The sequence below is a fragment of the Colius striatus genome, chromosome Z (genome assembly GCF_028858725.1).
Source record: "Colius striatus isolate bColStr4 chromosome Z, bColStr4.1.hap1, whole genome shotgun sequence".
NCBI lineage: Eukaryota > Metazoa > Chordata > Aves > Coliiformes > Coliidae > Colius > Colius striatus.
In genome coordinates, this window is record NC_084790.1 from 84,867,449 (window position 1) to 85,152,853 (window position 285,405).

General features: G+C 49.4%; 2 protein-coding genes across 6 annotated transcripts; one reads left to right on the forward strand and one right to left on the reverse strand.

Moving 5' to 3' along the window:
• Positions 1-56,889: 56,889 nt before the first annotated feature.
• CTIF (cap binding complex dependent translation initiation factor) lies at positions 56,890-205,132 on the forward strand. 4 transcript variants are annotated; one of them, XM_062018627.1, is made up of 13 exons: positions 56,890-57,047; positions 86,541-86,753; positions 93,313-93,396; positions 106,293-106,415; positions 111,047-111,120; positions 111,761-111,865; positions 116,960-117,035; positions 142,738-142,814; positions 167,304-167,745; positions 169,421-169,750; positions 187,896-188,051; positions 202,145-202,198; positions 204,616-205,132. In XM_062018627.1, exons 2-13 carry the CDS (start codon positions 86,574-86,576, stop codon positions 204,829-204,831), a joined length of 1,917 nt encoding a protein of 638 aa, XP_061874611.1. In that variant the 5' UTR covers positions 56,890-57,047; positions 86,541-86,573; the 3' UTR covers positions 204,832-205,132. The 4 variants fall into 4 exon arrangements, with proteins under 4 accessions (XP_061874611.1, XP_061874612.1, XP_061874615.1 ...); XM_062018628.1 differs by having other exon boundaries at positions 169,451-169,750; XM_062018631.1 differs by lacking the exon at positions 106,293-106,415.
• Positions 205,133-235,375: 30,243 nt separating this feature from the next.
• SMAD7 (SMAD family member 7) lies at positions 235,376-264,379 on the reverse strand. Of its 2 annotated transcripts, none has more exons than XM_062017727.1 (6): positions 264,072-264,379; positions 263,718-263,947; positions 262,432-263,178; positions 261,837-261,890; positions 256,795-256,869; positions 235,376-237,315 (listed from the first exon to the last, which is right to left on the reverse strand). In XM_062017727.1, the coding sequence occupies exons 3-6, from the start codon at positions 262,943-262,945 to the stop codon at positions 236,777-236,779; spliced, it is 1,182 nt and encodes a 393-aa protein (XP_061873711.1). In that variant the 5' UTR covers positions 262,946-263,178; positions 263,718-263,947; positions 264,072-264,379; the 3' UTR covers positions 235,376-236,776. The 2 variants fall into 2 exon arrangements, with proteins under 2 accessions (XP_061873711.1, XP_061873712.1); XM_062017728.1 differs by having other exon boundaries at positions 256,795-256,866; positions 264,072-264,378.
• Positions 264,380-285,405: the final 21,026 nt, after the last annotated feature.

Here is a 285,405-nt window from a genome sequence, read left to right on the forward strand (position 1 = left end):
CCTTCCCGGGTACAGTTCAGCAAGGTGAACCCCAAGTGACGACTGAAGACCTGCCACTTCCACGTGGATCAGATCTCAACCAAGAGTGGCTGCAAACCTGCAATAGGGGCCCTGCAGTGCTCAATCTGGATTAAGGAGGACTCCCTTTACCTTTTGCCCTCCCTGAAGGTTCATCTTGAGCATCTCCAGCTCTGAAGAAGAGCAAAACCTGACCACATCCCTTCAGAAAACAGCAGCAACCAGAGCCACTGGCACAGCCCCTTTCCCAAACCTAACCATGCCACCTTCCACAATTCATCTGTTGGCATCCATCCCTCATCCATGGAAGAAAACTGCTCTGTGCAGATACTCCGCCTTCTAACCTTCCTAATTAATTGTTATTGATAACCTATAGGCATAGCTGTCCAGCAGTGCATGCAGCAGAGCCTCCTTTTGCTCAGTTATCAAAGGATCTGTCCTGGAGGTGGCTAGATAATGAGCTTCCGCTGTGGGGAGGGAAGAGGAGAGCCCATGGGAAAGATGGACTGGCGATGGACTCTGGGGAAGCCCAGTGTGCACAAGCACAAGCACAAGCCCAATGTGATGGAGAGGTGCCTGAGACGAGGGAACAGGAGATGACATCCCTGAGCACAGGGTGCAGCAAGGGAGGAAGGTTTAGCCCTCTGGGTCATCTCAGTTACCTGGGTATCCCCTGGGACCTGAGTCACCAGACACTCATTAGCTACCTCAGCCCCTTAAGGCATCACCAGCCCCAGGGCCAGCAAGATGCAGGCTGCCCCGGGGAAGCACTGAAAGGCTGTGTGGAGCAGCCTGCTTCAGATTGCACTGTCTGAACATCTGCATATTTGGAACCACATAAAACCATCCCTTAATACTAACAAAAATATCTTAAGAGCCAAAGAGAAGTACAACTGCAAATATTTATGAGGTGCACACCCCATGCTGAAGAAAAAGTGTTCAGCAGCGATATCCAATGCAGCAGAAAAACAGTTTGGGATTCTTTTCACAAGCCACACTTGCATTATGGTCCACCCGTTCGCTCCCCTCCAGATTCATCCCAACACTCCACTACTTGCAAGAGGCTTCCCAACAATGATCGACTTGGTTAAGGAAAACGAGTAAAGCCCTAGGCAAAATTAGCTTTTTGCCTCCCAAGCAGGCAATTATGTCTTGCAAAACTACGTGAGTCTAAAATGCAGGAGAGGCAATATTAAACTCTACTAAAATGGTGCCTTCAAAGTACAAATTGTTGCAACATGAGAAAATAACATGGGGAATTTGCAGCCGTGGAAAACTGGGCTACAAATAGTTTCTTTCATTTCCAGGCACACCAGGCTCTAACAATGACCCTGAAAAAAAATCACAAATACATCTGTATTACATACAGCACTTCATTTTTTTAGATTATTTTAGAGGGGGTACAAATGAACTGTTCCTCGTTCCTGCTGAAGCATTCTTAGATATGCTTTCAATATGACAGAGCAACCTGGATTGCCAATGTATTCCTGTAATACATGTAAAACATAAACCTAACTGCAACATATGCCTAACATATGGTGGTGTGACGAGGCTGAAGTGTTCCTGGTGTTTATTTGGGACTATCTACAGAGGAAAACCCTCTGTAGGTAGTTGTTCCTACCTACATGTCATCCTCGGCAGTCTAGATGAACAGCAAAGCATCTTCATCACCCACCATTGATATACATAGCTATTAAGTAGAGAGATGCAGACAGAGATTAGGAAACATTTCTGTAGAAACTTAGGACAACCCTTGTAAAGGCACAAGCTCCAGGACACAATGAACTGAAAGACAAAACAGAGACTTGAGATTTACATCCCAGATCAAGCTGAAGGAGCGTGAAGCAATAACGGTGGTTCTGGATAGCACAGCCAGCAAACTGCATCTAATGTGACTTCCTCAGACAGGCAAAGCAGGCAGGAATGAAGCAGGCACAGGTCTATGGAGATTCCAACCCATGACACACTCTGCAGAGATTAAAAAGCTTAAGTGCTTTCTAAAGAACAAAAAAAAAACCAACCTCAACCTTTCATTCATCAGTTCATTTTAGTTTATATGAAAAAAGAGAATAAGCAGCATTTCCTAGTAACAGTTTCAGGGATGTCCCTCCTGCACGTCTGCCCTCCCCCACAACCATCAAAAGAACTGAGCTGAAAGTGAAGTAGTTTTCCAGGGGCAGGAGAGCACACAGCTCTGGATATCCCATGGGAAAAAAAAAAGGATTCCTTCTCTCCTTAGTCTCTCCTGAGATGACTGAGATCACCAGCACGTCCCCATCCAGGACCACTGCTGGCACGAAACCATCCCAGCATTTTGCAGGAAACGCTGCACAAAAATCCCTGCACAAAACAAATGCAAAATTATTCAGCTATTTTGCATTTGTAATTACTATGAATTAGTATGCAATTGGCCAATTAGATTCCCTTCTTGCATTCATGCAGTTGCTAAATTCAGGCCTCATCATGGAGCGATCTCCTGGTTTGATAAGTGGTCCAGCTGTCTCCAAGCTCTGCTCTCAACCTCAAGATTATCCTCCAGCTCCTTTATGGGTTTCCATTGTGGCTGAAAACTCACTAATCACAGCTTTTAATAAATTCACAGGATTTTCACTATAAGGGACCTAACCTCACTTCAACTTGATGAATGGAGCCTCATAAAGCCCACGTGTAACCTTTGAGCTAAAGCACATCTTTCAGGAAGACGCCCAACCCCAAACTAAACACGATGGACAGTCCATCTCATCACTACACAAGAGTGTCAACAGCCTGCCTCGAAGTTTAAACAACATTTGGCACATCCAGTTAAAAGATGCACTGGAAATGCTTTTGCTACTCACCCTGAGTGCATGTGCTCCAAGGACTGAAGGAGTAATGGGGAGGACCAGCCATCCCCACAGATTTACAGGCTGTACATTTCTTCAAACTCCTTTATCTCTAGGCACAACACAGCATAGTGGCTGCATGGATTTGGGGTAACAGAAAGTGAGAGGTGGGGCTCAACTCTGCTCCTCGCCTTTCTCCAGGTCATCTCCTGGGGCTGGGGACCCTGCTGAGAAGCAGCTACTCTTCCAGGCAGAGCTTCTTTGTCTCCAGTGACTGTGGAGGTCTGGAGTTCCTCATGGAGAGGGGACCCTGGCAAGCTGTGAGCCCATTTTGGGGAGTCTAGGGACTGGCAGGGTAGCATGGCCATGCCTGACCCCCTTGGCTGTGTCGCATTTCCCTGTTCCTGGGGAGAAGGACAGGAACACTGGGGAATGACTAAGTCCTACTAAAGCACCAGAGCTGCCAAGCAACTTAGGAGGCACCTTTGAAAGACCAGGGACCAGGGCCAAAATTGGAGCACCACCAAGACCACGGGGTGAGGTGGGTGAGAGGAGGCTAGACATCATATGACAGGTAACCCTCCCACACCCCCTGGACATTCCTCCTCCTGAAATTAGGCCCCTGAGGTTCATCTCATGAACAATGTTTGCACAGCAGGACCACCTATGAAGGTGAGGATGCCCCTGCTCATTCCACCAAGGAAGGCATAACCACCATGTGTTGGGTGAGGTAAAGGGGAGCATTATCTCCTAAAAAACATGCCACCAGCAGTCTGATCCCCCCTGACCTTGCTCCCCACACCTCAGTCGCTTTTATCCAGCACCCCCAGGCAGCAACAATGGAAAGTTACAGCAGATTTCCCCTCCAACACTGCACTAACTCTTGCCAAAACAGAGGAAACTCGCTCAAGACTGGAAAGTGACTTTAATTTCCTCCTCTAGGGGTGTTTTTTTTTTTGAGGGGAGGGGGAGGGAAGGCAGTGTGTGATTTACTTATTTCATTTAATGCCTTCTCCTGCCTTTGAGCTACACCTTCCAGAAAAGGAACATCCCCCTGACATGTTCATCCATGGCTGCTCGAGGAACAGAAGCTCAGCACTTGGCACAGCAGCACCCTCCCCAATTAGTCATATTTCAAAATCAAAAGTGCCTTTTTTCTCTATTCTCCCTTGAAAAAAACAGAACTGATCCTGCAATTCAACTCGGCCATGGGAGAAAGAACCCAAATATCGCATTTTTCCCCCCCAGCTCTGCAGCAAGCACATCCCAGGGAAGTGGCCCAGGTTCTATACGTATCAGGCTGTGAAAGAGTCGGTCAGCATCACCAGCCTTGAGATGCTACCAACCCAAACCCATCCACAGCCAGGGCTGATGGTACTTTGCTCCAGGGCTTTGCTGAAGGCTCCAAAGCGTTTCTCTAGAGGAAGTCTCGGGTCCACAGTTAGCTGTTGCTATAAATAAAGCGACCTCCAAAGCTACATCAGCAACTGCTGTGATGACACTATCCTCATTGCTTCTCCCTAAACCAATGCATGTTCAAAATATGCTGGCTTTTAGCACGGTAGTTCTTCCACCTCTTGTTTTCAACATGGATAGCATGCTTAAAATAAGAGCAAACAGGTATTTTATAAGGATGGTCAGGCATTTCTTTACAATTCAGAGCCCAATAAAGATAATGGTCTTAGAATAACCCTGCACACACAGTCCCAGGGAAGGTCTGCCCCTGAAATCAATGAACTAGCCAGGCAAGTAAAATCACTCACACTTGGAAGTGTTGCGAGCTCTGTCCATAACAAAAGACATAAAAAAAGGGTGCAAAAGATAACACAGGCAGTGCCACGGGAGTACAGACCTACACATACAGAAGAGGCTGCTCAAGTCGGACACTCAGGTTACACCAATGTCTCAAAAACAAAAAATGAGGTTAACACCCTTTCTTTGTGTTTTGAAGGGGGATCTTTAAATAAGTTATTTGTAACCTGACCTTAAGGTAATTTACAAGTTGTTGCTTAATTTGTGAAGCCAGTCATTAAGGGGTCACTTTAAATTTACCACCCCAAGCCGGTAAACTCCTGCGTCATCATTATTAATTACATGTTATCAAAGGGCTCATTTATAGCCCTGTCCTCTGAAATGGTGATCGTTAAAGGAACCCTGCTGCTTGTTTGCAGCTTACAGTTTCACATGGCATCTCTATGCTTCTCAACAGGCTGACCAAGGACTGTTTATCTTCCTAGGAAAAGAAAAATAAATAAAGACTCAGAATTAGAATATCAGGGATCAATTTAATCAATCCAGGACACCAGCCAACACCAGGTCTGCACCAACCCTTGGTGCCATTGGACTGAAGACCAAAGCCCTCAGTACCAAATTCCAGCCCCCAAAAGAAACTCCAAGCTGTAAACATCCAAAAAAGGACAATTTATAGAGGCAAAGCTGGCAAGCGGAGTGCTGCCAGCAGACGGCAATGCAATAACAACGCTGCAAATCCCCGCTGAGCAACCTCAGTGACTATCATCACTCACGTTTCTCTCCTCCTCCGCTTAATTGACAATCAAGACTCATAAAAGTGATGATGAATACCTTGAATGTTTTCTCCTACATCACTGTGATTAACTTCTGCAACTTCGTTGCCCAGCTGCAAACGGTCACCAGTCTTGGTGATCCTCTGGATTGTAACCTCAAGCTCATTGCTGACCTAGCTGAGGTCACCACGCTCCTGCCCACCCTTTTTTGGTTTTACTTTGATCGCGTGTTCATCACAGAGCAAGGCAACCTAAAAATAAATCCCCCAAAGGGACTTATGTTTAAAAGTTGCCAATGGCTTCTTATTCATGTCACTGCGCCAAGGTACAACATGCTCTACAGAAGGCCTCATCTTCTTTGCAGTCAGTGAGTTCATCGTCTGCCAATTAGCTTGAGGTCCATACATTTCCTAATGCTGATTTGGTTACTCCCATCAGATTTGATCAAGCATGCAAACCCTCAGGTCTTAGGCTGGGCAACACCTGGATAAAGGAGATAGGCCTGAGCCAACAAACAAATAAAACCACAATTTTTGGATTAAACAGAACAATGAAGTCAAGAACTAAAGTCTCCTCCTCCCTCTCAGCCTCCTCTGCTGCATGTTGATCAACATGATGCAACAAGAAGGTCCAGGTAGCGTTGGAAAGGCTCCTTCCACCAGGAACAGAGGCCGAGAGGTCCTACAGGGTAAAGGCCACCTTGCAGACTGGTAGATTTTGTATGCAACTAGACCCCAAACCTGAAAGAAGTAGTCACAACAGGTTGGGAGACACTGATTTTCTCAGAAAATCAATACCCTGTGAAGTTAATTAGGACATTCAAGAGCATAGTTTTGGGTCCCGCAACCCAAAAGGACCCATGTACCTCTTGGGGGTGCTTGGCTGCCAGAGGTGACTGCTTTCAGATAAGCCATAAATCTGCTGGTTTTGTCCAATGGAACACATAAATAAAATGTCTGCATCGTGTTCGTAATGGGTTTTCCTGTCCAGTTTCCAGTAGGGTTCATGCTATTTATGGACCCAAATTTTTGCTGCGGTTCCAAGGGGACGCAGTAATTCTGCATTTCAGGTTCTGTAGTTGTGTTACCAAAGAGCTGACGGTGCCTTGAAGCCCGGAAGCAGTATTTTATCTACATGTTGGAGTTTCTAGAACATTTGGGTGTCATTTCTGATGAATGGCCCAGCATAAACGTTAGATTTCCAACCCATTGCTCTTGCAAATGCTCTTTTTTTTCTTATTATTTGTTTGTATTCAGTAATTCATGCAGGTGTCAACCATGACTGAGGCCTTGCTATCAATATGCAGGCTGACAGCAGCAGCGAGATCTGCAGGCTTCACAGGAGAACAGGAAGCACCACGGTTGGTCTCGGTGGGAAAGGAGCTAAAACCTGATGTCCACAAAATCCCAAGGAAAACACCATCAAAGCAAACAGAAAGAGAACCTTGATCTACAGAGCATCCATCTAAGAGTTTAACCAGAAGGGGACTGCAGAAGCCCTGTATCAGGCAGAACGAGGAATCTCAGACAGATCTTTCATATTGAGATGTGTACTCAACACAACACCTAGACTATGGCAAGAGCAGCTGAAGGCTGCCAGTGGTCAGGCACTGTGTCACCTTCTCTACCTGTGCCAGATGTTCATCCCACTGCATAGAACCTTAGAATCATTTTGGTTGGAAAAACCTTCATGATCATCAAGTCCAAGCCCTCCCCTCACACCACCAAGCCCACCACTAACCCATGGCCCTCAGCACCTCAGGTACACAGCTTTAGGATCCCTCCAGGGATGGGGACTCCCCCACCTCCCTGGGCAGCCTGGCACAGGGGCTGACAACCCTCTCAGGCAAAAACTTCACAGTTTCCAACCTAAGCCTCCCTTAGCACAACTTGAGGCCATTTCATCTCTGCCTGTCATTCACTACTTGGGAGAAGAGACTGACCTCTCCCTGATCATAACCTCCTGTCATGGAACTGCCAAGAGCGAGAAGGTCTCCCCTCAGGCTCCTCCAGGCTGAACACTCCCATTCTCTCAGCCCCTCCCCATCAGATTTGTGCTCCAGCCCCTTCCGCAGCTCCATTGCCCGGCTCTGGCCACACTCCAGACCCTCAGGGTCCCTCTGGCAGTGAGTGAGGGGCCCAACATTGAACACAGCACTCAAGGTGTGGCCTCACCAGCGGCCTCACCAGTACATGAGGACAATCGCTTCCTTGGTTCTGCTAGCCACCCAAAGGCCACAGAAGGACTATGCATGCAGACAACCACCTTGGCCACGAGTGACAGCAGCAAAAGTGTCATCAGGATGGGCTGGAGTTCTTGGCCATGGGAGTCTGCCAGGATCTCAGTCCTGCTTCCTGTGAATTGCAGCACCATCTGCAATGGAAGCAGAGCTGGCTTCTGGTTCTCTTTGCCACTGGAAACAGGCAGTGTCATCTCACCTTTTGAAGTGTTTCTTCTGAACCCTGCTCTTGTAGCAATTCTCTTTCTTCCTGGAGGTCCACTGGAGAGTAAAGATGCAGCCTGGCATGCCCCACCACTCCCCACCCACCTGCTCCTTCTTTCTCCTCCAAACACCTCCTTTCAGACCAACCAGCTTAGGTAAATAAGCCAAGGCACCTCCTCCCAACAACAATAATGGGGAACTAGGATCTAATTACGTAAATGGAGTAGATTCATAAGAAAGAGGAGGGTTGTTCCTTTGAGATGGTCACGGTGAGATTAAAAGCAAAGTGAGACCCGGATCCCTTTTCACCAGAGCGCTGCAAAACGAGTGGCACAGACCCAGCGGAGCTTAAAATACACGGCACGGCACACCCTTCCCTCCAAACACACCTGCCACTTTCCCTCCCACCTTCCCTCCTCCTCCTTCTTTCTCCCACATCCTCTCTGGAAAAGCCAAACTTCATTCATTACAGCACCAAACCGTTTCCTTTTTTATTCTAATATTTCCTTCATTTTATTTTTGACCATCTGGGAGCAGGGAGGGGAAAGGAAGCCCTGGAGCTTTTGAGACACAATAATAATAGCAATAATAAAAGAGTATGATTAAAACCAAAAAGCATAAACAAACAAACCACGTTACCCAGAATAATGACTACGGGAAAAAGCGCCAAAAAAATTGTATAAGCTTCTGGTGCGTGGCGAGAGAAGGGAACGGAGAGTCCTCGCTGCTGAGGAGAGCGTGCTGCTCTGATGGGACGGTGGCTGGGAGAGTAGGGTTGCTCAGGGCAAGCCAGGAAGAAGGGTTTCACATGTAGCCTAAGCTGCCTATGTCCTCAGGCAACTGGTTCTGGTAATTACAAAGCCTCGGTCTAGGCAAACTGAGACGCTTTTCATACAGCGTAATTGCCCCGCTATTCCGCTCTGGTGAGACCTCACCTGAAGTACTGTCCAGCTCTGGGTCCTCAGGAAAGACATGGAGCTGCTGGAGCAGGTTCAGAAGTGTCCACCAAAAATCATCCAAGGGCTGGAGCCACTCTGCTCTGAGGACAGGCTGAGAGAGTTGGGGAGTTCAGCCTGGAGAAGAGAAGCTCTGTGTAGACCTGAGCAGTCTTCCAATATTTAAAAGGGAGCTTAGAGGAAAGATGAGGACAGAGCTTTTAGCAGGGCCTGTACCCATAGGACAAGGGGTGATGGTTTTACACTGAAAGAGGGGAGATTCAGACAAGGCAGAAGTAAGAAATGTTTTAGGCTGAGGCCCTGGCACAGGCTGCCCCGAGTCATGGTTGACGTCCCATCCCTGGGAGCATTCCAGGTCAGGTTGGACAAGGCTTTGGGCAACCTGATCTGGCTGAAGATGTCCCTGCCCATGACAGGGGAGTTGGACTAGATCCACTTGTACTGATACCAGGCGTTGCCCCGACCCACATGCAGGACCTTGCAGTTGACCTTGTTGAACCTCATGAGATTCACATGAGCCCACTTTTTGAGCTCATCCTGGTCCCTCTGGATGGCATTGTACCCATCATGCGTGTCAACCGCATTGCTCAGCTTGGTCTCATCTGCAAACACAAACCCCTCTGAGCTATTTTGTCAGCTTCATCATTTTCAGAAGCAATGTGCAATATTCCATAGTGATGACAAACAGGGGATGAACAGGGCAGTTGGCATTACCAGAACCACGTTGATGATCTTTTGAAAAATGGGGAGCACAGAAGGATGCACCTATTGGTCCTGTCCTAGGAAGGAAGCATTTGCAACGGAGGAGATGCTTTGCAGCCAAGAGTTTCCACCCCGATGCAGCAGCCTAAAAATAACAGGGTCCAAGAGACACATGAAAATGATGGGGAGGAGGAGGAGGACAGCATGCAGCATTGAGATGGGGCTAAGCAGCAAACGTGGGCTGCCACGCTCCTGAGGTACTGACACTGCAGCAGAGAAGATAAATGACTGGCCCAAGGCCACGCAGTGAGGCAGTGTCCCCTCTACATGACTTTCAGGCCCTGCTCTGGCACAGGATCACTGATGGATCCTTCAACAAAATGTTATATTGGCTTCAAATTCATGTGATTTATTTTATGCCCATACACACTCACAGATATAAATATGCTGCTTTGCCCCCCACCTCCCCTTCTTTCTCCTCTATTCAAACACATTCATGAACATCTCAAAATCTCTCTGAACAACCAGAAAAAGTAAAAACATATTTCTCTGCTATAGGAGAACTCATTAGGGGTCGGCTTGACTCCAGGAGCTGGGGCTTCGCAGCAAGCAGAATGCTGCCAACAGTCCCACCTGGCAAATCAGCACCTGTATTTACAACCACACGCCAGGAGATACTGCAAAGATTTCCTAGATGCTATAAAACCCATCACAACCACTGCAACAGGAGCGGGAACGAATTAGCTGAAGTCTGTCACTCGGAGGAGTTACGCTGGAGGAGATCCATCCAGGTAATCCATCTTTCTGCCGTGTTATACAATGACACAGTAATAGTCAGCCCCGAGGGATTTCCTTCAGAAAAACTCAACTGTTACTAAAATGGTAAGTTAATAGCAAGCAAGAACTCAGCTGAGGGATGGGCAGCAGGACAGGGAATAAAATATTACAGTCGCCATTCAAATATTTTTATTTGTAAGAGGAGAAATAAATAGACTTATCTGCAGGCTGCAAAGGGAGGAGGCTAAGGTTAAAAGCAAAAAAAAACCCTGCACACATTGATTCCTTCTTTGCCATTTTTCCTAATAAATAGCCCAGCATGGCTGTGCTGACAGGGAGTTGGGGTAGAGGAGGGCACGCTGCCCGGCTCTCACAGGGACACAGGACACAAATCTGAGCTCAGGCTCTGCCCTTTTGTGTTGATTAAAAAAAAAACCCAACAACAAAACACAACAAACAAACAAGTAGAAGAAAGCAAGCCAGAAAAGTTATGTAGCTAATAAAGGGCTCTATTGTACCATCAATTTTTTAAGCTTTAATGATTTTGGGAGGAAGTTCAGCTCAGCAATCAATAGCACAATATGGGCAGGAGGGCTCGGAGGAAATTCAGCGCTGGAGTTGCAGTGAGGGCTGGAGGAAAGGAGGAGGGGGTTCAGAGGAAGAGGGTTCCCCTTCCTTGAGGCAGAGGGGGGCTCCTGAGATCCCGCACAGGCTGAGGACTCCTGCCCTGCACACCTCCCCGTGTTCTAGTCGGCACGGTGCGAGCTCCCCCTCCTGCCGCATGGCGTGTGCGGGCAGGGGACAGCCCGCTCGGACACTGAGGGATGCTCGGACCACTGCTAGCAGCACGGGAGGTGGCAAAGCACACCCTCGCCGGCTAGGATGCTCACCCCACGGTCTCCACATCGGAACTGCGAGCATCCCAGGAGCCCGTCCCTGAGCAAGTCCTAGGGATATTCACCCCACGCTCCCCACACTGGGATGAACTCATCCTAGGATACTCACCCCACACACCAAAAACCTGGGCTCAGCCCATCCCAGGTGCCACATGCTCGCCACACACTCCCTGAACCTGGGCTCAGCCCATCCCAGGTGCCACACGCTCGCCACACACTCCCTGAACCTGGGCTAAGCCCATCCCATCGGTGCTTGCCCCATGATGAGCCCATCCTAGGGATGCTCACCCCACGTGCCCCACACTCCCCACACCCGAGCTGAGCCCATTCCCAGGATGCACACCACCAGCCCCACCAGCCCCTGGGTACCGTGGGCAGCCCCCCAAGTCCCACTCCACTGGGCAGCCCAGCCGGAGGGCAGCCAGCCCCGCTCCTGCCCGCAGCAGGAGCTCACGCCAGCAGACGTACCGTAGCGTAGCACAGCACATTGCCGAGGCTCAGTGCTGCCACCGGGGAGGCAGGACGCGCGGTTATCCGGGGAGGGGGATCCTGTGCCAGGCAAACCTAAGGGGCACAATAACAGCGTGAAGCTCTTGAGCATCAACGGGGACAATGCCTCATCCGTGGTGCCACCCTAGCCCCTCGGAATTCGCACGGATTCAGGCAGCAGATGGATAAATCACCATAATAAAAACCCACAGGGGAGTCCCCAGCACCAAGGGTGCCCAGAACCGCCTGGTCCCTGACCCGGTGCAAGGTGTAGAGGAGAAGGGGTGGGTTGAGATGGGGTCACCCCCGGCATCTCGTCCTTAACGAAAAGTCAGCGTGTGACTCAGGATCGCGGCAGCTGCAGCACTCGCAACCGCAGAGGCAGCTGCAACTCCGGCAAAAGTTTTGCCACAATTCCCCCAAAAATAATAAAAATTTAACCCTAATAATTAGCCGGAGAAAAATAATTTAAAAGCGTAATTATTATCCAACAGAAAGAAGCGGGGTGCAGGGGAATAGCTGACCTGGAAGGCAGGAGTGATGGTGGAAGCGGTGCTGCCTCGGTGTGATGCTGCCGCAGCCCTGGGACCCACCGAGGGAACCAGGAATCGACCTTCGGTAGCAGAAGGAAGGTGGGAGGGGGGTGGGGGTGGCCACCGCCTCCCCTGGCAGGAGGGTCCACGTGGGGCGAGGAGGAGGGAGCTGGGGAGCGGACACACACACAAACACACACACAAACACACACACACACACACACACGCCCCGCCAGTGCTCCCCTCCGGTCCCCCGCGGGTGAAGTCAGCAGAACGGGAGATCCACAGCCCTGTTCCCCGACGGCCCCGTCTCGGGAATTCCAGCGGGATCGGGAAGGAAGGAGGGAGGGCATAAGGCTTTTTAGGGGGCTTTTAATATTAAACGGAAAGAGAAAAAGAACTTACCGTCTAAAACGAAATTAAAAGGGAGTGAGCGCCGACGGCGCGGAGCGGGGGGAGCATCGTCCCCGCCGGTGGGACGGGACGGGACGGGACGGGACGGGACGGGGCAGAGGCACCGACGCGCACCTCGGAGCGGAAGGAGGAGGGGTTGGCGAGGGCCGGGCAGGGGGGCGGCGGAGCCAACACGACCGGGACGCGGACCCACCTGCGTGCCGGCAGCCGCCCGCCCCGTCCGCCGGCGGCGGCGCTGACCCGCGGCTCCCGGCGGCTCCCGGCGGCGGCGAGCGAAGGGCCCGGATGTCAGTAGCCCGCTCCCTCCCTTCGGCGCGGCTCGCTCGTGTCCCCCCCCCGCTCCCGCCACCGCCGCCGCCGCAGCCCGGGGCCGCTCCTCCCCCGCCGTGGGGGGGGGGGTCAGGGACCGCGGGCGCCTGAGGGGACTCGCGCGTCCCGCCCGCCCCGTCAGGGCGCCGGGCGCTGCCACGTGGGACCGCCGCGGGGGGGTGTCTGGGGTGCGGGTGCTCTCTCCTCTTTGCCCCCCTCCTCCCTATTGCCCCCCGCCCCCCCCGCGGCGGGCTTGACAGGTCCACGCGACCAAACAAACCGCGGCGGACGGGCGGGCGGCTCAGCCAATGGGCGCGGGGGGGCGGGGCCAGAGGTGCCCCGGGGTCCGAGCGCCGCCCCCACACCACCCCCCCACCCCCCCCCCCGCCCCGCGCCTCAGGGCTCGGGCGCGCGCGCGGCCCTCAGGGGCTCCCCGGGGCGGTAACGGCGCGGCGCCAGCGAGCCCCGGCCCCGGCGAGCCCCGGCCCCGGCGAGCCCCGGCCCCGGCGAGCCCCGGCCCCGGCGAGCCCCGGCCCCAGCCCCGCAACACGGCCCCAGCACCGCAACCCGGCCGCGGGTGGGGCTGACGGAGCTCCCCGGCGTCCGCTGTCAGTCCCTCTGCCCACGGTCACCGGCCTGCACGGCCACGGAGGAGGCTAGCAGGGCAAACGCCGTGCCCTCTTGAGAAGAGCTGGACCTAGGCGGTTAGGGAATTCCATCTGAATGAGGTCTTAGATGGGAGAAAAAGAAACCGCAAAGATGCAGATGTGCTACTGCAGCATCTTCACAGACTCCCCAAAGCCTCAACGGTGGAGGTTAGAAGGGCCCTCTAGATCCAGCCCAAGCCCCTGCTAAAGCAGGTTCCCCTCGCTCAGGGGGCACAGGAACGTGTCCAGGTGGGTTTGGAAACCTCCCAGGAAGGATCCTCCACACCCTCCCTGGGCTGCCTGGGCCAGGGCTCCCTCACCTCAGCACCGAAGGAGTTTCTCCTCCTGTTTCTCCTCCTGGCTGCGTTCCAGCTTGTGCCTGTCAATTCTGCCCTGAGAGAGCTGCTGTGGGACCCCCCAGGTCCCACTACAGGCCAGAGCACGGTGGGGCAGAGTCCACTCACAACATCACCCCAGCCCCCTCAGGGATCTGGCAGGTCTGGATCCTCTCTGCATCCCCTTCCCAACTGCTCCTGTCTGCCTGCAAATATTCAATATACACTTAGAAAGGAAATATAATATACATTTTTTTCTTCTGAGGAAAAACAAAAACCCACAAACCAACCCTTCCTGAAAGCAGAAGGAGCATTTTCCATGTTCATGTGGATAACAGGCTTAGGGTGCCACCTGCCCTATGTTTTGTTCTGCCAAAATCACCCCTGAAACCAACCTAAAAACAATCTTGGGCATGATCCCATACACACTCCTCAGCCTCTTAAGCACTGGGCTGTGACAGAATAAAATATGACTTGCAGGGAAAGCAGGCAAAGAATGCACCCAAATCCGTCTCTTTCCACGAAATCAGGGTAGCAAGAAGCCTCCTTTATACATTTAATCAACTCGGTTCCAAAAGCGGTATTCCATGAGAAGAAATACCAAGGTCCTGACAGCAATGGTTTTTTTGATGGCTATTTTTTTTGGCAGGCCGTTGTTTTGGGGATTTAGGATTTTTTTTAAGGTCAGACCTAGCCAAAATCACAATTTGTTTTTATTTCATCTGGCAGCTTCCCCCATCGTCAGGCTCCTGTGCTTTCCCACCAGCTCCTTGAATGCAGCCGGCACGATGCTGAGTCATGGAAGAACATCGTCAGCTTAAACTCGAAGCAGTTGAGTTTTCACCTTTGTATGTCCTCCTCACGTACCTTTAGAACATTCCCAACATATTTGCATACTGTTTTCCAGGATTCCTGTGGTGGATGCAGCAACTTTTCCTTGAATGTATTCAGTGAAGCACCATTTCAAGCCGTTCCTTTATCATAGAATCACAGAATCATTGAATGGCAGGGTTTGGAAGGGACCTTTAGAGATCATCTAATCCAGCCCTCCCCCCTGCCAAAGCAGGTCTCACCTAGGTCAGGTCACACAGGAACGTGTGCGGGTGGGTTTTGAAGACCTCCCGAGAAGGAGACTCCACACCCTCCCTGGGCAGCCTGTTTAGTGTATGTTGTTCTGCAATCCATTTCAGGTGGGGGACTCTGGCACTGTGGTGCTCAAATTCAGCCTTGGATCTCTGCTTTAAGACCAAGTATAGCCACTGCTAGCTGCTGATCCAGCCTGGGGTCTGACACTGAATGCCTTAGCCAAAATTCTCTGGTTTCGGTGGCAAACCTCCATTGCTAGTGGTTTTTTAGATTTAAAGGGAAGGTTTAAATTAGAAAGGGTAGGAGCAGCTGCTGTGATGGAGGATGTGTGTTCCCAGCTGAAAGGCAGAATTTGGGGATGCCCCCAAAGGAATCACAGAGATGTTGCACGACAAAACTGTGAGTCCTCTGTATCACCTGGTTTCGGAGAGGAAAGATGCAAGGGGTCAGCAGCCACAAAGGACCAGCAGCCCTTTTCCATCCAGAGAAAGAACACAGTCCAGCTAAGGAAGCTTTTCACTGTGGAAAAACTGCAATCTTGCTCTCTAGATCCAGAGTTAACACCTGATTATGTTTAAAGTAACAGGCTCATGTAACACACACTGACAGGAACAATGTGATGCTACCCCATGATCTCATCCTGCCTTCAAAAATCCTTCAAGGTGATATTATCTTTTCAGGCATCCCAACACACTGCAGAAAAAGCATCTTGGAGAGAGTGTGTGACACAAGACAGACATGCACTAAGGACTCCTGCACGCCTTTGTCTCTAGCACAGGAGGTGAGAGCCTGTGAGGGAGGGCAGCTTCAGACAGGGCAGATCATGAGGCCGAAAGTGCTCCTTGTATCTGCTTGTGGTTGTTTCCTTCTCCTGCCCAGCCAACAGACGAGCTTGAGATGGGACCAAAACAGAGAAGACTTTGGCCTGAGATTAGAAATGGATAAAACAGAAGCACAACTTTTTCTGCTCCATCTTGTATCTAGTCGTGTCAGGGTCCTAAGTGCACTGATTGGCCTCCGTTACCCTGACCACCCTCACCTCCACCCATGCATCCTCCATTCCTTAGTCCCAAGGCTCCACTTAAGATCAATTCTGAGCTCCATTGTACAAGCTGCATTGTAGGAGCACCCATTTGTGGCCCTACCTGGGGTCCCGTGTCTTGGATCCATGTCAGACTTACTTTGTAGCCTTAGTCCTGCTCATGCTCTTCCAAGCAGACCTTGGCCCTAGTTTGTCCTTTGCCTTGCCTGGGACTCTTGGTAGTTCCTTTTCTACCAGCATCTGGCCCTGCCAACCCTCTTTAGATCCAGCAGGACTGCATCCCAGACAGAGAGGACACTGACTGTGTTGTGGTTGTCCTTGCCAGTTGGCTCACTTACCCTTGGCAGGAATGACCACTGAACCTCAATGCACCTGGGAACCACATGTCATGAGCACCCTGCTTCCAGTGTTCCGTGCCTACCTCTCCATGGCATGTCCAGGCAGCTCTTGTGGCTGTCAGGCTTTTGAAGACTTTGGCATCTGGTTTACAGGGTCAGGAAGATGTGGCCACCTCTGCCTTTCTGCCATGTTTGTTCCACTTGGGCTTATGTAGGCCTTCGTTCAAGTCAAGTACTCTCAGGCATTTTCCCAGAGGTTTCTGTCTTGTCAAGTTTATCCCCTCCTAAGAGTAGGAACTCATTTTTGTCAGAAAGGGCTTGACTCTGGCATTTGCTTGATTGAGAGCATGGAAATTGGCAAGAGAGGTAGGAGCTACCTCATCTTCACGCACATAATCAATAGCAAGTCGTTACTTCAGAAGTAAAGTGGCTGACTGTTTTTGTAGGGTAAGCCATGCCCTGCATTTTCAGTCTTTGATTCATGCTGCTTCACATGCCAGGAGATGGAGCTCAGTGAGTGACTCACATCGTAAAAGCTCTCCAGTTTGCTTCTGGTGCTCTATCTCAGCGAATGTGTCATGGTTGCTTCAGCGTGTCTGTGTCTGTGTTTCATCCCAGCTGCATAAGCCTTCAAGGCCCTGTTAGGGAAATCCCTAGGCCCAGATTTTGGAGGATCAAGGTGGGCTCAGGAGGATCAAGGTGCTCCCAGTCTGGATTAGGTCCAGCACAGTATGACACAGCTCAGTCTACCTGCAGATATCAGCCAGCAGGTAGCCACCAACTGCTGTCTCAGGGAGCACAAACTGTGGCAGCCCACTCCATCTTGAAGGAGAAAGGAACCTCTCTCCTAGCTTCCAGCATGTCTACATGAGGGCTCAGCCGTTCCCATTTGAAGAAGACAGCATACTGAAAGGAAGTTCTCTGAATTAACTCTGCCACAGATGGATCCATGACAGTGCTTCTGAGGTGTCAGCCTTCTGACACGTGGTGTGATGCCCGTGCCAGTGCTCCTGCTTCCAGACAGAATTCAGAAGATAGATCCAGTGCTCCTTCTCATTGCAACAGTATTTACTTTACTCCCATAAGTTGGTCATAGATTTTGGTCTGTAGCTGCCTATTCAACAAAGCTCAGTAAGATCCTTTCATGTTTAATTTATCCATTGAGGATGTGGGGAGCATTCCTTCAGCAATAGCTCCCGTTCTCCACTTCCACTGACTGCAGTCTGACTCTGCTCACTTCCCTGGAGTTATCCTGGGGTTTCTGTCAGCTTGGGTGGGATGGGTGGGAGGTCCTTGAAGAAGAAGTGGAAGCTGAGAGGCACTGGAACCAGACTGTTGTAGCTGGGAAGAGAGCAGCTCAGAGGAAGAGCATCAACTAACTTGGGGCTTCTGAGATCTCCAGTCAACAATGGAGCCTGCCCTGTCTGAGATTGCAGTGAGACAGAGGCTCTCACATGCTGACCCAGACTGCAGCTCAGTGGTTAATTACTGGCCCCAGCACAGATCCCAAACCCTCTTCTAACCACATCTCCCACCTAGAGCCCTCCTTGTCCATGGTTTTACACAGCTCCAGTCCCCTCACTCCACTGTGGTGATGAATGCCCAAGGTTAGAAATGGATAAAATAGAAACATAACTTTTCAACAGCTCCCACAGGAGACCTCAGTCTGGTGTGTGGAGGGAAAACTCACTCAAGCACCAACAATACCTCCATGCCAGAATGTACACACATAGTTTTGGCCATCACTCCTGCAACTGGAGTCCATCTTACCCAGGGAATGGGAGAGCTGGCGGAGAGAAGCTGGACCTAACACAGTACAAGTCCTTCAGGAGATGCTCAGGCTAGCAGCCAGGCTTTGCCAGGGTGACCTGTCTCTGGTATGATGATTCTCTCAAGCCAATGCTGCATCACAGCCAGCGAACTAAAATGTCCTTGCAATGTGGTCTGATGTCCTGTCACCTTGTCTCCTTTCTCAAACAAGGTGGTAATCCTCTCTTCCTTCAATGATGTTTAGCCCACCAGGTCTGTATTTTCACTCTGTGGCTTAAAGCCTTCATTAACGGTGATGATAACAAAGTGTCATTGGAGGCACAGGAAGGCAGCCATGGACATAGCACAGGACCCACTGAAGCCAGCGACAGCCCACACTTCAGATCAACGCACCAACTGCTCTGATGCACTACCAAATCATCCCAGGGCAGCAAGAGACCTAACCTGACACATGAAGGAACTAAAATAGGAGAAACTCTGAAATCCTGCTCATGAAGCTACCTGGAAGCAGGGAACCCTTACATCTGAGGGTGAGCAGCTGCAAGGAGCTTCAGGGACTCAAAGCCAGTGGAGATGAAGAGGAGCGTGAAGGGTTATGGCCACTCGTGCCATGACAGGCAGTCCCAGGCAAGCCTAAGCACTCCTGAGGAGGCCAGCCAGCGGGGCTGACCTGGTGGAACTGGGAGCTGAAGCTGGATGCTTAACTTGAAATGGCCCAGGGACTGAACAGATGGCTCCTCTTTATTTGCATGCTACTTGGATTTGTGAGTCAAGCAGAAGAATAACTTAATTTTTGACATTTGCTTCTCCTCGGAGCCCAGCACAATTTATGTTATACTGGCATTTGCGTGAAGGATGTTGCTTTAGGCACAAAACTCATCCTGGCTTTAACCCTAAAAGGAGCCAAACAGGCAGGAACCTTGTTCCTCCACAGCTCTTTTGTAGGCTCTGCCAAGGGATATCACACTTACACAATGACCAAAGAATCAGGGAAAACAGTCATTTGGGGCTTGTGGAAGGAAGGGGCAGGGTTGGAGTTAAACTAGACTGGAAAATATCTCATTTGTAGGCCCAAAATGAGAGACTGTTTGTGGATGAGGTTTACCTCCCATTAAAAATACCCTCCAAGTCCTTTGCAGTTCATCTTGAGCCCGGGGGATAAATTTAGTAGAGTCCTGCTCCTGCTGACATAAACCTGAGTGAAAATAATATAGATGGCCAGAGCAAAACGTGTGAACCAATTAAAAACCTGTCTGATCAGACCCAAGATGACAGCTGCCGTGACTAGTGTGTCTGTGTGCCACCCCTGCGAGAGGAAGAACAACAGATCCTGCTGGGTTCTACCCAGGAGAGCTAATGGTGATTATCTGATAGCTGTTTGATAGTCCCATGAGCCTGTCCTGCCCCCTGCAATAGCTGTGCCTGCTGCCCTTGCTAATCCTGTGTGATCACATAGGTGATACTCATGGGTTTGACCAGAGGCTGGTGATAAAAGTCACAGGTTAAGAGAATAAAGAGCATTTTCTGACGTGAGAGTTAGCCTGGGTAAGGACTTGTGTGCTTTGGCAGTTACAAACAGATACGTCTTTCGAAGGCTGTATTTGAAATACTTCCCACAAAGAGATATTCTCTATTTTCCAGTGCACAGAGTGCAGTTCTGCACTCATAACTGTAAGTGAAGTATCAGGTGGCATTAGGGAAACTGATTTTTGAAAGGTCTGGAGCACAAGTCTGCTGGGGAGTGCTGAGGGTCCTGGGGATGTTCAGCCTGGAGAAGAGGAGGCTGAGGGGAGACATGAGCACTCTCTACAACTCCTGAAGAGGAGGTTGTGGCCAGGAGGTGTGTGGGAGTCAGTCTCTGCTCCCAAGCTACAAGTGGCAGGATGAGAGGAAATGGCCTCAACTTGCCCCAGGGGAGATTTCGATTGGAGATTGGGAACAATTTCTTCTATCAAGGGCTGTCCAGCCCTGTCCCAGGCTGCCCAGGGAGGATAGTGGTGCAATCCCCATCCCTGGAGGGATCCCAAAGCCATGTAGCTGTCGGGCTGAGGTACGTGGGTTAGTGGTGTCCATAGCACTGTGCTGGGGGAACGGTTGGGCTCGATGAGTTTAAAGGGACTTTTCAACCCCAACGATTTTGTAATTCTGTTCTTCTGTAGATGGGAGACAAAGCAGCCAGAGGAGGGAGATGAATGCCCCTAGGTCTGGAGCTCTGTCCGGTGTGCTCTCCAGGTAGCTTTCAGTGTCTCTCGCATTCACTGTGATCCCCCTCTTGTGGCTGGTCCAGCGCCTGCAAAATTTCCTTGCCTGTGGCTGTCCAGGCTCAGTAACATTAGACTCCACAACAGATGCAACTGCAATATTCTGGTTTAACAGCTTAGCTGCCCCTCATCTGAGCTGCTGTGGCCATGCCTATGTGTGCTGGGAGACAACCCAAACTGCATGGTGAAGTTGCATCAGCTCAAACCTTTCCTGTTGACCTCGGCAGCGTAAGTTGCCAGCCTGCCGTGGAGCTTCTGACCTTGAGAAAGCTCCAAGTTTTGAGGTAAAACACGTTGTTTAAACCACATTTGTGGCAAGTTGAGCTGACACTTTTTCCTTTGCCGTGTGGGTAGACCATGAGGATAGACACAGCAAGGATTTAGCAGCCCATCTCATGGGCTATAACTTGTTATGTTGCAGTAACTTGGTCAAGTATGATGGCGTGTTTCAGATTTGAGTGAATAAAACACACCTGGAGCATACAGTGGTGGGGATGTTGCTTGGATCTCCTCTACATCCCATGTGGGACAAGAAGTCCACTGTATTTTATGTCAGAGTACTTGGACTGGGAGCCGTGGCGTGAGGATCTGATTGCCCTGAGCTAGCACATCAGCTCTCCAGCATCTTCAGCAAAACCAGGATCTTTGCAGATTGAATTCTACAGCCATTTAGGATCAGGGCTGGCTCTTCCTCTAGTGCTGCATGGAAGTGGGGCAGATATGCTGTGCACCATGTCCTCTTTAGAATCCATCCGTGTATTCAGATTCAGACTCCTGAGATCCAGCACTGAGACCTCTTTGAATCTCCTTGTAAAGTTTCACCTGACAGCTTTTGGTTTTGGAGACAAAATGCCCAGTGTTTATCCTGGCATTACAGGCATGCCATTTGTTAGACCTGACAAAAGCACACTCTGATGCTTCATCGCTTTCTGCCCAGTTTCCACTGTGCGCGACTCGCCACAGCACGGGCCTGCACCACAAGCCACCTACAGCCCAAGCACAGCTTAGAGCCAGAGGGCTCATACTGCACTGTTAGAACAAGGAGCTGCACTCCCTCTCGTGGCAACGCTCACCTCTACTTTTCCCTACACTAGAAGACCCTAAAGCTTCACCATTTTTACAGAGCACACCTGTGGCCAGTGCAAGTACCCAGCACATCCAGAGTTACCAGCACTGACACAGCCCAACACTTTAAGGCACTGGTAATTCAACTTACAGTTTTGTCAAACCGTAATTGGGCATTTTTTTTTTCCATGCCAGATGTCTGCCTTAGGCTGAAGTGCTCTGGAAAGTTTCAGCCAAACTATTTTGACAGTTTCCAAGAATGAGGGGAAAGCACAATGTTTTGCCCAGATTTTGGAAACAAATAATTCCATGAAACCATTTGAGAAAAGCCTCCATATACTGAAGAAAAAGCATGAAATTCGGTCCTGCTGTCAAAAAGTGCCATTTACCACTTCCAGGAAAGTCTGTTGAATTTTGAATTAGTTAGGAGCTGTGCAAATCATGGTTTGCATGAGCTCAACAGATCCGGTCACAGATTAACAACTCTGTTCTCTGAGGACTATCTGCAGCAGGCACACTCCAGCCCAGAGCTGCAGGATGAAATGGCTGTTTCCAGCACTGGAAACAAGAGCTGGGGAAAGGAGGAAAGCTGGGCAGAGCAGAGGAGTTCCAAGGTTGGTGTCGGAGGCATTGGGATGGCATCAGAAATGGGTAGGTGCTGTTGGACATCTCTTTCTAAGAGGGATAACACAAGCTGGCCTAGAAATAATGATGATGAAGATGCACTCTAGAGAGGTACAGGACCAGAGGCACTCTCCCTGCTGCTCCAGAATCATATAATCATAGACTCTCAGAATGGGGGGGCGGTGTTGGAAGGGCCCTCTAGATCCAGCCCAACTCCCTGCTAAAGCAGGTTCCCCTCCATCAGGGGGCACAGGAATGTGTCCAGGTGGGTTTGGAAACCTCCGGAGAAGGAGCCTCCACACCCTCCCTGGGCAGCCTGGGCCAGGGCTCCCTCACCTCAGCACCAAAGGAGTTTCTCCTGTGCCAGGGGCACTGCCTGTGCTCCAGCCCGTGCCCGTTACCCCTTGTCCTGTTGCTGGACACTACAGAAAAAAGTGCCACCCCATCCTCTTGACATCCACCCTTTAGGTACTTATAGCTGTTAATACCCTTCAATCTTCTCTTCTCCAGGCTGAACAGCCCCAGGTTCTGCAGCCTTTCCTCCTCAGAGAGATGCTCCAGTCCCCTCAGCATCTTGGTGGCCCTGCGCTGGCCTCTCTCCGGCAGTTTTGTGTGTCTTGAGCTGGGGAGCCCAGAAAAACCCTTCCCCTGATGGCAGGGACAGGAAGAGCAAGTGCCCTCAACATTGGGTCACCTCCTGAGCCAAGCAACTTTCCCATGCAGTAGAAGTTTCTTCTCATAGCTGCTACAGGGACGGCAGTGAGAGATTCAGAGTTTGGCTGCCGTGCCATCATCCCAGAGGCGAGTTCTGAGGGAAAGCAGGGATGCCTCAGGAGCACATTTCGGGGCCCTGTGGCTGGCAGGCCATGCAGACTGCTCTGGGGTGTCCATGGGAGCGTTTGCCCACCCGGCAGCACCACACTGCAGAGCCGCAGGGAGAGCTGACGGGAGCTCCGGGCTGCTCCTCCCGGCACCCCGCCCCTAGCAGCTAAAGCTTGCACTAGGTGTGTGGACACAGCCCCACAGCGTGCCCTGTGGGCTGGAGTGCAGATAGCATCTGGCTCTCTTGTCCTGGCAAGAAGATTGTCTTCCTTTATAAGGCTGCAAACCAGATGCCAATGACGCGCTGTTGCCATCCGGTGGAGGCAAGGATGTCAAGAGGGAAGGTGTTGACACAAGCTGCCTTTGGGGAAGATGGCACAGAGCGGCACCCCTAGTTCAAGAGGCTGTCTGAGTTTAGCAGTTTATCCTGTTCCCAGGCTCCGGGCCAGGGTAAATTGGCTGCAGCGTACTTTGGGAATGAGGATTTTGCCTCCAGGAGAAAAAGAGCTTAGCACAGCTCTGCAAGAGTCCCCCTTAAGCTCATACACACAAAGGGATGGGTGCCAGTTCCTCAGATGGGCTTGTTGCTGGCCTTCCCTGCGTGTAGCAGAAGCTGCTGCTAGCAGGTACGATCACGAGATACAGATGTGGGGGCAGAAGCGGGTAGAGAGGGAGGAGGGGCCCATGGGTTTGGTTTGCTTACAAGAAACAGCTTGAGTTGATTGCATGGCATCTCCCTGATGGGGAGGAGAGGAAGGCAGAGACTAGGGTGACTACTCTGCTCAGAGCTTTGGGAAGACAGGCCCGAGTTCCCCACCCTGCCAAGTGTTTTAGTGCATCACACGGTATCTGGGAACAATCAGAGCACAAACAGCCTCAGCCCAACACCCTGCCCAGCCCATGCTGCCCTGGATGTATCCCTGCCCCTGGGTCTGAGTGGGGGATGAGGCAGGAGCCAGCTGAGGGCTGCCCTAGCTAAGAAGTCCTGGAGGGGTTTCTGTGATCTCTGTCCAGCTGCTTTGCCCAGGAGTCCTTCAGCTTTCAGGACTGTTTGCACTGCAAGGCAAAGAGTGAGTTAGAACAGGCACCACAATGGAGTCTCATGACCCACATGGCTCCTGTCCTCACTGGAGAGGAGTGTGGCTGCAGCTCCAGCCCATGGGCCTCTGATTTGCCTAAGCAATGGTGTGCTGTGTCAGCTGAGATGTTTGAGGCCATCTCTGGCCTTGCCACCACTCCATGACATGTCTCCTGTGAGCCCTGTGTCACACCCACCAGGCTCTATCTCAATGCCATCTCAAGTAGCATTGGAGACATGCCTTTAGGCAACCAAATGGAGCCCTTGACATTCACCCAGCACACGGATTGTCTTGAGATGTGCCATTTCTGCTGCTCAGCCTTGAAGTGGCTCTCTGAACAGCCAGGGTGTCTGGATGACAGCACCATGGGAAGGTGGTGGGTATGTTCAGCCACCCCTTTCCAGAGGGCTCCAGAGCTTGGTCAGGGCAGATGATGGCTCTAAGACTTGGGTTGAGGAAGCAGAAAAAGACTTATTTTTCCCCCTGGACTTTGAACTCCCCCCCACACAGATCAGGCATCCCTGTTCCCAGCTTGAGATGGAGTAAGCCAGGATGAAGACCATAAATTATCTCTTTCAGTGTTTTTTACTTAGTGCAAGTGTTTGCATTTAAATTACATGCACCTTTAGAAATAAAGGATTACAAGTTATTGGAAGTCCCACCAAGTCCAGAGACAGGAGCTGGGGAAGGGGCTGGAGCACAAGTCTGACGAGGAGCAGCTCAGGGACCTGGGGGTGTTCAGCCTGGAGAAAAGGAGGCTTAAAGGTCTTTCCCAATCTAAATGATTCTATGATAACAATCTATTAAATTTCCTTGATTAACAAATTTGCAAACACTACCAGATCTGTGGAGCAGTCACAGTCAAGGTGAAGCACATGGAGCCTCAGATTCCTGATGCACCTCTTAACATAGAATCATAGAATCATAGAATCATAGAATCATAGAATCATAGAGTCATAGAATCATAGAATCACAGAATGGTAGGGGTTGGAATGGACCTTGAGAGATCATCTAGTCCATTCCCCCTGCAGAAGCAGGGTCACCTAGATCAGGTCACATAGGAAAGTGTCCAGGCGGGTCTTGAAGACCTCTCAGGAAGGAGCCTCCACACCCTCCCTGGGCAGCCTGTGCCAGGGCTCCCTCACTGAAACACTGAAATAGCTTTTTCTTATGTTTAAATGGAACTTTTTGTGTTCCAGCCTCATCCCATCACCCCTTGTCCTGTTGCTCACTACTATAGAAAAAAGGGATGTCCCAACCTCCTGACACCCACCATTTAGATATTTGTAAATGTTAATAAAGATTAACCCTCAGTCTCCTCTTCTCCAGACTAATCAGCTCCAGGTCCCACAGCCTTTCCTTGTATGAAAGATGTTCCAGTCCATTGATCATCTTGGTGGCCCTGCACTGGCCTCTCTCCAGCAGTTCCCTGTCTCCCTTGAGCTGAGGAGCCCACAACTGGACACAGAACTCCAGATGAGGCCTCACCAGGGCAGAGTAGAGCAGAAGAACCTCCCTTGACCTGCTGGCCACACTATTCTTGATGCCCCCAGGCTGCCATTGGCTTCTTGGCCACAAGGGCACATTGCTGGCTCATATTTAGTTTATTGGCAACCAGCACTCCCAGGTCTCTCTCTGCAGAGCTGCTCTTCAACAGGTCAATCCCCAGCCTGTACTGATGCAGGGGGTTGTTCCTTCCCAGGTGCAGGACTCTACACTTGTCCTTGTTGAACCTCAGGAGGTTCCTCTCTGCCCAACTCTCAAGCTGGTCAAGATCCCGCTGAATGGCAGCACAGCCTCTGGTGAATCAGCCAGTGCTCGCAGTTTGGTGTCATCAGGGAACTTGCTGAGGGTCCCTCTGTCCCCTCATCCAGGTCGTTGAACAGAAGCTGACTTTTCTGCAGGTGCCGGGAGACTGCTTACTTCCTTTCCATTTGCTTGCCTAGCTCAGCTCAATCACTTCCTCATCCAGGACTTGGAAGAGAATTGGCAATTGAAATAAGCAACAGAGGGTGTTTTAATCCCCCAGGGAATGGGGGGGGGGGGGAAAAAAGAAAGAGGTATGAAAATTCTCTGGTTCTAGAAACCTTGTTTCTGGTCACTACATACATCTGGTCAAGACAGGCCACTGACAAGAGGACTTTCTTCATTTTTTAACAAACTCATGTTTCCCTTTCTTTTTGTCCAACACATTTAGGGTTTCATCCCTGAGAGCTCTAGCTGGGAGCAATCTGTGCCTGTGCTGTTTGGCTCATTCTCCACAACAGGTTGGCCCTCTGCAAACTGCTTTCAGCGGCACGTGTCTCAGGTCCGTGAGAACCAACTGGAATAAAGCCATCAATAATTAATTTGTCCACTGTACTTTAGTTAAATTCTGTGATTTGGGACAAATGAGTAAACACATGTGCCACATCCATTGTTCTGTTATGTAAAACACCCACGCCACAAAATCCTGGAAAAGTGGGTATTCATTTACATGGCGACTTCAACATGTGTTTCTGTCCCAAGTCATCACGAAACAGAGCTGCGAGGGACCTCGGCTGTTCAGCTCAGCCCTTATAGAATCATCAGAGAATCATAGAATCATTCCAGCTGAAAGACACCTTTAAGATCATCGAGCCCAGCCTTTGTCCCAGCCCTACACCCCACACAAGGTCACCTGTAGTTTCTGGCCCAGTTTCCACTCGTGTGTTATTACTGATGTCCAGTGATGGTTGTTCCATGATCTCTGCTTTGATGGTGTACTCACCTCCTAATTTAACTAAACCTGATGTTTCTTTGGAGATCAATGTATTTGATACAGTTACTGGTAAATGTCATAGGGACGAAAACAAAAAGAATTCTTATTGCCAGCCAAGGTTAAAAAAACCCAAATGTTTCCAAACACTTGAAGATGCTGGTGATTTACTGAAACTGTCCCTCGCACCAGACCTCACCCCAAACTACTCACTCACAGACATGACCTGCACAGGGTCTCCTGTTGTAAAATCATAACAAAATTGGGCTTTTTCTCATCAAACGCTTCTCTAACCCAACAGAAGAATAATTTGTGAAGGAATCCTGACTCTACTCATCGTTCAGTTCATTATCTTTACGATCCCGTCCCTAAAAACACTTAATGGTTAATAAACCTTAAGGAAATGCAATCTTACAGGCAAATGTTTTGCCTGAGCATCTGCTTCAATTCTGGAAAGGGCTGGTCTTTTGTCTCTCTAATTGCCTTTTTGACCTTTTCAGAACACAGACTTGTACATTAGCCACAGGATAGCTGCACACAGTCGGCAACACTGAACCCCTGGCTACACATCCCCTACAGATGCTCTTGCTCCACAGCTATTTTGATGCTAACCTTTCTGCAGGTTCTGTTGTTCATCCCAGAAAGGCTCTTTAAAAACCCCAAGGAAGAGTCCTGGCATTTCTAAAATATCCACAGGGAAGCCCAGTGTTGGCTTGAAAGAAATCCTAGTTTTGTGATGCCAACTCTTCAGCCTGTGTCAAGAGATGAGTGTGGAGCCTCATTTGCATCTGTGAAAACGCTTCGGGAGGGAGCTCAGCATTGCTGCACCACGTCTGTAGGAGACCCTCAGTCCCCAGTGAGATGCTCTGTGTGGACAAAACTGGGCTACATCTATTTCTCAAGGATGTGTCAGCCTAATGTTATCTTAGGCTGAGCTTGAGCGTTTGCAGCACAGGCAGTGGACAAATCTAATCCTGAGAGCGGGTCTGGATGTGTGTTTAGCTGACCACACAGCAACAGTCTGTGTGGCTGCTCGTGGGAGCTGCCTTATCTGGCTGGGAGGAGATGATGAGACCATGGGGATGATGAGGCCTTGGGGAGCAAGTGACTAACAGGCAGGAAGGAGGTGAGGTCTTCCTCTGAGGGGTCTGTGCTGGACCATCTCCTGCAAATTTAACCTACACGCTGATCCTTTCTTACAAAATAGTGCCATGGGGAAGCTGTGCCTTTCTACTCAATGACCCATGGGTTAGTGCACCCATCTGGAAGTGCTCGAGGAGACCTTGAAGACCCCTTCCCAGCTTCAAGGAGATAAGCCACCTGGCAAGTTGTTCTGGAGTGGTGCTTGTTCAGCTTCTCTCTCTGTTTTGTATAAATTAATTAACTGACAGAGAGAGGGAAACAGAGGGAACATGTGAGTTTACAGCTCACATGCCTAGGCATCTATCCAGAAGCGGAAGACACAGTCCCTGCTATTAAGACTGTTTAAGTTGAACAGAAAACTGCACATTACCTCCACAGACTCTGCCCAAGGACCTTCTTTGTACCCAAAGGAAATCAGAAAGTTAAACCAAAGCTAATGAGGAGAGATGAGCATGGAATTTCCAGGTCAAGAGTGACCTTCTTTAGCATCACTGGCCAGAGATCGGTGAAGCCTGGAGGCCACATATCTCAATTGTGGACCTGAGGCCCTAAGTAGTTTCATGGGCTGAGAGTCATCAACGTGGCCAGGCATTTTGAACGCAACTGCCACCTTGATGCCTAAATTCAAGCCATGAAACCGAGAGGAAAATTGTTGTTTTCCCAAGTAAGATCCCAGCAGAATATACTCCCCAAGACAGCAGAGCGAGAGAGCAGAGGATTCCTGGGACAACACCTCTACAACCACATGGGTTTTGGCAGGAGGAGTCATCACTGGCCTTGCCTGTGTTTCCCTGCCACACTTTGGCTGCACCCTCTGTCAGGGTGTGGGTTGATGTTATCTCTGTCCTCTTGAGCATCAATTTCAGGTCCAGAGGTCCAGCTGGCAGCGATGAGGCGAAGTGTAAATGCAACTCTATCCTGCAGAAGCTCAGGAGTTCCTGCTCTGAGTGGCAAAGCCGATGTCTGGGGAGTGGAAGGCATGTCACCAGCCTGACTTGGTTGGAAATGCTAATTAATTTTCTTCCTAGTAGCTAACATGTGTTGACGGGAGGTTCTCTTTCTGTTTAGCAATGGAGAGGTACCTTTGTTTTTTTGCCCAGTTCCTGCCTTTTTGTGTGTGTATGTGTGTGTGTGTGAAAGGCCCTGGAGGAAAGGTTTGCCCTTATTATAAATATGATTTAGCTGGAGCTGCCTCCTGGCCTTCCGTCAATGGTAGGTCACTGCAGTGCGAGCCCTTAGACACTGGTGTGTTTAGAGAGCCTTTGTTCTTGTGTTTGGTGAACTGACCTCCATCTGAGAAAGTATCACTCCCTGTCAGAATGAAGAAACAGCCCGTGGAAAAGAAAAGGAGCAGCCTGACTTCAAAGGGCCGTGGTTCTCTTCTTGTGGCCTCTCCTAACCTGCACACAGCTGAAAAACTCGTTTGACCCAATTCATTTAAGGCCTCCTTCTTCCCCTCCAACAGACAAAGGCACAAAAACAATGAGTGCATTCAGCTGCAGAAGAGGGAGGGAAACCCAGAGACTCAGGCGAGGCTGCTGCTGTACACACCCTGTTCCCACAGGTAAGCACAAAGCTGGAGGAGTGACGGGTGATCTTGGGCAGAGCCAGCTCCATGCGAGGTCTCCTTGAAGTCAGTGGTGTGTGTGGAGAGATGTTATCTTTTATTAGGCCAACTGGTAGAGTCAGAAAAACTAGACAGGCTCTCAGGCCCACAAATCCTTCCCCAGGACAGAGAAATATCTGGGCCACCTGAAGCCAGGATGCTGCTGAGATGTCCCAGGAGAGACAAGGTGGGGTGAAAGGTGGACAGAAGTAAGCAGTTGGCTAGGGCAGCCCTCAGCTACATGTCTGATGGGTTGGCTTGGCATGAAGACTCTAAGGGAGACCTTAGAGCAACCTTCCAGTGCTTAAAGGGGGCCTGCTGGAAAAGCAGGGAAGAAACACTTTATCAATGAGTGTAGTGATAGGATGAAAAGCAATGATTTTAAACTGAAAGAGAGGAGATTCTGGTCAGATATCTAGAAGGTATTTTTTAGTGTGAGACACATTCTCTCTCGATGGCCCTTCCTCGGAAGTGTCCAAGAGCAGGCTGGATGGGACTTGGAGCAACCTGGGCTAGCAGAAGGTGTCCCTGTTCGTGGCAGGGGGATGAGACTAAATGATCTTTAAGGTCCTTTCCCACTCAACTTGTTCTATATGATCTTGAAGTTGTTCCCTTTCTTTGGACCAATTTAGCTTCTGACTCGCCACATGACATCTCTGTCATGTGACTGGAATATGACCAAGGATGGGACCATGGCAGCAACCCCTTCCATCAGTTTAAGCTGCCATGACAAGGTCCTTCAAGGTCATTACCAGGCATTAACAAGGTGCCTGGGCTGGCAGCTGTGACCTTGGAGGTTTCCAATGCCTGATGACATGCTCAGGAGAGTTATCTCTGCAGCAGAGGTACTAAACCACTCCCAAGCACGGCTGACTGCAGTGGGCAGCCCTTTCTTCCAGCAGCAGCACAACCTCATACAGAGAAGATCTCTGGATATTTCTTTTCCCTATTTCTATTTTTAAATGTGCTCCAAGCTAAAAATCCTCAGGTTTTCTTTTTCTTCAGTGATGCATGTGCCTTCATACCCTCAAGCTGATATTCATCCCTTCCTTCCTCCCTTCTCTTTTTCAAGAGAAATGTCTTAACATTTGCAAAAAGGAACTATTGTTTTTGCAGTTCAGAAAGGTGAACATGTCACTAGAGCAATTATCTCTGAAACATAACTAAACAGGCCTAATGCTGTTAAGCTTAATAGGAGCTTTGTCGCCCGTGAGCGCTTTTCTCTTTATTAGCAACACTTTGTAAAGAGCATTGTCTTTCTCAGTCCTTTTCTCAGGCCCTTTCTCCTGTCACTTTCTCATTCCTGCTTTGCTGCAGTTGGAGGTAGCATTACCTCAGCACAAGCAGATCTCAGCCAACAATATGCCCAGTGTGACACAAACAGCTCTGCAAGTTCCTTGTTGGATGTTGATGATAAGTAGAAGACCAGATAAAACCAGCAGCAACCAGATAAGCATGGGTACCACCTGCCAGGCATGTGGGAGGGCTTGGTGGCTGATCCAACACAGCCAGGAACAGGCTAACAACATCCTAAGTGGTTTGAGTTTCTTAGAATCCTAGAATGTTAGGGGTTGGAAGGGACCTTTAGAGATCATCCAGTCCAACCCCCCTGCAGAAGCAGGTCCCACCTAGATCAGGTCACACAGGAACGTGTCCAGGTAGGTTTGAAGACCTCCTGAGAAGGAGCCTCCACACCCTCCCTGGGCAGCCTGTGCCAGGGCTCCCTCTCCCACACAGGAAAGAAATTTTTCCTTAAGTGCAAATGGAACTGTTTGCATCGCAGCTTCATCCCATCACCCCTTGTCTTACCACTGGATACAACAGAAAAAAGTGCTGCCCCAACCTCTTGACACCCACCATTTAGATATTTGTCAATATTAATGAAAGGCCCCCTCAGTCTCCTCTTCTCCAGACTGAACAGTCCCAGGTCTCACAGCCTTTCCTCATAAGGAAGATGCTCCAGTCCCCTGATCATCTTGGTGGCCCTGCACTGGCCTCTCTCCAGCAGTTCCCTGTCCCTCTTGAGCTGGGGAGCCCAGAACTGGACACAGGACTCCAGATGAGGCCTCAGCAGGGCAGAGGAGAGGGGGAGCAGAACCTCCCTTGACCTGCTGGCCACACTTTTCTTGCTGCCCCCAGGATGCCATTGGCTTCTTGCCCACGAGGGCACGTTGCTGCTCATGGTCAGTTTATTACCAACCAGTACTCCCAGGTCTGTCTCTGCAGAGCTGCTCTCCAGCAGGTCAGCCCCCAGCCTGTCCTGGTGCAGATAACAGTGCCTGTACTGGGTGTGCAGGTAATACTGCTAGAAAAAGACCAAGGGACAACGCCAGCATGCAAACTGCACACCTCAAGCTTTGAGGTGGTTCAAAGCGGATTGCTGTGTGTAGAAGACTGTGTTGGCCGTGGATGCCATTCCTGTGTGACCAGCGCTGAAGAGGAGGTGTTCTGTGTTGCTACATACAGCATGTGTGAACACAGCTAATACAACTCCACAAAGCCTGTACCAGGCTGGTACCTCACATCTCCAGTAAATCACCACATATACAATGGCCTTTGTATCTCTGGAAATGAAATTGATTTGTCTCAGTCCTCCCCAAGCACCCAGGGAGACCCTTCTCATGGAGGAGTCCTCCAAGCTGATCCACACGAATCACACCACAGGAGCCTACAGGCAGAGTTCTTTCCAGGCACCACTGAGGTTCTGCAGGAGGACAACATTCTGAGTGATTTTAAGCTTGCACATCTGATAGGCTAGAGGACTGAACACTGGGATTCACAAGTTGCCATTCACCCGTGGAGATGTGGTTTCTACGTACATGCTCTACACCTACATCCCTCTGGTTAACGACCACTAATTAGTAGGCTGAAATGCCAGACACTCTTGTGGGCACAGATCATGCATGAGGACAGTTACAGCTACTCAGCTGTGGTAGGATGTCATTAAGCAGCTCTGCTTAGCTACAGCTGGGCTTTCAGCTTCCTTGCTTTAAACAAGTGTTGGTGTATCACACCTACACAGTCCTGGTTAGAGGGCTGGAGAACTAGGTGAGGGAAGGCATTCTGTTTGCAAATGATGTCTACCCTGAGCAAGGTTTAGGAAGGGGATGCAGGGATTTATGTCAGTGCTCATGTCTGTCACCTGAAGGTTCCCCTTGGGTCCTGATAATCTGAGGTGTTGTAACTCCTAACTGTTATCAGGCACTCTGAGAACAGCCAGGGTGGAAAGACCTCCCCCAGCAAGCTCCCTGATGCTGCTCCCAGCTCTCGTTCTTCTGAAAGAGAAATAACCTCCACTCAAGATATTTTCCTCTGGTGGCAGAAAGATTTGGGAAGTGCACAAGAGAGGCTAATGCTGGCGTGCTTCAAAACCCTGAGCATTGGTGTTGTACAGCTCAGGTGTCTTTGAGCAGCTCCCACTGTCTGGGCACAGCAGACCCCCTCCAACCCAGCACACAGACCCTGGGAAGGGCAGCATGGCATTTATCTCTTGGTAAGCCTTTACCCAAGGCCCACATGATGACTTTTGGATCCTCATGCCCAGTCTAATTCCATGCCTGCTGCTCCACTGTAGCCTTGTGATTCCTGAACCATATATCACAGCCCATTTATTCTGACACCCCGTGAGTGCACAGGCTAGTGCTGCTCTGCCAGGCTCAGCAAAGGCTTCTAAATATATTAGTGAAGGGGAAAGATCTGGGATGGCTTCCAATTTTAACCAAGGTCACATTGGCTAGTGCTGGTGTGCAGCGTGAGGATGTTTCACGCAGCATCTTTCATGTGAGCTCTGTTCCAGCTGCATGCAGCATTTCTGGAGTGCAGCAGAAAGAAAAGGGAAAGGATGGCAAAAACAAGAAGCCCGGGAGATACCTAAAGTTTTGCTCTGGGTATGTTGTGTAGCTCAGGATCTTTGTACCTCTGGTTGTTTTTATACCAGAAAAGGAACCTCAAACCATGCTACAGAATCACATTGGCAAGTGAGTGTTACCTAACTGCCTCAAATGGTAGGCTCAGGCATAATGTTTTTCAAAGAGCTCAGAGCTTTGGGCCCTTGGATTCATCCTAGCAGACAATTTTCCCATTAAGAGGCAGCCAAATGCTCCAGGGAAAGACACACTGCAGGAAACAGCACCTGCATTCCAGATTTACCCAAGTCCCTTGATGATGCATCCTAAGAAGAGCTCTCCTCCTAGCCACAAGAAAGGGCTGGGAAAGTTTAGGCAAGGCCAAGGACTGGAGGTGAGAGACATCACAGATGAAGGTTAGAATTCCCCCCTCTGGCAGGGGTGACTCTCTGTGACTCTCTCCATGGGAAACGGAAGAGACCTGGACTTTAATTGCAGCCCTGGACTGGAGGAGCATGCCCAGGAGGAGCCAAAAAAAAAGAGAAGACTGAGGGAGAGATGCCTGAATTGAGACACCATGGCAAGAGACAGGCTGCTCTGGCTGAGGGCAAGGCTCAGCAGAAGTTAGTTTATGAGCCCAGCCAGAAAGCAGAAGGTTTCACTCTTGGCTTTCAGTGTGTTTCAGAAGCCCCTTGAGGCTGGGGCAGATTCCCTGTTTCTGCAGCGAGGCAGCAGAGAGCCCTGTGCTCCCTTAAAAGCTGGAGAAGGACAAAGTCTGGAGGAAGAAGGATCAGGTTGCTATAAATTACCTCTCCATCTTCCAGGCCTCAGTGACTAAGAGCTGTGGTGGAGTCTTGCTTAACCATGATGAATGTGGTGTTGGGAGCATCCTGGTGCTCTAGAGTGATGTGTTTTGCCAGGATTGTTCCTTTATGATGAGGCAGAAAGTCCTGTAAGGGGTTAAACTTACCTTCTTAAAGAAACTCCATCTTCTGCCTGCCTCCCCCTCTAAAGCTGTTAGATATATTTCAAACTGGCAAAGGATTAGGAGTCCCAAAGATGCATTCGTGCCTTAAGTGGAAATAAGGCGCTTGGCAGAAAAGAAGGACCTTCTCAGTGCCCCAGCACAGGGAAACGCTGTCAGAGGAGGTCTCTGAAACATCAATAAGGCACAACAGTGTTGTGAAAGTCCTTGGCAGCAGGACGAGCACTGGGTGGGCTGTGCCATACTCAGGGGTCCTCTAAGGCCCCCTCTTCATTACTAATGGGCTTTGTCAGTACAGCAGGAGATGTTTTGTGCACTTGCCTTTATTTTCAGCTGCCTTGGGTCAGCAAAACAACTCAGACAGTAGCATTAGAAGTCCTGCATCTCCAGATCTAATCATCTGGCTCTGAGCCATGCCCAAGGCAGATATCTAACCTGCACTCGGTAATTTCTCCCTTCTCCTCATCTCGTCTTGCTCCCACTGGCTGCTGCCTCCCCCTCCTCCTGATGGTCCCATCTGGTGGCTGTGGTACCTTGCCCCAGCCTCACAACTTGGATGTCTCCAAGTCTAGTCCTCAAGATCTGCTCTTGGCATAATCTTAGCCTTGATCCAAGGTTTTGCAAGGGAGCTTGGTGCCTGAGCATTGGGGTGGAGCTGCTCATCCCGCTGAGGTGTCCACATCTCGCTCCTGCCCTCCTACGCTCCTGCATCAGGAGATCCAGGCAGAGGAACACACCTCTTCCAGCCCTCCTGAAACCCACAGGCTTTCCTCCATCATGTGAAGAGGTGAGTTGATATCAATGTGCCACAAGTGCTGGGGGGGAGATGGAAACTATCTGTGGATTTGTCTCCAAGTTCAGACTGTGCCTGAAATGAGAGCATGGCCTTCACAGTGTCTGGTGTGCTAGAAAACTGGCTGCTCATGTTTAGTGCCAAACACATATCCCAGCACAGTGCTCTGCTCTCCAGCTCTGGCTGGAGGACAAGGGTAATGGCTGGCATGTCAGCCTTCAGCTATCCTTCCACTCCATCCCTGAGTAGAGGCTGAAACATCAATGTCACAAGCCACAGTTGGAGCAGGGCTGGGTGGACTCTCTGACTGAAACATAGTTTTGGTCTCAAAATCATCTCACAGTGTCTTGCAAAACTTCCAGGATTCCAGGAGCTGGACTCAAACAGAAATGCCACAGGCAGCACTGCCAACCCCAAGCATTCAAATGCCATGAGTCAGCCCCCTCTACCCTCAGCTCTTCCAAGTCTCCTTTCCATTCTGGGTTGGGTGGGTTTTTTTCTGAACTGTGAGGTTAAACCTCGTTCTTATTTTCCAATGTATCTGCTTATCTTCTCCCTCACCTTTTAGGAAGGCCAGAAACATAACTGTTTCTTGGGTGTGGGGGAGGGTGTTTCTAAAAGGAAGAGGAGAGGCAATGCCCTGGAGCAAGGCCCCGAGGAACGTTCTTATGTGACTTGGGATAAATTCGGGCGATTTGGCAGCGCTTCAGTCTGGCTGCCTGTTTAATTGCCTGCAGATCCTGCCTTGTCATTAACACAAGAGGTCAAGGTACTGGCAGGAGTTCTGTGATTTGTGGATGCATGTTTAGCTTATAAAAACAGCCCTGTCTCTGCCTCGCAGCGAGCCCTCCTTGTTAATCCAGCTGTTACAGCTGTTCTCCCCTATCCTGAGCTCCTTCCGCTGACTCGGCCCTTCCTTGCCTTCTTGAAGTGCCTTATGCAATGCTTCTGAGCAAACACTCATTTGGCCAGCTGGGTGCTCACTGCAGCAGCAACTGGGCATCCTAAATGCTCATTAAAATTGGTAACATTTGAAATACTGCATTTCAGGAGATGTTTCCTTCCTCTGAATCTCTCAGGGGAAAGGGAGCTGAGAGGAAAAGTGAGCAGAGCCCAAGGAGCATCCAGCATGTTCCCTGAATAAAGAAAGAGCATCTGCCAGGATGCAGCACACATGCATCAGGCAGCATATGTGAGTCAACCGAGTCCTGCAGTGGCTCTAAGCTGAATGAGAGGCACCATGTCTGCAGCCGGGGCATCCCCAGCCTACGTTGGTAGTGCACACTTTAAGAACAGCTTCTTCCCAGGGGCTGGCTGATTCTTTCATGGGACTCCATGAGAGAGATTTGCAAGTCCTCAAGGAAGAGGGGTGGGAAAAAAAAAAACCCAAAAAAGTGTTCTGTTTTTCCTCAGGTCTCCCTGAAGATCAAGGTTTGGGGCTGAGGTTTTCCTCAAAGCCACGGGTTGCTCCGTATGACCTGCTCCAAGCCCTATGCGACTGCTCTTACCCACAAATACTTACCCCAAGGAGAGAGAACTGGGGCAAACAGCATTCAGCATTGTTCTTTCCTTATCCTTGGGTTGCTGAAAGGCTGACCTGCACCCATTGTAGGGAGCCCTGACACTCCTGGTGCTGCTCTGGCTGGTGAGTTCGCAGCAGACCGTAACTCTGGTGCTATGAGCAGCGTTGCAAGCCTGGCTGTCCCTGCTCGGGGGACACAAAGGGTCTACAGAATCCAGAGTGCTGGATCACATCCCTGAAAGGACAAGTTGTTAGTGCTGCAGCAGCAGGAGAGCGTGGGCTGTGAGGAGCTGAGTGCCTGGCAGGGGGCCGTGGCTGCAGCCAGGCAGTCTCTGGCACCCCTGTGTGGCCACCTGCACCATCACAACCCGGGGACAGGAGCATTTCCCCAGGGAGCAGCTCCCTGGCAAGCAGAGGAGGCAGGGAAACACTTCTGAAGGGTCTAGACAGGAGCCTAAATCTTGTCTGTAGAGTCAGCAAGTCCATGTGAAGGATGGGAGCCCTCTTGTCCTCTTGTGCAGGTCCAGGAGGTGCTTGGGAACAGGGGCACGTGGAGCATTAAGGAAAGGAGCAGGCTTTTGGGTTTCAGTGCCTGAGGACACCCTGGCTGCTGTGTTCTTACAGCTGGGGGAGGGGAGCAACATCAAAATGAGCCTTTTTTACACCCATTGACCACTATCAGTGGAGATACAAACTGCATCCACACGGAGAGCTCGTGGTGACAGCTGCAGCCTGACTTGGCAGATTTCTGCAGTAGCAGAAAGCTGGTGTTAGAAGGCTGTGGATGGTGCAGCAGCGATGCCGTTAGCTGGCATTAAACCTCTTTCCCGTCTCCTCAAATCATTTCCTTGGTAAAACAGCTGAGAAATGAAAAATAACCAAAAATACAACTCCAGTGGTGCAAGCTGGCTGCCCATGACCAGGGAACACAGCCGGGTAGTGTAAGCGGAAAGCTCTGCAGAGGACTGAGCCCCACTCCTGTACAAGATCAGGGGATCTCTGAGGCCCTCCAGTCCTCTTCCAGTCCCTCTCCACCCCCAGGTCCCAGCAGGTAAGTGTCAGCCTGCTCCCATGGCTCCTGCCTCGGAGGCAGTGTGCGCTCCACTATCGTGCCCTGAAAACTGAGGAGCTCCTTCCACGCTCCATCATGTGGCCTCCAGCTAACCATGCTGTTCAACACAGCAGGATTAAATTAATTCAATTCACTCCTCAACTCCTCCCTAATTTAATTTCCACTCCTACATGCCTCCTGTCAGGGGGCTGCTGAGAGCAAGGTCTCCCCTCAGGCTCCTCTTCTCCAGGCTCAACACCCCCATTCCCTCAGCCCCTCCCCAGCACCTTGTGCTCCAGCCCCTTCCCCAGCTCTGTGCCCGGCTCTGGCCACGCTGCAGCCCCTCAGTGTCCCTGTGGCAGTGAGTGAGGGGCCCAGCACTGAGCACAGCCCTGGAGCTGCAGCCTCCCCAGGGCCCAGCACAGGGACACAATCCCTGCCCTGGGCCTGCTGCCATTAGAGAGAGACACGGGATCTTGGCTCAGGTGTATTTGGAGAAATAGATGGCAGTGGACTCGGTGTCACTTCAGTGCCACCAAATGGTACCTGCTGTGTGGCACCATCACCATGGAGAGGGCACAAGAGCCATGCAGAGCAGCCTGTGCACCACTCACCCCGTCAGCACCCAGCAGACCACCTGAGCAAACATCCATTGCAGGCAGAGGCAAGATCCTGATCTTAATACCTAAGGTCCTTATGCTTTTTGGTTGCTGGGAGGATGCACAGGAAGCCAGGAGAGGTCTCTTGGGCCACATTCTTCCCAGTGCAGGGCTGCATTGCCGGATGATGGGGAGCTGCTCCAGCTGTGTGGAGATGCAGCATTGGACTGTCTCCTGTGCATGGAAGATCTTCCTGCAGTCTCACCAGACCTTTCTCTGTGAGTCCAGTTCTTAGCTTGCTGGCAGAATCCTTTATGTTGAAATTGTCATTATTTGAAGTAAGTTGCAGCCCAAATTACCTCTCGCAGCACTTTCCCCAGTGCCAATGATGTTCAGAGGAGTAGAGCTGGCCTCAAACCATGACTGTGGAGCCTAAAAGCGAGAGCAGAGAAGATGCAGTTAACACATGAGTGTAGAAGTAGCCTCTGGAGGACAAAATACTCATTACTTCCAGGGGAAGAACAGGACAGCATCCAAAGGAGGTCAAGGAGCAACTTAAAACAAACTTTAAAGTATCTTCTTGCAAAGATGCAGCTTTGGGACTTGCTGCTGAAGATTGTCTGTGCCTTTTCATCTCCAACCCTTGCTTCAGGAAACCCCTGAGCTGTATTCCCAGAGGAAGGGGTGGTTAGAAGGTTGAGCTGGGAGCTGCATCCAGCTGACACCTTCTGGTGGCATCTGGAAGTTAGGTCACTTCTTACTGTGCTGTTCCTGGCGACATTTCCCCAAGCAGACTCCGTCTCTAAAGGGTGAGGAGATGGTACTTGTCCCCATGGAGGGGACAGAGCTTGCTCTACTACCCTGAGCTCTGCAGGCAGGCTGAGACCAGGTCTCAAGAGAATCTGACCACTCTTAGTCTTGGAGGGATCTCATAAGGATGTCTTCAGCCTCAGTATACCTCTGGGCAGGGGAAACAACCCCCAGCCTGCTGCAGGTGTGAGTCCTCATCTCAGGGTGCTGCCTGGGCATGGAAATCCGAGTGGTGACACATCTCTGCAGTGCTGGGAGCACTGTCAGCACCTGCCTGACAAAGCTGCAAACAAGAAATCTTCCTCTGATTGTGTATGAACCCCACCAGGACGATTTGACAGGTGGAAAAGCGACTCTACTGCTTGTCACAGCCATGAGGCCCTGCAGTGTGTCACCAGCCAAAGGATTCTGCTCAGGGATGGCTGGGAACAGGCTGTTCCTCCACGCTGGATCCAAGGCTGAAGGAAAAACTTCATCTTGTGCAAGACTGTGGGCAGGGAGGGAGGGGTGACCTGAAGAAAGGATTGCAAGAGCAGATTTCATGTGTCTGATGTGAGAGCAGGACAGACACTGAGCCCAAGGGCTGCAGGAAATGAAATGCAGTGAGATGGCCCATTCCAGACAGTCCCTCACAGTAGCTGGTGTGGTGGCCAGGGGAAGGCCAGTGGCCACCCCTCGGTGGTTGAAGGCACAGCAGGACATCTCCCATCCTCCTCCTGGGATGTGGCTGCTGGTGATCTCTGCGCTCTGTGGGTGCAGGAGATGTGTGGTGGGTGAGACCCTGCAAGGGCTTCACACCTCAGCAGCTGCAGGACGTGGTTCTTCACTGCAGACTCACTTACTGAGCCTCTGTCCCCCTACTCTCCACTGCAGGGGAAGATTTGGGACATGCCAGCATGGGATGAGGTGGGGAGAGATACCCCCATGTCGTGCCACTGGTGGTGGGGGCCCAGGGGCTGCAGGTGGAGCTGTGTGGAGTTTGGCTGGAAGCTGGGGTGTGGGGTGTGGGCAGGGGCTGGGGTGCAGGTTGGGGAGCCTCAGGCAAGGGGTTTGGTGGGGGTGCAGGCAGTGATTCAGTGGGTGCAGGCAGGGGTGAGGGGGCAGACGGGTTGGAGGGGGCAGACGGGGTTTGAGGGTGCAGGCAATGGACTCGGGGAGCAGACAGATTCAAGGGGTGCAGGAGAAGGTGGGGGGCAGGCAGGGGCTGGAGGCACAGGAACGGGACTCGCGGGGCGGGCAGGAGGGGTTCAAGGGGTGCAGATGGGGCTGGGGGGGCACACGGCCGCTGCCCGCAGGCCACAACGCCGCCACCAGGGGGCGCCGCAGCGCCGCCGCTGCAGGGGGAGACGGTCGGGATCCGCCGGGATCCGCCGGGATCCACCGAGGGACATCGGGATCTGCCGGGATCTGCCGGGATCTGCCGGGGGACATTGACATCTATTTGGGATCTACTTGGATCTGCCAGAGATATCGGGGACATCGGGGACATCAGGATCTATTGGGGGACATTGGGATCTATCAGAGATATCAGGATCTATTGGGAATACTGGGATCTATTGGGGGACAATGGGATCTATTGGGGACATGGGAATCTATCAGGAGACACTGGGATTTATGAGGGATATCGGTATTCACTGACTGGGGCATATCAGGGGATATTGGGATCTATTGGGGGCTATTGGGACCTATTGGGGGATATCAGGATTCAGGGGGGATATTGGGATGGCCAGGGGATGGGTACCAGGATGGAGGTGCAGGGCTGAGCAGCAGCTGGGTGTGGGCTGTGAGGAGCAGGGGAGGTGGATGTGGGGCTGGGGAGCACCATGCCGCAGTGGGTGCCGGGATGGAGCAGCATCAGCAGTGGGAAGATGCCAGGTCAGGGGTGCAGGAACACTGACAGCAGGGAGGGGGGTTACAGAGGCATGGGAGTGCCAGATGTGGAGTATGAGGACGGCAGTGGGGAGCTGCTGGGGTGCAGGAGCACGGGCAGAGGGGAAGCACCAGGCTGCAGAGGCACCACGCACAAGCTCGTTTCCAGCCCATCTAGTACAAAGGCTGTAGATGGAATGACTGGTGCAGGGCACAGGGATGGGCTTTGGGGTGCGTGGTGTGGTGGTGAAGCCCTGGCATTGGCTGTGGGGTGCCAGCTGCATGTGTGGGCTGAGGTACCCACAGGCTCTGCTCAGATGGTGGCAAATACCAAGTACACTGATGCCACAGTTGGTTTCCTTGTCTTGCACAGATCCTGTCACTCCACATGTGAGGCGGGTAGCTCTCCTCCTCTGCCCACCCATGCTCAGAGAACAGGCCATGTCTAGGCTGGGTTTGCTCAGGAGGACCCAGGGGATGAAGGCTCTCCTGGCTGTGGCATCACAGCGAGCATTAGCAGCTCTGAGGCAGGATGAAGGGCGCTGTGGCTGAGGGGAGCAGGCAGACCCTTAAACACAGGATGCAGTTTGCCTTAAGTAGCATGCTAGCAGCTTTTCTAAACCAAAACTATTTCAGATGGCAACTGAGTATTCAGATTAATATCCATTTGTCTGGTTTCAGTTGTATCTGTTGTGTCAGCAGAGCCTGTTTAACCTGGAAATTGGTGCAGAAGGTTGGAGCTGAGCTGGCTCAGCTCCAGGACAGGGTTTACAGCAGCCAGGTCTGACAGAAGTGGCTTCCTTAGCACAAACAACACGTTCCTGCCTTCAGTAAGGAAACAGAGAGGTGGAAAAGCGTGAAAGCACGGCATAGTTTGTGATTCAAGACTGGGAGGGCTGAGCATGAGGTCTGCCTGTTCTGAATTCCCAAAGGACATGATAACTCAGGGCCATTCAAACAGGAGATCATTCGACTCAGGGTAGCAGTTAATGTCAGCCTCTCTTGGAGGCATCATTTTGCTTGGTGAGCTGTTTTTTTCCTGACCTCTAGCATGTGCATTAAACATCACCTCATCCATAGCCACGTTTAGTTCTGTTTCATTGCATTTTAAATCCCATCCTCTTGTCCAAACACACACTCATGGACTTTTTGCTTTAAATCAAATATGCTCCTTCCTGCTCTCTTAACTGCTTGGTGTGGAGAACCTGAATGCTGGAGCTTGTTTTCTACCTAGTTTTCCTGTTTTCCTAGTTTTATATCCCCCTAACCCTTAGGTAGGGTAAAGGATGAACCTTGGGTTTGGGGCTTGGTCTGTTTGGAAACGACTGCAACTGTTGCAATAGTGCTGTTGTTAACCATGGTTAGGGTGTCTGTGTGTTTGGGATGTGAAAGGATTCAGCTGACTTAGCGTGTCTCAAATCCTAAAGCTTGCTGAGGTCAAAGGGGCAGGAAGCTTCGTGGCAGAACAACAGAGGAGGCTCAGTGGTGTCTAATCGTCTCCCGCCTCTCTGTGGGGAGGAGTTTGTTCCTGCTGAAGGAGTAGCCTGCTCCCCTCCACTGACCCCAGCATGGGCCTGGGTGTCCAAATTAGAGCTTGGGGCATCTCCTAAGGAGGGTTTCTTGCCCTGCCCAAGGCTGTGTTGTGCTTGGAACCTGCAACATCAAAATCTCTTCCCTCCCTCCATCACTGGGAGCAGAAAGGCTGAGTGGTGAAGTCAGGAGAAAGAGCAGGGGGGCTGCCAGAGGCAAGGCTGCAGAGGGAAACCATGTCCCTCAGTGTAGAGCTTGGTTTTGGTCTATAGAGCCCAGATATTTTTGAGGTGGTTCAGCTGCAAGAACACAGGTATCCCCCTGGGATGCTCTGAGGTCTCCCAGCTCCCCCACTGATGGTCCAGGAGGGTACTGGAGGTCCTGTGTCACCCATGTGCCTGTGCAGATGTTTTAGGGTGTCTAAGCTGTGTCCTTTCTATTTGTTATGCTGACTTGTCTGCAAAACAGTACAAAACAAACCCTCCCTTTTTGTTGTTTTTTTTTGTTTTCCCCAAAATGAGACTTCCCTCCCTGCCCTCCCAAACCCCAAACCAGCAATGTCCTGATGTCCACTCCACACACAGCCGCTGCTGGTGACTTCAGCCAGACGGAGGATGGCAACAGGAGTGATGGGAACCACATCTGGCTGAGAAAAGGGTGAGAGCCAGGGATGAGATGCTGTGTTACTGAAGCTGGAGATGCTGAGGGTGAGGGTCTCCAAGAAACAAGGAGAAATGGTCTAGTAAATTGTGTGCTTTGGTAGGATTCATGGAGAAATGTGTCTCCAAGTTTTTTCTGAATGCCTGGGTGAATACACCAGGAATTGTCTTTCTATCCAGGTGTCCTCTGGTAGTGAAGGGGAATAATCCACGTCACCAAACTACCCCATCTCACAAGCAGTAAACATCCAGGGCTGGAAGAAGCTGCACACTATGGCTGCAGGGGAACAAGACCAACTCCTTTCCTCTCAGTGCTTCTTCAGGACCTGACTCAGGCTGCTCTGGGGCTTGGCTGCTGCAGCAAAGGCTCAGGTGTGGGAAAAGGGCTGGGAAGAGAAGGCTACTATTGTAACAGAGTCATGGTAGTGAGAGCTCGTTCTCACTGTGGTCAGGAGCATCCCTGTAATTTGTTCTCCGTGTGACCAGCTATTGCATGGAGCCTACAGAAAACCATCAGCTGCTGCCATCCATGGCTCAGAGGCAGGAACACAGCTCTGTTTGTCGACGCTCTATGTAAACCTTGCTGCCACGTTTCACCTGCCATGAACTGCAACAAGAGCCCAGGGCGGCAGCTTCAAAGGGTGCTGCCTGCTCTGTGCGTGCCTGTGTTCAAAGCTGGAGCTGCCCTTGGATGTGGCGTGGGCTGTGGTGCTGCTGGGGCAGGACAGGCCACAAACTCCCCACTCTTAGCTCAAATATGTTGTGGCATTTAAAGGGAGAGGGAAGATGGGGCTCATGGTGCTGTGGGTCTGAAGGGCTCGTGCTTGATGGAGCCCAGGGGGACCAAGGAGTAGCTCTTCTGTCTGGTCCTTGGTGGAGGTAATGTGTCCTCCTATATTTATCATATTTATTCCCATTATTAGGGGGAATAATATATTCCCATATATGGTGTGGATATGACCCCACAGGAGCCAGGCAGCGGAAGACAAAGACACACATGAGCAATGATTTCATGCTGAAGATGGGAAACAGACGCCTCCTTATATACCTTGGGACCGTCTTGGGGGCCATCACTTCTGTTATCTGATCTTCAGGCTTGCAGCACTGTGAGGGATGTTGTTACTCCCAGTTCATGGCCAAATCCTTTGAAAAGAGACCATTTAATGCATATAAACTCAAATCTACTTGAAACCCTACACTCTTGTCTCTTCAGACAGAGCTGTTTTCCTCCACATATGCTCTACCCCATGCCCTCAGTTGGCCAGTGCCCTCACAGGGTGCTCACAGCCCCATCACAGCCAGGGATGCTGCAAGGTTTGATGCTTCCTTTTGCACCTGAGCACACCCAAACGATGTATCTGGGGTTTCCAAGGCAATGTCTGCATGGAGATGTTTCCCAAGGTGAGCAGGAATAAACTTGTTGAGCCCAAGCCCAGGAGTGACATTCTCCTCTGGTGCCCTCTCTTCTGCAGCCCAAAAGGCTGCACCCAATAATCCCTACACAATGTCCATCACTTTGGTTAAGCCCTAGCATGCTCTTTTTAGAACCCTCTACTAAATACACACACACACACACTCAAAGAGGAACAACTTGGATTAAAGACTCCAGCTGATGAGGAATCTGCCACAGCCCCAGGTCTCACACCCTTAATTACCTCTGTTGTTAAATGTCTGCAACTAAATTTGTCCACCTTTCATGTCTTGCCATGTATCCCTGTATTTCTTGCTAATTTTTTCTCAGTTATAATCACTGTGAGGAGAATGAGTAGAAGGACATTCACTGTATCTTTGATCTCTGTATCTTATTGTTTCTTCATTATCTTTGTAACAGAGCTCAGCCCTTTCTGAAGCTCAGTCCCTCTAGAGAGGTGATCAGGCTCTTAGTTTTCTCTAAGACTGGAGACAATGCTTTCCTGTCACCATGCTCTGCCATGGCCAGTCACATAACTCTGGCAAGAGTTGGTGCCTTTCCTTACAACTTGCTAGAATCCACCAATGGGTCAACTGTTTCCCTAAGAAAGGATTTTGCCTGCTGCCATGCTGAGAGCTCCAGAAATGCTCAGAACTTGGGCAGGAGAGGAGTTGGACTAGGTGGCTGTTACATGTCCCTTTTTACTGAACTATACATACTACAGCAGACTGTAGTGGTTTTGCCTGGGCCAGGGTTTGTTAGCAGAGGGAGCTACAGGGATGGCTTCTTTAAACTAAGAGCTGCCAGAAGCTTCCCCTGTAGCTGACAGGGCTCATGCCAGGCAAGTCTAAGCTGGACCCACAGCTGACCCAGGCCTGGCCAGTTAGTGACTGAGGTAACCCCTCTGGGAATAACGTCTTGGAGAAGGGGAAGAAGTTGCTGAACTGCAGCAGCAACAGGGACTGAGACTGTGAAAACATCTCCACACACACCAAGGTCAGGGGAGAAGGAGGGGAGGAGGGTGCTCAGGCCCTGGCAGAGAGATTCCCCTGTGCCCTGTGCTGCAGCCCATGGTGAGGCAGCTGTGCCCCTGCAGCCCATGGAGGCCATGAGGAGCAGAGACCCACGGGCAGCCCGTGGAGGAGCCCACGCCGCAGCGGGTGGGTGCCTGAAGGAGGCTGTGACTGCGTGGGAAGCTCACCCTGGAGCGAGCTCCTGGCAGGGCCTGGGAGCCCGTGGGGAGAGAGGAGCCCAGGCCAGAGCAGGGTTGCTGTCAGGGCTCGTGACGCCGTGAGGGCCCCGGGCTGGAGCAGCCTGTCCCTGAAGGACTGTTCTCCTGTGGGTGACCCACGCTGGGGCAGGGTGTGAGGAGCTGCCCCGTGACAGGCCCCGTGCTGGGGCAGGGTGTGAGGAGCTGCAGCCCGTGGGAAGGAGCCACGCTGGAGCAGTTGGTGAGGGACTGTGTCCCGTGGGAGGGACCCCACAGTGCAGCAGTGGGAAGTGTGAGGAGGCCTCTCCCTGAGCAGCAGCAGCGGCAAAGTCCATCTGTAATGAACTGACCGTAACCCCCGTCCCCCATCCCCTGCGCTGCTGGGGGGAAGGAAGGACAGTCCTGGGCAGAGGGAGGGGTGGGGGGAGGTGTGTTAAGATTCAGTTTTATTTCTCATCTCCCTGTTCTGATTGTTTATTAATGAATCAAACCTTTTTCTCTCCAAGTTGAGTCTGTTTTGCCCCTGACACTAATTGCTGAGTGATCTCCCTGCCCTTATCTCAACTCACAAATCTCTCGTTATATTTCTCTCTGCCCTGACCAGTTTAGGAAGGGAGAGTGATATTACGACTTGATGGGCACCTGGCACCCAGCCAGGGCTGAACCAATACAAAGACCATGAGGATTTTGAAGTGTTTGGCTTTGCAAGTGCCTTGCAAACAGCAAGGGCTTCTAATTAGTAAGTATTTCTCAGCTCCAGGACCTGAAAGATGCTAAGGAAGGTTTGAGTGTACTGTTGTTACAACTGCACTTCAGCCTGTGTGAACAGAGCCCAGCTGGGGAACATGGGGTTGTTATGCAGAAATTAAACATTACCTGCTGGAAATTATAGTACCTGGAATGCAAAAGCAGGTCTTTCCTTTCAGGAAAGTGGTTTCTCTCTGTGGAGTGCACTTATTTGTCTTGCTATCCCCTTTTAATTAGGATAATTCAGAAATTAAGTTAAATTTTCCTTGTTTTCAGTGGTAGGATTTGAGGGGACACTGGAATAACTGCTGACTGAAGGGATGAGGAGGTAGCAGGAGATGAAGGCTCCTGGTGATCATCATGTTCTTGGGAAGTCTCAATCCACTATCCTGGGAGCTATCCCTCAGGCACAGAGTTCCTCCTGTCTCCTCCAGTCAGCACAGTGGGATAACTTGGGGAGATTTGAGTAAAACAACCTGATTTTGCTAAAGCACATCCTCAGTGTGCAGCATGGTGTGTTTATGAACTGCTGAGGCTCTGGGGCAAAAGCCACCCACCACTCTGGGCAGGCAGGGAGCTCCAGGTACTGCTTTTTAGTGGCTGTTATAAATGCCTCAGTTTCCCTTCTGTGTGTAATTCACAGTATGGGGTCAAATGAGGCTTTTGGAGGAAGAGTCAGGCAAAAAGAAAGGTGGCAAGTAACATACCTCTGGTGAGAGCAATGGATGTTAAGGGAGGGAAGGAGGCTGTTGGATGGAAATGGTTGAACCACAGAATGGTTTGGGCTGAGAGAGACCATAAAACTCATCCAGTTCCAACCCTCTGCCATGAGCAGGGACACCTTCCACTGGCCCAGGTTGCTCCAAGCCCCATCCAACCTGCTCTTAGACACCTCCAACGATGGGGTAGCCACAGCCTCTCTGTGCCAGGGCCTCACCTCCCTCATAGGGAACAACTTCCTCTTAATATCAAATCTAAGTCTCCCCTCTTTCAGTTTGAAGCCATCACCCCTTGTCCTGTCACTCAGGCCCTTGCAAAAAGTCCATTTCCAGCTTTCTTGTCAGCTCCTTTAGGGACAGCAGGCTGCTCTAAGGTCTCGCTGAAGCTTTCTTTTCTCCAAGCTGAGCACTCTCAACTCTCTCAGCCTGTCCTCACAGCAGAGGGACTCCAGCCCTCAGATCATCTATGTGGCCTCCTCTGGACTTCTCCAACAGTTCCTTGTCCTCCTGATGTTGGTGTCCAGAGTTGCAGGCAGCACTGCAGGGGGGTCTCACCAGAGCAGAGCAGAGGGGAAGGATCCCCTTCCTCGACCTGCTGCCCACACAGCTTTGGGTGCAGCTCAGGATACAGTTGGGTTTCTGGGCTGTGAGCATTGCTGGCTCATGTTCTGTGAGCACACATTGCTGGCTCATGTTCTGCATTTTATCCAGCAACACCCCCAAGTCCTTCCCTGCAGGGCTGCTCTCCATCCACTCACAGCCCAGCGTCTACTGATAGCAGGGATTGCCCCAACCCATTGTGCAGGACCTTGCACTTGGCCTTTTTGAATGTCATGAAGTTCGCATGGGTCCTGCTCTCCAGCCTATCTAGGTCCCCCTGGATACCATCCCTTCCCTCATCTGCACCACACAGCTTGGTGCTGTCAGGACACTTGCTGAGGGTGCTCAACCCCACTGTCCTTGTCACTGGACAGTGTTGCTCTGCTTGGAAACCTAATTAATACGTGCCAGACAGGCCAATGGCAGGGTGATGCTAAGCTGTTGGAGGAAGGGGTGTGCGGCCAGCAGCACCCAGGGGTGATGGGGGGCAGGAGGGTCCCACAACCCCTCTGGTCCTTCAGTGTCCTGAGCTGCATGGACACACTTCAGCTCACAGGGCAGGAAATGGTCAGATCCAGGCAGAAAGGTCTTTGGTTATTTCTGTTGTTTCAGACTGGATGCACTGTATTTTGTGAGGCAAATGCACAGAACTTTTGCTCTCAACCAGCCAAATCATTAACCAGTGTCTGCCCTAGATGGAATAACCAGCTTCTGAGCTGGTGATTAACCGAGTGGGTTCCTTTGTGTTGACGGTTACTCGGTAGACGTAAGTTCCCATCTCGTGCACACCCTCTCCCATGCGTACACATGAGGATATTTACAGCAAGTATGTGTTTCTGTCCCGGTATGGTTAACATAAGTCTGCCCCACTCTGATTCCTGGAGGCCACAGCATGATAAAGCACCTGCCACATGTCTGGTGTGCTTGCAGTTGATACTCTTGTCTCAGTTTTTCCCTACTAAAAGCACATCAAGCCCCGTTGTTTTTCCTTTTCCTAACAGCTTTTGTGGCAATGAGGGGATAAAAATGTTTACCTATCCCCCTCGTTGCCCTACTAGGAAGATAAAGAGGTCTAAACTGGGGCACCAGCCCTTGGCAACTGCTGGGGAAGGCAGGGAAGGATCTTAGCTGGGTGTATTTTTGCTGAAGTAATGTGATAAGAAACAAAGCCTGTGCAATTGTAAGTGTGTTTGTTTTATTAGCAGACCAAGGATAAATCCTGGGCTCTTGTCATTGCTCATCCTGACCTGCTGGCATGTGGAAAGCACAAGTTGGTGGATAAGGATTATCACTTCATGATGTGGAGATGCCCGGTGAGAAAAACAGGAAGAATGACTCAGATGCTCTCAGACATCACATCTCCTCGGTGGAAGCAGGTCCACAAGTCCTTCCCCTCAAAGGAACGGAGTCTGAGTAACCCTGATGGTTTCTCTGTTACACATAATATATAAACCATACTTACCTGACAAAAAATGTACATGTTTTCCAAGCTTAGCCATGCTTGATGGGGTGCTGGAGTGATGTTTGCTGCCAACACTCCTTCTTGTTTGTGATGGTCCTGCTGGTAGCTGGAGATGAAAGAGGATTTGGGGGGAAAGGGAGGATCTCCATACCAGCAGGTGAGTCAGGGCCAGAAAAGGCATCATTAGAAGATGTGTGGGAGATAACAGAGTGTACAGGGAGGTGACTGCAGAGGATGTGGTCTCCCAGGAACAGGAGAAGCAAGAAGCTGGGCTGCTGGTCTGAGCGGGTGTGTGGTGAGAGTCTCTTTGATGGGCTCTGTGCTTTTCCCAACCAGATCCTGGAGTAACCCAGGGTCAGATAAAGAAGCTGCCATCACCTTGAAGGAGACAAAGCACAAGATTGTAACACTCTGAGACACTTCTCAGTTTCCCAAAGAGGAAGACTTTCTCCTGGGACTTTGTCCAGAGGACCAGGAGCAGTCCTTCTCAGCCCTTGCTAACCCAGGGCTGCTGGCAGCTCCACAGATGTTGTTGGTGATTTACACCTGGTGAAGGCTGTCTCACAAAGAGCTTTACCAACGGGGTAAGTAGAGCCATACTCATTTCAGTGGGGAGAAACAAGACAAAACCAGAAGGCTTTCTTCTGTTGTCACCAGGGGTAGAGCCTAGGTCATGCCAACTCAAGCCCACTGAGTCATGCTGTCTTTTGCACTTCTCTAGCCAAGGGTTGGCTACCAGACCCACAGCAGTACCTGCCCTGGCTCTGTCAGAGCTGGCTCATCTGGTGCAGCCATCACAGCTCCACATGGTGCCCAACCTGCTCTCTCTACCGTTGCTTTGAATGAAGAGTGTACCTGGGACCAGAGGGCTTGCTCTCCAGGGTGTGTAAAGCATGGCTTTCCTCCAAAGCTTTAGTCTCCTTCTTGCTACTGCTTCATCACAGGTAGTCTTAGGGTTATAGCTTGCTGAAAAGTCTACATTCTCAGTGTAGAAGCCTGTATGGAACGGAATTTCACATGATGGAAATGACCAAGTCAAAGATTCAGAGAATCCCAGAATGGTTTGAGTTGGAAGGGACAATCGAGGACCACGTAGTCCAACCTCCCTGCCATGGGCATGGACAGGACCAGATCAGGTTGCTCAGAGTCCCGTCCAACCTGACCTGGGATGTTTCCAAGGATGGGACATCGACCTCGTCTCTGGGCAGCCTGTGCCAGTGCCTCATCACCCTGAGCCTAAAACATTTATTCCATTTAGTCTGAATCACCTCTCTTTGAGTTTAAAATCATTCCTCCTTGTCATATGGCTACAAGTCCTGCTAAAAACTCCATCTCCACCTTTCTTCTAAGCCCCTTTTCAGTATTGAAAGGCTGTAATAAGGTCTCTCCAGTGAGTCAGACTGGATGAGTGCCTCCAATGCCCTGGGTTAAGTCGATTTTCTACACCTCTCACCCTAATGCCAGTAACATTTCCCTGCCTCTCCTCCCACCCCACTGACCAGCAATTCATAGAATCATAGAATCATGGAATGGTAGGGGTTGGAAGGGACCTTTAGAGATCATCCAGTCCAACCCCCTGCAGAAGCAGGTTCACCTAGATCAGGCCACATAGGAACATGTCAAGGTGGGTCTTGAAGATCTCCAAGGAAGGATCCTCCACACCCTCCCTGGGCAGCCTGTGCCAGGGCTCCCTCACCCTCATAGTGAAAGAGTTTTTTCTTATGTTTAAACAGAACTTTTTGTGTTCCAGCCTCCTCCCATCACCCCTTGTCCTGTGCTAGATACCATCGAAAAAAGTGCTGCCCCAATCTCCTGACACGCACCCTTTAGATACTTGTAAATATTAATGAGCTCTCCCCTCAGTCTCCTCTTCTCCAGACTAAACAGCCCCAGGTCCCACAGCCTTTCCTCATTAGGAAGATGCTCCAGTGCCCTGATCATCTTGGTGGCCCTGAACTGGCCTCTCTCCAGCAGTTCCCTGTCCCTTCTGAGCTGAGGAGCCCAGAACTGGACACAGGACTCCAGACGAGGCGTCACCAGGGCAGAGGAGAGGGGAAGCAGAACCTCCCTCCACCTGCTGCCCACACTCTTCTTGATGCCCCCAGGCTGCCATTGGCTTCTTGCCCACGAGGGCACGTTGCTGGCTCATGGTCAGTTTATTATCAATCAGGACTCCCAGGTCTCTCTCTGCAGAGCTGCTCTCCAGCAGTTCGACCCCCAGCCTGTCCTGGTGCACGGGGTTGTTCCTCCCCAGATGCAAGACTCTGCACTTGTCCTTGTTGAACCTCATGAGGTTCCTCTCTGCTCAACTCTCAAGCCAGTCGAGATCCCACTGACTGGCAGCACAGCCTCTGGGGAATCAGCCAGTGCTGCCAGTGTGGTGTCAATTCCCTCCCACTGTGCCCCTTGTAGCAGCATCAACATCCCCTGATGCAATCAGCACCCAGAATATGGGACTATGGAAGAAGATCCCGTTTACAACCAGAGGAAGAGAGGCATTTTTCTGGGTTACATTTCCCGTCTGGCTGTGCTTCTGCAAAATGCACTTGTCAATGGTTAATTTGAATTCATTCTTCAGCAAAGACAGAGTTATTGATGTCCCTGTCAGAGATGTTTCCTGTCACCTTGCAGAGCCACCTGACAAGACCTGCCTTGCCTGGTGTGGAAGGACATCTTTCATCATCCGTCTCACGCCCTTGCAATGCCTCTGACAGCTCTCAGCTCAGCCTCCTTGACCTTTGCAAATGCCCATGTTCTTTCTTGGGGCTAGAATAGTGGCAATCTTTTAAACTGGTAATTTGTCCCTGCCTGGATAATCATACTTTGTATTTCTACATCCTCTGTGAATTAAATCAGGGGAGGAAAGTAATGAACTATGTCCAGGTAGCCTCATTATTCAGCTGAGTTATGTGAAATGTGTGAAATTAGGGATATTATTTTACGTGACACGAGAGGTCAAGGAGAAAATCCAAATGCTCCAAGTTGCACCTTCTCATCTGTGCTATGGAAAGCAGCATCTGAGCTGGATTTCAACACACCTGCAGCAAAGCACTCCTCATAAACTTGGATCTCCAGGAGCCTGGACCCACCCTGCTTCAGACCTCTACCAACACCACTGAGTTTAGCCTTGACTTGCAAGCAGCCTTGGCAAGGACCGCTGTGCTGGATACAAATGCCCTCTAAAAATAACCGAGAAGTGGGGGAAGGAGCCTGGCCCCACGCTCAACATTGCAAAAACAGCTTCTCCCCTTGCCTTAGCAGAGCATTGCTTCACCCATGGGTACCCTGCTCTGAAATTTGAGAGAGTCTTGATGGCTTTGTGCTGCCTCGTCCTGGGCTGGCTACAGGCCCATCCCATCACCTCAGTTTCTCTCTAGCCTTGCAGTCAGGCTTCCTCACCCCACTAGGTTTGGGTGCAGGAGGAATCCCAAACCCAGTGCTGTCAGACAGATGTCCCTGTCCTTGGGAAAGAGGCAGAGCTGCCACTCAGGCTCTGTCGGGATAGGAATAAAGACCTCATCTGTCCCCTGTCTTTGCCTCTACAGTAGGTCTATTATCTGTGTTTTTAAAGGGCGACTATTTGCTTTCAACTCAACTACAGCCTGGCCAGAATAATGATCTCTCTGACTGTCAGGAAGATCCAACTGTTTCAAGGGCTTCTTTTTTCTCTCTGATGGAGCATCAAAACACTTGATGGCCACGATGGTGTTTTGCAGGTCCCTTCTCAGAGACCTGCTGAAGGCATCACCGTGTCTTCATCACAGGAGACAACCCCATCACCCCACCTCTTCCAGAAGCACTGGGGTAAAAGGAAGGAGTTTTCTTCTGCTTTAGTTCATGTTTGCAATACTTATCTGTATGTACAACTTGAACCCTCCAGGCAGGGGATGTATCATTTAAGCAGAACACCGCACATTGAATTTTGCCTTCTGATACATTGTGAAGCCAAAATTTGCTGCAAAGTAGCCAGGGAGTGCAAAGCTACCAGCACACCGCGGCTACAAGTAAGCTACTGTGTAAATATTCTGTATTCTCCCTTCGAAGCAGCAGGTTCCCATCACTGCTAACCCACTTTAAACGGCATTGCCTGGGTGAGGGCAGAGCTTGGCACAGCATCTTTTTGGTTGCAGTTTGTGCTCTCAAATATCTTCGTGTCCCTGGCTGCTCTCTCTGTCTCTTACTGTTTTCCTGGGACAAAATTCTTGAGGTTGGAGCACTTCCCACTGGCACAGATCCACCAGTTCCAACTGAATTATACGGGAACTTAGGGAGGCTCTCAACATCTTCCTGGAGATGCTCAGTGGTTTCCTGGGAGCAGCCCTGGGATGATGTTGAGGCAGGATATCATCCTGCCCATGGAAGTTCCACTGTCTTGTGGACTCTGTGCTTGGCAGAACACAGAGCCAGGCAGCCTCCTTCAGATCACTCTGTTAAGGCGATGGAGGAACTCCCCTGATGCCTCACTACCTCCCTAAACACACTGTTTTAATAAAGAGACGATTTAATTTCCCAATCACTGAGTCATCTGGTGTTATTACCTGAAAAAATGGTACCCAGAACAGCAGCCACAGCATCTTTCCCCTGAAAGAAGGATGTTTCCATTCCCTCCTCCAGCCCTGGCTTTTCACAGCTCCTCTCTTTACTATGTTGTGGGGTTTTTTTTAAGGAGAAACTCTCTCTTTTCCCAGTTTCCCTCCTTCCCGAGGCATAATGGGATTAAAGCAGGGACAAAAGGAGGAGGCCATACAGCTGAGCGTGAGCATTGAAAGGGCTGAGGGGAACAGAGTTACCCTTGCATGGGGATGGGACCGGCAGCTCCACTTTGCTCTTTGGACTGGGAGCTGTGCCAGCTCCTGCAGAAAGGTCTCTGGCTACTGTAAAGCTGAACTTTCTTTCCTCTCATGCAGGTTAATAACAAATGTCACAACAAGTGTGTCTGAGGACCTTCAGCCACCCTCCCTCAAGCTGAAGGCTGTGTGATGATCCAGCACTCATGCAAGCTCCTGAACCAGATACCCAGTCCACAGCCACCCTTCTGTTTCCAACAAGGCTGAGAGTGAGCCCTCAGGATGCCTAGTGGCATTTTGCAACATCACCAGGTCAGAGAGGTCTGGAGCAGGCTGGGGCAGGAGCAGGGTGCTTGGAGATGTCCCACCACATGGGGCCAAGATCTAACGTGCTCTCCCAGGAGCAGGGCTTTATACATACCAATATGTTCACACCATTAATATGTCTGGCTGGCATTTTCCAAAGAGAGTAATTTGCTATAAAACAAAACTCCACTTTGAGTGCTCAGTGTTGGGCCCCTCACTCACTGCCACAGGGACACTGAGGGGCTGGAGTGTGGCCAGAGCCAGGCAGGAGAGCTGGGGAAGGGGCTGGAGCACAAGGGTGCTGGGGAGGGGCTGAGGGAATGGGGGTGTTGAGCCTGGAGAAAAGGGGGCTGAGAGGAGACCTTCTCATCCTTGGAAACTCCCTGGCAGGAAATTGTGGCCATGGAGAGGTCAGTCTCTACTCCCAAGCTACAAGTGAGAGGACAAGAGGAAATTGCCTCAGGTTGCCCCAGTGCAGGTTTAGATTGGAGATGGGGAACAATTTCTTCCCCCAAGGGCTGTCCATCCCTGTCCCAGGCTGCCCAGGGCAGTGGTGCAGTCCCCATCCCTGGCTGGATCCCAAAGCCCTGTAGCTGTGGGGCTGAGGGACATGGGTTAGTGGTGGCTGTTACAGTGCTGGGGGAATGGTTGGACTCAATGACCTTAAAGGGCTTTTCCAACCTCAACATTTTTGTGATTCTAAGAAAATAAGTAGCTGAGCTGGTTGTTACCAGGTTCAATCTGACAACCTCATATTGTCATTGCAAAAAACCCCTCATTAATGCAAGAGCAGATCTTACCTTTTTTTTTTTTTTCTTCAGCCCTGCTCTCACACACCAGGAGCATCTCTGAGAAATCCTGGTCCTGGGGGGTCTGGGGCTGGGGGCTTTGTGGGCTGGATGAGGGTTTTTTTGTGGGGTGGAGGAGGACAGCAGGCAGGGAGCCGTGCTGCAGGCAGAGCCGTTGTCTGCCCCGGTGAGCTCTGCACAGCAGCTCAGCCTTCACACGAGTGATGCAATCGGAGCTCAGGTTAATAATTAAACCATAGTATGATCATAGATAAAAATATGAAAATCCAGGCAGTTCCCCTTCGCTTAAAATACATCAAAATAAAATAAAATAAGTCTGGAGCTAAATTAACAATGTGCTCTCCCAATTATAGCCACTCTCTGGTGAATATAAGGTTGTCATGGCAACCTGCCCAGCAAACGATATGGCCAAAAATAAAGCACAGCGGGGGGGGGGGGGGTGGAGTTGGAGATCTTTTGAATCCAATTTTGCCATCAAAGTAGAATTAAGGTTTCTTCAGGGGTCAGCTCTTCTGGTGAATTTATGGCTGCGGCTCTTCCAACGATGTTCATTAACACGATCCATTTATCTAGATGAATGTTAGGGGTGAACTAAATGGAGAGCAACAAAGAATCCATGGCTAGAAATAAAGTTGTCTCTTGCATACAGCCCAAAGAACAAGAAAAAGGGAATGCTTAGGTGGGTTTGAGAGCCTGATGGGGTAAAGACAAGGCGGTTTAAATTGCTTGTAAGAATATTTCCAAGTAGGTCTGAAGGGGCTAAATGAATCCAGCTGGCTAGAAGGTGTTTAAGAGGTGTTTAAGTTCTGTTTTTTACATTTCTCGACTCAGAGTTGTGTGTATTTGCATGGAAACACTCGATTTACATGGAAATGTTTCCTTAAGATTAGCTTAAAATCCACCTCCCTTAAGCCCGTTTGGATGCTGCATGACTGAGGAAGAGAAGGGCTGGGATGCAGTTTTGGGGCTGAATACCAATGCAGTGTGGCTGGCTGTGGAAATGATCTGGAGGTAGAGAGAGGGGAAAGAGAATTAGAGTGTTCAGCCAGGGGAGGGGGGGAAAAAATATACCCAAAACCTGCTCTGAAATGTGGAGTGGTTTAATAGAGGTGGGGAAGGGAGTTACAAAGAACCCGTGAGAGCCAGGAGGGAGTATGGAGAGCCCTGTGGGTGCTGGGAGAGCGTGAAGAAACCCTGGAGTGTCAGAGGGGCTTGAGGAGCCCCATGGGTGCCGGGAGTGGGGGGAGTTCTGAGCAGCCCCATGCTGGGGGGTTATGAAGAGACCCAAGGATTTTGTCCTTGAAGAGCCCCATGGTGGGGTGTGGGGGCTATGAGGAACCCTACGGGTGCTGGGGGGCTGTGGAGAACCCTGGGGGTGCATGTGCGGCCTGAAGAACCCGTTGGGCCCCGAGGGAGCGTGAGGAACCCCACGGGTGCCAGCGAGCGGGTTGTGAAGAGCCCCGTGGGCGCCAGGGCGGTTCTGAGGAGACCCCTGGGTTGCCTGGGGGGTACAAAGAGCCCTCTGGGTGCTGCAGGGCGCTACGAGGAGCTCCAGGGTTGCCGGGGAGGGCTAGGACAGGCCTCGGGGGGCCGGAGGGGCTGTGAGGAGCTCCAGGGCGCCGGCGGCTGTGCGGCCCGCGGCGGGCTGGGCGCAGGGCGCAGGCCGGGACTACATCTCCCGTCAGGGCCGGCGGCGGGGCCGGGCGGGGGCCGGGCCGGGCGGGGCGGGCGGGCGCGTCACTCTCCGGCCGCCCCGGCCCGTCCCTCCGCCGCGCCGGGTGTCTGCTCCCGGGCGGGCGGTGCCCGCGTCCCCCCGGCCCCGCGTCCCCCCGCTCCCCTCAGCGCGGCGCCCATGAGCCTGCCGGGGGTGTGACAGCGCCAGCACCGCCGCACGGTAAGGCTGGGGCGGGGGGATGACACAGCAGCCGGTGGGGCGGCGAGGGAAGCCGGGGTTGGGGGTTGGGGGGGAGAAGGGGGCAGGTCCCGCCTTTTGTTTCCCTCAGAAATGATTAAAAGCCCACGCGTGAGTGCGCGCCGGGCTGCGAACAGCGTGGCCGCCGTGGGGTGGCGGGGGGGGGGGTTAGTTTTGGCAGATGAAGCTAGGACGGGGATTTGGCCTCACGGTTGGTTTCGGGAACCGCGCTGGGTGAGCGGCCTCGTCCCGGCTGATTTTCGGTCGGGTTTTTTTCTCTCTTTTTTTCTCCCCACCCCGTTCCTTTTCCCCGTGTGGACGTGGAGCACACAACACCCCCCTCCCCGCCCCGCTCCCCCACCCCGCCCGGTTCTGCCCTCTGCTCGCAGAGGCAGCGGCGGGAAGGGCTGCGGTGAGGGGGCTGCGGAGGTCGGGCCGGATTCGGGTACGGCTGCCGGCCTCTGGAAGCTTCCCGCGCCGCTCCGTTAGCCCCGCCGAAACGCACGGCTGGCCTCTCCTCCCGAGGACCCCCCCCAGCCGAAAACGAGGGGGAGACCCGCGGGATGTGAGCGCTCGGCCTGTCCCTATCGCAATTAGCGTCGTTGCTCGTTACACCCTTTGCAGCAGAGCGCGGCGGTGGTTCGTGCTCAGCGAAGAGCTGGGGAGGGAGGGTGAGCGGTGGCAGCCGGAGCCGGCACAAAGGTACCTTCTGGTTTAACCCTGAGCATCTTTACAGGGAGTACATCCCTTGTGGGATGTCCCCTGCTTCGAGTTCCAGAGGTGAGAGCATCCCCCCACCTCCCGGGAGAGGCTTTCCCCGGTCTTTGGCGCAGGGTTGGGTTTGGGTGTAGCAAGGGAGGACGCACCAGGGACTAAATTTGGTTGTTATTTGATGATTATCGTTTTCCTGCAGAGTCACTCTGGCTGCACGTGGTCTCGGGAGCCGTGGGTGACAGTAGGGGACAGCAGATGTTGGTGGCAGCGGAGCAGCCGGCAGTTGCAGGGCATTTTTTTGCTGCAGCTGCCCTCAGCAATGCTGTATGTCCGGAGGCACAGTTGCTGTGTGTCCCTGGTGTCCCACTGCCTCACAACTTAGTCCTTAGACTTGGTTGCTTTTTCATAAAATGAGACTAAAATTCATCTCCCAGGGCTATTTTCTGTGTCAGGCTCCTGTGTCAGGAAGGGTTGAGACCACCACCATGCTGGATGAGGTAGCATTAGACTGACCCAGTCCTTTCTGGAGACCTGGTGGCTGCTCTGAAATAGGCCATTTACATATGTCCATCTGTGCCACCTCCACTCCTGCTCCAGTAATCCGTGCTGCTCTTCCTCCACCACTCAGGCAGGTATAGGATGAAGCTTGAAGTCACAGCCTTTTTAACAGAAACAAATGAGATGGGAGGAAGCAGAAGATATGCTGAGCTGCCACGTTGCTTCTCTCAAACCAAAGATACCAAAATAAGACCAGGAAATTTAACAGTTCCTCCTCTCCAGGAAGGCTTTTTGATGGCGGATTGTCCCCTGAGCATCCAGATGCTGGCAGAGGGATGCCATGCAGAATGGAGAGGGAAGCATCCTGCTCTGCTTATGACTTGTGTGACCCTGACAAGCAAATATACACACTTTATCTGCAGTGAGTGAGGGAAAACCCATTTTATTGTGTCAATGCACATGCTTTCTTCCTGTTAGGACCAAAAAGGCTTTACTCTGCCATTACGGATCCTGAGGTCCAAGTGCAAAACCTTGCACTGGATTTTGTTCCCTCAAGCCTTGAGTAAAATTTGTAGGCTGTGGTTTCCCTGCATTAAGTATGTTGTCTTTGGCAGGGAGACGTGCACTGTCTGTTTTGGGAAGCTCAGGCTGTGCTTGTGTTTAAAGCTGATCCCTCTGAGCTCTGCCTGATCCCTCCTTGCGATGTGGATACTGCACCAGAGGGCTCTGCCAATTTAAGGTGTTGTGGTAAAGTGTTGTGGGACTTTTCCAGCTCTTAGGAAGCATTATTTAAAAAATATTGTCATGTATGAGGTCTCATGTTGCTTTTTAAGGAAAGCAGAGGAGCAGGGCTTGGATGGTGAAGGTGATGTGGGAATGCGACTTGTGTCAGGTGAGCTGGAGGGTAAGGCCCAGCAACCCAGGAGCTCTCTGGCCAACAGGAGACTGGAGAAACCATTTGTGGAGATGAATGGAACACCAGTTCTGCCTTTGCAGGAGGATGTGGGAGTGAGCTACCTGAGAGGCTTGGCTGGCTTTGACATCCTCATTCCCATAGCTGAGTTGGCCTTGTGCAGAGTTGGGGTGGGAAAGGTCTATGGAGGGTTCCTGAGCACAGTGAAAGATCACATACAGAGCATGAAAACATCTTTCATAGTTGTTAGCGCTTCATTCAGACAGTGGAAAGTGCTGAGCTTTATCTCCAGATGTCTCTTCAGCACTCTTGTCTTGGGAGAAGCTCTTTTTGCTCTTGCAGCATCTTCACTTTGGGGTGAAGTGCTCCATTGAGTTCGCTCTGCTGTCGCCTCCTGGCAAGGACAAATTCTGCTGTTCCCACTCTCTGTTTCCTCCTCATTTTGAATATCTCTCTTTTTTTTTTCTCCTTGCAGTTGTCCTTGCTGCTGCTTGGTCTTTTCCCAACAGGACTGTTGTGAAATTGTGTTAGTTATCACTGGTTGAGTCTTTGCCCTGTAGGTCTCTGTAGAGCTGCAAGAAACCCATCCTGGACTTTATTTAATTGCATGTTCTTGCTGCTCAAGTGACTCTTCAGGATACCATGTGTTTGTGAGGACCTACACCTAATAGTGTAGCAAGACTCCGTGGTTTCTGTGGAAGCTGGGGGCAACAGCTGAGCTATTTCAGAAAGTGTTTGGGGCACATTTAGCATATTGCTTGACTATTTCAGTGGAGCAACTACACATTGCTAATGATTTGATCAATCTGCACTTTGGCAAAAGTATTAAGGTACTTCTGTTAAACGTGCCGTTGTTAAGTTTCAGAGTTAACAGCCTGCTGCTGTGTGTGGGGATAGTTCAGGGTCTTCAGCAGGTTGGTGAAAGGACAACTGTTCCCATCTGGAAGTGTTGAGGCTTCTGGACGTATGGAGTAATCCTCATAAATGCTTTGGGATGAGCTTGTGAAACTCCTCAGAGAAGGTGCAGTTCTGCCACCTGAGTGTAATTAGTGCATTACTGAGTCATCCAAAAATAAAGGGCCAGTGTTGCTGACCAGTTGTTTTCTGTTTGTTTGAGAGACTGGTTAGTTTATTTTCATTTACTTACATATACATCTATGTGCATGTCTACATAGTCATTTACAACACAGATCCTGCCTTGCTGGTGATCCTGAGAGAAATGTGTTTCCTACTCTCTTCAGACTGAGATGGAGGTGACATTGGATGTGCTCCAATACTTAACCATCAACCTGAGTGCGGAAAAGAGAGGTTTGTTTTCTTCCACCTCGTCTTTGGGCTGTACTGTGGTTGATCTTGGCTTGCTGGACTCTGCATCGTCGTTGTCAGTCTTCTGCAATGGAGAGATACCCCAACAATGGCCAGGAATTGGGATGGTGTCTCTATAATGGATTCGAGATCTTTGCTATTTCGTATTAGCTTTTGGAGACTCCTTGGAGGCAGTCTGTGGAACTCTGAGGCTTTAAAGACCCCAAAATATCTCAGCAGTAGTCTCATGCTTACTTCAGAAAACCCATTACTTCTGTCTCCTTTCCTACAGAGACAGCTCTTCCCCTTCCCCCCAGGCATCTAGCAATGATGGAATAGGAGAAGAAAAACTTGGTTTCTTAGGTGGTAGAGGAAGCTCTGGTCACACAACTAATCTTCTGGTTCTGCTGTCTCTGCAGGACCAAATCCTGCTGTGCCTGTTGGCCAGGAGCCTGCCACAGGGGTATTTAATAATGTTCAGCAATTTATGGAGGGCGTCTCCTTGGTGGCCACCAGCACCAGCTCAGCTTTGCCTTCACCCCAGCTTGGTTGCATCCACCATGCTGATGGGTTGTTGGTGGAAATCACTTGTATCTCTCTGGTGGCAGGATGGAAAGGGTTATGGATGGGTTGATGTGCCTGTGGTGGAGATGTCCCTGGGATGAGGAGTGGAGCTGGGCAACTGTGTGCTGTGCCCTGTGCCTTGGTGTCACGTCACGTCTGGGTGACCTGAGGATGAATGTGGGTGCCCACAAGCTTCTCATTTCTCACCAGCAGTTTTAATTGGTCCTAGTGCACAAAAAACCCCCACCAAGCCAACCTACCTTCCCCCTCCCTCTGGAGCCAGCCTGGCTTGCTGAGACTGGTTTGAGCAGCCTGCATTGCCCCAGGAAGGCTTCAGCACTGCTGGAGCCTGCCCTGCTCCAGCGGCACGAGGGGATACACAGCTGCCACCAGCTTCCCCAGCCACCTCCAGTGGGGAACTGTTCACTGGGTCCATAGTTAAGTCTGAAAAACGCTTTTGAACTCAGGAAGTTCTGGAGGAGCTGTGCTGCCTGGTTTGTGTTCACCAGGACCTTGGGAGAAGCTGACTTCATCCTACTGCTGCATTGGATGGTAGCTGGTGCAGGAGGTGAGCAGCTGGGTGGGGTGGGAAAGGTGGCACCGTGGCTGAGTGGTCTGTGGCTGCAAGCTGCTCCTTCTGCTCTGTGGCCTATGGAGATGCTACTTTGGGGCCATCAAGCTTCTTCAGGTGGCTTTCAAGGGCTTTCAGATCTGCAAAAACACATCATCATGTTTGCTAATGGGGAATAAAGGATTTTGCTTTGTCCTGCGGAGAAGTGTGTGCTTCAATGGGACTGTGATGTAGTCCAGGTCCAGACCCACCAGCCCAAAGCAGTGGTTTGCAAATGCTGCTTTGCTTTTGGGTGCTGACATCTCCCTTCATCACCCAACCAGAAGGAAAGCCCCTAGGCTGGAGAGCTCCTGACCAATGTGTCTGACTGCAACAAAGCCAGAAGGGATTTTAATAATGTGCTGGGAAAAATACCATCTTGGGTGTCTGGGCAAGGAAAGAAAAGAAAGTGAGAAGGGTTGTGGCTATGCTGTGGTTGTCAGCTGGAATTTAATAACAGAAAAATGGTTGATATTTAAGGTGACATTTGCTTTGCATGGTGAGAAGAGACAGGGATGGGTGCCAGCATCCACGGGAGCTGTATTCCCTTAAAACGGGGTATAGTGGGGATCCAAGAAATGTCTCTTTGCGGCCATAAGGTAGGCTTGGAGGCAGCTTTGATGACATTTTTGTCTGTCTCAGGAAGCAAGACTTGCAGCAGTATGGTTTTTTTTCTGCAGCTGGAGATTTTACAGCAGGACGTGGAGGCTCCGGGTGCTTTCCGAAATGATCTCTGTTTTTTTTGCCACCTGCACATTTCATCATTGAAAGGTAGTAGGTGAGTTAGGTGGAGTTTTCAGGGCCTGTGGGATCTCACCACAATGGCCACAGCTGCCTCTAAGGGAAGAGGAAGCCATGGTTGGGGCTGGAGAGCTGCAGGGGACCAGCTGCAATGAGGTGATAGATGGCTTTCACTGACAGCTTTTTCCCTTTCTTTCGAGACCAGCAATTTCTCGCATCCTGACAGCAGCTCTGCAATGAAAAACACACTTCTGGAAAGCTCTTCTGGTGAAGAACGAGTTTTCCATCCCTCCCTGCATCCCTGCTCTGTCCATGCCTGTGCCAGGCTGGCGCAGGCAGCACAGTATTTATTCCTGCCTTTGCAGATGCCCAGAGCAGCACTGGTGTCAGGCAGGACATCATAGCCCTACAGAGTGCTTGCTTGTCGGCAGAGCTGCAGCATCCTTCCCTGCTGGGATGTTTTTACTGCAAAGATTCACCCCAGGGTGCTGATCTCTCTCCTGGGTTTCAGAGCCATCTGGGGACCACACATTATCCGCCTCAGAGTTGTCTCTGAGAAAGGGTGTTTGCATGGCTTTTGCCTTTAATATATTTTTGTTGCACGGGGCAAAAGATTTATTTATCTTCTACAGACAGCCACTTTGAAGCTTCTCCTCTATATTTCTGAGATTCTTTTTGTTTTGATTAACAGAAGTGAGGCTCATGGGGCTCAGACTGGCTGTCACTTGCTATTCCTCCAGAAGCCTTTGTAACCCAGAGACTGATTTCAGCCAGATTTGACAGAAGAGTACGGGTCTCAAAGACAAAAAAGCTCCAGGCTGTAAGAGAGAGGATGGAAAAGGGAAAGCTGAATTTCTTCTTGTCTATAAGGAGAGGCTGCAGCAGTGATGAGCTTAAATGTGATCTGTCTGGGTGCAAGCAGGTTAGCTCCGAAATACCTCTAGTACTAAAGTTTCTTTAAGGAAATTACCCAAATCGTCTTGAGCATGAGGAAGGAGGAGCTGGCTGTAGGGATGCAGGGAGGGTGTGATGCTAGATGACCATTAAAGGTCCCTTCCAACCCAGACTATTCTGTTCCATGCTGCCACACAGTTGTCCCAGGCCTTTGTGCTTGGGGGTAACTGCTGAGCTTACAGTGAAAAGCTGGTGTCTGATTTCTTTCCAGAGTGTCCTGCATATACCATTATCCCACCATTCAAAACGGGGTTCCAGCCTTGAGCTTAGCCTCACTGCAGACCTGCTGGCATGAGTGGTTGAGTATTGTACTGTCACTGTTCCTAGTAGAGGTGCTTCACATGCTACCACCTAGAAGCACACTGGGAAGTGGATAAAGTCTGTCTCCAGAAGCTTGTCCAGCTGTGCCCGGGCCCACTGCAGTTTCCTATTGGTTGGCAGTATCGTGTGGAGGAGATGAGGGAGCAGCACAGTGGCTTTTTGGCATCCTTGATGGTCTGAGAACTTGCCTTGGAGCTGAAGCTGCAGAAGAGATGAGGGACCCATAATTTCCCAGAGGAGCCAGGGAGAATGCTCTGCCCCTCTCTGACCCTGACAGCCTTTCCCATTCCAGCTGCAGCACGAGGCTGCCTTTTCTGTCCCTTCCCCTCCTGCTGTCACTGTGTGCACTTTGATTTATTTATTTAATTTTTTTTAAGCTGGGGATTCTCTTCCCCAGCTTAAAATGATTTTCCTTACACTCTTCTCTATTTGGAGCTCTGGGGGAGGAAGTGACTCAGCCTTTCCCCTGCTCTGCTTTGCACAGTCATCCCTTGCTGGCTTTGCTGAGGTTTTCCTTGAGCACCTCCAGTTACTCTTGCTTCATTCAGCAAGAGCCTGTCTGCACGTTTCGGTGGGGAAGGGCACGATGGGGGAGGATGAGACTGCAGGAGCTTCTCCTGTGCTAAGAGTAATGCAGTGAGAAGGATATGCTGCCAGACCTGCAGCAGCTCCAGGTCTCCTGGTCATCTATGGGCACAGACATCTGCAGAGAGGCAGGTCAAGTGAAATCTTGGGGGCTAGCCTGGTCATACTATTAAAAAAAATGATGAAATCTGATGGCACGGACTCACCAGGGAGAGGTGAACCCCAGTCGTGCTTCTGGCCCTGCTGAGGGATACAGTGCTCACCTGGGCACTGGTGAGAGAGTTCTGCATGGATGACGGATGGAGGATAATGCTGGCTCTGTGCAGGACTGTTGCCAGCTTACCTTACACAGCAGAGCTGAACTGGCTGCTAAACACCAAGGAGGAAGCATCCCCTGCTCTCTGCAGGAATTTCAGACTCTGATGCTCAGCTGGGGAGTCACTAAGTCATCTGCCACCTGAAGTGATACCTGGCACTTGGTGTGTCATGTGTGATATTAAAAACAAGTGCATTCATTGCAGGTTAGTTGTTCCCCTATCCTGGAAGCCAGCACAACTGCCTGCTAACTCAGCTGTTTTTCTAAAGCAGAGCAGGGAAAACATCTGGAGTCCTGTGTCCGGTTCTGGGCTCCCCAGCTCAAGGGGGACAGGGAACTGCTGGAGAGAGGCCAGTGCAGGGCCACCAAGATGTCCAGGGGACTGGAGCATCTTCCTTCTGAGGAAAGGCTGTGGGACCTGGGGCTGTTTACCCTGGAGAAGAGGAGATTGAGGGGAGATCATATTAACATTTATGAATATCTAAAGGGTGGGTGTCAGGAAGTTGGGACATCCCTCTTTTCTATAGTAGATAGTAACAGGACAAGGGGTGATGGGATGAAGCTGGAACACAAAAGGTTCCACTTAAACATAAGAAAAAACTTTTTCAGTGAGGGAGCCTGGCACAGGCCGTCCATGGGTGTTGTGGAGTCTCCTTCCTTGGAGGGCTTCAAGACCCGCCTGGACATGTTCCTATGCGACCTGATCTAGGTGACCCTGCTTCTGCAGGGGGGTTGGACTGGATGATCTCTGAAGGTCCCTTCCAACCCCTACCATTCTGTCATTCTGTGATAAACTCTCAAGCTCCCCCTGAATGCTTCTTCTCCCCCTCCAAAACCCAGACACTCAAACCCTGAGAGCAATTTTGATCCTCTTAGGAGCTTCCAACATGTGCCACTTGTTCTTTTGTTTTATAAATTTGTTGGAGCAGGAATTACCTTTGTCTCAGGTTATTCTCTCAAATGTTATTTATTTAGCTGAGGAGTAATAATTTATATGTGGTGGGATCCTTGGTGCCAAATCCTTCCTCAGGATGTATGTGATGGCACCCTTGCTGAACAGGTCTTACCTCAATGACAGCAGTCCCATGCTTTTGCTGTCCTTTGCTGACAATTGTCTCTCCTGGGTGGTCTCTGGGTTGGCCCTGGCTGGGAGTAACGTCTTGTAAGCATGTGTTGCTGAAGATTGGGCACTGGTTCTCTGGTAGCTTATCATCTGTCCTCACTCTTGGTCTGTGTGGTTCATACAGTGGAGTTTGATCCTGCTTTGACATGGCTGAATTTCAGTGGCTGGTGAATTTTAAGGTTTCACAAGCCTTTGGCAGAATATTGATAACTCCAGATGCGGTCCTATTAAAGCTCCTCTGCTGTGAGCAGGGACTTCTCTGGTGGTCACATGATTCAAGCTGGTTTTTTTTTTGGTTTTATATTAACACCTCATTTGGCACCAAGGATTGTAGCTGTTGATATGGACCTTGGTCACAACGCTGTTGTGCCAGGTGCTTCAGAAAAACTGAAAAGCAAGGCCTTTTGGCACAGTGTGAGGGTCTTATCTCAAAGGATTGGTGCTAGCAAAGCTTTTAATAGCTTCGTAAGACTAGGCTTGCTCAGAAGGACTAGACCAAGCTTTTGCAGTGTGGCATAGGGGCTAACAGCAGTCCTCATTTTGAACAGGTAGTGCTGGTAGCAAAGATATTGCATTGAATGCCTCAAAGCAGGGCCCTGGCAAGCCTAAAATCTTGAGGTAAGGAGCTCAGAGCTCAAGACTCAGAAGTTACATCTGGCCTTTATTGGGATCTCTGTTGAGTCAGATCCATCCAGTTCAGCCAGATGTTTCTGTAAGAAGGTGTGGTAGCCTTGTGGGAGATACGTTTCAGCTGTCCCTCACATTCCTTACTTTCTCAAGGAGCTGTTTGCCATGGAAAGGGTGTGGAGGCAGCTCTGTCTTCATGATGCCATCCGTAGATACCCAAGGAAAAAAGACGGAAAGGTGTAGGAGGCACTTTGGAAGGAAGCCATCTTTTCATGCTGGTAGTCAACAAACACGGTGGTATGCTGATGGCTACACTGGTGGTTAAGCTGTCTCTAGTAATTAAATGTAAACTCTGAGAATTTACTCTTACAAGAAACCAGAGAAAACTAAGCCTATTGCTTCTTGAAATGCCCACATCAGATGACATTTCTCCTTTCTCAAGTCTCCATGCCCCTGCAGGTGGAGCGTGGGTGCCCAGGGGCATCATGTTGTCTTTTCTGTGTGTGAGACAATACGGGCATTAAAGGCAAGTTTTATGGGGAGCACTTTGAACTTGCTTCATGATAAGCTGGTGGCTGATGTTGTGAAGAATCTTTTAATTGAGGACTTGTGGAAATTCATCAGCAAAGGTGAATGTTTGTGTGGAGATGTAGAGCGTGCTGGGAAATCTGAAGCTGGTCATCACCTAGAAATGCTTCACTGGCCTAACTTGGGTTTTGCTTGCTTGTCTTCACTTTTTTTTCTTTCCTTTTAAGAAATCCAACCAAATCATGAAGCTGTCAGAGGTCATTAGTTAACCATTGTAAAGCATCTGGTGTTGTGAGTTCCAGGTGGATATCAAGAAGTGGATCTGTTGACAAGTCCTTCCCTCTGTCCCTCGATGCTGCTGACCATTTCCACGTGCCTACAAGTGTTACCCAGAGCTTCATGGGAAGAGTCAGCCCTAAAGCCTTTCTCTGCTTCTCTCCATAGGCTAATAAGCCTCAGACTATATGTATAATTTCATATTTATTTTCCTAATTCCATCTATTCGTAGGATCAGAATGCATCATTTTAGTTGGATAAGACCTTTAAGCTCATCAAGCCCAACCTCTGACCTCACCCTGCCAAGCCCACCACTAACCCATGGCCCTCAGCAACTCAGTTTCGTGGCTTTGTAGTATCTCCAGGGGTAGGAACTTCACCACCACCTTGGGCAGCCTGTTGTTTATTGACTTTCTTAGTGTAGACACATCTATCGTGTCCTTCTGTCTTCTCTCTTCTCAGGTCTCTTCCACATCATCCAGTGACATGAAGGCAAAGCTGTGGCCATGGCCTTGAAGCGCCTACACTCAGCTCAGGCCATATTAACTCTCTTCTAAGCATCTCTGTCTATTGATTAAAGCATTAGGAGGAGTGTCAGCTTGGAAGCAGTGGGTTTGATTAAACAATTATTTTAACAAAAAAGCAGTGAGCTTTGATTCAAAGTATGTGAGTAGCCACTGCTTTCTGATATGCTCAAGGGAGATTGGAGCACATGCCAAAGGAAAGCACCAGTTGGTAAGCTAACGATAGAAGTTTGTAGGCTGAACATGAGCATTGTCCTTGACTTCAGCGGGGCTTTTGACACTGTCTACCACAACATCCTCATCAGAAAGCTCAGGCAGCGTGGCTGGATGAGTGCACAGTGAGGTGGATCGAGAGCTGGCTGAATGACAGAGCACAGAGGGGGGTCATCAGTGGCACAGAGTGGAGTTGGAGGCCTGTGGCCAGTGGAGTTCCACAGGGATGGGTTCTGGGGCCAGTCTTGGTCAACATCTTCATCAACCACCTGGATGAGGGGACAGAGTGTAACCTCAGCAGGTTCAGTGATGGCACCAAACTGGGAGCACTGGCTGATTCACCAGTGGCTGTGCTGACATTCAGCGGGATCTAGGCAGGCTGAGATTTGGGCAGAGAGGAACCTCCTGAGGTTCAGCAAGGAAAAGCGCAGAGGCCTGCACCTGGGAAGGAACAACCCCCTGCACCAGTACAGGCTGGGGATTGACCTGCTGGAGAGCAGCTCTGCAGAGAGAGAGACCTGGGAGTCCTGATAACAAACTAACCATGAGCCAGCAATGTGCCCTCATGGCCAAGAAGGCCAATGGCATCCTGGGGGCATCAAAAAGAGTGTGGGCAGCAGGTGGAGGGAGGTTCTGCTCCCCCTCTCATCTGCCCTGCTGAGGCATCGTCTGAAGTCCTGTGTCCAGTTCTGGGCTCCCCAGCTCAGAAGGGACAGGGAAGTGCTGGAGAGAGGCCAGCACAGGGCCACCAAGATGATCAGGGGACTGGAACATCTTTCGTATGAGGAGAGGCTACGGGACCTGGGGCTGTTTAATCTGGAGAAGAGGAGACTGAGGGGAGATCTTATTAACATTTATAAATATCTAAAGGGTGGGTGTCAGGAGGTTGGGGCAGCACTTTTTTTCTATAGTATCTAGCAACAGGACAAGGGGTGATGGGATGAAGCTGGAACACAAAAAGTTCCACTTAAATATGAGAAAAAACTTTGAGTGTTTCAGTGAGGGAGCCCTGGCACAGGATGCCCAGGGAGGGTGTGGAGGCTCCTTCCTTGGAGGTTTTCACCGCCTCGACATGTTCCTGTGTGACCTGATCTAGGTGAACCTGCTGCTGCAGGGGGGTTGGACTGCATGATCTCTCAAGGTCCCTTCCAACCCCTGCCATTCTGTGATTCTATGATCTTCTGCATGACCTAGGAGTATGGAAAAATATTTGTGTGTATTTAAGGGAAGGCTTCTGGGTTTTGACAAGCAAACTGTAGTGACTGCAGGAACTTTGTGGTTATATGAAGCATGTACACAATGCTCTTCTATGAAGACTGGATTCACCTTTGATCAAGACCTTATGTCCTGAAGGATTTCATGTGTTGGTAGAGTACTTGGCAGTTGACTGGTGGTAAAAGCCTGCTGGTATCAGCACAGCTTGTGAGTGAGACAGCAGCGTGGGATGAAAGCATGAGGCTTCATAAGAGCACCTCATACTCTTGGCTGGTGTGTGGGTTACACTGAGCTCTCCAGGGAGCTGATATGGGTTGTAAGGTCAAGAGGAAATGTTGGTGAAGTGTTCAGAAAAAAGGAGCATAGAAGAAATTTTGGAGGAACAAGTTTCTGCCTCTGCTGTTGTCTTGGTTTGGCCCAGCCAGCACTGAAGTACCACGACAGTCTCTCACTCGGTGCCCCCATTCACCCCCACTCTTGTTAGGATGTCAAAGGCCTCAGTAAAATGGGAGTAAAAAGAAAATCAAGGATGTTATGGATCAAGACAAGGGCAGGGAGGGCTTGCTGCCAATTATGATTCCGGGCAAAACAGACTCCAGTGCTCGACTGAGAGGAAAGTAGGAAAGTTTTATTGTACTACCTACAGGAAACAGAACAGAACAAAAGCAAAAGAGAGTAAGATGATGAGAAAATTACACCCAGCACTTTAAGATCTCCCTCCCCATCCCTCCTTTCTTCCCAGGCCCAGCTCACTGTCCCCCATATCTCTACCTCCTCCCCCCTCAGTGGCTCAGGGGGGCAGGGAGTGGGGGATGTGGTCAGTGTCTCACAGATGTGCTCTGCCACTTCTCTCTGCTCAGATGAAGACAACTCCTGGCATCCTTCCCCTGCTCCAACATGGGGTTCCTCCCCCAGGACATAGTCCTGTATGAACTGCTCTGGTGTGGGTTGTTCCCAGCAGCTGCAGCTTCTGCCCACACAGGGTCCCTCACAGTCCTTAGTGAATATCTCTGGTGTGGATTCTTCCCCACAGTTGCAGCTTCTGTGAATATTGTGTCCCTCACACGGGACATGACCTCCTCTGGCCATAGTCACTGCTTCTGACTCGAGATCTTTAATTGAGTGAGTCACTGCCCCTGATACGGGGTTTTTAACGAAATGCAAACAAATCTCAGCTTCACCAGTCCTCTCCATAGAATACAGGGGAGTCTCTGCTCCAGCACACCTCCTCCTCTCTTCCCTCACTGACCTTGGAGTCCTCATGGTTGCTTCTCTCTCTCTTCCCACTCCTTACACCACCACCAGCCAGAAAAGAAGAGCCAGAACAAAGAAGGAGCAGGAAGAATCCTCCTCTTCCAGCTTCTTAAAAAGTGACTGTGGAGGTGTCTAATTGGCTCAGCCCCAGAAGTGGGTCTGGCTTAGAGCTGGGGAGTTTCGAGCAACTTCTTACAGGAGCCCCTTCCCCCTTACCAGAAACAGCATCATGTCAAACCATGGCAGCTGTTAACAGAAGCAAGTGGCTTTTGGCAGATGGAGCCATGATTCAAGTCACTATCTGGAGGCACATCCTAGAGCCAAAGCAATAGGTGTCTGGTTTCTGTCTTCTGAATTGGAAGCTAGGCCCCAGTGTTGGGTGTCCAAATCAGAGAGGTGATGGCTCTTGCTTGCTATAGATAGGGAGAAGAGAGGTAGGTCAGGGCAGTGAGCACATCCTCCTCTTTGGTCTCTCTTTCCTGTTTGCTTATCTGATGTGTAACATCTGGATGTGAGCTCATTCTGGCTCCAGCTCTGAGATTCTTTGAAGTCCTTGAGCCCTGAGGCAACCAGGATGGGCAGAGGATGTCAAACCATCCAGGAAGTAAGAAATGGGTCATAGAAATCCTCTGTCTCACTTTTCACGGGAAAAAGTGGATACATACCCTGTACAGCACTTGCTCAATAGGATCATCGTCTTTGCCTCTGGTGTGAGTGATTATCATGTATTTGAGCTTCATGTCAACCTCTCTTAAAGGTCAGCCTGGGCTGCCAGGACACTTGCTGATGAGAAGAAGTTTCTTCTGGATTTGATTAATCTGGAGGTGAGATCTGGTGGCTTTGTCCTGGAAGTATGGGCTAAGGAAAGATCTCCCTAGAGAGTTACTCTGGATTGTAGTGAGCTCCGGAGGTCCTCTGGTCCAGCCAGCTCAGCAAAGTTATCAAACCTGCTCAGCATTTTGTCCATTAGAGTCTCAACGTTGTTTGCAAGGATGGAGACTGAACACCCCCTTGAGTCACCTCTTGGGTGCTGAACAACATGGCAAATGAATTTTCTAGTACTTCATCAGAGCTTCCCACGCTGCAGCTACCAGTCCTCAGACCCTGAGGGGAGCAGCTGCCATGGTTTGCTGCTGGAGAAGACTTTCTCCTACCTGTCTTTTCCATGGCTGGGGCATATTCCTGCTTGGTTCCTCAGCTCCTCGGGAACATCACCACTTTCTAGCAAGGCAGCAGCGTGTGTGTGCCTGTGTGCACTGAGAAGGCTTATCGCCAACTGACCTAATTATTATAATCTGGCTCTTCCCGTGGCAGCACAGGTTTCCTTGGCGCTCAGGAGGCTTCCCTGGTTTCTCCAAGCTGCTGTTTGATTTCTCGTCTGTCATTTAATATTGCTCATTCACTGAGGCTGGGTAAAGCCAGAAAACAAGGCTTGTAGCCAGATTTACTGCAATGCTTGTGAACTACCTTTCCTACTTCGTTGGCCACCCTGCTGGGTTTGGTGGCTGCAGCCTGCCAACCTCCCTGCTTGTGTTTGCTTGCAACCTTGCTCTTCATCATGACCCCTTCCTCTTTCCCTTGCCCCAACTGCCCCCTCTTCCCCCTCCTCTTCCCTTTGCCCCTGATGTACATGTGCATCATTACTGCACAGATCCTCTGGCTGCCAAAGTTATTGGGTGAAAACTCTATGTTGCTGTTTTTCTGCCCTGCTCATAGATGCAGGGTTGTTACCTGTCCTTTTTTTTTCATTGTCTCACCCTTATCTCTTTTTGTCATCTATCCTTTTTTTCATTGCCCATCCTTTTTGCTGTTGTTGTTTATCTCATTGCTTTCTGTTCCCTATTCCTTCCCCCCCCCCCCCCTTCGCAGATGCCGCCTTCTCCACCTGACACCTTTCCTTTCCCTAAGGGGTTTATTTGGGTGCAGATATAGACAAGTTACCTTTTAAGTATACCAACTTCTTTTTTCAGTAAGACAGGGATTTGCAGCATGTTAACAGGATTTAACAGCTCCTTCAGCATAAATAAAATCAAGCCCAGGAGAGAAAAAAGCCCCAACCCAACCAAACAACAAAACATTGCCTCTTGGAGTGAGTTCCCTCCATTCATAAACTTATTCTTCTCCCTGAAAATAGAAGCTGGGAATCATTCCTGTGGTATCTGAAAGCCTCTGTGGTCCCTGCCAGGCAGAGAATAACCTGATGTAACTCGGTGACTCCTCTCAGGGACAGGGCTTACCGCTAAGCTTCCCGGGTAAACCACCTGATGGGATCAGAGGTTGGCAGCACTACAGGGGCTTGGTGACAAAGGGTTTGAGAAACAAGAAGTCAGCAGCATTCTCCTGAAAACTTGGGTGTTTTTTTTTATCCCCTTGTCTTGTCCAAGATCCAGTTTGACCTGAGAGGTTGCAGCAGAGCATCATCCAAGCACCAAGGAGCACCTTTCTGCTTTTCTGGCTTTTTCTTTTCCCCTAGAGCTAAGTAGTTTGGGCTCTTTGCATCACTGAGGTCAAAGGTTTGTGACTAGCAGGCATCCTGATCTGATGTGTCTGCTGAAACTGCTGATGCTACTCCCTTTTGCTGCAATCACAGTCTTTCCCTCATGTTCTTGTTACGATTAACTTTGAGGCTCTTAATCCTTCAGGTGTAAGCAGAGGTTGGCCAGTGCAAGGAGGGGGCTTTTTCAGATGCCAGCGTGGTCTCTGCAGCTGTATTTTGTGAGGCTGTCACATGGCAGAGGTCTTCCTGGGAAGACCTTCATGATGAAGGACAGGTGGTCCTGCTCTGGCACAAGGGGTTGGAATAGATGGTCTTTCAAGGTCCTTTCCAGCCTTTGACAGTCTGTGATTCTGTGACCCTTCAATAAAAGGAAAACTTATCAAAATAAGCATCTCTGGCACCATCCCTGACCTGGCTGTATTTGTGGAGAAGGAGATTCTCTCAGTGCCTTCTTGGCTTGAGCTGCTGGGTGTTTACTCAATGCAGTCACCCCAGAGGCACACTGAAAACTAAGGGCAAACCTACGGTGGTCATCACAGACCCTCTAGATTTGTGATGCCTTGCCAGCAGTAGCACCTTGAAGCTTCAAGACCTCTTTCCTATTCCCCAAGCTAGAAGGGAAAGCCAAACATTTAAGATAAGTCCTTACGGGGCTTGTTGTGTTTTACAAGAGAGGGAAGTGAGATCTGGTGGCTTGCTGGAGGACCCAGCAATATATCCCAATCCCTTTTGCAGAGTGGGTTGTGCATGGGTCCATGATGGATGGGGCACTTGGACACAAGGAGCAGCTCAAGGACATTTTAGGACAAACTTAAGGTTCTTGTTCTCAGTACTCTGGCAGTAGTGCTGGATCTCAACAGGGTGGAAGGGACAGATGTCAAGGACTCTGTCAGGAGGGCACATTAGGATGTAGGGTCAGTGGATCCCAAGGCTGAATATCAGCTGTTTTGATCTGGGCCAGTTGTCTAGACTGTCATTGCTGCTGGCAGAGGTAAAAAGACACTCCCAAAGCTCACTTGGTCTGATGTTCATCTCAAAATAGGTCATCTATCGTGTCCTGGAAGTACCTGTCTCACTGTTTGCTTTGTATAAATGAAAACCTCCCTGTCCTCCAGCTGCCCTGCCGGGGCTCAGCTGAATTGAGCTGCTTCATTTACCTCTTATTAATCAAACCCAGCAGTCCCCTGAGCAATAAATGTATCTGCTCAAATACTTGCAGCATCTTTACCCCTTGGCGTTCAGCAGGCTGCTTTTCTTCCTATCCTCATCACTGGCTTCTTATCACCCCTTACTTGCTGTCATTTAGAGAGGGGGATAACTGAAGGGGGAGTAGGACTGTCTGGAAAGGGCTTTTGGGGAGATGTGTGGCCATGTTGCTGCTGTAGAGCATCCAGGGAGCAGAGTGGTAATCTGGGAGTGATTGCAAAGAAATGCACTTCAGACCTCAAAAAGGAGGCTGGTGGCTGGCCAGTAACTCACAGAAATTCCTGTCTGGGGAGGTGCTTTGCTTGGTATTTGTGAGGTTAGTTTCTGAAGAGAGGTGTTATCCCAGAGAGTTGGTTCAAGCTGTCCCACGAGCTGCTGAAAGGAGCTGAAAGATGGGGATGGATTTGAGGAAGGTTGAGCCTGTGGTAGGTCCCAAGAAAAGCTTGGGAAGAGCCTGATCACTGACTATCTAGGGCTGAGTATCACCTGCTGCTATGATTTGACCATAGTGGTGAGTCCATGAGCTGGAGCTCATCCCTGCCACACTGCTGCATCCCTTGGTTCAGTGGGACCCTTGGTGGATGCCTGCAGTGTCTGCACTGGGTCATGTCCCTTCCCAGGGCAGCTGCTGGGAACCCAGTGCAAACCCTGGGTCCAACTGGGTATCAAATATGCTCTTTGAATTGCTTTCAGGAACTGTGTGGGAGAACGTGCAGGAGAATCTTGAGGGCTTAAAAATGGCTTTAGGATCCGCACAGTCATCTTCCCAAGCCGTGAGCACTGTCTTAGATGATGCCCTTTGCCTACAGCAGTCTTAGAGACCCAGGTTTAGCTGGGATGGTCCCTCTGGTTGGAGTGAGAGTCACATCTCCAAAATGCAATCACTTTGCTGAGTGGAAACCCACTGTCTAGACCACGTTGAGTTCCATCTTTTCAGGTGCAGGAGATAAGGAGGACACTGTATGCAGCCCCAGGAGAAGGGAAAGCTTTGGCAGCTGGCTCAGTCCTGTGTCAAAACCCTGTCCTTAAATGCATTAGGGTTGGACATCTTTCTGGACTGTGTGTGGGGCTGTGTCCTTCTTTCACAATCAGAATGTTCAACAACATGGGAGATGATGATCCTGGCTTTTTGCCTGTCTTTGTAAGTGGCTGCAGCTCTTATATTGCTACATTTAAACCTGGAAGAAACCAAAAGCAGGGACAGTGGTCCTGGGAGCCTCAGGCCTTCTGACACTGATGTTCTCTTTCCATGGCCAGCTCTGTGCCACAATGGACCTTCTCGTGTGGTGTTCAACACAGGGATCTCTGTCCTCTGGTGCTTCCCCAGGGCTTCATTTACTTCCTATGTCTCTTCATTTCTTGTTATTGAACCAAAAGAGTTATGAGGAAGGAGATTCTTTCCCTTCCGTCTATACGGGATTCCAATTTCCTCGATTCTTGTTCAATCTCATCCGTGGCAGTGCCATACCTGCTGTCTCTGTGGAACTGATAAGGCCTGTGACTGATGCTCCTAGGGTGGCTGTGATATAAAAGCTGCTTATTTTGTAACCTGAACATTTAAACGTGCTGGAGGAGCAAGGGTCCAGGGTCAGGTTTTGGAAGTTCTGTTTCCCTGTGGGTGTTGTTGAGTTGGGTTTTTTAGTGTTTTATTGGGTTTCTTTAAGCACCAAAAGCAAATAAAGATTCAGAAAATCTCTGAATATATTTATCTGTGCATGTAGCCTTTCAGATGAGTTTAATTAGCTCAGAGAGGGGTATGCTAAGTTGTTTATTCCCCCCTCCCTCTGCAAAATGGGTTGGGGCAATCCCTGCTATCAGTAGAGGCTGGGCTGTGGATGGAGAGCAGCCCTGCAGGGAAGGACTTGGAGGTGTTGCTGCATAAAAAGCAGAACATGAGCCAGCAATGCTCACAGCTCAGAAAGCCACCTGTATCCTGATCTGCACCCAAAGCTGTGTGGGCAGCAGGTCAAGGGAGGGGATCCTTTCCTCTCTTCTCTTCTCTGGTCAGATGCCCCTGCAGTGCTGCCTGCAACTCTGGACACCAACATCAGGAGAACAAGGAACAGTTGGAGCAAGTCCAGAGGAGGCCACAGAGATGATCTGAGGGCTGGAGCCCCTTAGTTGGGAGGCCTGGAGAAGAGAAGGCTCCAGGGAGGTCTTAGAGCAGCCTTCCAGTACTTAAAAAAGGCTTAGAAGAAAGATGGGTACAGAGTTTTTATTAAGGCTTGTTATAACAGAACAAAGAGTAATGATTTTAAACTAAAAGAGAGAAGATTCAGACTAAATCTAAGGAATAATTTTTCCCTATGAGCAGCTGTAGTGGTTTTGCCTGGGCCAGGTTTTTTGTTAGCAGAGGGAGCTACAGGGATGGCTTCCTTAAACTAAGAGCTGCCAGAAGCTTCCCCTGTAGCTCACAAGGCTCATGCCAGGCGAGTCTGAGATGAACCCACAGCTGCCCCAGGCCTGGCCAGTTAGTGACTGAGGTAACCCCTCTGGGAATAACGTCTTGGAGAAGGGGAAGAAGTTGCTGGGCAGCTGCTGAACTGCAGCAGGAACAGGGAGTGAGACTGTGAAAACATCTCCACACACACCAAGGTGAGTGGAGAAGGAGGGGAGGAGGGTGCTCAGGCCCTGGCAGAGAGATTCCCCTGTGCCCTGTGCTGCAGCCCATGGTGAGGCAGCTGTGCCCCTGCAGCCCATGGAGGCCGTGAGGAGCAGAGACCCACGGGCAGCCCGTGGAGGAGCCCACGCCGCAGCGGGTGGGTGCCTGAAGGAGGCTGTGACTGCGTGGGAAGCTCACCCTGGAGCGAGCTCCTGGCAGGGCCTGGGAGCCCGTGGGGAGAGAGGAGCCCAGGCCAGAGCAGGGTTGCTGTCAGGGCTTGTGACGCCGTGAGGGCCCCGGGCTGGAGCAGCCTGTCCCTGAAGGACTGTTCTCCTGTGGGTGACCCACGCTGGGGCAGGCTGTGAGGAGCTGCCCCGTGACAGGCCCCGTGCTGGGGCAGGGTGTGAGGAGCTGCAGCCCGTGGGAAGGAGCCACGCTGGAGCAGTTGGTGAGGGACTGTGTCCCGTGGGAGGGACCCCACAGTGCAGCAGTGGGAAGTGTGAGGAGGCCTCTCCCTGAGCAGCAGCAGCGGCAAAGCCCATCTGTGATGAACTGACCGTAACCCCCGTCCCCCATCCCCTGCGCTGCTGGGGGGAAGGAAGGACAGTCCTGGGCAGAGGGAGGGGTGGGGGGAGGTGTTTTATGATTCAAGTTTTATTTCTCATCTCCCTGTTCTGATTGTTCCTTTAATGAATCAAACCTTTTTCTCCCCAAGTTGAGTCTGTTTTGCCTGTGACAGTAATTGCTGAGTGATCTCTCTGCCCTTGTCTCAACCTACAAACCACTTGTTATATTTCTCTCTCCTCTGTCCATTTTACGAGGGAGAGTGATATTATGACTTGGGCACCTGACTAAATCACCTCAGAGGGTGGTGAGGCCCTGGCACAGGCTGCTCAGAGAGGAGGTCAATGCCCCATCCCTGGAAACATCTCAGGTCAAGTTGGATGAGGCTCTGAGCAACTTGATTTTATTGAAGATGTCCTTGCCCATGTCAGGGGTATTAGACTAGATGACCCTTGAAGATCCCTTCCAACTCTAACCATTTGATGATTATTGGGAGGAGAGGACCAGCTGGCTCCTCCTAGCATAAAATCCCCTCCAACCTCCGGAGCAGCAGCTCTGCTGTTTTGGCTGGTGGCCGAGGTATGTCCTCTGAATGCCACTCAAAGCCGGTGTACGAGCACAAAAATGCTCTTTGCCAGCAAACTCTGGCATGGTTTAGCAAGGATTAAACACCCTCTGTGCCTGCCCTGCTGTTGATGCGGGAATGCCTCTCCTTCTGCAGCCACCCGTGGGATGAATTACTTCAGCAGGTTGACATCTCAACTTAGAGTTGGATGTGTCTTTTAGGATTACAGGGCTTTTCACAGCCCAAGTGCTCATTATGTTGCCTGGGTGCCTGGAAAGAAAAGATTTACTTTCTGATACTGGTTTCCCTTTGGTTATTTGTAAAAGACGGCACGTGGCAGCCAGTGCCAACACGTGAATGTGCAGTCGCAAAGCGTAAGGATCAGCTCGTTATTACAATACTTTAACTAGGATGTGGGCTGGACTCTGCCTGCAGAGCTCTGCCTGCATGGGGGGTCTTGCACCTTGGCTGCTGCTTCCATGGGATCAGGGCTCATCCCTCAGGATTGCAAAGGAGCTGGGCAAAATGCACGCATTGGTTGCCTGAGGGTTGCTACTTGCATCACAGTGGGGCACGTGTGTGTCCTCAGTGTAGGTGTGCAAGCTGTCCTGGCAGCAGAATATTCTTCATTCATGTCTTCTAGCAGAGTGCTTGCAGCCATCACATCCTGCCGGTGTGATGCCATGTACGCTCAGAGGAAAAGGACTGTAGTTCCGAAAAGGCGATCGTGGAGCATGTGTGAAATCTGCTCCTTGTTTTTCTGGCAACTCTTTCGTTTGTAAAGATGAAATATAACAAGGATAAGATGTAATGTGGGCTCTTCTTCATTAGCTGCTACTAGAAGCAGGGGAATGTGGGAATGGATTATGTCTGACTTAAGTTTGTAGTAATCAGGAGGCATAGAAATAGGTTGTAAAACTCAGGCTGTTCTTGGTTCAGGGGTTGGTGGTCTTTTATGACCTATTTTGGATTTTATTTCTAGACATGATGATGTATTTCCATGTACTGAATTTGTATAAAAATCAGGTAGTGGGGAGTATGCTTTACTGTTGTGCTGAAGATGAGGTGATACTTCAGCAGACTCCTTGCCCTGGCATCCCATGCAGAGGATCATCCCACCATGGGATGGGACCACCATCTGTCCTCATATGGGCCTATAAGCCCATCTCCATTTACCTCCTGAAATCCAGACAGTGGTTTTCTTAGCTGTATGCTGTTTTGGAATTTTTTTTGCTTGGGAACATCCATCACAAGTCAAAGGTAACATCCTACCCCCAGGTGAGGAAGCCCATCTGGTGGAAAATCTCTCCAACCCTGTGCATGGATCTGACACACTAGAAGACTTTATGTTCTAAAGGTGATGAGGCTTTGGGTTTACTTTAAAAGAAAAATAAATCCACCTCCCAGCTGCAAAAGCTACATCATAAATTATTGTCTGGGTGAGAACAAGGCACTTTTGGCTTTCTGGTTGTTCCTCTCCCTTCCTTGCTGGATCACCGTGTCAAGGCAGCTGTTTTGGATCAGATTCTGTGATGATTTGCACTTAGTTGTCTCCTGGCTCTCTTCTTTCTTTTTTTTTCTCCTCCCTATTTATTTCTATGTTTATTGTAATGACTGTATTTCGATGCCCTGTGGCATTTGCCTGCTCTGTTGCTCACCAGGCTCATAGATGGCACTGCAGCGTGGCAGCTGTTGGGCTCTTGTCCTGTCACTTGGGCTTTTCTGCATCACTGGGTACCAGAAACCAGACCAGAGATAGGAGAGATGATGAAATATGTAAAATGCTCAGCCAGCCATGGATGCATCAGTATCTGAAAAGCCCAAGGCTAGCTCCAGCAGCTGTCCCTCAATGTGGTTTTCCAAGGTGTTTACATTTTAAATAGAAAAGAGTCAGATCCAGGGTATAATAATGTCCATTGCCACGCTTGATCTCGTTGCATCTGGGAAGATGCTGGCTTTGGAGCAGCAAGCAAATCCAAACTAAACCCAGGATGCTTCTGCCGTGTTCATGGAGCTGCAGCAATACCTGGGTGCAGAGAGTCATGGTTCATCTTGATTGCTTTCATTTTCAGTAGTGACTGTTACCGCTGTCTGCTGGGTACAAAAGCTGCCTACTGGCAAGAAACTGCTCCTTTCATTCACCAAGATGCTTTCACTGCTTCAGAAAGATATATTGCTAGTTAATTTTTTTTGTTGGAAATGGGATAGATAAGAGAGAAAATATTGCTGCTGAAGGTGCTCATTAAAAGGACATCCTGGGAAGCTACCCGGCTGCCCATGGCCATGCTGATAAGCAGGGGTTCAAACCCCAAATGCAGACAGTCAAAGGTCCTTCTGCCTGTACTGCTGCTGGAGCATTAGCTGGTGGATGGTTATTTGCAGAGTTAAAGTGTGTAGGGTTTCCACCTGACCTGATGGTGCTGATAAGAAGTTGGAAGAGTTATCCTGCAGCAGTTGGTCTGTGCAGTCGAAGCATTCCTCACCTCTCTCTGGGGCTGAAGGGACCTCCTTCCCTTGGCATGTTGGCAGTGGCTTCAGACAGGCCAGCTTGGAAAAGGCAGAGGGCAGGCCACGTGAGGGAGGCAAAGCTGGAGGGTTTGACTGTTGTTGTTCCACTGAGAGAGGCACTGAGCAGAAGAAGGTGTCCCCTCATTGTGAGGTGATGTCCAACAGGTCTTCACTGGAGGGAACAAAGAGCAATGGGTTGGGTTCTGGAGGCTGAACAACACATGGGAAAATTGATGTTGCTGCTCATGGGGCAGGACGTGGCTTCTACTGGCTGGGGCTGGGCTGGAGCCTCTCCTTGGGTCTCACTTGGAGTCTCTTCAGTTTGATCTTACCATCAGCCCATGCAGGCACAGATAAAAAGATCTGTGGGTGCTTGGGTCCTTCTCAGTTCATGTCATGGGTGTCTGAGAGCAGAAGGAACCTGCTGGACCACAGCAACATTTAAAATTTGTTTACTGTAAACTCCCCAGGGAGAGGGAATGTGAGCAGGACACTGAGCATCCTGCCACAGAAGATTCTGGAAGGAGGTAGTTGGGTTGGTACGTGAAGACTTTGCACTGCAACTGCCTTTTATAGGAAGTCTTGTTCCTAGAAAATCCTGGGATGATAAATCCCGTATGGCAAGAAAAAGCCTTTCAGTGATCCGTCATCAGGGTAGCTCTGGAGTCTGTCACAGCCTGTGTCTCGGGTGACTGGCCTGCAATGGCATTTCTGGGGAATAAATCTGCAGAGAGAGGCTGCTCTGCATTCCTCCTGCCCTGTCCTGCCATACGTTGGAATCATGGAGGATCAGATGATTGGTGTGGGAACTTTTCCAACATTTAACTAAGGCAAAAGTAAGGGATATGGGTTTTCTTGCTGGAATGCCTTCAGTGAGCCATTTAAACCCACATCTCAACAGCTGAGGGCAGGAAAGATGGGCTAGATGCTTGCCATTTATGGGCATTTGGTGGTTGTTGAGCCTTTTAATAATTGAATTTTGATACAGATGCCTAAATCTGGAGAAGCCTGATGCTAAGCACTGCATCATGGAGCCCTGGCCCAGGCTGCCCAGAGAGCGTGTGGAGGCTCCTGCTCGGGAGGTTTCCAAACCTGCCTGGACATGTTCCTGTGCCCCCTGATGGAGGGGAGCCTGCTTTAGCAGGGGGTTGGGCTGGAGGAGCTCTGCAGGGCCCTTCAGTCCTCCACCATTGGGGGATTCTGTGGCTGTGTAATTAAGCAGTTTTGCCTGAACTCAGTGTTTTAGAGATCTTTTCTTGCTAACCTAGATGAGTTACTAACTCCTGGCAGTATAAATGTAAGGTAAATCCAATTCCAGCTTTCACTAGTTTTGTGTTTGTGATAATGTAGTGCTCCTGGTTCTCTTGTCTTTGAAGGCCACAGTCTTCCAAGAACTTGTCATGTGTAGCTTTCAGCAGCTATTCAATGGAAGCAAAACAATGACAAAAAGCAACCTCTTTATTTTGTTTCCTTTGCTGACGCCCAGCAAAGTTGGACCTTGAATAGAAGTGGAAAGGTGTGAGGTTGCTGCCTTAATGATAGGTTAGGATGTTCTTCTGGCTTGCCGAAGTGGAGCATGAATTGTTTCAGGGGGCTCTCTTCATGGACAGCAGTCCTGCTGACAAGGTTGCCATGTGCCAGCATGTTGAGGACCAAAAGTCCCTGGTCCTCACTTGAGGGAATGATGTTTGTATGGGATTGCAGTCCCTGCTCCCTTGGGATGGGTGGGGAAAGATCTGTGTGAGGCTGCCCTGCAGTGCTGCCTCAGCACTACCAGGCTGCTGCAGTCCAGGTTTTGGAGAAGCTTTGTCTTGGTGTTCTGGAGAGGGGATGGCTGGAGCATCTTCTCCAGGAGAGGACATATGTATGGAGTCCTCTCACTCAGACTGTGGGCTGATGGAAAAGCCTTGTTGTCCCTGCATGTCTGTCTTCTCACCATGGACTCTACTTTTCTTACGTCAGTTTGGTTACAAGTTGCCTCCCACTCATCTTGCCCAAAATGGGTTCCTGCTCCATTGCTGCTCTCCACCTATCATCATCACTTGGTTCTGCAAGTTCAAGCCTGGAGCACCTTTGGAAGGAGAGAAATGAACATACAAATGTCATAAAAAGTGCTTGTTCTTACTGAGTTTATTTGCTGACTAAGGGTAAAACTGTATAATTGCCATAAACTGTATAATCTTGGTAGAACAAGAACCTCATTTAGATCACGCTTTAAAATAACAGCTATTAATAATAATTATACATTACAGTAATGCTGATAATTACTAAGTTATAATAAGCAGTTTGCACATCCACTGACAACTTCTGCTGCTGATTGCTTGTTTTATGGTCACAGTAATGAGTACACCATGGGCTTCATAGGAAAGGTTTGGAAGACAATTTTGTAGACCCTCAGAACTTAGAGATTTTGTGCTTTGATGAACTAGGAGAAGGAGAGTGGGGCAGGAAAAGAAACATAGATTTGAGGTTGACCTCTGTTTATTATGGTTTAAGAATGTAGCTGTGGCCTAGGAATCCTTGTTGGTAAAAACTGTGCCAACACAGACCCAAGGGTTCATCATTCCCCGAGGAGCTCCTGAGAACATGCATTTGCTCAGTTAGGGGACACAAAAACCTCTTTGATGCTCAAAGGTGGGTCTGAGTTTTTCTCTGAAAAATCTCTTGTTTGTACATGTTTTGAGGGCGAAGTCAGGTGGCAAACCTGCTGCAGACACAGAGACTTCCTGACGTGTGACACCAAGAAGAGCAAAGTCCATCTAGCTAGTGCCGCCTTCCCGGTGAAGAGGGTTGATTTTGGAAAGGGAGAGAAGGTTTAGCATTAGTGTGGGCAGAAAACTTCAGTGAGTGGACTTGAATTGGTCTGGATATAGGTGGATGCTTTGCTTCCCAAAGCACCTTCTACCAAGGAGGAAAGGCCACCATTTTTACTGCAAAATCTGTCCCTCTTGAAGGGCCAGGCAACTTGAATCAGGATCCAGCTTGCAGGACCCATCAAACAGGCCTCTTTAAACCCAGAAAGCAATGGGTAGTTGAAAAAGCCCTGCTTTGAAAAAGCTTCTAGAGGATGGTGACCAGAACAACCCTCGTTTGAGCATTGTGACATCTCTGGGCAGGCTGGTGCAATTGGAGAAAGCAGTTGCATGATAACCATGATAACCCTGTAAAATGGGTGAGACTGCTCAGAAAGAAGCATGAAAAGTAGACTGAGAGATCGGAGGAGGCTTTCTTAAGCAGTGAAGTGCTTGAAGGTCATCTGATGGAATCAAAAAACTATTCACTTTTGAGAAGATTTTGGGAGGTCTCTAGCCCAACCACTTGTCCAAAGCAATAGCATGCTGACAGTGGCCCCAGCACAGCCAGCACACTGGGATGTCTGTGTTGGGCTTCTGGTCTCTGCGTCGTTATGTGATTCACACCATCTTGGCACAGACTAAGAGTATAAGGCAGATTACAGACCATGACTCGTTAGTCTTTTATCTTATTATAAGGGCCAGATGTCAGCCAACTCGCTGTCCATGCATGGACACCTGCTGTAGGGATCTTTGTGTACAGTGCTGATCCTATCCCAGGGCTGCATGGTAAATCCCCACCCTTAAACATAAGGGAGTTTTCTTCCTGCTAAGTTCTGGTTTCCTCTGCAGAGAAGTGAAGGCACTGCAACGTGACTTGGGTTTAGAGTTTCCTAATAGAGATCCATAAATATTTCAAATACAGAGTTTGTGCTTGTTTGCTAGACCTGGTAACTTCTGACAAACACATTCCCTTTCATCCATGAAGGCCAAGGGCATCCTGGCTTGGGTCATAAGTGGGGTGGCAGCAGGAGCAGGACAGGGATTGTCCCCTGTGCTGGGCCCTGGGGAGGCTGCAGCTCCAGGGCTGTGCTCAGTGCTGGGCCCCTCACTCACTGCCACAGGGACACTGAGGGGCTGCAGCGTGGCCAGAGCCGGGCACAGAGCTGGGGAAGGGGCTGGAGCACAAGGGGCTGGGGAGGGGCTGAGGGAATGGGGATGTTCAGCCTGGAGAAGAGGAGGCTGAGGGGAGACCTTCTCGCTCTTGGCAGCTCCCTCACAGGAGGTTGTGGCCATGCAGAGATCAGTCTCTACTCCCAAGGTACAAGTGAGAGGACAAGAGGAACTGGCCTGAGGTTGCCCCACAGGAGGTTTAGATTGGAGATGGGGAACAATTTCTTCCCCGGTGGGCTGTCCATCCCTGTCCCAGGCTGCCCAGGGCAGCGGTGCAGTCCCCATAGAATCACAGAATGGTGGGATTGGAAGGGGCCTTTAGAGATCATCCAGCCCAACCCCCCTGCAGAAGCAGGTCCCACCTAGATCAGGTCACACAGGAACGTGTCCAGATGGGTCTTGAAGCCCTCCAAGGAAGGAGACTCCACAACCCCTCTTGGCAGCCTGGGCCAGGGCTCCCTCACTGAAACACTGAAAGAGTTTTTTCTTATATTTAAATGGAACTTTTTGTGTTCCAGCTTCATCCCATCACCCCTTGTCCTGTTGCTAGATAGCATTGAAAAAAGTGCTGCCCCAACCTCCTGACACCCACCAGTGAGATATTTGGCAATGAGATCTCCCCTCAGTCTCCTCTTCTCCAGACTAAACAGCCCCAGGTCCCACAGCCTTTCCTCATATGAAAAATGTTCCAGTCCCAAAGCCGTGTAGCTGTGGGGCTGAGGGACATGGGTTAGTGGTGGCCGTGGCAGTGCTGGGGGAACGGTTGGGCTCCATGAGCTTAAAGGGCTTTTACAAACAAAATGATTCTGCAGTTCCATGATCCACTGTCTCTCCCCTTGCTAATGAACAAAAGGCAGGTTGGGCACGGCAGTGAGCGCCCCACGTGATGTGTCAGCCTTTGCTTTATGCTTTATCATGGATATTCAAGAGGGAGCATTCCCAGGGCAGTGCCCTGGGCTTGTTTTTCTTCAGAAAAAAAGCCAAAAGTTTGTGCTGTGTGTCCCCAGGGGATGGAGGATACTCTCTGACCAGTGCATGCTCCATCCCTAGGGCTGCCACCTGTATCAGCTGTCCCCTGTGATCACCCCGCCCACACCATTGTGCCCTCCAGGACTCAACAAGCCACAGAATGTCCCAAGTCTTTTTCACACTTTCTGTGTAATAGTTGGTGCTTTCTGTTTGGTAATTAGCACTCTTTAGCTAAAAGGGGAGAAGCATGCCCTCCTCCAGGGCTCTGTGCTCTCTGAGGCTCCTCTCTTCTTTTTTTCTTGTCTATTTTTCTTTTTCTTTCTCATTTTTAATGCACCACATGATATTTTTTGTGTGTGTGTGTGTGCTGGAGCTAATGTGTGATATTGATCTACATAATGAGCCATTTTGACAGTCCAGGCACATTTGGGAATAATTCCTTGAGCAGATGAAATCCTTAGGCCAGAACTGCTCGTTCTCGGCAGTTTCCAAATGAAGCCACAATTGTTCAGAAGTGACAGATGAGAAATAGTTCAGGAGCTGGAAATTACATGAGCTGGGAACAGATTTATGTTTCTTTTCTCCCCTTCCGGATGACACATGACTCTCTCTGAATTTGCTTGTTAATTTTATGTTTTTCTCAAAACACAGACTATAAATCCCAGTTGCTGGTGAAGGAGAGGGTGAGGGATGAAGTCGTTCAGTCTTGCAATGTGGTGAGGTCACCCGTATCTTCTCACTTCCATGGAGAAATAGGAAAGAGGAGAGCATCATAAGGCATCCTAAAGCCCCTCTATCTTCTATAGACCCATTCTTCTGCAGACAGAGAGGTTTAAAGATAGATTCTGGTGTGATCTCTGTTTCACCTCCACATGCAAACGTCCTTGCTGGACGTTTACAATCCTGCTGTTGACTCAGCATCATTTTCTGCTGCCATCCTAGAGAAGTTTTTCAATTATCACCCTTTTCCTCACACCCTTGTGGGTCTTCCCCAGCTAATCACCCTTATCCAGCACAGCTAATAGCGTGGGCTTTTTAAATCCAGCTCTTTGATTCCGTTTTTGTCTGGAGGGTTTCGGTAGTTTGAGTTTTAAGCAGGAGGTTAGGCAAAATGTCTGTTGTTGTCCTTGGATGTAGGAGTGCTACAGAACTTGGACTTTTATGGAGAATCTAAATGTGATCAAGCAGGATTATTGCAAATATTCTTGGAAATGCAGATGTACAGCGAAAAGGATCCTGCCCGTGGTAAATGATACTCTTTGGCTGCTGCAAGTGCTGGGAAATAATTTCTCTCCTGTCTTTTGTTTTGCTTTCTCAGGCCTCCTCCGTTCTCGGTGTCTCTGCTGAAGGGATGGAGAACTCATCAGTGGCATCGGCCTCCTCAGAGGCAGGGAGCAGCCGCTCTCAGGAGATCGAGGAGCTGGAGCGTTTCATTGACAGCTACGTCCTGGAGTACCAGGTCCAGGGGCTGCTGACAGATAAAACGGAGGGGGATGGAGAGAGCGAGAAGACACAGTCCCACATCTCACAGGTAGGCAAAGGGCACAGCATGGGGCGGGAGAGGGGCTTGGGGACACCGGTGGCTTGTTGCTTGGGTTGGGGATGCACATCCAACTGAAGAAGCTTTTCAGGCATTGGGGTTTAAAGCAGGACATACCAAAACACTGGATTTGGAGTATCTTGCTTGTTCAGCCAGATAAGAGGCCTCCAACCAGGTGGTAGAAGTCCTGTGCCAACTTTGTTTTGTTTTGTTGTGGTCTCAAGGTGTGTGTCCTGAAGCTTTTTTCCTTCTGCAAGGCTCCCATTTATAAACAAAGGACATTTCATGTGCTGATTCACCTGGGTGGAAAAGACCTTATGGGATTGTGAAGAGCTGTGAAGGCTGCAGTGGGAAGGTGCTTGGTAGTGAGATATGCTCCCATCTGTATGCAGAGGTGTATCTGTTAGGCAACCAAGACCAGAAGGTCCATTGAAAGTCCCAAGTGCCCCCCCAAAGTGTGCAATAAACTGTTTGCTTGCATCACGGTTGCTGTATCAGAGGAGAAAGGAGATGCTCTGTATTTCAGAGGATGTGAATACCCAGCAAATGAAGGGATGGTTTCAACAGGAATGTGGTTTGGTGTTGTCAGTAATGACACGATCCTAGTTAGGTTTGTTCCTAAAGTACATATTTTAAGTACAACACAAGAAGAAATAAAAGCTGAACTGCTGTTGTTCGGAGGGAAGTCGTTTGTATTCTTGTGCCACAGTGTGCCAAATGTGTGCTGAAAATGTGAACTCTCAAAGGGATAAGGAGCCTGTGGTTCTGGGAGCAGTGAGCTCCAGTCCATGCCTCTGGTCTTGTAAGGTTGCCACAATCCTCTCTGACAGATGTACTTTCCTACCTTGCAGAGCTTCCAGTAGGATAAAATACTTTGGTTAGAGGCCACTTACATGCTAGTTGTGAAGATGAAATAATAATAGTGAAGGGTTGTAAGGGTAAAGATATTGCCATTGTTGGACAGCTGGGATATGTTTGAGCTACTGAAGAAGTCTGCTGGTCTGATTTGGGTCTTCATCTCTTTATATGAGGTGCAAAGGAGGTTGATCCTAAGCAGTGATCCCTGGATCATTTCAGTTAAGCCTTCATATTTTTTTAATAGCTAACAAGACTGGCAAGATGGAGCTGGGTTGAAAAAAGAGCAGGGAGGGCTCACTGCCAGTTACGGTTCCAGGCAAAGCAGACTCCAGTACTCGACTGAGAGAGGAAAGTAGGAAAGTTTATTGTACTACCTACATGAAACAGAACAGAACAAAGCAAAAAGGGAGGAAGATGATGAGAAAATTACACCCAGCACTTTAAGATCTCCCTCCCCATCCCTCCTTTCTTCCCAGGCCCAGTTCACTACTCCCTATCTCTCTACCTCCTCTCCCCTCAGCGGCTCAGGAGGACAGGGAATGGGGGATGTGGTCAGTCTCTCACAGATGGGCTCTGCTGCTTCTCTCTGCTCAGATGAGGATGACTCCTGGCATCCTTCCCCTGCTCCAACATGGGGTTCCTCCCCTGGGACACCGTCCTTAACAAACTGCTCTGGTGTGGGTTGTTCCCAGCAGCTGCAGCTTCTGCCCACACAGGACATGGCCTCCTCTGGCCATAGTCACTGCCTCTGGTGCAGGGCCTTTAGCAAAATGAGTCTGCCCCTGCTGTGGGGTCTTTAATGACATGCAAACAAATCTGAGCTTCACCAGTCCTCTCCACAGGATGCAGGGGAGTCTCTACTCCAGCCCACCTCCTCCTCTCTTCCCTCACTGACCTTGGAGTCCACATGGTTGCTTCTTTCTCTCTTCCCACACCTTACACCACCACCAACTGGAGAAGAAGAAGGGACAGAAGAAAGAAGGAATAGGAAGAACCCTCCTCTTCTGTCGTCTTCTTAAAAAGTGATCATGGAGGTGTCTAATTGTCTCAGCCCCAGCAGTGGGTCTGGCTCAGAGCTGGGGAGAGTTTCAAGCAACTTCTTACAGGAGCCATCTTTACAGCCCCTTCCCCGTTACCAGAAAAGGCTGTCATGTCAAACCATGACATGGGTTTAGGATGGTAGGAAGAGGAGCAGGATCCAGACTGGGTTTGTCCAAGAACATGGTCTCCTCCAGCATGCAGACAAGTTTTGTTGAAGATTGTTTTGTCTCTCGTTTCACACTCAAGTGTATTAATTGCTTACAAAGGAGGTCCTGCCTCCTTAGGGCTTTGTTTTGCCTTTAAACTGGGAGGAGTAGTTGGATATTGAGAGCAAGGCACGCTCCTGGCAGCTGCCAGAGGTGCCTACTTCTCCTGTCCGCTGTCTTGTGCACCCCATGTGCTGGTGATCAGGTTTGCAAAAGCCAATGTCCGTGAGTCCAGCAGGGAGGAGTTTTCTTTCCACACCAGGAGGGTGCTCATGGGAATTTCAGCAAGGCCAAGTGCAAGGTCCTGCACGTGGAATGGGACAATCCATGAACAGTACTAGTATCAGAACAGAATGAGAGTGAATGAATTGAGAGCAGTCTTGCAAAAAAACACCTGGGGACACCAGTGGGTGACAAATTGGACATGAGCTGGCAATGTAGACCTGCAGTCCAAAAAGCCAAGTGTATCCTGAGCTGTGTCAAAAAAAAGCAGGTTGAGGGAGGAGATTCTTCCCTTCTACTTCCAGAGGCTCCCATCTGTAGTGCCGTGTCCAGCTCTGAGAACCTCTGTTTGAGAAAGAGTAGGTCCAGAGAAGGCCATGGAGATGATCTGAGGGCTGGAGCTCCTCTGCTATGAGGACAGACTTGAGAGAGTTGGAGGAATTCAGCCTGGAGAAGAGAAGGATCTGGGGAGACCTTATTGTGGCCTTTCAATTTGTAAAGACAGCTTACAAGAAAAATGGAGAATGACACTTTACAAAGGCCTGGACTGACAGGACAAAGGGAAATGTTTTTATACTGGAAAAGAGTCAATTTAGATTGGGACATAAGGAAGAAATTCTTCCCCATGAGGGTGGTGTGAGAGGCTGTGGCTGCTCCATCCGTGGAAGTGTCCAAAGGCAGATTTGGATGGGACTCAGAGCAATCTGGGCTCACGGCAGGGAGTTGGAACTGGTTATGCTTTGAAGATCCCTTCCAACCCAAACCATTCTGTGATTCTTTATGTGAAGGATGCCATCCTTATCTGATATCATCAGTGTTTATCTGATTTATCTGAGCTGTGCAGATTGGCTGGAGCTGAGGATCTGATCCAGTGCTTGGGATCTTTTCTGTGTTAACTCAGTGTAAAGAATTACCCGTCAAGGGAATGTTTTTAAGAGCAGATTTTACTGAAGTGGTCTTTTAAGAAAGAGAGAAAATAAGCTTAAAAGTCAAGTGATTGAAAATACTTAATAGTGGAGTTTTTTAACACAAGGCTGGGAAATGGCTTTGTGTGAAGTGGCACTTTGGAATGGTTTCGGGTCAAACAAGCAAGTGCTGCTTTAATTAATGTATCAAGTTTAGAAATACTATTGAATTAGAAATAAATGAATAGTCGTACTTTTACAACCACTTGCAACCTCTGTCCATCTTCAGGACAGAAGCCACTAATTCTCATGGCAGCCCACACAGAGTTTTTGGCATTAAGATCCTTGCTTGCCACCACCAAATCCATTTTCCAGTTGTGGAAATGGGATTTTAACTTCCCTCCTTTGCCTACCCTTCAAAATAGGAGCTGCTGGAAGGTGTTATGACAGTGCTATGGATGCTGCCTTTAAAGATGGTCTGGTCTTATTTTAAAAGGAAAATGAATAACAGTGAAAGATCTGAACACTGAACCTTTTAATTAGACCTTTTTTAGTGGCATCTCAAAATAAGCAGCTAAATGTGGTTGTATCCTGGCCATTGGTGTCTACGTGGAATTAGGATTTCTATGTGAAACTCCAGCAAAATGCAGTTTTTCGTGTCTGTAGGGCTGCAGGTGGCACAAAAAGGGAGGATGGGCTTTTACATACCTTACCTGCTTTCGTTGAGCTATGTCTAAAGGCATGCATCAAGAAGGAATTCTGTCTCCCAGTGCTACTGATTTTCCCATCTCATGCCCTGAATTGGTATAAGGAACAATCAGGATTTTTTTATTTCTCGTTTTCTCTTCCTAATCACTTCTTAGCAAAGCAAGGAACAAAAATGTACATACACTGCAGCTTTCTGGAGTCACCTTGGGTGGAAGCCACGCTGATTGAAGGTGGCATGTTCCCTCTTCATAAGAGCTGGAGGGAAAAGGATGGGTCTAGGTGGAAGGCGCTGATCTGAGACCAAGAAAATTGTTTTTAACTGCAAGGTTCTGCCAGCAACTTAATCTTTAATGTTGGGCAAGTTACTTAATCTCTCTGTGGTTCATTTCCCTGTGGCTGTAATAATGTTTTCCCTGCTTGAGAGAGGATAAAGCCACTCATCCGCATGTGTATGTGATGCTGGGATAGTACCACAACTGCTTTTTGTGCTGGAGGGGAAGGAGGGAAAGACATGTTGTAGTCTGCTTCATCCTCTGCACCACACAGATGCAAACTGAATCTAGCATTGATAGAGGGAATTATAAAGTGTGGATGATCCCATGATGGGGATGTCTCCAACCTTGCTCCCACCACGGAAAAGGGGAAAGTCAGAGGGAAAATGCAAATTGGTTTTTGGCTGTGGACATCATGACAAGTAAGCTGTACCTTCAGAGACCTTACCAGGCACAGAGTTGCACTCCAGATTTTTAAAGGAAGTGGGCATAGTCTAGCAGAAGTCTCCCAAGTGTCATTGCATCATGAGCTGCTCCAGGTAGGTTGGCAGAGGTGGCAGGAGGGCAGCTGTTTAATGAGCTCGTTAAAGGTGAGGCTGGAGTCCAACCATCTAGTGAGCTAGAACAGGCTCTTTGGTGAGGGCAGAACTGTGCAGGAGTCATGGGCAGTTCCAGTGGTGGCTTTTCCCTTCATTTTGTGGCCCCACTCATATTTGTGAAGAAGCTCTCAGGTAGTTGCTGTTTGTATGGAACTGATTTTGTTTTCTTGGCATCCAGTGGTGAGTGTGTCTGGAGCAGCTGAGTGCTTCCAAGATGAAAGAGCTCAGAAACGGGACTGGTCACCACGGTTCAGTCTCAGCTTTGTTAGAGGGGTGACAAAATGATTTCAGGATTAATTGGGGTCTTTCATGTTTGTCTAGTGAAAATTGCTTTTAATCTATTTCTCCCTCCCCTCCCCCTTGCAGTATGATGCAGCCCTTCATTTCTTTGAGGATGAAAAAAGAACCAAATGGCCCCAAACTGAATAATTTCTGTGGAGACACCTTGCAGACAAACCCTGGGGGAAGCTGACCTAAGCAAATCACCATCCCCCATGTCTGGGAAGTCCCCTGATGCCCATGTCCTTCACAGCTGGGTGAAGATGGTGTGACAGCAGGGCTGCCGTCCAGGCTGCACATCACAGCTGCGGCATATGGCAGTGGCCAAACCTGCAGCTTTGAACTCTGTTTTCTGTTTTATCTAACATAAAACCACAGGGTTTTGGCAGCTCAGGACTCATTTCTGTCCCTGAAGGCAACAGAGATGGGAAAAACAGAAACTTGGTATTTTCTATGGAAGACTCCATAGAAAAGAGTAATCAACTCAAGCTGCCCTGGTGCCTACCATGCTCCTGAGACACCAAACACCATCAGATTCTACAGGGAAATACAGGGGATGGATTTTAGTGCAAAACATAATTTCAGGTGCTTTCATACAATTATTCCTGCATCTTCCCTCTGCTCTCCATTGGCAAATGGGGCATTTTTACAGCTGCCTGAACATGAGCCAACAGTGTGCTTAGGTGACCAGCAAGGCCCAGGGCATCATAGCTTGTCTCAGCAGTAGTGTGGCCAGCAGACCCAGGGCAGGGATTGTCCCCCTGTGCTGTGCCCTGGGGAGGCCGCAGCTCCAGGGCTGTGTTCAGTGTTGGGCCCCTCACTCACTGCCACAGGGACACTGAGGGGCTGCAGCGTGGCCAGAGCCGGGCACAGAGCTGGGGAAGGGGCTGGAGCACAAGGGGCTGGGGAGGGGCTGAGGGAATGGGGGTGTTCAGCCTGGAGAAGAGGAGGCTGAGGGGAGACAGCAGCACTCTCTGACACTCCCTGACAGGAGGCTGTGGATGAGCGTGGGGGTTGGGCTCTTCTCCCAAGCTACAAGTGATAGGACAAGAGGAAACAAGTTGCCCCAGGGGAGGTTGAGATTGGAGCTGAGGCAGAACTTTCCCCTGAGAGGGTTGTCAGCTCCTGTGCCAGGCTGCCCAGGGAGCTGGGTGAGTCCACAGCCCTGGATCTGTTGCAAAGCCATGGAACTGAGGTACTGAGGGTCTTGGGCTAGTGGTGGGCTTGGCAGTGTGAGGGGAGGGCTTGGACTCATTGAGCTTCAAGTCTTTTCCAGCTGAAACTATTCTGTGATTCTATGATTCAAAGCCTTTGGGATCATCCTCCATAAGCATGGGGGCTGTGCATGTACAGTGATGCCTGTGGCTGGATGGTGTTTGCTGTGCACTGTGGACTGACACAGCAGTTTTTCCCAGCCTGGCTATTATTTTACACAATCCCCTTTTTTATCCCTTTTACAGTGGACGGCAGATTGTAACGAGCAGCTTGATGGCAGCTGTTCCCCATCCCGAGGGAAAGGCTCATCATCTCACGAACACAATCAGGTAGGGGTTGTGTTTAGCTCTTCCTCGCCAAACCTTTGCTTTTGTTTCTGTACTGCCTTAGCTAGCAGCGCTGAGCCTGCCTGTGCTGACAGCTTGCCTTCTCCCATGGAAGGGCTGTCCCTCCTTCCCACTGGAACCATGGATGGGTAACGTCTCCATGTGTGGATGGATGCTTTGACTAGCTGCTTATTACTCTGTGATAAATGGGAAAAAATGTGGATTCTCCCATCTATTCCTGAATAATTTCTTGTTGCCATCTGTGTGAGGGACCTATTTGGAGAATGAAAGTAGGCTTGGAGGTATGGGTTGTAGCTGGGATAAGGGATCTTTATGTAGCTGTGCTTTTTGGTTATGTGCTGCAGAGTAAGGATGATGTGGCAGGGAAGAGGATTAAATAGCTGAAAGGATGAGAAGAAGCAAGGTTGCATGTTGAGTTTGCAATGAGCCTGTGTTGGGTTTGCAATGACAGAAATCAGGTGTGAGCTGAGTGTGGTGGTTGTATGTGGTGTGAGCATCACTGAAGAGTATTTACCAAGCACTGCTTGCATTGCTGGAGCTGGCTGTCCCTCCTCTGTGTGAGCACCAGTGTGACAAAACATTGGGTGGAGGCATGGGTTTAACCATTGTCACCTGGTTGAGGAACTGCTGTGCCATCAAGCAAGCATCAACTCCATAAAAGAAGCATTCATCCGAGATGATATGAGGACTGAGCTGGCTGCAGGTGAATCAGTACTTGCTCCCTGGGCGGCCTGGGCCAGGGCTCCCTCACCTCGGCACCAAAAGAGGTTCTCCTCCTGTGCCAGGGGTACTGCCTGTGCTCCAGCCTGTGCCTGTTACCCCTTGTCCTGTCACTGGCCACCACAGAGCAAGCAATGTCCTCATCCTCTGAACACCCACCTTTTGGGTATTTATCAGCACTGATAAGGATTCCCCCTCAGCCTTCTCCAGGCTAAACAGCCCCAAGTCCCACAGCATTTCCTCATCACAGAGATTTTTCATCCCCTCAGCATCTTGTTGGCCCTGTGCTGGCCTCTCTCCAGCCGTTCCCTGTCCCTCTGGAGCTGGGGAGCCCAGAACTGGACACAGGACTCAGATGAGGCCCCAGTAGGGCAGAGCAGAGGGGGAGCAGAACCTCCCTCAACCTGCTGCCCACACTCTCCTTGATGCCCCCAGGAAGCCATTGGCCTTCTTGATTACAAAGTTTTAGTGCTCTTGCCCTTGGGATCTGTGAGAAGCAGCCTGGGAGCCCATTGCAGCATGGTAGAAGAGGCTCTGCCAGTCTGAGCAGTGTGCAAGTCAGCTCGTAGTTTGGGCACAGCTTGTTCCTACACAGAGCTGTGCTGGAGGCTACTGGGCTGCAGGATGGGGGCTGATGTGTCCCCTCACTGCCATGTGCCTAGATGCAAGGATGCTGGAAGCATCTGTACAGACACCTGCAGACAGCAAAGGCAAGATCTAGTGCAGGAAGATGCATTCTTGCAGGGAGACGTTGCTTCAGATGTACCTCTGAAGGTGGCAGACAGAATTGTGGATTTAATTTCATATAGCTTTGATCTGCTCTGAAATATTCAGCAGCAAAATCTCGTCTGGGCTCCCTCCTGGTGTCACAGCCAGCTGCTTCAAACGCAGCTGGGAGGCTGGCTGGCTGGGAGGCTGGCTGGGAGCCTCCTTGCCTTGCTTGGGCTGTCAGGAGGTCTGAGTGTTTTCCCTGGGGAAGAAGGTCCCTGGCTCTTCACACAAGTGCTCAGCTGACATGCCAGGCTCTGTTGGGTACCACATGAGGATGCAAGAGTCATGCATGAGTGACGCTTTCCTGACTCCAGTCAACACAAGCCTGACATCTTCCATCTTCCTGGTGCTGTGCTTTCTTTTGTTTCAGCTTACAAGGGCTTTCTGGTAGGTTTGTGGGGGTTTTTTTTCCCCTTGAGAACTGAACCTAATCGATCTCCTCCAACAGGGAGCTTGTTTTCTATATACAAATAACATTTGCTGATGCCCAAGCTGTTTTCCCTGTGTTTGGGCTCTCTCCCAGCCTGCAGCAGAGCTAATAATTATCTCTCTCCATGTTGAGCTTCCGTTAACAGCGAGTAACAAATTTTCCTTGGCACCAAAGAGGAGCTGCAAGCTATTGTTCTTTTTTTCCAGGCAAGCATTTCTCTTGCTGTTACTGATAGATGAGTAAAACACTGCTGGTGAAGACTAGGATCAGTTTCTTACAGCTTCTGGCAGTTGATTTTTTCACTAGCAGCTTTAAATATTAAAGAAAAATAAAATCACTAATAAGAGCTTTGTCTTGAATGTAAATTATCAGTCACTCCTCAAACCTGCTAAGGACAAAAGCTGGCTACTTATTTCCCAAGGGATGCTTGTGGGGAGAGGGGGTTGTTGCAATTTTTTATGGATTTTGAGGGGTTTGGTTGGAAAATCAAAGTGCTGCTTTCCCTGTTTTATTTCCATCTGAGATTTGTGCATTGCTGACTGTGCAGCACACGCTGGTCTTAGTTGAGAAATACTTGGATGTGAGATTTCTGCTGGCTTGAGCTACTGTGAAAATGTCGTTTAGGTATTGGTGGCTGTGGTATGTCTCATGCAGTTCAAACCTGGAGACCACAGAAGGACCTGTTAGTCCTGGAAATACATTCAGCATCTGGTTCCTTTTCTGCAAAGCCAGAGTGGTCCAGGGACACGTGTTCAAAAGTAAATGGCTTCCTAAAGGTTCTAGGGGGAATCTGGAGTGAAACTGACTTTCCCATGCCTTAAAATCCTCCTCTACAAAGTACTTGATGCCTTTGCAATTCGTGTCTGCCAGATCTGGCAGGGTTAAGGCAAGTAAAGGAAAGGGTTTTGTTTTTCTTCGTAGGTGTGTTATGTGTTTATATAGACAGCAATATCTGTGTGTATGTAAGTGTCCACAGGATGTTGTATAAGTGTGGGGCTGAGAGCAATTCCTGGATAATGTGCAACTTAAGTGTATAAATAAAGTGTCTAGGTGCAACCTGCAATCAGGATAGTCCTAAATTGGTGTTTTTCCAACATTATCGTGTATCTCTGGGAAAGACCATCTCATACTTACCCTTTGGCTCTACTTGGTGAGACATCTACCTGTGGGAGAATAGGCTGTGGCACCTGTAGGCTGACCCTTGTGCATCCTGTACAAAGAGGTGTCTTAAAAATAACAACAAATTTCCCCTGGAAACCTTTTACTCTGGTCTCTCCAGTTATCTGGGCAAATGGCTGTGAGAAGATGATCACATAAGATAATGGAATCATAGAATTGTTTTGGTTGGAAAAACCCTGTAAGATCACCAAGTCTAACCCCTGCCCTCTCCTTGCCAAGCCCACCACTAACCCGTGGCCCTCAGCACCTCAGGTCCATGGCTTTGCAAAAGCTCCAGGGCTGTGGACTCCCCCACCTCCCTGAGCAGCCTGGGACAGCATCTAACAACTTCCTCATCTCCAATCTGAACTTCTCCTGCCACAACTTGAGCTCATTTCTTCTGATCCTGTCACTTGTAGCTTGGGAGAAGAGACCAACCCCCACCTGACAATAACCTCCTGTCAGGGAGTTGCCAAGGTTGAGAAGCTCTCCCCTCAGGCTCCTCTTCTCCAGGCTGAACACCCCCATTCCCTCAGGCCCTCCCCAGCACCCTTGTGCTCCAGCCCCTTCCCCAGCTCTGTGCCGGGCTCTGGCCACGCTGCAGCCCCTCAGTGTCCCTGTGGCAGTGAGTGAGGGGCCCAGCACTGAGCACAGCCCTGGAGCTGCAGCCTCCCCAGGGCCCAGCACAGGGGGACACACCAGTGCTGCCACAAGCCAGGCTGCTCTTGGCCTTCTTGCCCACCTGGCTCATGTTCAACCGCTGGCACCAGCCCCACCAGGCCCTTTCCCTCCAACAGCTTTCCAGCCCCTCTGCCCCAGCCTGGAGCATTTCCTGGGGTTGGTGTGGCCCCAGTGCAGGACCCAACACTTGGCCTTGTTGAACCTCATCCCACTGCCCACAGCCCCTCACTCCAGCCTGGCCAGGACCTTCTGAAGACCTTCCTGCCCTCAAGCAGATATGCACTCCCATACAGCTTCATGTTGTCAACAAACTGTCCGATGAGGGTGCCTCCGATGCCAGAGGGGTGATAAAGGTGTTAAACAGAACAGGCCCCAGCACCGAGCCCAGGGGGACCACGACTGGTGACCAGCCAACAGCTGGATTTAGCCCCATTCCCCACCACTCTCTGGTTCCCACTGTGAGTGCTTTGGTTTGCTGCATGGCATTGCCGTGCTCCCCTCAGCCTCGCTGCAGTTTGAGTGCTGCCCCTCAGAAGGTCTGTGGGCCTCTGGGCTAAAGACCACTCCATGAAGGTACATAAGATACAATCTAAGCACTGTATTGCGTCTCTAAGTGAGGGAAGTTTAGGTCATGGAATCATTTAGAATCCTTTTATATTTGCATATTTTTTCTAAAAAGACCCAGTGGGAAGATTTTATATAATACTTTATTTGCATTCCCCTTTTGAGACTGTTGAAAGTAGGAAGCTCTTTGATATATTTCTGAGAGCAATTCATTAAGTAAAAGATTTCTGGTATGCCATGTATTTAGAGAGCCACTGGAGCTCTTGGTACTTGAAAGGCCTGGCAGCAGCTGTGTCCCAGGCTTCCCTTGTGTAAAGGGCATTAACAAAAACCAGAGCAACTCTGTGGGTTTGTCCCATTTCTCCAGGCGGTGGGAGAGGGAGAGCTGAAAATCCTCCTTCCCAGCCAAGTCCATTCCTTCCCCCATGGCAGCTGGCTGTCACCCATGATCACCAAGCAAAAGCCTGTGTCATTGGCAGCAAATGGGACTGCAATGTATGGTACTACATATTTGCATGTGGGCCCATGTCCCACCAGAGGTAGCAGGGACTCATTGCATGACTGAGGACCTCAGAAGTGTTTCCAGTTGATGGTTATGTTGCCTAGCTGTGGTCTGGCTGGGTGCCAGGTGCCCACCAAATTGTAATATCACTCCCCCTCCTAAACTGGACAGGGGAAAGAAAAATATAATGAGAGGTTTGTGAGTTGAGATAAGAGCAGGGAGATCACTCAGCAATTAGTGTCAGGGGCAAAACAGACTCAACTTGGGGAGTAAAAGGTTTGATTCGTTAATAAACAATCAGAACAGGACATGAGAAATAAACCTGAATCTTAACACACCTCCTCCCACCCCTCCCTCTGCCCAGGACTGTCCTTCCTTCCCCCCAGCAGCGCAGGGGATGGGGGACGGGGGTTACGGTCAGTTCATCACAGATGGGCTTTGCCGCTGCTGCTGCTCAGGGAGAGGCCTCCTCACACTTCCCACTGCTGCACTGTGGGGTCCCTCCCACGGGACACAGTCCCTCACCAACTTCTCAGACTCACTCCCTGTTGCTGCTGCAGTTCAGCAACTGCCCAGCAACTTCTTCCCCTTCTCCAAGACGTTATTCCCAGAGGGGTTACCTCAGTCACTAACTGGCCAGGCCTAGGTCAGCTGTGAGTCCAGCTTAGAATTCACTGACCCTGTCAGCTATAGGGGAAGCTCCTAGCAGCTCTTAGTTTAAAGAAGCCACCCTTGTAGCTCCCTCTACTAACAAAACCTGGCCCAGACAAGACCACTACACTTGCCACAATGGCGGTGAAGGAGCAGGCAGGGTGTGTGGATCACACCTGGATTATCTTACACCCTGCTAGTAGCACCCTTCTGCTGTCCTCCCCAAAGAGTTGGTGGTGGAGAACATGACTTGCTTTGCCTTCTCATTAAACCAGTAGAAACAGGAGCACATGTGTGGGAGGCAGAAGTGGTGGATTTCCACTCATGGCCATTGTTTGGAAATGTTTAGCTGGCCAGTGCCAAGAGCATCCCAAGATAAGATGTGGACTGTCCTGTTCTGTTCAGTAGCATGGAGATGAAGAGAGGTTGTGTGCCATCACAAAGCCTGGCACATCCTGACAAAAGACATCTGAACTCAAGCCCAAGCCTTACTAGTGAGGAGAGCATGTGAAACTCCCACAAAATGAAATATAATAAGTGGAATTTTACCTCTCATGTCTCTGTGACTCAAAGAAGCAGAGTGCTGTGCTAATGCCAAAATTTTTTGAAGCAGGAGATGTTTTGCGTGGTGTGGGTACAGCTTGTAGCAAGAGGGCAGCTGACCTGCCTGCATCTGGGGAGGTACAGCCGGGGGAGGTGTCTTTGACTGCTGTGTGTGGGGTGGGAGCAAAGCAAGTCCCTCTTTCCTGTGTCTCACTTGAACCTCCAGACCCCTTCTGAAGATTGAGCACTTGGCTTCCAACCATATGGAGTTATGGCTGGAAAAGCTGCTGCTTTGGCAAAGCAAAAGCAATAGCAGAGATGGGGCGATGTGTGAAGGTTGTCTCTTTGGAAACAGCAGATTTCAGTGCACAGTGGGACTTGATTTTATAGAAAGTGGAAAAACCAAAGTAGCAGTGTGCATTTCTCTTGCCATTCCAGAGATTTTATGTTTTTTGCAGGCATCAGTGCTGCTTGTCCCCCTGGGATCAGATACCAGGACATGTTCCCCAATGGGTGCTGCTTGCCAGCACTGCCATTGTATAAACTTCTCAGGTCAATGGCGAAGTCTTCTTAAATCCACTGACATCAGAAAGCAGTGTGTAATGCCCCAAGTCCTTGACTAACCAGATCAGTGCTGGAGAGCAGGTGGGCACTGGTTGCAAAGAGGCTGGCAGGATATCCTGACCCACGATGTAATAATTTCCCCGTGCTGGTGGACGGTCTGTGTCTGGCTTTAGTTGGCCATCCTTGAGTCTGGATCTGAAGCACGGTGATTTTCTTGCTCCTCAAAATGTGAGGGATGATCCTTGGGGCAATTTGGGGTTCTCCATCTCACCAGCTTGGTTGTATAAGAGCCCAGGACCAGTTTGTACACTGAGTTTGGTTGAGGTTGGCTACTGTGCAGAAGACCTGCTGGGACAAGTGGGTGTTGGCAGATGCTGCAGTTGCCGTTGTCTCATTTCCAAAAGAAAAAGAGAAAGTGAAATAAAGTTACTTTGAGGCTTTGCCAGTGAATACAGATTTTTGTATGGAGGAAGAAATTAAATCTTTAGATGCAGTGGCCTGCCCATGATCAAAGAGCAGCTCTGGGAAAAGCAGTCACTGAATGGTTTTCTGCCTGTAATTGCTGGGTGACACTCCCTCTGTGGAGTGAATGCAGCTCTGTTCAATTATGGTCAGAGAGGACTACTGAGAGAGAAATCAAGTCCTTCAGCTAATGTATAGGTTTAACTTTCTCTGGGACTTCTGTTCAGCATAGACCTCATGAAGCAGCACTGCCCCTTGTGAAGCAGCCACCTGCCTGGCTGTCTGAAGATCTGGGAGTGAAATGCTTCATTGCTTTGTGGACTGATTTGGGAGAACTGTTGGTGCTTACTTGAGGACGGAGGAAGGTGTCTTCTAGGCCTGATGTCACTAGTGACTCACATGGGAGGACATCTCATCACCTTCAGTTTCCATTTGTGTGGAGTGGACAGGGTGATGCTGTTCTGCCCATCGAAGGGAAAGGTTCCCACACTCAGATGAAACTTGCAGTAACTCAGTTACCTTTGAGATCTCTATTCTTCTTCCAGGTTTGGCACTGAAGCTCTTGGCAGGGAGGGGATGACGCGAGCTACTTTTCTGAGCCTCTGTCAGAGGCTTGCTGCTGGGTTTCCATGGCACGTCTGAAGTTCTCAGTGGCATTCTGCATGCTCTCAGTGCTCCCTCTCATTTTTATCCTTGTCTGCAAATGAGTTATCTAGCACATCCCCAGCTAACACATCCCTTCTGACGTTGTCTGGAAGGAACACAATCACACAGGCTTGGCCTTTTCCTGGGGAGTCCAGAAAGCTCTTGTAGGCTTAACCTCCTACTTCCAAGCCCATCAGGTCCTTTGGTCCTGTATCGTGGCACAGGTATAGGTACAAGCTTACTTTTCCTGGCAAGAGAAGAGCTTCAAGCTATGTTTGGTATCTCTTCTGCTGTGCCTTTACTAAAACAGTGATCAGGTAGCATACTGGATTGGAGAGGGCTGGGGAAGATGAGACAAGGAGCGGAGCCAAAGTGGTTGGGTTTTCTGCATGGTATTTTTATGAGTTTTTCGTTCTTCTTATAGCTTTATACATTGAGAAGAATGAAGCTGGAAGTTTGTCCCAACTGAAATGTTCACAGTAATCTTTTGGGTTTTTTTTTTCCTTAAAAGGTGGACTTTAAATTAGTAAAATAATAAAAGCATTGTTTTTCCACAGGAAAATGGACTGGTTGTTCTGGAATAGGTCTAGAAAAGCAGGGATGTACTTGAAGTCTGGTATTAAAATTCTGCATAAGTGGAAGATGTAACTGCAGCACAAAGTGTGTACATGAAAATCTCTGCTGCAGAAAAACCTCACAAAGGACATTTTACACCATAGCTGCCTTCTGTCCAGGATTAAGACTCAAAGTTTGGGAGTCATTTGAAGGATACCTCCAACTTGATCTTGAAGGCTCCTTCTAGATGTAGTTGTGAGACCACTGTTAGTGCTGGGCTAATCTCAGAGGCTTTGTGTTCTGAGAAGCCCTCTAGCTTTATGCTGACTTTCCTTTTTCTCTAGCCCACTTTAGGCTGTGAATGCTGTTTATTGAATATTGACGTTATTACGTACACTTGAACATGAATCCCATCAAGAATCCACTGATGTCTTCAGACCATTTAAAGCTCGTGGTATTGCTCTGGCTGGTCAGACAGCCAACTTCACCCATACTTAGCACAGAGACCATCTGTGTAGGTGGTCACTGTGTTTCCGTTTATTGCCTATAGAGTGGGAAAGTTATCTCCTTTTTCTGCAAGGGGGATTTTCAAACTTGCACTTAAGCAGCAGAAACTATTAACTCTTGAGCTGGCAAAGGGAACAGGATTAATTTGTTCATGGCTCAAAGAGCTATCTGCTAAGGTGAAAATTGCAGTGTAAGTGAAACATATGATTATTGCTAATTAAAATGCAAATGTTAGATTTGACAGCTAGTTTCCAAAAGAGGGTGGCTGGCAGTGCTAATGTGCACAAGCCTTGCTGTTCCCAAGAGGGTGCAGAGCTTGGCCAGAAGGATTGGCATGGATGAGAACAGCTGCTGGGAATCAGTCTCTGCAGGGCATGATGTTTCCCACCAAGCCCCAAAGTGTGTCTCAGAGATCCCATCTCCTGATGGTGAGTGTAGACTGTGAATGGTAGGTAGCTGAGGAGCTCAAATACGATCTGAGAACAAGAGTCTAAGGGTTATTTTGAGTGTTGGGAGAGGCGAGGAAAGGCTTGCTCTTTTGAGGGCACAGCAAAGATTAATGGGTCCAGCTGAAGGGGGATTGGATTGGCAGGAGATGTGGGCATGGGATGAAGAACTTTGTGCCATTACAACCGTTTCTTCATCTTTTGTCAGAGCTGCAGATAGATCTGTTCCTGCAACTAATTTGGCAAGAGTGCTGTGTGTGAGACACGTAGGTGGCAATGCTGTGGGAAGGAGGGTCAGCAGTGCCTCAGCTCTCTGCAGAAGTCCAGTAGCTTGTATGGGTCTGGGATGGGGTTTTTACAGTTCTTACAATGACACTGGTGGAGGACTTTTGTTGCTTGTTTTTTGTTACTTGATTTGGGGTTTTTTTTTAAGGAATGACCATTACCTACATACTCTCACGCACTCTTACAGCATCACCCATGGGCTTGGTAGGAGCTTCTTTGCTCCTACAGAAAGGACATCTACAGGGAGGGTTCATTTTAGCACAAAGCAGCTTCACTAGACGACACAAAGCCACCAGAAATATCTGGGAGTTTCTGCTAGAACTGTTTCTGTTGTGGAGCTCCCGTCAGTAAAGCAACGTTAAAAAGTTGTTTATCTTTGGCCATTAGTCTGAAATTTAGGCAAAATATTATGCCTGACTGTGCTAGTGAGTTTGAACCTGAATGTATTTAGGCGATACTCATTTGGACTGTTTCAAATTCAGCAATTTTTAGTTCAAGTTTTATTTTTTCGGGTAATTTGGTTTTAAACAGAAATTCAGTAGGGCATGATAAAGCTGAGGAACAGGAACAGGCCACGAGTTAGAGCCAGGACTCAAGTTGATTTAGTGAAAGGATACCTGTGATATTTATCCAACTGGTTCTGCTGGCTTGTCTGAGTGAGTTTGGACATTGGTGTGTGGTGATACCAATCTCCCTGTTTCTTACAAGGGTTTTGCTGTGGCCAGCCACATTTCTGGAGTTTGCATAACCTCGGGTTGTCTGCAGGCAACCATGACTGAAAGATGGGTCAACTGAGCGTAGTAAAATGGTGATGTTTATTTTTCAGTGTGTCTTTTAAAGCTGGTGCATATGCTGGCTTGGTCCACTTGTAGCATTTGGCAGAGAAATTTCAGGTGACTGAGCAAGATGTCCAGTGTATGGGAGAGAGTAAACTAGGAATTCATCCTTCAAACACTTAGGTGGTGAAGATTCATTTCTGCCAACACCTTTTCAGTTGATACGCATCTTTCCCACGTCAGATATTTCTCACTTCTCAGCATGGCTGCAAGACTGGCTCTTCCCCAGGGCTTCCTACAGTGTCCACTTCTGTCTCACAAATGGCATTGATCACATTCTTTTTTCTCTCCAAGCTAATTTAACAACTCTTTCAACTTTGTACCACGTGGTATTTCTCAGCCATGAAGAGATTCAGATCATGGTGTGATGAGAGGGGAAGAAGGTTATTTCTACTGTTGTCACACAGTATCATAGAATCGCTTTAGTTGGAAAAGACCTCTAAGCTCATCTGGTTCAACCACTCCCCTCACCCTGCCAAGCCCACTGTTAACCCATGGCCCTCAGCACCTCAGCTCCACGGCTTTGCAATAGGGATGATGACTCCCCCAGCTCCCTGGGCAGCCTGGCACAGGGGCTAACACCCCTCTCAGGGAAAAAGTTCTGCCGCAGCTCCAATCTCAACCTCCCCTGGGGCAACTGCAGCCCCTTTCCTCTTGTCCCATCACTCACTGCTTGGGAGCAAAGACCAATCCCCACCTCACTACATGCTCCTGTCATGGAGCTACTGAGAGCAAGACGGTCTCCCTTCTTGTCCAGACTGAACACTCCAGGTCCCTCAGTCACTCCTCAGCAGACTTGTGCTCTAGACCCTTCACCAGCTTTGTTGCCCATGGTGGTGGAAATAACCACAACCTTTCAAATTCCATCTTTGTACAACTTGAAAACCACTTGACCTCCTTGTTTTGAAGTCAGTACTGGTTTTAGGCTATAGCAAACACAATATATTTGAGCTTGCTTGAGACTTGCTAGGATGGAGAATGTGCAGCTGGAGCAACACCGGTACGAGTACTGATGTGCTATACTTCCAGTCTCTTGTATTGGGAAAATACACATTTCACATGTACTAAGGTCCAAGCTGGAGCATTAGGTAGCATCATCTTTGGGAGCTCAGGGTCTGCTGCTCAGGTGTGTCCCTGCACTATCCAACACAGGCAGTGGTGAAGCTGGAACCTGGTCTGTGCCCCCAAAGGAGTGACTCGGACTTGGATGTTGTGTGCAGAGGGGTTCATGCCTTGCTTTGCTAATGAGTTCTTTTGGCTCTTGAAGCCCAAGGTGGCTCAACTTATCTTAGCCACTAGCAGTGTCTACAGGGACTCACATAGCCCAGTGAGGATGTCTGGGACCTGAAAAGCCCTCTTTAAGTGTCAGTTCTCACACCAGCGCTGAATCACATGCTGCCCTTTCTATTTCCCAGATTTTCAGAGTCCTTGAGAGTTGAATAGTCTGCACTCTGTGATTTTATAATTTTTTTAATCACCCTGAGTCACTTCAAAGGTCTTTCCCAAGCCTCTAAGCAAAGATTTTGGAGCAATTCCCCTGGTAATATTTACCTTTCTCCCCAAGCGCCTTGTGAGATGTTGGGTAAATAGGGCTGGTGGGGTGAGTTATTCTGGTTTTCAGATGACTCATCTTGCCCTGAGGGCTCTCAGCTGAAGGAGAAACCTAAAGATTGCTTGACAGCAGAGCAAATGTGAGGAGGATAGATAAAGGAGAACACTGGAGACAGCTCCTTAACAGGCAAAAATCATGATTGGTGTGTCTCCTGGTGAACTCCCAAGTGTTTTCAGGTGTGTGAGTATCTGGACTGCAGTGGTGGGCTAAGTAGAGGAAAAAACATACTGGGAAGTTGTTTGGGCTTGGGAGGGGAATTAAGGATATAGGATATAGCAGGCTATTTCAGTTGGAAGGCACCTACAGTGATCATCTTATCCAACTGCCTGACCAATTCAGGGCTGACCAAAAGTTAGAGCATGTTGTTAAGGGCATTCTCCAAATGCTGTTAAGCAGTTTTAGAGGATGTGAAGTTGCTGAATATGCACAATGAATCCTCATGAAGGCAGAGGAGGTAAGTATGATTTTCCCCGACGCATAAGCTGTAGCACTAGAGCCAGATCTTACCATAGAATCATTATGATTGTAAAAGACCTTTAAGATCATCAAGTCCAAGCACTCACCTCACACTTGCAGGCCCATCACTGAACTGACCCGTGTCCCTCAGCACTTCATCTTTGAATATCTGTAGGGATGGTGACTCCACCATCTCCTTGGGCAGCCTGTTCCAATGCTTAATAACCCTCCCAGGGAAAAAAATCTTCCTGATGTCCAATCTGTCTTCACTGAATCCTCCCACAGTGTCATCCATTTGCAATGTGTAAAGAGAACATATCAAAGGGCACCAAGAAAACCCCAAACCAGGGTGCTGGGCATGGGCAGGGTTCTGTAGGTGTTTGCACATGTGGTCTGGGAGCTGGAGCTCTGCTGACTGTCCAGGCCAGTGTTTTTTGTGGGCGTGGGACAGCGTTGCCCTTGACTAAAGTGAGCTGTTTGTTGTTTCCAGGAAGAGTGGGATCACAGCAGCAGTGGGAGCGCAGGATCCCGGCCGGGGTCGGGCTCCAGGCGTGGGTCTGGATCCAGGTCTGGCAGCCGCGGGAGAAGCAGCCAGTTCAGGCAATCAACCAAGGTACACCTGGTAGCCATGTGCTGAAGTCGTGTCCTTTACTTGCATCCTCCTAACAACATGTTTTGTATGTGTGTCTACACCTAGGGTGTGAGTGCATGTCAATTATGAAAGACTCTTCGGAGACCTACTTAATTCATGCATAATGTGTGACCTGGCTGCTTGCTTGAGGGCTCTAGCTGTCCTTCAGCTTTGAGAAGCTGAGGTGTGCTGAGTGCTTTTATATTGGGAAAGAAGTCCCTAGTCAGCTGGTTTAGTGCAAAGGAAATTAAGTTCTTTATTAAGCTGAGGTCTTGGAGTATTTTAATTTTTGGAAATTAGGAGATGTCTGTAATTACTGTTTGGCCAAGTCTTCATTCAAAGCTGATACATGAGTGAACACCACACTGATGGCGTTAAATAGTGACCTTGAGTCCAGCTGCTTGCCTTGGGTGCTGCCAGCAGGGCTGGATGGAGAGTTACATTCCCACCCTGCAAAAGACAACAGGGATTTGCATTTCCTTTGGTTTCAGATCTGCTTCTGCACACATGAGCATTAGTTGTGCTGGAAGTGAAGAATGGTTTCTAGGAGATTTGGGGCCAGTGGTTAAAAAGTCCTGGTCCATCTTATCCATCCTGAAGAGCTTGAGGAAATAGTCTGCCATCCTGAGCACTGTGGTAGTAGGAGAGGACCCACAGAGGAACCACATTGTTGTTGAAAAGTGATAGTCCTTTCTGGTGGCAACGGGACCCAACATACATTACTTTCTTTAGGCAGGAGTGAGTCTGTCTTCCTCAAATGTCTCTCAAAATGTCTTTCTTATGAGAACTTGCAGTTTTCAACGAGGAAACCTTTAACTGAGGCCTTTTCAGACGGTTCAGGATCTGTCTGTCTATCTGTCTTATCTTTTTTGTTTTCTACCAAAGTGCAGCCAGGGGTTGTAGGCAGCTGAGAAGAAGGAAAGGTGAGGAAATCTTCTCAAAGGCAGAACTCAAAAATGCTGGGAAAGTGACACATGACACAGGATAATCCCTGACTTTATAACACAGACTGAACCGACCGCTTGCCGTTGTTCTCCATCGGTGCCAAGCACAGCGATGAGCTAACGCTGGTGCAATGAGCGTGGGTTTGTGTTTGTAGTGGTTTGCTGGAGGATGGTAACGAGGAGCAGTGAGAGGAACCAGTGGGATGCTGACCTAGGCTTTGTAAAGCTGCTGTCTACGTGCAAATGCTGACTTTGTGGGGAATTTGCTAAAGCTGAATGCATGGGTAAACAGTGAGAGTCCACGTGGCTGGTGGCATGGTCCATCCTGCTGTTTGTGTGGGCAGCTACAGGACTTGGGCAGAGATGGAGATGTGTGCTCACAGGGGCTGGAGGACAGAGGTTATAGATGTGCATTTAAACTGTGCTACATGTAGGACCTGCTTTACTGGATCTCTGATCTCTCTGAGTATTGATGTTATTCTTGTCAGTGTGTCTCTCAATCATCATTCCTAGTGGCTTAATTAATTCTCAGCAGTACCGACTCCTTCGTGGTGAAAATTATTATCTAAAGCTGAGGGTTTGGTCATTGGGAGCTTCATGTTAAAACCTCCTAATTGTAGTCTTGGAGGAATGGACAGCAAGTTACTTCTTTTCTTAAATACATGCCTTTTTGGGGGATTGGGGTGGCAGTGGTGGTGTTGTCCCTGGGCTTGAGAATTGGCTTTTCAAAATCTTTTAAAACATTATTACTGTGCAGTGAGCGTTTTAGTAAATGCCCTGCAGCACCTATTCACTGTCTCCCTGCCTTGTGAGTCGAGACAGAAACCGGTTATAAAGACAGGAAGACCGAAAGAATGTCTTAAAGTGACCGTAGTGACTCACAGCTTAATGACAAGGTGTCACCGTTTGGCCCTGGCGCCTTCTTTATGGAGTCTGGCTAGTGCTTGGAGCATCTCCAAGAGGCCATGGGAACATTGTCTAAGAGGACCAGGAGATGCAGCCTGTTTTGGATGAGAGCATCCAACCACTGCCTAGAAGCTTGCACTTATCTAACCTCCTGCACCACTTAAAGCATCATTGTGATTTCCCCTAACTGCAGAGATTAGTGCTGGGGCTGACCTGCTTGTGCTCACCCGTGAGGTGATGCTGGAGCTGGGTGGGACAGCTCAAGCTGCCCCAGCTTACGCTGTGCATCAGGAGGTGTTGGTGCCAAGGCTTTACAGCCACATCCAAACAGATGGCATGCAGAGCATCAGAGGGTAATTGCTAGCTGCCTTGTTTTAGGAGGCTCCTCAGAAGCCCTGTACCAAGCTGAATTTGGGCAACAATTTTAGGATTCTGTTAGGAACCCACTGTATCTTATTTTTTTTTTGTTGTTTAATATCTTTGTCAGTGATTTGTCTCAACCTCACTGCAACTGTTTACATGTCCCCAGTCTATCTTCCTGAACCCAAATACTTTACTCTTAGGAAATCCCTTTTTAGCTGTCTCATTGACAGGTATTTAAAACATCCCATGTCCATAGGAAATGGAGACATATCACAGAATCTCAAGGGTTGGAAGGGACCTTGAAAGCTCATCCAGTGCAGCCAACTTGCAAGAGCAGAACCACCTAGAGCAGGGCACACAGGGACTCATCCAGCTGCGTTTGAATGTCTCCAGAGAAGGAGACTCCACAGCCCATCTGGGCAGCCCCTGCCAGTGCTCCCTCACCTCAACAGGGAACAAGTTTTTCCTTGTATTTCTTTGGTACCTCTTCTATTCCAGCTTGTGCTTGTTGCCCCTTGTCCTGTCATTGGCCATCCTTGTCCTTCTGGAACCGAGGAGCCCAGAACTGTACACAGTATTCCAGATGTGGTCTCACAAGGGCAGAGTAGATGGGCAGGAGAACCTCTCTCCCCTCAGCACTGGTTCTGCTGCCCCACTGACTACCCGGGGACAGTCTGCTCTGTCTCCAAAGGCTGATCACAGTGAGTGACATATCTGTCTGCAAGAAGGATTTTCTCCTTTTTTGGGTGATAGCTATAAAGACATGCATGTATATTTTCATTATACTGCCTGAGGATGTTTCTAAGTATTTCAAAAACCCCTTTCTCCTTGGTGGGAGGAAATTTTGCTTAACATTTGCCTAAAATAAAAAGCCCAGCTTCCACAACTGATTGTGAGAGTTTGATATACTTCTGGTAGTTTGTTTCTGTCCACTGACACGTTGACTTGCTGATCACCAGAGGTTAAAACTGGAATCCATAGACCCTTTAGAGGAGACAAAAAAAAGAGAGCAATGTGACTGTGTTTGGAGTATCTGGTGTCTAAACTGCTTCTTGTGCTGGGAATGGCTGCAAAGTGTGACTGCCTGTAGTGTGCACTGAGGGTGCATGTCATGCTCACTTCATGGTTGAGGTCTGGACCTTCATTAAGAAATAGCCCAATTGTTATGAGGTTTTAGTGTCTTGGTTGTTATTAATACTATTTGAAAATGGCAGGAATTATAGGATGGGGAATATATGGAAACCACGTTATCCACCATGGTTCACTAGAGTGGGAACATTTGGGCTGAAATACTTAAATAATCTGAAGATGTGCAAGATTATGAATAATCTAAATATGTGTAAGAAATATTGAGGGGGAAATTGGTAATATGGGATCCCCCATTTGTAATGCATTTACGTGTCCATCCTGTATGAATCCGAGTTGAGTCTGATTTCTTGAATGGTCCTGGCAGATCCCAACCTGCTTTACTTCTTTGCCTGTGAAGAATGGAGAGGACAGTCCTGTCCCTGTGGGGCGGGCATATCTAGGCTGATGACTGAAGGGCCCATGAAAGATGTGTGTGAGTTCGTTGCTTCAGGTGCTTTTGCTTTGGATTGCCAGTTTTGCTGAGAAAGGCTGCATGTCGAAATTCAAAGTGCTTTGCAGTTTACTGGAAGTTTCCCATGATTCCCACCTGATTATACTATGATGTTTTGGCTTCTCAAGAGCAAGAATTGCCACTGTAGTGTTGATGAGAATAACTACGAACCAGAATAACTATGTGAACTCATTTACTGGTGTGCATGGCAGAGGTGAGATGCTGCAGGATTCTGATGTCCCCTGTCTGTTGTTAGAGCAAGGAGAAGTTGTGCCACCATGATTCCTTGAGGAAGCAAGATAGCTTTTCCTATCCTAATGAGTGACAGTCGGCTCTGGTAGAGTGTCTCCATCCTTGGAGATATTCAAAAGCCATCTGAATGTGGTCTTGAGTACCTGTCTGTAGGTGGCTCTGCTAGAGCGGGAGGGTTGGGCCAGAAGATCTTTAGAGGTCCCTTGACACTTCAACTGGTCTGTAACTCTGAAGCTGTGTCTTCATGGTGGGACATCAACCTGACTGCTGGACCTCGGTGGGTCTTGGAGGTTGTGGATGGTGGGGTAGGAGGACAGTGCTGGACTCAGAGCTGAGTCTATGAGTTGTCTGCCCACAAGGCTTAAACTGTGTCCTTCCTTGCCTTCATGGTGTGCTTTTGCAGAAGACAAGGGGACTCTGTGGCACAGTGAGTGTGGATTCACACGAGAGCAGAGGAGCCCGTGAGCAGATCTAGGACACCTCCGTGGCCAGTGGTGGGAGAGGCTGTGCCATGGTCTGGATTGCTCTGTGTGCCTTTCAGCAAGTAACCAACTTTCCCTCCCTCCTAGAATGGCAACAAGGATAGCTCCCTTGACATGCTGGGTACAGACATCTGGGCTGCCAACACCTTTGACTCCTTCAGGTAAGCCAGTTTTAAAATTCTTTGAGATGGACTGTGCCCTCTCCTAACGTTTGCCCGTATGTCCATCCTGCCAGTACCCAGGCACCAGCAAGCACTCTGCTGGCACTCACATTGCTGCTCCTCCTCCCCACCCCCATTTAGCCCACAGCACTAGGCACAACCCATCTACTGAAAGCATCCTGCATGCTTAGGGGAGGCTGCTGGATGGATTTGCTGTCCAGATATCTGAAACCAGTACTGATATGATCACTTTTTAATCATCTGAGAGCTGCAAGAGAAAGACTTGAGGCAAAACTGGAGACAACATCTCAATTGCATGGACCAGCCCGCTACCTGTTGTAATACCCCCTTGATACAGAGAAAGTATAGCTAGCAAGATGTGTGCTACATCAACATTATGGGTTTAGAGCAAGCAACAGGATCTTAGCATCCCAAAACCACCAGAAGAAATTAAAAGAGAGGATGCAGCAGTGTGAAGGTTGGAGGCCCACATCCATGTGCTCTGTGGCAGGGAGTGGGCCTTCTAGATACCATCTTTCCATGTCTGCAGGCTCCAATGTGCCCTCATTTTCTTCAGGTTGTTGGTGTTTAACTCCTGGTGGACTTTCTTTGTTTGTCTTTCCCTGTTTTTCTCTTCTAGTGGTGCGACGTGGGACTTGCAGCCTGAAAAACTAGATTTCACCCAATTTCACAGGAAGCTGCGCAACACCTCCAAACATCCGTTGCCTCACATAGACAGGGAAGGGTGAGTGCTGTGTGTGCAATACCACGCTCTCCAGCAAGGTCTCTCACTTCTCCCTTGCTGTAGGAAGGCCAGCTTGGCGGCATAACTCTTGTGAAGGACGTGGGGAAGCAGGTCTGGAGGATGCCAGAAGCAATGTAGCTGGTTCTTCTTTCATCCGTTTCTGGGTTGGAGCAGAGCTGCTTGCTGTAGCTTGGTAGAGTCTGCTGTTTAAACCATGCTGGATCCAGATACATTAGGTTCAAGTCACCTAGGTTTAAACATCTTTGGAGGAAAGATCCCGGCTTGAAGTTGATGGTGGTTACAGTTCCCATGAGTGACAGGGCTTCTGCTGCTGTGGTGGTTTAGCCAGGTGCCCACCAAGTGATAATACCACTCCCTCTTCCTAAACTGGACAGGGCAGAGAGAAATATAACAAGTGGTTTGTGAGTTAAGAGCAGGGAGATCACTCAGCAATTAGCGTCAGAGGCAAAACAGACTCAACTTGGGGAGTAAAAGGTTTGATTCGTTAATAAACAATCAGAACAGGACATGAGAAATAAACCTGAATCTTAAAACACCTCCCCCCACCCCTCTCTCTGCCCAGGACTGTCCTTCCTTCCCCCCAGCAGCGCAGGGGATGGGGGACGGGGGTTACGGTCAGTTCATCACAGATGGGCTTTGCAACACTGCTGCTGCTGCTCAGGGAGAGGCCTCCTCACACTTCCCACTGCTGCACTGTGGGGTCCCTCCCACGGGACACAGTCCCTCACCAACTGCTCCAGCGTGGCTCCTTCCCACAGGCTGCAGCTCCTCACACCCTGCCCCAGCACGGGGCCTGTCACGGGGCAGCTCCTCACACCCTGCCCCAGCGTGGGTCACCCACAGGAGAACAGTCCTTCAGGGACAGGCTGCTCCAGCCCGGGGCCCTCACGGCGTCACAAGCCCTGACAGCAACCCTGCTCTGGCCTGGGCTCCTCTCTCCCCACGGGCTCCCAGGCCCTGCCAGGAGCTCGCTCCAGGGTGAGCTTCCCACGCAGTCACAGCCTCCTTCAGGCACCCACCCGCTGCGGCGTGGGCTCCTCCACGGGCTGCCCGTGGGTCTCTGCTCCTCACGGCCTCCATGGGCTGCAGGGGCACAGCTGCCTCACCATGGGCTGCAGCACAGGGCACAGGGGAAACTCTCTGCCAGGGCCTGAGCACCCTCCTCCCCTCCTTCTCCACTCACCTTGGTGTGTGTGGAGGTGTTCTCACAGTCTCAGTCCCTGTCGCTGCTGCAGTTCAGCAGCTGCCCAGCAACTTCTTCCCCTTCTCCAAGACGTTATTCCCAGAGGGGTTACCTCAGTCACTAACTGGCCAGGCCTGGGTCAGCTGTGGGTCCATATTGGACTTGACTGGCATGAGCCCTGTGAGCTACAGGGGAAGCTTCTGGCAGCTCTTAGTTTAAAGAAGCTACCCCTGTAGCTCCCTCTGCTAACAAAAAGCCTGGCCAAGGCAAAACCACTACAGCTGCTCTACCCAGCAAGACTTCAGAGGAGAGAGCGTCCATGTGATCTGTGTAGATCCAAGTTTTCATCCCCCATCTGCTAGCCACGAAACTGTGAAAATACTAGACAGCTGCCTTTACTGGTCACACTCTCCAGGGGCTTTCATGGCATTGCAGGGTTTCTGTTTAGTTATTGCTTGATGAAGACAAATAAATGAATCACCAGTGTCGCTCAGATGGACATCACCATTTCTCCACAGTCTGAGAAACAATCCTAGAATGTTTTTTTCCTCTCCAGATTGTTTAGACTTGGTGCTTAATGTACTGACAATGCTACTGAGAGCTGCAGGTGGTATTACATGTCCTGTTATCCCAAGTTAAGACAACACTTCCAATTCATCCCTGACCCAGCTCACTGCAAATCTCTGCTAAAGGAAAAAAAAAAAGAGAGTAAGGACTCTGTAAGTCCATTTTATCTCATCAGAGTTCTGTTCAAGTACAAGCCAATGTCACAGGCATGTGCTGCACATCTTGTTTAGAAACACCAGGCTTGAAATCCCACCCCAGACCAACTTCAGCATCCACAGGAGGCTCCCATACAAGTGACAGGATGTGGGGAAATAGCCTCAAGTTGTACCAGAGGTTTAGATTTTAGATTGGAAACAATTTCTTCCCCCAAGGACTGTCCAGCCCTGTCCCAGGCTGCCCAGGGCAGTGGTGCAGTCCCCATCCCTGGAGGGATCCCAAATCCATGTGTCTGTGGGGCTGAGGGACATGGGTTAGTGGTGGCTGTGGCAGTGCTGGGGGAATGGCTGCACTCAATGAAGTAAAGCTCTTTTAATCTAAAGAATTCTGTTATTCTGTACCATGTAATGACAGGCAGATTCGCACAACTGCAGTGGTAAACCTTGCTTTTTTTCTGCACTGTAAGTGTTTACTGCAGGTACACTAACAGCAATTTTCAGAGTATTTGGAACAGCGTAACTGAAGTTCTGAGTCACTAAGTGCCTGAGTCATATTTACTCCTGTTTCTACAGGTAGTTTTGAAAAACAAGATAAGGGCCCTCTATGAAATAAAACATAATGTTCTCCCTCTCTAAAATAAGTTATAATGTGCTCCATGGTTGATAGCACTTGCCAGATGATCCTACCAGCAGCACCTGCTACGTGTAGTGAGGATGCAGCAGGCCCTGCTTCGTGGTCTGCCTGTGGTCCCTGGTGTGCTGTCAATGCCCAGTGCAAAGAGGTAGATAAGGCAGTATGGAGGTGAGGTGTTTTAACACTCCTAAATGTTACAGCTGTAAAAGTGGAGTAAGAATTAGTGTATATGGAGAAAAGTTAAACAGATGCTGTCGGAATAAGCAGTGCATGTAAGCAGTATAATTGAAATAGAGACAGCACAGACAGAATTGTGTTTATTTTTTAACTTTAAAAGTCATCTCTGTTGTGCATTTATCAGCTCAGCATGCCGGATCCATGCTGAGCACAACTCATCTGGCTGAACCTCCAAGAGTCTGTCTACCTGCTGCTAGACATTTTCCTTCTTGCTTGAGTGGGAGTTTTTAACATATGCTGGGTGTGTGATGGAGAAAAGTAATATTAAAGAAAAAAAAAGGGAAATATGCTGCTCAGGATACATTTTCTAAACTCTAAATACCAAAGGGATCGTTTTATTCCTTAGCCTGATCCCTTGCCCAAGGTTGGCCATGTAGTTCCATCCAGCTGATTGACCTCAAGAGTATCTTTTACTTGGCTGTAGTCTTTTCCTCCAGGAAGGCATCGGATTTTATTTGCAGGTACTGAGTTTGATGGTGTGCTGAGTAGTCAAAGCGGAGTGGTGAAGGAAAACCAGGGAACTCTACTTCGTGTCTGACCTGAATTTGTCTGCCTCCAGTTTCCAGTGTTAGCTCTTGCTGTGCTTTTGCTCTTCCAGATCAAACAACCTTTTGTAGCCGATATTTTCTTTTTGATCCAGGTGTCTCCCAAGCCTGTGTATTGCTTTAGTTTTCTCTGTACTCTAGGAAATTTTTCCACCACCTCTTTGAGCGAGACTACCAGAGCTGCTTCCAGTCCTGTAGTTCAGTCTCAGCTGTGCTCAGGCTTTTCTTCTAGAGAGGAAAGCTGCCTTCATCTCCTTCATCCCTGCTTCCTCATCCCCTGTCCTTTTGCCACAGTCCAGCATTGCACACTCATCCTGGGACAGTCCCCATCTTTTCAGATGACCTTTTCCTACAATAAACTTGCCCATTCTGTACCTACAACTCGTATTATTTGTCCCTTGATTTTTCTCATATCTGTTCAACCATATTTTTCATATCTATCTTACATTAAAATGATATTAATTCATACATATTTAGCATAGAATCACAGAATCATAGAATGGCAGGGGTTGGAAGGGACCTTTAGGGATCATCCAGTCCAATCCCCCTGCCAAAGCAGGTTCCACCTAGGTCAGGTCACACAAGGATGTGTCCAAGTGGGTTTTGAAGCCCTCCAAGGAAGGAGCCTCCATAATATATATATTTATATATATATTTTTTTTCTTGTATATTTTTAATACACACACACACACACACACACACACACACTGTACTTTTGCCTTTGTAAATAGAAGTCACTATTTCCTCTGTGAGGGAAGGTCAGTTGTTGAGCACCTCTGATTTCCTGTAAGTCAGTTGGGCAGTTGAATTGATTCCAATCAGCTTGCTGTTTTTTGAGCCTGGTGCTTTAGCACATTCCAGTTTTTCTGGATTTCTATTCTTCCTTTTGCTGTAATTCCACCAAGATCTATTGTTCTCTAACTTCTAGGCACTGCTGCTTTCAAAGTTTCTGTCTAATATGTGTTATTTAACAGGATCGTGTCACTGCTTTGCAAAGAAAAAGACATGATCATTCCTGCGTGATAAAAATATATCACCTAAGTTGTTTATAAATGCAGAAGGATGATATGTGTTGACTGTTTTTTCTTTTGTGTTATTACAAACTCTCTGCATCCAGCAAGTAATTATCTTTGGATTGGCTTGTTTTTTGTCTTTCTGAATACAGGAAAGCCCTGTAGCTGCCAGCTATGTGTTTGCTCTATCAGTGCTTGGTTTCTCACCCCACTTCCTTTTGCATTTCAAATTGCATGTTTGTGTTTGTATCGATTGCTGTTCACTGTCTGAGTTATATGTTTGTGCTTGTTCCCCAGCACCTTTCCCTGTAGAGACCAACAAATGAGCAGCACTTCAAAGGAAACATTTTTCATTACAATTCTATGTACTCATGGGGTTTTTTTTTCCTAGGTGGGCTATGCTTTTGGTTTTGTTTGGTCTGGGAATTGAATCACCCAGTGCTACTGCTCAGGACTGGCGTTGATTTTCCCACTGCTGCTATTACCAAAAGCATTTGAACACTGTGGTGAATGGTACAGGTGGAGAGGACCAAGAAGAGCTTTTAATTTTGTATTAAAAGCTTTTTGCCTGCGTGGGAGTGTTTTGGAGGCACAACATATTTGCTTTAGAGAGCCTCTTTGTTTTCATGAGGGTCCTTTGCAGTAAAAACTGACTTCCTCCCTTTCTTGATAGAAAATTAACTTTGGGTCCAGCAAGGTTTCACATGGGGTTTTTTTGTTTGTTTTCTTCTTGCTACAGGCTTGGAAAAGGGAAATACGAGGATGGTGACAGCATCAACTTGAATGACATAGAGAAAGTTCTTCCAGTGTGGCAGGTAGGTGCTGAGGACATCTCCTGCCCGTACTACGGTGGGGACCAGCAGCTCCCTGCCTTACCTTTCTTTAGGAAATGCTTCCCAGAAGTGGGAAGGCTGCTGGGTGGGATGTGCTGAGCTGTGGCCCTTCGGGCTTTGCGGTAGAGAATGGTGCTTGTGGTTTCAGCAAACCTTAGTGCTGGGCAAGGGCATTCACCACATAGACTTTGTTGGGAGATGAAACCTTGAGAACAGTGTATACATACATATCAATATGTGTACCTGCACACAGGGCTCGTGTTTTAGGAAAGGAGATTTTGAAAAGCATGAACCCTCCTGTCAGCTTCCAGGAAAGCAGCAGTGATGGTGTCCTGACTCAGGATGCATCCTGCATGGATGTTTTTATGCAGTTGGATGTTTTCTACAGCTTATTCCTTCTCCAGATCTGTCTTTACAGCCCAGTTTGGGTAGTTCTGATTAAATGATGCTCTGATGTCAAGAAATGGGACCTTCAGTTAAAAAGTCTGATTGAGTAGGTCAGTTTGTCAGCATCATGTATTTTTTTAATATTCCAGAGCCCTGGTCCTAAAAGGAGCTGAATGTCCTGGGTTGGGCAACTTTCTGAGGATACTCAGTGTGATTTTGCTTTGGCTCCAGAGGGAGGGATGGAGACATCTCATGTGCTGTGGTAGTGTTACCCTTTGGAGTGCTGAACAAAAAGCTTGCTGAGCTTCTTGCTCATGCAACATGTGAGGAAAAGCCCTGCTCACCCTTCAAACCATGTGATGATCTGCCATGCTTATTTTTTTTTGGATGAGCTAGCTGGCACTAAATACACAAACCAGGGGAAGGAGTGGAGAAGTGCTGCTGACTTTGGCAGGGACTTTTGACTGTGGCTGCTTTCTGCTTAGTGTCTTCCATGCTTGGTATGTCTGGACTTTAGGTCACAGGGAGAAAACATCAGGTTCAGCTGATACAGACCCTAGTAATTCTGCCAAATGAGGTTGTTTTCCCTGGGGAATAATTGGAAATGAGGAATCAAACCATCTTTGGTGCAAAGAGGTGGCTTTCTTCTCTAGGGTTTAACTGCTTTTCTAATCAACACCTATTAAATAAGACCTCCTGGTCTGGTTGTCATCTCATCCTGTCCTGACACCTGACTGAGTCAACTTGTTCCAGTGAATTAATTCCAATATGTACCTTAATATTGTACCTTAATTATTAGTGTGGCACCTCTAAGCTGGAAGACCCAGTGGAAATGCTGGATTTGGTGTTTTGCTTGTGCCTCTGGGTAGACTCGTGCTTACATGAGCACATACAGTCACGTGTGTGGGAACCAGGAGCCAAGTAGTTCCGGGTGAGGATTTATCTTGTTAGGCACTGACAAGTGAAATACTGGCAGACAGCTGGTTCAATCCTGACGTATCATTGTCAGCTGGATTTGAATGCAGTCATGCAATGCTGGCAGTGATTTCCTTTATCCCTTGTTTTATATGTCTCTGTGGAGCACAGCAAATGGGGACACAAGGGAAAACATCCATGTGAGCCCGTGGAAGAAAAATCTTTCACGTTTCCTGGAGCATTCCCACGCTGCAGTTATACTTCTACCATGTCCTGAACAAGAGGCTTCTCGGGTTGAGGATACATAAACTCTTGTTCTGTGTGTGTTTAAGAGCTTGTGGATTGCTCAATGCGACTGTGCATAGGTGATTGGGTGCAGGGAGGGACCAGTCCGAGAATCCTCCAGCACAACTCAGATGCAAATGTTTTGCTGAATATGCTTCAGCATCTGAAACGTCTTAACTGCTGGGTTAACACCTGTGAGGGTGGTGAGGCCCAGGCACAGGCTGCCCAGAGGCTGTGGCTGGAGATGTCCAAGGGCAGGTTGGATGTGGCTTGGAGCAACCTGAGCTAGTGGAAGGTGTCCCTGCCCACAACAGGGGGTTGGAACTGGATGAGCTTTAAGGGCTTTTCCAATCCAAACGATTCTGTGATTTTGAGAGAGGTAGTGAATCTTTCTTACAAACTGCTCTGGAGATTTGTATTCCTTTAAGGGTAAGGTATGATAGACATAGGACGTTAGTTCTGATTTCCAGGTCTGTTCATGTGTGTCTAGAGAGAGTTACAGTGGCACCCCTGATGGCTTAAGCAGAGTATTCTAAATATCTGGATGTTAAGGTAGATCTAGATGAGTTTTACTCTTGGAATCTCTCGATGGTGTTTTTAAAAAACATTGCAGGGAAAGCCTGTGACTATTTGGCAATTAAAAGGTGAAAAAAACCCCACCTTCAAAACCCACACAACCTCCCCCCCAGCGGTCTGAGGGAAAAATGCTTGTGGCTAGCCTTTTGTTTTGAAGCTGGAGTCTCCGAAGCAGGACGCGCTCTGCCACCTTGTGGGCATGCTGAGGAAGGTGAATCCAGCTCCACTTCAGCGCTGGACCTGCCATTCACAACAGCTGGTGTTTGGAAGCTTCGTCCTGTCCCAGCTTTTCAGTGCTCATCTGGGGTGCTTGTTTTTATTAGTAAATAGGCTTTGTTTTGAAAGCTTCATGGCTAGGAGCTCGTGAGGTTATTGCTTTGGCTCGGCTCATGGGCTGTAAGCTCTTCAGCTCCTTACTGAAAGGAGTCTGTAGTTGGATTGGGGCACTAATTCACCTAAGTGCTACCAAAAAGTGACTTTGGAAGAAAGCAATCTTTTGAAGGTAAGTATTCCCTCTTCATAAGATCTGCTTTTTATTGCATGGCAGGAAGGATCAGTCGTCTGCTGCTTTAGAGATGTGCAACACTAATGCAGAGCCAGTCTTCATCATCCTCTCTCTTTTGACCTCAGCTGGTTTGTGGAGGAGACCATGTAGCCATCCTGCTGTCACTAAGTTGTCACGGGGAGGGCTGAGTCAGTGCATTTTACTTTCAGTCAAAGGGAATTGCTTGGAAAGGCAATCAGGATTGGAAGTGTCACAGGTAAATGACTCTGGTCCTAGATGCAGTCTTCAGACTACAAGCCCTTGGCAAACTCTACACTCACCAGAGAAAAAAACCCAAGGTGTCATGACCTGCAAGACATACCCCATCCTCTCCGTGAAGCTGCTGTAGCTCACAAAGGACACAGGGGGCTGCACATCACAGTGAATGCTGCCAGACACGAGCAGAGGTTTGGGACACATCCCAAGTGGCTTTTGGATTGGCACCTTGCAGTTTTTAGCTTTCAGTTTGCTGGTGTCGTGCCCTCAGGTTGAGCCTGCCCTGCTCTGTACGGTGTGGCTGTGCCTTCATCGGCCAGCTGCAACTTGTCTTGTGTTCTAGGAGGTAGAAATGCAGCACTGTGCTTTTGAAAAGGCTTTACTGGTACTGTGGGATATACTTGGGAGATAGCACTGATATTGTTTGGTTTGACATCTTAAATGCCTTGTGGCTCTTCTTCCATTTCCTTACTGACCTTTGACCGTTTTTGTCATATGCTTGGAGTTTCAGTTAACTGTTTGTTTCTCTCCTGGCTACAGTTGTCATCCAACTTCCTTGTTGGATGAGAAACAAGGGAGCAGCTCCTTAGGAGAAAGGCAGACTCTGTAAGTTGTTTGTGTTCTCCTTAGCACCACTGTATTCCTGACTTTGTCTAAGCAGGCTTAGAAGCACCAGGATTTCTGACCGTGCTGGGGTCACACCTGAATTTAGACACCTAACAGGCATCTCTACCCACTCTCCTTGGGACCCCTTCTTATTAGCAAGTATTTTCAGGTCAAACCTTACAGTGCAGTGTGGAGATCATGTGAGTAAAGGCAGGACCTGTGCATGGGCTGTTCACTTGGTGTTCCTGCCATAGGAGAGACATGGACATGGTGGGGCATGATGAGTTGCATCTCAGTGTAGAGGTGTAGAGAAAGTTGGATGATTCCCATCTGAGGGCATCCATGTCCTTTCCCTGTCAGCTCTTCAAGGAGCCCAGAGGGACCAGCTCACATGTGGAATGGTTCAGATATGGTTTGTTCAGAGATTAATCCAACCCTGGTGTCCAGGGGCAAAAGAGTGGATCGTGAGTGAGCAACCACTCTGTGGTCACTCCTGGTGAGAGTAAAAGAGAGGTGTCTAACCCTAGTGTGAGAGCTTGCCTCTGGACCCTGCAGATTGCTGAGCCTTCTAGGTAGTGGTGGCAAGGGGACAGGTCTCTCTGGAGCTCAGAGATGGCTCTTTGGTGAGGTGGTGTTATGAACTACTATCGTACAGAGCCCTCATCCTCTCCATGTCCACCTTTGCCTGCTCTTTCTGCACTGCAAGGTTGGACAATTCTCATTTTAGCCACCCCAGATCCCTCCTCTATCACAACCTTGACCAGAAGAAAAAGGTGTCTCTTTCACAGTAGGCTGTGCTGCACCAGTGGAGCTGGAGTGGGCTCATCTCTCTTTCTGATATCCCCTCCCACTGGTATTGACATGGTCCATGTGGTGTGTCCCTGGTGTTGTATATCCCTCTTCCCACTCACCAGGTCTAACCCTGACATCCTTTATGTGTCCACCAGACACTTATGGACATGCTCCCTAGGAGCCCCAGACTGGAGGGATTTCTTCTCTCTGCCCCCAGGCCCTCCTGGACTCCATCCAGGGTGTGCAGGCAAGGCATTACTTTCACAGAAGGTTTCTAGTCTAACAAGTCAACTTCTCATATCCCAAGGGTCTTTCCAATACTGTAACTGCTAAAACCACTGTGGAAAGTCCCTGTCAAAGAGCCAGGGTTTGTTTGAGTATAGGTCACAACATATTGAGAGTCAGATCTCCACTGCTGAGTGAAAAGCTTTTGTTTTGCTGTGACTTCCAGTATGAAATGGTCGTTCTGTGGCCCGGATTTTGTTGCATTTAAGCCAACTGACAATGACCATCTCCCCGGGTTGAGAGGGCAGACTGCCATGGTCATGTGTAACCCCTTCAGTGTCCCTCCCGTGCTAGAGTTCAGGCCACTGTTGATCGAGGAAGGCAGATGAGACTGTTGCCATCTGCTGGGCAGATGCCAGCTCTGGGACAAGGCTGGCTTATCTTCCATGCAGGTCACCAGCTTGCAGGTTCTTGCAAGGTTCTGCCTGGACTCTGGCAGTAGAGCACAGTCGCTATGAGCCCTGAACCAACTTACAAACCCCATGGCTTTTATCAGACATGCAGAAAAGAGGAGATCTTCCAACAGGTTTTTCAGAAAATGGTCATCTTCCTTATCATATAATAGATGTTCACTGCACAAAGGAAACACCAGGGAAAGTCTGGGTGTCAGGAGAATGGAGCCGGGCTGTTCTCAGTGACGGTCAATGACAGGACAAGGAGCAATGGGGACAAACTGGAACAGAAGAGGTTCTAAAGAAATACAAGGAAAAACTTGTTCCCTATTGAGGTGAGGGAGCACTGGCAGGGGCTGCCCAGATGGGCTGTGGAGTCTCCTTCTCTGGAGACATTCAAACCCAGCTGGATGAGTCCCTGTGTGACCTACTCTAGGTGGTGCTGCTCTGGCAGGGGAGTTGCACTGGATGAGCTTTCCAGGTCTCTTCCAACCTTCAACGTTCTGTGATTCTGTGAAATGGCCAAGAGCTTTGACATATCTGCTGTTAGGGCTTCTAATTGTGAGATGGACACTCCCTTCTCAGGGCTGGTTTTCTTTTTCTGCATGTCACTCAGTTCAAGCACTTGTCTCACGACTTGTGAGGGTGTCATCCTTACCTGGTGGGCACGTAAGAGATGCCCTTTTTTATTCCCGAATCTCATACTGATCAGCTGGGCAGGGTTGGGGCCAGGCTGCCCTGTTGTTTAGAGAGCTGCCAGGAGCTCCCACCACCTAGGGGTTCTGGATTCAGAGACACAGGTCTGGGATGTGCAAGGAGGGTCGATGGAAAGGGCAAGGCGTGGCTTATTTTGCAGCTCCGAGGGTTTGCTGGGTGTTGGGTGGCCGAGGGAACAGGGCTGGAGGCAGAGGGAAGTCTTGTAGCACTAGAGGGCACTGCAGCCCCGCTGCACGCCCCAAACGCTGCTCTGCACGCAGGAAACAAGGAGCTGTTTCCAAAGGCTTTTGCCAAGCAGAGACTTCACTCTGCAGTGGCTGGATCTCACAGCCTCCTGAGCTAGGTCACGCTGCTCTGCGCTGCTGTGCCCACCTCGGGGTGCATGTCCAGTATGGGGAACCCTGAGGCTTGCAGAGAGAAAGAGTGTTTGTCTGCATCTGGCACTGAATTTGGTTAGCACTGTGCATCACTGTGAGCCTCGGAGCAGATAGAGGCTCTGAGCAGAGCAGGGTCAAAACTGAGGGTGTCTGTGACCCCCTACCGCCCCAGTGTTGCCTTGTCCAAGAACCACAACCCTCACGGTTTTAGACCTGTGAGCTACAGTTTTCTTAGGAATTGGCTGATTTAGGTATGGTGTTTTGTCCTGGGCCATAAACAACAACTTCATGGACGTTTGAGGCTCGAAATTGTCACCATGTTGAGCTCTGGCTTAAACACAGTGGAGAGCTACACAGGCTTTTCTCAGCCTTTGGAAGGATTTCCCTTCCAAAAAAGGTTTGCTTTTGTGTAGCTGTATAATACCCAAAGCCATCCTGAAAGGTTTTGTTTTGAATTTTCCCAGTGCTTTCTATAGACTGTAACACACACCCCCCTAAATCCTGCCTGAATTTTCACTGCTGCAGAGTGTTGCTTCTTTTTCTCCTTTGTTTTCCCAGAGGATTCATTAGAAATCTGAGAGGGCTTTTTCTGCACTCCATTGAATTTGCTGAATATTTTCCTGAAGCCAGTTGTGGAGTGATGATCAAGTTAAAAAGAGTTATTAAAAATAGCAGAGGGAAAAGAAATCCATATTCCTAAAGATCCCAAATAAAAACTCAAAGTCTCTTTGATCAAGCAGCTATTTCTGCTAGCATGGCTATTTCCACACCCTAATCCCCTTCCCTGCTCTCCGTGAAAAGACCTAAATTTTTAATAAAATCGAGGGAAGGAAGGAATTTTCTCTCTCAAGTAAAAAAAGTAGACATACCACAGGACCAGAGAAGAGAGACGTGCACATGTCCCCGTCAGCGGAGAGACCCGCAGAGCCTAGAAACACATGGCTCTCTGAAAGTCCTGCCAGTGGGGAATGTCCTCGTCCCTTGTCTGATAAAATGTGAGGTTAATGTTTCCTGTCACATTCAAAAATCTCTTCTTAACCAGAAGACGCTCCCTCCCCCCACCCTTTGCTGCTACCTTTCCTCTGATGTTATGGAAATAGAAACCGATGCATTAAATGAGGCCAGAAGTTCCTGAAATGCAAATTTCCTGCTTGGAGGCAGCAGGTAAGTGGGTCCCATCCAGCCTGGGGAGATGTATATATAGCTACAATGTAAATATAGGTATTTAGTGGCAGGATAAGTGTTTATTTCCATCCAAGGTGGTTTGGTCAAAGATTGTCCTTTAAGTGGGAAATTTATTGCTGCACATGACGCCTGGGTGTCTCTTCTGTGGGGAAAATAGAGACTGTTTATGAGGGAATTAAATGATATCCTCACCTGCGGTGGCAGACCCGGCTGTCTAACCCAGAGGCTCTTTCTAATCCCATATTCATATCGTGCCTCGCCTCACGGTTTTAAAAATACCTGTGGGGTTTGTTCGGGTTTTTTGGAGGTAGCCCGAGAACTTCTCTGCTGGTTCTAAAAACGACGAGTGCTCGGCTGCGTGTGTGCTGGCAGGCTCAGCGAAGGAAAGCTCTGTGCCACTCCCAAAAGGGCTTTGCTGCATGGTGGGGTTGAAGGGTTTCACTGGGGATAATGGAAAGAGTAAGAAAGGGGAGCATGGTCTCCATATCTTCGGCCACACAATGCTGCCCTGGTGTTCATGTCTCCCAGGCACTATTCTGCTCTGCCCTTCACCTGCTGACACTGCTGTGGAGAAACTCCTCATTGTTACCTTGCTTTATTTTCATTTTCCTTTTTAATTCCTGTGATGTGTTTGCAGAGAAGCCATTTGGAGAATGACAAAGCTTCATTTCTTCCTGCTTTTGTGGCCTACTTGATTATTTCATTTCTCATTGTATATTCTTTTGAGGCTCCTTTGACCGAATGCAAAGAAAATATCTATGCCTGTAGGGACTATTTGCTTCCCTTTGGCTGGGCACAGTAAGGTTCCTTGGCAGGGCAAAATAAGCAGGTATCACAAGATACAGATCCTTTCTGCTTGCTGGTCCTGGGAAGGAGGCCACCAACACTAATGCCATCACGTGCCTGTGAGTGACATTATGCCATAAAGCTGCTGGGCTGGGTGTGCCTGCCTTTGACCAGCCTTTTGAGGCTGTAAGTAAACAAAATATAAACTTGAGTGGCACATATTTTAGCATAGTTGTATGTTTACTAGATATGAATGGGAAGGTTTGAGGTCTGTGGATTGTATGGACATGGTTTGAAGCAGGAGAGTTGAGACACCTTGTCCTTTGGCTTCACGGTTGCTCTGCAGCGATAATCTGGACTGAAGCGGGTTTTAAGGTTGAAATCTGAAGCACAAATTTGCGTGTGTTGTAGTTTAAAAGAAAACATGAGTCCAGGGTGATCTCCAGGTTTCCAAGCCTGCTAGCACCAGCAGATAGCTGCTGCTGGACCTCCTGGGGCACACCATGGCTTGATGATGGTGGCCAATCTGCTCCAGCCATTGGGCCTGTGGTCAATGAGGGATTAAGTTTTCCAAAAGCACTGAGCTGGGATGAGCTTTTTTAGAGTTTTCTTCTTTTTTGGGTTGTTCCCACTCATGCTAGTGGAGCTTGTTCAGCCCTGCACAGGTAGGACCTCTGATGAGAGATGACAAGGATGGAGGAGCTTCAGGGTTGCCTGTAGTTGTACGAACCTGGGGGCTACACGAGTGACCATGAGTCACAACTGGACTTGTAGGTGGACCCAGTGTACTAAAACAATCCTCTCCTTGCATGCAAATTTCGATCTGGAAACCCAGCAATGGGTTTTGATACCTGGATTGAGTTTCCTCTTTCTGTGCTTTTGGTGCAAATCAGCCACTTGTGCCTTAAAGACCTGGTGCAGTCCCGGTACTCCCCACGGCATCGCTGCCTGGTGCCAACCGTATCCAGCCAGAAGGAGCAAAGGGGATAAAAGTAAATTGCCCTGGCTGTTGTTGTGCAAGTGGCCACCTTGTCATGCAATCACAATATCATTTTTCTATTTCTTTCTTCCTTTCTTTCTCTTTATGGTTGGCTTAACAATTAAAAGGCCACGCTGCGCTTTGGTTTTTCCAGTCTGCTGCACCGTGTGACCCTGGTGACTCCTGACTTAAGCTGCATTATATAACTGAGGGATGTTTTTTTGGAAAACCTCCATTTAATCCTTTCGGGGCAGAATTTGCTGGTTTTGTTTTCTTTCGTATCGCTGCCTTGTTTTCCCTCCCTCTTCCCACCACCCTCTCCTACCTCTTCCCCGGCCGGCAGGCGGGTGCTGGAGGCGTCAGTCTGGCAGCAAGGTCTCTTTTCTTCCTTTCTTTTAGATATATATTTTTTTCCTTTCCTAAATCTGTGGAGAAAGCTAAAAAACAAACAAACAACAACAACAACAACAACAAAAAAAAAACCCACCCCACCACCCCACCAGGTTTATTTTTGGTTTGCTTGGGTTACAGCGCCTTTCCCCGCCGTCGGGGGGAAGGACTACGTGATGTGCAGCAGGTATTTTGTGAATGGAGCGCAACCCTGTGACTCCCCGTCGCTCGGACGAAGGGGGAGGCAGGGGAAGGAGAAAGGAAAAAAAAAACACACACAACACACCACCAAAAATAAAAACCACCACCCAGTGACTCCATCTGACTCGTTTTGGCTGGAAAACTTTTTGAGCGCCGTGGTTCTTAATCCAGGAGGAAGCTTTCTTCTGGCCCAAGAACAATAAAGGGGTCAGCAGCCTGATCCTCCCTCCTACACCCTCTTCCTTCCATTGTGAGGGGTCTGTGCAAATATCCCAGGCTGCTTCTTCTGGGGCCTGAGGGACCTGAGCAGCACATGTGACATTAAAGAGAGACTTTGCGAACTCAGTAATCCTGAGCTGCAAAAAGAAACAAAAAGAAAAAAAAGGGAAAAAACCCAAATGCAGTCTCCAAGGTGCTCTGTTGATGGTGTTTCTCATGGTGGGGTGAAACCTGTAGCCCTACCACGCATAGCTGCTCCTCCACAATGCCACAGCAGCATCTTCCCCAGTGGAGAAATCCCCACAAAGGGTAGGTGAGCCCTTGTGTCTCTGCAGTTTCCTTGACCTCCTCCACTGGTTGTCTCAGATGGGGAATTTCTGCTGCTGCCATAGTGCTTGTGCAAAGCCTGCATGCTGGTGGTGTACAGTCTCCGGCAAGGATGGGGTTGCAGGAGGCATGGCTGCTTGCCACATTGTGCTTGCTCCAGGAATTGATCACCATTTAGCAGCACCCAGGTTTTTAAGTGGACGCCTGATGTGCCTGCTAGACACCTTGGATGCTTAACCACATACTATGGAGGTCTGAGCCAGCAATCCTTGAAGTAGAAGATCTTTGGAGAAGTGCTGTGGGGTCTGACCCACAGCAGTGTGCCCACCAGACCCGTCCATCATTAAGACAGCCTCCATCTCGCTGTTGGAGGAGGCTGTACATAAATCAGAGGGCTGCTCTGGTTTCTGTAGTGTTTATGATGAGTCCAGAGCAGTCACAAAACTTGCAGACCTCGCTAGGTTCTGCCACCATGAATGGAGATGCTTTCTCCAGGTGGCATTTGACGGTATCACCAGGCTAGATGCTACCTGCTTTCCCAAAGGAGAAGGTGGAACATGTGGCCTCCTGTGAGAAGACAAATTCAGTGCAGTAAGCTGTATCATACACTAAAGACCTGATTCCTTTGCCAGAGGGAGAGTGGATGATGCTCATCAAATTATAGGAACCCACCTCTATTTTTTTTTAACACAATTAGCAGCTAATAACGTGTGTGACCTCTCGCTGTGTTCCAGCTTGTTGGACCTTGGCACCGAGCAGTCGCATGAATCACGACGGTGATTTTGCCGTAAGGCAGTTCCTGTCGTTATTATCTCCTTGCTGTGTCGATAACGCTTTGGTGGCGATGGTCAGGATTTCCTCACACTACAGAGCTTTCCTGAAGATCAGCTCTGCGAGCGGTGGAGGAAGTAGCCGTTACGAGATTGCTCCTGGCTGCTGAGAACTGGGTGGCCAACTTCAAACCGTACGTGCGACCTGACATGATCTGAAGAGCACGGCGACGGCTCCTCTTTCCCCTCATCGGCTTTGTCAGCTCAGGCGGGTGGGACCTCCTTCTGCAATTGCTCTAAAGGGCTGAAACGAAGACCAAACCTGGTTGTGGAAAAGTGTCAGAGACTGGGACCCCTGGCAATGAGATAGAATCATAGAATGGCAGGGGTTGGAAGGGACCTTTAGAGATCATCCAGTCCAACCCCCCTGCAGAAGCAGGTTCACCTACATTGGAGAGATGTCCCGTGTCTTGCCTGAAATCCCATGGTGGGAGCACTCATGGCCAGGGAGAAGTTCAGGGGCTCACACTCATCCCTCTTGCAGTGCCTCAGTGTTGAGACTACACTCACTTGTGAGTCCTTTAATTGAAAGGAAAAATATTCATAAATAACAATTCATAAATACTCAGGCAAACAGGTTTATTAGTTTAACAATGGGGTTTTTTTTCTACAAATTTTAAAGGTAAAAGCAAGCAAGCTCCAAGTTCTTTCAGCCTCAGTATTGTGCTGCTTTTCTGCTGATACAGGAGCAACTTTCTGAGCTCTGTGTGCAGGATCTGGCTCCAGCATTTTGGTGGTGTTTCCAAGCATTGTAGCTGCACAGGCACTGCAGAATAATGACCTTGGTGGAAGGTGGATGAAGTGTGACAGGCTTCCAAGATACAGCTCCTTTGTTACCCTTCATCTAGAAGAAGGAATAGTGCCCTGCTACCCATGGCCAGTGAGGCCACAAAAACGTATCACAGGTAGCTCCAAGGGTTGCAAGTGTATGTGAAGCTGGGAACCTGCTGCATTACAGGTGGAGCTCCTTGACTACTTGCCCATCCTGATGTTCTTGTCTGAAGTGGAAGCAGATCTCCTTGTTTGCCTTTATACTTGCCATACAAGACAGGACTTGAATTTGTTCTGCCAGTCGTCAGCTTCTGACAGATGTTGGCTCAGGAAGGGCAAAAGTGCAGTGCAGCAGCTGATGGCCATGCCCTTCTTTTGGGAGATCTAAGTTAGCTTTCCTGACACGAGGTTAGATCAAGAGAGAAGGTGGAAGACTTTCTGCATATGCTGCAGTGAAAATTGATTAAATAGTGGTCACCTAGAGTGGTTTGCAGTTTGGATGGAGGAGTCCACACATCTTTAACAAGTGCTTTTCCAAAGGTATTTGATTATTTAGTGTCATTCATGCCCTGATGCAAAGGACTGACTGTTCAGGAGCAGGTGATAATGCAGCAGAGGATAGTTAAAAGTGCCTTAGATGGGGACAGGTAAAGTATGGAAGTGAGACTTGTTGATGTTTCATTAGTGCACCCTCAAGTCCGGACAAATTGTGGCTCCTTAATGAGAAAAATACTCTCTTTGGAGAAATGAACAGCAAATCTTCATCTTCTCTATGCAGGTTTCCAATCTTCCCCTCATCTGTTTTGTCCACATCTTCCAGGCCTTTCCTGTGCTGCCTGTTTAGAGTGGTTGCCTCTCTGTGCCGAGAGGGCTTTTGCTCTGACAGACCTGCATGTGTGCCCGCAGCCACCGAGGTCCTAGCACAGATGGATGCAATTGAAGTAGAGCTTAAAGGCTCATATGAAAGGGCATAGAAGGCAAAAGCAGTCATGCAGCTGGCCTCCCACCCTTTAGAAGCTATATGGCCTCTTGGAAGATTCCCCATTGGGTGCTGCACTTAGCTGTGGAGGAAGGCATGATGGTTTCATAGAATCATAGAATCACAGAATGGTGGGGGTTGGAAGGCACCTTTAGAGCTCATCCAGCCCAACTTCCCTGCAGAAGCAGGTCCCACCTAGATCAGGTCACACAGGAACGTGTCCAGGTGAGTCTTTAAGATCTCAAAGGAAGGAGCCTCCACACCCTCCCTGGGCAGCCTGGGCCAGGGCTCCCTCACCTCACAGTAAAGTGTTTTTTCCTTATGTTTAAATGGCAGTTTTTGTGTTCCAGCTTCATCTCGTTACCCTTTGTCCTGTTGCTAGAGATAGTAGAAAAAAGTGCTGCCCCAACCTTCTGACACCCACCATTTAGATACTTTTAAATACTAATGAGATTCCCTCTCAGTGTTATCCAGACTAAACAGCCCCAGGTCCCGCAGCCTTTCCTCAGAAGGAAGATGCTCCAGTCCCCTGATCATCTTGGTGGCCCTGCAGTGGACTCTCTGCAGCAGTTCCCTGTCCCTCTGCAGCTGGGGAGCCCAGAACTGGACACAGGACTCCAGATGAGGCCTCAGCAGGGCAGAGTAGAGGTGGAGCAGAACCTCCCTTGACCTGCTGCCCACACTCTTCTTGATGCCCCCCCAGGCTGCCATTGGCTTCTTGCTCAGGAGGGCACATTGCTGGCTTATGATTAATTTATTACCAGCCAGCACTCCCAGGTCTCTCTCTGCAGAGCTGCTCTTCTTTCTTGGTGCATGGAGTTGTTCCTCCCCAGACGCAGGACTCTGCACTTGTCCTTGTTGAACCGCATGAAGTTCCTCTCTGCCCAAATTTCATAATTTTTATGTTGCCACATGTTTCTTCTTACCCTGCGTGTCCACCAAAAAGCTTTTTGGATCTTAACATGTGCAGAGAGCCACATCCAAGGGCCAGATTCAAGGAGGCCTTGCCCTGGGAGATGAGGACTGTGGTAGCTGGGGGTTTCTGCTGGAGCTCTAAGGAGGCTCTCTGGGTTGGGAGCTGTGTACAGTAGGAACAGTCATCAGCCTCATCTTACGTGCGCCTCGTCTCACTGGTTGGGATCGTTTCCCCAGTGGAAAACATCAAGAATTTCCGTTATTTCCTTTCCTGAGGCTTTGTTTGGGTGGGGATTTCTGGAAGGTATTTCACAGGCAGGTATAATTAAAGAAAGACATGCTTTGCCTGGAGGCTAGACAAGGTTTCTTTAAAGCCAAGCCTTTAACTTGGTGGCAATACAGAAATCATTTGTTGCCTGGTCCAATGGAGATCAGGAAAAAGGGGGAGCTAATCAGCTGGGAATCATCCCAGTTAAACGCTGCACACTGGGGTTAAGGCCCTTATCCAGCAAATCCTTGAAATATGTGCTTAAAATTAAGACCCCTTGACTTCAATCTGTTTACTCTTGTGCTTAACTTTAAGCATGTGCCTAAGTGCTTGGATGGCTGAGGGCCAAGGGAAATAGTGGGCTTGGGAGCAGAGTCACACAAAATAAATGCTGCACTGGATTCAAGTCCCATGGGACAAAGGATGCTGTAGCAGGTCTGGGGTGAGGGACAGTGCTGCATATCCCAGCTCCATCGAGTTATTCACCACAGATTTGGAGCTGTGTTCAACCTTACAGGGAGCATCCTAACAGCATGGTCTCTAAAAAGGTACCTTAATTTCAGTGCCTGTATTTGCTGTTCTGAAGGCTTCAGCCTCACCTGTAGCCCTGTGTGTGCCATAGACACAGTCTTGGGGAAAAAAAAAAAAACATTTTTTCCGTCATGATTGAGGAAAGTGGCCTTAATTTCATCATCAGAAGAGGAAGGAGACCAGAATCTATGACCTGACTAATAAATCTTCACAGGAATTTGTGTGGCTGCATTAACACTTAAAACCACAAGGACTCCTGATTAGCACAAGCTTTTATAATGGCTTGATCTTCTTCTTTCCTGTTCCAAGCCAATTCCTGAAAGCCTTCTTTTAATCCTGCTTTTGTTCATCTCGCCTGGACTTTATAGAATGGCAGAGGTGGGGTTCCTTTTTCTTTCATTTTACTCTAATAACTGTAGCCATGGCAGACACAAAAATGAAAAGCCACCATCAGAAAACAAGCTCTGTGTTTTGAAAACACAGCTACAAGGGTTAAGGGAAATCTGCAGCTGGAACAAATACAGGGCTCGTCAAACTTCCTCAATAACTCTGCCGGGGGAGCGGGCAGTTGCCAGACGAAGGAAGCGTGGTTAGCCATCGAGTCTTTGAATGCGGCTCCGTTTCCCCTCCTAACCCATGGAATTTATATTAACCTCCAGCTTTTCTTAGCTGGTGGGAATGGTGTGGGTTTTTTTTTTTCCTTGCATGAGGAAGAGCCTTGCTTTTGTTGCTTGGGTTTATTGGAGGAGCAGAGGGAGACGTTTCTGCTCCTCGGCTGGTGTTCTTGCTGGCAGAAGGCCATGGATGTTGTTAAGTGAATAATTTTTGGTGTTGATAAGGTGAGAAGGGCTCAGGTTGCCAAGCACAGAGACACAGGCATCTGATGACTTGATTTTGCAAAGCCACCCTGGCTCACCAGCTCATCTCCAATCCCAGCAGAGATGAAGGCAGGAGGAAGGACCTCATGTCATCTTGTACACAGGTGTAGCTATATACGGTGGGCAAAGAGCAATGTGCAAGCTGGGAAGTCTAATCTGCTATCAGTAAGATACTTTGCTACCTCATTTAAGTTATAAGGAAAATCACAGGAGAGCTACCCAGGTGAATGTGGAATGTAGCATGGGAGACTTCATTTTGCCTCCAAAGGCTACCATAAGGTCCCTGCGTGTTTTCAGAGCCACCATGGAGGCATGGAATCTCTTGGATGCTTATGGCTGTGGTGGTGATGGTAGTGGGTAGGGATCCTGGAGAGAGAAGGGGGACAGATGAATGGATGTGGGGGATGTGCTTGTTGCCAGAATTCCAGTCTCTCTTTGGTAGTGAGCATATGTAACATCATATGGGCACAATCCTGCCAGCAAGAGGGGCACCAAGGAAAGTAGAAAGGAGCTAAAAAAGCCCTAGTAAGGAGGAGCACCCTGACCCAAGACATCCCAGTAAGCAAGTTCTTTGGTGTGGGTCACTTGGCAGATGAAAATATCCAGGAGTTGGGTTGATTTGTTGAGTTTTGGTGCTGATCCTTCTTTGTCCCGTCTTTGTTCTGACAAAACATCAGAAGGTGCATCCTCCTGGCCAACATAAAATGAATTAAAGGGGTTTCACCCAGCTCCTGGCAATCATCACAAAAGCAGCTGTAACTCATGCTGGCAGGAAAGCTGATGTTTGAATGATGCCTGTGTCTTTTGACTTGTCACGGTTGAGGTTCAGCCGTTGCAGGACACAGGGGAGCAGATACTACCATCTTGCTGCTTGTCCTGTAGCAACTCTGGATAAAAAGCAGCTTTTCAGAATTTATTGTTTTTGTGTGATGAAAGTGCCAGATCCATTTCCACAAGTGACATTTAGAGACTACTGTAAAGCAACTACAAACATGCTTTCCTTAGTCGTCCTCATGTCACTGTTCAGAGTAGTCCGTGGCTCCCAGAGGTCTGCAAAGCACAAGTGAAAATCCACCAGCATAATTAATATATGATGGGATATGATAAATAGTGACAAGTGCATAACGTTTTCTGTGCTTGTCCCTGCATTAAACCCCATTACAACAGGAGGAGTCTTACTCCTCGATGCATAAAAGTCCTGGGAGGGAGCAAAAGGACACTGAAGAGGCAGTTTCTTCTGCCCAGGTACAAACTGCCAGTAACCTGGCAAGCAGAAAGTCAAGCCCTTGTGTTTCACAGCCCACACTTCTGTGAAGGAATGGGACTTTTCAAAAGGAAGAATGAGGCTTTTATAAGGTTAATTTGGTGTTTGCACATTGGGGTATTTTCCAAGCTGGGATGGCTGCAATGTGGGATCCTCATTTGCTCTCTCTGAACTGAGCTGGACTAAGCAGAGGCTACAGAAAGGAGAAAAAACCATTTCTTCGTGGTATAATCCCAGGGAAAGTGTGTTGGTTGTGTCTTCAGCCAGTTGCAAACAGGAGTATCTGTTGCATGAAAGTGTTTCCAGCGCAGTGCAAGGGGCTTGGAGATGGAAATGGTGGTGATATTTTGCACAGCTTGCTTCAGCCCTGAAGATGTATTGGAAGGGTCCAGTGATGGACCAAGAGAAGCTGCCACCACCCTGACCCTATCAACATTTGATGGCAAAATTCCCTTTTGCTTCAATGGCACAGGGTGTGGATCACAGTGATATGGATCACGGCAAAAAATGCTCATTGGCTTAATAACTATTGCCTGTCATCTTAGGGTGTTGCAAAACTTGATGCACTTGGACGGCCTCCAACGCTAAGTACTGAGGGCTGAGTGGTGGGAAAGTCCCCTGAGCACTTCTGGATCTACCCATCTTGAAAGACAAAGAGAAGCCACTTCTGCTTAGCCAGGCTGTGAAGCTATCACTCTGTGAATAAGGGGTCTTATCCCTGTTGAGCTGTCCTCGCTCCTGGGAGCTTGCATGACCTGGAGCTCCTGTGGGCTGAAACCCCAGTGCACCCAAGAGGAGAAGATTTGTGGGAGCCTGGTTCTGGAGGACTGCCCAGATGCATGTGGGAAACATGCAATCTTTTATTAATAAGTGTGAAAAAGGAATATACAGCTGGATACAGCCCTTACCTCCTGCTGAGAGCGATGGTGAGGTTGGAGGTGAGCACGTCTGGCAGGAGTAAGTTGTACCGACCATGGGGCTTTTACAGAGGTTCAACAGAACCTCCAGCTTAGAGGGTGACCACAGTGGCACAATGAGGATGTGTTGAGGGTGGATGGTGAACAGAGGGTCCTCACCCCTCTGCTCCATCGAAGCTGGAGAAGGATGGGCAAACAGCACATTAAGGTCCAGAAATGAGGTTTGTAGGCTTTGAAGGCAACAAGAGACGGGGAAAACCAGGCTGGAGAGTGTGGAAAATATAGAGGAAAAGTAGACTTAAAAAAAACATGTGAGGTCCCCAAGGGTCTGAAATAGCTCGAGTTACAAATATTCCCATGGCAATCTCATAACACTCTCAGTCTGAAGTAAAGCAATTCCTCCCTCACCCCCAACGTAGCACAAGCCAAGGAGAATGTAGGAAAAGCTTTTTGGAGCAGCACAGACGTTTCTCAGGATGAGCTTGGGCTGCCTGCAAACCGAATACCATGTGTGGTGCTTCCTGGTCATGAGTGGAGTGGGCTGTATTTGTTCCCAATATTAGCTGGAAGAGGCTGACTTTTCCAGGAGGAAGCAAACCCAGGTCACCAACACTGTTTATTTCAGTGATTCTTTAAATGTTCCGTGTTCAAGCAGTCCAAGCAGTGGTGCAGTTATATCTATATTTACTGGATAAATGTATTTATTTATGGATGGGACACTTTACTGCTGACAGTAAGGTTTGTTTTTAAGCCTGACCAGGGTAGAGGAAACACATACAAATAAACAATAAACCTAAACAACACTAAAATAACATCAGTTAAAACAATTACAGTTACTTCCACTCGCAAAGTATTGTTCCCATTTTGCTATAACATGGGAAAAAAGTCCATTTCCTAAGTCAGCTTGTGACTGGTTTTGGGTTTGCGGATTCTTGTAACAAAAGGGGGTTTCTTTTGTCTGTTATTTATACTCTTCCTATGGCACCGTATGTCTGTGGCAGTGTGTCTGGAGCACCCTGTTGCAATGCAGCAGCATTTCCAGCCTGTCCCCATCTCGGTGGCTCAGTCTGTGGCACTGGTTGGGTTTTTCTTCCTGCCCACCCTGCTCGCAGTGATGTGCTCGTCTGTGTTTGCAGAGGCAGCTCCTCCTAGGAGACTTTGTCCTGGATTTTAAAGTTTTATTGTCTCTGAATTATGTATAATTCAGGAGCTTAGGGGCCGAGAGTTAAAAATAGACCCTGGAAAACTATCTGTCATTAATCAGCAGAAGGCATTGAGGGAGGTTCAGGGTAGATTTTGTTTGGGATGCTTTGCCTAATTATTCTAATGCTTTAATTGCATTTGCATCCTTCACCCTGCACGGGGAGTTTCACGCTGGGTTGTTCTGCCATTCTGTGTGTCTTTTGTCTCATCCCAGCGCTGTCTGCAGGAGGATGAGGTGGGACCAAGTTGCCACCAAGTATTTAATGCCACTTTAAATGCTGTCTTCCCTCTAGCTGGGTGTCCATGCTCTGCCAGGAGCCGATAACGAAGACCAAGGAAAGGCAGATGGGAAGATAAGGGTCTGAACGATACTTCTTTGGATCTGAGACTGCATGTGTAGAATCTGTAATTCATTAAAACGCCCACCATTTCATGAGAGGGGACGTATAAACCAGCATTAATGCTCAGCACGTGGAAATCCAGGAGGTTGTGTCCTTGGGGCAACGTGGGAGGGCAGAGCCCTGTAGGGAAGAGCACCAGTGTTTTTAATGATAGCTGACGAGCGGTGTTTAGCTGTGAGAGGCATGATCACCATCACAGCCATCGTTCCTCTGTGCTTCCACTCTTTTCTGGGGGAAGAAAGAGCCTTCTCGGAGGCACGGGTGCTGCAGCGATGCGCTCAGCCTCTGCTGGCGATGTGTGATTTACGGTGTGCTCCCCAAAGAGGCAGCAAATAAGGAAATCCTCCAAACTGGGGCATCTTCCAAGAAACAGCTTCCTATGCCTCCCGTGTGAGGCACGTTGCACCATGCCGTGACTCATGAGGCAGGCATGTCCTACCGTCGGGGTCCCAGGGAGCATCCCTCCTCTGCCATGGGGCTTGTCAAGACAGAGGAGTTTTGCTCCTCTTCCAGCTCCTGCGTGGTTGGAAATGAAATCCTCTTTGCCAACCCCATAGTTTAATTTAGCCCTAGCTGCAATGACTGAGGTTGACGAAGGTGGAGGTGTTCGGGACCCACAGGTGCTGTGTTGTGTTGTGGGTGAAAGCTGATGGGACGGCCACAGCTGTGAAGTGCTGAAAGGATTTACCTGCTTGTCTTGAGTGAGGAGTACAATCCTTGCACTTTTTGTTCTGTTGAAGTTGAGCACCGATTGATTCTTTATGCAGAGGGAACTATTAATACAAGCACCTTCCAGGAAAAATGAATAGCTTGCAATTTGAAGGAACAGATTTATCACTTACATTTTAATGGAGAGGAAATCATTTCCAGATGGCTTCCTGACATTGTTCGGTATTCTTCCATGGCTTCCAAAGCGGGTCAAGGCTTTGGTTTGTGCCTCAGCCCTCTCCTTTCAAGAGGTAAAAAATTCCCCTTGTGTAAGAGAGGAGAGCGAGTGGCAGGCCAGCGCTGTGGGAGTTCCTGGAAGGGGAAGAGGCAATGGCAAGTGGTGTCCAAGGAGGTGTCTCTACTGAAAGTGCCCTCAGGGCTTATGTGTGTTGATCAATAGTGTCTTTGGATAAGTGGAGGTGAAGAGTGGGGTGGTGCTAGTGGGGAAGCAACAGCTCCTTTGACTCGTTTTTCATGTGCAGTTGGATAGGACCAGGATAGTTGTACTGGGCATTGGCACAACCCCATGAGTATGGGGCCAGCACAATAACAGTTAAATATATCTGCATGTCTGTGCTGTCCCAGACTTTCCTGCCACAGTAATATCCATCCTATAAGCAGATGAAAGCCTTATTAGGTTGTTACCAGTCCCTGGGTTGGCTCCTGCAGATCGTTTCTGCAAGCACAACATGTTTATGTTTTTTTACGCTGCCTCCAACCTCTGCTGCATTTCTGTTGTCACCTTTGAGCAGGTAGATGGGGCGTCTTCAGGGCTGCTGTGAACCCAGCCCCACCTCACCCTTCCCACCTCCCCAGAAAATAGATCCCACCCTGAACTTTGTGTGCAATAAAACAGAGCGAAACTCCCAGCCCCTACCACGGGCCCAATAACCTGTTTGTTCAGTTCAGGCCTTCTGCAACCGTTTGTTTAAGATAAATGAGGGGTGGAGATATGTCTTGAGGGCATAAAAGGCTCTTGAGATAAAGCACATGTGGACTGATCCTGCAATTTGGCCAGATCATTTCTTTTCCTTCTCTTGTCACTGTACTGTTGTTTTCTTTCCATCAGTGCAGTTGCTTTTCTCAACTTTTCATTCACTCTCAGGGTTTGAGTGTCTTTTGTTGCCCATTCAGGCGTCTTTACCTGCCTGATTGACCACTATGAGCTGAGAACATTTCTACTGCCTGGGCAATGTCTACAGGAAAGGCTGAATGAGTGGATATGAGTGAAAAGAGTCACTTCGTGGGGTAAAGTTTCACACACAAAAGTCAAACTGCAGTTAGCCAGATGTGAAGACCTTGGGAATGAAGCAGTGAACACCAACGTCTTGGTATAATTTTACCAGGTCTTTGTGAAACGCCCATGAATTTGGCCATCCCCAGGCAACAGTTGCACTTGAGAAGTGCAGAAGTGGAGGAGGAAGGAGGGAGGGTGCAGGTTGGTCCTGTACGAGACCATCCCTTTTGTAAGGCGGTTATTGTCAGGTTCCAAAGGAGTCTCTGGGATTTGCTGTCTAAGGGTGGTTACAGAAGGAGCTGCAGCAGCAACAAAAAAAAAACCCAACCTCATTTCTGCTTGTCTTCTTGTGAATTACCGTGTGATTTACCATCACCAGTAAGAGGCAAAGCTGGTGCCTTCCTCCAACTTTTTCACCTGATGCTGCTGCAGAGCAGTCATGAGAAAAACAATAGAAAGCTCCTGCATATAGCAGGGTAGCTCTAAACTCAACCATCCCGCTCCTCTGGTCCTGCCTGTCTTCCTCATGTCTCTCCCAGGACAGCACCCCTCAGGTTACTGGGCTAAAATGTGGGGTTGAGTGTCTGGGGAAAGGGATGTTGCTGGGGAGGGGCAGGTATCAGTGGGGGAAGAGGCAGGGGCTCTTGGGTTGCTGCACATTGCCAACAAGATCTTGAAAGCTTTTTATTTGTTCTTTCATTAAACTTTGATGTAAATGGATCTAGGGCAGCTGAGAGGCAGCTGCGGGTTTCTGGAGTCCCACGGGCAGGTGGACAGGTTTGAGGGTTGGACAGGCACCTTCATTAGGAAGGTGGAACACAAAAAGAGTGCACGTGGGTGTCAAACCTGCTCCCCTCTACCATCTGTTTGCAGCAATCCTGGTAGGTGACAGATTTCCCTTGCCATGTGCTAGCTGGCTATTTGTCAGTCACCTCAGCTTGCCAGACGTCACCTTCCCTTCTCCAAGGGCAACTTTCCCCAAAACATCTGAATATGAATATGCACATGACAACATAGCTGATCTCCAGGGTACTGGCCTGGAGAGCAGAGCACAGTCCTGAATGCTCCTTCCTTTCCAAAGCTATTGGCCTTTCTTGTTGGAGCGTGTACATGTTTGTGGGTTAAACTTGACATACACATACAGGCATTAGAAGTCCCATGGGCTTCTCGAATTCTGCTCCAAGCTTCCCACCATGTGAACTGCAGAGGGTTTCTAAAGCTCCAAAACTGAAAATGACCCCTATTTGCAATCCTTTCTGAGACCATGGGTTCCTTGTTCTTTGCTTTTCCCCTACTCCTTCCTTTGAGAACCAGCAGCCCCGAAATCTTGGTTTGTTGTGTTCTCCTCTAGCCACCTGTGAATAAATATCAAACTAAAACCAATGTGAGAGAGAGACCAAATGTGATTTGGGTGCTCACTGCTAAGTTGAAAGCCTGCCTGTGAAAACCATGAGCACCTGGGCTTGATGGTATCTTCTGGCCCAAGCAGAAGTAAAAACCATCCCTCTTGTGCAGGTCTTCTTGTAGATCCATTGTGGAGCAGAAGGTGGTCTTCTGCCTTGCAAGACGTTCCCTTTTGTCTCTGCTCAGGGATTTCACTTCATAAAAAGTATGTCCACTGAAAAATACATGAGCTGCATTCCAGGTCTGTGTTGTCCTCGGCGATCCAGCTCTAGTGAAGGCACTTCCATCGCTGTCCTGCGTGACTCATGGCAGAGAACAGCCTCCAGATGAAACCAACACCGAGTCATCGAGGCACTCACCGTGTCCTGGGGACTCTGGAGCATCCCCACCTGCCCATCACCCTTGTTCTTCCCCAGCCACTCTGCCCTTCTTGCAAGTTGCTGATATTTCCTTTTACATCAGCTTGCTGCACAAAAGAAGTCGGCTTCTCTCCCTTCCAAATTTAGCTGTGCTTAGTAACCAAAATAGACAGGAGCAGGGATTGGTGACTGTTTTTTTCCAAAACATTGTCTCATGACTAAGACTAAGGAAGGGAACTGCTTGGCTGGAAAATGGAGATGCTTGATTTTCCTAAGGGAGACATGGAGTTCTCCTCTGTTCAGGCGCAGGCAGTGTCCAGGAGTGCTCTTTGGATTATAAACCATATTCCCACGTAACTAACCCATCTCTTGCCTCGACGCTGTCTGCTGCTGGTGGGCAGAGATCTAAGGAAGCATGGGGATGCTCTGCAAGGACAGGCAGCAGTGCACCACCATACATCTGGTTTCTAGTTGGAAAGAGCCAGAAAGGCAGCACTTGACACTTCAGTGAAGGCTTTGAATTGAGGAAATCAGTGCTTTGGGTCCTTATGTTCTACACAGATAGTTTCATTTTTCCAGGGTAATTGTATTTGCACATGTGTCTGCAATGCAGCTTAAATTATACCTCAAGCTGTAGCCTGATGTTGTAGTACAACATTTGAAAACAACCTTACTGAGTATTATACTATTTTTAGCCTGATTTCCTGAACTAGCATGGCTGATGTGATTGGCCTGTGTGTGTCCGCTCCCTCCCTTCCTTTTCTCATTCAGTTTCATACCCATTAGCCAATTTCCCTAGCCCTCAGTAATGAGGAAGGTTGTAATCCTTTAGAAGATTGTGATCTTATTGGCGTTAAAGATACTAATTAACCTGTAGGAGAAGCCCAAGTCAGACCCGGTTAACTAGGTGATAACTCAACCACAGCCTCAGGAGAGCATATTGCCAACTTTCCCTGATTAGCCAGAGATGGGCTGCATTTGAGTGATGAGATGAGATCTATCAGAGAGCTTTTGCTGGTGCTGGGTGCAAGGACATGAGCCAAGGGCTGCAGAACAACGTGAGCAGGTCCTTCCTTGCTGGGTGAGCAGATCTTCAAGAAAGCCAAGGCAACTTCAGGTAACAAAGACACGAGGGCTCACTTAGGGTGCTGTGGCAGGTGTGCCACCTCTGGGTGTTAAGTAAGTGTGTTTTAGTGGGAGAGGAGGATAATTTGGCCACAGGCAGTGACTAGTACTGGAATGTGCTTTCTAGTGCCTGTGGTACACCATATGATCATGGTATGTCCAGTTTTCTGCGAAAGAGGTAAAAGTGAAGAAGAATGGTAAAAGAGAACCCCTCTCCTCAGGAAACACACTTCAGGACTGCAGCCAAAGCAAAGTTCCACTGGGGACATGCAAGCCAGCAGCAAGACTTACCCAGTAGGGCTTCGTGAGTTCTTCATTGCTGGAAATCTCGAAGAGCAAAGGTTGCCAGAGTGGACGGCTCCATCTGCCCTGGGGGCTGTCGGGTTGCTGCACTAGCAGTTTCTCCAGGCCCTTTGCTGATGGCCAGGATGGATGATCACAATAAAACCCGTTGGTCTTGGACTCAAGGATGATTTCTCTGTTCTGCAGACCAAAATTCATCACCATCCCCAGCAACTTTTCTCCTCCATCACATCTCCCACCAGAGGAACTCAAAATTATGTTATCTGAGTAACGGGTACTGAAATCAACTGTTGTTTTTGAGTCTCTTCATACAGAGAGAGGGGAATATTTTTTTAAGTCAGTGTGTTCTGTTGTCATGCCAATGTGACAAAGCTGCTGCTTGATGAGATGCATTCTCACCCAGCCCTTGCCCTTGCTCTTGCCCAGGCTGCTCCCTCATGGCTCCTTGCACACAGTGATTCAGCAGCAACAGCGACTGGAGCTCTGAGGCTAAGATAGACTGTGATGGAAGTAAAAAGAGTGACTTTTACAGGTCTTTTATTGCCAGCTGGGGAAGTACAGTACTGCATAAATAAAACTCATTATGGTTATGACAGCGCCGTGGTCCCTGGAAAATAAATAATACTTTGCACTTACATAGTGCCTTTCATCCAGGAACCTCTGAGCTCTTTGCTCACATTAACAAAGCCTCCCGATGCCCGTAGTAGGATTGTAAATACAGCAGCTGAGCACAGCAAGTCAGAGAATCGGCACTTTCTGTGGAAGGAGGACAAGCAGCTTGAGTTACACGCAGCTGAACGTGACCTGGGACAAATGATTTAATGCCCTGGTCATCTCAGTTGTTTCTAGTAGGTGAGTGCCGCCTGTCCCTACCCCAGGAGTGGCACAGGTTGGCTGTCTGACAGGGGGCAAGCACAGCAAGGTGCTCATGACAAAGTCATTGGCTTGCTGATGGTGCCAGGACACAGCCCCAACAGGATAGCCAGCCGTGGCACCTGTTTGCTTACTCCAAAAGGCTGCTGATTATCATCCCCACACAGACATTTTTACAGCTGAGCTGTAGGTAAATAAATCAATCCAAAGGAAACAGCCCAGTGCGAGTGAATGCTTCAAGTGCACCAGGATCAGCAGTGTCATGTGTGGAGTAGGGGGGATTCCCTGTAGATGGTGTATGTTGGAATCCATCCCTACATGGTCCATGTGGTTTCTTCCATACAGGAGTTACAGATAACTTCATTCCCTGCTCATTGCAAAGGCCCTGAGAGGGTACAAGAAGTCTGTGGATTTCCAGACCTGCTTCAAAAGGGGCTGAGATGTTGTCAGGATGTTTGGATGGGAACTGTTTCTTTTATCATGCTCTTGATGTCCCCTAGGTCTTGGAGTTGATCAGTGTTTTTCCCTCTCTTTTACAGGGTTACCATCCGTTGCCTCATGAAGCTGAAATCGCACACACCAAAAAACTGTTCAGAAGGAGACGAAACGACCGGAGGTAGGTGAAGCCTCTTCCTTGGCTTTTCTAAAAACTTCATTACACATCTTCCCTCACTGTCTCATGGAGTGTCTTTGGACAATACAGCTGTTCAGCAGCTGCCAGTGTTGGTTTAATGCTCAAAACTATTAGAGCACTCGCATGCTGAGCCCGTCCATCCTCCTGCTTTGCCTTTTAAATCTGGGTTACACCCTACATTGCTCCAAGACTATCTTAAGGATTCCCTCTTCCCTTTATAGTTACTACAGCATAGTCAGATCATCCCTCATGTGTTAGAAGAGGCAGCTGGCAAGGTTTTATCTGTAAAAGCTTTGAGTCTTGGCAACTTGCTTCCTCTCTTTCTCTTGAGAAGCAAAATTTGCTGGCTTTCATGGTCACCCTCAAAGTGGGTATGGTTGAGAGGGGTTTGCAGCAAGCACTGGATGCCTGCCTACATGAAGGAGGGGATGTGCTAAAGAGGCAGCTGAGTTCCTGTGGCATTGGTGATTTCAGCCCATTGACTTGCTTGAATTGGGTCAATTGGATATTTAATTGTGTAAATTGTGTATTGAATTATAGGAAGGCATCTAGAGTCCTTGGTAGGAATCGTGGCTATGGTTAAATGTGAAAATAAGTGGGGAATAAGGGAATTAGTTGTACATGCAGCATTATTTCTGCTGGCATGTTCTACTCTGTCTGAAACAACACAAGAGGGACAATGAAGGATTTTTAAAGCCATGGGTTTGCAAGTTTAATGTCGTTGAACAAGAGAAAAAGTGGCTGTTGTTTTCACAGAATCATAGAATTCTCTAATGGTGGGAGCTGGAAGGGCCCTGCAGAGCTCATTCAGCCCAACTCCCTGATAAAGCAGGTTCCCCTCGCTCAGGAGGCACAGGAACGTGTCCAGATAGATTTGGAAACCTCCTGAGAAGGAGCCTCCACACCCTCCCTGGGCAGCCTGGGCCTGGGCTCCCTCACCTCAGCACCAAAGGAGCTTCTCCTCCTGTGCCAGTGGCACTGCCTGTGCTCCACCTTGTATCTGTTACCCCTTGTCCTGTCGCTGGCCACCAAAAAACAAAGTGTGACCCCATCCTCTGACACCCACCCTTTAGGTACTTACAGGTGTTGACGAAGTTTGCCCCTCAGCCTTCTCTTCTCCAAGCTGACCAGCCCCAGGTCCTGCAGCCTTTCCTTGATAGACTTTTTTTCCTAGAGTGATGTGAAATCTGTGTCCGAGCTGCGATCCCTCACGGGGAGATATTTGAGGGAGTCCTGCAGACACCTGTAATAGTTGTTGGTATCACTTCTTGGCTTATGAACAGCCATGATGTAGTTAACTGTACTTGGCTTGGTTTTCCTAAATTTTACCAAGAGACCAAAAAAACAGCTGAAAAGAGTTTGCTGAGGCATCCTAGAAACATTTTTCTGTGGGCAGGGTGGTTTGTCAGCAGCAAACTCTGATTTCTTTCCTCTCTGGGACTTCCTTCTTTTTTTCCTGTACACAATTTAAAAGACAATTTAGTCTTGTGATTTAGGAAGGGGAGGGAAAAAAAAAAGGGGGGGATTTGGGCTTGTTTCAGCTAGGTTGCTGCCCTGTGATCACCAAAACATCATTAAAATCAAGCTGAAGTCTGCTTGTGTTGCAAGAGCAAGCTGGGTGGGCTTCCTCACAGTGCTGGGCCAAGAAATCACAGCAGAGGTTGGAGCACCCTGCTCCCATCCTGGCTCACTGAGCAGCTCCTCTTTCTCTGTCCAAAGAATGCCTGATGCTGCAGGAGAGGAGACCTGCAGAGCCAAGGGGTCTCTTGCCTGAAGGCAAGAGTCATGGAAACACTTGTTAATTCTTCCCTCCAATCCAAGAAAGCAGCTGGTCTGAGGGGTCACCTCAGACATGTATTTCTGCTTCTTGTTCTTTCTGGTCCCTTGAGATGAACCATCAACAGACAGAAGTATTCAGCTCCCCAGGGCATCCCTGCCTCCCAACAGATGGCTAGGAGAGATAGCAAAAGAAACTGCTTTGTGCTGGGATCGAGAGATCACAGGGTGAGATACAGCCCAGACCAAGAAGCACTGAGATAACACCCCAGGATGAGTAACAGAAGCCTTAAAACCCTATCGATGTGGCATCATGTGGGAGGAGATATGGGACTGCTTCAGCTCTAAGCAGTCATGGGTGAAAGAAAATGGAAAGAGCAAAAGGAATGCTGTCCTGCTCCAGTTCTGCATGGACACTTGTGGTGTCCAAGCTTCAACAGAAAAACACACTTCTTTTAATTGCAAAAAGCTAACAAGGGCAGGTTGAAGAAGCAGAGTGAAATAACAGTCTCTAAAATAATCCTTTAAGCTGAAAAGGCATAGTCCCATCTCCTAGACTTCATCTGGGGAACTCAACAGCCTGCCTCTCCCCGGGCCACATGGTTTAATGCTGGGGGTGTTCAGGGTTCCCTGGCCTCTGTGGTGTATTTGGGACTAGGAGGGGAGTTCCAGTGTGGTTTGAGATGCTGCCAGAGAGCACTCGTTCCTTAAGATTGGTTTCCAGCAGTAAGTGAGGTCTCAGGATGATTGTTTTTTTCTGAGAAAAACATGGTTAAAGAAAAGTAGAAACAGGGAGGCAAAATAAAGAGATTATTGGGGGGGGGGAAAGCAGATAATAGCACTTTATTGCAGTGCTGTTATCTTAACATTCCAGGCATCATTCTGGGGGTTGAAAAGCTTCATTTTGGAGCTGGTGGATCCACACAGGTGATAGAAACATCCCTCAGGGTGAGAATTTATGGCCAGCAAAACAGTTGGGAGCTACAGGCTTTTTGTTTTAAACCTTGTCTGAATACAGAGAGACTCAGAACTGCAAGACTGTGGATGAAGCATCAGAGGCAGTGAGGCTTGGGAGAGGCTGAGTGAGGCTTCATGAGTTGGGGGGAGGGGTTTAGGAAGTAGGTCTAGAGCCTGTGCCCAAGGGAAGGAGAGTTGCTTTTTCAGAAGGGAGTTAGTAGCAGTCGAGGAAGGGAGAAGGGTTGACACACAGTGGACTTGCAAGAAGAATAGAGGCTGTCCTGCTCTGTTGGTTAGAAGCAAGGCTCTGTGGCCTCAGTGCCATGACACAGTGGGATCTGATTTTCATTGGGTAGCTTTTTCCCTTCTGGAGAATGTGAGTGCTTGGCACTAAGCAGCACCTCAGACCCCACGAGCAATGTCTGTCCATCGTGCACTGACTGCTCCTGCCCAGGACCTGCCTCACCTGAGTAGGATGACACATCCCAGGTGACCACGGTGGGCATCCTCCTACCATGTGCAGGAGTCACCCCTCACAAATGGACATCCAGTTTGGGTCAAGGAGTCGACCCCCAGGCTGACCTCTGCACAGGTCCAGCTGGCTTTGCCTGGTTGTAGCCGACCCTCAGGTAGGCTGGCACTTCATATAACACAGCTGATCAAGCACATTGGTCCCTAGAAATCTGCCTGTGTTTTTTTCCAGATTATATTATCCCAGTTTCCCCCTAGAGTGCATGTGGGCTCCTCTTTCCTCCCTGATGGTGACATTCAGAAGGGGCCATGTATTGGGCCAGGGAGGGGCAAATTAGAGGCCTCGTTAAAACAGGCTTTGGCTTTCCCACCTAAGGACCACTGAGCATCATGGGACACGTTTGTAGGAGCCAACAATCAACATCAGAGTCATGTCTGGTGGAGGGTTTGGTTGCACAAGGTGTTGTAAAAGGCTACAGGAGGTGGTGAGGTCCTCGCTGTGAAGACCCAGGGCAGGAGAGGTGTCACTCTCTCTGCCTCACCCAGCAGAAATCCCACACTTGGTGTTTTCTCTGTTGGTTTAGAGACATGAGGTGTAACTGCCACCTCCTGATGAGGGGGATGGAGGGCATTCTTACCTGGAGAGCAGCAGAGGCAAGGTTTTTTCATAGATGTCCATGTGAGCAAGTGTTAAACACCAATGAGAGTTTATTATCCCAAATGCTAATCTTCTCTTTGCTGCCACCCTACCTAGATATCACCAAAGGCAACTTGGCTTGACCTCCCACTGATAACCATCTCTAGGTAAGCAGAAACTTTTCCTAGGCAGTGGCTGCAGCTCTTCTGCCCTTCTCTCCTGCAAACAGTTGATAGAAAAAGGATACTCTGGGATCTGGGGCGCAACAGACCCATTTCTCCAGTCCTTTCCTCCAACCCTTCCCAACCCAATTCCTCTCTGCCAGTGGAGCAGAAGCTCTGCTGGGACACGGTCTCCTTGGGCAGATGGGCTCTGAATTTTGCTCCTTATTTTTCAAAAAGTTCCCCAAAATGCCATTTTATGAGTGTCTATTGAAGAGCTGCAAGTCAAGTTGGTGCTGTGCAGGTTCTCTCCAGCTCCTGTAGCATCACGGTGTGATGTGTTTTGGGTTGGAGGGCCCAGCTAACCAAACCCTGTGGCCAAGAAACACATGCATCAGCCTTGTAGGAGTGATAAGAAGTGTTGCCCATTTTAAATAGGATTTGCAAGGAATATATGGAGCTGCAGAGGGTTAAGACAGCTGGGTTTGTACCCACTTCTTGGTCATTTGGTTGACAGAGCACTGAAATAGTTCTGTGTCACCAAAGAAGGGGACAGTTTTGCTGAGGACCAGGAAAACATTGCTGAGAAGGTCTTAAGCTTGCACTGTGGTAGTCACATTGGTTCAATCACATCTTGTTGGGTTCAAAATTCAAATTGGACTGAAGAGCTTTCCAAAAGAAGATGCTCATGTGTGCATAGATACCAGCTGGTATCTCGCAGGGGTCTTGGTGGTCAGTCTATGGGCAAGGACTGGAGAAGTGCAGCCCCATGTCTTGGAGAGGATGGAGTAAAAGCCTGAGAGTTGTTCAATTTCCTGTTTCTAAAACTCATCTAAAGTTCTCTTTTCAATAGAAAGGTGTGAATCTGTTGTACCTCCTCCACACACAGATGGTGAGTCTCCAGGCTTTGGGATGACCAAAGCTGTGAGGGGCCGCTCTGCCTGTCCCAGCCAGGGCTGTTGGGGACCACATCTAGCTTCAGGTGAAGGACTGTTACCCTTAGCTGTGGTTGAGCTCTGTGTCATCTACTTTGTCTGTTGGATGGGAGTTTAGGAGAGGTGTTTCTGCACCTGGGAAATCCATCTTTCAGTAAGCCCTAGCTTGGGGATAAGGAGATGGAGCAGAAGACTGCACAGGTCCTTCTGGCTCATGTATGAAGAGAAGGGCTGGGAGCAAAGAGGCTCATGTGCTTTCCCCGTCTCCCTTCAGCATGCCTCAGATACTTAGGGCTTTTGCAACAGGATTACAGAAATGTCCCCAAGTTTTTTCTTGCCTTGTCCCAGTTTGCTTCCCACCGTTAACTTGGCTTTACACTTAAATGATCAGAGAACAACAGTCTGGATTAATTTTTGTGTGTGTGTGTGTGTGTGATGTTTTCTGGTTTTAATTAGATTCAGAGCTGGGCTAGGCAGAAATATCCTTCTTCCCCAGAGAGCCCCGGGTGGCTGTCAGGGATGGTTTCCTTTTCCTGAGGCAGGAGGGTTGTGTAAGCAGCACTGACCCCTCCTGTGCACACCCACGCTGAGAACCGGGTTAGCTGCGGTGAGTGCATGGGGATGGGCACCCCTGTCCTGACTGCCCCTGCCCATTGCTGAGAGTCCTCCTGGGGCTCACCCCAGCCCGTCCACGTGGCCCTGGAGGCGAGTGTGGTCCGGCACAGGGACAACCCAAAGGGCTCAGGGCCAGGCAGGGAAGGTCTCAGATTCGCTGTCGGCTCTGCTGAGGAACATAAGCAAGCTGTGATATATTTCTTTTACCATTATATTCGATTTTACAGACCCTCAGGGACACTCAGCCACCTACAGTGATTAGCTCGACTGATTAAGCTGCTTTTCCTCTTGTGGTAAACTCCTTTTGTGAAGGGTTTTCAATAGCCACGCTGCTCAGGACATTGTTCCTGTACAATTTCCTTTCAAAACACCATAAAGGGCACTCTACCACTTTACCCTGTCGTAAAACATGACAGGAATCAGTCTTGCTCGGCTTACTCCTTCAAGGGCAAGTTCTCCTCATTCAGGGAGAAGGTCTGAGGTCAGCTGGGAGTTGCAGGATTGGTATGATGCTGGAATGAGAGGGTGCTGTTAGCAAGAAGTGTATGAGACGAGACGTGAAGCAAAAGATTTATACTTAGGAGGGGTTTTTTTGGGGGGGGATGGGGGGAGTTGCTATTTGTTAGTATGAGGATCTAAGACCACCCAGGGAAGTGAAAGGTAAAATAAACTTGAAGGCCCAGAGAAGGAAACACACCTTCTCACATATCACTAGTTCAGCATTGCCTGGGAGCAGATGCAGATGCCCTCAAGGTACTCTGGGGTAAATGGTGCAGGGGCAGAGGGCTATTTCTGCTGAAGAAACACTCTACTGTGAAGAGCAAACAGATAAAAAATAGCCATTTAATTAAGAATGAAGGTCAGAAGAAGGCTGATTGCCTTGATTTCCACCAAGAGAGTTAACAGATGTAGGGAACTCGAAGGGGTTTCATTGGCACAAGGTCGTTCCTCCCTGTGTTTGTAGTTACTCCCATGACCCTCTCATGAGGCTGTTGGGTATGCCCATGTGAAGAGCTGGTGTTATGGGACCTGGTTAGTCCATCAGCTGCTTTTTGGACAAATCAGTGATGGAGCAGGGCAGAGATGGTATCAGAAGGGGTCAAGCAGGAGCCCCTTCAGCCCGCAGAGCCATGCTGGCCAGACACACTGGCATCACCCAGCCCAGCTGCCCTTCCTTCCAGGCATCAAGGAGAAGGCTCTGCCAGGGGTCATGCTGCTGGGATCTAGGTCTCGGGAGGAGGTTGTGGAGAACAAAGCTTGCACCAGGCTCTCCATTGAGGGAGCAATCCTTGAATGATCAAAAAGCCACCCCCTGATGACCTGCAGGCATCCGGCTGTGGGTGACTCAGCGTGGGTGGAGCTGCTGGGCAGCACTGCAGCTTCTGACAAGAGAGACCTCTTGGAGCTGAAATCTGGAGGGGGTTTAGTCCATCAAGACTCCTCGATGCCTTTGCATCACGCTCTGGGCTCAGCAAACACCATATGAACACAGTATGGCATGGGTCTATAATAGTCCAACACCATCTCTGTGCAGTAATCCCAGCCCTGATAACTACAGCACACAGGTGATCAAATAGCTCTGCAGAAGTCATCTGAAGTTTGATCAGGTTTATGTCTAGCATCAGTCCTAGACTTTCTCATCTAAGAGCTGTTTGCCTGCCCCAGAGCTGCGCACACAAGGTCTTCCCATCAGTAGAAACTCTAGTAGCAGTTAAGGTGGAGCAGTTGTTATTTGGCATCCCTTGGGGAATTTGTTTTGCCTGTCATCCGTATCCCAAGCTGTGGCAGCGTGTGTAGGGGTTTTCCACCCAGCTGCTCTTGTTTCTGCCATTGGGATCAGAGCTAGGCCCTTACTCACTCGAGGGTGTCAGTGAAAGTATGCCCAGCCGTGAGTCGCTCCTGAAAGCAGATGGTGTGGCTGCCATCCTGCTGGTAGAACACACCACAAAAGGCCATGCAACTCCTTTCCTCATGCTAGCAAAGGGTTTTGCATTTCATGTGGTGGAGGGAAAATGCACTCTTGTAGATATCAGAGCACTCTGTGGGCTCAAGACTAATGCAAAGAGGGCGGTAAGCCTTCATAAGTTCGACAGGACCCCGCTCCACATGAACTGAACTTCAGGTATCTACTACTGTTCTCCATATTTGCCACATTCTCTTTGTGTGCCTAGCAAAGGGCATGGTGCAGAAGGGTTAAAAGATACTCGTCTAAGCAAATTTAATCCTTTCCTTTCATTGTTCCTTGTTTTTTAATGCCAGGAGGCAGTGGCAGGAGTAGAGCCGGGTGCATTTCCCAGATGCAGGGTTGCCACCTCTCTGTTGAGAGCAGCTTTGTCATTACATAAAAAAGTCTACAACACAGGACTTTTTATTCGTTGTTTTTTAAATGATCTTGGTGACTGAAGTGACCCCTGTCCTGCAGACTAAATTTAACCTGAATTGCCAAGCTGCCAGTAGACTTTATGGCATCAGGAGGCTTTTGCAGGTTGTTTTTCTCCATCCCCGGCAGCTGATTGAAAGACTTTATGTACCACCAGCAAAACATTCTGCTGTTATGAAACCTCAATGCAAATGTAATGGCCTGATGGATGGGCTCAGGGTCTTGTGATGTTTCTTTACAGAAAGCAAAATAATTGCTCCAGCAAAAAAATGCAGGAGAACTTCAGCATGTGGCTGTGGTACAGGGACACCTGACTTCATCAAAACTCAGTGTTTGTTAGGTACCTTGTTCCTGGCAGCAGGAGCTGGTCTGGAGGACAGTGAGTTGTTGACACCAACAAAGCAACCATTTCTGTGTCCAAGGCCTTGGTGGGGACATGAGGGACCTCATTTCAATTCTCCCCTTTAGCAGAGACCCTTGGGCTTCAGCTCTGTGGTCACAGATGCTATTTCAGATGCCCTAGCATATCATGAAGTCCATGCAAGGAGCTAGAAAACACTGAACCTTGTGAAAATTGTTCCAGAATGAGCTGGGAGCCAGATAAAATGCCGTAAAGTATCTCCAGTTGTACCACCTCGGAATCCCACTGCATGTGTCCATAACTGTTGATGAAGCAGGCATTTGGACAGGTGTCTCCTTCCCCAATCTCCACCACCTTTGACTACCATGGAGCGTACATCTCCACCTCATGTTTGGCCTCTGACATTGCAAGCACCTAAAATAAGGCAAATTGAGCCACTCTTTGCATGGTGTTGTGTAACCCCTTCCTCACACCAGTGTTCCCCATCGTGTGAAATGCATCTTGCTGCCATGAGCTGTCTGGGGAGCTGTTTTTTCTGTGCACTATACACATAGTCACAAGGCCTGAAAGTCTCCATCATGGCACTCTAGTAAAAAGTCTTGCTCAAGAATGAACTTTGTGGGCAACCTTACAATAACCTGGTGCCACGTGGAGAGGAGGTAGGATTCCCCTTCCCCTGGGACAAGGTGAGAATTCCCAAAGGTGGCAATCACAGGTGCTTGGAGAGCCCTGAAAAGCTTCTCACTGAAATTTTCTGGCCCCCACATAAGAAAAATGAGTCTGGGCATCTTATGAGAACAGGTTTCCTTGCTTTATTTTGCCTTCCCATGTTGACCAGAGCCAAGGAAGTCTGAAAAACAAAGAGCTGTGGGAGGAGTTGAACCAAAACACCTCGTGCTGGAGGAAATACTGGGACAGGAATTTGTTTCTGGGATCTCTTCAGCAAGAACAAACACTTAAGACTGGGCATCCCCTTCTCTTATGTATCATGGAGGGAAAATCTCAGCTAAGGAGAGCAAGGGTTTCCACCAAGAGATTTTTGTGCTCACAGAAAGCACCACTTTGGCACTTTCTGAGAAGCTTTAGGAACAGCAGTCTCTACTTCAGGCCACGTTTGCCATAAGTATTTCTGGTGTCTGAACAAAATGTGCTTGTGTCTGTACCTGGAAGATGTACATGGCTGATGAAATCCCTCACCCACATGTAGCTCAACCCCTTGTCGAGGCTGCCCATCTCCACTGGCCAGAGCGAGCACCCTTTACCCATCAGCTGGGCAGGTGGTCCCTTCCAAGGTCTGCCAGCCAAGCTGGCTTGGTGCTGCTAATGTGCAGGAGTTGACACCCATCACTGGTGTTTCAGCAGCCTGGGTGAAGTGTGTAGGAGGCTTTTTTTGGCCCTTGTTTTTTCATAAACAAGTGTCAACAGAACTGTTGTCACCACAGATGGAAGCGTTCAGCCCTGAGCCCATTAAAGGCATTGCCAGCTCATGCTGAAACCCCCAACTCATTTACACCTTCTTCTAGAAGTTTTCTTCCAGAATGGACCTGGTAGGTAGGTCATTTGTCGATGAAAGTGCCATGTCCTAAGGCAGGGGCTGTCTGAACTTGGAGGGCTCTGGGGAGATGGTGCCATTTCAAGATGTGCATGGCAGTTGCCTTGCAGACAAAACGTGAGCTGACCCACACCGTTGGCACTGGGTGGGATCTGTGGAATTGGTTGACGAGCTGTAGAGTCCTCAGCTGTGCTGTGGACGTGTGTGTGCTCCCTTGGATTTGATCCTGAGCGTTAAAAGAAATGTATATGCCTAGATGTGTCAAGAGCATGTGAATTCATGGGGGGACCAGGAATAGACCCTAAAGTACTGTGGCTTGTAGCCTTGTCTGTGAGTTAAAAAGCTATATTCTAGCTTGTATTTAAAGGACAATATCACTGTATGTGAATGTCTGCTGTTCTCTATACATTACGATTTGATTCTGGGTCCTTGGGCATCATCCTCCTGGCTACTGTGTCACCTCTTATATAAAAAAAATTGATTTTTCCCTCTTGTTTACCCTCCTTTCACTCTCTGCTTCAAGATATATGTGCAAACACACGTATCACCAAGATACATACCCGTGTAACCGAGTTGTCCCAGCATGTTGTCTTACAAAGTGCTTTCTCAGTGGGACTTTACCAAAAGAAAACCCCACTCATGTTCCCACAGGCATCACGTTGGCAAGTCAAGAGGTTGGGATCACACTTGCACACATCCTCTGTGGGCCAGGTAGTTTTTGTGCTGCATAGATTGACAAGAAAAGCCCGACTGTCACTCAGGAGCGTGCCACGCAAGGTGGTGGTTGGAAAACTCTGCAGTAAGCTGACAGCTCGTGTTCAGGCAATGTCTTGAAGGGTTGTGCTGTTTCCAGAGCCACTCCCGTGCCAATCTATTCATGGCCAGCGCTAGGGCTCCTTTCACAAATAAAAATAGTCACAGGAATGGCCCTCAGTTTTCAGATTGCAAGTTATTTTGGGTGAAGGTGAACGTGTTTTGTGTCTGACACGAACGTGTCGTTTTTAAGGCTGATAGATTTTGGAAAAGCCTTAGAACCTCGTTCCCAGAGGTCACCGGGATAAACCTCTCCTGCTGGGCGAGTGAATAGAAATGAGTTCATAATTACAGACTGTAGTAGCGACACGTTTGCTTTTTCATCGTTTTAATTGAGGTTTTTCAGAAAGGAAGAGATCTTAAAACAATACAGAAATGTCTTTTGTTCTTCCAGGGCCATTTACCAAAGGCTTTGCAGTGAGAGGAGAGGATGTTTATTAAAGAAAGCAATAATATCAAGACGTTATTTCAGTGCTGAAGTGCGATTCCTTGCTGGAACAAAATGAAATGCTTCAGAATAATTGGGTACTTGCTGGAAAACAGCCAAATGATTTGCAGTGCATTTACTCTACTCAACAAATGGTATTGAAACAGAACAAAGAGGAAGGGAAGGAATTAAAAGGGTTGAAAGACCCTCTTCCTTCTCAGTAGGTTTTCCAAGTCAAATTAATTAGTTTTAATGTCATGTGGATCTGAACCCCCGAAGCAGTATCTGGAAATCAAGTTTTCATCCTCCTCCTTATACTCCTGTCTTCTCCATGCCTTCCAGGGAGCTGATGGGAATTACTGGAGCCACCACAGGGAGACATTTAGGGGGTGCAGAAGGAACGTCTCAAACCCATTGGGGTTGTTAGGTCTGTCCATGCTGAGCAGGGTGCAGAGGAGTCGAGTCAGTGTAACGGTGGCTGGGAAGAGCTGCTGTGGATGGGAGAGCTCTTCTGAGCAAACTCAGGATCAATAATTATTCTTTAAAGGCAACATTAAGTCTCTGGTGGTGTACTTGGCTACAGTGATGAGTAGCAGTACTAGCATCTGCCTAAATCATGATGTTCATAGAGTGTAATAATGCCAAAAGCTCGGCCAGGCTGCTGAAAGCACCTAAGCAGAGATGCCGTTAAAATAACAATCACTGTCCTGTTTAAGATTTAGAAACTTTGAAGGACAGGCCACAGTTGTTCAGGAACAACTGCACTAAAGATAAATCTCAGAAAGAAACTGCATAATGTCTCAAGTTGGAAAGATCGCATAAGGATCATCAAGCCAAACTCTCCTCTGCTCCTCACAGGACTAAGACTAAACCATATTTACTAATGAAGCTGCACTGCCTGAAGCTGAGCGTCCCAGAGAGCAAGGTGAAGAACTCCTTATCGGGGTCCTGGTCCCTCATGATAAGATTCCTCAAGGATTACAGGTTCATACACATGAGAGTCCCAAGTAAGCAGTCAGCGCTTGCCCCGCCTGCCAGGGCATCAGCCAAGATGTTGGTTACAGGCACTTTAGAGACAGATCTTTTTGGTTTGATTGTCTGCAACATTGCTGAGTTATTACACTAAATTAATTCTCTGAACTGCAGGTCCCCAGAGGATAATATTGACTCGGTGCTTTGTTCCTGAAAGGGCTCAGCTGGGTGATTGCGTTGCTGTGGCTTAATGAATTATGGCACGTGAGCTGAGCAGCAGTAATTGCCTGCACGTGCCTGCAGAATGCCATAAGCTGTAATCCCTCCACCCAACTGGGAGATAACTCGCCTTATCGTACAATTCCCATCCTGTCCTGCATCAGCAGAGGGGCAGGAGTTTTTCATTTGCAGTTATGTATGCCAGCAGTGTGGGAGAGCTGGTGGGAGATCAGTAGGAGCAGGAGGAGAGCTGTGATGGGTCACACTGCACCACCTGGCTTGGTGACCAGCAGCAGACACCAGAAGGAATGAGAGAACAAGGTATGCATGTAATGCTGCTTTCCTCTTGTTAACAGTTGGACTTGATCTTAGGGTTCCTTTTCAACCAAACTGATACTGTGATTCTCCAGGAATTTACAATTTAAGGATCTGCAGGACCACATTTGCTCACCTTTGCATCCAGTAGCGTCAATGGATTATCCTTCCTTAACCTTGTCAAAGTGCTTTTTGAACCCTTGTAAATTTGGAGTACTGTGGTGGTTTAGCCAGGTGCCCACCAAGTCATAATATCAGTCTCCCTCGTAAAATGGACAGGGCAGAGTGAAATACAAGAAGAGGTTTGTGAGTTGAGACAAGGGCAGAGAGATCACTCAGCAATTAGTGTCAGGGGCAAAACAGACTAAATTTAGGGAGAAAAAGGTTTGATTTATTAAAAGAACAATAATAACAGGGAGATGAGAAATAAAACTGAATCATAAAACATCTCCCCCCACTCCTCCCTCTGCCCAGGACTGTCCCTCCTTCCCCCCAGCAGCGCAGGGGATGGGGGACGGGGGTTACGGTCAGTTCATCACAGATGGGCTTTGCCGCTGCTGCTGCTCAGGGAGAGGCCTCCTCACACTTCCCACTGCTGCACTGTGGGGTCCCTCCCACGGGGGACAGTCCTTCACCATCTTCTCAGACTCACTCCCTGTTGCTGCTGCAGTTCAGCAACTGCCCAGCAACTTCTCCCCCTTCTCCAAGACGTTATTCCCAGAGGGGTTACCTCAGTCACTAACTGGCCAGGCCTGGGGCAGCTGTGGGTCCAGCTTAGACTTGCCTGGCATCAGCCCTGTGAGCTACAGGGGAAGCTTTCGGCAGCTCTTTGTTTAAAGAAGCCACCCCTGTAGCTCCCTCCACTACCAAAACCTGGTCCAGGTAATACCACTGCAGGTACTCACATCACCTTTGGCACAAGCTGTGTGAAGAAATGCCTCCCTTGGCATATATTGAACCGTCCTTTCCGTGGCAGGGGAGTTAAAGTGCTCATGTGGCTGTTCCTGCAGACTAAGTGCCCATCGAGCACTGCCTCATCTCCTCAGTTGTGTTCAACAAAGTGGGAGTCAGCACTTACACAGGTTTTGCCATATTGAAAGCATGACCATTAACAGAAGGGTTCAGCAGTGCCAGGTCTGTGATCATAGAGCACTACAATCAGAGAGTCCCAGGATGGTTTGGGTTGGAAGGGACCTTCAAAGGCCATCTAGTCCAATCCCCGTGCTATGAACAGGGACATCCTTAACTAGACCAGGCTGCTCTGTCCAACTTGACCTGGATTGTTTCCAGGAGTGGGGCATGGACCACCTCTCTGAGCAACTTCTTCCAGGGTTTCACCACTCTCAGTGTGAAACATTTCTTCCCTCCATCTAGGGTGAATTAGTATAAACAATCACTTAGTATAGTGAATTAGTATAAACAATCACTCCACGTCCTATCGCTACAGGCACTGCTAAAAACTCTGTCCCCATCTTCTCTGCATGGCCCCTTTGAGTACTGAAAAGGCTGTCCTCACAGCAGAGGGGCTCCAGCCTTCAGATCATTCCTGTGGCCATCGTGGTTGTATTCGTATTGCTTCGGTAGCTGATTATGAGATGTTTATTCTTAACCAGCCTGCAAGGAGATCCTCATCTCCTAGGCAAGTGCAGGATGCTGTTGGGTTGGTCAGAAGTGAGAAAGGTCATGGAGAAGCAATGCATGGACTGTCCCCAGTAGAGCCAGCCAGAGGTGAAACCATGCTGTGGGGTTTTTTGGTCCATCAACCTCAAAATGCTTTTTGTCAGAGGTCTGCTCTCAGCATCCCCCATTCACCTGGGGAAACTGAGGTAGAGAGGGGGCCAGGGGCTGTGGTTGGACCTTCCCTCACCACAGACCTCGCAGTGAACCCGTGGCCACCGCATTCCCACGTGGTGCGAATCCCCTCACCCATGAGACTGTCCTTCAGCACTGCTCTCTCAGTGCAAAACACAACTGTCTACGTGATGCTATTTCAGCCGCCCAGAATTGAGGGAAGGAAACAGAGCGGCAGGTTCCCCTGCACTAGGAAACCGATCTGTTATTGAAATGGCTTTCTCTTTGGTGGAGTGTTTCCGGCATGGCTCCTCAGTACTGGAAATGGGTTTATCCCTCTACATGTTGTTTTCCAGCATGAGTTCATGGAGGTGTTGTCAGCAGCTGGTTGCTGGAGTGAGTATAAAGTGAAATAACTTGTTTCTTTCTCCTGCTTTTAATCCTCAAACATAAATGTGGTGTTGCTGGTGATTGCTTGGAATGAGCGCAGGGGGCTTTCTGCTGCCAGGTTGCTCTCCAAAGCTATCTGGCAGCTGGACTTTGAGCAAGCAGAGGTTGATGCTTTTGATGGGTGAGAAAAAAAAAAAGAGGGTTTTGTGGCATTGCCTGTGTCACACAAGGTCTTTCCATGAGACTCGACCCATTTGAACAAGCCCAGCAGCACTTCAGCACTGTGGCTTCACGGTTTGGGTGGTGTTTTTGGCCACAGCAAGTAGCCATGCTCTCTGCAGGAGAGTGTTCACCACCAACTCCTCCTCTCTGCAAGCTGAAGCTGGGGACATTGGCCTCAGAGATCTGTGAGGGAGCAGCGTGCTGAAGCTCTGCAGGGCCTCCTGGCATGGTTAGTGCACAAAGAAATCGCCAGCTCGAACTGTTTGGGCACTTGTTGCAGAAACAATATTTCTGTCTGACCCCAGTTAGCAACTGATGTTTGCAAAATAAAGAAGTCAAGGCACTGGAAATACTTTCCATTCCCTCTCTTGTCTCAGCCCAAAATATTAGTATTAAAAATATTGCATCTATTATATGCAGCTAATATCTCTGCTGGCACGTAAATCGCCCAGGGATTTTTCATCTCCTATTAAAAAAAAAAGTTAACTACGCTCTATTTTTGGGTATTTGTTAACTGTTTTGTTTCCATTTATTCCCACTAAAGCCACAGCAGTCTGTCTCCAAGGGACCATCTGTGGGAAAGAGAGTCCCTAGGTCGATTGGGAAGGTGCTGGGGTCGTTAACAGGCATGAAGGTGCTGAGTATCTGTTCTTTCTCTGATAATGTCTTTATTTAGCGTGACAGCCTCCGGGGCACGGCTGGACAACAGCCTGCTTTCTTTCACTTAGACTAACATTGCTCTCTCCATTCCCAACATTGTGCAGATGCTGTGGATCATCCCAGTTTCCTGATTAAAGCTGGGAGGTGCTGGCCTCCGAGCAGCAAGGGTCAACAGCTACGTGGTGCTGGTGAAGGTGACCCAGCTCTGTGCCTCCCCCTGAGCAGTGTGTTCCCGTCCACATTGATGGGAGGAAACTCATCCAAGAGAAAGAATAAGTTTTGGAGTGGATCAGTACATCCATATGAGTTTAGCATGACAGAGGAGGCAGGAATAGGGTCAAGAGGAGGCCATTCTTTTGATGGTGGGACAGACTTAGGTAAACATTCGGGAAACTGCTTAGGATTGTCACTGGGTTGCAATAAATCAATGTCCACATGGATGCTAAAAGCTCCACACTAAATGTTGCCTTGTGCTGGTACACTTCTAGAGGAATTTATCCTGTGTGTTTGATAAAGGCTTCTCTAAGTCCAAAGCAACTCTGGTCCCAGGGTTGGTGTTTTACCAGATCCCCGCGTCGGAAGTAACTGCTTGCCGTTGACTTTGGGTCATCTCACATATCTGGGCAGCTGTTAGGAGATCCTGTCAAATCTTGCCTTAGCTTCTACAGGAAAGACATTTATTTCTTCACTAGAAAGCACTGGTATAAATAGGAGATGGAAAAAACCTAGGCTGTCTCCTTGCTGCAGGTCAAAGAGTCACAGAGGTCTAAAGGAAGACAGCTGAACAAAAAGGCAGCAGGTGGGGGCTCGTACGTACTATTTAGGATGTGTCTTGAGGGACAGGACTGCAGAGGGATGGTGGTGGGCTGTGTCTGTGCATCTTGGCACGGGTTTAAAGTTTATATCTCTTGGAGGATTATCAGATCTCGGGATAACTGATCAGCCTTGGTGTATTTTTAAAGGAGGCAGCCTGGAGTCTGGGGTATAAGCTCTTTTATTGCAAAGCAGTAGAAGATGGATCTATATTCATTCAAGTCACATTCTTACCAGTAGTGCAGGATCCATGTTGTGTTTGCACTCAACAGATTATTTTGAGGAAACTTTGTGTGCTGTGGTTGTGTCTTTCAAGTTTGAAGTATTTCCACTGAACCAGATTCCTTTCTTGTTCACTCTGTTTTCCTATGGTTTTCATGTAGTTTTTGCAATTGTGTTTGCAGTACACTAAGAATCCAAAACCATCGTCCCACGTACTGTAGTTTATGAAGAGAACCATGTCCAAGCGATTTCCACACGAAATCACTGCAGTGATTTCTACACCCGTCTGGGTATTCAGCCTTGAAGTCCAGCGGGTGTCTTCCAAGCTGGTTGCCCGCCCTTTGCAACAAGGGCCTCCATCTGGACATCCCTAATGATTTGTGGGGAGATCCAGCAAAGCATTTGAAGAGCTGTTTTGGAGCTGTCTCACATGCCATCTGTACTTGGGATGTCTTTCCCAAGCTGGTGTTGCAAAACAACTACTGAAATTCCTCCTGAAGATTCATTTCCACGAAGCTTAGAAGAAAATAGCTGACTCAGGCGGCCCGAGTGGCCAAGTGTTGCAGAATGTGAGAACTTTCATTGGACTTTGCAGCAGACAAGTTTGCTCTTCAACGCTGCACTGAAGTCTGCTCTGATGGACTTTTTGCTGTGTCCTTTCAGAGCAGCCTGCAGACAGGGTGCTCATCCATTAATTCCTTGGAATGGTGGTCTGAAGTGATGCTGCACAGAGAGAAATCAGGTCTCTTTCTGTGTTTGGAAGGGCCTGTCAGTCAGTGTCCCATAGCAGAAAACAGTACATGTCATGATGAGCCATGCTTTGTGTCAATCCTACACCCATTTTTTGGGTGTGTTACTGCAGGAGCAGCTTGGGTGTCTCTGTGTGAAGCCTTTCACTTACAGAATCACTGAATGGTTTGGAGTGGAAGGGACACTCAAAAGCCATCTAGGCCAACCCCTCTGCCATGGACAGTGACATTTTCAGTCAGATCAGGTTGCTCAGAGCCCCATCCAACCTGACTTGGAATGTTTCCAGGGATGAGACATCTACCACCACTTTGGGCAACCTGTACCAGTGCCTCACCATGCTCAGCATAAAAATGAATGCCTGCCCTCTTTGTTTATAGTGAGTCTAGTTATGTTGTAAAGGCCAAATGAAACCATCACTGTCGAACAAAGACAGATGTGATGTCCAGGCCCAAGGGAGGGTCCTCAGCAGCAATCGTACCTCAAGACCAAAGTAGTGACAACATGAATTGTGCCCTGGTAGGCAGCTAGCTCATCTGAAGATTTCATAAAGCCTTTCCCAGCAGGCAGATGTTGTGAGCCTCATCAAAAAACTTCTCTCATAGCGTAGTTTTTGTTGGCTGTGCTTGTCTTCTGGAGTTCAGAAGGACTTGTACGTTCTCAAGGATGCATATATGTAAGACCTAAAGCATGTGTTGCATCTCAACTGTTCAAAGATCATTTTACATCCTGACCACCACCATTTCGACAGGCGGATTTTCTGCCCATCCAAAATGCTGCGTCCATCCAGATGTGTGGGCTGAGTCTGGTGACTGGGACAGACAGACTTTAACCCGAGCAACAAAAAGGCATAAAAGAAGTGTGAATAATTCATTTTTGTTTTCAGGAGTGAACATGACATCTTGTTCCTTTCTCATCTGAGAAGAATGCAAACAAAAATTAAACTGGAGCCAAGTGAAACCAGTTTGAGAGAGAAAGCCAAAAGGAAAACACACAAGTCCCGTGTTCTTCATCCTTGGAGCTGGTGGTTGTTGCTTTCTGTTTTGAGGTTTTTAATGAAGTTGTGTGGAACTGTCAGATTTATTCGAATGTTTCACATTCTCAGTTCTCGTGAGGGTAGGAAACAGACTGTGGTCTTCCCTGTACCAAAGCAATGCTGAGTTATCATTAGACGTGCACATAAAACGCCAGAGCGCCTTTGATGGATGTAGGCGTGATGAAGAACACTTTTGGGGGGAAATCAGGCCTCTAGAATAGAAATTCTGACCTTTCTCCTCATTATATTAGTAGCAATATTCCCCAGACTTCCAAGAGAAGTTTTAGACTGTAAAATTCCACCAGCTCCTAGCTGGGATCGTTGAGGCCCTCCAGTTTGGACCATGATATCCCTTAGGTGCTCAAAGCCAGTGCTGATGGGCTTTTATTAACCGCAGCAGCACTGCCATGCCCAAACTCCTCCAGCAGCACCTGCTCAGGAGTTCAAGTCTGGTTGTTTGTGGAGCTGTATCACACAAGGTGAAGCAGCTGGTCTGGCTGGAATATACTTAGTTCAGAAAGGCTTGGCCTGGAGAAATTGGTTTCTTAAGGGGATGTTTCTTCCCTTTTCAGGCTGAGTATCCTGGAGAGCTGGTTAGTACAGCTGGGAAGAGTCCAGTTGCTATCCATCTCAGTGAATTTAACTCTTATCAGTGGTGGCTCTGAGAGGTTTGTTTTAAATTTCTCTCTCTCAATTGAAAAATACCATGGGATTTTCAAAAAGGAGATGGGGAATGGTTGTCTTTCATCCCATAGAGCTAACTCCACCAGCCCTCCATTCACAGGTACAGTTGCTGTGTGCCTTGGGGATGCTCTGCTCCTCCCCCCTTGAGGGATGTTATGGATAAGTGAGATCTGAGGTAGTCATGGAAGTGTGAGGTCCCAAGGACTCCTTTTCTACAGCAGATTTAATCTATCCTTTATAACAGCAAATACTAAGTAATTACAGGCACGTTAATAGCAAAGCTGATCATGAGATACTCCCAAAACTTAGCATCATGTTCCTGGGCCTGATCCTGGCACAGAGATGAGTTCCTGCCCCGACAGAAGAAAGAGTAGAGAGAAACTTCTTGTCTGCAAAATGCACTGAGGAATGTTTTCATTCGACCACCAGAAGGATGAGGGAAATGCAGAAGGTCTGACCTTGGCTGTGGCACAGCTCTTCGTTCTCAGTGTCTTGCCTGAGAGGCTGCAAATCCATACGAGTTGCTGATTGTTGGATGGCTCTGGCCATGTTCACCAGGTATCAGGCTCTGCAGAAAAGCTGGACAAAACCAGCATCCTCCTCCCCTGCAAGGTGCTTAGTGTGCCCCAGAGGGTTTGTCCCATGGAAAAGTTGCAAGCATGGTGTCCATGCAGGATCTTGAAAGGCAAGATATGCAGAGCACCCAGTACCTGAGCCCACCCACAGATGGGATTTCAGTCAGTTCTGCCACACAGAATGAACATTTATGTGGGGTAAACATGTTGAGCGCCGTTGGAGACGTAGCTCCTTACCTCTCAGCATTTGTAAGGATTGCCTAACCACATCTCCGTGCAACCCCCAGGAGAATGTAACCCTGCGTTGTCCTCTGGCTCTCCACATGCCAGACGAGTGGTGGGGGCACTCAAAGGGCTTGTGGGGGGATATGAGCAGGGCTGACGGGACAGAACAACTGTGTTTTAGGCCACAGCTGTCCACGTGTCTGGAGTTATTTTCCCCAGCCTTGTGCCTTCCAGCCCCTTTCCTTGGGAGTAAACGATGTAGTAAAAACTTGCAGGAATCCCACGTTTTGGAGCACGTAGGCTGGTAATTACCAAGACAGCTGAAGCCTTAGTTTTGTTTGTGTAGGCTCCTCCAACACAGCAGACATTTGTCAGATCTGAATTCTGTTGAAAGGTATCTCATTTTGTTAACTACATTTTTTAAATTGATGGAGAAACAATAGCACAAGTGATACAATCCCATTTCCAGCTTGGCAACCCTGACTGTCTCCCCTTGGTTTTCAGTTCTCCTGCCGTTTCATACTGACTCTGAAAGTCTCTTTAGTTTCCACATTGACCAATGGCCAAAGGTCTGGTCCCTCTGAAATCAGAGGGAGTTTTGAGCTGAACCAGAATTTGGCCTTTGAAGTGAAAACAGTTGTTTAAAGTAAAATGGAGTCAAGAGGTAAGAGGCCATTGTGCTGTACAGATAATTTTCCTGTAGCTGAAGCAAGGTCCTCTGCAAGGCATCATGTCCTTACAGCAAAGGATAAGCCGAGAGGGACAGAAGAAGGATTTGCTGGTGACTGCAGCGTTGTCATGGGGTGAATTGTTACATTTGACAGAGATGTTTCTGTGTGACTCCAAGCTTCAACTGTTTCTCCCTTCAGTGTCACAAACCTGAAAGCTTGGGTTGGGAAGGGCCTTTAGGTTCCTGCATAGTCTGGTTCTCTAAGCTTGACAGATCACCCCAAGCTTCCATCTTGGGACCTACACACCTGCCTTTCAGCAAGCATCAGGTTGTTTCCGTCGGTTCAGCCCACAATGGGGATGTTTGGTGAGGTGCCCAGGTTACCATCTCACCCCTTCCTGGGGCTCTTTGTTCCCAGCACCTCTTTCACACTCAAGAGCAAGGATGGATCACCCCAAACCACTCGGCTTTGTGCTGCTATGCAGTCAAAAAGTGCAGTTTTAAGATCAGGGCCCCGTTCTCTCTGCTTTGGCTCTTGTTTGTTGCAGAGTCCTATTTCTTCTTGGCTTTTCTTCTTCGCTGGGGTGTTGGGAAGATAAAAGCACACAACAAGTCTTTGCCTGAATGCTGGATGATCATCTAGACCCCTGCCTGCTGCCAAGTCACGGACGTTGCTTCTTGTTTGCCATTCCCCTTCCTATGCCTTTTTATTTCTTGCAGATTTTTTTCCCCCTAACTTGTTTAACTCTGGTGTTTTCCGTCCTGTGGTCAGTGACTGCGGAGCTTTGGTTTGTGTTTGCTCTGCCTCTTGCCATGGGGATATTGCCTTTTAGTACAGGACGGAGCTCCCCGTCCTCTCCCTGCCCTGTTGCAAAAGTTCCAAACTGAACAATCTTGCATATTCCACATTGACCTAACTGCTTGGGTGGGTTTTTGTTTTTTAATCTTAAACCTTTTTTGTTTTTTCTTTCACAACCCTTGAAAAGACGTGGTTTGGTTTATAATATCATTATCTTTAAGACAAAAACGTCCCTCACACGTTTCCTGCAGGGGTTTACAGCAGAGGTTGGTTCCAAGCTCATTTTCAGGTGCTTTGCCTTACCTCTGCTTAAATCAAAGCTACATCTGTGTGCAGCTTTCATCAATTCTGTGCAATATTTGCAACTTAAACACAGTAGCAGCCTGTCTGGCGAATATCCCAAGGCTGAAAGTGCACTCAAACAGTTAAACTTGGATGTCTGAGACAAGAGAAGAGCAAAAACCACAGAAAGCAAGCGCTGAGTCGTACCAGCAAAACTCTTGCATGCTTAAGCATGTGATGGCTTAGTACTAGATAAAGGTTTTAGCTAACTTTTATTTTGACATTCCCCTTTTAATAAGCGTTGGTCTTTACAAAGCGGTTTATGTGATTGCGTTGCTGAGAGGAAACAAAGAAATGCCAGGAAAACTTGATGTGGAGAATCTGTACTCATAAAATGCTTGTAATGCTCCAACAAACAGGAAAGCTTCCCCCCATCCCTTTTCTTTTTTGTTTTTCATTCCCTGCCATTCAGCTCCACCCCCCCCCCCCCTTTCCCAACCCCTCCACCCCCCAAAAGACAAAACCACCTCGTGTTGCATATCTCAGAAAACTGGATCTGGTGGTCTGAGACTAAACACAAGCTCCTTCCACTGCCACCACAAACAAGCCTCTTGGTCCTGCCCTCGCCAAACACGAGCCTTTGCTCTTTATGGTTAAGAGCCAGTTGGCCTTGGAAAATAGGTTTTAACTCCTGGGGATGCCAAGGAACACAAAGCTGATGGGCAGATGACTTTGGCAGGCGGGGCTGGAGACTGTTTAGCTGCTGACCATTGAAATGTATTTGTGAATGGCCACTTCCTTCATCTGAGTGGGGCAGAGGATGTAAATAAAATCAATTGCTATGTGATGGGTTTTAAATAAAGACTGCTGTTTATCCAGAAGGAGGTAGGAGTTTGGGGTGAGGGATGAGGCTCAGCAGGGGGGTTATGAGGTTTACCAGAACAGCAGGGATGCAGACTGATGTGGTCATCACAGTGCTCATGGTTGTTTCCCTGTTCTGGGGGTCAATGCTGGGGAGATGCCTTGTGTGAGCCTCTAGAGCTGCTCCCAGCAGCTTTTTAAGGAGCCAAGTGTTAAAGCATCCCGTCTCAGATCCAATACTGAGTGTTAAAAAGGCAGCAAGCAGGCAGGGAGTTGCTGCAGTTCTTGGGGCTAATCCTGTACTGTCCTGAGTGAAGGTGGCTGACGCCAGGACCATTTCCATCATAGTTGCATCCTTGATGATGGTGTTCCAGCTCTGACTTCCCCATTCTGCATAGCCACACTGCAGCCTGTGTGGAAATCTGAAATGTCTGATGCTGCCAAAGCATCTTTGTTTTTCTGGAGGCCTACTGTCTCAGCTACTGGTTGCAGACAGCACATGGGGTCTTGTTCATCCCTTCTGAGCCACTGTAACCGAGCAAAGCATTTATAGGCATTTCCTCCTCTTTGTGGCCTTTGAATTTCCATGTCATCTGTTTGGAGTTGTATTCACATAGTCTTCTGTCAAGAGGTGACAATCCTGCCTCTCTGTGCTGCCAGAGCCAAGCATGGTCATCGGCTTCTTCATCCATGCACATGTCGTGTCCTGGTGTGGTAGTGATGAAGCACATGCATAAAGAAAGGCCAAACAAAACCAGTTGGTCTTGGTGCCTCATTTACTTGGTAATTTGCTTTTTAGTGGCTTTGGGGTCTTTTTTCACACATAGGAAGTCCTGATACACTTTAAATGATTCTCTGCAAACCAGTGCAGCAGCGTGCAGGTGGTTTGTGAAAAGTTTCAGCTGGAAAATCCCCGTTACTGAAAGGAATTCAGAGGCAGGAGTTGGTACTAGGTTGTGTTAGATGCCAAGAAACTTTTGTCGTAGGGTGACCCACAGATCCCACCAGCCCTCCCAAGGAGGCCCAGGCTGTTTGGTGGCATGGATGTGTTGCTCAAACAGGAACATGCAGGGAAGTTGGGTAGAGAGGAACCTCATGAGGTTCAACAAGGGCAAGTGCAGAGTCCTGCACCTGGGGAGGAACAACCCCATGCACCAGGCCAGGCTGGGGGTGACCTGCTGGAGAGCAGCTCTGCAGAGACAGACCTGGAAGTGCTGGGTGATAATAAACTGACCATGAGCCAGCAACATGCCCTCGTGGCCAAGAAGCCAATGGCAGCCTGGGGGCAGCAAGAAGAGTGTGGGCAGCAGGTCGAGGGAGGTTCTGCTCACCCTCTACTCTGCCGTGGTGAGGCCTCATCTGGAGTCCTGTGTCCAGTTCTGGGCTCCCCAGCTCCAGAGGAACAGGGAACTGCTGCAGAGAGGCCAGTGCAGGGCCATCAAGATGATCAGGGGACTGGAGCATCTTCCTAATGAGGAAAGGCTGCAGGACCTGGGGCTGTTTAGTCTGGAGAAGAGCAGACTGAGGGGGAATCTCATTAATACAAGTATTTGAAAGGTGCATGTCAAGGGAATGGAACAACACTTTTTTTCTGTAGTGTCCAGTGACAGGACAAGGAGTAATGGACAAAAGCTGGAACACAAAAAGTGCCGTTTAAACATAAGGAAAAAACACTTTACTGTAAGGGTGAGGGAGCCCTGGCCCAGGCTGCCCAGGGAGGGTGTGGAGGCTCCTTCTTGGGAGGTTTCCAAACCCACCTGGAAGTGTTCCTGTGTGACCTGGTCTAGATGAACCTGCTTGAGCAGGAAGGGTTGCACTAGATGATCTTTAGAGGTTCATTCCAACCCCTGCCATTCTGTGACAGTGTGAAAGGGTGAACTAATGGCTTTATTTGACTTTCCAGGCGACAACAGAGACTTCCTAGTGGGAACAAGTCTCAGCAACACGCAGATCATCAGCAAGGTGGCACCAAACACAACAGGGACCACCAGAAACTCTACCAAGGAGGCCAGGCCCCTCACTCCTCAGGCAGGACGGGCCACCACGGCTACAGCCAGAACCGGAGATGGCACCACAACCAGAAGCACTCGCCCAACGACAAAGAAACGCACAGAAACGCCAAAGAGACTGAGAATCTGAAAATCGAGGAGACCTCCGTCTGCACAGTGCATATTCCTGTGGAGACACCCCGGGGCCCGGAGGCTGTGGAGAAGCAGTCTCAGCAGTACCTCCAGGAGGCAGAGACCAAGCGGAAAGACAGTATTCACGAGCGCATTGGGGAGAGACCCAAGATCAACTTGCTTCAGTCTTCCAAAGACAGGCTGCGGAGGAGACTAAAAGAAAAGGTACTATTTCTTAAGGAAACGCTGTGTTTTCTCTTTTTCCAAGAGTCTGGCTGTTGGCCCTTGTCCATACACAGTGTGGGTTAGACCCAGGGACCTTTCCATGAATGCACCCAACTTAATCTTCCAGTCGACACTTGAAGTGTCTTTGTGCATCTTCAGGAGGCCTGTTAGTGACACAAGGCTAAGGCTATTAGCTTGACATCTTGGTTGAGGTTGCTACCAGCTTGAGTTCTCCAAGAAGGACTGGGAACTCTCCTCCTGCCCACAGAAGCGACCCTTAGGGAAGGCTGGTGCATACCTGAGTTGCAACATCAGCATTCCCTCCCCGGAGGCTGGTCCCAACTGGCTGCCTCCTGGTCTGCAGAGCTCATCAGCTTTGCAAAGAGGTCTAAAAAAGACATTTTGTCTCAACAGTTATGGAGCTTTGACTTTTGAGTGCTGAACACTTAGAGTCAGCTACTTGAAAGCTGATATCCATTTATCTCAGCAATGAATAGAAACGCCCTTATCTTTCCCCCTTCCTTCCAACAACCCAACAATAACAAAAGTATTGCATGCAAGTGACGGAGGAGAAATCCTTTTTGGAAACAACATTCAGCCTCAGATTTCTGAGGAATTCAGAGATGATATCTCCATTTGCCCCTTCTGAAACTCGGATTCTTCCTCTTGAGATTCCTTTGTCAGACTGGGAAATGGTTCTGTGGGGATATCTCCAATGAGAGTTGCCAAATGCATAGCAAAAATAACCTGAACATATACGATTCCATGCGAGTGCGTGTTAGAAATCTATACCTTTGAGTGCATGTGCATTTACTATTTATGTGTGTGTGGCATGAGGGAGGGAAGAAATTTTGTTAGTTATTTTTATGTTCTTTAAAGCAACGGGAGTATGGCAGAGATCTCCAGAGTGTTGATGCTAATGTTTTCCCTGCCAATTTATAATCTTCAAAGTGACACATAAGCACCCACTCTTGAGTGAGTGTTGTCCACACAACTGGCCTTTCGATGGGAGTTTTGGACACCTCCAACTGCTGGTTGGGGTTGTGGCCTCAAAAATACTGCTGCAAGGTTTGCATTGTATAGCACATTTTAGGATTGAACTAGAGGAGGAGAAGGGAGCAGGTCAGAGCGAGAGGGATGCATGCCTTACACCTGGGAGAAAGGGGTAAATGCATAATTAAATGTTGAAAAGAAGCAATACATTTGATGGCAATGACACAAAACGGAAAGTGTAACAGCAAAGAAATGGAGAAGTTAAAGTGTTTTTCTAATGCTGGGATCACGTTACACTTTTTATCTCGATTTAGATCATTACATGTGTATTAAAAAGTAGATAATTTTGTAGGACTGTAGTTGCAGACACCCCAGTAAATCTGTCAAAGATGCCAAAGGCAGTCAGGAACACTCAGATCTCAACATCCTGGCCCAGCACCCTCAGGCCCCCGAGACAAGGGGTAGGACTCTGGGACTGAGCGCTATGGGAAGAGGGGAAAGAGAACATTGCTGGGGTGGGACTCATTCACTTGCGATTGTCAATGCTAAGATGAGACCATTGTGCCTCTAAAAGATGCTTTGCTTATTCTGTGTCTGTTTTTTTATCTCCCCAACCCCCTTTCCCCTTTGCTGTTTGTGCAAGGACAAGGGCTGATATGTCTGTTTTCTCCTTGTGTAACAGACGCCTTGTCTTTCCCTTTTCACGGACCAGGACGAAGTCACAGTGGAAACAACCAATCCTGAAAAGAACAAAATGGACAAATTAATTGAAATCCTCAACAGCATGAGGAACAACAGCAGCGACGTTGACTCCAAGCTCACCACTTTCATGGAGGAAGCTCAGAACTCTACCAACTCTGAGGAGATGCTGGGGGAAATAGTCAAGACCATCTACCAGAAAGCGGTGACAGACCGCAGCTTTGCTTCCACAGCAGCCAAGCTCTGTGACAAAATGGCTCTCTTCATGGTGGAAGGAACCAAATTCCGGAGTCTGCTCCTCAACATGTTGCAGGTAACGAGATAAAATTAGTTGGTTTAGATACCTGCAGCTTCACTGCGCTGTTGGTTCCATCACCTGGCTGAAGGGCTCGCTCCTGGCTTCTGGTGCAACCCCAACAGAAATGATTGGTGTATTTGCTAATTATTCTGGGTGACTTTGTTTATCGGTGTATGCTGCACTGGTTGATTGTTCTGCTCCAAAACCATCATTGACATCAAAGTTGGGGCAGACAGATAAAAGCAAGTGGTCTATGATGATGGGGAAACAGGACTATCCTCACCTGTCCGGAGTCTGCTTTGGGGAGCGTTGTTTTACACTAGTCCCACCATCGGAGGAGGGGTTGTTTTCTGGGGAGGGTGTTACATGGACTTCCTTCTTTCTGCCTCTCAGGAAAGGCAGAGACAAAACCAGGAATTTACATTCTTAATACCATATGTGTTTCCATTTGACTGTTCCCTCATACACTTGTGTCATCTGCAGCACATAGAAAGCTCCCACTTAATTTCTTTCTCCCCACCCATGTTCGATATCCAACGTCAGTCGAGGTTTTGACACATCCTCTTGCCCTTCTTCTTGTTGGAGGTTGTCCCTCGGTTACCCTGCCTGACTGTATTTTGTGTGGGCTGAGTTGGTTTTGGGGCAGCACAGCAAGCAAGGGAATAAGGAGCAAAGTAAAATCATAATAAAAATACGTAACATAACCTAAGATACTTCTGCAAAGTCACTGCTCTGGTTTTGCTTCTCTCGTTGTTCGAGGTGTGTGTCAAACCCAGCAGCTCTCCCTGTGCCTGCTCCTTCTCTGCTTTCCCCTGCTTTCCCCACTCCTCCCATGCCAGGTCACTGTGGTGCCTTCTGCTGTTTGTCTCAGCAATGCTAAGAAATCCAAAATAAAGCCCAGGGGCAATGGCCAGGGAGCAGCAGGGTGTTGTGCAAAAAAACGAGGATGATGGCAATCCTTCTGGGATAGAGAGTACTCTTACAACTTGCTTTCTTCTCTTGCCCCAATGTTTCCACCCCTACCAACAGACCCAGTAGACTGATTTACTCAGCAGTGTCATGTACAATTATAACTGGCTTCATATTCATCTCTATGTAGCATGAGTGTAGGGCAAATAATAGATCTCAGAGAATCATAGAATCACAGAGTGGTGGGGGTTGGAAGGGACTTTTAGAGATTATCTAGTCCAGCCCCCCTGCAGAAACAGGGTCACCTAGATCAGGTCACACAGGAATGTGTCCAGGCAAAATAATGCATGGAATACTTTGGCCTGACCCCTAAAGCAGGGATTTTTGTGATGCATTCAGCCTCGATAGCCTTGGCTGGAGACAGAACCATGTATGAAGCAGAAAAAATTCATCTCAGCTGCCTTGATGTGAATGAAGTAAGAAGGCTGATGCGTTTGAGATATGATATGTTAATCAATGTCAGTATGAGATACGGATATAAATCAGTATCAGCGTGATATATTGATAGCACAGAATCACAGAATAATATGTCAATATCGATGTGCTGTATAGACATATGCTTAATGATCTAACGTTACCCAGCTCCAGTCCTCGCCCCTCCCCTGTCAGATGTTTCCCATCAGCCATTTCTAGATAATTTCCCATTAATTAAAAATAAAAAAAAGGGCACTTTAATGAAATGCTTGCTCCAGAGCTGGATTTATGTCTCTCTAGCACCTTTCAGACTAATCTGATCCCTGGGCGTAAGGAGCTCGGCTCGCCGGGCACCGTCGAGCTGGGGAATTACTCTGCCTGGGTGTGATAAATCGGGATCAACGTGATCCCCCCTCAGCACTGCTGGCGCCTGGGGCCGGATCGCTCACCCCCCCCCATCTGCTCCCAGCAGATGCTCCTGTTTTGTAGGGGCTTGTTTGTCCCTTTCTCTCGGGACTGCGATGGCAACGGCTCAGCCTCGCTGGAGGATCTGATAAATTAATGCATTAACTCCTTGAGCTGCCCTGCCAACATCCCAGCACCTGTAGACAGCATCCCTATGCCCCACTGGACCTTAAAGCAAGCAGCAATGTGTTTTCCCTCAGAGCAGGCAGTAAGCTGTCTTTTTACCCTGGCTCCTCTTGTATTTGCAGCTGTTGACAAGGTGCTCTCACCCAGGGGGCTGCTCACGTTCACAGTTTATCTCAAGGGGCTTGTTTTGATCCCAAAACAGATGCCAGCACATGCAGCAAGGGAATGCTGTCATGTCACCCCCCTCCCAGCCAGCAGCTCCTCGACAGAGCGTCTGCCCAGCTGGTGTTGCACCGTTTCAGGCTGGAAGGGGATCAGTTGGGGAAAACTGGTTTGAATTTATCCCTCGCTCTGTATTTCGGTCTCAGATCTTCTCTGAGTCTTAAATTTGAGTGCTGCAAACCTTTTGGGATGCTGAAGGGAGACATGGAGAGCGGAGTTACAGGGTGGGTGGCTGATAGGGCTGGGGAAAATGCTGCCATGCAGGGGCTCTGCACTGGCCAGGGGGGTCATTTGGGTTTGGTTTGCTGCTCATCGTGTTGAGTTTCATGTTTGGTACAAGGAGCAGTTTGGGACTGTGGAAGTCCTTGGGTTGATACTAGCCAAACTGGACCTGAAGCACCTGGGCAGATAGAGGAGTGCAGTAATATCTTGGTATGGTCACTTCACCCATCTAGAAATACCTTCTTAGGTAATAAAGTAAGTCTCCTGCAAGAGGTTTTTGCCTGTCATGGTGTCACTCACTGGCTTGTACTTGCCGTGGTGCGTTTCTTTTTTGTTGGAGGGATGTTAAGCAATGTGCCACAAACCCTTCACATGTAACAGAAGTTGGAGTATTCCTCTGTTGAAATGGCCGTGCTCTTTATAGCAAAGCTGTGTCTGCATCTGAGCTATGCAGAGCCATGGGTATTATTAGAGTGGACATCACTGAGGCTGTAATTGTACACTGCTTCCCTTAGCAACCATGGCCAACAGCACATCAAACAGAAGGCTGATACCTTCTTTTAATAAAAAAAAAACAGCCACTGACCCAGCCACAAAGTGCCCATCTCCACAGAGAGCAGCAGAGCTGAGCAGCAGAGCTGGGCACAGAGCTGGGCACAGAGCGTGCCGGCTCCAGCGCTGTGCCTGGAACTAGATGGTCTCCCGAGGTCCCTTCCAACCCGTAAGATTCTGTGAACTGCCTGGGTGACAGCACAGAGGGGCTGTTTCTGTTCCATGCCCTGTGGTGTTACCCTATTGTGTAACCTATTGCATGTCCACACAGGGTTTCTTCATCATCTTGGTTTAATCTCTTGATGCCCCTTCTGTAGTTCAGTGCTGTGCTTCTCTCTGGCTCTAGAAACTTGCAATCATAGAATTCCTTTGGTTGGAAAAGACCTTTAAGCTCCTGGAGTCCCAGTCCTCCCCTCACCCTGCCCAGCCCACCACTAACCCATGGCCCTCAGCACCTCAGCTCCACAGCTTTGGGATCCTACCAGGGCTGGGGACTCCCCCAGCTCCCTGGGCAGCCTGGCACCAGCAGCTGACAACCCTCTCAGGGAAAAAGTTCTGCCTCAGCTCCAATCTAAGTCTCTCCTGGGGCAACTTGAGGCTGTTTCCCGTTGTCTTGTTACTTGGGAGAAGAGACCAATCCCCACCTCACTGCAGCCTCCTGTCAGGGAGTGTCAGAGAGTGCTGCTGTGTCCCCTCAGGCTCCTCTTCTCCAGGCTCAACACCCCCATTCCCTCAGCCCCTCCCCAGCACCCTTGTGCTCCAGCCCCTTCCCCAGCTCCGTGCCTGGCTCTGACCACGCTCCAGCCTCTCAATGTCTTTCTTGTAGTGAGGGCCCCAAAAGGAGACTGCCTCTCTTTCTGCCCCCACCTGTGTCAGAAGATGCTCCAGAGTTCCACGAGCGAGCATTTTAAATGTTAGTGGGTTTATTTTATTCTTGTTCTCTCCCCTTTGTTATTATCTATTACCTTTGTTGTTTTACTATGTCTTCTGAATCCTTCTGCATAGTGACCCGTGGCTGAGCATCAGCTGTGCAAGTGTGGGCAGCAGGCAGGAGAGGGAGCCAGGGGAGCAGGCTGGCCGTGTGCCGGGGCTGCAGGTGAAGGGCAGCGCCGGGCATCAATGAGAGCGGCCGCGGGTCTGGCCAGGGCACCGTGTCTGCCCGGAGTAACAACACTGCTCGGCTTTGCCGCTGGGGTTACGGCTCGGGGAGTTATTGGAGAGCCCCGGATTGGATATCCAGATGCATGCTTTCAGCTGGTGGCTTTGGCCAAGCAGAGCGGTGGCTGGAAGGGAACGTCTGGCTCTTTCTCAGCCTTTCCATGATGCGTGAACGCAGAGGAGGTGAGGAGGGACCAGGCATCACCTCCTTGGAGGCTGATGGGGAGATGAGGAGGGGTTGAATGGAGCGCAAAAAGAGGGTTTACACAAAATCTAGGGGTTTAGTGGATAAAAAAAGGCAACAATTTCCCACTGCTGGGAAGGAGGGGATGGGGACAGGAGCTGTGCCCTACCCAGCACCAGGAGCCCTCTGAGCTGGGAGTAGTGGAGCCAGATCCCAGATTAAATCATAGAGAATCATTTCAGTTGGAAAAGCCTTTTAAGCTCCCGAAGTCCAAGCCCTCCCCTCACCCTGCCAAGCCCATCACTATGGGATTCCCCCACCTCCCTGGGCAGCCTGGCACAGGGGCTGACAACCCTCTCAGGGAAACAGTTCTGCCTCAGCTCCAATCTAAACCTTCCCTGGAGCAACTTGAGGCCATTTCCTCTTGTTCTATCATTCCTTACTTAGGAGAAGAGACCAACATCAACTGCAGGGTTGCACTGCACATCCATCCTCAGCCTGAGCAAGGGATGAGTCCTGGGACTTGCAGCCCCTTTGAGATGTTGAGTTGCAGCTGGAGGTGACCAAAGGGCCACCAGTGTACAAATGGACAACGAGGGGATGCCAAGGGGATGGTCCCCACTGCCCATGCAGGTAGTTGGGAGCTGGAATCTGTCCAACACAGCCGCACTAATGGCTCCACACAGAGATCAGGTGCTTAGTTTAGCAGGGCATTGTGTAGTTTGAGAGATTGATGGAAAGCAGGACTAAGTTGTGAAAAAACAAAACAATAAAACACACCACTTAAAGAATGACTTATTGGCTTGAATTCAACACGCTGGTAGTATTTTATATCACAGTGCTCAGGTGTGTTGTGAAAATATAGCCATTGCCTTTACTCCATAAATAAATAAGTGGTGTGTGGTTTCTCCTGGCTCCTTTTCACTCTGGAAGAGGCCAAGGCTGTGGGGTAGGACCAGCCCCTGGTCCAGCAAGTGGTGTGAACTCAGAGATGGTATTTCGTGTCCCATTGGCTCTGCTGGCCAGTGGATGCCATGTCTGGGCATCTTCCAGTGGTGACAGGTCTCAGCACAGCTTATTCTTGGTCCCATGGGCTGTCAGTGAGGAATGTCAGGAGCATCCCTGGCTGAACTGTCTGTTAAAAGCACAGCCAAGTTCAGAGCAAAGGGGCTTTGGGTGGTGGGGCCCGTGCACACCCCGTGCATGGGCTCTAGGTGGAGACTGCAGCCTGTGCAGCCTGCACACAGCCCTGCGCCAGGTCCCTGCAGCAGGCTGCCGGTGCACTGGGCTCCTGGCTGCTCCCAGATGGCAGGTGAGGATGCTCGGAGCCATGCAGAGTCCCTGTGGGCCTTTGGTAGAAAAAAACCAGCAAAAAAAATAGAGCCTCAGAATCCATTTATCTGTTAGATGAGAGGTGAGGAAGTGCCTGAGGACCCCCCTCCACCCGCTGTGCTGGAGGCAAGGGGGCACTGCAGTGTTGAGATCCCCTCAGACCACACTGGAGTGACATCAGCTCTGGCTTTCTATTTTATCCCGAAAGGCTCAAATCAAGCCCTGGGATGCAAGAGCATGTTCCTGCCAGCCCAGGGCCTCAGCCAGCCTAAGGCACCCTCCTGCCAGACCATCTGCTGCTGCCTGCTGCAGCTTAAACCTGGCTTGGGCTGCTACAGCCGCCCCAAGGTGGGGATTTTGGAGTGCTATGGGGTTGGAAGGTCCCTCCTGCTGGTACCTATAGCCATTCTACCATCCCCAGCCCTGCTTTTAGCCAGTTGGTTCCCTTTGCCTTGCCTGAGAACAGGATTTTCAGAGGCCCTGTAGGGGTCCTGGGGTGCATTACCCTGCCTGGGACCCATCCTGCAAAACCCCATGCCCTCGGTCACTTTGCTCAGGGATGAAGCAGTCTTCTGGCAGAGGGACACGCTGGGGAAGCTGGTGCCACCTCCTGAGCCAAGGCCAGAGGTGATGCAGGTACCAGCATCAGCTCAGAGCTGGGGTCTGGGTAGAAGGACATTGTAGAGGACAGCACCATCTTTTCTTTCCTGAGAAGAGGGGGAAATGGGAGAGGTTGTGCTTTGCCCATCCCTGGCATAATCTCAGCCACGGGTGCACAGGATACAGGGGATTGTCTTATGCTCACCAGAAGGAAATCACCTTCTTTTTTAGGACTTTCTAGCTGACCCACAAGGATTTGTACCAAATCTGGTTTGCAACTCAGTGGGCTTGACCAATGTGCTCAAGCACAGGCTGCCTTGGGTGGATTTTGTCTGGTCTTTGCAGCTGGCTTGCCATGGTGACATCCCAGAGGGTTGGTCCCATGGGACCTGCAGTGTAGGTGTCTCAGCACAGACACCCTCAACATCCCCCAGCCCTTAGACTCGTTTTATTCACTGCTGGATGTTTCTATGTGCATCTGCCTGTCAACATCCAGATTTGGAGAATGAGTGCTGCTGTGGAGCTCACATCTCCTTTAAACCTCCCCCATGGGTGTTATTTCACCCAGCCTCACCTTTTCCTGAGGTTGACATTTGAGCAAGCAAACGCAAAGTAATGCTGTGAAGTGGCTTTGGTGAGATGAGTCCCATGAGCAGAAGGGCCAAGAGATGCGCAGCAGGTGAGGAATGACATGCTTGAGAATTGTTTCAGGTCTCTGACCCATGGATGGCCAGGGCTGATACAGTGCAAAACACAGCATCTGAGTCACAAGGACAGGAGCAAACGATGTGTGGCTGCGTGATGCCACCCCATCGTGACACCTCGACGGTTCCATCAGCCATGTTCCCACCCATGGGGTCACCCCCCATGCTCTCTCCCCGTGCTGAGCATCTGAAACTCATTCTTCTTTTTCCCTTCCCACTGATAATTTCCTCCACTTTTCTGTCTCTTTTTTTTGATGACTATTGCTCTACATATTATGTTTTCTAATAAAGGGCTGGAAGGAGCATCTCAAACCCAGCAATATCTCCTCAGTCCAGGAGAAGAAGCAACTGAGAGTGCTGCATCTGGGACAGAATCGCCTCATGCACCAGGACAGGCCAGGGAATGAACTGTTAGAGAGTAGTGTATGGGAAAGGGAACTGGGGGTGCTGGTGGGCAGCAGGGTGAGCATGAGCCAGCAACATGCCCTCGTGGGCAAGAAGACCAATGGCATCCTGGGGTGTATGAGAAGGGCTGTGGGCAGTAGGTGGAGAGAGGTTCTGCTCTCACTCTGCTCTGCCCTGGTGAGACCACATCTGGAATATTGTGTCCAGTTCTGGGTCCCTCAGTTCCAGATGCACAGGGAACTGCTGGAGAGAGTTCAGTGCAGGGACACAGAGATGATGAAGGCAGTGAAGCATTTGCCTTGTGATGAAAGGCTGAGGGAGCTGGGGCTTTTGAGCTTGGAGGAGACTGAGGGGTGACCTCATTCATGTTTACAAATACATAAAGGGTGGGTGTCAGGAGGCTGGAGTCAGGCTGTGCTCAGGGTTGGCCAATGATAGGACAAGGGGCAACGGGTACAAGCTGGAACAGAAGAGATTCCAAAGAAACACAAGGAGGAATTTCTTCCCTGTTGAGGTGTGGGAGCACTGGCAGGGGCTGCCCAGATGGGCTGTGGAGTCTCCTTCTCTGGAGACATTCCAACCCAGCTGGATGAGTCCCTGTGTGCCCTGCTCTAGGTGGTGCTGCTCTGGCAGGGGGGTTGCACTGGATGAGCTTTCCAGGTCTCTTCCAGCCCTTGAGAATCTGTGATTCTGTGAGAGTGCAGACAGTGAGAGCAAAACATGTGCCAGCTAAAGAAATAGTGTCAGGCTGGAAAAACAAAACCTTTCCATTTCTGCTTTGTTAGTAAGAGTAAGGTGTGTTTCCTTGCATGTCTAATACTCCAGACCATAGTATCCAGTGTTCTTACGCAGTGATGCTCACAGTCAGGCTCTCTGCCAACGCTCTGTAAAAAATGCTGTGGTCATCCTGAGCATCCCTTTAGAGGTTTAGAAAGTTTGGAGGGATTTTGCAGATGAATGTTGTTTTCTGCAGCTTTGTAATCTCATCTTTTCCAGCACGGGTGGGCAGTTTCAGAGGCAGTGCAGGATGCTCTGTACCTGCATGCTTCAGGGGATCAGCAGAAAGGATTAATGCATCTTTTACATCCATTAAAAACAACAACAACCCTAATGGCCAAAGAGAACATTAGCTATAGCACAAGCTTCATAGGATTTGTAAATATTAGCCCCTGAGCTATTTTCTGAGCTCTTTCTGTATAAATAAGGGGTTTTTTTTTTTTAGGAGACTCTTACTTCACCTCCAGATCCCAGCTCTCAGCAGTCGCTTGTCCCCCGTCCCAGGGAGCCCAGAGCTGCATTCCCAGCAACAGCTCTGCCCACCCATACCCAATGCCCATCAGATGCCTGGCCCACAGCAGTGGGAGAGACAGGGTGAAAAGCAGGCAGGCCCTTTGCTTTCCAGCGTGTTTGCTCAGCGATGTTGAGTGCTGGGCCAGAGCCACCACCTCCCTGCAGACTAAACAGTTGCAATGTTTTCTCCCATGACTGAAAGAATTTAGAAAAGGGTCCCGGTATGAAACTTTACACGAACTCTGGGTGCCACGAATATCTCTGGCTGGGAGGCTGTTAACTCCTCCAGTTCCCTCCTCACCCAACTGGGTCAATCTCTGGGCAGATGTAGGGAGAACCCATCCCACGGTGAATCTGGCTGGATGCCTGCAGGACTCCCCCCGCATGCTCTTCCACCCGCTGCATTTTCTCACATCCATCTTACTTTTGGGGTTGTTTTGCTTTCTTTTAAAGGAAAAAGCCAAGATCTCTGTCTGTAACAGAGCTCTGGAGCACTCAGCACGGGAAAGACAGGGACTTGTTGGAGCAGGTTCAGAGGTGGTCACAGAAACAATCCAAGTGCTGGAGCCCCTCTGCTGTGAGGGCAGGCTGAGAGAGTTCAGCTCTGGAGAAGAGAAGGCTCCAGGGGGACCTAATTGTGGCTTTTCAGTACTTAAAAGGGGCTTAGAAGAAAGCTAGGGACATTTTACCAGGAACTGTAGCCATAGGACAGGACAAGGGGTGCTGGCTTTAAACCAGAAGAGAGGAGATTCAGACTAGACAGAAGGAAGAAATGTTTTACACCGAGGATGGTGAAGCCCTGGGACAGGCTGCCCAGAGAGGTAGTCGATGCCCCATCATTGGAAACACTCCAGGTCAGATTAGATGGGGCTCTGAGCAACCTGGTGTAGTGGAAGGTGTCTCTGCCCATGGCGGGGAGGTTGGATGAGATGGCCTTTGAGAGTGGAGGAACCCAACCCAAATTGTTGAATGCCCCTTGCCTCTTGGACCTGTTTGTAGTCATCTGTGTGCATTGAAGTCCATCTAGAAGTTGTCCACTTCCTTGCACCACCCAGCTCAGGGGCTTCCACTTCAGGGGCAGGTTTTGAGGATGGGGAAAGCCAACAGGCCTTTGTTCATCCACCGATCCTGGCTTACAGAGGTCAGACCTCGGTGTCATTGCACTCCAGAGCTAGGTCAGCAGACTGAAGGTCCTACTCCATAGTGAAACACCACAGAGCATGTACTTGCTAGAAAGCTCTTAGCATCTGTCAGGGAAAGCATCTTGCTGCCAGCTCCCAGGAACCCAGTAAAATCTCCCCAGGTCTGAGCTGATGTAAACAAGGAGCACCCGTGCAGAAAAGTTCCTGATTGCGAACAGGTTTAGCTGCCTGCTTTTGTTCTTTTCCCTGCCTGGTTTCATTCGTCCACAGCCAGGCTGGCATTTCAATGGGCATAGCTTCATTTTTAGTGCAGGCAGAGTTCTTCCAGCCACAGTGCCAGGACAAAGTAGCACCTGCCTACACAACTGTTTTTCTTCCTCTTATATCCCTCTTTGCAATCTTGGTCAGACTCCATAGACCTCTCAGCACCTCCACTTTATGAAGAAGACACACTGCATGTGTAGAGTTTATCATAAGAATGCAGCCTACTGACAAAATCCAGCTGGACCCTGGTGCGTGCCCCTGGGCTGCAAAGCTGGACATCTCCAGCTGTGGCATTTGCAAGCAGGATCCATCCGTCAGCCTCCATCAACATCCTGGTCATCACCCCAAGTTGGGATGGGCGTTTTTCAGGCACAGAAGCAGCCTCCAGGCCGGTGCTGGGCACGGTGTTGGGGCTCAGAACTTGCCCTGATGCAAGGAAGGGCTTGAAAACTGCCCATCAAACCATCCCCACACAGGTAAAAATCTCTGTACACTTGCTTGGGAGATTTCTTCAAACCAACGTGGTTTTACATTGGGCTCATGCTGTGGGGAACGTGGCCTGTGGCCTGGCAGGTTTGTATTACTTTTTGTTTCCATGCATGAGGGGTGCCAGCAGTGGGGTAGGCAGGGATCTACTGTGCTTGATCACGTCTCTTCCTACCAATTCTGTGTAGCAGGGAGGAGATGGCTGGCCTGGGGACAGGGTGCTCATGGAGACGTGAATCCCCATCTCAGGGAATGGCCACATGGGAGAGGACTCAGGGTGTCTCCCAACATCCAAAGGTAACCCGAGGTTTTCCCATGCACACTTAGAAGGCAAAGGGCATGTCAGTGCCTCAGGGCTCCCACAGCACCAAGATTTGAATGAATATAACAAAGATCTTCTGCAACACCCCAGAGGAGTAAGCCTGATGAGGGGGAGCTGTCTGCTCGGGGCATTACAGCTCTGGGGATCTTCAGGGCCAGGTCAAATGGAGACTCTAACTGCTCTGCAACAACCCAGCAAGGAAATCAATTTGTATTTCTTTGTGGTCCCTTGTCCCCCCACCAGTCCCTCTCCACAGGACTAAGAGGTTGACTCTGGCTCTCAAAGGTGATGTTAGTCCCTACATCCATGTGTCCTGTTGTCTGTCCTCGTCCCTTTGCTTGCTCAAAGGTCTGACTGGGGCAGGCAATGATGTTTTGCACAGTGTGTTTGGGTATGTGGGATAACAGGGCTTTAAAGTGGTGATAAACTGCTGTTATCCAGCTGAGCTGACACCCTGGCATGTGTTTGGGAATCCAGAAAGGTGTTAGATAGGAAAGGTCGCAATAAAAATTAGGCAACGAGGAAGACAACTCTGTCACTTGCACACTGCTGAGGGAGGGGCTGGAAAAACATCTTCTGGTGAAGCAACCTGACCTCCCAGAGCATCCCACTCTCTCTTCCAGAGTATTTCTGCTCTGTGCATTATCACACTTGAAAAATGTTTGGAGAATTAGTCTGACTTCATGATGTGAGCCTTGGTAGGTCAGTGGAGATACGAGTGTGTGAAATTTGCTCCAATTCTGGCCTATGGAATGTAATGTCTTCCCAGGATGTGTCCACATCTCAGTCCACTCCATAAGAGAAAAGGAAGAGAGAACAGGAGACCAGAGGGGCTTTCTTTGTGCTGCCTCTTTTCTTCACTCTGCTTTCTCTGTGCTCAGAGGGTTGTTAAAGAGGATTTTTACACCAGGACTAAAATATGTTTGCTGTTTGGGGTGTGCAGACCTCCCTGGTCATCACAGAGCACTGAGAGAGTGCTCCAAGATCTCCAGCAGCTTCTAGTTTAACAGCAGCACTTTTCTGTTTGCACATCCATCATTAGGTTCCTACCTGGGGCTTTAAACCTCAACTAAATCAATAATTAACTGCTTGTGCCTCTGCAGTCCCTGAGGACCTCGGAGACATCGCTAGCTCAAGCTGCGAGACACCCACGTTGGGTGGGTAGTTGTTGTTGATCCTAGATTTGAAGCCAGATGGAGAGGTCATGGTGAGACCAAGGGGCAGGAGGTTCAAGTGACAACCCATTTAGTCACCTCGGGGCATCTGGAGACACGGAAAGGACACACAGCTCCTATTGGCACTGACCATCATCTGCCTTGGTTACCCAAACCCGATGAATTTAATATTCATGGATGTCCTTAATGCCTGCAGCTTACTCATCATCTCCTTTAGAAGAACCAGGAGTTTTCTGACCTTGCTTTCCCCTTCCTGACCAAATGCTTTTGAAAGGAGTAAGCACTATTTGTGTCTGTCCAATGGCTGTAGGATCTCTGCGGAGCTGTTCTTGGAGAAGTGTCCAGTGGCATTTAATGCAAGTTATATGTTGTGTAGGGGTTGGCTGATGGGTGTTAGGTGCTGACAGGGTGGTGATCACCATGCTGGTAGCCCGTGCCTTCACCATATGGTGCATTTTGGAGGCCTCTGTGATTAGAAACAGAGCTGTGGCCATCATGAAACCAGCTCCGTGATGAGGGCCACTGGTAGAATTTGCTGCTCTTCCCAAAATGGCCAAAACTCCCCATGAAGAAGCTGGTTCAAGTTCATCTGGTGCAGATGCAGTTTGGAGGAAATGGCGTGATGAAAGTCTGTGGGAGTGAAACGCCTCATTGCTCAGTGAAGCCAGGACCTTTCAGAGGCTGGGCATGGGGTGTCTTCTGTAATTTGAAAGCTTTATCTGCTCTAAATGCCAATAGCTCCTGTGTTAGAGTAACAATAATTGCCATGATTTGCATGTCTCAGTCACACACCCCAAAGCAACTTTGCATTAGGAAGATGAGTAAATCCTTCCCATTTGCCAGCTGGGAAATGAGGGTACGGAGGTGATGGGAGCCCACACATGATAGGAAGGGAATTACCGTCTGCTGTGGGGAAACTCTTTGCTCAAGGCAGGTTTTCTGCCATCATCTTCCTCCACTTTGTCTTACTGTCCCTTCTGCTGGCAGTAGCATGGGCAGGGATGGTGTGGTGGGATCTCAGTGTGGTTCAGTCCTCAGGGAGCAGCAGCAGGGTGCAGGCAGAGAGGCCAAAAGGGTCGCTGCAGGTGGTTGGAGGAAGAGCAGAGCCCGCTACAGAGCTGACGGTCCCTTCTTGTGTCCCACCATCTCCAGTGGTTTAGTACAGCAAAGGAACTTGTGTGGTGGTGTCCATGAGGAGTGAGATGTTCCTGATGAAGCTTTGGGTGGTAGCTCTGCTTCAGAGGTGAGATCCTGAGCTGCTTCTGAGCGCTGGTGCTATAAGCTGCTCATCTCACTGGGTTATACTGCCCAGAAAGCAAAGCTGTGCTCCAGAACCTCCTTCAAGACAGGACCTAAATATGAGTGTTATTTAAATTACAAACAGGGGATAATGCAGCAATGCTAAGTGTGCAAAATGTCATTTATGGGACCCCCTTCTGGGAGGGTTTGGGGAGGGAGCAGGCAAAGGGAGCGACAAGGGAGGGATGCTGGCCCTGCATCTACCCACCACCTCCCTCCTCCAACTTGTTTTATTTGTCTCAGGCCCTTTCCAAAGAGCCATTTAAGGCTCCAACCTTTTGTAGCACATTGCCAGTAAGATCAAGTATTTAGCACGACCTCTCTCAGCTTTTTATATAGAGCCCAGCACTGATATCTAAGCATTATATGTTTCTTTTTGCACAGTATTTCTGACTCAGTATTTCCTGCCTCCTTGACAATGACTTAGTAAACAGCAGAGCTGCCAGAGGAAGAGCCCTGTGTTTACAGAGCAACAAGCCCAAATGTGTCTGTTCTTTCTTTTCTATATTTTTTCCATCAGAAGGTGACAATGCTTAATTTAACCCTCATTTTTATCCCAGGCTAAACTTTTACCCCTCTCACTTGCTAGAATCAGCTGTGAGTTGGTGGGCCCAGATCTGGGGAAAAGCTATTTGGGACTTGTCTCCAAAAAAATGTGGTGAACTCCCAAGGGATGAATTCTCAACTGCAGCTGTCTGGGCTGGAGCAAGGGCAAAATGCTGCTTCTCGTCCCACTTGACCCTGCTGCCCACCATAATTGATAGAGGATGGGTTTTTTACCTCCTCTCCCATGGAGTGGTCAGTCCTCTTGGCTCTTCTATCTTGGTCCTGCTGTTGGAGAGGTCTCACATCTGGACCACAAAAGGAGAGCGTTGCATGATGTGTATCTACATGGAGTTGAGGAGTGGGCTTTCACTTGGGTGCAAGAGTGGAGAGCCCCAAGGTAAAGACATTTTCTGTTTCTGTAGCTGGCAGGAACTTCAGCCAGTCTTAGAAAAAGGCCCAACAGGGGATGTCAGAGCTGTGGCCCATCCCTATCGTTCATGAACATGGCCCACCCATCACACCTAGTGAGGCCAAATGTGACGAGTATGATTACCTTTCACATTTATGCCCCAATCTTGTCCTGTGTGGGACCTCTTTAGAGGTCCCCTTGGCATCCCTCCACTTGCCACATGGTTTCCCAATGAACTCTTCTCCCAAACCAGGCAGAGAAGAGAGGTCAGCCCCTCTACCTGGTATGAATGTGTTTTATTTTAAACTGTAGGCTCTGAAGGAAGGTCATCCAGTAAATGCACCCAGATTATCTACAGGCCAGGGCACCCTCAAATTAGTAATGCAATTTGTGTTTAAAAATACAGCCAAACTGATGAAAGATAATTTGCTTACTGCCCTGACATCACCACCTAAGCATGGGGCAAGCCAATCCACAGGTTATTTTTGTATAACTCTGTGAGGCATTTCCAGAGCAAATAAAGTTCATTGGGCAGGGCAGTGACCCGGCTGTCTGGTTTCAGCACTGCTGGGGCTCCTCATCGATGGTGTGGAGCTCTGTGGGTCAGGGCATGGCTCCATGAGGTGTGCCCTGTGTGCACGGGACGTGGAGTTTGTTCTCTGCTGAGCCTCTCTGACAGACGGCTCCTCACATCTCCCACACCATTGGTCTGCCTCATCCGTTTTGGTTACACACCCTTGGAGAAGTGATGGAGCTGCTCTCTGTGTTGCCCATGCCCAGCGTGGTGGGTCCTGCTGGGAGAACAGCCAGCTTGCAGCCAGGGGAAACACACCCATAACTCTGTTCTGATCAAATTACCTTGGGTGACAGCAGTGGTCTCCTCAAACATGGACACTCCAAAGGAACTGAGACACCTCTGCTCAGGCCGCCTTAATGTTGGCTTACCTGTCTCTGTGTGCTGTGGTTCTGGGCCAACCTGCTGTCTGAAGGCCAATTTGTGAACAAAGCTCCTCAGACCACTTTCCTCACTGTGGCACCAGTGTAGCACTGCCCTGTGAGGCTGAAGCAGATGAGTGTCTCAGGATGCTTTCAGGAGAGCCCTGGCACTGCAAGTCTGGCTACCATGGAGGTTCAGCTCCTGGCAAGCCCAACTCTTGCCTGTTGGCAAACACAGTCCAAAAAACCTAATCCTTACCTCTGGCAAGGTGCTTGTCCTACTTTGTCAAAGGAATCAGTATCACCTCCCCTCCTTTTGCAGAGTACATGCAAATTATCTCCTTTTTCAAACTTTGGCCCAATCTGAGGTTGCAAATGGAGCAAAATTGTTCCCACTGCCCTATCACATTCTGAGTGAAATGTTCACAGTGACCTCTGCATCCACCTCACGTTCCATCCCCTGTTCCCGTCCTTCACGAGAGGCCATCAAAGCCTGCACAAAGGGGGTTTTTTTGTGACCAGAGAGGTTGGGAGACGACCCCAGTCCCTGGTCTTTTGCAGATGTCTTCTTCAGCTGCAAAGCTGGGGGCAGAGTGTTCGTTAATGTCTCTGCTGGGTGACATCACCCCCTGGGTACTGTAGGGTGATGTGTAGGTACTGGGTGATGACATCCCTTCCTGCCCATCTCTCTTCCCAGACCTGATGAGTTTGGTTTGGTGGCTGTTCTATGGAAAATTTTTGGCTGGTTGGTTTGATGGGGTTTTTTACAGAAAATATTTCTTTAAAGCACAATGTTGAAGAGTCAGTTTTCTCTCTTGCAAGGCTGTGGAGTGGGGTGATGTGTTTGAATGAGGAACGGAAGGAGGAGAGTTTCCTGTGGTGGTTTTTTCTTCTTTCCCACTAATCTGGGACCACAGAGCTCTTGCAGTGATCTCAGGCTGCTAGGAATTCCCCAGCACACCCCAGGGATCCCAAAATACCTCCTGGCTGCCTGAGCACATCAGCGTGGCCCTTCCCAGGCAGGACAGGAGATCTACTGGGGAGGAGTAGGATGGCTCAGGGGCTGGAGCCAGGTGGGATCTAGCTGTGTGAGATCCAGGAGACAACTCAGTGCCAGGGCATGGAAAAACGTCTCAGGGCATCAAGAAAGATCTTCAGGGTTCAAGGGCAAAGGTGGCTGATAGGCAACTTTATGGGTGTGCAAGGCCAGAGGTCCTCAGCAGTACAGACAAGGGGCCACGGGATGCTCTCACCTGGGTTTCTAATTTCTCAATAGTCAGGTCATTTCACCCTGACTTTTTTTTTTCTTTTTATTAAAATTCAAGTGAAAACTCCAGAGCGAGTGATTCGATAACCCTGGGGTGACAACCTGAGCTGGCAAATAACTCCTCCATCACCACCCCAGGAACTGGCTGGATAATGAAAGGACAAACTCTGCAAACTCCCCTAGAGAGTCTGAAAAGACCCGTCGGGATTTGGCTGCAGGTTGATTTTGGAGTCACAGACACAGTTGGGCAATTGCCTTATAGAAATGGGTGTAGAGAGGAATTAGTCACCACTGTTTGGTTAATAAGTGCCTCGGTTCTTTTACAAATCTTTTTCCTGCATATGCAAATAGTATCTTTTTTTTTCCCCCCTTTTGTAATGAAACATATAAATAGCTCCTGTCTTGGATCTTCTGTGTTATGTCATGAAAATAGTTACCTGCTTTTGCCCGGCCAAGAAAGCTCTCCTGTGTGTTATCCAGAGCACGAGTAGGAACTTTGGTGTGGTGGCTTTTATATCTCCTTGGCTTTGCAGAGTGCAGCTGCAGGTGGGAGCATTCACAGCAGCAAAGCCCTTTTTTTCCAGGCAGTAGGAATAAACTGAGATGAAAAAGATACAAGGTGATTTATTTAGTTGCTGGATTTCAGGTGTTGTGCAACCTGCACTGGGAAAACGAACAAACTCTTCCTGTTCTTTATTGTCCCCTACCTAGTGTCTGCTAATAGGAAAAGTTACTATGGAGCCACACAAAGTCATGTGGGACATCTTACAAGAAGCTCTACGGCCTTGCCGGGAGCCCAGGGAAAGCCTCTTGGCTCCGATGCTCTTGTGCCGTGCTCTACAAGGGTTTTGTTTGCTTTTCTGTGTTGTCCCTTGCTCTTTGCCACACACTTCCAACACATACATTGCTTTTTACACCTTGCCTTCAGGCAAACCCCTTTTTCTCCCCTCAGCTGGAGGACTGGTGGAGAGGCAGCTATCTCCCTGCATGCTTCCTCCTGGTGTTGCTCCATAAATCACGTCATTCGGATAATCCTTGGTCATGGCAACCATCAGCTCAGGAGCAGGGTGACCTTTTAATGCCAAGCCCAGGCTGCTCTGATCTGCTTCTGGTCAGGCAGGGAGACAGTGTCTCTCCTCTAATTTCATGAGACCCTTGGGAGCAGCTGGGCCATTTCAAGGACCCCGATCAGACACTGGATCTGCTGAAGATACATAAATGAACAGGCTGGGCAGGTCCACCTGGACCACCAAGCCTGACATGACCACCATGATTCATTGCTTTTCCCCTGCTTTTCATTTAACCTCTTTGTTGTTGCTTCTTTTGTTCAACCTTGGTTGTGCATATGGAGAAGAGTCCCCATTTCTGTCGGGGGAAGGGTGGGAGCAGGGCACAGAGGACACTGTCTGTAGCGCAAGCCATGACAGTTATTGCAGGAGTTGGTGATATTTCTACAGTACCTGCTTTCTGGTGGCTTTGCTGTGTTGAAATTCCAGCCGCTCCGCGTGCGTTGAGTAATCTGCCCGCTGTTACTAAAGAGTCAGTCTGTCTGTCTTCCTCCCCCCACCCTGAGCTTCAATTTCCTCCTAATTCTCTCTCTAGACAGCCATTGCCTCTCCCATGGCGATGCGGTTTTGCTGATGCAGCCCGTTGTCTCTGTCTCTCTTGCAGAAGGATTTCACCATGCGGGAGGAGTTGCAGCAGCGGGATGTGGAGCGCTGGCTGGGGTTCATCACCTTTCTCTGTGAGGTCTTCGGAACCATGAGGAGCAGCACCGGAGAGCCCTTTCGAGTCCTTGTCTGCCCCATTTATACCTGCCTCAGGGAGGTAAATGCCTTCAGAGTTTGTCCTTCTCCACTCGTGAGCCAAGCTGTTGCGTTGCGGTGCTGGGGTGCCCCTGGTTCAGAGATGTTTGCTTTGTGGTTCCTAAAGGTTTGCTTTGACAGCATCAACACTTTCTCACCCCAAAAGGGACCCGCCATCTGTGTTTCTGCTAACTGAAAGCACGTGCTCCAAGCAAGACCCCTTTTTCCACAGGCTTGCAAAGCCCAGCAGCTGGGATTGCAAACCCAATGTCTTGAGTTTGCAAATCCCAACGTTTCAAAAAAAAAAAACCCCACTGAAGAGGCTTGAAAAGCTTCTTAAGAGCAAATGGAGCCAACTGAAGAGATGAAACAGCTGCGAGGATGAGAAGAGGGAGAGAGGTGAGGTCCCAGGCGTCCTTACTCCTCACCTCATGCAGCAGGAACCCAGCCCTACTACCAGGGGGCATTTCAGAACCTGAGTCCCTGAGCTCATCTCAGAACCTGAGCTCCTCATCTTTTGTGGTGGTGACAGAAGCTTCGGTGAGGACAAGCAGAACAGGCAACTCAAGTGTTAATGTTCGATAGAGCAGCAGAGGGCTTTCCCCCATCCTATTTTTAAAGGTGGTTTCGTCTCCTGCTGCTGTCTGTAGAAGGCTTTCTCAGAAAAAATCTTCCTCGTTGCCCAGGGTTGGAGCTGTGAATCTCAAATTGTCAGTAGTGCTTCTGTCAGGCCATAAATAGCTCACTGAAAAGTAGGTTCTGTGCTAGACCTTGGGCTAGGGGAGGATAAAGAAACTGCCAGGAATGATTTTTCTTACACACATGTGAAGTTTTCCCTGAGTACAAACACATTTTGTCTTCACAGTAATATTGTGGGCAGGGTTCACAGACGGTGACTGCAGTGGTGAGAAGGAGTCCAGGCGTTGTGATGAGGCACACATATCCAGGGGAGGAGGTGGGAGAGGAGTGCTAAGAATAGCCCAACTTCCCCAAAATCTCTGCCCACAGCAGTATGTGTCACCTTATGGGGAAGATCTTGGTGTCTAGCAACGTCCCCATTCCCCTCTGCTTCCCATCGCGGTCGTGATACAGCCCAACCCTGATTCTTCCAGGACTTTTCCCTGCTCACTCCTGTGTGCCCTTTCTGTGCCATCATGTTCCCTCTTGTCAGCTTGCTGGTAGCTGGAGACACTTTGTTGATCTAGGGGTGTGTGAAAGGACGTGAATTTCACATACAAGGGGTATTTTTTGCTACGAGGCATCTCCATAAAAACCCTTTACTAATTATATCAAGACATCATGGATAAATTTGCTTCTTAAAAATACATCTTTCTGTTCGTTAGCAGGGCAGCTCTATCCCTGTGGTGTCATTTGTCAGAGAAGACGACTCATAGCTCAGCTGGCGTGGGTGAGCCTGAGTCTTCCTGCTTTCCTGCCCCAAAATGGTTGAGATGTGAGGGTTGTGACCGCTCTGTAGGGCTGTGACCCCGATTCAAGCTATTCCTCTTCCGTGGGTCTGGGATGGGTTTTCATCTGCCCGCTTGGTTTTTGTTGCCGTCAGCCAACCTTGGCATGGAAATGGTGGTGGGCTCTTCCAGCAGGGACATTTGCACAGACTGGCCCTGCCAGGTGCAACGTGAGGTGATGGAAACTCTGTTATCATGCAGGGCACTCATTCCTGGTGAGCCTCGTGGAGCCCATGGGCTGGTGTTCCGGGGCAGGAGTGGATGTCACCCTGGCCCATAAGGTTTGGGACCACCACTTGCCTCGGGACAGGTTCACAAGGTGTAGTAGTACTCGTTGTGGGTTTTTATCCCCTTCCTGCTGATCAGTACGTACAACCACATGTCCGATCTCAATCCCTCACCCCTAACTCCTTCCTCTCAGCAAAGCCCTTCCGTGCTGTCCACAGTCAGGCTTAGCTCCCTCTGCCTCCATCCACTCAGCCGTTGATGATAAATCATTACCAGAGGTGAGATAACATCTCTCCCTCTGCCTGTCCTTTTAGCTCCTCTTGCTTTTTAGTTTCTCTGTCTCCTTTTTTTTCCCCTTTTTCCCTTTTCCCTCACAGCTTTGGCAGACTCAGCCAAAGGTCAGCGAGAGAGTCAGCAAGAGGAAGGGGAAAGTTGCCTGATGACTGAGGCAGGAATGTCTCTTCCCTTCCCCCAGCAAAACTTCCTCTCTCTAGCTCCTTTCCCCCCAAATAAAAGCTTAGCTGTGGAGCTGGGCTGAGTGGGAAGAGGATAGCAGTGAGAACATGAGTGCTGGGTGGCCCAGCGAGGAGGAGGAGGGAGCTGAGACGTGCCTGCTGCACTGGGTGGCAACGCCGGCGTTGTTTATTGAGCATTGTGGATGGGGTTGGTTTTGTGGGCTGGAAAAGAAAGGAAAAAGAAAAGAAAAAAAAAACCATCAGAAGAGAAGTTCATTTCAGGCGAGTCTGGAGTGATAAATGCTGGGGTGTGCTGGTTAATCGAAGCAGCGTTGATCGCCGTCCCAGGGGACGCAGGCGAACCGCCGCGTTTTGATGTCAGCCACGGGAACGGGTGTTTAATCACAGCAAAGGAAGTTTGGGTCAGAGCTGCAGCCTCGCCCGGGCAGCCTTTCAGGAGCCAAGGGAGTGGCTGTGCCCCTTGGCACAAACACGGTCCCCGCTGAGCCCTTGTCTTGAGCATTCTGCTGCGTCCTGCCTCTGCACTCGGAGCTGCCTGCTGGAAAATGGGGTAGGGGAAGGATTAAGGGCCTTACCACTGTGGCTGCCGTGGTGACTGACTCTCCCAGGAGCTCAAAGAATCCCAAAGTTTAACTTCCAGAACCATTCTGAGGTGAGATTTGTGCAGGCCGAGGGTGTCTTTACAACAAGGTCTGATGGGGTCAGCTTTGGGATGGGAGAGAGGTAGTTTGCCAAAGGAAGTAAAAGGTTTGTCCAGCTCTCATTAAAGTGGTTTGAGGGAGCTCTCTGAGTTTGGGTGATGCTTTAGATCAAAACACACTTTTCTGCTTAGAATAGTGTGTAGTTTAAGTTGGACAAGGGAAATGAATGCCCAAGCACAGCCCAAAGATCAGCACTGAAGGTGGCTGACGGTAAGGAAAAACTCTTTGCAGGTGAGAACCAGAGGACTATTGCAGCCCTCAAGTCTGGGGAGCTCGGAAAAAGGATGACAAAGCAGAGAAACAGAAGTAAAAGAAAGAGCTTTCCTCCTATTATTCCTTTGGAGCTTCGGGGAATTGAGGGTGAGCTGGAAGAGAGCATTGTTCCCAGGGAAAGGCTTTCCCCGGGGATAGTTGCACTGAAGCCAGGCCACTGCAGGCTTAGCCCTTGCAGACTTTCAGCTCTGTCTGTCCTCACATGGGATCAATGGTGCCACGTTCCTCCCCAACTCTTTTATTTGTCTCAGTGAAAACACTTTTATCAGTGTTAGGAATTTGTTCTGGCTCCCACACTCGATGGTCTAAGCAAGAAGGATGTGCCACTGTCTTCTCCCAGCCCTACAACCCATGTGCTCTCAGCTCCAGCCTCATTTTGTTTTGCAAAACCACACCAGATTTGTCCCTATACATCTCCTCCAGCCTCTTCAAGGTGGTCAGGAGTGACATCCGTGCTGCCCCAAAGCCTCTGCCCCGTGTTCAAACACTGAGGACCACTCTCAGCCCTGCTCCAGCAACACTTCATGTTACACAAGCCCCAAAACCAACTGAAACCAGGAGAGCAACCAAGGGACTTTGACTCTTGCAGGCTGACTGTATTTCTTCTTTTCTGTGGCCTTTGGCAGTCAACAAAATGTAGAGAATAGGTTAAGACCAGAGACCAGTGAATGTCATTTGAACCATCAGTGAAGCAGAAGCACTCCAGAACCCCCTGTCTGGTGCAGCAAGTGCTCCATGGCTACTGAACATGTAGAGATTATAAATAAAAGCATCTGCCATGTCTTGTTCACTGGTTATCACCAGTTTTGGCATAACTAGCTCTTTCCTAAGCATGGGTGGAGGTGACTGTTCTTCATCCAGCCCCGTGCTGACCACAGCTGTGTGTGTGTCAATGGGGTTGGCATGGGCCATCCCAGCTCACTGCCCTCCCCACTTCATCCCCTGGTGCTTCTGGGGAAGAGAAGCATTAGGACTGGGTCCTGAGGCACCAGGCCCAGCTCTTGGTGATGGCTGAGGTCTGTAAGGAAGGAAGGATTCTAGCCAGCTTGGAGCCAGGGTTGTTCTCTACAGAAGCCAGGCCAGATGAGTGGTGTCGGGAGGTTTGGCACCTCGGTGATTGTTGGTGGGATGCCAGCCCAGGAGGTGTCTCTGGGCCTGAGAGCTGCCACCTTCCTGCCAGCCCTGTGCCAGGAGGAGCCACTTCAAGGTGATTGTGCCAAATGCTGCTGTAGATGCATTTGTTTATTGTTATGATGCCGTTCAGGAGTCAGACCTGGCTTTACGGCCAAGTAACCTGAGCAGTTGCCTATGGCAGCGGAGCAAGGAGATGGAAAAACTGGCTTGGGGCACCTAAAGCTTGAGAAGATGCCAGATGGGAATGTCATTGTGGTCCCCTCAAGGCCAGTTGGGGTCCCACAAGGGTAAGCAGCACAGGGCTCAACCCCTTCTCACCCCCTGTAAGGACCCTATCCCCTGCCTTACCCCAGTGCTCTTGTCCTGCACAGGGTTTGTTTTTCAAGGTTCCTCTTGACTCCTTCCTCCAGGCCACTGAAGTCCCTCAGGATGGCAGCTCCTCAAGCACATTAGTGTTCCCCCCAACTTGATGTGTGGTCTACAAACTTCACAAGAGCATGGTCCTCATCTCCTGCAGGTCACGGATAAGGACACTAAGGCAGATCCCAGGTCAGACACCCCAATACTCTTCATCACTGGCCTCCAGGTAGAGTTGGGTTGGAACCTAGTAGATAAAACACACTGAACTCAATCATTCAGGAGGATTTTTTTTACCCACCCACTTATCCACCCATGATGTCCTAGCTTGGATACAAGCAAACTGGATTCCAGGGGTGTCAGGGTGCTGCCACACCGTCTCTCAACACCTGTGGGTGCTGCAGACAGGGCTTTCAGGGCAGGTTCAGAGCAAACCCCAGGAAGCAGCTCATCACAGGGAGACTAATTAAAGAGCAAAACTCCTTCCTGCAGGAGATATGTCCAGTTTGAGGGTATTACTGGTGCTGGGTGAATACCTTGGGGCTATCGCCCTGAGCATCACTACCCATAGGGAAATGTGGGCATTCACCTGATCCAAGATAGATGCTTTTATGATCTTATTACCAACCCTGGAGACTGAGGGTGGCACCCAGGAGGGGTGAACCAGCCCCACAGAGGCAGTGGGGAGCAGTCCCAGCAGGCTGGCAGCAGGCAGGACAGTTGCTCCTCTGTGGGAGTTGTCTCCTTCCTCTAGTCTGGTTGGCAGACACAGTCTCATTTCAGCATCGTTTAAGTTCTTGGCACTGTCCCATCACTTCTCTGCCTTGGTACATGCTGCTAACTGAAAGCCTCAGGGTGGTGGTGCAGAGAAGATAAATACTCCCTGTCTAATTGCCTTTCCCCCACGTCTGAGTCTGCGGTGCAGCATGTAGACGGGGATCCACTCCCCTCCTCCCTTCTCTTAGTGCCTGTTATCTCCTGGGGCCATGCTGTGTAATTTAGCAAAATATTCTAGCACGGTAATTAACATCTGAACTTCGAGAGGGCACTGCCTTTTCACTGTCTCCTCCAGAGGAAGACAGAGGAAAACCTTCCCGGCTGCAGTCGGATGAGCAGGGAGGGTGGTGCTGTTTGCAAAAGGATGATTGTATCTTAGCGTGGGGTTGTTGAAGTGGGCTTTTTCTAATCACTCTCACTTTTTTAAAAGCATCAGCCTTTGGAGTCAAAAAAAGAGAGATTTTGACAATATAATGAGATACTAAGGTTTGTAAGATCATTCTCTTAGTCAGTGAATGAGACAAAGGCACTGAGCGGGACAGATCCTGACCTCACACCATCCTTTCACCCACCTAGCTCTCTGAGCAGAGAAATTAAGTGCTCTGCAAAGAAAGGGACTTATTTCCTTGTAAAAATCCCCATCTACTACCCCAGTGTGGTTCTGCAAAAATCAGTGTTTTGGTCTCCAGTCTGGTGAGACTGGGACAAACGGGGAAGTGGTTTGTAGGAGGAAGGGATGGAAGAGGAACAAGAGCGAAAAGGTGCCAGAGAAAGAGGAGAATGCGGGTCAGGGACATGGGAAGGAAGGAGAAATTGAGAGAGCAAACAAGTGGCAAAGTGGGAATGCAGAAAAGGGAGATTGAAGACCTGCAAGAGCTGGGAGAAAAGTCTGGGATCTGAACCACATTCCTGGCAAGGCTGTCTGTCCCCGTGCCTCTGCGTGTGCCATGCAAGAAATAAATAGATAGCCTTGCAAAAAGCTGCCACACACACAGACCCCTCATAGCTGCCTAGGCAAAACCCCCTCCATGAATGCAACTTGTATGGGGGGGGAAAGAATCACTGTAATTGTCATCGTTTTGGTCAAAGGGCAGAGTTAAGTGAAGGAGATCAGGTGTTATTTGGGAGCAGATCAGGGCAGACCGAGACAAGGACTGTGCAATGCCTTTGAGCCCAGCAGCTCTGTGGAGTATTGTATTTGCAGGAACATGTATTCTTGGAAAGCGACAGGACTCGTTTAGTCCCAGCTTTAAAACCATAAGGGCATGTTTTAAATAAGGGAGGGGAAATGCCACCCTTGTTTCTCTGGAACCCATAGAGAAGGCAGAGGAAGCAATTAGGGCAGATAACGAAATGAAGCTAGATACCATCTCACAGGATGGCTTTGTTTTTCTCCTTCACCCTCTATACCAGGCATTGTTAGTTCCCAAAAGCCCTTTCAATGGGATGTAAACACAAGGCTTTGGGTCTGCAGCCGCAGCTCCCTCCCTCCCTCCCTCCCTCTGCAGAGCCAGGAAAGCGGGAGCGCGTCCGGCGGGCCAAGGTGGAGCCCGTCCCGGTCAACAGCCATGTTCTCGACGCTGTTTCTTTCCATGTTTTGTGTTTCCTCGGGACCCTTGGGATGAGATCACATCCTCCTCTCCCAGGGTTATTATGTCTTCAGCTGGGCAGGATGAAGCTGGCCGTCTGGGTGGCTCGGTCTCCTCGTGTGTGCAGACTGGGTGGCTCTGTCCGTCTGTCTCACCCACCTTCAGGTCCTGAAGTTCCACCTCCAGCCAGGGAATGTGTAACCACCAGGCTACTGTTGGAGTGCAGTGTTTGGGTTGATGAGTGACCAGATTGTCTTCATCATTGTCTCCAGTAATTGGCTCTTAATGGTTTCCATCTTCACAGGAGTCCCTTCCAGATCTGGGGAGAGAGGGTCATTGTTTTTTGCCTACAGTGGAAAGGAGTAGGAGGAGTTTCCCACATCTGAGTACAGGGTTTTGTTCCTCTGGCCTTAATTCAATTTGCTGTTAAGTATCTCTGAGTTCCTCAGAAGCCTGACAAGGAGGACAACCAACATTTTGGTTTACTCCATGCAATAAACAAGCTAATCTCTTCTTAGCATCCTCCCAGGGAGGGTTGGTTGGGTAATAGGAGAAGTCTTCTCAGCTGAAGGCAGCACATCCCCCTGAAAGGAGCAGATGTCACCAAATAAACTTCAAGTTGTCCAGAATACATGAGGGAAAGTACCTTCTCCAACTCCAGCCATGCCAGCATGAGCATCGCCAGACCAGAGCTCCTTGTCTGCTATGCCACCTCCTCTGGGTAGCTGCTTGTGGGACTAACAATGACTCATGCTGGTGACCTCTTCCTGATGAAGTTGCTGTCAACCTGTTCTCATCCTGCCTGAGACCTGGACGTCCTGATCAGGGACCACTCCATAAGACGCTGGTGGCGACTTGTGCATCTGCAGTGGGCTTGAAGGCTTCACCAGGTCCCCAGAGAGAGGTGAGCAGAAGGCCGTGCAGAGAGGAGCACCATTGCTAGTGGATGCAGCCCAACGTGACTGCCTCAGCTCAGCTGGGTTTTCAGAGCCCATCCAGTAACATTTTGGAGCACAGCAGAGCTTGTGCCTCATGCAGAAATCAGCACAGGCAGCTCCATGAAGGAAAGCTTTTCCCAAAACATTGTGTTTGGACAACCTCCTCTGCTCAAATGGGTGAGCAGAGAAGATGCCATGTATGCCTGTAGATTTCTAAAGGGCTTCTGTTTCCAAGTGGTCACTTGTTTCTTCCCTGGGGAGAGCCCTCACCCAACGTTCCCAGCTCCCAGGGTAGGCACAGAGAGGGCCTTGGTACCTCTTTAGAGAGGGTGGCACTGGCACGGCTTGTTGGTGGTTGCAGGATCAGCCAAGCTGACTTTCTGATGTCCTGAGTCAATGAGCTGATTCTTCTAATGGGAGCAGATTATAGCAATCCTGAAACTGGCCTTGCTGGTGGGGTGTTTTGTAATCATTCATCCCACACACCCTCCTTTGTACTTTGCGTTTCCCCTGGTCTTGGCTGTTTTCACCACCCTGTGCCGTGCCTTGTGACAGTAAGAAGAGTGGAGTTGTAGCAGTTGTAGCTCTGAGAAGTGCGTGACTCTCCCCATGCAGAGCAGCTGAGCAGTCCCATAGATCTTATCTCAGGTATCTTGCTTGAAGACTTGCAACTGCAGGTCGATAAGAGGCCACTGGAAAAGCAGAAAATTGCTATTGATGTCTTTCTGCAGAGAGCCCGTGAAGTGCAGCAGAAACAGCTCATGCTCCCAAGAGGGTTTTGGGGCAGGAGTTCCCCAACCGTGATCCATTAGAGTGCCAACTTTGCCTACAGAGCTGTGTCAGGGCAGCACACCCTGCACCTTAACAGTGATCAGGGTTGTAGGGGATGATCATAGAGCCATAGAACCACAGAATGGTTTGGGTTGGAAGAGGCCTTCGAAGCGCATCTAGTCTGAACCCCTTGCATGAACAGGGATGTCTTCCACTAGACCTAGTTGCTCAGAGCCCTTTCCAAACTGACCTGGAATGTTTCCAGGGATGGGGCATCAACCACTTCTCTGGCTAACTGCTTCCAGGGTTCCACCACTCTCAGCATAAAATGCCTCTTCCTTCCATCTAGTCTGAATCTCCCCTCTTTTAGCGTTAAACCATCACCTCATGTCCTATGGCTATAGGCTCTGGTAAAGACTCTGTCCCCATCTTCCTTCTGAATCCCCTTACAAGGAGGTCTCTGAGATGATCCCAATGACAGGGCTGTCACAGATCCATCTTGTTGAGGACAAAGTCCACTGTAGCCTTTCCCAAGAGCTCTTCTGGTTAAAAACAGGACTGGGAGGCACCATCTCTCCTGTTCCCTTTCAAGCACAGTATGTTCATTCTGCTTCAGCTCAATGAACATAGTGAACATACTCAATGATTCAGAGTGGCACAAGTAGGTGGGTTTTTTTCCTTCTTCCTAATCAGAATGTGTCTCCATTGTACACCAGTGAGTTGCTGTTACACCTGTTTTGCAACACATTGGTTCCTCTGCGCTCATGGTCCAGGCTCCCCAAGGGGGGGAAAATACCAGTAGGCAGCTCCTCATGAGCTCTGCCTTAGATGAAAAGCATACCTGTGGGCAGGGACCGCAGAGCAAGGCTGGAGCTTCATGCCCGAGGCTCTCTGGATGTCCATGCGTGTTGCCACCTGGATGGATGAACCTGAGATGCCCGTCAGGAAACCAGGGCAAGCGGCACGTGGTCTGTGGTCAGTCCAGCTTTTACTGGGTCACAAAGACATCCCAACCTCTCTGTGGCTCTGGGTGGATGTTTTCAAGCTGCTTTTGTGTGTTCACGCTGGAGTCATCACCAAAGCATCAGAAAACCCTGCACGCTAAGAGGTAGTTTGTGGCAAGCGTTGCTTAGATGTCGTTCTGCAGGTGATGTCACACACAGTAATTAGTGCTGTGCCTTGCAGAAGAAATACTGTGGCGACTGGAAGGGGTAATGTATGTGCTGGGCTGCTCCCATTCTATCTCACAGGGAGAATTGCTGAAGGACACAAACCTGCGTGGTTTGGTGCTAAGGGACAGTGAGGCAGGTTCTCCAGTCTGCTCACGGTGTCGGCACCCCTGAGAGTACCAAGTAAGCACTTTAGCTTCTCAGCAGCCCAGCTGATCTCAGAAAGCACCCAAATATTCGTGGGGATGTGAATTCCATCAGCTTAGCTCTCTGTCTTGCTGCTGGTGCTCCACACCACATGCGTGTGCATCCATCAATGTGCAGGAGGACCAAGCTGGTTCTCTCTATGATGAAGTACAGCTGCAGTCTGGGGCTCATTTGCCCCCTCAATTGCCATGACATGAGTACCCCATGGGGAAGAGCAGATTTTAAGGCCATGGAGGCCAGGGGAGACTGGTCCCAGTAGCACTCTGTGGAAACCATTTGCACTTAAGTGCTGCCCTGCAAGTCACTGCAGCTCCCCCACCACATGCAGCACTTCCAGGAGCAGACCCTACAATGTATTTTGAGTTGGTTATGAAAGTATAGAGCATCTGAAGCCCACCTGGGCACACTGGCTCCACAGACGACCTTGCCCAGTGCTCCATCTCTCAGCAGGACACAGGAGCCTGCACAGCTCCTAGTCCAGCACCAGAAACAAAAGCGAGAAGCCTTTCGCAACCGAGGTTGGGTATTATGTGACTGGCCAGGCAGATTCTGGCATGCAGCCTCCTCTCTTAGGAAATCAAGCAGACTCTTTGTCTGCTTTCCAGCAGGAACTGCTGCTCTCATTGCCCGGCTTCGCCTGATACGGGGGAAACCGGCTGGAGAGCAAAGGGAAGTTTTTCTCGCAGACAGCCCCAGCCCCGGGGGGATGATTACAGGTTAAACCAAGAAGCGTGTGAGTCTCAGCTCACTTGCCCTGTTGTCTGCCTTGTGCTCCTTCTTCAACTCCTTCATCCACGTTCACCGGCCCGTTTGAGCCGTGTGGGAACCTGGTGGAGACGGTGCCCGTGGTGGGGTTTGGGCAGATGCACATGGCAGGGAGGAGAAGTGATAAACAGTTAAATAAATAATAATTGCAACGTGGGAGTGTTAATTGAAGGGGAACAGCATGTTTATGTTAAAATATTTCAAGTAAATATGAATTAGATGGCAAAGGGTGAAGGCAGTTGGTTGGGTTCAGGTTGGTGGTCATGCCAGAGACGGTAGTTCAGCGTTGTGGTTTCCCTGGAGGTCTCCCAAGCGTTTGCACCATCTTTTTTCTTGCAGTGTCATCAGGGCTGACACAGAGGCCAAAGAGCTTTGGGAAATGCTGTGCTCCTGCTGAAGCTTTGGGGTTCCTGGTGTTCATGTGGGACAGCCATGAGGGGGGATGAGAAATACTTGCAGGAGGTCTTGGGTGGGTGAGGACATTCATGGCCCTTAGAGTGCAACTGAGGTGCAATTCTTTGCTCTCTGCCCTCAGACATGGTTCAGTGCCCATGACAGGCTAGGGACAGATAAACAGGCTATTTGGACACTGGTTGCCAGAGCACCAGCAGATCTGCCTGCTGGGCCCTGCTCTGCTGCACAGGTCCATGTATCAGTTTGGTGAGAGAGCTGTGGGCCCCCCCAGCCCACATATCAACAGGCAGAAGTCGAACTGTGGTCCTTGGGACTGGTATCTCTTGGTGCCTTGGTAGAGCACGTGGTTCCTGGATGGATAAGGTGGAGAAGGTGGTACTTGCTTAGGGCTTGGAGCAGAGCAAGTAGCAGGTCTGGGGTAGCAGAGCACATGGTGCCGGGATGGAGCAGCAGAGCAGGTGGTGGTTGGATGGATGAGGAGGAGCACACGGTGTCTCAGGGACAAGGTGAAACATGTGGTGCCCTGATGAACAAGGTGGAGCACATGCATTCTCCATGGTCAGGCCATGTCACCTCAGATGAGGTCCAGAAGGGCAGCATGAAGGTGGAAGGTTGTCTGCCCAGGTCTGGGGGTAGGATAGAGTCTCTGTTTCATCATAGGAAGATAAGAATATTCCTCATTAGCCAAATATCTGAGCACTTGACAGTGACATTCATCTTCACAGCCACCTTTTGAGGTAGGGAAGCATGTCCCAACTCTGCAGGTGGTAAGCTGAGACAAGGAAAACCCAAGTGAAGCTGCAGCCCTTCCCTGACCACAGATCTCTGGCAGAGATCAGAATCATTGAGGAGACCACAGCAGAGGAGGGGCTGGGACCAGGCCACCATACATCCTTCCTAGTCAATCCCAACCCTGCTTCTCTTAGTTTAGTTTTCACATTATATGTTCTTTGCTAAAGAAGAGCAAAAACAGGAAAGGTGAATATATATTTGATCAGCAGCCCTGCTTCATGCCATGCTCATGAGCTAAATGCCCCAGGAGTGAATTTCTGGACCACTGCCTGTTTATGTTTGTCCCTAATTGATTTTTTTCTTTTTCCCTTGTTGGGTTTGAAATAACCTCATGGGGTTGGGGTTGTGTGGGGTTTTTTTTGTGAAGAATCTGTGAACTGTTTGTGAGAACTTATCTCAGAGCATGCAGCTTGGGCTTAACTAACATTTTCCAAACAACTCAGCAGAAAGATAAACTGAAGGGGGGAGGAGAGGAGAGGAACAGTTGCATATCTGCAAAACTCTGGCTGAACATTTGGCTTATGAGAGAGAAAAACCAGTGGGCCACAGGCTCATCGAGAGGCTGCAAGCGTTGTCTGCAAAGCAAACAGACTGCTGTCTGCTGAAAACAGAAGAGGGTGAAGATAAAACTTGGAGAGCAATGGTCATTCCTTGACTTACCTCTGATTTTTTTTCCCCCCTAGCTGTTTTCCTGTGGAGCTGGTAAACAAACAGGCAGTTATTTGTGAGGGAAAGGAAAAAAAACAAGAGTGGGAAGGAGAGATGATGAGACTGAGAGTCAGAATTGTGATTTTCAACTAAAGGGTGAGACTTTGCATCGCATTTAGCTACACTATGCAACCTTTATAGGGGCAGTTTTAATTAGCCCAACCTCCTTCCCAAAGATTGCCTTTCCCTGGTGAATTTCAGGTGCTAATGAAGCCATTTTCCCCAATTTTTCCCTCTTTTTCTCAGTGCTTAGAGGATCCCCTCAACTGCCTGCTGCACACAGGGGCCGGCAGGCTTTGTTCAACCCAAGTGATGGTGTGGAAGTGGCTGTAGCTTGAAGGGTTGCCAAGCACTTGTAATTATATCAGCTGCCTCATGGTACAGTGTTTTGCATAACATTTCAGCTCACTTTGTTGGTTGGTTGAAAATCTCACTGTTTTATCTACTTGGAAAACAGCTGTAACTTTCTGTTGTGCTTTCTCTTGTGCTGTCAGCAAAACACCTGAAACAGCTCGGGGTTTTTTTGTGCATGACAGAGTCAGAAAGACGAAAACAAAGCAAAATGTGTGGTTTTGATCTTGTTCCAAGGGTCTTTGCTCGTGGTTTCAAGGTTTTTGGGGTCACATGTGTTGAGCTGCTACGCTTTGCCACTGCCAGCTCGAGCCAATGACCCTCCCTACAACCGAGAGGGATGAGCATCTTCCTTCACCACCCCACGCCATGCACAGCAGTGGGTCTCTCTTGAAAGCTGCTTGTACTTACAAGCGAAGTTCATGGAGAGCAAGAGCTGGTGCACCTGGGACACTGTAGTTTCACTGCAACCTGTTGCACTTGCACCGCTCTGTGATCACTCTGGAAGGAGCCGTGTTAATTGCGCTGTGTTGGTTGTAACACTCCCACCAGGTAGTTTTGTGGCTCTTACAAGTGTCCCCATAGGGACACAGGGGATCAGCAGTGGGTGGCTGCCTCTTGGGCAGAGCCCTTCTCTTCCAAACAGCCATTGCCAGGGCTGTGCTGCTCGAGTGCCGTTGTCTGATGGATGTGTTATGTGGAACAAGGGGGATTCTCTCATTGCCTGCCGTGGGATTAAAAAAGGCAATGGAAGATAAATAGCAATTATTTTGAGAGCTGTTAATCTAAATTCTCTGTATTCTGCCCCACTTGTGTTTATCCTGCATTTTGTCACTAATTATCTTCAGGTTTTGGTGTTGGTAATCTCTTCCCTCCATTCCCATCATGTGTCCTTTCCACCTGTGGCAGAAGCAGAGTTGAATGAAGAGACAGACGGGAGGTATGAAGGGAGCAGGAGGTCACACATTTCTCACCGCCTCTCTCTTCTGTCTTTTGCAGTTGTTGCAGTCTCAGGATGTGAAGGAAGACGCTGTGCTTTGCTGCTCCATGGAGGTAGGAAAGTCCACCCCTGGTCCTCATTGATTTGTCTCTTCTGTCCTTGGCTACATGTGTCTCAAGCAGCTATTAGTTGTTTCCAAGCCCAAACAGACATGTTTCTTCTTTGCATTGTGGAATCAGAAAATCACACAGTGGTGTGGTTTGGAGTGGACCTTAAAGGCCACCTAGTCCAACCCCCCTGCCATGTGCAGGGACACCTTCCACCAGACTGGGTTGCTCAGAGCCCCATCCAACCTGTTGCTGTTCACCACCCCCATCATAAAACATTTATTCCTTCTACCTAGTCTAAATCTCTTCTATTTTAGTTTAAAACCATCTCCCCTTGTCCTGTTGCTACAGGCCTTGCTAAAAACTCTGTTCCCCTCTTTCTTCTAAGTCCTCTTTAAGTACTGGGATGTTGCAATAAGATCTCTCTGGAGCCTTCTCTTGTCTCTGAACACTTCCAACTCTCTCAGCCTGTCCTCACAGCAGAGGGGCTCCAGCCCTCAGATAATCTTTGTGACCTCCTCTGAACCTGCTCCAAAAAGTCCCTGTCTTTCCTGTGGTGGACACAGCACTACAGATAGGGACTCACCAAAGCAGAGCAGATAAAAGACCTCACTCTGAGGTAACAGATGGCCCTTGAGACTGTCACTGGACTTTTGTTGCATGTAAATGAATGCAAAAAGTTCAGTAGCTGAGGTCCCATCGCAAAATGGTATCATTCCATTTCCTTCAAATCTCACCCTACCTTTATTTTTTGAAGCACAAAACCACCTGTATTAGAGCAAAAGCTTCCCTGTGGCTCACCCAGAGAGGATTGCCCAGCAGCAGCTTTGCAGGGAGCTGCTGGGACAAATGGAGCAGAGTCACATTGGTTTCACTTTGGAGAAGTGATTGGGCTGTGGGGGTGGATGCTTTCCTTGCAGAGAGCAGTTGAAGTTGCAGCCTGGGTGGTTGTAATTCAGCAAAGCGACAGGCAACCGAGGAGTTGGAATTCTTAAGGCCTGGGCTTTGAGGAGCTGTGTGTGGTGGTGACCTCACTGCTGTCCACTCCAAGCTTTGGACCTTCTCCTCTGTGCATCCATTTAGGGCTTATGCTGTTCCGTGGAGACGCTCCAAGGAGTTAATTGTTTTTAAACCCCCTTGGCTGTCCTCAGAGAAGTGGCAGGACAGGTCTCAATGCAGATCTTGGCAGGGCAGGATTTGTTATGCATACAGGAGAGCTCGGCTTATTCCGAGTAATGACTGGGAGTTACTGACGGCTGTGAATCAGCAAGTAAATGAAGGGCCAGGGAGAAGGCAGGGATCCCACATCACAGCCTGCACTTTGTTTTGACAATAGCATGATTTTCAGGAGGGATTTTTCTTTTTTTTTTTCTTTCCAAAGCAATCCAGTGTTGCAGCCTTTGAAGTCGGTGGGAGCTCATCCATTGGCTCCTCCAGCAGCCCTTTGCAGATGCTTTTGAACCTCACCCTTCATGTTTGGCTCTGGCAGCATTCTGCCAGTGGGGGTTGGTTTTCAAAAGCCACAACGCATTTCACTTTGCCTCTTTGCCCAATGCACCAAGCAGGGGAGAACTGGAGGAGTGGAGGATGGCTGCAAAAAGCCAGCCAGGTGTTTTCACAGAGCCCCTGAATGGTGGAGGTTGGAAGGGCCCTGCAGAGCTCATCCAGCCCAAGCCCCTGCTCAAGCAGGTTCCTCTCAATCAGGGGGCACAGGTGGGTCCAGGGGTGTTTGGAAACCTCCCAAGAAGGAGCCTCCACACCCTCCCTGGGCAGCCTGGGCCAGGGCTCCCTCAGCTCAGCACCAAAGGAGTTTCTCCTCCTGTGCCAGTGGCACTGCCTGTACTCCAGCCTGTGCCTGTTACCCCTTGTCCTGTCACTGGCCACCACAGAACAAGGACCGGCAGCATCCTCTCAACACCCACCTTTTAGAGACTTGTAACTATTAATGAATTTCCCCCCTGTCTCCTCTTCTCCAGACTAAACAGCCCCATGTCTCACAGCCTTTCCTGCTCTGACAGATGCTCCAGTCCCCTGATCATCTTAGTGGCCCTGCACTGGCCTCTCTCCAGCAGTTCCCTGTCCCTCTTGAACTTGTTACCGAAATCTGTAACAGCAAAGCACTCTCCAACACAGGTTTTGTGTTTCAGAAACCTGACATTAGTTTATTGCAGCACTAGTTTCACAGGGCATTGCTCCACCTAACAAGCCCAGAACTGGACACAGAAGTCTGGATGGGGCCTCACCAGGGCAGAGGAAGAGGAGAATCTCCGTTGACCTGCTGCCCATGGTCTTCTTGTACCCCCCAGGATGTCATAGGCTTTCATATCATAGATGTCATAGAATGATAGAACCATAGAATGTCTCAAGTTGGAAGGGAACCATAAGGATCATTATGCCATGGTTGCCCCCTTCTTCCCTGACAGCTGCAGAGCACCGGCCGGCTGCTGGAGGAGCAGCTGCCTGAGATGATGACGGAGCTGTTGGCGATAGCACGCGACAAGATGCTGTGTCCCTCCGAGTCCATGCTGACGCGGTCCCTGCTGCTGGAGGTCATCGAGCTGCACGCCAACAACTGGAACCCCCTGACACCCACCATCACGCAGTACTACAACAAAACCATCCAGAAACTGACGGCTTGAGGGGCAGGGCGAGGCGGGGTGGGAAGGGACGAGAAGAAGACGTGCACCTTGACGGGATCCGGCAGAGAGCTTTTCCCATGTCAGTGCCCCGGCAGACCAAGCCCCAGCATGCTCGAGAATACGTTTGTGGGGTGGGCAGGGAGAAGCATGTTTCTTTTTCAGCCGAGTGCCACCCCTCTTCCCCATCGTGGTTTTGTTTTAGGGGTTTCTTTTCTGAACTCATTGCTCAAGCAGCAGCAGCAGCAGCAGCAGCAACGCATCCCGCCGGGTTATTGTTTGGCTTTCGAAAGGCGACGGAGAATTTTGGGGGGAGGGTGTGTGGGGTGGGGTGGGGGGGTGGAAATAGAAGAAGAATCCAAGTGGGGTTAGTATTGTTTTCACACTGTCCTCCTGCCTTGCCTGGCCAACTGGCAGGAGACAGCAAGCAGCAGATGTCTCGGGAGGACAAAGCCAGACACACACTACACCAGACGCTCATAATTGGTGGCTTTTGTTGAGCACGGCTTGCGTTAGGTTTTCCCCTCCCTCCTCTCCTTCTTGTCTTCGACTTTCCGTGTGTCTCCCCCACCCCCCTCCTCGCCACCCCTTCAGAAGCGGATTGGAGAGCGGGACGACTTCCTTATTTGCACTGCGTTTTCTGTTCCTCCTCAAGCGTCTGCATTTTCTTCTCGCTTCATTGTGCCGTTGAACGGACAGTTGGGAGCAGCTCCGAGACGGGCAGAGCGATGCCTTCCCGTGAGCTGCCCAACGGGTTCACCTGAAGAAGATGCTGAAGCAGGAGGAGTATTTGAAAGGAGCCCAAAAGCCACTGCAGAAGTAGCGTAGCCACCCGTCGTCTTGCCAGTAACCTCCTTGATGGATTGAGAGACATGTCCTCTGAGCTGGGAGCTCTGAGAAAAAGGGGATTCTGTGGCTCTTGCTGTTCAAGTCGCCGTTGAACCAGCCACTATAACCTTTCTTTTTGTAGTATTTTTTGTTTTGTTTTGTTTCCATTGAAGGAGTGCTTTGTTGTAATTACTGTCATGGTTGTAATTATACGTTTAAGTCCAAGCCTGTTATAGTCGGGCCTGATAACGTACAGGGTGAGGGAGAAATGAAGGTTTGATGTTCTTCTTTGGAGACTGATCTGAGAGAAGACAAGCAGTGTATGGCAAAAAGGAGTTGAAGATAGGAAAAGCCAAAAGTAGAGGGTTTGAGCCTGACTTCTAATTAGCTGAATTTGCTGCCTGGTGTTTCGAGGCGTGTGGTGTACAGGAGCAGCTCTGTCCCGAGGTCAGTGTAAGTGCCACCGTGTCCTCAATGGATGGTGTGATGTGTATGAAGCGAGAAGAGTTTACTCAGGTGTCCCTGGGTCACTCCAGGCTGGGGCACCCCGAGGGAGAGGCCAAGGTGCCACCTGGGCAAGGAAACGCATGGAGAGTGAGGAAGCTGACCCGGAGGAGTGCACCACGCCATTGCATCGCTCCCTGAGTCACCAACAAGACTTGGAGGTCTCCATATTTGCTTGTCTAGTGATGTTTTTACCTACTAAATCGGTTTTGGTGCTTATTTTGGTGAAGCCTAATGGGGATGTGAGCTGCCCTATCCCATCTGTGCCGAGGAAGGCGTGATGCCTGAAGCCTGTCTGGTTTGCTTCCCATCGGTCAATTTCCTTCCCTTTTCCTGGTGATGAGAGTCGATGCCACGGTGCCAGCACGCACAGACCAGATGTTCTGGGTCTGAACTCAGCAGCTCAAACCTATTTATTTTTTTTTCTGAGCAAAGTGTCTAATTTCTGGTGGCTTGTAGAGATTTCACCCCCAACCTCTTTGGATGTGCAGTATGTTCTTGGGTGCCTTATGAATGTGTGGTCTGTCCGTGATGGGGGGGAAGCTTTCCCTGCAAAGGATTTCTTTTTTAGGGGATGAAATTTTCATCAGCAAATGGGTTGCAGGAGATGAGAGTCCTGGTGCTGTGTTTTTCACATGGTTCTCTGCAGATGCAGTTTCTAATCTGCACGTGGAGCAAGAGGAGAGAGTTGGAAACAGGAGCTTCAGTTTTCCTGCCTCCCCAGCAAGCAGCAAAACTGTTTTGGTCTTGTCTGGAGAAACTACCTTCTGCTTCATGGATTCGAGCCTGGGAGCTCTGCGTGGTGATGGCACCTTGAGTTGGGTCAGCTACATTAGCAGTAACGAGGTCTGATAGTGTTAATGAACTTGATTAAGGCAGCAAAGCCCATCAGTATTAGAAGGCTCAGGGTTGCACCCATTGCTCTCGGCTTTTCCTGCTCCTTGATTTCACAGAATGTTAAGGGTTGGAAGGGACCTCGAAAAATCACCCAGTCCAACCTTCCTGCCAGAGCAGGACCACCTAGAGTAGGTCACACAGGAACTCAACCAGGTGGCGTTTGAATGTCTCCAGAGAAGGAGACTCCACAGCCCATCTGGGCAGCCCCTGCCAGTTCTTGGGGACTGGAGGAGAAGTGGATTTAACGCCCACCACAGCACACCCGGGCACAGCAACAGTGTTCTGGGAGAAGACCTGAGAAACAGTTTTGCCTGGAAGAACATAAAAGTCCTATAACAGGGGCACAGCCTGATGGGTTGGGGTGCAGGGGATCCTGCTGACAGCAACCCAGCCCACTGCTGCAGCCCCTGCAGCTTCTCCCTTCCCTTGCCTCCAGAATTTGCTCCCGGGATGTTGTGAAAGAAGGAAAACAAAACAAAACAAAACAAAAACCTAAAAAAAAACCATAAAACAAAACAAAATCACAAAAAAAAAGACAAAAAAAGAAAAAAAAGACAAAAAAAAATGGAGACTTGGGGATTTTTCTTCTAAAAACTTGGATTTTCACCCATCAGTGCATCAGGAGGCATTCAGAGGTGCCATGTGGCGGTATTTCTGCTTAAGCATTTCCCTACGCCTACCAGCCATGGGGGTTTATTCAGCTTTCCCACTGGGGTGCAATCCTGCAACCCCACTGACTGGCTTTGGCCCATGACTTTTCCCCTCCAACACCAGGATTTCTCCCACTGAAGAACTTTTATGTGAAATCCGATGTTTTTTGATGTCTTGCCATTTGTCTCCGCTCTTAACGTACCGTCATCCGGCCGTTGACCACTTGTGTACATCAGTCGCTCCGTTGATACTTGAGAATCCAAATGTTGACCAGAAATGGTGGGGCTTTCCCCCCAGATGACATGCTGGCAGTGGTATCTTTGTGAATGCTATCCACAGGAAGCCAGCGGGCGTATGGCATCATTAGCCATGCCACCGTGTTGAGAGAAGAGGCCCCACCAGGTTATAGGATGGGGAACAGTGCTGGGAAGCTTTTGGTGAGAGCGCTTAGGGATGTCATCAGGTATTTTCTTCTCTTTATTTTTGGCTTTCTCTACAAACAGTCGCCACAGGGTGTAAATTCTACAACCGTGTGTTGCTGAAGGTGTGAAGCTACCAGCGACATCTGCCCGGTCATTACTAGCCAGATTCCATCTTCATCACTCAATAAGTATCCTCATGGCATTTAACACATTCTCCTCCTACAACCACATCAGCAATGGGGAAAAATAACCTCCTCAGGCCAAACATATGGGGCCAAACCTTGGGCGAGTGGCTGAAGCAGCTGAGGAGGAGCGATGCTCTGCACAAGCTGACATCCCCCTCGGATGCAGAGCAGGTTTGGTTGCTCTCCCTCCCAGACTCCTCAGCATCTAAATCACCCCACTTGCAGTCAAATTACTTCCAAACTGAAGATTTTCCCTACCCACCAGGTGATTTGCTTGGTTTCCCCATGAGGGATTTCAACCCTGGTGGGAGAAATCTCACGTACATGGAGGTGAAAGAAAAATGGGGGAAGGGGCGGGTAAGGAAAAGTAAGCGATCTGCTTCATTCCCCTCTTCCCCTGAAGGAGATTAATTAGTATCTATTCTTGGTGTGATTGATGGCTTTGAAGGAAAACTTGTCAGAATAACTTATGATTTATTTTCGTGCTTATTTTTATAACATGCCTCACTTGGAAGTCTCTCAAAATCTTAAGTACGGTTCTTTGGGTTTTTAATTTGCCTGCTGGGTATCTTATGGCTTTACACTAATTCTGCTCTTCTTGGTGTCGTTAGCTGACGGACAGTCCTGGTGATACTTTCAGTATTTTACTTTGTTGTCGTCGTCGTCGTCGTTTTCAGCAGAAACCACAACTAAGGGTTGCAAAGTCGGCTGCCGACAGCCAAGGGAGCTGCGGTGTCCTGCAGAACACAGAGTTAACTCTAGCGAGTCTTTGGGGTTGGTTTTTTTTTTCCACCTCTTTGTTTTGTTTTTTTTTAATTTTAAATGTATTTATTTGCATTTGAAAAAGCGACATTTTTAATTTAATCGTGTTTGTTAAACTAAGCGCTTTAAAGAAGCAACAGGATTAAACACACACACACACACAAAGAAGAATAATAATAAAGGAAAAAGGTTTTGGGGAGAATAAAGAGTAGATCTTCATACTAGAGAAAACAAAAACCCATCGTTTTCAGCGTTTCAGAGACTGTTAAAACGAAGGAGCTTAATAACTCCTTGTGGCGATTCAGTCTTTGTTTATAGAACATCCAGACCCACTGTATGCTATAAAATGCATCATCTGAGTAATAAATGTTTAAAGCTTGACATTTCCCCATCTCTTTCTGGGTACATGCCGTGACTTGTGCTGGTCTGGGAGACACCTTCCTTTTGTTTAGGGTGGGAGAAGAGGAAGACAGGGGGAGGGATAAAAAATACTCCTAACTGTGTCTGCTGGGAAAGGTAGCAGAGGGGCTGATCCTTCCCTCTGTGGGGATGGCTCAGCCTGGCACTGGGTTGTATCCTGCCCAGTGTTGCTGCTTCCATGGGGGTTGGTCCCTCTCCCATCACGTCTCACTGGGGTGAGGATCACAAAATCACAGAATGGCAGGGGCTGGAAGGGACTTTTAGAGATCACCCAGTTCAACCCACCTACCACAGCAGGTCCCACCTAGATCAGGTCACACAGGAACGTGTCCAGGTGGGTTTGAAGCCCTCCAAGGAAGGAGCCTCCACACCCTGCCTGGGCAGCCTGGGCCAGGGCTCCCCCACTGAAAGAGTTCTTCCTTATGTTTAAATAGAACTCTTTGTGTTCCAGCTTCTTTCCATCACCCCTTGTCCTGTCACTGGATGCAACAAAGTGCTGCCCCAGCCTCCTGACACCCACCATTGAGATATTTGTGACTATTATTGAGATCCCCCCTCAGTCCTCTCCAGACTAAACAGCCCCAGGTCCCGCAGCCTTTCCTCAGAAGGAAGATGCTCCAGTCCCCTGATCATCTTGGTGTCCCTGCACTGGCCTCTCTCCAGCAGTTCCCTGTCCCCCTTGAGCTGGGGAGCCCATGGGATGAAGCTCATGGGAGCAGAGCAAAGAGCTCAGGGGTCCATGGGTGACGGATTGGGCCCCTCTGCTGGCTCTGCCTCTGCAGCCTCTATCCCAAGGTTGTTGCCTGTTGATTTGTGTACTACCTTGGCTGGACTGGGGGTCTGTTGGAGGACATCCCCCTCTCTTAATCACATCCATCTCACCCAACACTGCAGCAACGAGGGCTTGCAAAACACTTCTGCCCTTTACCTCATTCAACCTCCTTTTTATAAAAGGAATCTCTACTGGAAAACCTTTCTGTAGCCCAAACCAATCAATTTTTGGCTAATTGAGATGCATGAGTTGGCCTGGGAAGCCACACAGGTCACAGGAGGTGAGCAGTTTGTGCTTGTGTGTCATCGGGCTCCGGCCAAAAAATGGAGGTGAAACGATTTCTGCTTTTGAAGAAACGTTCTTGTGAAATCAGAGAGGGTTTCAGCTTTTATAACAACACATAACCCTGTATCTGCTTAGGGAAAGAGCCTTGGGCTTACCAAATGCCTCCTGACTTGTGCTTCTGACTTGCAGGATGGTCTCTGGCATCTCCTTGAAGCTAGGCAGTAACCTTAAAGTCCATGTGAAGCATTTTATGAAGAGTTTAACTCCAATAGGTCACCTTTCTTTTGCTCTTCTGCCTGCAGTCAGGCTCTCAGCCATCATAAGCAACATCCACACTGTAAACCAGACATAGCCAAGGTCAAGTGGTGGGTAGTGACCCATGTCCTTAATGTAACCACACTGCTCACTTTCCTTTTTATAACCCTTTGTGTTTTATTTGTCCCCAAAAGCCCATTTCTGCTGCAGCACACCCAGGCTGGGTCCCCTTGGCCTCCTCCACACCTGATCTTTTCTTACTGCCACAGAAGGTAGATGACATGACCTACTCACGGTGTGGAGCACCACCTGATCCATCCACCTGCCCCAAAGCAGGACCAGCCACACCAGTACCCTTCCTGGGGCAGTTTGTCCAACCTGCTCATAAAACCTCTGGTGATGGAGGGCAGATGGCCCATTGCCTCCCCAGAATGTCTTGTGATGGACAATGAGGTTGTCTCTGGATATAACTCCCCTGTATAGTACTTTGGGCAATCACCAGCCATTGCTTTGGGTTATTTTGATAACAGCACAGGGAAAATCCATAACCTGGTTCCTGCCCTCTGGCAGTGAAAAGCTGACCCAGTAGGAACTGGTTTTGTTGTGTTTCTAATTCCTCCTGGGTCCTTGCTATAATTTCTATTGCTGCATCCACTGGGTAGGAGAAAGTTCTACAGTGAAATCTCTGCTGGTAAATGAGGGATAAAACCATTCAAATCTCTCCTCCAAACCTCCTTTTCCAAGGATCCATCCTTTAATGTCCTCATCAACTGCCCCAGTCTACAGCTCCAGGGTGTGCCAGAGCAGGAGTTTGGCTTGGTCCAACCAAATCAAGGTTGTAGGCATCTGGACCAGCTTTGGAAAGAGCTTGTCAATACTGGAGCTGAGCTAGGAGCAAAAGAAGCCAAGAGCAGGAACAGTCCCTGGGCCCTCAGACCCACTGGCGTATAATACATGGGAAGATGATTTGCAGTGAACACGGGACGTTGGAGCAGATGGATGGGCATTGCTGCGAATCTGAAGCTTGCAAGGTGCAGGAACGTGTCTGTGAATTCCTCGTGGCTGCCAAAAACCCAGACAGCAGCAAATAAAGAAACCTCATGAATCAGGGCAATTTTGCCTGGCTTTTCTAAAACGTGGCAAAGCTGCAAATAGCCAGGATGTTCTCCTCTCCCAGCAGCTCCACTTCTAATACTGAATAATAAGCAGAGTCCTTAACTGTTCATAGAATCACAGAATCCCAGAATGGTGAGGGTTGGAAGAGCCCTACAGAGCTCATCCAGCCCAAACCCCTGCTCAAGCAGGTTCCCCTTGATCAGGGGGCACAGGAACGTGTCCAGACAGGTTTGGGAACCTCCTGAGAAGGAGCCTCCACACCCTCCCTGGGCAGCCTGGGACAGGGCTTCAGGCTGGTGGCAAAATCAATGACAAAGGTAAATCCTAAGTGACAAAACCCATTGATGTTTCATGTAACAGCATTTCTGCCGTGTTTGCAAGCTGAACTGTAGCTTAAATGTTTATTGCTCGGGGTGCAACAAGAACAGTGATATTACAACAAGAATGCACATTATGGGACTGTATGGCCTCTGCCTTTTGGATCACTAATTATTGAGCCAGAGACTTGTGTAGCTGCATGAATGTGACTACCAACTTCTCTGAATTAAACTCTACAGCTGGATTTCTGCAAAAAAACAACAAAGAAAGATCCCATCCCTGGGCTATAATTTAAAGCTTTAAACATTTCCAGGGATGCAGACACAGTGCATCTCACAGTGCACAGACTCTTGGGGAGTTGCTCTGGTTTTCCTCGCTGTCACAGATGAGTGTGGGGTCTCAAGGATGGGTGGTCCTGGAGCAGGCCACAGAGATGGAGCCTTCTTAGGGAGGTTTGGCTTAAAATCATAGAGTCCTTTTGGCTGGAAGAGACCTTTAAGCTCATGGAGTGCAGCCTCTGTCCCAGCCCAATCAGCCACCAGCCCATTGCCCTCAGTGCAACATCCACCTGGCTCTGAAACCCCTCCAGGGATGGTGACTCCAGCACCTCCCTGAGCAGCCTGTTCCAACGCCTGACAGCCCTGGCAGCAAAGAAATTCCTCCTCACATCCAGCCTGAACCTCCCCTGGCTTCCTCCACCCCACACAAAGGCACCGCTCCCCTCGGAGCTGCAGCCTTCAAGAGGAGTTAGAGGTTTTGCAAAGGGCAAAGCCTTGGTGGATTGGCTGCTAAGCTGGTGCCCCAAAGCCAGCTAACCATTCCCCACCATTTGAGGCTGTGCCACAGGGTTAACGGGGGAAAATGTGAAGTTCCTCTCGAGAGAAATGCCGAGATTTCAGAAGTCCATTCTGCCCTAAGTGGAGTTTTTCACCAAACAAAGCATTTAATTTCAATGTGTGTTACGTTGCTGTAGCAGTCACGTTTAAACAAAGCATTAGGCTTTGTTAGCATAGACCTTTTCAATAACTGAGCTTTCTGTCCAGTTTCTACTTTGGGAAAGTGATGCCAGGAGGTGGTGAAGGTCTGATGACAGCAACCACCTTTACCATGCATGACCAAGCATGCTTCAGCATCTGCACCTCTTCTCCCAGCCCTGATGGAGGGAAAATGCATCAGCCTTTTGTTTCTATCCCGACTTGTGTCCTTCTTAGACACCCAAATACATGACACAAAGATGTGTCTTCACAGCCAAGGCAGGGAGGGAGCGGCATAGATCCCGCTTGTGACCCCACAGTGGTCACTGATAATGCCAGAGGAAACCAGGTCCTGGAGCACATCAGTGCCTTTTCAACTGATAGAGATGTGGTGAGTACATCTGGCTGAAGAGCTGGGTTGCAGTATGGGTCTGCACACATGTGAGAGGTCAAAAAAGTGGTCCGTGGGATCTCCTGCCATCGAGGGCTTGTGCAAAGTCCAAATGGAGACCATTTCCACACTTCAGCAGGCAGTACTGAGCCTGGACTTGGGGGATGCTCAGAGATACCGGTGGGTTCTCCAGGCTTCCTAGTCCAGGAGACAAATCTCATCATCTTTTGCTTCATGTGTGCATCAGAGAACAGTTCCTTCTGGCTTTCCTCTTGCGCGAGGCCATGGGGAACAAGCAGCTCTCTCTTACCTTGAAAAATACCCTTAGCAAGCTGTGCAGGAGCCTGGGCTTTCCTGGCACACAGCCCCATGCTCTGGCATCAGATGTGCAGTCCCCTGGCCAGGAGCCGGAGCCAGGGTGTCATGTGTAGGTGGGTCATGAGCAGCATCAGCCTGACGTGCCGTGATCAGGCATCAGCTGAGCCAGGGGTTCCCCAGGTCCCCTGTGTCAACCACAGCCAAGTTGTCTGTCACTGGTGCTCTTGTGTCCCTGGGACAAAACCCAAAAGAAATCCTGAGCAGAGTTTACTACCTTGTTAACATCTGAGTCCTAGGAGTTTCTGTTTTAGTTTGGACCTACCTTGGGTAGGGAGATAACCTCCTTTGTGCAGTCCAGCCGTGCCCCAGAGCTGCAGATCTCCCTCACTGCAGGTGACTCTGTCCCAGGCAGGTCCCAGCACTGGTGCCAAAGGGAAATTTGTGTTTTAATGTCCCTTGAAGACTCCGGAACAATGAGATAGATTCAGTCTCCTGGAGCTTCATCCACTCCAGCAGCCTTGCAGCTTCTTCACCTGCCATCTCCTCTCCAAACCCTCGTGGGCAATCAGGCCCAGAGCTAGGACTTACTGTTCCCAAAAAATCCCAGCCCTACCTTTGATCCCACAGAAACCTGCAGGCATTTCTGCTCATCTATCAGCCCTCTGAAGAGAGAATCAACACCATGTCTCCCAGCAGCTAATGCCACCAGCATGCTGGGGGCAGGGGGGTGGGGGAAGAGCACCCTGCAAGCTCAGAGATCAATTCTGTAATTACATTGTTGGATGTTTTTAAATTCTAAGCTCCAAAAGAGCTCAAGTTCACCTTTCCAAGCAAGTCTGGAAGAGGCCAGAACTGGTAAACCAACGTCTTCACAAGGGTTGGGGGGAGAAGCTGTGCCAGAAGATGTGTTACCAAAAACCTGCCTGGTGGTAATTGCACATGTCACCTGGTTTTGAGGGAAAACGCTGTAAAATGTCACTCTGGGGAGAGAAAGGCTGTGAAACCCAGTTGCTGGACTGTTTTCCAGCTAAAGGTAACTTCTGCCCCTGGCGCTGTGTTTTGCAGCTCGTGCGAGAGATCGGACCCCAGTTCTCTGGGCTGCTCTGCTCTTCTCTCAAAGCACAAAAATGTGGTGGATTTGTTGGAAAACGAGGATCTGTGCTGCTTTCCTAAAGGTAAATGCAGTATTATGGGTTTTTTTTCAGGGTGAAGAAGCGTTCAGGAGACAGATTGTGTTCCATGTGGAGAGGGCAAGAGGTTTTTACAATCTCTGCTTGGACACGTCCCCCAGTATATATATTCTTTACATGAAATTGCATTTCTGTTGCTTCTGGGAGCACTCCAAAGTGGGGATTCACCATTCTCACAGAGGGATAAGCCCGAACAGCCCAACTCTGCTGCTCAGGTTCTGCTCCTCAGCCCAATTTACCCATGCTTTATTTCCCCCAGTTACTCTCTGTCCTTTCTTTGTTTGCAGGCAGGGCTCCTACCCCTCTCCATCTCCAAACTGTCACACTTGGCCACCTCAGCTCCCTTTCCATAGCCAAGGATGTCTCCTTGGGAATGATGAGTTGCCCTTGTGCCAGTCCCCATCCCTGTGGGAACAAGTGACTACCCCTGCAGTTCTCACTTAGATCTCCTGCACTTTGCTTAAGTGTTTTCTCCCTTTTCTACAGAGACACTGCTGACACTTTGCCTGAGTCATGCTGGGTTTACATCCCAAAATCCCACTAGCAGCCACCACCACCTGTGTGCATCCATATCATCCATGGCAGTGCTGCAAGGAGGTTGCAGTGAGCCTCATACCCCCCAGCTCCTCTGTGCATAACCCACTGCCTCCCCATTCCTCCCCTAATCACCTCCTTCATCTCACCTAATTGCTCCCTTAGGAGCAGGGATGCAACAAAAATTCAAAGATAAAAGCCCAGAGGAGCCCTGAGCAAAGACAAGGCCAACAGCAGCCATCACATGGAGACCTGGCCCAGGGGAGCCCTGGCTGGACAGGGCAGGGAACAACCATCCCCATGGGATGTTGCTGCACCGTGGTCACTCCCAGATGATCCCATGGGGTGGCTGGGGCACGTGGCCTCATGCTCGCTGTCCCGCCTGGATGTGGCAGCTGGTGGGCACGGGGGGTTTGGGCACAGCCAGGGGGGCTGGTGGAGGGGTGAGGGTCAGGACTGGCTTACCCTACCTCCCTCCCCAACAGTGCCATGACGGAGCCTGCTTTCTGGTGGGAACCATCAGGGTAAAATTAGAAGTAGACTGAACTTTATCTACGACTTGAACTGAGGCTGAACCCAGCCCTGGTTTGTTTTGGTTTTTCCAAGTTCAAGAGAGTTCATGGGGAGCGAAGCAAGAGCAAGGGGACACTGGATTTTCTGTGTTTTAACTTGCTCTTTCTGTGATTTTGCTGGAGTTTGACAGCCTCATCTGCTTAGAAAGGCTCTCCTTGCAGTATTTCCAGTTTGAGATGGTGACGTGGTGCCTCGAATATTGCCACAGTAATTTGTTTCATGTCAGACATTTGAGGTTCGGGTAGTGCAGGGCTGACCAAACCTTCCCTGTGCCACCCTTAGGTCAGCCCTGGGTCTGTCCCAGCCCAGCCCAGGATTAGAGGGCGAAAGGGAAAACTGGAGTGATTTTGGTGGCAGCACACTGTGCCAAAGGACCACAGTACTCTGCACTGGGGATGCTTCAGGGGCTTTTTGGCACAGATTTGTCCTGTGCCAACTAGCTGGGCCTCCAGGAAACCTTCCAGCAGCACCAAGGGGCTCATAAAGACATGACACTGCTCATTAATCCTCAGTTTTCCTCTTGCCACCCTACAGTGGAGATGAATCTCTTTGCCTGGGCACATGCCAAGAGAACTGGGAGCTGGAGCCACGTTCCATGTCCCTGACCCCATCCCGTGGGTTGTGCAAGCTGCTGGCACCCACCTGAAGGTGTGTGGGTGGTGCAGAGAGGACGTTCAGGGCTGCACATCTCTCCTGGGGGGTGACAGTCCCCTCAGCACAAGGACACGAACGGGAAGGTTTCACACCAGACCCACGGCAGAGCTGCAAAGGGACAGATGTCACTGCGTCATTCCTGGGCCTGTTGTGTTTCCCAACAAGCCCATCATCTCTTCCCAGAACAGATGGGAGACTTTTACCTCGTGGTTATTTCACCTCCTAAATTACTCAAGAGGCAGTAGAAACTTTATGAAAATGGACCTTCTAATTTTATCAGAGAAACCTCCTAGATCACTGGCAAACGCAGGGAATGCACAGGGCAGACTCATTTCCTGGAATAGTAGCCACTGGAGAAAAAGTCCCTCCAGGCTGGCTCCTAACTATGACACATTTGATAGCCATTCAAGGACTACTGGGAAACATGTGTCATTTGTCTCCACGAAGCCTCAGACAGAGTTTCATCATCAAGTCTGACTGCTCTGCGAAATAAAACCAGCTAAAGTTTCCTAGCAGCCATGCAAGCTCTGGTGGTTATGTGGGATGTGTCACGAGGGTGATGTATATTCTCTATATACAGGTGCAAAGCTTTATCCCTCCTGCACCTTAATTTCCTTCCTGCTGGCTGGGTGAGCTGCCTTGTCCCATGAAGGGTGGCACAGGCTGAGGGTGTGCCCGAGCTGCCAGGACTCTCAATGAACTTTGGCACCTTAAACCATGGAAAACCCGACGTGCAGGAGAGAGGGATAGGTGCCTGGCGTCCTGGAGATCGGATTGCCCCGGGGGATTTGCTGGGAGTCCCATGACGAGCCTGGAAGGGAGCCCAGACGTCCGGGCACCGCTGCACTTTCCACCCAGGGCACTCAGTCAGGGTCTCCAGAGGACAACCCGTGGCCTCTGTCCCTTGCTGCCACCCTGGTGTGTGCGAGCCCTAACCGCAAAAAGGGCTCACTGGGGTGGGGGAAAGGTTGATTTGCACCCTCCCACGTGGGACTGTGGGATGAGGGCACACTGCAGTGGGTGGCCCTGCTGCAAATCCCTCCCACCATTGCATCGCTGGTCCCAGGGGACCATACCTGTGTTTGCCTACACTGGGTATTTGCCACAGCTCTGACTTACATCTGTCACTCCATGGGCAGCTCCATGTGGCTTTTAGGACAAGTCTTCATAGAATCATAGCATCACAGAATGATGGGGATTGCAAGGGACCTTTAGAGATCATCCAGTCCACCCCCCACCGCTGCAGAAGCAGGGTCACCTAGATCAGGTCACACAGGAACGTGTCCAGACGGGTCTTGAAGCCCTCCAAGGAAGGAGCCTCCACACCCTCCCTGGGCAGCCTGGGCCAGGGCTCCCTCACTCAAACACTGAAACAGTTTGTCCTTATGTTTAAATGGAACTGTTTGTGTTCCAGCTTCATCCCATCACCCCTTGTCCTCTGTCACTAGATACAAGAGAAAAATGGATCATCTCCAGCCATGATCCACCTCCCTGCATTGCTTCAGGGTGCACAAGCTGCCCTGTTCATTTCAAGTTAACAGGAGCTGCAGCTTTGGCCACCAGCATCATTTAGGGCTACCAAGATGCCTGAGGGTCTGGAACATCTTTCTTAAGAGGAACGGCTGCAGGGCCTGGAGCTGTTCAGCCTGGATAAAGCAGAAGGGGGACCTCATCAACACCTAAGTACCTAAAGAGTGGATGTCAGGAGAATGGGGTCACACTTTTTTCTGCAGTGGCCAGTGCCAGGACAAGGAGTAACGGGCACAGGCTGGAGCACAGGCAGTGCCACAGGCACAGGAGGAGAAACTCCTTTGGTGCTGAGGTGAGGGAGCCCTGGCCCAGGCTGCCCAGGGAGGGTGTGGAGGCTCCTTCTCAGGAGGTTTCCAAACCCACTTGTGGCCCCTGGTTGAGGGGAACCCACTTTAGCAGGAGATTGGGCTGGATGAGCTCTTCAGGGCCCTTCCCACCCCTGCCTTTCAGGGATTCTGTGATCACCCATCCTCCCCAGCCTCACGGGCCAACACAGGTCCTCAGGGTCTCTTGGCACTGCTTCACCCCTGAGGTGTGTGACAGGATCTCAGCACCAGCTGCTTTGCAGGCAGAGGACCCACCTGCAGACGGGTTGTATAATCTCCTCATCTCAGCTTCGCTGTCCCCATGAGCTGTTGTAAGAGTCATTGCCCAAGTGCTGGGCCTCCAGGAAATGCTGTTATGAAGCCACCCTCACTGGACGCTCTGTTTCGAGCTCCCTGCATCACTCCTGGGGCACCCAGTCCCAGCCCAATTTCTTCAGAAGCAGATAAAGCAGAGGAAAGCGATAAAGTTAGCCTGGTCACCCACTCCTGGCTGACAAGAGACGGATATCAGCACGGGGAGGACACGGGGACACTGTTGGGGCGCACATGCAGCTCTGCAGTGGGTGAGTGGGCACAGCACGGGCAACACGACCCCCACAGCCCTTTGGGACAGCCATGTGCCATCAGGAATGAAGCACCAATGAAGCACTCAGGGGTGAGGCATTCCCCTTCCTTCTTGGGCATGGGCACCTGAAAGTGGACATGCACAAAACTGTCCTGGGAGAGGGTTCAAGTTCAGGCTTGTACTATAGGGAGGTTTAGATTGGAGATTAGGGAGAAGTTTTTCCCTGAGAGGGGTGTCAGCCCCTGTGCCAGGCTGCCCAGGGAGCTGGGGGAGTGCCCAGCCCTGGAGGGATCCCAAAGCCCTGGAGCTGAGGTGCTGAGGGCCAGGGGTTAGTGGTGCTGGGCAAGGTGAGGGGAGGGGTTGGATTTAACAAGCTTAAAGGTCTTTTCCAACCAACCAATTCTACGATTCTATGACTAAGGGAGGTTCTGCACCTCTGTACACTTACAGCATAAGAGTTCTCCTCACTTTCCTCCCCAAAAGCTCCAGCACAACCTCCCACCTTTTTCCCTAAGCGCTCTCTTTGCACCCACCTCCCCTCCCATCTCTGCAACACCAAAATGGCCTGATTAGTGGGGAAAGAAGTAGGTGGGGAGGACGGTTAGAGACCACTCATTTCGTTTCCCAGCTGGTCAGTGGCAGCTGAGTGGTGAATGCCTTTAATTAAAACGAAATGGTTAATGGGAAGCTGAGCAAAGGTCTCCCACTTGGCTGCCGAGGCAGGTGCCAGTGGAAATCATGCTGAGGGCTGAAGCACTCGGTGTTGTAACAACCAGCCTCCGCCACGTCCCTTTGCCAGGACACCGGAGTCACAGCCAAATCTTGCTCCCAAACACTGCTGCCCTGGTCCAGATGAACCCACACGTCCGAGGTGGGACATCCCTACAGGCATCCTTCCACCCACAGACCCCTTTCCTTTTGGGTCTTTCCCCTCTGACCTGCAGTTGTGGTTGGAAGTAGTATTTTAAGCCTAGGGAAAGTGGTGTTTTGATTGATTGATTGATTGATGTCTATTTATGAACAACAACAATAAAACCCCAACCAAACAAAACAGAGAGTTGCCCAATACTGAGCAGTTTCCCAAGGCTGAGAAGCAGGAGGAGGGAAGTAATAATTAATCAGCAGCGTCTGGCGGGGGCTTTGCTCACCTAAAACAACCTGGTCTAAGGGTCACTGCACAAAGGTACCTGGAATTTATAGAAGGAAAGATCTTGTCCTGGCCTGAGGGAGGGCGAAAGAGGGGAAAGAAGAGGAGGAAGGTGAAACAAGGAGTGAGAAAGGATCCTGCAGGGAAATTCCTGCTTCCTCCCCAGCCTCTGCATGACTCCCCCACCCCCACCCCAACTCCTCTTCATGTTTCCCTGATGCCTGAGCAAATTCTTCCTTTCAAGTAACAGGGCACAACTAAGCCTCACAGATGTCCAGACTGACCTGGGATCAGCTGTCAATTCCCATTTTCCTGTTTGCTCCAGAAAACAGGGCTTTGCAGGCAATTCATAGAATCATGGAATCATGGAATGGTAGGGGTTGGAAGGGACCTTTACAGATCATCCAGTCCAACCCCCCTGCAGAAGCAGGGTCACCTAGATCAGGTCACACAGGAACGTGTCAAGGCAGGTTTTGAAGACCTCCAAGGAAGAAGCCTGCACACCCTCCCTGGGCAGCCTGGGCCAGGGCTCCCTCACCTCACAGGGAAAGGGCTTTTTCTTATGTTTAAATGGAACTGTTTGTGTTCCAGCTTCATCCCATCACCCCTTGTCCTGTTGCTAGATACAAGAGAAAAAAGAGATATCCCAATGTCTTGCCACTTACCATTTATACACTTGTAAGTACTAATGAGGTCATTCTCAGTCTTCTCCAGACTAAACAGCCCCAGTCCCACAGCCTTTCCTCATAAGGAGGATGCTCCAGTGCCCTGATCATCTTGGTGGCCCTGCCCTGGCCTCTCTGCAGCAGTTCCCTGTCCCTCTGCAGCTGGGGAGCCCAGAACTGGACACAGGACTCCAGATGAGGCCTCAGCAGGGCAGAGCAGAGGGGGAGCAGAACCTCCCTTGACCTGCTGCCCACACTCTTCTTGATGCCCCCAGGCTGCCATTGGCTTCTTGGCCACGAAGACAAGTTGATGGCTTGTTTATTATCAGTCAGCACTCCCAGGTCTGTCTCTGCAGAGCTGCTCTCCAGCAGGTCAATCCCCAGCCTGGCCTGGTGCAGGGGGTTGTTCCTCCCCAGCTGCAGGACTCTGCACTTGCCCTTGTTGAACCTCAGGAGGTTCCTCTGTGCCCAACTCTCAGCCTGCCCAGCTCTCACTGACTGGCAGCACAGCCTCTGGGGAATCAGCCAGTGCTCCCAGTTTGGTGCCAGCAGGGAACTTGCTGAGGGTCCCTCTGTCCCCTCACCCAGGTGATTGATGAAGATGTTGAACAAGACTGGCCCCAGAACCCATCCCTGTGGAACTCCACTGGCCACAGGCCTCCAACTCCACTCTGTGCCATCGATCACCACCCTCTGGGCTCTGTCATTCAGCAGCTCTCCATCCACCTCACTGTCCACTCATCCCAGCCACACTGCCTGAGCTTTCTGATGAGTATGTTATGAGAATAGTGTCAAAAGTCTTGCTCAAGTCAAGGTAGATGACGCTGCTCTGCCCTGCATTAGCAGAGGTGTCTCTGCTTCAGAATGATGCCCACCCCATGGACAACTCCCCTCCTCCCACCTCTTTAAGTAATGCTGGCCTTGAAACTGAGCCTCGGAAAGTTGGATTTGGGACAATAACCCTCGATGGAGCCCACACTCCTAAACACTGCTGAAGACACAATGAGATGTGTTTTAGCGTCAAATGGCCTGAAGTACAATCTATGGGAGAGTAAGTTGAGCCCTTTGACCAAAACCTCTGTGATGCACACAGACACCTCCACCACAACCATCCCTTTCAAGCATAAAAACCAAAATGCACTGTCTTGTTTTTGCATTCAAAGCACCCTTAGGAGGCACGCAGTGCACGCACAATGTTGTGCTGCTTTGTCCTACAGATCCCAGGCCGGGTCTCCACTGGAAAAAAATGTTCCTAGCTGCTTGTGTTTGGGTAGGGCTGGAGCTCTTTATTCTAGCAGGGGGTCTGACGTCCTCCCTCTGAAACGGAAACCCGCTGTGCACTGATGGCTGTAGCTTATCTCGCTGATGATGTTGTTTCTGCAGCTCCAGGGTCTTGATCTTCAGCAGAGTCAACTCCAGAGCTAATTGCAATAAATAACACAAAATACTTTCTCTTATCAAAATGTCTTTGTGGAGAAAAAAAACCCCACATAATTTGAGACTGGATAAAAAGTGATATTCTTGTCCCCGCTCTCGTTTACTGCCTGGCTGGGCTCCTGAGTCCCTCCCTGCCCAGACTTCACCCTGACTTTCAACAGGACTCTGCCAGTCAGGGCTGGAGTAGTCATGGGACTCCCCAAAACCATGTGGACCTCAGAAGATCCACAAATTCCTGATGAGTCTTTCACACATCTTCGGGAACGGGGTCCTCAGGAGTGTCTGGGCGGTGGTTGGGAGATCTGCGGGGCGCTCAGCTGGTTCTCCCTATGCTCCTATTGCAACTGAGTGCCGAGAATGCTCTCAACACACCCCTCCCTTGCCTCTGCAAGCCATAAAGAGCTGGCAGATGGCTGGACAACAGCCATTCTCGTCTATATTAACGAGAAGACTAAAGATATTATAATAAATCTTGTCTAATGAATGCTGGATGATGATTTACTAATAAAGTGAACTACTAATAGAGGGAGTCCAGAGGAGAGCGTGTAAAGTGCTTGGAAAATTAAAAGATATCCCAAAACGGAAGCTTGGAGGACCTGGTGTTGTTTAGTCTAGGGGAGGAAAAGGACAGTGAGGGAACATAGTAAATTGTAAAATATCACTAATGAAGAGAGGAAATAAACTCTTCATAATCACAGAGGAAGGGCTGAGGAGTCATGGGCTTGAACTGCAGGAAGGAAGATGTAGCCTGGGTGACAAAGGGCAGTTTGCCAGCAGGGGAGGTAATTAAGGCCTGGAGTAAAGTTGCCTGAAAAGAATAGTAGAGTTGCTTTTAAGGCTATTGAGAACAGGTTGGGAAAACAGCAGCCACAGGTGGTTTCAGGATAGCTGACTTGCCCTTTGGGTTGATCAGCCGATTTTTCAGTGCTCACTTCCAGCCCCACTTTCTGTTATCCACTTTCTTTTTCTTCCTTGGTTGTGTTTCATTTGGAGATTTAAGAAAATGTCTCAATTTGGTGTTTTTCTCCCTTGTCTGCAGAACCACTCTTCCTACAGGGAAAACAGCTTTTCCTCCAGTAAGGATAATAAACCTCCAAAGGACACCTTCCCCCCTACAACACACACACACAGGAGGTCAAAAAACCTATAGCAGGGGCTACCAACAGCAAACCCCAAGGATTCTGTAGACATTGTTCCAGATATTTGAGGTCCAGCGCAGAGCAGGTGCGAGCTCAAGTCATCTTTCTGGGGTACATACCTGGTTATCACCCCTGAACATGGGAGATGACACTAGTTCCCACCCGATGTTCTATCTCTGTCAGGCTCTTGTTTTCCTGGCACAGATAAAGACCAGCGTAAGCACGATAAATCCTGTTGACGTTCCTCGAGCTTAATATCCAAGGACAGACAAAATGATAGATGGTGGTGGGAAAAAAAAGGCAGCTAGTGCTCTGTTTCTCAGAGGTTTTTTAGGGAGGAGGTGTGTGGCACAGAGAAAACGCTTCGAATGATGTTGAGTCGAGAGAGCCTCGGCTTGGGAAGGTCCTAAAAATGGATGAGGTTTTAAGGAGGGGTTACGAGATGAGGGTGAGCAGGGAGCGGTTAGGAGGAATTTTAATTAACATCAGCATTTGCAGTGTTATTTAACGAGGTCCAAAAAAAGGTCTAGAGAGCAGTAAATGCTCAAACCAGCATTTTCAGACCAGAGGCGAGTGGGGAGCTGGGGGAGCAGGGCTGGCTTCCAAGGGGGTGAGGGACAGCTGAGAGGTGGAAGCCCTGGAGAAAGAAAAACTCAGAGATATGGGTTTGGGGGATTGCTGGGTCAAACAGCTCTGAGTGGAGGAAGAGTTGAGCATCCCCAGGATGGGACATGCCCCATGCATGCTGGCTCTTGGGATACATGCATTATAAGGGCAGCACCAGCCACCCAAGATGGCGTGCAGGGAAGTAGGAAACCAGCAGCATCAGAACCTGAGGCCCTGTGGGGAACTAGGAACCCTCTAGTCAAGGTGCTGGGAGTGTCTGAAGGGTGCTTAAGCACTCGAATCTCACATCTGCAATGGGATGCCAATTCAGGCATGAAATGGAGGAAGCCAGCCTTGGTGAAAGCAAGGTGGTGATAGAATGACACCCAGGTTCATGGCACGACCATGAGGACAACCGGGAGACTCCAGCAGCGGTGCAGGGGGACAGTCACCACCACCACGCGAGTCCATCACACCTTCCGTGGGCAGCTTTGCCCCCCAGGACCTTGAGAGGCATTTTGTCTCCCCTGTAGAGGACACCACGGACCACGACAGGGTTTGCCAGTTGGAATAAGCCCAAGGGGGAAGCGGGCAGGCTGGGCTGTGGGCTGCACACCACGCACCAGCCGCGGCCGTTCAGGCTCTCCCCGTGCCTGAACTTGTCGCTGGGGCTGTTGAGAGCGATGACATAATTACAGTTTCAATTGCAGATTCATAAGAAAGTGGGTTTTTTTGAGCAAACTCTGAGGCATGCCTGAACTGGAAGGGCATTTCACCTCCCCGCTGCCTGGGAGCTGAAGGTGCTGTTGCGCTCTTTGATGTCTCCTGGCGTGGAGGCTTTCCAAACGCGGGCAGCAGCAGCAGTCAGTGCCTCTTGCAACTGCCCTTCCCTGTTGCAGTGTTCTCCTGTGGGAAGCCAAGTGGCTTTCATCTCCAGCACTTGGGCAACGGGTGTATAAATAGACCAAGGAGAAGCCATTGCCAGCCCTTAAAATAAACAACTTCTGCTGTTGGTGGAGGAGAATCATCACAGATGATGCCAAAGGCACAGAGGCTGGTAGCCAGAATGAAGGGGAAACTGAGGCAGGGGCAGCTGGCCTGAGGTCATTGAGAGCAATGTGACAAGCTTAGGGATGCATCCAAAGGGCTGTAGCAGTAGGAGGGACTGGGAGAGCAAGGCTGCACTATGGGCCACTGTGTAACCAAGAGACGTGAGGGAGCGATCACGCCCACAGGGCAGAAACCAAAAGCCAAGCTTAAAGTCTGTATTTTAAGGTTCTAGGGCAGAGCCTGAGACGTAACTTCCTAGAGCAAAACCACAGAGGGGCATAAACTTGTGGCTTTAGAGCATGATGGATATGGAGGGATATATCCGTAGCCAGCGTGACTTTGTCTCTGTGTCAGGTCTCCCATTTTCACTCCTCATCCATCACACAGCCCAGCACAGCTCACTAGGACCAGGTGAAGCTCTCACATAGTTCAGTTTAGGATGTTTCAATCCTTTTTAATGCTTTTGCATACCCCATGGCATGTCAGGCCTGAGGCTCTCCCTGGGAGTCCCAAAGCCGAGATGAGCCCTGTCAACTCAACCATCAACACAAAACAACAACCAGCCGTATGCTCAGGCTGACTTAGGAGTAAGGGTAGCTCCTATACAACCCTGTTCTTTTGTCTCTGAGCCTTCAGCCTGAGCCTTTCAAACATCTCCTGCAGTTGGAGAAGTTGTGTGTGCTTCCACATGCCCAAGCAGCTCCTGGAGCTCTCAGATGCTCATGAGCCTCTGGTAGACACCCAGGAGCCACCAAGAACAATACATAGATGGGAATCCTGCTGAGAGCTTAAAAAAGCATCTGAGATGTTGGGGCAGAAACATCTGCTGTTCCCTCTGCTTTCCTGCTTTTTTTTTTTGTCCTGCATCATCTTCTCTTGCAGGCCTGTTTTAGGCAGCTCTTGAATTCTCACTTATCATGATCCTGTGCCCATTACTGCTTCAGCTGAAGTTGTTTTACTGCACTACCCACCTCCACTGGAAGGAGGTGAACGTATCTGAAGCTTCTCAGCTCTGAACACCGAGAATCACCCTGCCTTCATGTTCCTAGAGTTTCCCAAGCTTAGAGCAGGTCTATATCTGGAGATCAGTTTCCTGTAACAAAGCAGGTCCCTATCTGGTGATCTCTTTTCCTGTAATGAAAATATGCCCCAGGTGGGAAACTGGCCTCCTGAACTCAACATGACTTCCAAGACCTAAAAGGCTTTGGATTAGGAGCATCAGGGTTGACTGTGCTGAGAATCAATCCAACCCCAGAGCCATGCTGCCAAGATTGGTGATGAAACCTGCAAAAGACCCCCAAAAGCCTCAAGGAAAGCTGTTTTGAGAGGATATGCACTAGAACGCCAGTGCCTGACAATGGTCCAGCCCAAGAGCCTCTCTCAAGCCAGAAGTCATAGACTCATAGGATCATTTTGGTTGGATAAGACCTTTAAGATCGAGTCCAGGCCCTCCCCTCATCCTGCCAAGGCCACCACTAACCCATGGCCCTCAGCACCTCAGCTCTTTGGGATCCCTCCAGGGCTGGGGACTCCCTCACCTCCCTGGGCAGCCTGGCACAGGGGCTGACACCCCTCTCAGGGAAAAAGCTCTTGGCAATCTTCAATCTGAATCTCTCTCAGCACAACTTGAGGCCGTTTCCCCCTGTCCAGTTTTGGGCTGAGGCCTCACTGTTCCTCTGCCCATGACAGAGCAGGCACTGCTGGTGCATGGGCTTAAGCGTTCCACCAACTCCAGCCTCGGATCCCAATTAAACAAGAGAAAAAGGCCTGAAGGGTGAAAGTAACAATGAAATTTTTACAAGCCCGGCCTGCAGATGCTGCAGGCGGGAAGATGAAAGCAATGCCCTCTGCCTGGTTGCTTGTGGAGGCACTAAGCCCTTCACGGCCTGTCCCATGGAGTCACTCCTGCCTCCAGCCCCACTGTCTGGGGCTCCACACTAGAGGCAGCCAGGCCAGGGAGCCCGCAGGCAGGGGGAGAGTCCCTGCACGAGGCCTTTCTGTCCCACCGCTCGCTCTTGATCACTGATTAAAACCAGAAAATTCTCCAACCATGAAATTCATTCCAGCTTCCCCATGGCGTACTGGGCTGGAAAAATCAAACCATGGGGCCTGTGCTTCCAAGGGAAGGAGTAAATGCCACTTTCAGTGCTGGGTCGTCTCCAGGGGGTTTGTTTTCTTGGCACCAATGTTCCCACTTGGCTACTGTGGCCTCCTTGTCCAAGCACTCTGCCTATCCACTGCTCTGTGGGGTCCCACCACCCTCCCAGCAGCCCCAGCTCCTGTCAAGATCAAGAAGGTTGGTTGCCCTTCTTTCACTCCCATCAGGCTCTGGCAAATGCCTTGACACCAGGTTCCTGCTTTCATTCACTGGACCTCTTGTACAACAGCTTTATTTTCTGTTTTCCTCCAGCTTTGGCTTTCCTTGCTGACGTGAGGCAAATCTTCTTTTCTGACCCATTTTTCACTGGAGTTTGGCTCTAAACGGAGCTAACAAGCCTCACTAGGTGTGATACTGTGGGCCAGTCGTGTCCTTTCGCTGGTTGAGTGACAGGACCTTGAGCTGCCCTACTCCTTTCTTTGCAGGGTGCCTTGTGCAAGACAGATGCCTTTGGGGTTAGAATATGATTTCCCCCCCCCCCCGCCTTTGATTTTAAGCATATTCAGATTGGCATTCTCATCTGGGCAGCTGTGAGGAATAACAGAGGACCCCCTCAGCCCTCACACCACAGCTCCCTCACTCCAGCTCTGGGTAGGCACATGCCTTGGAATAACTTACATATTTTCTACAGGACAGAGGATATAAATACATCCGTGGTAATGCCAGTCCTGAGTATTGCTACTACAGCAAAATTAACAGTTAGTTCCTTGCAATATATGAGCGTTTTTTTCCCTTTTTCCCATGCGTGTTGTAACCCTGGTAACCGACAGCACCCACACCATCGTCTGGCTTACCCTGCTTTGTTCCCATCTGATACAAAAAGAGACTGTGAACACCACCACAGAAAGCTAATGAAACCAGACGTGTTTTACCCTTGGAGCTGCTCTAACAACCACTGGACCTCAACCTGCCTTTCTTTTGCCCTAACTCAGCACAGATGTGTGACTGCAAGGGATGGAGCCAAGAGCATTTGAGCATCTGACCACAACACTGGGCTCAACTGGCCCCAGAGGGACCCATCACCTCTTGGCTGAAGGACCCCAGAGCCCCCACCATGGTGCCTATGAACTGAGCTGTGGGTGGATGGGCAGCTGGAGGATGTGAAGGGACCTCCCCTCTTGTTTCAGCTGAAATGAGTGTGCATTTACAGGAGAGAATGCATGGGCTGCCCATCCTCTGCAATAAACATCTCACTACTGCACAGGACAGCAGGCACATGCTGGGGCTGGGACTAGGACAGAGACACCAGTTGTTAAGATACAGGGTGTCTTAACCACTGAAGTAGAGATTTGCTCAGTCCTGCTTTTCCTTGCTCACCAAACCAATGAGCATCTCAAAAGCCTGGCCACCAAAAGGCCATTGCCCCAGCCCACCCTGGTTTCCACTACAGGGTCCTACAAAGAGGATGAGTCATGGCACAGCTCGAACTGCCCCTGCTCCAGGACAGCTGCTAATTCAGGTCTTCTCACACCAACCAACCTCAAGCAGGAATCGAATCCACCCTTAGTTTTCCATGACACTTTCAGGCTTGATTGACATTGTCACAAGGTTCAGGAGTTATTTGGTTTGACCAGATGGCCATCTGAGCACTGGAACCTATTGGCTTTCAGAAACTACAGTGTTTAAAATTGAGAGGATATTTGGGTTCATCTCTGGGAGTAATCTGGCAGTCCACATTGCTGGTGCAGTCAGCATGATGAAGAGGAAATGTCCTGGCCTTTCCCACCACAGGAACCTTGTCTGTTAAATGTGACACACAAGTGACTTCCCTGATAACCACAAGAACTAACTGACCCTCTCAAGGGTTTTGGTTTTCATTTCATTTCATCTTTAAGCCTCCCGAAAATCTGTACAATGACTCACTGCAGTGCCTAGGGATGTCCCTCTGGCTCCAATGTGCAAACATGCAGAGGGATATAGAATCATAGAATCATGGAATGGCAGGGGTTGGAAGGGACCTTTAGAGATCATCCAGTCCAACTCCCCCTGCAGAAGCAGGTCCCACCTAGATCAGGTCACACAGGAACGTGTCCAGGTGGGTCTTGAAGCCCTCCAAGGAAGGAGCCTCCACAGCCTCCCTCGGCAGCCTGGGCCAGGGCTCCCTCACCTGAACAGTGAAACAGTTTGTCCTCATGTTTAAATGGAACTTTTTGTGTTCCAGCTTCATCCTACTACCCCTTGTTGCTAGACATCCTCCTGTCAAAGCTCTGGCACAGTGGAGTCATGGGGATAGACCTCTCCAGCCATGGGTTGGAGGTTGAGCTCCAGTCCTGCCCTTGATGTCATTCCCAGCACACCACCTCTCACTGCCATCTGTGCATAGGCTGCCTGGGGCAAGGTCTTTCTCTTTGCAATGCCTGGCCCAAAAAGGCCAAGAGTCTATGTACAATATAGATGGAGAAGCTCCATCCATCACTTCTTGCTGTGGACATTTCTCCAAGTTGGTTGTCCTAGTCCACAATCCTTTCCCAACCCACCAGAGATGTATCCTCCCACCTTGACGTCCTGTTTCCAACCGTATGCCCACTAAACTGAGATATATTTTTAAACAAAAGTGGACCACACAAAAAAATGCTGTTTCCATGTATGAGTGGTTTTTATTAATTCATCTTAAGTCAGCTCTTCACCACTTTGACTCCACAAGCCCTTGCAGACCAGGACATGCAAATATACATACACATAGACCCAACTGAGCTACCAGTTGCAGACTGAGTTAAGCTTCGCTGGGGAAACTACACCAGTAAACAGTGAGAGCAAAGAACAAACAGCACAAAGCAAATACTTCTCCAAGGACTCATTCTTTCAATTGTCTGGAACTGCCACCCCATAACAACCACATCATCCTGAGGCTCCATGGACAGGAGGGTCTATTAACCTAATGGGCTTGCAACCAACCTGTAAGACAAAAGCTCACAGATGCCTTGAGGAGGATGGGGAGTGGGTTAGAGGCTGAGTATCACCCAAGTGAGACCAGGATATTGGCTCTACACCATTGCCCCAGTGGAAATCCATATACAAAACCATGATCCCTTCCAACCCCTAACAATCTATGATTCCATGATGTCAAGATGACTTTTACCTCTTTCCTTTGCAGTACATAAGCCATTATAGACACTAAATTTTATCAGCAGTCGACACTTGGAGTATATTTCATGTATGATTTAGCAGCAAAAGGTTACGTCACTTGACCCGGGGGGAGGGTGTGGAGGCTCCTTCTCAGGAGGTTTCCAAACCTACCTGAACACATTCCTGTGCCCCCTGATTGAGGGGAACCTCCTTCAGCAGGGGAATTGGACTAGATGATCTACAGAGGTCCCTTCTAACCCTACCATTCTATGATTCTCCTACCCTTCCTTCTTTATTGCATCCATCAATTACTGCTCAGCAACACCAGGAAAAAAGGTGCAGTCATGCTGTTAAGTACTCTGATGCAGAGTGTCGTTGTTTAGCACTGGTCATGCTGGAGCCATGCTCCAAAGCAAGAGTGCAGTAAACTACAGCAGTCTGGTTTCAGGCATCCTAAAATTCCAAACAAATCCTTCTAGAAGGAAGAGAGGAGGGAGACACGTCCTGCTGTCCACTTGGAAATCAGGACTTCAGACTGTCTCAACCTGCTAATGTCTGAGCCTCTTAAGGGAAGGAGAGATTTCTGTAAGATGATTTCCAAAGAGGGAAGAGCTAAGCCTTGCAGAGCACGATATGTGAGGTCCCAGGGACACTGCTGCTCTGTTGGAAGATGTTGTCCATGGAGCTGGGGATGCTCATACCTGTGGAGGTGCCTGAATTAAGGTGCTGTGGGCATCCATCATGTTGCTGGTCAGGAGTGCATCCATAGTGCATCTTCATGCAGGAGTGGATCTTAATGTATCCTGGTATGCATCGAGTGTGGGCAGCAGGTTGAGGGAGGTACTCCTTCCTCAATCCTGTGTCCTGCTAAGGCCTCATCTGGAGTCCTGTGTCCAGTTCTGGGCTCCCCAGCTCCAGAGGGACAGGGAACTGCTGGAGAGAGGCCAGTGCAGGGACACCAAGATGATCAGGGGACTGGAGCATCTTTCATATGAGGAAAGGCTGCAGGAGTTGGGGCTGTTTAGCCTGGGGAAGAGAAAGATGAGAGGGGATCTTATCAGTGCTGAGAAATATCTGAAGAGTGGGTAGCCAAAGAATGGGGCCAGTGTTTCTTGTATGATGGCTAGTGCCAGGACAATGGGGTAACAGGCACAAGCTGGAACAGAGGCAGTGCCACAGGCACAGGAGGAGAAACTGCTTTGGTGCTGAGGTGAGGGAGCCCTGGCCCAGGCTGCCCAGGGAGGGTGTGGAGGCTCCTCCTTGGGAGGTTTCCAAACCCAGCTGGACACGTTCCTGTGCCCCTGATCGAGGGGAACCTGCTCTAGCAGGGGCTGGGTCTGGAGCAGCTCTGCAGGGCCCTTCCAACCCCACCATTCTAGGATTCTGTCAATGACCTGGAGGTTAACGTCAGCATTTTCCTCTGGGAAGGAGCCAGCTCTGCCCTCACTCACAGCTTCCAAGAGCAGCTCAGGGCTGCGGTTCTGCTCTCTAATCTGGGCATTATGGATCATCTAAATTTGACCAGATCAAGAGGGGACACATAACTGCATTCCTGACAAACTCCCCCCAGCTCTTGGGGGTTTGTGTGGGTACGTGTGTGTGAGCCTGGCCTGGTGCCAGCTGCAGAGGGATTCAGGTGAGAGCAGGATCATCACACAACACCTCTCTCTGGAGAGCACAATGTGGGCAGGATCATGTTCAACCAAGGTTATACCAGGTCAGCACTTGGCTTTGTGTGGTTGAAGCATTTCTGACCCCTAAAGATGGATTTTTCAGCATTGCCAAACCCCAGCCAAGGGGAAATTCTTCCTCGCTTGAAACTCCAATCTGTGTTTTAACCTTCAATCTTCACTTACCCTGCATCTACCAGCCCTGGAGCTGAATAAACTCTGGGTGAAGGGGTGAATATGAGGCAATGCTCAGCATTCTTTCATCACCTTTCTTTCTTTCTTTTTTGTTTTGCATTGAATGAAGGCTAAAATTAGCTCAGCAGGAGGTGAAGCTGCCATGGTATTGAGAAGCCATAGTTCTGGCGATCATTTCTCAGCCTTCTTTCTGTGAACAGTGTCTCCTGGTCTTTTGACAGATGAATGCAAGCAGAGAAGTGCTCTGTGAGGTGATCATGCTCCAGATGATGACCGCAATGTTTGACCTGGAAAGCCATGACCAGTGGAAGTTCCAGCCAGCTTCACACACCTCCAGCCATGGGCAGGGTAAAATAGGTGAAAAGGTGTAAAATAGGGGGGTGTGGAGGATATCCCAGGCCCAGCAGACCTTTGCTGCACCTTGCAAGTGATACAACAGCCCACCAGCTCTGAGCAACACGTTCCAGTGTTTCACCACCCTTGTTATAGTTTCTTCCTTCCATCTAGTCTGAATCCCCTCTTTTTCTGCTTAAAACCATAATTTCTTGTCCTAACACTACAGGCCCTACCAAAACCCCTGTCCTCATCTTTCTTCTAAGCACCTTTTAAGTACTTGAGGCTGCCCTAAGGTCTCCCTGGAGCCTTTTCTTCTCCAGGCTGAACTCCCCTCCAACTCTCTCAGCCTGTCCTCACAGCAGAGGGGCTCCAGCCCTCAGATAATTTTTGCTGCCTATATGTATTGCGGAAAACTCCTGTAAAGAGTGTTCCTTTAGGGGTAGAGTATTTCCATCCTCTGCTTTCAGTTCTCAGGAAGAGCAATGGTTTGTAAACCTCTGCACCTCTCAAGCAGAAATGCTGAGGAACGGTGAGGTTAAATGTTCATGGACCCATGAGTGGGGACAGGAATCCAATTCGAGGGAACACATCACCTACGCCACAAATTAGCTGCAAGGTTTTCAGCACTAGGATAGGGTATATACCTCAGGGAAAGGGATGAAAACGTCAGCAAATCATGCCTCAAATGTAGAGTCCACCAGCATGCCCACATGGCTTGTTGCTACTTTGGTGTCAAACATCAGGGACTAAACTTCAATCTCATCTCTTCTAGGTTAAAGACCCTTTTAAAGCCCAGTTGTCAGCAAAATGCCTTGGAGGTGGGAAAAATGAGTGAGCCAAGTATTCCCTACATTTAGCTTTCTTCAGAAGAAGAGCCAACTTAGTCAGCTGACCATAACCTTAGTATGGCCACTGACCTGGGGGTTCCCAGTGTTGGGGGGATCTTTGTAACCCCAGGTCCCTGCTCTCTCCACAGCCCTGCTCCCACAGATAAATCCTACAAAAGCTCAGGGGTCAATGGTCAGGTTTACAATAAAGTCACCTCCTTCACCCTTCATCTGCAGAGCCTTTGGTGGTGTGTTGTGGCCTGGGTGGGTGCTGAAGATTCAAGCAGGAACGCTCTTCCTTGAGCTCCTGATGCAAGGCACCAATGCCAGTTTGGCTGCTGGACCACAAAGGTATGATGTGACTATTGGTGTTTGAAGTCTGCTGGCACAGATGGAAAGGAAATGAGCCAAATTGTGGTGTAGATGATGTCACCCCAATATCTGCCCTCCCAGGTGTCTCCTAGCACCTTTCGAGTAAGACAGGGTAGCTGCATCCTTTGATGCTGACTCTCTTGCACATGACCAAAAGCCACTTTGAAGATGGTCCCCCGGGCCCAGTGACAGAAATCCAACTGCAGGCACACTACACTCAGTGCAAAGTAAATACTGTATCTCAATAAATGCCTCTGGCTTGGGCAGATCTCTGTGGAACAGAAAGGCACAGCAATGAGTGAAGCTGGTCCAGATGCTCACAAAGGCTGATGTACTGCAATGGCCATCAACCACATGAAGAACAGAAGCCACACAGCAGGGAGCTTGCAAGCCCATCTAGAGCCTCTGCTTCCCCAGATTCTTCCATCTCCAAGACTACTGGTGGTTATCACTCAAGGCCCCTCTCCACAAAAGGAAGGAACCGGCTGCAGGGAGCTTCTCCCTGGCAGAGGACGTTGTGTAAGCAGGATGCGACACGTGGGGTAGTGAACACCGGATGGCAGGGTGAGCAGGGCAAAAGGAAAAATAACCTCTATTTCCAGAGGCATGGGAGATGAAGGGGGCAAGAAACAGCTGAGGAAAACCCTCACCCACCAAGGATTGGTTTCCCCCACTTCTCTGGCCTGGAGGTATAGACCACCCGTATCCCAGCTCAGAGCATGAGCTTTGCCTCCCCAGTGTCTCAGGGCCACCAAGATGATCAGGGGTCTGGAACATCTTTCATAAGAGGAAAGACTGCAGGAGCTGGGGCTGTTTAGTCTGGAGGAGTCTGAGGGGGATCTTCTTAACATTTACACATCTAAATGGTGGGTGTCAGGAGGTTGGGGCAGCACTTTTTTCAATGGTATCTAGCAACAGGACAAGGGGTGATGGGATGAAGCTGGAACACAAACAGTTCCACTTAAATATAAGAAAAAACTCTTTCACTGTGAGGGTGAGGGAGCCCTGGCACAGGCTGCTCAGGGAGGGTGTGGAGGCTCCTTCCCTGGAGGTCTTGCTCCTTGAAGACTCGCCTGGACACGCTCCTGTGTGACCTGATCTAGGTGGAACCTGCTTCTGCAGGGGGGTTGGACTGGATGGTCTCTAAAGGTGCCTTCCAATCCCCACCATTCTATCATTCTATGATTCTATGACTGGAAGAGTGTCAGATGGGAGCTGCATCACTAGCCTGGGGGTTCTTTCAAGCTGAAATGATGAAAAACACAATTATAACCACAAAATTAACCCCTGCAGATTCAGGGCAGCGAGCTGGGCACCCCTATCCAACCCTCTTACTCCACCTGCATGGAGAGGAGCATCACTCCTGCCTGCCTCACCCCCCGACACTAAAAAAGCCACTTGGCACAGCCTGGGATCAAGTGTACGTTTTTATTTTTTAATGGAACATAAACTCCTTTAGAAAAAACATTCATCTGGATGATAACACCCATAGAAAAAAAAAAACACCAATCTCGTGGTCTTTCTTTTTTTGTTTGTTTCCTTTTTTTGTTTGTTTTTTTTTTTAATTTGGCATTTGTTATTTGCATTTATATTAAAGCAAAGTGCATCTTTCTTATCTTTTTCTCGTTTATACACATTGCACAATACATAAATAATGATGCTTATAAAACGTCTTTATATTTACAAGTAATAATATATTTATATATAACATAAAATACATTTTTTTTTCTTTAATAAATCTCAGGGTTTTTTTTTTTTAAGGAGTCTTTATTTCGTGTGTGTGTGTTTGTTTGTGTGTGTGTGTGTGTGTGTGAGTGTGTTTTAATCTCCAAAGACCTACAATGCTAAAGTTCCAATGAGAATGCTTCTCTTGTTCATTTAAACCTTTATATTTAGAAAAATAGCTTATGTTAAGGTCTAAACATGCTCATTGAGCTAAGAACAGTGTAAAAGTATCATACTCGTGTATGAATTCAAGAAGAAATGAAAGCACAACTGCATCTCCAGATAGGATGGTACCGGGATAACCTGATCTACGCAGGTTACAACAGACCAACTATCATGAACACTTTTTTTGTCTCCCCATGTTTCTCATTTGTTTTGTTTTGTGGGTTGTTTTTTCAGGTTTGGGATTCTGCCGCTTCACGTCTCAGCTCGAATCATAAAGCATGGGCCATGCATGAGGTTTCTCTCTTGTCTTCTCCCCTTGCATCGATCCATGACCGTAGGAACAAAAACAAATCAAAAGGCAGTGGAAGGATGAACACAGTGACAAGACGTGAAAACGGTGGGTAAAGACCTGGTTGGGAAGGTTCTGCACCATCCTTCGGTGGCAACGTGGGGTTAGCACCGCTGGGAAAAGGGTCTCGGTGTCACCAGCACCTGCAGAAGGCTGGTGGGAGAGGTGGTGCTTAAAAAATACAGGTATCTTGTTGTTTTGTCGGAGAGAAGGAGCTGTTAGCGAACAGGAAAAGTCTCCTGAATCCATTGACCACGTCGGATAATCCTTTCAGAGGCGTGAAAGAGCTATCGTAAGTGATCCATCCCCCTGGTACGCTCCTCTCTCCCTTCTGAGTTATTGGTCATTCACACGTTTAAAAAATAGATATTTATCAAAATACCCAAGGCAAAAAAAAAACACAAGTAAAACAAGGAAAGAAAACTTTCCATAAGCTATTTCTCAAAACAGAGAGGGGCAGGGAACAAACAAAAACAAAACAAAACCACAAAGTTTGCATGAAAAGCAAGCACTCAGAAGGAAATAATAGCAGCAAAGTAGTATAAATGTCACGAGTCCTCTCTGTCTCAAGTCATCGGTTATTAAAAATAACCTCCAACCAGCACGGGCAACTGCTGATGAACTGTCTGGTGTAGCACTGGCCCCAGCCTTTCACAAAGCTGATCTGAACAGTAAATCCGGTCCATGGCTGCTGCATGAACTCGTGGTCGTTGGGTCTCTGCAAGCTGTATGCCTTCTCGTAGTCAAAAGCCTTGATGGAAAATCCCGGGAACACTTTGTGAACCAGCAACGTCCTGGAGTCGGGGTTGTCCAGTGTGGCCGACTTGATGAAGATGGGGTAACTGCTGCGGTTGTACACCCACACGCCGTCCACTTCCTTGGTGAGCTGGATGCCGTAGCCGATCTTGCTGCGGACCTTCTGCACCAGTTGGCTTTTGTTGTCCGAGTTGAGCTGTCCGAGGCAGAAACCATTCCCCTGAGGTAGATCATAGAAGATATCCAGGGAGGGCTCTTGGACAGAGTACAGCCGACCCACGCGCGTCTTCTCTTCCCAGTATGCCACCACGCACCAGTGTGACCGATCCCCCGGCTCCTGAAGAACTTGGGAATCTACAGAACAAGGGGAGAAAAAAAAAGGGAAGGATGAGTTGAGCACCAGGGAGGGCAGCAGGTCCCAAAAAGCCACACAACACTGGCAGGTCTTTGCCTGCCCATGTCTTCACGATGCTCCCCATGCACACATCAATTCCCATAGCATAGACTCACAGAGTAATAGAATTCCTTTGGTTGGAAAAGACCTTTGAGCTGCTGCAGTCCCAGCCCTCCGCTCACCCTGCCAAGCCCACCACTAACCCACAGCCCTCAGCATCTCAGCTCCATGGCTTTGGGATCCCTCCGGGGCTGGGGACTCCCACAGCTCCCTGGGCAGCCTGGCACAGGGGCTGACACCCCTCTCAGGGAGAAGGTTCTGCCTAGCTCCAATCTAAGTCTCTCCTGGGGCAACTTGAAGACATTTCCTCTTGTCCTATCACTCATTACTTGGGAGAAGAGACCAACCCCCACCTCACGAGAATCTCCTGTCAAGGAGTTGCAGAGAGTGACCATGTTTCCTCTCAGCACCTCTTCTCCAGACCAAACAACAACAGATCCCTCAGCTGCTCCTTGTAAGACTCGTTCTCCAGACCCTTCAGCCTAAGCCACCTGGTTAACGCCACTATGAAGACCATTTAAGCTGACATTCCCATGCTAGCTCTGGTTGGAGTTATAGGTCCTAAATCACTGGGTCCACCTTCACAAGCAACTTGAGACCCACCAGTAGCACTGACAGCACAGCCACCCCTCACCCAAACCATCACCAGAACTACCTTTGGTGCCAACAGGTGAGCTGAGACGCTCCAACCAGCTGCATCCAGCAACATTAACACCTAAAACCCCCTTATTTGTACCAATGGATGCATTTCCATAACTATCTACTGCACACAGCTGCCAAAAATACCCCATTAGGTGCTGTTAAAAGCACACTGAAGGTCACCTCATGAAGGGAATGGAGGGGACAAGGACTCACTTGCTCTCACTGATGAGCCTTTTCCCTGCCTCTAGGCAGAGTCTGAGTGATGGAGAGGATGAAGGTGTTAGATAAAGCCCCAGCCCACGGGAAGTGCTGTCAGACAGTAGCAAGGTGGGGACCACAAATCTTGCACTTGTTAACAAAACTGGCTTAAAGAAGAACCCCATCAAAACCAGTCAGCATACGATGGAGGAGAGAAAAGTAAGTGAGGGTGGCTGAGAAAGGTGAAAAAGCCCCTTTTCCTGACAGAGGATCTGTGGCAGCCTGGCACTGCTCAGCGGGTAATTCACTCCAGCCTCCAAAGACACTTTAAGACCTGGGAACTATTCATCTCTATAACTGTATTTAAACAAAAAAAAAGGTGGGGGAAACATAAGAACAAATCACTAAAGAAAAATGGAGCTGTGAAGGCAAGTCGGTGAGTGCTACTGAAATAATCTCCTGCACCTCGGGGAGCAGCTATGGGACTGGGTACAGCAGGTGAGCCAGCACCCCCAAAGCTCTTCCCACGTCACCTCAGCAGCTCCCCAAAACACCCCCACAGCACCAGCAATGGCAGCAGCAAGCTGGCTGCTCCCTTCTCTGTAATTCTGGCAATCAACGAGCCCCTTTCCCCAGCACAGGAGCTTTTCTCTCATCTCTCATGCTGAGCTTCAAACCCTTTCTGCTTTTAAAACAGAAAAAAACCCCAAAAGCCCAGCCACACATTTTTAATTTCCTCATTTCTATGCCAGTAAGGAAAATATTTCTCTAGTTGCTGGAGGCAGCTACTAAAAATGGGTCTGACTGTGTATACCCCAAAATAGGGACCCCAGCTCCCAGGCGACTCCCATCCCACATCCACTGAGGTGTGCCTCAGGTTGTCCTTCCACTCCCCCTTCTCAGTGCCTCCCTGACTTTGTTGGGGACAACTTTATATCCTGCTGAAACCTGGCACTGTGAGGGACCAAGGGGAGATGAGGTGGGGCGTTTGCATTACCTCCTCCTAACCCAAACGGGACGTCCCACCACTCAGGGGTGCAAGAAACATCCCTGGGATGGTGCTTCTCCTACCAGCCTGGGAGGGAGAAGAATTTGGGGGAAGGTGATGCTCAAAGATAGAGGAATCTGGGGAGAATGCTCCTGGATCAATGAGGGGGATGGTACTCCTAGGCAGAGGGAGATGCTCCTGTATCCATGGCAAGGGGACACTCCTGGATCCATGGCAAGGGGATACTCTTGGATCCATGGAGGGGGGATGCTTCTGTATCCATGGGGGGCACGATGCTCCTGGGTCCATCCCCATCTTAATCACCCATTACCCCCAGCCCCCACCACCTGCAACATTCAGGAGCTTCTTGGTTTTTATTTTAGAGGGAATTCTGGCCCAACAGCTATGAAATCCCACTGGTATTCCTATAGGTTTGTATTTATTCAAACATAAAAGCAGCCCTTTCAGGAGGAGGCAGAGGAAAAAAAAAAACACCAAGACTTTTTCACCTGATATTTGTGCCTGCATTAGTGAAGACCACTTAACAAGCAGCTCACTGCTGCTTACAAAGAGGTATTTAATTGCCAGCACATTTAGAGGGGAAAAAAAAGACCTTAAAGAAGGGAAAAAAAAAACCCCAAAACTGCCTTGGCTATGAATGAACAGACCTTTATGGAGGGCTGGAAGTTTATGAATGAATCCCACTAGGTTTTTCATTGACATGGGGTGACCAGACCTCAAGGACAAGTCTTAGGTAATCTGGGATATTTTTTTTTCCTGGAGGAGCCAATGCCAAGCACACAGGATAAATCTGCCAGAGCCTCTTCCGTCTGCGGGCTTTGGCTGTTGACTGGGTGTCTAGTCAAAAAGCCATGAGAAACTCAGGGTTTTGCTCAGATGAACAGGATCAAGCCTCGCTGCCAGCTGCCACCAAAGCCACTTTTCAATGGCTGTTGGGACCCCATCAGAGAGTCTCCACTCTCACTCAGCCCCCAACCCAAGGAAAAAGGGGTGGGAAAAGCCCATGGCATCACTCAGGTGGTGGAGAGAGAAGTTTGCAAGACAAGAGGGGAAAAAAAGACAGAGATGGACATTTTTTCCCCCTAAAAGGCTTGCTTGGGGTCAATAACCATGGGTTTTGCCCCAAAATGCCCTACTGGCTTCATCTGGATCCACCATCCAACTCCTGTCAACCTACACAAAACAACCCAAACCTCAGTAAACTTGCAGCCACCATCACCCACAACTTACATGTGACAGCCCAGAAAGGGCCTAGAAACGCTCTGGAATTCTTGTTCTGAGTTAAAAGCCTCACTTTTATGAGCTCCTCAGAGCACACACATCTCTCTTTCCAAACGCCTGGAAAACTCCCAGCGAACTGGGAGCGCTCCCATATTCCAGCAGGCAATGCTAATGCTTAATGCTATAAACATCCACGCTATTATTTCGTTATTAAGCATCCCTCCACTCGCTGCAATCACTACTTTATTGCTTTCTTTCCATGGTTTGCATTACAGCCAGCCTAGGGGCTGCTTTAGGCTCCTCCCCTCCCTCCCCCCCCCCAGCACACTGTGCAAGCCTGTTGTGAAAAAGCATATATATCTACAAATAACTGAAAACAAAGTGAGCCTGTCCTCAGGTACTTAGGGAATTAAGTCATATGGACCACTTACAGTTGGGGCTGCAGCGAAAGGCCATTCAAAGCTGAGCGCATTTCTGCACCAAGGGGAGAAATGAAGGCAACGGTTTGATATCCCCACAACCATGTTCAATATCCTGCCCCAGGAAACTGGGGTTTTTCCACCTTCTTGTTTTTCCTTTTGGGGCTGCACACGCTTTTAGCAGTGCATCCCTTGGCCAGGAAGGAGTGTCCTACACTAAAGCATTGTCTCAGCACCCTCCCAACACACCAAACAGCATGAGCCACTGTGAAGTTTCCCACCATCCGCCTCGACCCCCACAAACACCGACTTCTGCCCAAAATTGTTCAGTAAAAGCCCACAGCCAGGACTTCTTTAGCTGCCCGTGGGCTAAGGACATCATCCTGCTCCGGGGAGGAATGCTGAAGAAAATGTTACACCCACAGAGAAATCCTGGAGGATGGGACAACAGAGCAATAATCCCCAAAACTAAAAGCTGATGAAACCAAGGAGGTCCAGAAGGTAAGAGAGATTCACACCATGGAAACACCCAAATTGACACGTAATGGCCCCATATTTGACTCTCTCAAGCTGTGGCAGGAGGGCTCACACCTCACAGCACTTGGAAGTGGCAGAACACTTCTGGTGTGGCTTTTCTCCCCAACCCATGAACACTTTTAAGATGATGAAACCACGACGTTGGTATTTCTTCTTTCCGAGCTCCATCGGCTTTATTAGGAGCTTGGGAAGAAAATAAGTTGTTGTTGTTTTTTTTTTAAATTCAGGAAGAATTCAGCAAAAATTTGATTAAAAAAACCCCCAAAACCCAACACAGCTCCTGGACAGCTTTGGGATCTCAGCTTTGTCCTGGTGCCAAGTTCATGAATGCAGAGGGGAGGTGGGCTGGGGATCTTTTGTTTTGCTTTGTTTTGACATAGCTAAAGGTTTTCCTGTAATCAACCGTCCTCTAAAGAAAACAGACAGTTTAAGCAAACATTGAGCTATCTCACCCGCTGGGGCTACTCCCATCTGATCAAGTCAAGAGCTATCTACACCATCACTAATGCCTACCATGGTAGTAACTGCTTGAAAATAGGAATACAGCTGCATTCCTGATTACGTTTTGAAATGCCTGCCACTGGATCCTTCCTCAATGGTATTAAGATCAGACACAAATTCAATTATTCAGCTCTAAGAGTGTTTCAAACTACATATTCAGTCTTAACCCAAAGCATCTTCTTATGCTTTTCCTGCACTTCCCACCATCATACTCCCTCATTGCCCTGATCCCCGAGGATGGATTGCCCACCAAACACCCAGGCCTGATGCAATGCTCATCCTGGCATCATCCCTGATGCAACACTCGCCACAGCATCACCTACCCTGAACTGCTAACAAAAGTCTTGTTTTCAGAGAATCCCAGAATGCTTTGGGTTGGAAGGGACCTCTAAAGCTCCTCTAGTCCAACCCTCCTGCAGGGACATCTTCAACTAGAGCAGGTTGTTGTTTTGTGGTACTTCCACCTGGGAGCTTGCGCACACAACTGATAACCTAACACCAGTGGGTAACAGCAACAGAAAACATAAGGTGGAAATCATAGAATCACAGAATGATGGGGGTTGCAAGGGACTTTTAGAGATCATCCAGTCCAACGCCCCTGCAGATGCAGGTTCACCTAGATCAGGTCACACAGGAACGTGTCCAGGTGGGTCTTGGAGACCTCCAAGGAAGGAGCCTCCACACCTTCCCTGGGCAGCCTGGGCCAGTAAAGCAGCTTTTTCTTATGTTTAAATGGAACTTCTTGTGTTCCAGCTTCATCCCATCACCCCTTGTCCTGTTGCTAGGTATAATAGAAACAAGGGATGCCCCAACCTCCTGACACCCACCCTTTAGAGAGAATCACAGCACTGAAAGAAGACTGGTCGCATGGACCTTTCTTAGAAGGACCAGGATCTAGATGTGAGCTCCTGGGGCAGTAAGGAGACCTGGAGGGATGAGATCCCTGCCACGCTTCCCAAGAGGCAGCTTGCTGCTGGAAAACAAGCACCATGGGCGCCGCCAATGAGCAGATGAACCTATGGTCCTGCCTTCTTTATCCCTCAGCACATGCAGAGGGCATCTGTGCTTAAAAAAAAAAAACACTGGCTGGACTGGTGTCAGCACAACATGTCGTCTGGCTGGGGCCAAGGCTGAGACCGAGCTCAGCTCGTCTCGCGCCCGCTAATCTCTCTTGGCTGACCTTAAGTGGTATTTGTGAGCCTGGGGCAGAGTCGTGCCCCCCGTTTTCCCCTGTTTATGGACACGGAAGAGATGAGAGATGCAAACCCCAGAGCTTTCTTGAGAGTCCTCAGGGCAAGCTTGGGGTGCTCAGCTGCAGTTTTTCCCCTTGTGTTACTGGTAAGTGCTGGATTGGCAGCATCTCAGGAAAAAACATCCCCCCTGAACTCTCGCTGGAGAAGCGAGCGAACGGGCGCTGCATCGAGGTGAGGAGAACACCGAGCGTGACGTGCAACCACAGCTCATCAAAGCAAAGAAAAACGGGCACTGAAAAGGGAAGTTTTACTTCCTCTCTAATCTCTCGGGTAATTCACAGGCTGCTTGGGCTGGGGAACAAGCGAAAAATTAAAACACACCCCAAAAAAAAAAGCCTTTCAAAGCCAGATTTCCAGGTATGCTTTGCAAAAGCAAAGGGGGAAAAAAAAACAACCAGCAAAAACAAACCCCTCCAAATTGAAGGATACATCCTGCTGCAGAAAAGGGTCTTTGTGCCTTTAACGGAGTTTGTGGGCAGCCCGGAGACACCACCCACGGCAATGTTTGCCCCAAACCTTTTATATCTCCCTGCACACAAGGGCTGGACAGCTTCAGTTTCCTCAGCCTCCTCTCTTTTTGATGGCTGGGTTGGTTTCTGAAAGGCTAATTTAGAGGATGGTCATGCGTTAAGCTCCCGTTGTTTGCAGAGAAAATAAACCCTCAGCTACTGCCAGGATGCCCAAACTGGTCCATGGGGTCCCTCCACCGCAACAACAAGAGCCCCCAAAGAGCCCAGACAGTCGGTCACGTCAACACCTACTTATGGAGCCCTTAATCTGTGGATTATTGACACGATAGACCCTCACATCTCTTTAGGAGCCATTACAGCCCATCGTGTCAGTAGGTACTTATGGAGTCCTTAATCCGCGGATTGACAGGCTAGACCATAAATTTGTGTCTATGTCTAATTAGGCAGCTCTTACCGCTCAACAGATACAGCAGTCATGCAGGCTAAAGAGCCTTGAGATTGTTTCTTTTAATTTATTAACAAGTAGTCCAGTCAATCTCTCAAACAGCTCCTTGCTCCTACCAAAGCCAGTCAACCTTGTATGAAAACCAAGGTCCGCCTCAGTTCTCCCCCAACACTTCAGCTTGCTGAAGTTTTCTAAGGGCTGCTATCCACAAGACAAGGACAATAGAAAATGGCCTCAAGTTGCCCCAGGGGAAACTTAGATTGGAGTCAAGGTAGAACTGTTTCCCTGAGAGGGGTGTGAGCCCCTGTGCCAGGCTGCCCAGGGAGCTGGGGGAGTGCCCAGCCCTGGAGGGATCCCAAAGCCCTGGAGCTGAGGTGCTGAGGGCTGTGGGTGGGCTTGGCAGGGTGAGGGGAGGGCTGGGACTAAAGGGTTTTCCATCCCAAAGGATTCTATGTTGCCAACAGATTAGAAACTTTGTGAGTTTGACAGGGACACAGAAGATAACGTGTAGCAGAAGCCATGGTGGGAAGGAGCCTGGGATTTCCCAGTATTTATCACTAGGGCTTGGGTTCAGACTCATGTTAACAGCAAACTAACAAGCTCTGCTGGGTCTCCTGGTGACCCAACCAAGAAGTTCCACCACCTGCACTGTGGCTAGGAAACCCTCTTGGGAAATCCAGACAAAAACGAGGTCAGGTTAGCCAGTGAGCAGAGATGACTGATCCCTGTGGAAATCCCCAAAGGTTCCCACCCCAACTCAGTGGCGTCTTGAGTCAACCTCCTCCCAACCTGGAACCCAGTCCTGACCTTTGAGGATTAACTCAGGGACTGGGCACAAAAGCATGAGGACAAACTGAGAAAGGATCCCTGCAAGCACGTTGTTGCAGAGCTACAAAGCCTCAGGAGAAGACACTACGCTGAAGCTGGCCCAGGAGGAAGGTATAAGCTTGGGAAATACAGGGTGATGAACAGACATGAGTGAAGGAAGCCCAGCTCCCCCATGTCCCCTGCGCCCAAGGACGGCAAAGACAGAACCAAAGTGAAACTGCTGAGTTCACGGAGTCCACCAAACCAGAAATCTGATTCATAAACATCCTATTAGTCACCGCTACTGTCTAATTACAGTGATTAATCAATTACCACAGCTAAAAGCGACTCGAGGAGAGAGCTTTTTTTGCACCCATCTTCTTTAAAAGCCAAGTGAAACTGCAGCTACGAGGGGGGAGGGAAAAAAAAAAAGAACCAACCAACCAGCCCTACGCAGGCACACACCAAAAATGCCTGTCTGCCTGTCTCCAGTGGTTAGAGAGGAGCCAGCTGACTCCAGTTTCCTCCTTACCAGGCTCTGGGCCTCATCAGCCATGCAAATTATAGAGTACCGTGCTGTCTGAAGGCCGAATTTCGACTCAGCTCAGAGAAAAGCCTCAGAGGAAGGGTGGGGATGAAGAAGCCAGCCAAATCCATTCATAATATTTACAGTAAATGGGCCTCTTTGCTGTTGTTTAGTATACAGCCAGTCTAATTATTTTTGAAGTTTTAATTTAAAGAACCTTCTTTATCTGCCTCTCCTCCTGCACTCCCCAAAGGTGTGGGAAAACTTCTCCCTTGTTTCAAAAAAGCAGTAGGACGGGAATCCCTTCCCCAAGCCCCAACCCAATGGGTGGGTGGGAGGAAGGGATGTTTCAGGAGAGGGGAGACCTTTCCTGAGGGTCTTTAAGCCCCCTTGGGCCACCCAGAAAGGCATAAGGGTATGCAGGTCCATGTGGAAAACACACAGAAACCCTGTTTTTGCTCCACGTGTCGCCGTGTGGTCTCCTGTGCTGGACAGGACTTGCTGTGAGGACACCTGGGAGGTCTTGCAGCCCTGTGCAACTTCTTCCCTGCCTTGACAGATGGAATAATGGCATTTTAATGACAATCAGACAGGAGGCTCCTCTGAAAAACACGGGAAGCCAAAGCCATGGGACGCTGCCATGCGACCGCCACGTGACTCGGGTCTGTATCAGCCCCAGCTCCTGGAGACAAACACTTCTGTGCTTCAGCTCAGAGAGCTACCTCTGAGGTAGCTCCCCTCAGCAGCTACCAAGACACACCTCTTTCTCCATCCATACCCAACCCAGATCTCAAGCAGAAACCTTCTGAGAAGGAGAAACCACCACACAAAGGGCTCCTGGCTTACAACCACGCAAATGAGCTTGCCAAAATATCTCCTCCTGGCTCGGGTAGTGCTGGAGGCTCCACTGACAGCATCCTGCCCATCACCTTTCCAGCACGGGGATAAATCACTGACGCAGACGCTGAAGCTAACAGAGGCCACCACAGGCCTCGGGGTCACAGCTCCCCTCAATGCAGCCATCAAGCTCAGTTGTAGAGGATGAAGACCTTAAAACGCTTTTGCAATTAAAAATAAAGCACTGCTGTTGCAAGGGAGGCGGGGGGAGATCAGCTGGCACCCAGCAATGCCCTGGGGAGGGCAGCGATACGGCCCCCAGGAAGGCTGCAGCTCTCTCCTGACAACATGTAGCTATGCGGGTTACACGTTAAAAACCTTGTAAAGACCTTAATAAAACCTGCAGCAGAGCAGTCTAGGATTTCCAAATGGATACCTAATACACAGATGTGTGTTGGGACGTTTTTTCTTCCCCCCCCCCACCCCCTAACTGCATTCCACACACAGACACACACACACGGCACGGCCTCTGTTCTCACCCTCTTCCTTGCAGCACTCCAACCTAGAGCTCTCCCCAAAGGCTTTAAACAAACATAAATATCTATTTTCCCCCGTTAAAAAGAACCCAAACTAGAGACCACCTCCTCCAAGCACCCTTTCCCAGAGCAGCATCCCTCACAGGGATGTAAACCCACGGAAAAAGCAAGAGTTGGAACAAAAGTCCTTTTCACGCTCGTCATGCCCCGCTCTGTAACAATTATGAAAACTGTTTAGCTGGGCTGGCATTTGGAGCATTTACTGCATTCCTGCCAATAAATTCCAGTCCCAGATCCGATGGAAAAGGCTCTCCACCCCCCCCCCCCCCCTCCCCTCGCCTTCATTCCTCCTGGCTTTCTTTACAACCTAATACCCTGTCGACGCGGGGCCAGGGCCTACTTAGGGGGAAAAAAAAACACCCAGCGCCAGACTGGAGACAGTGTGCAGACTGAAAAAGTTAATCATTACTTCTGTCTGCCTTCATAATCTAATCACGCCTATTGCTAAGAGCGGGAGGCGAAGCACGCTCACGTACAGGCCCGGGTCACCGCCCAGGGACGGACCCCCAGGCCCACAGACAGCGGCAGCCCGGCCCAGGCAGGGGGCGAGCAGGGATGGAGGGATGGATGGACAGACAGATGGCGTTTGGATGGAGTTCACAAGCCTGGCCATGCACGCACCCACCCACCCACCCCTCCCTTCACCTCTCACTTTGCTCCAGATTAATAACACTTAGCAATTACAGAGAATATTACATTCATTAAGTAATTAACCCTCCCAGAGCACCCCCCCCTTCCCCTTCCCCCCACCCCTTGCACAGACAGAGGCTGGCAGAGGTTTGCCCCAGGCTATAAAACAGGGCAGGTCAGCAGCACCCCGAATAAAAACAACAAAACAAGCCCAAAAAGCTACTACTTGTGCTCATCGCACCTCACTTTCGGTTAACAGCAATCAAGCTGTGTCCCAGCTGGGGTTCACACCAAGAGCCAGCAGCATCCTCCCCGTGGGGAAGAAATATCAGGGGTTTGGGCATCACCAAATGCCAGAAGCATTATCCCCTGGGAGCAAAGCCCAAAGGATTTGTTTGGGTATCATCAAGAGCCAGCAGCATCCTCCCACACAGGAAAAGCACGGGGGATTTGGGCACCAACAGGATGTTGCAGCATCATCCCTTGGGGGAAAAGCCCAAGGATTTGTTTGGGCATCACCGAGAGCCAACATCATCCTCCCATGGGCATAAAGCCCAAGGGATTCAGTCATCACTGGTAGCCAACAGCATCCTCTCATGGGAGCAAAAGATATCTGGGCATCACCAAGACCCAGCAGCTTCATCCCATGAGGGAAAAACCCAAGGGATCTGAGTATCACCAAGACCCAGCAGCATCCTCCCATGAGAGCAAAGCCCAGAGAATCTGGGTCTTGCCAAACCAAGCACCACACTGTCTGCTCCAGAAAAATAACCTTGGTGCAACATCTCAGGTGTGTGAAGGCTTCGTGCTCTTGACACCCAGGATACATTTTCCATGCTCGGTCTGTGACAAAGAACAGGAAAACTACGGGCCTGTGCGTATGAAGATTTATGGGTTTGTTCCTTATAATGAGCTAAAAAGTCTCAGCCCGGCTTCCAAAGAAAATGAATTCATCAGTTCAAACGCAGTGATGTAACTTCAGGCTCCCAACTCCGTTTCCAAATAAAACTCCTGTTATTCGATGCCTGCTCGAAGGATGATTTTATGGAGTTATTTACTCCATCCACTCTGCCCAGGAAGGTGCTGCCAGAGCCCAGACACTGGGTCACCACCGGCAGCCGTCCCGCGTGGGCGAGTAGCACCCCAGCTCATGGTTTAATTTCTCAACTGTTCTGCTCTTTTCCTTGCTTGTCCACTCAAACCTCACTTTGCACACCAACATGCCGAGAGGCACACGATCCCTCCGGTGTTATGTTACATCACCCGCCGTGGACGCAGCTCCCCATCAGCAGCAATGCCCAGCAACTTTCTGCATCCACAAACTCAACCCATCAGCTTCCACCACTGAAAAACATCTGATCCAGAGCCAACTTGACCAGTTGTAAAAGCAAAGTATGTCTAAACTTTCTCCACCTTCCCCAATACCTGAGTTTCTCCAATGCAAAGCCACAAACAAAATCTCTTTGACCTATATATACATTATATATAACTTTATATATGAGATATAGTCAACCTATAATGAATATGTCAAATATATTCAACCTATAATGAACATATTCCACCTATACGTTACACATACTCACTATATATTAAATGTATCCTATATGTTATATATAATCACACACATATTCAATATATATATTCCACTTGTATAGATAGGTTGAATAGATTTTGCTGAGGTCCACAGCCTCACTTATGCTATACACATACAGGTACACACTTGCAACAAGGTTTAACGCTCCAAGCAGCTCCAAGTTGCTCCTTTAATGGAGAGACCAGCCCAAAGACAGCTCACCAAAACCCAGCACCCCACTGGGCACCTTCCTCTCCAAGGGAAGATGAGGAAGGACCATGGAGCTGGTGGCCTGCCACTACCACACAGGAAGGAGAAGCATCACCAAGAGCATCATTGGGATTTCTTCATAGAATCACAGGATGGTAGGGGTTGGAAGGGGCTTTTAGAGACCATCCAGTCCAACCCCCCTGCAGAAGCAGGTCCCATCTAGATCAGCTCACACAGGAACGTGTCCAGGTGGGTCTTGAAGACCTCCAAGGAAGGAGCCTCCACACCCTCCCTGGGCAGCCTGGCCCAGGCTCCCTCATCCTGACAGTAAAATAGTTACAGTAAATAGCCTGCAAACATCTCACTAGGCATCTTACTTCATCCCCAAGGGAGGATGAGGAAGGACCCAGCACCACACACGGAAGAGCATCACCAGGATCTCTGGCAATCACCTCGCAGTGCTCCATCATTGCCAGCACAACCCAACCAGGGAGCTGAAGCCGAGAGTTTTTTACGCAGGGAGGTTAAAAGGGTAGAGAAGGGCTGAGGCAGCTCTTACAGGGTGCTTTTTTTTTTTCTTCCTGGGGTTTTGTTGGGTTGGTTGTTTTTCTTCTTTTTTTTTTTTTCCCCTTGCAAGTTAAAACCAAGATAATGACACTGGGTGGGGACCAATTTGAAGGGCTGAGCAGCCAAACCAAAATTAGTCTCCCAGCCAAACGCTTCCTAGGCCTCACAGTTTGGGGAAGGAAGCTGAGAAAAGGCATGAAAAAAAAGAAAGATTCCTCGGGAAGCTCAAGCGTCGTGCTCAGGCAAAGGTGACCCTGCTAGTCAAATATTTTTTGACATAATAAAAATAAAATCAAGGACTGGAGCAGCCTCCCTCAGAAAAGGAGGGCACGTGGGATGGGGATTTTTTTTCTCCTCCTTTTCTTTCTCCTCCTCCCCTGGCACTTTCTTTCCTTTCACTAATAACTATGTTTTCTTGGTGTGTGTGTGTGTTTTTTTTTTCCCTTGGCTCTTTCCTCATAAAAGACTGATGTAATTTCCTGTCTTGTCCCAATGTTTCCTGTTAATTAACAGGGTGAAAGTTATCATCACGTATTTAAACGGCTACCCCAAAGAGAGGAGGGGGGGGAAAAAAAATAAGGGTGAAAGAAGAAGAAAAAAACCAGAAAAAAAGGTTGAGAAAGGCTGTCTGTTAGCAAACACCACATCACATCCCCAATAGCACAAAAGCTGCTGCAAAAAAACTGTTTGGACCAAATGGCTCAAGCCCGTTAGCAAAGACCCCTGCAAGGGTGGCTCCTGTGGCAGGGGCATGCGAGACCCCACCTATCCCTGCATGGGGACGGAAAATCCCTGCAGTGCTTGCACAGAGAAGCTCTTTTCCTTTCATTATACAAGGGGAGAGGGGTGGGGAGGAGAGGAGAGGAGAGGAGAGGAGAGGAGAGGAGAGGAGAGGAGAGGAGAGGAGAGGAGAGGAGAGGAGAGGAGAGGAGAGGAGAGGAGACGCAAGATGCTGCTTTTCTTAAAATAAGTTAAGAAAAAAACCCAAACCCCAAACCAAAGAGCTATTCCAAAGCCAGCAGGCGGAAATCCTGCGAGACGCCGAGCTCCTTCCCCTCCCGCCCTCAGCCCCGTGCAGGATCAGGCCGCTTTGCCCCGTGCCATTCCTCAGCAGCAGCCGTGGGGTGACGCAGCCGTCGCCCGGTGGCACCCGAGCCAAGGGCGGCCTCGGCACGCCGACGGCAGGGGGGAAAACAAGCGAATTTAGGCAAAAAGCGAGGGTGGTTAGAGTAGAGACTGTGCCTCGGCGGTTAATAATATCTCAGGGCTGAAAATAAACTGGGAAGGAAGCTCCTTTGTGACAGTAGGCAGGCGGCCAGGCCGTGGCGTGGGTCATTCAAGCTGGCCTGGGATGGCTGTGGGGCTGGCACCCACCCGAGCTCGGCCCTACATCACTCTCCTACAGCATCCAGTCAGGGCTGGAGGGGTTTCCACACACCCCATTCTCCCCTAAACGAGTGTTGTCCTTTCTTTTCTCCCCTAGCATCAGGGTTTAGAGTCTTGGCCGCCGTGGTTAGAAATAGGCATCCCCCTATGCCAGCGGCGGGGAAACGCATGTGGTTAATGCTGCTGGTTCCTCTGGTGTAAGTGATCTCCGCTGGCAGACAGCAGGGATGGAAACGATGCAGCCCGCGTCGCTGCCAGCCTGGGGCTTGCTCCTCTACGAGTGTTTTTGTCCTGTCGAGTTTTAAGTGTCCCCAGCGATCAAGTTCCCGGCACTCATCGGGACGTCTCTGGCGAGCAGAGCACGGTTTGAATCGCCACCCGACTTCCAAAATCCACCTTTTTGTCCTCATTCCTCCTAAAAGGAGTCAGGTCACGCGATAAAACCCGAGCGGTCCTCGTCATGGGCAGTGGGGTCTTTGGCATCTTATTGTCAATGGCTGTCAAGGTTGAGAAAATCCATCAGCACCGAGGAAAATGGACTTCAGAGGAGCTGAACGGGGATGGGCTGAAACCCCTGGCGTTTAACAGGAGCAGCACCTCTGCTGTACGAGGGCTTTTTTAAAACCCATCCTAAAAGAGTATCTAGGAAAGGATCAAAGGGCTAAAAAGTATTCAACGGGTCCTATATGCATGGGGGGGGATATTAAGGAGCAGAGAGCCAGCAGAAGGATGCCCCCAGCCGTGTTCCCAGGAGGGGGGTCCCTGCAAGGCGAGATCCCCCTTAAGAAAAAAAACCAAAACAACAAACCCAACCCCACGGAGCTGAAGGAGCCGGAGCGGGCGGCCAAGCCAAGAGCCCGGGGTCGGTGCCAAGCGCCGGCTCCCTCCTCCCCGCCGGCCACGGTCAGATGATGTGCGAGGCGAGCCGGGAGGCTCCTAGTCTGGCAGGCAGCCTGCTTTGCTCCAGAGGCTCCAGTGCTGTCATCTTGGCATTAACCCCTGATAACCTTGTCCTTTCCAGGACAGGATGGTGGTTTTTAGGTAAGCAGAGTAGATGGGGGGGTAAGGGGGGAAAGTTGTGTGTCCAGCACGGATGGGAAGGAAAGGGTGCCAACGCCCTGCAGGGCTCAAAGCAAACGAAACAAAATGTATTAAAAAGGAGGCATGCTCAAAAATAAACCAAGAATAAGTGACTTTTAACCAAAAAGAAAAAAAAAAGAATTCCCAAGCAATTGTTTATCCCTGGGACAAATATACAACCCTAGTTCCACAGGAAGATGTCTCAATTTCAGATTATAATAGGATGCCAATTTGTAAATAAAGGCATTTCACAGGAGGTTATAAACTCTGTGCGAGAGGGAGGTGGAAGGAGGGGGGACGGGGGAAACACAGGCTGGGCTCTGCTGGAGAAACCGTGCGGGATCCTGTTTACATGAGGTGGGGGAGACGCTTCGGGGGGCAAATAGCTCCGGATTTGGACAAGGTGCTTCTTCCCCAGTGAGCAGATACCAGCGGGGATCAGAGGCATAGTGAAACATTCCCGGCCTGCTCACGGTTTCGGAATGAAATGTCACTCAGCCAAGCATTCCCTGAAACCAGACGAGGTCCCACAGCCAGCAGCGATGAAGCAGGGAGCGATGCTGATGCTTCTCCAACCTCTGGAGGTTTTTTCCTCATCTTCTGGGTGCAGAGGAGTTGAGAGGGAGAAATGGAGGCTGTCCTTGCTCTGGAAGAACCTTGTGGGTCTCCCAGCCTCAAGCCTAGCAGAGCCTTAGTCCAGCTTCCACCAAGCAACATCTCTCAACGTCCACTGGCTCCAGGAAACCCTGGGGTGGTTCCAGAGTCAGGGCAAGTCAACAGCATTGGGCTGAAACCTGGGTAACTCTTGGGTTTGGTATTTTATGAATAACCCCTCACACTGCTTTCCTTCCCCAGTGGGCTTCTTGGAGAGCTTCAGTTGCCAGCAGACCCAGCAGCATTCATCTGTCCTGCAGGAGAGCCTCCTTCTTGCCATCACACGCACCACAGCTTTCCATTAGCCAAGAGTCATCAGCCCCACGCCACACACAGGTTTGAGGCCAGGTGGAGCATCCCACGGAGAGCCAGCACCACCACCACCAAGCACCATCAGCTCACTCCTACCCTCAGAGCAGAGCTCCTCCGTGGGTCGTGTGGGAATTCAGCTCCCACCGGGCCACACGCCAGCCACCTCCAGGCTCTGCAAGGATGGCTTTGCTTTTTTCAAAGAGAAAAAAAGCCATGACCAAACACATCTGCCAGGAACAAGCCAGCCCAAAAATACAGGAAAAGACACCCTCTGTCTCCTATTTACGGAAATTATTTTTATCCCCAATGGGATATTTCTGCTCTCTCCTTGAGCCACGTCAAGGATGGAACGGATCTGGACTGGTAAAACACCTGAGCACAACCACCTCGGTAGGAGACACGGCGAGCGAGGAGTACTGACCTACCCACAGAGTGACCACCGTTAAAAATAACAACCTAAGAAAATAAATAAAGGGAAGAATAGGAGAGCAGGAGCCGGCGCCGCGGGGGGAGTGAGGGGTACATCAGCAGGGCACGGCTGGCGAAGGGACAGCAGAGGTGGGATGAGCACCCCTGCACGGCGTGAAGGACCGCCCAACACTGCCTTCCTGGGCCAGAAAGGAGAATGGGAAGTGATGGGATGACAAGAGCCGCTGAGGTTGGGCATCGCAAGGGGGAAACTCTCCCCATGCATCCCCCAAGCCGTGATGCTCCCCCTCCCACATGCTCCAGCACCTCTGGTATCCACCAGCAAAACTGTCCTCAGCCTCCAGGAGACTGCAACCCCTGTGGACCTGAGACTCCTCATCGAAGGATTCTCATGAAGAGCTGCAAGGCTACTTGCTCCAGTCTCCTTTTTAATGCTCTTCTTGCCGTGACTTCTCAACCCTCTCCATATAGCTTTCCTGCCAGAGCAGCCGTGAACCCTAGGCTGGCTCCATGCCCAAATTCTCTGCACCGAGAGCGATTTGCCTCACTAAATCCTCTTTTTCCAGTTTCCAGACATTAGGGTAGGCCTACTGACTTTGAACACCATTACCACACCGGTATCCACTGCCCATCACTGGCAGCCAAAGTCTACGGTGGTATGAAACCAACCACCATCATCCACCCGTGTCACCTTCTTCCTCAGCCTCCTGCTCCAAGTTTCCAAACCTACCAAAACTGGGGTGGTTTTACTTTTCCTTTCACCAAGGAAACACAAATCCAGTGTGTAGTACATCCCTGGTCCAGAGGGATGCTGGATTCTCCACCTGGCATCACCAACCTCCCAAACTTAGGTAAGACCAAGTCAAAGCGCTCTCCATGTACCCTGCCAATACCTCATTAAAACCTTCAAACACGCTCTTCTGCTAACTCAAACGTGCAGGAGAGGGGTAGAAAAAAGGAGGAGAAAGCGAGCTTTGGAGGAGGACTGCTGCAGAAGCGCGTTTATTTTCCTTTCTCGACTGGGTCTCTCCAGTTGGGAATTTTCAGGGCTGCACTTCTGCGCGCGGAAGGGAGATGCCAGTAAATCAAGAGCAAATTCAAAACAAATGCTCTTTCATGTGGAGGCATTCGGCTTTGTTTCAGGGCTTGGGTAGCTAACTGTATCCCTTCATGAGTCAACTCTCCTATCAGCTCCTCATTAAACTAAATGGCTACAATTACATTTGGGGAGGGAAGAAAAAAAAAAGGAGCGGTTAATGATCATAAAAGGTTCTGTTTCCAGGCTCTGAGGCAGGGGGGAAACCTTTGAGAAGGAAGATCAAAACAAAAAGACAAACCCAAACCATCAAATCCAATGAAACAGTAAAAAAGGGGAAGGCATTTTCTTGGCGCGGGGGGGGGGGGGACATGGTTTCTTTTGGGGAGGAGGCTCTACTAAGCAGCTGGGGCTCCCCTTCCCCTGGCCCTTCGGGAGGCACCAGGAATGAGCCACGTTATTTCCTGCAGCCCAAGCCCCCACCTCCCGCCTTCCCTTCGGGAGCAGAGCAGACAGACGAGATGTTATCAATAGGCTGAACCTTACAGAAAGCCCCCTTTTAAAAGTGAGTACTTCCTCTGCTTATTTCATGTGGTATCCTGTGGAACTGAACTCCCTCCTCCCCTGCATTTCAGGAGGAGAAAGGGAAAAGAGGGGGGAAAAAAAAAAAGAGATCTAACAACATCCTTATTGTGTTGTTTCGTTTCTTGTCTTTTTTCCTTTTTACAGCTTTTCGTCTCTTCCCTAAAGCTATAGGCTCCATGAGCACAGACAAAACAAGCAAGAAAACCCCCAAAGTCTCCTGCATTAAAAAAAGAACCCCCAACACCAAAAACCCAACAGCGACAAGTTTCTCCGTCCCCTGTTCCCTCTCCCCGCCTCCCTTTGATTAATTCTCATTAGGGCCTTTGAACAAACAATATGCTCCCCTCTCAAATAACAGACAGGGTATATATTACACCCAAAGAAAAACAAACAAGGCTCACTTAAAGACATCCACACCAAACGCAGTTCCTGGAGAGAGGCAGGGGCAGATGCACGCGGGTGCCGCCGACCTGACTCTGAAATTCCAGTTTCGGGGTGATGAATAAGTCATAAATCAGGGAGACGTCCCCACAAAGGGAAGCACCTTCAAACATCGGCGAGTACACGCAGGTACACGGTTTCAGACACTTTAATCCCTCGTAGAGACAGGGCACAGCCACAGAGTTGGCTGGTCCGGGGTGGGAGGTGAGGTGCTGGAGACATCACACCTTGGAAAAGGTGTTGGGAGTTGGACTAGATGGCCTTTAGAGATCCCTTCCAAACCAAACCTTCTGGGATTCTACCAAAAGCTCAAGAGGGAAAGAGGGAAGTTGGGAAAGCCACCTTCCAAACCCCCATCCCATAATGGTACCTTGAGGCTGAAGGAGATGGCAAATGAGGGAACAAGGGAAATCATGGGAGTATCTCAAGTTGGAAGGGCCCTGTAAGGATCATCGAGTCCAACTCCCTCTGCAACACTCTCTGCAAAACAAATGGGGTCACCTCTCGTTCCCTGGCACCACGAGCCCCACACATGAGATGCAAGATGCTGGTTACCCTACCAGGAGCGAAGTCCCAGCCCAGCTCTTGTCCCACAAACAACAGGCGCCTCCATCACCACCAAGTCAAGGAGAGCTCAGCACCAAATCCTTCCACAAGGCACGGCTCCACTTGCTCTGACAATCCACGTGTCTGAACAAACAGGCAGCCAACTCCATCCAGTCCTCCCCAACACACCTCCTCCTGCCTCGCTCTGACAACTAACGGAGCATAAGGCCAGAGCTCAAAGGAAACACAGGGTTTTGGGCATGCAGAACCTCATCTTGGGTTTCCAGACATCCTCTGCACAAGAGGCACACGGTTGCTACTGAAAGCAAACCTCCTTCCTCCCCTTTCAAGCACACCGCCATCAACGACACACATCACCCAAAACCCCTCAGCATCACTTCGCTTTCCACCAGGACCCTCGGTCGACGCAACCCGCAGCCAAAATCAAGGGCAGCAAGAGATGTCTTACCTGAAAGCCCCCCAGGGGCTAGACAATTAGTTCCCCCTGTTTCAGTGGAGGAAGGCACAGAGTCTGGACAATCTGCTGGAGCAGAGGGGAAAAAAAGAGAATAAATAAATAAATAAATAGGCAGCACACGGGCGGCTCTTCGCGGGCTCCCAGCATGGCCGGGAGCAGAACACACATTCCAAAGGGTTTAGCAGGAAGCAATTACTAATTGTCCACACAGAGACGGCAGTTCATCAAGAAGCATCCACCCTAACTCGTCGCCTTCATCAAGGCTGCGCTTCATCACCAGCCAAAGCTGATTATAGACCTGCAGAAATTACAGGCTGGCTGCCACCTCTCCGGCCAAGCCACCGGGGCATGAGATCGAGGTTGTCATCGTTCTGATGTAAGCAAGCTCCTAAAAACTGCTCAAATCATGGCTTTACGTACCCATTTTAGTCAACACCTGTAACTCACCGAAATGGGAACCGAAAGGGAAGTGTCTCATCCCCCACCCTTTCGTGGCAAATGGTCTACGTTTGTGCTCCCCTGCTTGGTTTTTGTCACCACCAGCTGCTGGCAGGTCTTACAGCCCACTGTCACCTCCTGGGATCTACTCCCACCACCACCTCCTAGATCTACTCCTCTACACACCACCAAAGGGCAAGGGCAGGGTAAGACTGGCCACCCCATTGAAGGTTCTTCCTGATGCATGGAGGTGCTCGAGATCAAGGTTTGTATCTTTCTGCCCCAAGTGTGCAACTTTAGCTGACAACAGCCAGAAGCCAACACTGATCCCCTGGTCCTACAGGCTTTTCGATCACTACCACGCGAGAGACAACTTCAAGGACAAGACTGTGAAGATTCCTCAAGTTCACACAACCTTCTGGTCCTCAGCAAGTTCTCAGGGACTTTGGGTTTCATCAGATTTGTGCTCCCTAACAGCATCATTTTGCTCACGGCCGCGTCCCAAAGCAAGGGCTGCCACCAAGAGAGCCTAGATCATTCTCTCCACACTGATCAAGCCATTCTTCCAGATTTCATCCCCGAAATCCCAGTGAAAAATAAATTCCTGTCTGCATCACCTCGTTTTATCAGAGTAACATAGGAGCCCTAACAGGAATATACAGTTTAACAGGATACACTTAATCAAACCAAAAACAATAGGGGAGACAGGAAACGGACTTACTTGTGAAATACTGTATACCATACACTCTCTGAATGCCTTGTCGTGCTTTCTATGCTTTAAAGAAATGCTCTTTTTTGTTATTTATTTCTGGCTCTCCTCAGTCCAGACAGAAGATTCCCTGACACTGTTCCACTGAGAACTGCTCGAGCTACAGGTGCTTTCCTGCCCTGCGCTGGGCTCCAACTGCCCCCAGCCACAGCACCCTGACAAGTCCCTGAGTGAAAAAGCACATCACTCACCCTTTCCAAGTCGTCTTGCCCTAGGGATCACGCGTGACCAGGTCCTCTGTAGCATACTGGACAGGATGGTGGGGCAGGATCCTACCCCAACCTAAAATGCTTTATCATAGCAATGGGGTGGTGCACTTTCATGATTCCTTTACAGCTGCCAGTTCCCTTCCTTTGACCCTCCGTCCAACAGCCAGTTCCCTTTATCAATTAATAACCCTCTGGAGACTCTTTTGAGGACACAGAGCTGATGCACCTTCACTCCTAACCAAGCATGGATGGTCAGGTGCAGGATGAGCCCATAAGCAGGACCCTCCTGGGCTCTCTCTCCATGGCTGGTTTCATCCCTGCACTCTCCCCACCATCCACAGATCTCACTAGCGGGGGGCACTCAGGCTTGTTCCCTTTCAGCACCAGAGAGGTCATAAGATCAGGGGTAGGATCAAACCAATTGCATGTGAAATCTCCTCCAAAACTGCCTTCCCACGATATACAGCTATCATGGAGACATATAGGTACCAACCCTGCAAGGTGCCCAACAGTTCCTGGAGGCTGCCAGACCTTCAGCTCTCCCAAAAATCAATGCCCCGGGAGGGCATCCAGCTCTGCAGCAACATCTCAGCACATTTCCTGCACTCTCATACTCCAGCATCACCAGGACCAGCCACCTAGGAGCATGACAGACACAGCCTCTTGCAGCCCCTTGCCCCACATAATGATGGCTCTGAGCCACAAGTGACAGCTCCTGCAGTGACGTGGGGGATGCTGAGTGCCCACAAGATTCCAGGGGTGCAGGGTGAGCCTGGCCCTGTGCAAATCACCATCACTCGTTCCTGCAGCCCTCCCAGGTAGGGAAGGGGGAAAGTCCCCTCCTTGACAAAGGAGCAATCCAGCCTGGACATACAGCCTGGTTGTCAAGGGCAGATCTTTCCACTCTACAGCAAACACCAGGTCTATCCTGTTCACACGCAGATTGAGGTGGCACTTCACTGTCCACACATAGCAGACCCCCAGCGCCTGGTCCATCCCTGCTTTCCTCCAGCCAGTGACACATCCCATTCCAGCCTCAAAAATGCAATCCCCACCGTAATGGTTTTAAACTAAAAGAGAGAAGGATTCAGACTACATGGAAGGAAGAAATATTTTAGGCTGAGGATGGTGAAACCCTGGAAGAAGGTGCCCAGAGAGGAGGTCGATGTCCCATGCCCGAAACCATTCCAGGTCAGGTTGGATGGGGCTCTGAGCAACCTCATCTGGTTGAGGAAGTCCCCACCCATGGCAGGGGGTTGGGGTTGGACTACATGGCCTTTGAAGGTCCCCTCCAACCCAATCCACTCTGGGATTCTCCGATTCAACACTCCTGGGGGCTGCTGCCAGAGCCCATGCTGGTCCAGGTACTCCCATCTGTCCATACGAAGCACTTACAAGACAACAGCAGTAAATTCTTAAATATTTTATGACCACTGTCTCGCTTGATGGAAAAGTTTCCTGCTGCATGCACGTTCCCACTGTCAGACGTAGCTGCCCAAGTCTGAACAGAGCAATCACTCCCACCCAGGGTACCAGGGGAGCAGGTGGCTGACACGCACCAGCCAGGTAAAAGGCTTTGCACCTCCTCTTCATCACCTCTTTGCACTTTCCCATCATCATCACCACCATCCCTCTTTGCATCTTCCCATCATATACCATCCCTCTTCCACTCAACCAGCAATCCTCAGCATCCAGCTGGCAAACTGCTGCAGGAGACGTCCCTGATGCTGGGGACGGGAAACCCTCGGTCCCTCCGCAGAGGAAATGCCGAGAAGCCCTGAGCTTGCAGAACCCACCTGCAACAACAGACTTGCAGGCTCCGCTGGTGCCTGTCACCGTCCCCGTTAGCCAGAGTTCAGCTGCCAAAGGGGGTTGGTTTTTTTTTTTTCCCTTTTAAAAAGGAAAAAAGAAAACTGGGTGAGTAACCCAGTTGTTTCTGCGCTTCCGATGGGCAGCGTTAATCACTTCCTATTGGCCGATAGGAATAACTTTTCCTTTCGAAATGGCACATTCATGCTCTGCGGCTTTTCTGTTTACACACATTTTGCTACCTTATGTCAACACTTGCTAATGAATAAATACATCACTCGGCTAACTGAAAATGAGGTCCTGGCAGAGGCAGATTGGATGTTTAAACTCTGCTAATAGATTTATCCCAACATCTTCACAGGAAACCAAAAGCAAGCTTTAACCCTTCTCTCCTGCAAGCTCCAGACTCTTTTGCATCATCACTGGGTAGAAACAAAAGGCAGAAACAGAAGCTTTTGGGGAGTGCTCCCCAGCAGGGACATGGTCAAAACGGTGCCAGTCTCACGGAGACCCACAAAACTTTGCGACGCAGCAGACCCTGGGAGCTTGTTATGGAACAAGCCTCCCGCATCCCAGCACGTGCTCGGGATGTTGAACCTACTCCCAAGAACCCTCTCTCTTTCACAGGCCTTTATCTCTTGTTTTTTTCACGCTGAAGCAAAATATTTCATGCTTTGCAAGATGACTGATTGTTCAACAGCTTTGCTTATTCCCACCAGGCACGAAAAGACTTACTAGTCTTTCTTAAGAGTTCACGGAGTGGAAAAACAACAGTCTGGCCTCAGAGGGAGCAGTGAGCAGGATGAGACCTCACCGCAGTACCCCCTGTCTCAAAAAAAACCCCCGCAAGTTTGGGGTTCCTCCTCAACCCCAAGAAAGCGAACTGCAGTAGTTTTACAGAAACTGCTCCTTTGTCCAAAAAAAGACCCTAAAATGACCCGAAAACACATCCACCTTTGCCTCCCTGCCCACTGTGACCGGGGGACGTGACTGCAGAGCTCACCATGCTCCAGCCAACGCTCCAGACCCACTAATCCTCGGGGAGACAGGAGCTGCTCCTCCCCGAGCGTACCTCCCCCTCCGTTTCCGACTCCCCCCGCCACTTCTTCTCCTCCTTCTTCCAGCCCGATTTATCTCACACCCGGCGAACTTGCTGCCAACCAAGAGTTTATGCAGACAACCGCAAAAGAGCTGGTGCCAGCCTCAAATGGGCTTCTCCTCTGGCACCCTGACATTCAATTACAAGCAACAGGCATGCAGAGTGGTGCTTAAAAAGAATAAAAAAGGGGGGAAAAAAATACCCACCCGATTTTTTTAACCCCCTTTCCTAACTTTTTTCGAGCCAACAGATGTGGGATTACGCTCCTGTAACACACAGGAGGATTCCTAGCCACTCCATTTGTCAAGGCTCACTGGGATTCCCAGCCATCAGGGAGATGCTGGCCAGAGCTGTGCTTTGCAACCCAACCTAAATCCCTCCAAATTCACTCAGGGGTGCGGGAGCACTGCCATTTACAACTGGAGCCCGTGTATTTTCCTGGCTTCCCAAGCGGAGCAGGCCTGTGCTGCACCCAGATCTCTCCTAAAGTTTCCTGCCAGAGGTTTTAAATCCTGAGGGTGTCTTAGATAAATTATAGGTCCATTCTTCCAGGGGTTAGCAGGCACCCAAGCAGTCCAAAAGTGAAATGCATCGTTTCCCTCTGAGAATGAGGCTGGTTTTCCCCCCTTTTTTTTTAAAACAAAAAAAAAAAAGAAAAAATAAAGAATGAAAAAAAAAAATGCCGTTTAAAAAGAAAAAGTCCACTTACCAGTTGGTTTGAGAAAATCCATTGGATATCTGGAGTAGGGTGGAGGGGGAGACTCTGGAATTAGAAAAGTACAGAGAAAATAAAGGCAGAGCCATGAGAAAGGAAAAAAAAAGAAAAAAGATAGGAACTTATGATAACAGAGGCATTCTTTTAGCAAAACTGTTTGTCTTAGCTCTGGGGGTTGGAGGCAGGGCAGCGAGGCGGTGATTGCCTTGATATTTAGCTGTCAGATAAACAAAAGGGGCCGTCTGGCGCCAGTCTCCCTGCTATCTGCCGCTCGGGCTGTCTGATCGGGGCCTCCTTGGCTCGCCGGAGCCGCGGCAGCGCCGGGGCCGGCACGGCGGCCCCTAATCCCCCGGCACGGCACGGCACGGCGCGGCGCGGCACGGCGTGGGGGGGGGGCGGGGGGCTGCTTGGGGGGCTTGGGGAAGGGCACCCCCGTACTTAAATACATAAATAAAACACCTACAACACAGCGACGGGAAGCTGGGGGAGGAGGGGGGAAGCAACCTCGGGGAAAACGCAAGTCGAGTGCAGGGCAGGGAGCCCGCCGCGACCCCCCGCCCCGTCCGCGCGTCCCCCCTCCCGCGCCTACCTAGCTCGCAGAGCCGGCTGAGGTGGTGCGGGTTGCAGCAGACGAGCTCGGAGTGAGCCTTGCCGTAGGATTCACAGCAACATAACCGCTTAACTTCGGAGCAGTGGCGGAGGTCGGGCCAGCGGAACACCTTGCAGAGCAACACCGGGAGCGGGTACCAGTGCTGGCCCAGGCGGGAGTCCGCCTTGGCGGGCAGCAGCAGGCAGGGGGTCCGCGCCCCGCCGCGGGACTCCACGGCGTGCAGCAGCCCCTCCAGCTGCCGCTCCTTCAGCCGCTTCAGCACGGCGTGGGTCAGCGCCTTCAGTTCCGCCTCCGCGCCCGCGGCCGCCCGGCCGCCGCGGCCCGCCTTGCCCGGGCAGCACCCGCGCCCCCCGCCGCAGACATGCGCCCGGGCCTCGGCCGCCGCCGCCGCGCCGGGCTCGCCGCCCGCCGCCGCCTCCTCCTCCTCCTCGCCGCCGGGCGCACGGCTCCGCCAAAGCCGCCGAACGAGCACCGAGCGTTTGGTCCTGAACATGCGGGACGAGAGGAGGGGCCCCCGGCTACAAAACGGGCATGTCGTCCGCCGCGCATGAAGGGGCCGGGAGCCGAGACGCGGCGGCGGGCAGCGGCGGGCGGCGGCGGGCGGCGGGGGGAAGGCGGCGGCGGCGGCGGGGCCGAGGCGGGCTGTGGCATGCGCCAGTCTCCGCGCTGGGGCCGCGGGTCCCGCCGCCTCCCGCGGGGGGCAGCGCCGGCCCGCGCCTCTGCCCGCTGCGGAGAGAAAAATACAGAGGGGAAAATTAAAGAGAAAAAAAAAAAAGGGAGGGGGTGGTGGGGAAAGGGAGGGGAAGGGAGGGGAAGGGAGGGAGGGGGGAAGCCGCTCGCTCGGTCTGGCTTTGCCCAAAAAAGAAAAGGGAAAAAAAAAAAAAATTAAAAAAATAAAGAAGCCCGTCTAGAGCGTGCGGCGCATCGCGCTGGGGGAGGCGCGCTGAGCCTGCCGGCGCCGCGCAGCCCTGCGGGGGTACGGAGCGCGGCTGCGGCCGCGGGGGATCCTCGGCCTCCCGGGGGCCGCGGCTCCCATCAACCCGCCAGCGCTGGGGGAAAGCGGGGGGGGGGGGGGGGGGGCGGTGTGGGGAGAGAAAAGGGGGGGAGTGTGTGGGGAGGGCGGGATTGATGCAACGCAGGGCAGAATCAAAAGATTAAAAATAATTTTTTAAAAAAAAAAAGCACGCTCCAAATAACGTCTGTTAAAAAACAAAAAAAAACAACAATAATTTCTCTTAAAAATACCAAAAACCCAAAACACCAACCCTAAGATTTGGAGGTCGGAATCGGTTTAAGCATCTGTCACAAAAGAGAAGAAGCAGCGCATCCAGAGTGTTGTATCCCTCTTTAAAGCCCAGCTCGTCCTGATGCGGGGTTGGTTTGCTTGGCTGCCTGGGTTTTTGGGGTTTGGGGTTTTTTTTTGTCCTCCCTCCTTCTTCGCAAAGGCTTTAATCCACAATCACACACACACACACAAGGAGTCTTGATCCGGCTGCTACGAAAAGAAAGGAAAAGCATAAAATTAGGAGGAAAACAAGAAAAGACGGTGAGTAGGGAGGGGGGCTGCGTCCCTTCACCCCCGAGCACACCGGGACCCCCGCCCGCGCCCCGCCGCTTACATGAGTGCGGGGCTCCGGCCGGCCGCCCTCTCCGCTCCGCCGGCGCCTCTGCCTCCCTGCTTTTTTTCCTTTCTTTTTTTTTCCTTTTCCTCCTCTCTCCTCCTTCCTGCCTTCCTTCCCCTCCTCCTCCTCCTTTCTTGGTTTTGGTTTGGGTTGTGGTGGGTTCGGTGGTGTTCTTTTATCCCCTTTTCCCCCTCCCCGCACCACAGCCTCCGTCCTTTCCCTTCGCCGGCGGGGGGGAGAGCCCCGGCGCTGCGGAGCCGGGCGCGGAGCACGGCGGTTCCCGCACGCTCGGCCGCGCCCGCCGCCGCGTTCCCCCCGCCCCGTTCCGCCCCCTCGCTGCTCTCCTCGGCGGCGGCGGCTCGCAGTGCGCAGTGCGCGGCCGCGGCCCCGGCCCGTCACGTGGGTGTCTAGACACCGTGTCGCTCCGGGGAGAAAAATATATATATATATATATATCTCTCTCCCCCCGTCTCTTATATTTATCTCGAACCGCCTTGCGCAAGTCGGCGGCTCCGGTTGCTGCAAGGTTGTGGGTCCTTCCCACCCCCCCCCCCCCCCTCCATCTCCAGCGAAGGCGAGAGGGAGCGGATCTCCCCCTCCCTGCGTGTGTGGAGGGGCTGCTTTGCCCCCATCAAACGCCCTCAAAAGCTCGGGTGTAAGTAACCAGCCCCATTCAGCCGTACACGTAATAATTTTTAAAGCTTCCCCACCCAACATAACACACACTCCCCCACCCTCTTCGGTTTTCCAGAGCACAGAAAAGCAATAATGGGAATAACCCTTTGCACTTTTACAGCACCTGTCGCCGGAGGAAAGTATTTCGCAGAGGGTAACGCTGGTGATTCTCACCGAAGGAGAAGCAGAAATGCAGAGCACGTCGCCGCGCTACGACCGTTCTTGTTACGGGTGCTACTAGCGGGAGTAATTTATGGCACTCGGGTTACTCCACGTATCCCCCCCCTAGTTCCTTACCGCCCCCACTCCGCCAACCCCCCCGGTGTGAATTTGGCCAGTGAGAACCTGGCAAGGATGGGGAAACTGAGCCATCGTGAGGCTGGGCAGCTGGGACAGCCCTGGGAAGGACAGACTTCGCAGCGAGGTGTCCCCAGGGGTCCCATCCCACACGCTCTCCCAGAGATGAGTAACTTCTTTTCCCTGTAATAAGCGCGGGTGGCTGAGTTGCTTAAGGTCACTTGGTGAGTCGGTTATCACGTTGGAAAGCCAGACTCTTAAATCACGGCTGCTAGAAGCAAATGCAATTCTAAAACAATTGCACTCAACTAGAGATGACAACGGCCATAAAACACAAGAGGAGGAGGAGGACACACACAAAACCACCGCGCTGTGCCGCAGGGGTATTCCCGGGGTTGTCTGTCCTGGTTGCAGGAATCGTTTCAGAACCCTGGTCTTGCAAATACTCACACAAGCAGGCCCGGAGCTGCTCACGGTGTTTGTTGAATTTGGATCTAAATTAATTAGAAAGGTGCTAGATTGTGGGCAGACTTAATAAATGTGAATGAGACTATACTTGCCCAGGCCCAAAGTCTGCTTTGTGATAAATAACATGAAAGAAGTTGAGGTGGGGAAGAACATGATTTGCTGGCACCTAAAAATTTAACATGTTAGCAGGTTTGTTGTTAACCTGGAGTCAGAGGAAGGAGATGGACTCCCTGCTTCACCTCAAACAGGGCAAGGATAAGCCACACATGGAAAAGGCCCATCGCAGTCCGGAGCTGGTGATGCCCGGGATGCAGCGGAATGACCTTGAGGGGATGGAGGAGGGTGTCAGAGCAGGACAGCATCGGTGTCTGACCCTGCTGCGCTTGCCAGAATACCCCACTGCTTTTAAAACGGCCGCTTTCACAGCCTGAAACGCGGTGGTTTGATGACACTTGTAGTTTAACGTCTTGTTTGTCAGCCTCTGGAGTGACCTGCCACACACTGAGGCTGATTTCAGTCTTCCCTTAGGGAACCTCAATCCCTTTTCCACTGTGATGCGTTGGGTAAATTGATAAGGGAGGGAAAAAAACCCCACAAAGGGTTCCTTCCCATTCAGTATCTGCTGGTGAAAGACACACCAGGCATGCCCAGTAATGATACTTTCCCTTTTTTTTTTTAAACTTTCCAGGGTGTTGGGAATGAAATTGATGTTGTTTTGGCTCCCCCCCCCCCATCCCAATTACGACTGTGATTATTGCTGTGAACAGATCAGCAAAAAAGCGTAATGTGGTGTAACCTGCAAAGGGATGGAGGACAGGGATGGGGTCCTGGGGGTTAATAGTTTTTTTTTTTGGCCCTGCCATAGGTTCTCTGGGTGATCTTGGATGTGTTTTTTTTCCCCCATCAGCAGGGGCCTGGGATTTAAGCACCTGTGGTTTCCCATCCATGCAGGCTGTGCCGGCAGTGCTCGCCTGTCTTTGTGATCTCTACAGGTGAAAATTACTCCAGAAGTGCTAAATATTAAATAACTGATACAGAACTGCTTTCTAATTAACCCTGAAAACCTGTGCAAACAGACCATATGTATGTGCCCATATGGAAAATACAGAAATAAATATAATGAAGCAAGAAAAAAAATAGGCATGAGAGCTGGGTAGGGGAGATGCTCTGAAAAAGGGTGGGGGGGGATACCCCCAGCCTGTGATGCCGTGGATGACATTGCTTATGGGCAGGAAGATGTCAGCCTGAGCCAGAAACCTGTCCCAAAATGTATGAGAGTCGCTACTAGCCCAAGAGAAGGGTTTGAATAATATGTTTGAATTCCAGAATGGTTTGTTTGGAAGGTACCTCCATCTAGTCCAACACCCCTGCCGTGAGCAGGGACACTTTCTGCCAGCCCAGGTTGCTCAGAACCTCATCCAGCCTGACCTGGAATGTCTCCAGGGATGGGGCATCGACCACTTCTTTGGGCAGCCTGTGCCAGGGCTTCACCACCATCACAGTAAAACGTTTCTTCCTTCTAATCGAGTTCTGAATCTCCCCTGTTTTGGTGTAAAACCATCACCCCCTGTCCTGCGGGACAAGGTCCTGCAGAAAGCTCTGTCCTCATCCTTTAATTACTGGAGATATTTCTGTAATGCGATTCATTTGAATAACCTATTTCTAGAGAGTGTATCGCATCCCTCGTGTAGCAAGCCAAACTCTTCATGTAAATGCCCCCCCTCCCCCCCGAGCCCATGTTCCCCATCCCTGGACCTCAATTCTCACGAAGGTTTCTGGGGACCGTTCCTGAACCGAGCTGGCTTTGAAGAGCTAAAGCCGAGTTCATTTGCATTGCAATTCAGCCTTTGACAGACAGTTGGAGCCAGGGCACTGTTAACCTAATTGTTTTGCTAACAGCACCAGGGTGTGAGACTCACTCAAAGGCACTTCCAACAAAAGGGATAAAACCAGACTTGAGGGGGGGAAAAAAAACCCACCAAAACCTTTTCCTGACATCATTACCGGGTCCAAACAAACAGAGCTGATCCCTCTTCATACACTTGCGAGGCGAGGGTCAATAACAAACACACTTTGCTCTTTTGGGGGTATGTCTCTCTTTTTTTCACAGCAGTGAAAAGCCATTCAGGGGAGGCAGGAGAGAACAAGGCAGGCTGAAGGCAGGGCAGAGGCAGCGCAGGCAGGCTCCTGGCACTCTCCCATCCTTTTGTGCACATTAGGAATAGCTAAGCGTGTGGCCCTGCTTCTATTTTTACGCGTTATTCTCAGAGCAGAGCTCTCGGGCAATGTTCAAAGTCTGGGTTACAATGATGCCGTTTTGGCTGTACCCAAGGTCTCCTTCCCCTCCAGCGGCTCACGTCACACGCAGCAAATTCAAGCTACAAGGCTTCAGGTCGGCAAAGAAAACTCCTCTCCGTGCAACCTTGGCACATGCTGAGCAGGTCACAGGGAGACACAGACCTCACATACTCTCAGTCTTCACAGCTACCCACCACGGCAAGGTTCATGGTCGGACTCGATGATCTGAAGGGACTTTTCCAACCTAAATGGTTCTGTGGCTTCAGTGCTGGTGCCCTTGGGTGCTACCAGTCACTCCAAGATGGCATCTATTGGAAAGAGATGCGCTGCAAGCAGGCAGAATAAATGAGAAACCAGAAGAAGCTGTATTGAGATGGCCCCTTGCCTGCTCTTACCAGGCACGGTGAAACCCGCTCCTTCTTACCACTCCTTCTTCCATCCAAATCAAGTGGGCTCTCAGCAGCTATGGCAGCCACCACAGGGATACTTGGATTTGTCAAAGCACTCACACGTGCCTGGGCTTACTTATGTACTGAAACTTTGATAGCTTTATGGTTCAACTGTAAGGTTTTATATCTAGAGAGGGGTTAAACACAGGGCAGCCTCCTTACCTGGGCTGCTTTATGCCAACGTAAATTCTGCAGAAAAGTACATGTTAAGTTGGTGTAACCTCTCCCTAATTTGCTGATTTGAACATCAGATGCCAGTGTAACTACGTCCACCAAAGAGGAGCGCACACGTGCAGAGGTCAGGCTGGACCCAGCGTGCCGTGGGGAAGGGATGAGCGGACATGGGCCAGCGCCGGAGGGCAAGTGGCTGCTGTAAAACAGGATCTGATGTCCCAGAGCCACGATGTAAGATGAGGTGGGCACCACTCCCAGCCATACAGCATCCATTAATCCATGTCACACCTCCATCTTCACCCACGTCACGCCGGCATCCCCCAAATAACCCGTGACAGCAGCGCTGCGTCACCTGTGGGGCCGAGGCTCAGCCCAGCTCCTGCCAAATGCCACTGGTGGGATTTATGACCGGGAGATGAGAGGAAAGGGATTTAGGTCAGGCAGTCTGGGAGGGGATGATGACCCAGGAGCTGGGGATTGCAGCGCTGGAGAATGTGACGTTGTTTGGGAGCCACCAGCCAGAAAGAGGAGACGCAGGTCTGTTGAAGGGGAGACATAAGAAATCAGAAACAGGTGGAATATTTGACTTTACAGATAAAGGAAAGCCTGCAAATCCCTTTTTTGCTGGCGCATACTATACTGAGGAAGACACCAGCTTCTTCCTCCAGCAGCTGAGCACAGAGATCCCGCTGCCTTTGGGATCTGCGTGTACTCTGTGGAGCTTCTTCAGGTTTTGCAGAGCAGGAGGCATAACAGTAATAGAAAACATACAACCTTAACACACCACCCTAGTGCAACTCTTCCTTCATTTGTACTGTACCTATAAAGCTGTGTTTCAGATGTCCAAAATAGTGAAAATGCGTCTTCAGACTTGTTTTGGTGTGTAAGCTCTCAAAGATGGATTTCCCCCCTCAAGGAAACGGCAAGGTGGCTTTTAAAGGTAAGGACCTGTGGACATAGCAGCTGGTGTCCCTGCTCTAGCGTTTTAGTTTCACCAGTATAACTCTAAATCCCCTTTATGCCAAATAAGTACATTTGCCAGATGTGTGGCAAGCTCCAGACCCAGGTAACGAGGTCTGTGTAAAGAACTGGGGCTGACGTAGGAGACAGAGGTGTCTACAACCCTACAGTTCCTTCTCCTTGAAACCTCTGGAGCCCACAGTGGAGAAAGAGACACATGGGGGTTTTTTGTTTTCAACTGCTGGACCCAGGTTTGCCCCAGACCTCTGGGTATATCCTACATGTGTATCCACTGCCTCTTGGGACACCACTGGGCATAGGGTATGTAGGACACCGCAACACCTGGGGCTGGGGAAGGGTGGGGTGGCCATCACTTAAAAACAGCATTTCGGGCCTAAAGAATCCCTGATTTCTGGCAGGGGGTACCAAGCTTTAGGAAGCGCCTGGAAGTTGGGCGGCCACAACGTGGGAATGTGCCCTGCTTCAGCTCTGGCTGCTTACCCAGAAGAGGGGACGCAGGTGCCACCCCTGCAAATCAGTTTGCCTGTGGGAAGAACCCAGAATTCCTTCATTAAAATCAAACAAAACTACCAAAGTCTTTTTCTGGCAGAAGGAAATGGTTGTAAATGGGATGGGAGAGCAGCAGGCAAAGCAAGAGGAAAATCTCCAGCTTCTGTATTTCCTATTGCTAGCAGGTAGGGGTGTAATTTCCTTTTTAATGGGGTGGGTCATAACCTTACCATCATTTATGTGTCTTTCTGTATTTATTGCTGTGACCTGGCCAGATGCATCGTGGAGCTGATTTCTCTCCCTCTAACGTGACCCATGTCCTCACGGGTGGTGAGACACCAGCCTGTGCTTTTCACAGGCTGTTCCAGGGGAAAATCCCACTGGCTCTGCTTTTGCCCAGTGGGAGACTGGGATCAGCCTGTTGTAGAAAGAAGATTCTCCTGCTTGTGATGGGTTGATCAGGATCACCGTTCCTCACGCTGACCTGCAGCTTGACATAACAGAATAATTCAGTGATCAGACATCTGCGATGCCAGCACTTGATAAAGCACTGACATTTCAAGCAGGGAGTATTGCAGTTACGTTGTGTGACCGTCTGCTTTAAAGAGCGTGTTTTAGATTTCCCATCCTCAAATCCGACAGCAGCTCTCATTTTAAATAACAGATTCTTGGATGCTTCTGTATACTCGATTATATCCCTATATGACAACATTTTGGGCTCTGTGTAACCTACACCCCTACGATGTGCTGAAGAGGAAACTGAGAATATCCATGCAAATAATTAAAGTGTGTTCCAAAAATCAGGACAATTGCAGACAAGTAGTGTCTTTTTATCCAGGACGACTTAGTCATAAAATAACTGTGTGGAAAGGGGAAAACAAAGGGTTTTGATAAGGGTTTCTTGAGTCTCTCAAAGACACAAGGTGGGCCCAAAGCTGGATGTTCTGTTTGGAGAAGTGAGAAAGGGAACAAAATCGTTTCTTCACTGGTAATGATGCAGGTAGAGTAATTAACCACTGTTTGTGGTGGATGCTCTGTCAATAATAATTTAGAAGTGAGGTTTTGGTGGCATTCAGAAGATGAGCTCCAGCTGGTTTAAACCTGTACAGATACAGGGAGCCTTTCTGCCTTGAGTTACTCAGATGGGTAGTCTAGACAGTGGGAATAGCCCTTCATACCTGATAATTTATGAATTAGTAGAGCCAGTGTATTAAAACAGATAATTGGAAAGTCCTCATTTGTCTAAGTGTAGGGTTGGGATTTTTTTTTTAATGGCTTTTTACAAATATTAAACCCAACAGAAATGCTTTCATGACAGTCTTCCACATGGCTCAGTTCCAGGAAAAACAACCTGCTCAGAACTGAATTTTTCTCTAAAGTATCTAAGTGATTGGAAACTGCCTGAGAACTGGAGAGTGGCACTGAAATGAAACCGGGGCCGCTGTCAGATAGTCGCTCCCTCCAGGATGAGAAATCTCCTTCCAGCCTGAAATAAAGGGAGTTTCAGGTAAACAAGAAATATAGGTTTGGGCTGGAACCGACTGCCCTGATTTCACAATCCAAATTGCATAAACTGAAAGAAAGAAGAAGTATTAATAGCAAAGTGTAATTTAAAGATTGGATTTTCAAAAGCGTGTTTTACCCAAACCTGCACGTTCATTTCATCTGGAGGGAAGAAGGCATGCCACCTGATAGTAATGATTAATCCAAAGGAGGCCCAGACTTGTTCCCTTCATTTAAGAGAACAAAACAAAATAAGAAGTTACACATTCTGTGAGAAGGCAAAAGCAGCTGTACTGGCTGAGACACTTGTGGGTTGCTGGATGGATCTTCTAGGGCCTGCAGAATGTGCCCCACCGTTCCTCCAAATGTATTTGGGGTTTTTTCAAAGACATAAAAGTAACTTTGGATCTGAAATGTCTAAATGATATTACAGGCACTTTTTAATAAGTTGTGTTATGATTTTTTCTGTGGGGGGAAGGATCTGCTGACACACAAAGCTGAACCACCCAACACTACCTATGGAACAGAGAGGAAAACCAATCTGAAGCAAAGGAGGAAAGTGCACTTTAATGGACCCTGTGCTAACTGTGCCTTCAATTTCAAAAAGATAACCTTTTCTTTCCAAGTGGGAGCTGTTTAGTCTGGAGGAGACTGAGGGGGGATCTTATTAATAGTTACAAATATCTCACTGGTGGGTGTCAGGAGGTTGAGGCATCCCTTTTTTTCTATGGTCTCTAGCAACAGGACAAGGGGTGATGGGATGAAGCTGCAACACAAACAATTCCATTTAAACATAAGAAAAAACTGTTTCACTGTTTCAGTGAGGGAGCCCTGGCCCAGGCTGCCCAGGGAGGGTGTGGAGGCTCCTTCCTTGGAGGGCTTCAAGACCCACCTTGGACACGTTCCTGTGTGACCTGATCTAGGTGACCCTGCTTCTGCAGGGGGGTTGGACTGGATGAGCTCTAAAGGTCCCTTCCAACCCCTGCCATCCTGTGATTCTGTGATTCATTTGATAGCCCTAGTAATGGTATTTTATTGGGAACCCCTCCACAGTGCCTTCCAACACACCATCCCTAATCCCAGACAGGGAATAGCACTTTACAAAGAACTGAAGGACAGTTTATAGCCATTGTTTGAAAACATAATTAACAAGCAAAAGTGAGACAATTACCACCTCCTGAAGGCCTGAAGGAATCCAGGCTGCAGACCAACTGCCAGACTCAGTGATATCCCTGGCACCATAAACACAGGTTTGCAAGACCCGTCCTATTCACAGCCCCAAAAGCTATTGTCCTTTAGACACTAAGTATTATTATTATGACTGCTATTACTATCTTTGTTTATGGTGATGTGCTAGGAAGCCTGCAGCTCAGGTTTATCAAGACCATACCTTTACAAGGAATAGCCTAATCTCCAAAGGCCTCATGTGACTGAAGAGCTCTCAGGGCTTCCTGACCAGTGCTTAGCCCCTTGCAAGGTCCTGCCTAGGGGGGTACTTTCAATACATTGCAGTATCTGATGCATTCCTGCACCTGTGGAGGAACAACCCCCTGGAAGTGCGGATTGATAATGAACTGACCAGGAGCCAGCAACCTTGTCCTCGTGGGCCAGAAGCCAATGGCATCCTGGGGGCATCAAGAAGAGTGTGCCCAGCAGGTCGAGGGAGGTTCTGCTCCCCCTCTCCTCTGCCCTGCTGAGGCCTCATCTGGAGTCCTGTGTCCAGTGCTGGGCTCCTCAGCTCAAGAGGGACAGGGAACTGCTGGAGAGAGGCCAGCGCAGGGCCACCAAGATGATCAGGGGACTGGAGCATCTTCCTTCTGAGGAAAGGCTGCAGGACCTGGGGCTGTTTAGTCTGGAGGAGACTTGAGACTCATTAATACTTATAAGAATTTGAAAGTTGTGTGTCAGGAGGATGGGGCAGCACTTTTTTCCATAGTGTCCATCGACAGGACAAGGGGTAATGGACAAAAGCTAGAACACAAACACTCCCATTTAAATGTAAGGGAAAACCACTTTACTGTGATGGTGAGGTAGCCCTGGCCCAGGCTGCCCAGGGAGGGTGTGGAGGCTCTTTCTCAGGAGGTTTCCAAACCCACCCAGATGTGTTCCTGTGCCCCCTGATCTAGGGGAACCTGCTTTAGCAGGGGCTTGGGCTGGATGAGCTCTGGAGGGCCCTTCCAACCCCCACCATTCAGGGAACCTGTGATTCTGTGATTAATTCCAGTTACATCAGCCTGATGGCAGTTTTGACCCATATATATGGCAAGCAAATACACAGCTGGCCATTTATGCTTGCAGACTCTGTATTTTCATGTTATCGTCCCATAACTGAATCCATAAATTCAATGCAAAGTTTGAATGGAGAGAGAAAGGAAGGACAGCAACATTTCAGCTTCTCCATTCAAGCTAGAACTATCATGACATCTGTCGAGCCTAATGGTGAGTCTAAGTGCATTGTCTTCCTTCATCTCCCACTGGCGACCATGTCAGTCTGCAGAACAGCAGGTAAGGTAAATAAGCATGGAATTGAAGCTTCATTTAGTTTGGACTAGCTAAACTATTCTGCAACATATCCATTACAGAAAAATGTGGTAGATTAAGTAAAGCCAGAAACCTTTCTTAATACCTTGAACACAAGAGTAGTCAGAGTCTCAAAGGTAAGGATGTGTTCTCTGTGTATCAAAACTACTTTGTACCACCTCCCTATGTACAGAGTTTTGCTGACAGCATTCCCCCTGTCAAGGGTCTCACACAGCATCAGTTGGGATGCAGCCCTGGGATGAGAGATGTCAGCTACACCACAACTTCAGAGCATCTTTCGGCCGCAGAAACATGAAACGTTTCTATATTCTAGTAAACTATGATTTAGGATAATAGTGTGTCTGTGTGTGTTATGGCACACTAGTGGGGCTGGTGGGTGCTGCTGGGGTGGAACTGCCATAGTGTTTAGAGGGAATATTGAGTGTTCTGGCACGAGAGAGCAGGTGAAGAGAAAATGTTTGGTTTGAAATGTGCCCTTATATATGAAACAAAAATCTCATAGATGTGCTAATGTATTTGTGAAGATATTTATCTATTTAGAGATTTTCAGTTATTCATATATTCTACAGAACTGCAGGATTAATCCCTGTGAGACTCTTTGTTAACAGGGCCAGACCCCTCCCTCAGTTTACAGGGCTGCAACCTTGCTTACGAACAGGTTCTTTGCTGAGTTATTACTCCAAGGCTGCTGAACTACTTGCAGTCCACAGATGCACGGTTACTCCTCCAAGACTCTAAAAGACAGGCACTACAAAGCAGAACACATTCTTTTATTTGCAGTTAACGTGTTCTGTGGCGTGCATCTGTCTGAAAAACTAAAATAAGAAATAGCCAAGAGGGAGGAAATCGTATAACAAAGCTAATTTCACTCTCCCTCCCCCCTAAACAAAGAGAAGAAAGTCTGTCATTAGATGACATGGCTTTAAAGGAATGTTGTAACGTACAGAAATCCCTGTGCCATTATATGGAACCCTAAGGGCAGTGTCTATTTCTGCTCCAGCATCTTCCAAGGCACTTCATCTGTTTTCTCTAGGCTGGATAGCAAAAAACACAACTCACAGACTGTTTGACATTGGTTGAAGTAATTAATGTCACTATTGCTACTTACCTGGCCAGGACATTGATCAGATGGTGTTCCCTAAACTGACCTAGAAGAAAGTTAAATTTCTGGTCTAACATTGTCTAGAGTCTCTGGGAGGAGACAAATACTTGCAGAAGGCAGTTTCTCTCCCTTCTCCTTGATACTCATCATTGGTGGGACTTGCTCCCAGGAGGGAGCCCAGGGAGATGCTTGTTCCAAGTGAGACAGCAAGGTAAGGCACGGGTGAGTGATGTGGTGCAGCTCAGCAGGAGTTGATTTGGGGACTGTTGCCTTGCACCCCAACAAAACAATGACATCCAGAGAGGTCTTTAGCAACGTGGGAGGAAATGGTGCCACTGCCCATCTGAGAGCAGATGTTTCATAGAATCATTGAATGGTTTGGACTGGAAGAGACTTTCAAAGGCTGTGGGCAACCCTCATAGTCCACCTTCCCTGCCATGGGCAAGGGCACTTTCTAGTAGCCCGGGTTGCTCAGAGCCCCGTCTGACCTGACCAGGAATGTTCCCAGGGATGGGGCATCAACCACCTCTCTGGGCAGCCTGTGCCAGGGCCTCACCACCCTCAGTGTGAAACGTTTCTTCCTTAGATCTAGCCTGAACCTCTTCTTGTTTCATTTAAAACCATCACCCCTTGTTCACAACAAGCCCTGAAAAGAACTCTGTCTCCATCTTTCTTCTAAGCCCGTGGAAGGCTGCTCTAAGGTCTCCCCAGAGCCTTCTCTTCTCCAGGCTGAACACCCCCAGCTCTCTCAGCCTGTCCTCACAGCAGAGGGGCTCCAGCCCTCAGATCATTCCTGTGGCCTCCTCTGGACTCATTCCAACAGCTCCACATCCTCCTGATGTTGGTGTCCAGAGATGGAGGCAGCACTGCAGGGGATTCTCACCAGAGCAGAGCAGAGCAGAGTGGGGGATCCCCTTCCTTGACCTGCTGGCCACAGTGTGGGCTGTACCTAGCCCACATGCCTGGCCATAGCTGTTACCAAATGGCTACAGGCAGTCAGAAAACAACCATTTTCCTAAAAAAGGGATGGCACATCTCCATGTGATAGAAAGCAAACGATGATAGGGCATTTTGCCATGTAATCCTGCGGAGCCACTGTGTGCTGGAGAAGTGGGGGAATCCCCTTGCAAAAGACCACGTCCTGTTGCTGTCTGCCTCTTTGTGGCCACCAGTCCCAGGAATCCCAGCCCCTGGCCTCCTTGATGCCATATTTTCGTACCTTGGCAGTGATATTGCAGTTTTCTTTCTTTCTAGGTCAAGTGCTTTATCTCTAGAAACGGGGGCTGTGAGTGTCTGGAGTCTGAAAGGATTCTCCTGTGAAGGGGAGAGGAAGAACAATGGTAGAAATATGACAGTCAGTGCTCAAGCCCCAGATGCTCCAAGTATATCTATTCACTTGCCCATGGCAGGGACTTTTTCCTGTGTTTCTGCAGATTCAGGTGCCCTGGAGCACTTCTCTGTGTCCCACTCTCTCCTGCACGTCTGCCTGTTCCCTCTACGCCGCCATCTCTATCATTTGTCTGGCAGATAAGCCTTTCAGTTGACCTCAGCTGACCGGGTGAGCCATCGTGGTGTCATGCTAGCAGGCATCAATGGGAGTCACCAGCCACTTGTCTGATCCCCAGACAATTACAGAGGCGTTTGAAACTCTTTCTGCTTCCCCATTGCTTCCCCTTCCTGATTTCTGCTTCCTTCTTCTCACACTTAACTGAGTTATGCTGAGAGCTGAACTTCCCAAAGCAAACCATCCTTAATACCTCAATTCCTTCATTACAAGTAGCTAACAGCTCTGCATGGCACAGATAGACTTCCATTCTCCACCCACAGCCCAGCCTGACACCGCAGGTGCAGAGATGAGGCTGAATACTGCACCCCAGGGACACACAGTGAGGAGTGGGCAGAGCAAAATAACTCACATCAGCCAGAACACTGGGCTCACTGCTACAGCAGCATTAAAACATACATGTGTATATATAGAGAGAATATAGAAGGATCAGACAGCTGCTTTACAACCCTCCATCATATTGCACAAACTAGTCCCCCAATACTGTCCCTGGGAAATAAATAGCATTGCACACTAGGATGAAAACAGTCAATGGAAAGGTCATTTTTACGAATCAAGCTTTGGAAATAGAAAAGTACTTTTCCCATCTTGACTGTGGTGCATGGAAGAAAGCCTGCACAAGAATATAAAAGCCAAGCTGAATTCCTTTGTTCAGTACTCAGCAGCAGTGTAGGGACACGTTTGCACTCATACATGTGAGGGAGGTGGTCCCTTCTTTGCAGTTCCCCAACACCTCTCCTTGAGACAGCATTTGTAAAACGCTGTTTCTACAGTTGCTTAAGCACCTCTTTCAAGTGGAATCCCTCATAATTACTCACCACACAGATAGATGACTCCATTCGGCTGTGTTTATTTTCTATTAGTGATTGGCAAAAAGTCTGTGGCTTCAAAGCAGAAACAGATGAATTAGCCGCTGATCGTGGAATGAAGTCTGATGGTCGATTGCTACTGGTCACAGGGAGAGCTTGAAAGTATTTACAGTGCTTGGTTGGGGGACAATGCCTTTAAAGATAGATCTGTCTCTGCCTGGAAAGTGGGTTTGGTGTGTCTCACCATGGGAAGTGTGTGGGGGCATGGCGTTCGTCTTCCTGATGCTGACCTTCCTGGAAGATGGGTAACCATGGACCAGCCATAAGTGAAGTGAGCAAAGAAAGCAGTAGGTCGTAGGAAAAAGAAGGGAAGAGATGTGCCTACAGCCCAGTTCCAGCCCCAGTGCTCACTGCGTGTGCAGGACTCGAATTTATGGCCTTTAAGAGTAGCTATCAAGAATCTTTTCAGGTCACCACCTGGTCATATGTGATTGCTGGAGATGCGCAGTGAACAGACTCTTTTTGAGCTCTCTTACTCTGGCACACTTTGGGTGAGCTTGCCTGCTCTTTGGACAAGGTACCGCAGGACTTTCGTGGCTCCAGACTCACAGGCTACACTTTTTTATTCCTTTTAAACAGGGAAATGTGGTGGTTCAGCCCTGGCTGGGTGCCTGGTGCCCACCAAGTTGTAATATCACACTCCCTCCTAAACTGGACAGGGCAGAGAGAAATATAATGAGAGGTTTGTGAGTTGAGGTAAGGGCAGAGAGATCACTCAGCAATTAGTGTCATGGGCAAAACAGACTCCACGTGGGGAGGAAAAGGTTTGATTTATTAACAAACAATAAGAAAAGCTCCAGCACGGGGCCTGTCACAGGGCAGCTCCTCACACCCTGCCCCAGCGTGGGTCACCCACAGCAGAACAGTCCTTCAGGGACAGGCTGCTCCAGCCCGGGGCCCTCACGGCGTCACGAGCCCTGACAGCAACCCTGCTCTGGCCTGGGCTCCTCTCTCCCCACGGGCTCCCAGGCCCTGCCAGGAGCTCGCTCCAGGGTGAGCTTCCCACGCAGTCACAGCCTCCTTCAGGCACCCACCCGCTGCGGCGTGGGCTCCTCCACGGGCTGCCCGTGGGTCTCTGCTCCTCATGGCCTCCATGGGCTGCAGGGGCACAGCTGCCTCACCATGGGCTGCAGCACAGGGCACAGGGGAATCTCTCTGCCAGGGCCTGAGCACCCTCCTCCCCTCCTTCTCCACTCACCTTGGTGTGTGTGGAGATGTTCTCACAGTCTCAGTCCCTGTCACTGCTGCAGTTCAGCAACCGCCCAGCAACTTCTCCTTCTCAAATACGTTACTCACAGAGGGGTTACCTCAGTCACTAACTGGCCAGGCCTGGGTCAGCTGTGGGTCCATATTGGACTTGCCTGGCATGAGCCCTGTGAGCTACAGGGGAAGCTTCTGGTAGCTCTTTGTTCAAAGAAGACACCCCTGTAGCTCTTTCCACTAACAAAACCTGCCCCAGGCAAAACCACTACAAGAAAGAGGATTCCGTCTCATGCTGCCACCTTTGTGAATTTTACCCCAGATCCATGGTTTCATTCCTCTGAAGTGCTGTATGGTACATCCAGATTTATATATGTGTATATACATATGTGTATATACTTTTATATATATACACACTACTGCTGTCAATCATAACATCTGCTTTTCTCTCCCTCTACTCATTAACGCAACACCTTGCAGATGCTGGCTTTGCTGAAAGCAGTTCCTCTCCAGTTTGAACTTACTTGACTCAAAACTGTTCGATGCTGGATGAATTTCATCATTTATCTGTGCCTTTTGATAACGCTGATGTCTGAAGGTTATCAGCTAAAGAGGTTTCATAATCCTCTGGGGTCTCTTTCATACCTTCAAAAGGCAGGAAATAGGGTTTTTTTTTTACCTATTCAAGAGCCACTCATCCACAGGTAAAGAATTTAACAGCTTGTGGGAGTGTTGCTTACTGCCAGCAATGATGTCTGTCTTGGCACTGAGAAAAAGCCCTTCTTAGAAGTCACATTGTGAAAGGCAAAATGAGATGTTTGAGATGTTGAGATGTTTTCTTTCATGCATCTAGGAGGAACACTTAATGCAGGAAAACAAATAGGTAGCATTCCAAGGCGTCCAGTCTGCACGGATTTCTGTGGCAGAATTTAATTGTTCAGGGGTTTGGGAGGTTATTTTGTTTGTTTGTTTTCAGATTTGGAACAGAAGAGGAACAGCTCGCTCAAGGATTTTCCAATATAGATGGTTGTGGTAGAAAAACCTGCTTAAAGTTGGGTTTTGTTTGTTTTTTTGTTTTGTTTTGGTTTTTTTTAGGATGGGAGGTTTCAAATTGCACAGATTGTTGTATGACACACGTACTCAGGCAGTTAGGGCTGTCCTGTTATTGCAGGATTGGTGTGTACCTGAGCCCCAGTTCATGTTTTTGGCGTGTATCTCACCATTTTTGCATTCAGATTTACCTGATGAACACTTCCTTGTGTCAGCACTGACAGCTGTTTCTCTCCTCCTTCAGGACCTGTACTCTTTTCCCACACGGCTGCCTCGTGGTACTCCTGTCCCAGGCATGCAAAAATAGGCAGAAGCACAGGGTCAAAAGGAGTTTAAGAGAACTGGTGGCTGCATTTGATGTGATTTGCCTAAAATAACAGGTTGCTGTTGATAAAATTGGTTCAAAAGCAAGAACATGGCAACATACCTGGCTCTACCTTGCCCACGATGGTTGTATCTTTAGGCACCAACCACTATTTGCTGGGACATTTTGTTATAGAAGGTATAAAAATTCAAGTGATTTTATCAAATAGCTGTTTTTAAGTAAAATCCATAAGTAAGTCAGCATAACTAAGCCAGACTCGGCCTCCCTGGTGAAGCCGCTCCCGAAGTGAAGAACATGCATGAGAAACCAGGCACAATGAAAATAAGAGTGATAACAAGGGGGATTGTTTAAATCCATGCACCTGCAAGCCTTAAAACATCTTAAAACAATGTTGGGAGTGATTGCTTCAGAGGCAGAAAGGAGTTTGTTATATTAACCACTAAGCTGTTCGCTGTCCTGAACCTCTGTAACTTTCTGGTCCTGAGTGCCAGGTAGTTGGTACCATTCTGGTTCAGAACAGCAAATAATCAGTAGCTTCAATCAGTCAGCTGGCCAAGTGATTTTGAAATAGATATGAATATGGATCACTTGTGTAATAAGGGACCAATTGATTAGAGTGATGTAGTTGGTAAAAGTAACAAATAACCAGTCGATGCAAAGGGTAAATGTAATGAACAGTTATAAACAGGCTTTTATGCAGAGTGGAAAAGAACAAAAGAATGTTGGGTATAAATGTCTGTTAATTATAATGCTTCGTTGGGCATTCTTTGGGAATGATCCCATGCCCCTGCTGCATACCAAATAAAGGACTTCTCTGCTTATCTACCTTTGTGTAGAGAAGTTTTTCTTCCCCAGCAGATTTGCAACAGCTTCAGTGATGTTTTCAAGGTGTTTTGGATCATCTTGCTTGAACCTGAAATGACATTAATGGCTAAACTCAGTCCATCCTGGAGAAAAAGTAGATTGCAATAAGAAGATCAGTGTGAGGGATCAATGTAGCTTTACCAACTTTATTGTTATTCCATATGCACTTGTAAAATACTCAGATGGAGCCGGAGCCATAGTCTTCACTGAGCAGAACCACAACTCAAGAACACTTGAATAACTTTCTGCCTTGGCTTTTATTTCACCGTTGTAGAAGGTTTTGGATTGTGGAGTTGATTTTGTCTGGCTGATGACTACTTAATGTCCCGTCTTCCCACACAACAGAAAAACAAATGCATGCCTCCTGTAGGTCAGAAACCTTTTCATGGCTAAGGATGTGGATGCATGTGGGATGTACTTGGGATGTACCTGGGATGTGGACTTTCTCTCAAGAGGAGATACATGGAGCTGGGAGAAGACTGGGATGGAGGCTTTTCTCCCAGGACTGGCTTATGCAGAGCTTCCCAGCACACTGACCCTGAAGAAAAGGGCTCCTGAAGCCCCATTAGCTGTGGATAATCCTCTCCTGGAGCTGGCTGACAGGTGAGCTGACTTCATGAACCTCATCCCAAGCTTCATTTGCCATTTGGTTTCGTGAGAGGAAATGAGACTCCTATTATTTTGGTCTGTTACTCACATCAGCAAGAACATTACGATGTGAAAACATTTACTAATGATTTTCTTCTCATTAAAACCAATTTTTAAAATAAAAGAAATCACATTTCTCTGGACTTTTTTGTTTGTTTGTTTGGGGATACGCAGCCTGGATTTGCTTCCCCTTGCTGATGTGTCCCAATTCCTGTTAATAGTTTGGACGTGATGCCAGAGGAGAGCCCAGAGCAGGCAAATTGCAGCAATGTACTCAGTGGCACAGCTTTTTCCAACAGTAGCTACCACCAGTTGGTTTATACACCGAAGCTTGGGGACTATCTGTGCATATAAATGTTTATTTTAGCAGATATAGCCAGGTGATATTTTTAGTGGTGATGGCAGTTAGCGGCAGTTTTCATGTGAAAGTCTTGGTTCATCATCCTTAGCTGCCACGTATCTTGTCTAGGAAACGTGAGGGTCTGCTGGGGAATATTGCATACAGAGATGCTTCATTGCACAGCACTTAATAGACACACCATTTACTTATTTTAGCAAATACAGGATGCAAATAACCTCTGTGTGTCTCACTCCAAGTGACTGTGCTAATGCTGTGCAATACAGCATCACTCTGTTTAGGATGATTTGTATCCTTCTTAAAATAATGATAATGGCAAAACCCAAAACCAACAAAACACAAAAGCAAAAATCCACAGCCCCAGGCAATGAAATTACTGAGGCTGCCTGACATGGCTGATCCAGGTACCAGCCATCGTGGAGGGCAGAAGAAAAACCCTTCAATAAGCCAAAACAAAAGCCAAGTCCTTACTAAAACTTGTTCTTCCTAATCACTAGCACAGCTTGCTTTATAGAAGTGAAGCTGGAGAGACTTTCCCCACTGAAGTGTTTATTTTTGCCAGTGTAATTATCTGGTATTTTTTAACAGTGCTTAGTAATGGTTTCCTTTAAAAAAAATGGGTTTAAGCTGTGCAGATCTTCTTGGCTTTGTGTGCCTACAATGCCTTGAACTGGTAGGACCCTGAGGTACTAAGGCAGTGCTGCTAATTAATTCTTGGCTGCAGAGTTCCTGATAAGAGTAAACAAAGAGTGAAATTAGCTCAGGAGAAGACACAGGAATTCGTGGGCAAACCCACATCCTTGCATGATATCATTGGGAATCCACCCATACCCCACCCATACTGAGCACTGGCTAAAGGCAAGAGAGATGATTTTTGGGAGAGTGAGATGTAGGTCCTGGAGACTCAGCATAATTTACAGCCTGTGAGGGTTTTATTCCCACACCATTAGCTTGGATAGCAAGATAATTTACATTTACTCCCACATGGAGAAGCCAAAAGCCTGAGCTTCACACCCACATGGGCCATCACCACCCCTTAAAGCCCTTGGATGGTGCGAGATGGCTGCAAAGACAAAATGCTGGTCCTGTGCTCTTGCATAGGTTGCTCCATTGAAAAGCTCTGTGCATGCCTGGGGGAGGATTTAACAGCAGGCAGGGAGGTAGTGCCAAACTGATGATAGTAATTCTGGGCTGGGCATAGCAGAGGCAGCTGCCTGAAGAATGCTCAAAATGGGGCTGGCTGGAGGTGCTTCCCCAAATCCAGCAGATCTGGAAGGCTGGGTAATGCTTCCCCAAGAGTGCTGCTCCCAGGAAACTTCAGTGTTAAGCTGCCAAAAATATGATTTATTTGTGAGGGAGGACTGCAGCGAGGGGATGCTGAGCTCCTCAGGTGCTGGCATGTGTTGCCATGACATTGGAGTAATAGCTGTTACCTTCCTCTCAGTCCTTCAGAATTAAGTGACCAATTTTGCCAACATGCATCTGCAGGAGGAAAGCAATTATTTTCTGTAATTCAGCAAATAGATACATTATGCCCACGCTTTCACAACAGCAGCACTTCCACTGTCCCTACTGTTTGCTAGCATCTTGCAGACCGCGAATCGTGGAGCTGGTGGTAGAAGAGTAACAATTCTGAGATTGCATTTGGTTGTTTTTCTACCATTTTGTACCAAAGGACAATAAGAAGAGAACGTGAGAATATAAAGGTGCAAGGTGGTAAATTATGTCTAGACTGGCCACCTTGAAAAACAAATGCTGGATGGCTGCCTTCACGTGTGAGTTGCAGCTCTTTGACTTCCACAGACACCAAGGGTGTTCAGACTTTGTTCATATTCACCATCTCAGTGTTCTTGACCACACTCTTGACAGCCACCTAAATACCAGATTGCAGGACCCAGGCTCTATCTATCACACTTTCTGTCTCAGCAAGAGCTGTTACATGAAAAGATAACCCAAGGTTAAAAGCAATTAACTGAAAAACAAACTGCAGGAAGAAAAACTGTAAACTCATGTGTGGCCAGCAGGAGCAGGGCAGGGATTGTGCCCCTGTGCTGAGCCCTGGGGAGGCTGCAGCTCCAGGGCTGTGTCAGTGCTGGGCCCTCACTGACTGCCACAGGGACACTGAGGGGCTGCAGCGTGGCCAGAGCCGGGCACAGAGCTGGGGAAGGGGCTGGAGCACAAGGGTGCTGAAGAGGGGCTGAGGGAATGGGGGTGTTGAGCCTGGAGAAGAGGAGGCTGAGGGGTGACAGAGCACTCTCTGACACTCCCTGACAGGAGGCTGCAGGGAAGTGAGGGTTAATCTCTTCTCTCCAGTAAAGGGTGATAGGACAAGAGGAAACAAGCTCAAGTTGCAGCAGAGAAGGTTTAGATTGAAGCTGAGGCAGAACTTTTTCCCTGAGAGGGTTGTCAGCCCCTGTTCCAGGCTGCTCAGGGAGGGGGGGAGTCCCCATCCATGGAGTTATTGCAAAGTCATGGAGCTGAGGTGCTGAGGGCCGTGGGTTAGTGGTGGGCTTGGCAGGGGTCGGATTTAATGACCTTAAAGTCCAACCAAGGTATTTTCCAACCTTTTTCTTAAAGGTCTTTTCCACCCAAAACAGTTCCTTGATTCTGTGATTCCATGATTCCAATAAAGAGGCTGAGCAAGGTTTGGCTTAGTAAGTGCCGGAAAACCTGATCTGTTTTAATGAGCATCCCACTGTCTGGCCTCCTTGTCCTACAAGGAGCTAGGTATGACCTCTTGGGTTTTAGCTGAACCTTACTTGTCTTCATGCCCACGTTTCTCCTTCCTCCTGCCGAGCTGTGCACCCTCTCCCCAGCCATGGAGTTTCACAGTGCGCCTCGGCAGCAGAGCCAGAGGCACAATGGTCTTTTGGATTTCTGTGTATTGTCCTCTTCATCAGAGGAACTGGGTCATGGCAGTTCTGTGGGAAAACCTGCCAGATCCAAGGCAGCAGACATTTAGAGACTATTCCTGCCAACTGCCTTTCTGGGCAGCAGACTATCAGATGGCTGATGGAAGACCTCCTGCCCAATTCCTTCAGTGTGGAGGGGGATCAGGAACTGGCAGGTTTTGCCCTTCTCCTTCCTTAGGGTGCAGCTGATGTTATCTCTTCTCTTGGATCCCCTCTATCTCAAAAAAACCCCATAACAGCAAAGAGTAAAAGGACTCCCCACTCAGGAACTTTGGCTTTTGCTGTGTAACAAACAGCAGAACACCTCAGATTCCCGCAGCACTTTCCAGTTCTTTAAATCTTTTGGGTTTTTTGCGTTCAACATTCATTAAAGGAGAAAGGGGAACACATAGATTTCCTCCCCATCCTGCAGATAGAAAAACAGAGGTTGAAGAGATTTGACTCGCAGCAAGACCACCCACCCAGCCTGTGGGAGAGCTGGCAGATGAACAAAGCCCTCCCGATCTATTAGCAAGCATCCAACATAGAAGATGTTGCGCTTTCCTCCAGTGAAGTGGATGGACC

Bases quoted from the DNA above. Each gene is read 5' to 3' on its own strand.
- SMAD7 (XM_062017727.1), bottom strand. From the start codon at position 262,945: ATGTTCAGGACCAAACGCTCGGTGCTCGTTCGGCGGCTTTGGCGGAGC. The intron at 256,870-261,836 runs GTAAGTGGACTT...CCTCTGCTCCAG, and splicing joins GGATTTTCTCAAACCAACTG to CAGATTGTCCAGACTCTGTG. The intron at 237,316-256,794 runs GTAAGACATCTC...CTTGTTCTGTAG, and splicing joins AGCCCCTGGGGGGCTTTCAG to ATTCCCAAGTTCTTCAGGAG.
- CTIF (XM_062018627.1), top strand. From the start codon at position 86,574: ATGGAGAACTCATCAGTGGCATCGGCCTCCTCAGAGGCAGGGAGCAGC. The intron at 111,866-116,959 runs GTGAGTGCTGTG...TTCTTGCTACAG, and splicing joins CCTCACATAGACAGGGAAGG to GCTTGGAAAAGGGAAATACG. The intron at 117,036-142,737 runs GTAGGTGCTGAG...TCTCTTTTACAG, and splicing joins AAGTTCTTCCAGTGTGGCAG to GGTTACCATCCGTTGCCTCA.